Source organism: Equus asinus, chromosome 27 (genome assembly GCF_041296235.1).
Source record: "Equus asinus isolate D_3611 breed Donkey chromosome 27, EquAss-T2T_v2, whole genome shotgun sequence".
In the NCBI taxonomy this organism is placed as follows: Eukaryota; Metazoa; Chordata; class Mammalia; order Perissodactyla; family Equidae; genus Equus; species Equus asinus.
Genome location: NC_091816.1, coordinates 6,439,483 through 6,705,787, shown reverse-complemented (window position 1 = coordinate 6,705,787; position 266,305 = coordinate 6,439,483). Strand labels below are relative to the sequence as shown.

Sequence of the window (266,305 nt, the reverse complement as noted above, 5' to 3'; positions counted from 1 at the left end):
CTTAATCTGAGGCTCCTCTCTCTTCCTAGAGTTTGTGTTAAGTCTTTGGGGACAGGGATTCAGGTGTCAGGGTGGGGGCTACTGGTCCCTGATGCTATCTATCCACTTCGGCATCCACTGAGCCTTCCCTCGCCCCATCCAGGATTCAGTTGTGGGCCCAAGTGGGTCCTTGAAGCCCTGGCCCTTCAGCTCCAGCAGCTCCTTCTTGACTTCTGGGCTAGGTTAGCGGAAATTGGAGTCATCCCCCCTCATCTGTGCCACATCAGGGCACGGAAATCTCTGCAAGGCCAAGTCCTGGTCTACCCAGGTTTCCGCAGTCATGGCCAATCCCTCTCTCATCTCCTAGGTATTCTCTTCACGTGGGGGTAAAAGCATTTATCCAAAATATTCTAGTTATGTTCAGAGTTCTTTCTGGTCCTCTAAGGAACATAGATAATAGACTATTTCTTTGTCACTCTGCCCTACCTCTCCTTGAGGCAACGAAACACTGCAACCCTGGTCGCACATTAGAACCACAGGGAGAGCTTTTTTTAAGCTATCAATACCTGGATCCTTTCTTTACAGTCTGATTGTGTTGGCCAAGGGGTGCTGTCTTCTTCTTTTTTTTTTTTTTTTTTGGCAAAGCTCTCCAGGTTATTCTAATGTATAGCCAAGGTTAGGCACTATGTGAGAAGGGAGAGGGAGGAGTGCTGCAAGAAGACTAAAGAGGGAAAAAGCAAGAGGAGAAATTCTTTATTATTTCAGAGTTATTCTTCTGTGTTAGCTATTAACTAAGCAGGGTTAGTTATTGCGAGCATTATGCAAAGCCCTGTTGAAAGGGAGCACATTAGAGCAGCTAGTGTGGAGACGAGAGAGGGTTAGAAATACGCCACTCCCTGCTACTCAAAGTATGATCCCAGACTGGCATCCTAGGCATCTCCTGGGAGTTTGTCAGAAATGCAAGAATCTCAGGCCCCAGCAGTAGACGTTGGGCATCCGCAAAGCACTGCTGTATGCCACTACTTCGCTAAAGCAGGCTCCTGGGAGGGGGAAGGTCTGAAAGTGGGTTGTTACATTGTAGGGCTTTCTGGAAAGCTTCATTCATCTCTGAAGGAACAGCAAGAAAATATTCATGCAAGAAGTGAGTGTGGCTGCTGGAGGAGAGACAAAACGGACCTAGCTTTGAATAAGTTTCTGGAGTGAGGGGCTGGCCCGGTGGCGCAGCAGTTACGTGTGCACGTTCCGCTTTGGTGGCCCGGGGTTTGCTGGTTCGGATCCCAGGTGCAGACGTGGCACCACTTGGCAAGCCACGCTGTGGCAGGCGTCTCACATATAAAGTAGGGGAAGATGGGCACGGATGTTAGCTCAGGGTCAGTCTTCCTCAGCAAAAAGAGGAGGATTGGCAGCAGATGTTAGCTCAGGGCTGATCTTCCCCCCCCAAAAAAAGTTTCTGGAGTGAGACGTAACCGAGCAACAGTTAGAACCCAGCTCACATATGTCTGCCTTCCTTTTAAATGAGAAGAAAATCCTTAGTTCCTTAAGGGTCTGGAACAACTTATTCCTCCTCAAAGGATGATAGAAGTAGGTCAGTTCACTTCAACATCTGTCCTTGGGAAATTACTGTGTGTGGCTTGTCTGTGTGTAAAGCTTTTAAAAATCTGTTCATTTTTTTTTCTGATTATAAATCTAACTCATCAAAACATCTAAAATACCACCTTAGTATATTATGGAAAGAGTAAAAACTCTCTGTAACCACCTCTATTCCTTCAAAGAAAAGCACTGATAAAAGTCTAGTGAGCATAACTCCAGGTTTCTTCTTCTTTGTGTATACTAACTAACAAATCCACAGAAGTAGGATCCCAACATAATACTGGTTCTTTTACACTCCCTTTTTATTCTTAAGTCCAGAAAATGCATCAGTGAAAATAATTGCTTCTGAAATTTAACTACATCCCAAATAATTAAATCCTATGGGGTGAAAGGGTGAAATAATAATCATAATATTGTCTTGAAACTTGTTTTAACATTTGCCACTCAAGTCAGAGAGAATAGCCCAAGTGAAGAAAGGAGGCAAAAATGAACTGAGTGTGGAGTGGGGTGATTGCTTTTGAATATTTTAGAGAAGTATATTATGAATAAGACATCATTTGAAATGATTACCTGCATTTGACCTCATACAGGTGAGTCAAATGGGATTATGGACCCTGAGGGTCCACGATAAAATATTCTAATTTAGAACTGAGGACTGCAGAATCCTATTTGCTGTTAGTGCCATGGAGTCGATTCTGACTCCTAGCAAGCTGTGGACAGCAGAGCGGAACCCTGCCCAGTCTTTTTGCGCCATCCTCTCACCTTCCAGTGCTGTATCAGACTATGCTCCACTGTTATTCACAGGGTTTTCATGGCCAATTTCTTTGGAAGTAGTTGGCCAGGTCTTTCTTCCTAGTCTGTCTTAGTCTGGAAGCTCCACTGAAACCTGTCCACCATGGGTGACCCTGCTGGTATTTGAAATACTGGTGGCATAGCTTTCAGCATCACAGTATGTCAACCACAGATGGGTAATGCGGTTTCCTGACCGGGAAACGAGTAAGGCACATGGGTACAGGAAGCAAGAGGCAATCCAGATGGGGAAAAGCAGAGCAAAAGCAGGGAAGCAGGACCAAACCTAGAGAGCTGAGGATGGGGTGGGGTGTGCTGAGAACGGTGAGTTCCAACAGGACCGGGAGGTCACTTGCTGGGTGCTCTTGGACACTGAGCTGAGTCTGAGATTTCTCTGAAAGGCAGTAAGTGGCTTCCTAAGGAAAGATGAAGCAATGCAGCAGTGTGGAAGGACTGGCCAGGATGGACGGGAGTAGGAAAGCCTGATTTGGGAAGATTCAGCTGCACTAATCCTGGTGCGGTGATAAAACTACAAACAGGCTGGTAGGAGGCAGCAGAACTGAGAAGGACAATTCTGAGACATGTTGGAGAAAAGTGAGGAAAGAGACAAAGAACACTTCCTCTTTTTTTAAGCCTTTATTTACCTCTGATTTGAGCAACACATGTGCACTGTGGAACACTTGGAAAATACAGAGAACAGAATAAGAAGCAGTCTTTATATTCCCATCACCCAGGAATGATATTTGTGAGCATTTTGAATACTGTATTTGAGGATGAGAGGTGAGTAATTTACCCTCCAGCTGGCGGCTGTATCCAGTCAGCTTTCTGCAAGTTCTCTGCTGGGGAGACAGAGAGCTTCTAAAACTGTGTTTCCCTGTTTGTCCATCCTAAACCTCTAACCTGGTGCTCTGTTAGTGATTTCAATCAACCTTATCTTGAGAAAGTGCTGTTTGGTGGATGCCTTGCTTTCTAAGCCTAGAAATTAGATCTGGTTCCATCTTAGCCTTGCCCACTTTTACCCTCAGGTGAGCTGGCTGTGGGGAATTCTAAAATCTTGAAACTCAAATATTTTCTTCTCTTAACCTCTCACCATTCCAGTTCCTGCCTGCCTTCTCTTTCAGACTTCCAGGCACTGAATTCCTCCAGTTTTTCCTGTCCCTCTGCCTTCTCAGCTGCCATGGTTAACTCTGCGAAGTGCTTTCTCACGGTCATCTTTGACTGCTTTTTATTTTGGCTCTTCCTTTTACCTGCCTGGCAAACCTGAAAACTCAGCTGAAAGTTGCCATTCATCTTTGCTATTAAACTCCTGAAGCTTAGTGCTGCTGGAGGGAAGCACGGAAGATGTAAATCGGAGCCACAACAGATGCGCAGCCTCAAGGCTCAGCCAGGCCTTCAATGCCAGCCACCAACATTTTCCCTTGGTCTCCTGTTCTCCTTAATAATTACAAAGGACACCCTTATCCATCCTTCTTTCTCTCACTCTCAGGAGATGTATTCCCTCCTTGCCATCAAGTCTAACTTCTCTACCTCTGCTAGTTAGCTCAGCCACTCAGCCCACTTTCTTTAGAAGGCTGCTCCATCAACTACCATCTCTCCCATATTTTCAACCTCTGACTCCCTACTGATGAACAAAACTGTTTCATCAGCCTGTTCCCCAACCTGCCTTCCCTTCTAGTTACCATCCAATTGTTCTCTCTCCCTCAGAGCCAAATGTGTGTTTAGGGACTATTTCAAACACACTGATGCAGTGCAGAGGATCATGGGACAAACAAGCAAATTTAGCAAATATCAACATTTTTCCAAATTGACTTAGGTTTTTCTTGAGAGAAAAAAAATGCCTCTGGAAAGATTTGTCTACATAGCTATTTCTACTTCCATCCCCCCCACTCACTTCTCAATCCATTGCAGTGTGGATTCTGCCCTGACCACTCTACAACTCTACTGAAATCATTCACGACTTTCATTTAAAATGTAGGTGCCGTGGACAAAGGGAAGCTCCCGGGGAACGGATTCCCTGGCACGGCACCAGACTGCCAGCAGCTGCTGGGCCCATGGTCTCCGGCGCACGGGTTGGTACAGGGGGCGCCCGGACTTCCCATGCATGTGCTTGGGGACAGGGTTGGAGCTCCAGTGCTCGGATCTGTGGCCCGGGGGAGGCTCAGGGGTCCCGCTTGGCCGCCCCGCCCCCGGCAGTGAAAGCCTCTGCTCACCATTAGCAGGGAGGCCCCCGCCCAGAAACCAGAACAAAAGGAAGCTCCCGGCGAGCGGATTCCCTGGCATGGCACCAGACCACGAACTGCTGCTGGGCCCATGGTCTCCGGCCCTGCACGGGCCGGTGCAGGGGGTGCCTGACTTCCCGTGGACGTGCTTGGGGAGTGGGTGGAGCTCCAGCGCCCAGCTCTGTGGCCCGGGGGAGGCTTCAGTGTCCTGCACCGCCCCCCCCCCCCCCCCCCCCCCCCCCCCCCGGCAGGGAGGGCCTCTGCTCGCCATTGGCAGGGAGGCCCCACCCAGCATTCGGAACACCAGGAAACTCTCTAGAGCAGAATTCCCTGCAAGGCAGCAGCTTACCAGCCATTGCCAGGCCCACGGACTCTGGCCATGTCCCAGATGAGGCAAGGGGCTCCCAGAGATCCCGTGAGAGTGGAGTGGGGCAGAGAGGAGCTCCGGTAAAACGGCTACGTGGCCCAGGGGGGAACTCCAGGTTCCTACAGCAGCCTCAGCAAAAGCCTCTGCACAGCACTAGTGGAGAGGTCCCAACTGGCGATCGCAAGGCGGGAAGGCCCTGGGGCAAAAGTAGCACAGCAAGGTGAGCTAACCACAGACTGCAGAAGATACCCATAGCTCTGCTGGGACCTATAGTGGACAAGTGTGATCTTGTGGGCTCTGTTAGGGACAAAGCGGAGATTATAGGTGATCCTGCTCCTGGCTGCTGGGAAAGCCCATAACACCGCTTCAGATCACAAGGAGGGAGCGCGTCTAAGTGGGCTGCAACAGTAGGCACCAGCAGCTTGAGGCCCCCTTGTGAATGCCCCCACAACCGACAAGGGACCCCACAGGACCACTGTGACTACGAGGAGGGGTCCAGGTCCAGTCAGTAACAGCTGACAGGGTTCCTGGTTGGTGCAGTCTAAATAGCTGCTCCCCCACACACACCAGTCACAACAAGTGGAAGCAGAGACTAAACTCTATCTCTATGAGGAGGCACAAATCCATGCCATGAAGCAGTATGAAAAAATATATTAAATCTCCAGAACAGAAGGAAAATGATAAGCACCCAGAAAACAATCCTAAAGACAATGAAATCTATAACCTAAATGACGATGATTTCAAAACTGCGATTATTAAAAAACTCAATGAGTTAAAAGAGAATTCAGATAGACAACTCAATGAGTTCAGGAGCTATGTCACAAAAGAGCTTGATACTATAAAGAAGAACCAATTAGAAATACTGGAGATGAAGAACACAATGGAGGAGATTAAGAAAAATATGGACTCTCTGAACAGTAGGGTCAATAATATGGAGGACAGAATTAGCAATTTGGAGGATAGCAATGTGGAGGATAGAAATGCTGCAGACAGAGGAGGAGAGAGAACTAAGACTAAAAAGAAATGAAGAAACTCTCCGAGGATTATCCGACTCAATTAGGAGATGCAACATAAGGATTATAGGTATACCAGAGGGAGAAGAGAAGGAGAAGGGGGCAGAAAGCCTGTTCAAAGAAATAATGGCTGAGAACTTCCCAAACCTGGGGAGAGAGATGGAACTTCATGTGACAGAAGCCAATAGATCTCTAAACTTTATTAACGCAAGAAGACCAACCCCAAGGCATATAGTAGTGAAACTAGCAAAAGTCAACGACAAAGAGAAAATACTAAGGGCAGCCAGGCAGAAGAAAATAACTTACAAAGGAAACCCCATAAGGCTATCAGCAGATTTCTCAGGAGAGACCTTACAGGCTAGAAGAGATTGGAATGAAATATTCAAAACTTTGAAGGACAAAAACCTGCAGCCAAGAATACTCTACCCAGTGAAAACATCCTTCAAATACGATGGAGAAATAAAAACTTTCCCAGATAAACAAAAGTTAAGGGAGTTCATCGCCACAAAACCACCTCTTCAAGAAATGCTCAGGAAGAACCTCATTCCTGAAAAATCAAAAAATGGAAAGGGGTTACAAAATCCAGAACAAAGGAGATAAGCAGAAGGACAATAACACAAAGTAAAAGCCCTCCATCAGGACAAAATGCAAAAGAACCGGAAAACAAGTAATAAAATGGCGACAGTAGGCCCCCACGCTTCAATAATCACTCTAAATGTGAATGGATTGAACTCTCCAATCAAAAGGCACAGAGTGGCAGGATGGATCAAAGAACAAGATCCAACAATATGCTGCCTCCAGGAAACACACCTCAGCCCCAAAGACAAACACAGACTCAGAGTGAAGGGATGAAAGACAATACTCCAAGCTAATAATAAACAAAAGAAAGCAGGTGTTGCCATACTTATATCAGACAAAGTAGACTTCAAAGCAAAACAGATAAGGAAAGACAAACAGGGGCAATATATAATGATAAAAGGGACACTCCACCAAGATGACATAACACTTATAAATATATACGCACCTAAGACAGGAGCACCAAAATTTGTAAAGAAACTATTAACAAAATTAAAAGGAGACATCAACAGCAATACAATAATAGTAGGGGACCTCAACACCCCATTAACACCAATGGACAGATCATCCAGACAGAAAATCAACAAGGAAACTATAGAATTAAATGAAAAATTAGATCAGATGGACCTAATAGATATATATAGGACACTTCATCCAACAACAGCAGGTTACACATTCTTCTCAAGCGTGCATGGAACATTCTCAAGGATAGACCATATCTTGGGAAACAAAGCAAGCATCAATAAGTTCAAGAGGGTTGAAATAATATCAAGCATCTTTTCTGATCATAATGCTATGAAACTAGAAATCAACTACAAGAATAAAGCTGGGAAAGGGCCAAAAATGTGGAGACTAAACAACATGCTACTGAACAAACAACGGATTATTGAAGAAATTAAAGAAGAAAGCAAATATTATCTGGAGACAAATGAAAATGAAAACACACCGTACCAAATTATTTGGGATGCAGCAAAGGCAGTCCTAAGAGGGAAATTCATTGCAATACAGACTCACCTCAATAAGCAAGAAAAATCTTACATAAACCACCTCAAACGACACCTAACGGAATTAGAAAAAGAAGAACAAAGCCCAAAGTCAGTAGAAGGAGGGAAATAATAAAAATTAGAGCAGAAATAAATGATATTGAAACAAAAAAGACAGTAGAAAGGATCAATGAAACAAAGAGTTGGATCTTCAAAAAATTAACAAAATCGACAAACCCTTAGCCAGACTCACTAAAAAAAAAGAGAGAAGTCTCAAATAAATAAAATTAGAAACGAGAGAGGAGAAATCACAACAGATACCGAAGAAATACAAAGGATCATAAGAGAATACTATGAAAAACTATATGCCAACAAATTTAACAACCTAGAAGAAATGGATAAATTCCTAGACTCATACAACCTACCCAAACTGAATCAGGAAGAAATAGAGAATCTGAATAGACCAATCACAAGTAAAGAAATAGAAACAGTAATCAAAAAGCTCCCCAAAAATAAGAGTCCAGGACCAGACGGCTTCTCTGGAGAATTCTACCAAACATTCAAAGAAGATTTAATACCTATCCTTCTCAAACTATTCCAGAAAACTGAGGAAGATGGAGCACTCCCTAATACATTCCATGAAGCCAAGATCACCCTGATCCCCAAACCTGACAAGGACAACACAAAGAAGGAGAACTACAGGCCAATATCACTGATGAACATAGATGCAAAAATCCTCAACAAAATTTTGGCAAACCAAATACAGCAATACATCAAAAAGATTATACACCATGATCAAGTGGGATTTATACCAGGGACACAGGGATGGTTCAACATCCGCAAGTCAATCAACATGATTCACTACATTAACAAAATGAGAAACAAAAACCACATGATCATCTCAATAGATGCATAGAAAGCATTTGACAAGATCCAACATCTATTTATGATAAAAACCCTCAATAAAATAGGTATAGAAGGAAAGTACCTCAACATAATAAAGACCATATATGACAAACCCACAGCCAACATCATACTCAACGGACAAAAACTGAAAGCCATCCCTCTCAGAACAGGAACAAGACAAGGGTGCCCACTTTCACCACTCTTATTCAACATAGTACTGGAGGTTTTGGCCAGAGCAATTCGGCAGGAAAAAGAAATAAAAGGAATTCAAATAGGCAACGAAGAAGTAAAACTCTCGCTGTTTGCAGATGACATGATCTTATATATAGAAAACCCCAAAGAATCCATAGAAAAACTATTAGAAACAATCAACAACTACAGCAAAGTTGCAGGGTATAAAATCAACATACATAAATCAGTAGCATTTCTATATGCTAACAATGAACTAACAGAAAAAGATCTGAAGAACTCAATCCCATTCACAATCACAACAAAAAGAATAAAATACTTTGGGATAAATTTAACCAAGGAAGTGAAAGATCTATACAACGAAAACTACAAGACTTTCTTGAAAGAAATCGACAGTGACATAAAGAGATGGAAAGACATTCCATGCACATGGATTGGAAGAATAAACATAGTTAAAATGTCCATACTACCTAAAGCAATCTACAGATTCAATGTTATCCCAATCAGAATTCCAATGTCATTCTTTACAGAAATTGAACAAAGAATCCTAAAATTCACATGGGGCGACAAAAGACCCCGAATTGCTAAAGCAATCCTGAGAAAGAAGAACAAAGCTGGAGGCATCACAATCCCTGACTTCAAAACATACTACAAAGCAGGGGCTGGCCCCGTGGCTGAGTGGTTAAGTTCGCGCGCTCTGCTGCAGGCGGCCCAGTGTTTCGTTAGTTCGAATCCTGGGCGCGGACATGGCACTGCTCATCAGACCACGCAGAGGCAGCGTCCCACATGCCACAACTAGAAGAACCCACAACGAAGAATACACAACTATGTACCGGGGGGCTTTGGGGAGAAAAAGGAAAAAATAAAAATCTTTAAAAAAAAAAAAAACAAAAAAACATACTACAAAGCTACAGTAATCAAAACAGCATGGTACTGGTATAAAAACAGATGCACAGATCAATGGAACAGAATCGAAAGCCCAGAAATAAAACCACACATCTATGGACAGCTAATCTTTGACAAAGGAGCAGAGGGCCTACAATGGAGGAAACAAAGTCTCTTCAACAAATGGTGCTGGGAAAACTGGACAGCCACATGTAAAAGAATGAAAATCAACCATTCTTTTTCACCATTTACTAAAATAAACTCAAAGTGGATCAAACACCTAAAGATTAGGCCTGAAACAATAAGTCTTCTAGAAGAGAATATTGGCAGTACACTCTTTGACATCGGCTTCAAAAGAATCTTTTCGGACACCATAACCCCTCACATGAGGGAAACGATAGAAAGAATAAACAAATGGGACTTCATCAGACTAAAGAGCTTCTTTAAGGCAAGGCAAAACACGATTGAAACAAAAAAACAGCCCACTAATTGGGAAAAAATATTTACAAGTTATCTATCCGACAAAAGGTTAATCTCCATAATATACAAAGAACTCACACAACTCAACAATAAAAAATCAAACAACCCAGTTACAAAATGGGCAGGGGACATGAACAGACATTTCTCCAAAGAAGATATAAATATGGCCAATAGACACATGAAAAGATGCTCATCATCACTAATCATCAGGGAAATGCAAATCAGAACTACACTAAGATATCAACTTACACCTGTTAGAATGGCAAAAATATCCAAAACCAAGAGTGACAAATGTTGGAGACGCTGTGGAGAAAAAGGAACCCTCATACACTGGTGGTGGGAATGCAAACTGGTGCAGCCACTATGGAAAACAGTATGGAGATTCCTCAAAAAGTTAAGAATAGAAATACCTTATGACCCAGCCATCCCACTATTGGGTATCTATCCTAAGAACCTGAAATCAGCAATTCCAAAAGTCCCATGCACCCCTATGTTCATTGCAGCATTATTCACAATAGCCAAGTCATGGAACCAACCTAAGTGTCCAGCAACTGATGATTGGATAAAGAAGATATGGTATATATATACAATGGAATACTACTCAGCCATAAAAAAGGACAAAGTCGTCCCATTCACAACAACATGGATAGACCTTGAGGGTATTATGTTGAGTGAAATAAGCTAGACAGAGAAAGACAAACTCTGTATGACTCCACTCATAGGTGGTAGTTAACATATGGACAAAGAGAACTGATTGTTGGTTACCAGGGGAAAGGGGGGGTGGAGGAGGGCACTAGGGGTGAAGTGGTGTACCTACAACATGACTAATAATGATGTACAACTGTAATTTCACAAGGTTGTTAATTATCATAACCTTAATAAAAAAAAAATGCTTCTTAAATAAATGAAGGAAGGTAAAAAAAAAAAAAAAAAGAATGTAGGTGCTGTGCAGGTTCAATTCTCAGATCACCGCCTTTGAAAACAATGCTACATCAGTGTTTTTCAAATTGTTGAGGTCATCAAATCAATTTAGTGGGTCACTAGTGGCATTAAAAAAAAAAAAGAAAGCGAGGCAGCCCTGATGGCCTAGTGGTTCAAGTTCAGCACTCTCACCGCCTTGGTGGCCCAGGTTCATTTCCCAGTAGGGGAACCACACCACCTATCTGTCAGTAGCCATGCTGTGGCAGCGGCTCACATAGAAGAACCAGAAGGACTTACAACTAGGATATACAAACCATGCACTAGGGAGCTTTGGAGAGAAAAAAAACAGAGGAAGATTGACAACAGATGTTAGGGCAAATCTTTCCCTGGGAAATAAAAAAAGTTATACATAAAAAGAAGATATAATACAAAGTACGGACTGTTTCATGAATCTTTCATTTCAATTGTAAATAACATAATGTGTATATTGAGGTCCCATTGTAAAATGAATTTCTTATGTGAGTTATGGTCAAAACATTTGAAAGACATTGTTCTAAATTAATGGTCTTCAAAATTTTGTTTGCATAAGTTTATCATTTTAAGTTTAACTTGATGCAGAGGATTTCAGGTGGACTGTAAACATTAACATTGTTAAAGAACACTAAAAAAATATTTCCACTGTAGTGATCTGATACCTGCCATCATCCATTCAAAAAATACATGAATAAGGTTTCTTTAATAGGTGGAAATTTCCTATCATCTCATTTTCTCTTTAACTCAGAATTCCACTCCTCTTCCCTCATAAAATAAAATGTAATATATACACATAATATATAGGCAACACATTAGTGTATAAATCTATTTTTATGGTAGAAAGTCTATAATACTTCTCTGACGTAGAAAATATGTAGAAAACTGGAAATTAAATTTTTAAAAACTTCCTGCGACCATAAGACTCTAGTGTTAAGATATTTCTTCTTGAATGCATTATCAATTATTAGTATGCAATTGGTGAAATAAAATATATTATGTATTTTGATAATTAAACATAAAAATTAGAAAAATTAGAATTTTATTGGTGATGCAACTTTTAATGAGACTAATTTATTTTTTCAATTAATCCATATGTCCATGAATGAATACTAGTATTGCTAGAATGAGACAGGTTTAGCATCAATCCTACTCCAAGTTTTCATTTTTATAGATGTAAGAGCTGACAATCATTGTTTATATAAGTAAGCTGATTCCTATCTAGGATTTACTGAATCAGTTGAAATCAATTCTTTGAACTCCTTCAAAGTTCTATGCCAAATCACATGATTGACCACCACCACTTATTTTTTAAACTTTAAATATTCAATTAATTTTAGATTTACAATAGAATCATAAAGACAGTTCAGAGTTCCCCCATATACCCTTAACCCAGCTTCCCCTAACGTTAACATCTTAAAGCATAGTATACTGATCAAAACTAAGACATTAATACTGCTATAATACTATTAACTACAGGCTATAGACTTTACAGGTTTTAGTTTTTCCACTAATGTCTCTTTCCCTTCCAGGATCCAACCCAGGATACCACACTGCATTTAGTTGTCATGTCTCCTTGGTGCCCTTCAGAGTTTCTCAGTCTTTCTTTTTCTTTCATGATGTTGACAGCTTTGAGGCAAATTTTCTAGAATATCTCAATTTGGATTTGGCTGATGTTTTCTCTTGATTAGACTGGGGTTGTGGCTTTTTGGAAAGAATTCCACAGAAATGAAGTAGCCTTCTTATTGTATCATATTGGGGCAAGCGACATCAACATGACTTATTACTGGTGATGTTAACCTTGACCTCTTGGTTACGGTGGTGTCTCCCAGTTTCTCCACCATAAATATTACTGTTTTCCTTTTCCACATTCTATTGTTTAGAATCAAGTCACTAAATCCAGCTCACTCTCCCTCTCTCTCTCTCTCTCTCTCTCACACACACACACACACACACACACACACACACACACACACGAGGGAAGGGAGAATTCAAGCTTTACCTCCTGGGGGAAGGAATATCAAAGATTTTGAGGCCACACGTTAAAACCATCGCTATAATTAATAATTCTGTTGGGGGAGATACTTTGAGTCTGTGCAAGTATCCTGTTTCTTCTTAAAGTTTCACCCATTACTTTCAGCATTTAGCACCAACAATTTTTAAAGTAATCTACCAGCTGGTAACTCGGATCCTCCTTCAATTTTGTTGAGAACAATTGGGAACCAATTGGGAAATCATACTTCCAATTATTCTAACGTTGTGCGTCGCAGAGGTTTATACAGCCTGGGGCAACACATCACAGTAAGTTTACATTCAGGATTGGACAGCAGTATACCTTTCTTTTTCAAAGTGGGAGAAAAGGTGTATCTGTAAGCAACTTTTTAGGAATCAGAATGTAAACACCGAGTTCCTGAAAACTGTCCTGGCCGGAGTTGTTCTAGGGGTTTGTATTCCTGAGTTTGAAGACCACGGCTCTGAAAGATTCCACTCGCTCCAATGACGTCACCTACCAACACTGTCCTTGATTCAAGTTCTTACCTTTGGTTCATGCCTGTTACTTTCTCTAAGGACCAAACTTTTGTAAACTCTTAAGTCCAGCCCCTGGCTTCCTAACTCTCGGGCTTCATTTTCGTCCTCTCACAACAGTAAGCGGCTTGCAGCTTCTAGAACACACGTTGCTTCTTATCTCTTCCGCCTGGATACTCCATCCTCATCTTCTCCCCGGCTCTAGACTGCGCAGCTGAGGCTCAGCCTACAGACGGTCGGGGCTCCATATCTAGAGGCCACTTGGAAACGTGCTCAAAGTGGCAGATCACTAGGGCAGTATAGCAAACTACTGCTTTTGGGACGGGGCAGTGAGTGCTCGTCTTTCTGGAAGACGTTTCCCACATTTAACCGAGAGGAACGTCTGCAAAGTACATCCCAGCGTCCAAAGTCCGTAGACAGCTGGCGCTCTCAAGGCGCCTCCTCTGCACGGTGATTTCCAGTCTTAACAACAAAAATGCACAGCGAAATGAAGTGAGTCCAAGGGAAACCCAATTAACAACCGAGCCGCTGCCGCCTTCGCCCACCTTTGCCTGCGGCGCTCTAACCCCCGAGGCGCCGCCCACCCGCCCTTAAAGCGGGCCTGGACTGCGCCTTTCTCAGGCGGCGCCGGACCCCACCAATGGGCCTTTACTATTTGAAGGTTACAGAGCCAGTCAGCAAGTCGCGCGAGACGGAGGTAATATTCTCGCGAGAAGTCTTGGAAGCGACAGTGATGGCGGCGGCGGGAACCGGACCCGGCCCGGGAGTGGGTGCAGGACCGGGCCCCGCGGCGGCTGCAAATGCAACAGCGGCGGAAGAAGGGGAGACGAAGCCGGTGGTAGCGGTAGCAGCCGCTTCGGTCGGAGAGGGGACATCTGCTGCTCCAGCAGCAGAGCCCAGTTCCGGAGAGGCCGAAAGCGGGTAAAACGTCCTGCGGCCTGAGGAGGACACGGGGAGGGAGGCCGCGCGTCTTGGAATGCCCGGCTCCCAGGAGCCTTCCTGCCCGCCCCTTCGGAACCCGGGCCCAGCAGCCAACGGCTCGCCCTGCCCGCTCCCGGGCCTTAGCCCCGCCCGCCGCCTGGCCCGTCCCCTCCCAACTGTATCTCAGGCCACGCCCCTTTCCGCTCCTCTCGCGGTCTGTGGGAGCCCAGGTTCTAGTCCAGTCGCCGGCCCTTGCACGCCGGCAGGAGCTGGTAGCTCACTCTTCTCGCAGGAACTCCTCAGGTATCTCAGAGAAGAAACCACTTTGCCATTCAGACTGGAAGAAGTAACGGCCCCTCTGAAAACAGAGTGGGAGAGCTGCGTCTCTGCGAACCTCCCCCAGGACGAGTTCCGTCCCATATGGACTTGTCTGTAAGGACCGGTTAGGCTTCCCTGTGCCCCCTGGGGCTGCGTCTCACATGGCCACGTTCTCATCCTAGCTCCGGGCATCCACTCTGAGAACGGGCTTAGCTGGAAAGGCTGCAGGAGTGTGAAGTTCACTTGTTCCTTGATCACCATCTTTGGGAATAGGCATTTTGAGGTTTGTTTCTCTTGAAAATACTGACTTGAGTGCTTTCGTTACCTTACAGGGATGCAAACTCGGTTGATGTAAGTGGTGGTTTGGAGACAGAATCCTCTAATGGAAAAGATACACTAGTAAGTATTTCTTTTCGGATGTTTGCAAGGCAAAATAGAGTTTGTTTTTTAAGTTTTTAAGCGAGTCAAAAATGCAGTCAGGTCAACTAACTTCAAAACCCCATGAATAGCCCCGGAGCATTGTCTGATACAGGACGGGAAGGTGAGAAGATGGCACAAAAAGACCGGGCAGGGTTCTGCTCTGTTCTACACGGGTTGCTGGTAGTTGGAATCTACTCAAGAGCACTACGAACAACTGGCTTACTCTCGAATTGCTCTGTGCACACAGGAAGGTGCTGGGGATACTTCAGAGGTGATGGATACTCAGGCAGGCTCCGTGGATGAGGAGAATGGCCGACAGCTGGGAGAGGTGGAGCTGCAGTGTGGGATATGTACAAAGTGGTTCACAGCAGACACCTTTGGCATAGATACCTCGTGAGTATTTTGTATAGTCTTTGTAAGAATCACTCTGTAAATGGATTTCAATCTGTTCAACAGTTGAATAGTTTATAGACAAATGTAATGCCTAGTATTTCCTACGTCTCCTGACCACTGTTCAGTGAGTAATAGGATGTTGAATCAGAAATTGTTTTAATACCCTGAGCATGTTTTCTGCCTACTGAGAGCACAGCCCTGATAAGTACAGTGTTAGGTATTATCTCTGCTTTTGAGCTTGCAACCGGGTTGGGAGACACAAACGTGCAATTACAAAGCATTATGTAAACAAATTTGAGACAGTATCATTTAAATCTTGTGGTGAGTATTGTCAGTTTTGGGGAAAGTGTTGGTGTGTGTGGTGGACAAAGCCTGTTGTCTAAAATTTGAAATGACTAGTGCCTCTCTATGCTTGAGCCATCCTTTATTTCTGATGTGGATTAAGGCTGCCCCAGCCAGAGAAGCCCAAGGTGACCTGGCCTACATGCCAAACTATACGACCCAGTGGACTTTTTTTATGGTATGAATTAGGACTGCCCCAGGGAGAGAAGCCCGGGGCATCCTCACCTGCATGCCGATCTATATGGCCAGATTCGTATCTAAAGTTAAATGACCGCACAATAACCAGACCCCATCTGCACTGAAATCATTTAATGACTTTTTACATCATGTTTTCTTTTTTTCCAGTAAAAATAAGTCACGTACCCGTGCCTTATAAAATTAGCCCTAACCCTCAACTCAGGGCATCAGCAGGAGCTCTGACTGCCTGTGGGTCTTGTCCCCACACACCAGCTCTGCCTGCCCATGGGACCTGTCCCCATGCCAGCAAGGGCAGCAGCAGGAGCTCTGACTGCCTGTGGGTCTTGTCCCCACACACCAGCTCTGCCTGCCCATGGGACCTGTCCCCATGCCAGCGGGGGCAGCAGCAGGAGCTCTGACTGCCCATGGGTCCTGTCCCCACGCACCAGCTCTGCCTGCCCATGGGTCCTGTCCCCATGCCAGCGGGGGCAGCAGAAGCGGCGGCAGCAGAAGCTCTGACTGCCCATGGGTCCTGTCCCCATGCTATTCCACACTATTCTCTAAATAAAAGAGCACTACTGCCAGATCTTGAGAGTCTAAGAAATCTTTCTTTTGACTCCTCGGCTCACCGACCCCGCATCAATTTCCTTTGGGCTTCTAACTCACTCCCTTTAGGTATCCTGAGTTCTCTCCTCAGCAAAACCTATTTCCAATGTTTTACCTCTTCTAGTGAATTAAAATCATTTTATGATTGATTGAGCACGAAAGCCTTCTTTCCTTTGTCGACGCAAATAACCAATAACCATTCTATAGACAAGACAAGTAAGGTGAGTTTACTTGAGCCAGAATGAGGATTATAACCTGGGAAGGCCTTAGAACGTGTTCTGGAGAAGCATGGTTTTCAGTAGTCTTATATCTATTTAGAACAAAGCACATAGATTAAACATACCCAGGATACATTTTCATCAAAATTTCAAAGAGGTACTCAATTGCAAATTAACGGGTCAATGTGACCTTTGTGTCTGGAAAGGGCCTAATTCAGGCATTACCCAGAGGGCCCAGGAGGGGAAGTATGCATTCTTATCCTAACAGAGGTCATTCTTTAATGGTTAAGCTGATGTTCACTGTATGTTTGATAGGCCATAAGTCAGGCTTTTTAGTTCAAGCTGAATCAGTTTTGAACCCGAATAGTTACCCCATGTACCTCAATATGTGAAAATCTCTTGTCGCCTTATTCAAGGGAGTCGGTCAACAGCTAGCAAGTGAGCATTACTGACTCACTGTCTATGGGAATAACTGTACTGCTGGCTCTCTTTGCTGTTCTTTATGATTTATAATGTACAAATAAATTTAGATAAGACCATCTCAAAATAATGCTGTCTGTTTTGCCCTTTTTTTTTTTTTCCTGAGGAAGATTCCCCTTGAGCGAGCATTCATGCCAGTCATCCTCTATTTTTTAGTATTTGGGCCACCAGCCAGCGTGACTGCTAACCGCAGTGGAGGTCCGTGCCCAGGAACCCAACCCGGGCCACCGAAGCAGAGCTTGCAGAACTTAACCACTAGACCACTGGAGCTGGCCCAATAATGCTGCATTTATTAATTCTGAAATTAATCCCCCTTGGGTGGGGTTATGAACAAATACCCTTCCTGTATAATTTGTTCTATGCTAGTTCTAGTTCTATGTTCTAGTTAAAAAGTTAAAGCGGGAGTTAGAAATGCTAATCTTCCAATTAACGTGTGACTGGTGACCAATGATAGAAAGTTTAAAAAAGAAAGAAAAATACTGAAGGATCAGGAAGAAAGAACTGATCTTGGAAAGACCTAAAATTGGGCCACTTTGGCCAAGGAGAATTTGGATGGACAGGGCCTAGGAAGGGAAGTTTACCAGAGGTAATTTGGAACAATCCAGAGAAGAATCCACAGTACAGAGTTTAAGTAGAGCCTAGTTTGCACCTGAATTTGAGAAGTTACAGCTAAAGCCTAGCTGGTTGGGACAGATTTTCTTCTATGGCTGAGATGGAGGAAGTGAGCTAGCAGCGTATGAGAAAGGCTGCTCTAAACACGGGATTGTGTTTGAATGAAATACTGACTATGTTCTTGGCTATCTGTGGTATGAGGCTTTGCCTTCTGTAAGTGAGTTTATCGCAAGAGGCTGTTTAACAGAAGGAGTTCTAGAGAGAAATTAAGGTAAGGAAATACAATCTTAACATTCATAAGAATGTTCCTTAATTTCCTGAGTGGTAACAATCGACACACACTTGGAACCCTTCTCTTTGAGGATCCCTTAAGCTAGTTACAGCAGAGTCCCAGATAAACCTGCCTTTATTTTGATTTTTTCTCTTCCAACCTAAACTGGTCTTTTCTTTTTCTGTCACTCTCCTTTTCGAAACTAAGCTCTCCTTGTACTTTTCCAGTCATCCAGTACTCTCACCACTGCACTTCCCTCCTCTAAGGCCTCAGTTCCTCAGTATGTCCTCAGTCTCTGCCATATTCAGTCTCTCCCTCCACCGGCTTCTTCCTCTCTGGCTTCAAACAGACAAGTCTTTTCTTGCCCTGAACACCTCCTAGGAGATTTCCTCTTCGTGATACAAGCAGTCTTAGTGGTTAGAACGCCTTTCACTTCCTACCCCCCAACCTCAAATCAGTCACCAAGCTTTACCAATTTTTTTTCTTCTTATACACCTGCTTGTCCTTTCCATTTTATTAATATCACTCTAGGTGAGGCCTTTTTTACCTTCTCAGGAACTGTTACAAAAGCCTCTTATATACATCGCTTTTTCTAACTTCTTCCTCCCTTCAAACCCATCCTATCACTAAACTTACCATTGTAACCATGTTTCTTTTCCTTCAAGGAGTTCCCATTACCCACAGAAAAAATCCAGTTCCACCTGGCATGTAAGGGCTTCTTGTACTTCCTGCCTTTCAAGCCTTGTTTTTTTACCATATGCCTGACAAATCGTCTCTCCTGGACAAACTGGTTTATATTAGTTTGCCCCTCTGCCACCTAGTTTGAGCTTTCTCATCTACCTCTGGAAAAGAAAACCCACTCATCTTTCCAAATCCACTTCATGATTTACATCCTTGAAAAATCTTTCCTAACTCCTAAATCTGAAGTTACTTCTTGGGCCTTTAAACTCTTATAGACTAATTATCCTCTGTAGGATTCGTTGGGTAATGAGGCAAGTAATGTTTTGTGACTTGTGTTGTCTTCTGGAATAATTATTTACATTTCAAATTAATCTTTTCATACCTTCTGCCTACCCTTTCCAACAATGTTATTGGCAGTTTAAAGAGATATTTAAATATAATTTAAATACAAATATTTAAATATAACGATATTTAAAGAGACTGTTTTGTCTTCTTCCATACCTGGCCTGGCATACTCTATAGGTGTTCAAAAACTGTAATAATCTAGCCTGGACAAGATGCCAATAAGAACCTTCTAGACGCTGAATTATCCGTTATAATCAATAATGTCTTGTTAAATATTTGTGACAGAAAAATCCAGGTATTTAAAAATATAAGCCCAGTTTTGGTTTTGGTGACCTTTTGAAGTGTTAAGAGTGTATTAATATATTAACATTGTTATCTAACTTGCACCGAGTGGAATAGTCGCTGTTAATTTACTTCTCATGAAGAAGTCTGTGTTCAGAAGTTCACTAATCTGTACAACTGGCTTTTCTGCAGATCCTGTCTACCTTTCATGACCAACTACAGCTTTCACTGCAACGTGTGCCATCATAGTGGGAATACCTATTTCCTCCGGAAGCAAGCAAGTAAGAACAGACTCTGGAGTACTGCAAAAGGGTGGTCCTCTGGTTAGCTGAAAAAGAAAAGGAATTTGGGCTTAGCAGGATCAGGAAAGCTTTGCCTGGTAGCTGGTAGAAGTTCTGTTGGGGTTTACCTCTGAATAATTGCTATTGTCCATTTCAGATCAAATGATGACTCTACTTTTTGCTGCTGTAGCTGTTAATTTGTGGACCATCTAGTTGACTATTGTTTTGGTAATCGGAATATAATACTATAGATACCTTTTTCTTCCTTTTTGTTTTTGATAGACTTGAAGGAAATGTGCCTTAGTGCTTTGGCCAACCTAACATGGCAGTCCCGAACGCAGGATGAACATCCGAAAACCATGTTCTCCAAAGATAAGGTAGAGATTGCATGTTAATATAAGTATGCCAAAGAATCAGGTGGGACTTCTAAATACACTCTTTAACAATAAGTACTTTTCCCCCAATTTTTATGAATATATGACTGTAGATTCAGTGATTGCTTTGTTCCTTTTTCATGTAGTTTATTAACTTCTTAGTGTTTTCATATTGTGTCAGTTGGCCTAGCTATTAGTAGGATGAATCCTTAAATAGTTTTGGTTGGCTTTATAGAAGCAAACAACTGTCCATCTCACAATTAATAATCAGATCTTGAGGTGCACCTTCTCAGCCTGGTTTAGCAGTTTTTAGAGATGCCTATCACAGATTTTGTCAGGGGGTAAAGGGGTCATTTTATACAGCCTTTTATTAAACAGAATTATCCTTTATTATTAAACTGGAAAACCACATGACTAAAGTCAGGACTCAAAATTAGATGATTAGCCCATCCATGAGTCTTTCCTACTTTGATTTATGGTAAGAAATATGAGAATTAAGTAAATTTTAAAACGACGGAATTTACCTTGTGGCCTAGTATATGTATTCAGTCTGCGCACTTTCATTTAAAACAAAATTTTCACCAAACACTGCTTACCCTCTGATCTTTTCCCTCTGCACTCTGACATTTTCTGTTCTAATCAAGGCTAGTTTTGACCTACAAAATTGATTTTATAACCTTCTAACTTTTTGTGAGCTACACTGTGAAAGACACTGGTGGAGGATGTGTAGTGAGACTGATTTAGTCAGAATCAGACTGGCAAGGGCCTTTTCTAGTAAACAGAGAAGTTAGGACTCAATCCTCCAAGCTGGAGGAGTCAGCAGAGAATCCCCTCCTACCCTTTTTTTCCTGGGTTAAAAGTGCTTTAAATAGAGGTGTGCTATGATCAGAATTGTTTTTTCTTAGTTTATTCTTTCCCAAATTATTATTTTGTATTTTTCAAACATACAGAAAAATTCAAATAGTACAATGAACATCTGTTTATTCTTTACCTAGATTTGCTGATTGTTAGTATTTATCTCCCCATATATATATTTTCCCTCTAAGCCATATGAGACTAAATTGCAGATACTGTACTTTACCCAGTATTCTCCCATAACCACAATATGATGATCATACTTGAAAAATCTATTGTTGATGCAATACAACTATCTAATATATACAGTTTATATTTTTTATATACAATATATCTGTATATGTGTGTGTTCTCAGTATCATTATTGTCTTAATATCCTTTATAGCTTTTTCCTCCATCCAGAATCCAATCAAGGATCACACATTACATTTACTTGTGATGTGTCTTTTGTCTCTAATCTTGAACAGTTCTTTTACTTATTTTACTTTTTTTTTTTTTGTCTGCTATGACATTTAAAATTTTGAAGGAAAAAGAAATACTTTTGAAGAGCCTACACAGTTGTTTGGCATCATACTCCTCGATTACATTTATCTGATTGTTCCTCCTGATTAGGTTCAAGTTAAACATTTTTGGCAAGAATATTATGCAGATAGGGGCTGGCCCCGTGGCTGAGTGGTTAAGTTTTTGCGCTTAACTTCAGTGGCCCAGGGTTTCGCCGGTTCGGATCCTGGGTACCACTCATCAAGCCATGCTGAGGTAGTGTCCCACATACCACAACTGGAAGGACCCACAACTAAAAATATACAAGTATGTACCAGGGGGCTTTGGGGAGAAAAAGGAAAAAATAAATAAATAAATAAAAAGAAAACAGCAATTCTGAAACTTAAAAAAAGAAGAATATTATGTAGGTAGTGTGTATTTTTCCATGTATCACAACAGGAGGCATAAAATATTGGTTTGTTTTCTTACTAGTGATCCTAAATTTGACGACTTGGGTAAAGAGGAGGTATCAGCCAGATTTCTCCACTGTAAAGAGATCTTTCTGCTTTTGTAATGATTATGTAATCTGTGGCAGGATACATTGAGATTGTGTGAATGTCTTGTTTCGTAACCCTTTCAAGCAGTGGTGTTAGCAACCACTGATTGTCTAGCCTGCATTGGTTGATAGAGTGGTCAGTGTAGAACAGAATACATTTATTGCTTGCACTTCTCTGCAGAGTTTTCCTTTCCTCCCGTCTTTTCTTTCTTTCTTTCTTTCTTTAAATTATCGCTGTGGATTTTTGGATTTTTATGGTCCACCATTGGATTTCTGTTGCTGAGATTTGACCAGTGTAGCCTCATCCGGACTCACTCCTGGAACTTTCTGATATGTCCCTATCAGTTTTTGAGCTTTTCCTTACTTTCCGGAACAAGAGAATATTCCAGGATGCCCTTGTACTTTCTCTGGTTCACCCCTGGTTCCTTTTAGTAAAGATTTGGTTTTCATGGAACTAACTCTGGTGAACTGTGGAAGAATTGTGTAGAAAGGGGAAAGTTGATGCCAGTTCAAGCTCATGCATTGTTTTAGCCATGCCAGTAAGAACTGGCGAGGACCACAGTCAAAGCAGTGGGGATGGAAAGGAGGCCAGACCGGTGAGAGCTTTCTGCAATAGTAAAATTCATTTGGTGACTCGATAGATGTAAAGTTTGTATAAGAAGAATCAAGGGTGGTCCCATGGTGTCTTATCTTATGATTCTGGTGATGGGTGACTCTGAGTTTTAAGAGCAAGAATAGAGGTCTGCAGAGCAGATTTGTGAGGGAAGATACAGAGTTCCGTTCTAGTCATAAGACATTTGAAGTGCCTGTAGGATGTCCAGATGGAGATGTCTCAAGCAGGTACAAACAGGAGCTCAGGAGAGAGAATAATTTGGGAGCATCTTCCAGATGCAACTAAGACAATGAGGCAGGGGCCGGCCCGGTGGCCCAGCAGTTAAGTGTGCACATTCCACTTTGGTGGCCTGGGGTTCACTGGTTTGGATCCTGGGTGTGGACATGGCACAGCTTATCAAGCCATGCTGTGGCAGGCGCCCCACGTATAAAGTAGAGGAAGATGGGCACAGATGTTAGCTCAGGGCCAGTCTTCCTCAGCAAAAAGAGGAGGATTGGCAGCAGTTAGCTCAGGGCTAATCTTCCTCAAAAAAGAAAAAAAAAGGGAGAATGGGGCAGATCTTTTCCCTCCAGCTGGATGGCTAAGATTTGTATATAATTGTTCGAAATTCCCCACAATCTTTATGTTGTTTGCATGCAATTGTTTTTAATCATTAAAAGATTAAGCATGGATTTTCTTTTGATTCTGACAAGGTCTTTGAAAATGCTGAAGTTTCCTGTCCCTTTTTGTGAACATAACTTTGAAAGCAACTATAAAAGTCTTAATATATTTTATTTTAAAAATTAGGATATCATACCATTTATTGATAAATACTGGGAGTGCATGACGACCAGACAGAGACCTGGAAAAATGACTTGGCCAAATAACATTGTTAAAACGATGGTAAGTAGACTAAAATTGATTAGACTTGACCTTTAGAAAGCCGGTGTTCTTTGTAAAAATTAAATTCTGTTTAGTCTCACTGAAATAATGTGGTGACTAAGAAAATGAGAACAACTTAGTATTAAATCTTGGAGAGTGAAACGTAGCTAATTGTGAATTTTAATAGTTTTCACACAACAAAATTAGTAAATTGCACATTGTCTTAAGTGAACATCACCCATGGTAGTTTTATATATGACACTGAAACCTTTGTCCACTGCACTTTTGCAAGTATAATTTTATATTGAAATTGGAGACAATTTTTTAATTTGATTTGAAAAAACAAAACAAAACCAAATAACACTGTTCTAAACATTGTTGTCCTTAGAATTAAAGAAAAGTCAGCAGCAAGCTGTTAACAGTGCTCATCTCTGGGAGGTCAGAGGTTAGGTGAGGATCATGAAGGACTTTGGCTCTCACTTGCTTAAGTTTCTCTGTGTGGATTTTTTGATGGTCATGTATTAATTTTCTCATCAAAGGGAAAAATAATACTGTCTTTTTTGGAGGTTACACCTAGGAATTAAGAGTTGGTGATTGATCATCCATTCAGTACTTCTTTAGGTATAAAATTTCCAGTAATACTAAAATACTGTTTCCTTTTAGAGTAAGGAAAGAGATGTATTCTTGGTAAAGGAACACCCTGATCCTGGGAGTAAGGACCCAGAAGAAGATTACCCAAAATTTGGACTTTTGGATCAGGTACATTAATATGCTTTATATTCCCCTTTGATTTCAAGCCACTTGAGGACGGGGAGTCAATCGGGTTTTGTTTACATTTGTATATTTGTCACATGTAACACACGGCCATTACATGTGCATAACATGGTGGGCTCCCAGTAAACAGTTATTGCTACATGTGGAAAGAAAGAACACTCACCTTAAACCAGGAGACTCATGTTTTAGTTCTGGCTCTTCCCCAAAATGTTCTAGCTTTACGCATATCATTTTTATCTTTTTTAACTTTAGTTTCCTCACTTGTAACAGAAATATGCCGTTCCAAGTTATTTCTAATTTTCTTTCCATCTCAAATTTTGTTGTTAAAAATATGTATTATTGTGAAGAAAAACTTGTTTTGAAGAAGAGTCTGTGTTGTGCATCTAGCATAACACGAAGAAAAAGATTTCCACTCTTTATTCATGGCAGGGTCACCTTTGGCATCCCGGGAGGTTATATCTTTCAGCTGTGCCTTAAAATGTTTGATTTGTCATCATTGAAAACTCGAGGGTTGGGGCTGGCTCTGTGGCCAAGTGGTTAAGTTCGCGTGCTCTGCTGCAGGCGGCCCAGTGTTTCGTTGGTTCAAATCCTGGGTGCGGACATAGCACTGCTCATCAAACCACGCTGAGGCGTGTCCCACATGCCACAACTAGAAGGACCCACAACGAAGAATATACAACTATGTACCAGGGGGCTGTGGGGAGAAAAAGGAAAAAATAAAATCCTTAAAAAAAAAAAGGAAACTCAAGAGTTCACATAGAAATTCAGATTTGTGTTTTTTCTTGTGAAATGACAAGATCTGGGTACGCAGCGTGAATTCCCACGGGAAGCTGAGTAAATGGGGCTTGGGTACTCTCGTTTGCTATTGTCCCCTCCATGACCCCTCAACCCTGGTTGATTACCATTCATCGTCATTCTTAAACCACTTTGATCCTTACACTTGCCCTGCCTCACACATGTTACTTGCTGATCCCTGAAGCATCCAGTTTGGGACCCTTGCAAGTTTCCGACTCTTTAGGATTGTCAGTTTCAATTCCCATTTATCCTGTTTTTTTCAAGCATTGCCAGATTGGTTTGATTATATAGCCTCCCTTTGTAATTGAGTATTTTTCCCTTCAGGATCTTAGTAACATTGGTCCTGCTTATGACAACCAAAAACAAAGCAGTGCTGTGTCTACCAGTGGGAATCTAAATGGTAAGTGTCTAAATGTCTCATTGATGAAAGATTTGTAAGCTTTTGAATCCAAATGTGCCTAGAGTTGGGCATTCTTGGGTGGACTCTTAACTGGATGTTTACTAAGATGCTTTAAAGTCCAAAACTCAATTTTTAGGAGCTAGCCACGGATTTGACAGATGGTAGTGGAGAACTTTTTGTCACTTTATACCACAATTTGGTCTTAAGTGAAACAGATTTAGCATAAAGCAAGGTACAACTTTAAGGTCAGATTTACTGTGTTTATGTTAGTCTCCCCATCTGTATCCTCATAACTAACACTTAATTTAGAATTCAGTTGCTCTCCACTCTTTTTCCTTAATTCAGCTGTAATTTAACAAACTTCCTATACTCATCTTCTAATTTGTCTTGACCTGAAACTTCAGCTTATTCACATGACAGCATTTCTGTATTGATCACCCACTGTAGCACGTTGTTCTGACAGTAACCCTTCTAATAGCAGGAATGCCATTCACTACTAATGGTAAACTAATGAGACTTGGGGTAGCTTGGGAGATAGCTAGCTTCTCATCTGACACATGGCATCATTAATTTGTCGAGTGGTAGCATCTTAAATATGTAATCATTTCCACTGTTATTAATATTCTAGGATGGGTTGGAAATAGCTAAGTGTATTGTTTATCTTTTTACACCATTTTTTCCCTTTTAATTGTTAAAATTTGACAAATACATGGTGCCACTTCTGTTCTTACAGGTGGAGCCTCTTTTGGAGGTGAATTCCTCCTCTGTCTTCTTTCAGCCTCTCAGACTTAAGTATTTTGTGGTTTGGAAAATGCTTTTTGCTGAGTTGTGGTAGAAGCTAAAACTGAATTAAAATTTTAAAGCATTGTGAAAATGGTGGCAATAGCACTTAATATAAAACAGTAGCTCCAGTTTAATGTTAGTAATTCAAAGCTTATATGTCGTCATATTCTGCCTAACACGGCCAGCAGTCCTCTTAGTATTGATTGTTTTGTTCAAGATGGATCTAAAACTTCTCTTAAAATAGTTAAAATATAATTGACAATTAAAAACATTAATGGTTTTTTGATTTGGTAACTTAAACTAGAGATGTTGATATTGTAATAGTTTAACATTAAACCTTTTATGAGAAATAGGAATAACACCTGATGTGTTCATAAAAGGAAGTTCTGCATATATCTGGTCTTGTCTGTGCAGTATATGACCTGCCCTCAACGTCTTGATCCTTTTTATTGCAGCAGAACTGCTGATAATTTTCAAGCTTGCCCCAAATTAAGATACAGTACTCTATGCAGTTGTTTACGTAAAGGTGTTTTCCTGCAGTTCAGGGACATTTTCTGGAAGACAAAAAAACAAACTAATTGAGAGGAATGACAGAACCGGACAAAAATTTCAAAGTACCTATTTCAGAAATACACGAGGTAGTATTCCTTGTGGCCTTAGCGTGTAGCTAAATTTTTTTGTGTATAACATATATAAATTGTCTATTGATATTTGCTCTTAATTTCACAAGCCAGGTTAGTCTAACCTGAATTTTATGCATTGGCACAATCTTAATCATTGTTGTGAAAATTACCTACTAAATTTAAAGCCCTCTTTCTTACTTGTGTCATGCGCAACCACAGCACTGGAGAGAAACACCTTTTGAGTACTTCTGTTTTTGTTTTCCATGTTTGACGCACTGTTGTCTTGCTGGATATTCAAGTTCAGTGCTTTAGCAGATATTGTGCCTTTACTCTATGGAATATATTGTGTGTAGTTCAAGCAAATGAACATCTACTCACAGTGAGGATATTCTCTCTTTATGGATGTTTGTATTGATTTGGGTGGAAGAAAACTTTATCCATGCAATTGTTTGTAGCCATGGATGTTTGGAATCTGAATGAGTGAGAATGCATTTGTGTCACATCCTCAGAAAATGTACTGGTAGTGCAGTTCATTAAGAAAGGAAGGTTGCAAATGTAACACAGGGATCGTTAGGGCAAGGTTCATTTGAGCTTACTGCCAGAACCCAGTGTTCTGGGCTGCGAGACACTCAGCAGACTCATTCAGAACCAGGGTGAAATCCAGTATGCTTTCGGGAAGGAAATCCTCCTATGGTGTTACACAAATGCACGTTGGGAGTGTTAGTCCCCATGGAATTTCAGGCTCCACATGGTGCTTCTATGACAGCTCATTGAAAGTGATCTGCCTTCTCTTCAAAGGGGGGATTGCAGCAGGAAGCAGTGGAAAAGGAAGAGGAGCTAAGCGCAAACAGCAGGATGGAGGAACCACAGGGACCACCAAGAAGGCCCGGAGGTGGGCAGAACACCTACCCCCACTTACCTCTGTTAGAGGTTTCTTGGCTGGCAAAGTCTGTGAGAGGGAAAAGAGCCCTACTCTTCAGTAGCTCAGGTGTCTGAGGTTACAAAGCCTGGTCGTTTTTCTCAAATCTTCTGTGCTTTGAGGGGTAAAATAACCCCTTGGCTCGGTGTCTGTTTCACAAACTTGTTACTACATAAAACAGCCCTAGGGCAGCAGCCTGTGGGGATTCACCTGGGGAGTAAAGTTCTGTGAAGGCATCTTGAGAAAGGATAGTATGGGGAGAGGGAGTGAAACCAGTGTTGAGCGTTACCTCTTTTACTTAAACTTTCCGCCTCTCGCCTCTGGTACCTCTTCCCTTCCTTTTCAATACGGAGATGATGAAATCCAGGGCATTTCTTATTTAGACGGGCAGCAGACAGTAAGTGCTCATATCCCTGAGTTTCTGTTCATATGTTTTAATAATAAATATGCTAAAGGAAATCACCTTTGTTTCTCTTCTCCCTTCTTCCCAATGATGTACTAGCTCAGTTTCATAGATGTCCCTACGGACTAAAGTAATTTATCCTTTTTTGCCTGCAGAGGGCAGGATGGCCTATTTGAGTAATGAAAAGCAGTTGTGAAGTTGTCTGTGTTCTGGCCAAAACGTAGTAAATCAGAGGGCTTTCTTACAGAGTTGAAGGCAGTTGAGCTAGAGGGGGTTTAGTTTCTTGATTTTATTTTTTCCTTTCTGCAGTGACCCTTTGTTTTCTGCTCAGCGCCTTCCCCCTCACGGTTACCCCTTGGAACACCCGTTTAATAAAGATGGCTATCGATATATTCTCGCTGAGCCTGATCCCCACGCCCCTGATCCTGAGAAGCTTGAACTTGACTGCTGGGCTGGAAAACCTATTCCTGGAGACCTCTACAGAGCCTGCTTGTATGAACGGGTTTTGTTAGCCCTACATGATCGAGGTATGTACGGTGTTAATGTCGTGTCAGACCTGGTGTTACTTTGAACTGTCATCATCTTTGTCCAGTCTAGAATTAGATGTACGTGCCAGTCCATTACCACTCCCCCACCGCCCATGTCTAAGTAGACTGTCAGAATGTACAAGAAATAATTTCCTTCTTTGTCTCTTCCTATAAGCTCTAGCCATTTTTATATATATGGTTCTTAAAACTTTCTATTTTGGACTAAGTTTAAACTTACCAGTAAAGTTGCAAGAATAATAGTTTCCGTATCTCTCTCATCAAGCTTCTCCTAGTGGTAACATCTTATACAACCGTAGTACAATTTTCAAACCAAGAAATTAACATTGGTAAATGCTATTAATAAAATTAAAGACTTTATTTGAATTTCACCAATTTTTCCACTAATGCCTCTTGTTTAGGCGCTCACATTGCGTTTAGTTATTTCCTCTTAGTCTCATGCAGTCTTTAACAGTTCTTGAGTCATCGCTTGTCTTTCATAACCATGACGCTTTTAAGTGTATTAATCAGTTATTTTGTCGGATATTTCTCAGTGAGGGTTTGTCTGACTTTTTCTCATGATTAGACTGAGGTTATACATTTTTTGGAAGAACACCACAGAAATAAGCCCTTATTGCATCATCTCATAGGGTTCATGATGTCAGTGTGTCTTTATTGGTTATTTTAACTATGATCATTTGGCTGAGGTAGTTTCTGCTGGCTTTCTTACTGTCTTTCCCTTCATAGTCAGTAAATATCTTGGGGAAAGATACTTTGAGGCTTTTATGCAAATGTCCTGTTTCTCTATTAAGTTTTGCTCACTAATTTTGGCACCCATCAGTGGATCTTGTCTGCAAGAATTATTGACGTGATGTTGGCCTGACGATTTCTTTTTCTTTCTTCCCTTCTCCATTTATTATTTAATCGATTATTTATATCAGTGTGGACTCATAGATATTTATTCTGTGGGATAGAATTTATTTTATTGCTCAAATTATTCCAGCTTTGGCCATTATGCCATTAGCTTCTTTAGGTTGGTTCCTGTGTTCTTTCAATAAGCCCCACCTTTTTTTTTTTTTCTTAAATACTTCCTTGCTTTCTGGCATCACAAGATGTTCCTGGCTCATCTTGTGTTTTCCATGCTGCAGGCCAAAAATCAGCTATTTCTGAGGAGCCCTGCTTCCTTTAGTTGGAGAATGGTGTTTAGAAATTAAGGTCTAAGCGTAGCTGTGCTCACTATTACTGTTACTGGGTGTGGCTTCTAGACTCCCTCAGTGGACAGAGGTAGGAGGTGTATGTGTGTCTACTGACTGACACACCTGTACATGGCTGTGCTGAGTTGACACTGATACCTTGGAGTCCAGTCAGACACCACACCTTTTCTTATCTGTAACTTCTTTCTCCAACAGTGAGAAAACTGACTATAGTTATCTACCGTATATTTACTTATTGATCATTCCTAATATGCACATAAAGTAGTTTCAGAATTGCCAACCCCGTGAGGAGCATTCACTGACTAGATGGCAGCAGCTCTTTTGGTCTATAGCCTGCCAGGTTCCCCATCAAGACAGACACCGTTAACTCAGGTTAGTTGCTTCTTCCCGCCTCCTTCAGTGTGGTTATGTTTTCGTTTGTAATACAGTTAGGTTTGTCTGTTCGTGTTTGTATGCCACTTGGGGTTCTTAGGAATTATCTGTTAGTGTGGTTCTACTTCCCATTTTTCTATTAGGATTTTGGTCCTTCATCCCTTTATATAGTAGGGATATTAGCCAGTTTGTCAGTTGTCTTTTGAGTTTGTGACTTTTTTTTTGTCATACTGAAGTCTTTTTAATGTATAGTAGTTCTTTTAATGACATACTTTATTCAATTATTGACAAAATAGCATTCATTATCTTTTAGAATGTGAAGGGGGGCCGGCCTGGTGGTGTGGCGGTTGGGTGCGCACATTCCGCTTTAGCAGCCTGGGGTTCGCCTGTTTGGATCCCAGGTGTGAACATGTCACTGCTTGCCAGGCCATGCTGTGGTAGGCGTCCCATATATAAAGTAGAGGAAGATGGGCACAGACGTTAGCTCAGGGCCAGTCTTCCTCAGCAAAAAGAGGAGGATTGGCAGCAGTTAGCTCAGGGCTAATCTTCCTCAAAAAAAAAAAAAAGAATGTGAAGGGGGATTTAAATAAGCCAGTTACTTTTAGACAAGTGTACCTCATGAATTTTTGTTGTTTTTCTGGAGTATTAATGCAAATTCCAGATAGCATATTATTTCACCCATAAATACCTCAGTATTTATCTCTAACAAAGATTTTTAAAAACATAACCACTATGTCATTATCATACCTGAGGTGAATAATAATTCCTCAGTTATCTAATACCCAGACCATACTCACATTTCCAAGGGTGTTTAAAATATGCCTCTTTCAGCTATTTCTTTGAACTGGATCTAAACGGGTCCATGTGTTTAATAGATTTGGAAGCCCATTATTTCTTGATTTAATGCTAAAAACTGTAACATTTGTATTGATGCTAGTCATTTGGAAGTCAAGTAATGTAATCCCGTGGTGCAGTGTCCATTATGTATGGATTTGACTCCTATTAGTGACAAGCATACTATGATAGTAGGGAAGGGCCAGGTAAGTGACTTCAGGGTTTCAGAAGTAAGACTTAGCGCTGTTGTTCCAGTACCCATAATAGCTGTATTCTGGAAGGAACAGAAAATGAGAACACTGGCCCTTAGCAGAACTTGTTTAACTTAATACGTAGGATAGCAATGGCTGCCTGCTGTTTATGCTGAACCTTCTAAAAATTAACAATGAATCTATAATGTATCGTTCAAACTTCTTAGGTTGACTTATTCTCAGACTTATAAAAAACTTGTCAGAACAGTACAAAACTTTTTTTTTCTGAACCATTTCAGAGAAAGCTGGCATGGCGCCTTCTCCCCTTTGAGAACTTCCAATTGTCTGTTTCTTACAAACAAGGACGTTCTCCTTGTGTTAGTTATCTAGTGCTGCGCAACAAATTACCGTAAAACTTAGCAGTCTAAAACTACAAATGTTAGTTATTTCCCACAGTTTCTGGGGTCCGTCTGGGAGCTGCTTAGCTATGTGGTCTGGCTCAGGAAAACTCACAAGATTTCAGTCTAGCTCTTAGCTGGGGCTACTGTCTCTGAAGACTTGACAGGGGCTGGAGGGTCTGTTTCCAAGATGGCTCACTCACTTGGCTTTGACAGGATGCCCGCTATGTGGGCCTCTCCAAAGACTGCTTATTTCTCCCCGTGAAGCTAATTTCTCCCAGAGAAAGTGATCCAAGAGAGAGCAATAAGGAGTTCGAGTACTTTTTTTTTTTTTTTTTTTTGGTCAGGAAGATTGGCTCTGAGCTAACATCTGTTGCCAGTCTTCCTCTTTTTGCTTGAGGAAGATTGTGGCTGAGGTAACATCTGTGCCAGTCTTCCTCTGTTTTGTATGTGGGGTACTGCCACAGCATGGCTTGATGAGTGGTGTGTAGGTCTGCACTGGGGATCTGAACCTGTGAATCCTGGGCCACTGAAGCAGAGCATGTGAACTTAACCACTATGTCACCAGGCTGGCCCCTTTTTTGATCTTTTTTTGTGAGGACGATTAGCCCTGAGCTAACTACTGCCGGTCCTCCTCTTTTTTGCTGAGGAAGCTTGGCCCTGAGCTAACATCTGTGCCCGTGTTCCTCTACTTTATATGTGGGATGCCTACCACAGCATGGTGTGCCAAGTGGCGCCGTGTCCGTACCCAGGATCTGAACCAGCGAACCCCGGGCCGCCAAGAAGCAGAACATGTGAACTTAACCGCTGTGCCACCAGGCCAGCCCCTGACCTATTTTTAAAGTTAGACAGTTGCTTCAACTTTGTTAGAGTGAGTCACTAAGTTCAGCCCACGCTCAAGCATAGGGAAATTAGGCTTCACCTCTTGAAAGGAAGACTATCAAAGAATTAGTGGATAGTTTTTAAATTTTCACATTCTCACAGAACCAATATATAACCATCAAAATCAGGACATTAATATCTAATTACTACCATCTGACCCTCGGATCTTATTCAGGTTTCTCCAGTTGATCCAGTAATGTCCTTATAGCAAAGGATCCAGTTGAGAATCACATGCTGCATTTAATTGTTATGTCTCATAAGTCATCTTCAATCTGGAACAATTTCTCCATCTTTCCTAGATTTTGATGACCTTGACACGTTTGAAAGTTAGAGGCCAATTAGTTCATAGACCATCCCTCAGGTTGGGTTTGTCTGGTTCTTCATGATTGGATTCAAGTTATGCATCTTTGACAGGAATATCACAAAAATGGTACTGTGTTCTTCATATTGTATCCTGTCATGTGGGACATGATCTTAACTGGTCCCATTACTGGAGATGTTCACTTCTATCATTTGGCTAAGGTGGTATCTGCCAAGTTTATCCACTGTAAGTTACTTCTTTTTCCCTTTTTGTGATTAGTGTTTTGTGAGGAGGTGAACCGTTTAATATCCTATTTTATCACAGATACTTGACTTGCTCAGCCCCACCTGATGACTTGAGGACGGAATTGCTCAGGAGGGGATAAAGGAAGAAGTCTTTGTATTTGAGAACGTAGAATTTGCCACAGACCTAAGAAAGTTCTGTTAAACAACATGCGTTTACTTGAAGGAGGTAATCTTTGTAAGAGCCCCTATGGTGTAACGGAAGGAGTGCAGGGCCAAGGTTCCAGTCAGCCTCTGCCACTCAGTGCAGCATGATCTTGACAGCCTCGATCTGCTTCTCCATCTGCACAGTGGAGACGGTGCTGGGGAGGGTTAGGCGAGTTTCTCTGTCCACCTAGCTACCTGTGAAAGTACTTTGTAAATCATAAAGCCTTTTATAAAAGATAATTTTTTTTTTAAAGATTGGCACCTGAGCTAACAACTGTAGCCAATCTTTTTTTTTTGCTTTTTTTTTGCTTTTTCTCCCCAAATCCCTCCAGTACACAGTTGCATATTTTAGTTGTGGGTCCCTCTAGTTGTGGCATGTGGGATGCTTCTTCAGCGTGGCCTGACAAGCAGTGCCAGGTCCGCGCCCAGATCCGAACCGGTGAAACCCTGGGCCACCAAAGCAGAGCGCACGAACTTAACCACTCGGCCACGGGGCCAGTCCCTAATTTTTTTTTATTAAGGTAACATTGATTTATAACATTATATAAATTTCAAGTGTACATCATTATATTTCGATTTCTGTGTAAACCACATCACGTTCACCACCCAGAGACTAATTACCATTCATCGCCATACATATGAGCCCTGTCACCCCTTTCCCCCTCCCCTCTTCTCCCCGATAACCACCAATCTAATCTCTGTACTTATGTGTTTGTTTGTTGTTGTTTTATCTTCTACTTATAAGTGAGATCATACAGTATTTGACTGTCTCCGTCTGAATTATTTCATTTAGCATGGTATCCTCACAATCCATCCATGTTGTCACAAATGGCAAGATTTCATCTTTTTTAATAGCCAAGTAGTATTCCATTGTGTATATATACCACATCTCCCTTATCCATTTGACCCTTGATGGGCACCTAGGTTGTTTCCAAGTCTTGGCTATTGTGAATAATGCTGCAGTGAACATAGGGGTGCATGTATCTTTATGCATTTATAAAATTTGTGCTTCTTCCAGTAGAATTTAGACAACTTCCAGAGTGTTACAAACACTGTATCAGATGCTTTTTCCTCAGTTAGTGGGATTGGAGATGTTTCTATGTTGATAAAATCAACCTGCACAGCCTAGAAATACTCTCCCACCTGTCATCATTTTTTTCTTCACTTCCAAGTCACAATATCCCTTCCAATTGGTTTAGATTGTCCCCTTATCTTACATAATGGCCTTATAGTAAAGTACGCAAAGGTAGAGAGATGAATACAATGAATCTGCATATACTTTTCACCTAGATTTAACAATTATCAAGATTTTGCCATATTTGCTTTATCTGTTCCTTTAGTTCTTTGTTTCTTTTCTGAATTTTTAAGAAGTAAATCTCACTCTATATACTCTAAAAAATATGTATCTCTAAAAAGTGTGGTTATTTTATTTTATAACCACAATGCTATTACCACACTTAACAAAATAGGTAATTCCTTACTATCATCTCATTTTAGTCCATAATCAGATTTCCTTGATTGTCTCACATATTTTATCTCCCCACAAAATACTTACTAATTACAAAGGGAAAATACTAATTTTATAATGGAGAAATGTAGAAGGCAGCACCCTAACCGGGCGGTCCAAGTTTAACCTTACCATTTTGACATCATGTGCTCTATGATGTGATACACTTAGGAGGCCCAGCGTTACTTCAGTGGTGTTCCCAACAGAAAAGCATAACCTGCACTTAGCCAGGAGGAAACATCAGACAAACCTGATTAAGAGATATTCTACAAACTGAAGTGACCAGTACCCTTCAAAGTGTTGGGATCATGAAAGACTTGAGGAGCTGTCCCAGATTGGAAAAGACTAAGGACATATGACAACTAAATGAAATGTGGGATCTTGGATTAGATCCTGGAACAGAAAAAGAATATTATTTGAATATTTGGCTTAATTTGCAGATGATCTATAGATTAGTTAATAGTATTGTATCAGTATTAATTTTCTGGTTTTGCTAATTGTATTGTGGGTATGGATGGTATTAACATTTGGGGAAGCTAAGTGGTGGACATATGAGGACTCTGCTGTTTTTGAAAGTCTGGGAGTGTTTCAAATAAAAAGTTAAGTCTTTTAAGGGATGGTTTATTCAAATCAGGATCCGAACACATTACACTCGTTTTATCGCATTTTAGGGAATAGACAGTATAATTAGTTTTAACCTGTCATCTTAAATATAATCACATTTAGTAAAAACTAGATTACCTAACAGCTTTCTTCCTTTTTCTTTCTTTCTCCTTCGTCTGCATCTTATGTTTGAGATTTTTAAACTCCTGAAACAATATTTCAAGTTCGTCACCTGATATGTCTGATTTTTTGTTTTGTTTTATTGGAGTGTAAGAGACTCACGGTTTTGTGACAGTTGTCTCCAAGTACCTCAAATAGGTTGCAGGCCTTTGTTTTAATCTCCATCACCACAGCTCCCCAGTTGAAGATCTCTGATGACCGGCTGACTGTGGTTGGAGAGAAGGGCTACTCCATGGTTCGGGCTTCTCATGGGGTACGGAAAGGTGCCTGGTACTTTGAAATCACGGTGGATGAGATGCCGCCGGACACTGCTGCCAGACTGGGTTGGTCCCAGCCATTAGGTAAGCTGGAGCTGTAACGTGGCCACTGCAGTGGGTGGAGAGGTGTAGAGCATCTGGCTAAGCTTCATGACCGTGGGGCTTATTGGATTGTGGGCATAAAATTCAATTCCTGAGGGTTTAGGTGGCTTGTAATTCCTAGGAATATTTTTATAATTCTTTGTTTGTGAGAACTAGTTTGTTAGCAATTTTACAAAATTGACAAAAAAGAAAAAAACAAATAAAAAGGAGTAGAATCTTTTCCTGTGCAATCCAGAGTTGACCTGCAGTCCTCTGATTTCCTGTATATCTTTCTATTGGGACAGGTAACCTTCAAGCTCCCTTAGGTTATGATAAATTTAGCTATTCTTGGCGGAGCAAAAAGGGAACCAAGTTCCACCAGTCCATTGGCAAACACTACTCTTCTGGCTATGGACAGGGAGACGTGCTGGGGTTTTATATCAATCTTCCTGAAGACACAGAGACAGCCAAGTCACTGCCCGATACTTATAAAGATAAGGTGAGTTTGTGCTCCCGAGCAAGTCCTGGGTTGGAGATCTGAGGCAGCCAAGGCCTGCACCTGTGGCCTGTATGTTCTCTTGTGATGCTGACCACCGTTCACATTTTTCCCAACATTTTGTTATGAAAATTTTCAGACAGCAAAGTTGACAGCATTTAAAAGTGTCCAAACACCCATCACTTAGATTCTACCATTAACATGTTATCTGTTCATTCCTCCACTCATCTATCCATCCATCCATCGCTCCATTCTTCTTTTTTAATGCACTTCAGAGAATACTGCAGTCATCAGTACACTACCCGCCAAGTACTTCAGGATACATATCATTAGCTGGAGTTCAACCTTTGTTTACTTTTTTCTTTTGATATAAAATTTACATAAAATGAAATTTACAAATTTTAAGTGTATATTCACTGAGTTTTGAGTTTGATCCAAACTGCTATTGAGATGTAGAATCTTATTACCCAGGAATTCCCTTTTACTCTTTCTCAGTCAGTCCCACTCCCACCCCCATAGAGGCAACCACTGTTTTGAATTTTTCCCCGCATGATAATTCCAGTCCATTAGTTTGCTTGTTCTTGGATTTACACAGGTGGAGCCATGCAATGTGTAGCCTTTCGTATCTGGCTTTTATCGTTTGGCATCATGCTTTTGAGATCCTACCATGTTCTTGCACGTATCTGTAGTTTGTTCCTTTTTACTACAGAGTAGTATTTCCTCGTGTGATTATACCATAGTGTGTTTATCCATTTTCCTTTCTTTTTCCAGCTTGGTTGACACATAGCTGTCCGTTTTCCTCTTGACGGACATTTGGGCTGTTTCGAGGCTGGGATAAAGCAATGGAGTTGCTTTGAACAGTCCTCTACAAATCTCCTTGTAAATGTGTTTTTGTTTCTTTTGGGTCAGTACCTAGAAATGGAATTACTGGGTCATAGGGTAGTTATGTATTTAGTCTTCTAAGAAATTGCCACACTCTTTCCATTCCCACCAACAGTGTAGGAGAATTTTAGTTACTCCATGTCCTTGTCATCATTTGTTGTTGTCTGTCACCTTAGTTTTAACCATTTTGATGGGTGTGTAGTAGTATCTCCTTATGGTTAAAATTGGCATTTCTTTGATGACTAATGGTACTGAGCAGTTTTTCATGTGCTTATTGGCAATTTGTAGCTCTTCTTTTGTGAATTTTCTGTTCAATTATTTTACCTTTTTAAAAAATTGGGTTATCTTCTTATTGAGTTTTAGGACTTCTTTGTATATTCTGGATTAAAGTCCTTTGTTAGAAATGGCTTTTAAAAAAATCTTTGTTTCAGGGCCAGCCTGGTGGTGTCATGGTTAAGTTAGTGTGCGCTGCTTTGGCGACCCGGGGCTCACAGGTTTGGATCCCAGGCACAGACCTACATACCACTCATCAAGCCATGCTGTGGCGGCGTCCCACATACAAAATAGAAGAAGATTGGCACAGATGTTAGCTCAGGGCCTATCTTCCTCACCAAAAAATATATATATATTTTTTTCTCCTTGTCTGTGACTTTTCTATTCATTTTCTTAATGATGTCTTCTGGTGAACTGAAGTTTTTAGTTTTTATGAATGCTACAAAATTTTTCTTTTTCAGTTAATATTGCTTTTTATGAGTTAATAAGTCTTTGCATACCTCCAAGTCATGAAGATATTCTCCCATGTTTTTCTTCAAAAATATTATGGTTTTAGTTTTTATATTTAGGTCTCTGATTCACTTGGATTAATTTTTGTGTATGGTGTGAAGTAGGGGTCAATGTTAATTTTTTTTTAAATTGGATAGCGTATGTCCTCCAAGTTTGTTCTGATAAAAAGCAGCCTAAGATCCCATTTTATTGCTCCTCCTGCCATCTAGAATCCTTTAATGTATACCACACTAATGCCTGTTTTTATCAAAAACAGAGGTCTACAGTTACCTCAAAGGATGCTGTAGGAATGTTTAAGATTATTTCCTTTTTCATTTATATTATAAAAATTTGTTTTCAATTTAATAAGCAATTTATGAATATGTTCATACAACAGAATACTATGAATCTGTTCAAAAGCTACGTATTTAATGATATAAAATGATCTCCAGTGTATATTGTTGAGTGAAAAACTCAAGATGTAAAACAGAATGCATGGTATGCTACCGCTTGTATGCCTTTTTTGCTTCTTTCTTTGTGTTTTTTGTCTGGTGTGTTTTTTTTCTTTGTGTATGTTTTTCAATTTTGAAGATTTAATATATGCCTAGACTTTCTGGAAGGATACCAGGAAACAGAACAGTGATTGCAAAAGGAAACTGAGCGTTGAGGGATATGGTGACAGGAGAGAGACTCTTTATGTTCTTGTATAGCATTTGTTTTCACTTTTTGTGAGGAAGATCGTTGATGAGCTAACATCTGTGCCAGTCTTCCTCTGTTTTATGTGGGATCCCACCACAGTGTGGCTTGACAAGCAGTGCTAGATCTGCATCTGGGATCCGAACCTGCGAACCCCAGGCTGCTGAAGCAGAGCATGTGAACTTAACGACTACGCCAGCGGGCCAGTCCCTGACTTTTTTTTCTTACCATGCTTAATAAATGTATGTGCTAAGAAATTCAAATTTAAAAAAATTAATGTCATATATTTATCTGGGAATGAATGGTTAAACAGACTCTTGGGAACAAGCAAGAAAGGGGTGACTCAGAGACGACCTGTAAGAGAAACAAGTAGAGAACTAGGAGGGAAGGAAGTAGCCCTCAAAATATTTTTATAGAATAGGGGATTTTAGGCTCAGTAAACTTGTCATTGCTTTCACTGAGATTATTGAGGGGGAAAAAACTATGAATTAAGTTTGGCTACTTTTATGAGTTTTTGCTGTGGTAAGAATGTATATGTATTTATATATATATTTCCTCACAAATATTCTTAGTAAAGGCCTTTTTTGAAAATGTTTAACAAACATGTAGCATCTGGTACTTTTTAAGAAGCACATAGTTGTTCAAAGTCTAATAAAACTAACTAAAGATTTGAAATCTCTGTTGCAGAACAGACGGACTCAGTGCTATTTGTGTGAATCTGACTATTTTTTCCATGTGTAGCTGATGCTTCAATTTTTTTCCTTTCTTTCTTGCTCGGTTTTTAAGGCTTTGATAAAGTTCAAGAGTTATTTGTATTTTGAGGAAAAAGACTTTGTGGATAAAGCAGAGAAGAGCCTAAAGCAGACTCCTCATAGTGAGGTGAGTCGTGGTCATAAAAATGTCAGAACTAGAAGACTTTGAAGATTGGCACCAAGCACCTAATTACAAAAGTAAGGAAAATGAGGCCCAAAGGGGAATGAAGGGGTTTTTTGCTAACCCAGCTAGCCAGCCACAGAGCAAGCTCACTCCCCCGCCTTCTGGGCTGTGCTCTTTCCGTGGTCCCACGCTGCTGCTTAAGAGGGAGGACCAGGGTGCTTTCAGGAGCACTCTGTAGACAAAAGGGTAAAAACCATGGCCTAATAAGGAAACCTGTAAGCAACTGAGGAAGCAAGTCAGAGAGATTTATTCTTTCTCAGAGGAGGCATCACGTAGAGAGGGAGCAACACTGGAATAGCAGAGGAGGGGACCTTGCTGTGTGACCAGAGGCAGCAGGAGCTGTAATGGCTCATTGAGTGTCCTCTAGAACTTTCCCTACCTCTCTTCCAGGGTTGTTGGACATCGCACAATCAAAGAAGAGCTGGCACATTTGGATCAGCCACAAGGGCCCAAAATAGAAGGGGAAGGGATGGAGAAAAGTTCTGAGCTGGAAACGTTTTTCCATAAAAATACTGTGAATCCTCCTGGGACAGTAGTGGAAGTGAATGTAGGAGAAATAAACTAGGGTTCCAGTTGTGTTTAGGAGGAAAATAGTAAAGGTAACAGTTAATAGATCCAAGGATGATAACAGCCAGAAAATACAGCCAGGATGAAGATAGTTCCTACTGGGAAGAAGAGGCAGAGAAAGTTAGTTTATTAAAAGGAGCCTTTTCTGAAGTCTATATATAGTAGTTGAGAGAATATTCAGGATACTTTTGAGAGAGGAAGGACAGAAAATGAGGATTCAGAGATTTTGACAGAAGATCCTAAGAGATTTTCAGAGTAGAAATGCAGAAGTGAGAACCTCATGCAAGGGAAGGGGACAAATAAATAAATAAAGCTTAGAAGAGTATAGTTCCAAGGAATCAGTGGAAGATTGGATTACTTTTTATAAATACAATGATAATAAAAAACAGACCTGTTTGGTGTAAGTAGCGTAGGAATTCAGAAAGCAAGTAAACCTGAAGAGCAACTAGAATAGTGCATGGAAATATGCTCTGAATAATCTCAAGTGTGATACAAATGTACGGTATCGTTACTGCACTAGCTGTGTGCTGTGCTTGGAACCCATTATTACCAGCATGGGGGCAGCACTTCCAAGGCCTTCTCTAAGTGAGTCCTTTTGTAATTTGTTCTGTTTTTAAATTCTGAAGTAAAACCATGGTTTTTGTTTCAGATAATATTTTATAAAAATGGTGTCAATCAAGGTGTGGCTTACAAAGATATCTTTGAGGGAGTTTACTTTCCAGCCATCTCCCTGTACAAGAGCTGCACGGTATGTAGCATCTGTTCATCCTCTGAACAGAACTTGAGGGAAATAGGTGAATGCTTATGACGAAAGGGCCCTGATTGAGTTCTGGAAAGAAATCTGAATAGCCTCAGAGAGATGGGAACGTGTTCCTACTGTTATTTTTGTTCCAAAAACAGTTGGGTGTTGTAGGAAGTATTTGCTTGGATAGATTAAGATCATGCAATTAGTGTGCCCCACACTTTTCCTTTGAATGTCCTGTGTGGTAAATGTTGTTCAACGTGAAGGACGTAAAGTATATACTTGCATAAATCAGTTTGGTGTTATAGATCATGATAATCTACCATCATTACTTAGTAACTGTTGCTTATAATGATTTTTTTAAAAAATACAATCCAGCATGAAGGGAATGATCATTAGAGCCTGTTAGTTTTTTTTTGAAAGTTAGTAAAAAAAAAAAGAACAAAGTTTCCATATATTTTTAGTCTCTCACTAGCCACCATCAGGGCCAGCCCAGTGGCACAGCGGTAAAGTTCACATGTTCCGCTTCAGCAGCCCAGGGTTCGCTGGTTCGGATCCTGGGTGCGAAGGTGGCACCGCTTGGCAAGCGGTGCTGTGGTAGGCGTCCCACATATAAAATAGAGGAAGATGAGCACAAATGTTAGCTCAGGGCCAGTCTTCCTCAGCAAAAAGAGGAGGATTGGCAGCAGATGTTAGCTCAGGACTAATCTTCCTCAAAAAAACTACCATCAAACTAAAATAAGGAAATCTTTAGGTTATAAACAGAAATCAACACAAGTCTATTTTATTTGCTTAATTCTTGATGGACATTAGAGTGTTGACTTTTAACAATATTAATATATATCACTTTTTCCAGTTATATCCTGAATTTCACAGCTATATTTAAAGAGAAAAGTTTCCCATATCACGTTAATTTTTTTACTGTTTTTTTCTGTTTCTTCATGTCTGCTTGAACTGAATTTATCCCAGGTTTCCATTAACTTTGGACCGTGCTTCAAGTATCCTCCAAAGGATCTTACTTACCACCCTGTGAGTAACATTCAAAATGTCCCCGCGCATCCCCAGTGTCTTGGTTACTTCTTGCCATAGTTGTGCTCATCGCTCATTTCTGTTTCTTCCTCCTCCCACAGATGAGTGACATGGGCTGGGGTGCCGTGGTAGAACACACTCTGGCTGATGTCTTATATCACGTGGAAACAGAAGTGGATGGGAGGCGGAGTCCCCCGTGGGAACCCTGACTAGGTCCCTTTTTCTTTGCATACATGGACTTTCTGGGGGAATAATCCTGGGGGGTTTGGTTTTGTTTTTTAACTGTTGCAAATGTTCTCCCGAAGATACTGCAGAACACAGCCTCTGCTGTTAGCAAGTTAACAGGCTGGGTGGGACTGGGAGAGGCTCCCTGCCCTCCCACACTCTTCCCACTTCTGGGGAGTGCTTTTTTGTGTGTGCCATATGCCAACAGCTGCTGACCCTAGGATCCCATAAGCTCTCTGTGAAACTGGTGCTGTACCACCTACCCCACCAACTGGGACTTGTTATCTTACTGTATTTTCTAAGGAGTGAATAATCTTGTCCAAGTAGCTAACTTATTTAAAGACATTTCCTTCTGTGGGCATTGACTCCATCCAAAGAGTGGATGATTCCCAAGGAAGTTTCTGAGAGGAAGGCCTGTTTCTGAGAACAGCTGAAGTCAACGGCTGTACATTCCAAACCAGTCTAAAAGCTCTTTCTTTTGGTGTGGGTTTGTTTTTGTTGTTCATTTTGAAATATACATTTGAACACTGGGATCTCTGAAACTACTAGGTCTCTAGAACTGTTCTAATTGTGAAGGGAATTTGCTTGCAGCTTTAACGATTAGAAACTCTTCCCAAATAAAACTTGTCGTCAAGCATGTGTGGCATTTTGCTTCCCTTTCAGGTTGGGTTCCTCTTGGTGACAGTGTCAGAAATGTGGGTAGTCTGAGGACAGGGAGCCCACATTGGAGAAAAGAGACAGATTTCTGACTCACATCTCAACCCCTGTCCTGTTGCTTCCATTCTCTCCAGCCAGCTCATCCGCCTCTTTATCCTGTGAAGATCGGATTCTCAGGAGGTGAACAGGAGTTTAAAAGAGTCTGCCTCTGGCCTTCCTTTGAATGTGTGTGTTGATGTGCGCAGGGTGTTTCCTGCCTGCTCATCTTCCTTTGTGATAGCTGATGATTAAAGGACAGTGTTCAGAATACTCAAAACTGGGATATAAGAATGAGCCTTCCCTTGAAATCTCTTTGTGGCTTCCCTGTCTCCCTTTTTAATACATCAGTGGCAATGTTGCTGTCCCAGGATTGCCCCAGAGACTTCCCTGCATAGAACTTTCTGCCTAGGTTAATAGGTAGAGTGGTTCACCACAAGATAGGTCAAATGTTGCCAGGAATCACCATATATTATGCATATGTTATGTTTAAGAAGTTTCCCAGATTTCAAGTGACCGTTGGTATCTTAACACAGTAGCTCTAACTAATATATTTTGTCTCCTAACGAATCACTCAGCCTCTTTATTTTGGCTCTTTCACATCTGTTAACAGGAAACCTAACAGAATCAGTATGATCATAGGCTGAAGTCTCAGCCTGTCACCCCCGGACACCTTATTCATTCATGGCTGGTCTTAAAGGGCAGGTTTGGTTATAAATCTTCTGGATCATCAGAGTTTGAAGAACTCTTAAGAAATTGAGGGTGGTATTATTTAAAGGAAGCTGGAGGTAAATTCTTTGTAATATAAATCACCACATATATAACTTGTACACTCATTTAATTTGAATGATAAAATTAGGTTTTTGTACATTTGGCTTTCATAAGTTAGAGGTTACAGAAATAATGATTTTGCCTCTTTATACTTCATATTCGAAGTGTCTGTCTTTTGAGAAGTTCATTTGAAGGGCTCAAAGAATATCCACGCCCATACAGTCCTGTATAAAATGGTTTCTTTAAACAGATCATCAGTGACAACTTATTTTATTCCAATATGAAATTAAACAAGTGGGAAAATATCTCTCCAGTCACCTCAAAGACACAGTGCGTAGTTTGAAGAAGGCAAATTATAATTGAGCTCAAAACCATGGTGTGTGTTGAAAGACCATTTCTTTACTTTTGAAACCAGAGTATGTATTGCTTTACCCATCTTCAAACAAGTGACCATTTTTCTTAGCTGGGAGTGGATGGTAATTCTGTTCTAGAAACACCTCTACAGCTCTCTCTCTCACACTGAAGCTCCTGGAAAGATAAACAGTTTGATCTATGCCAAAAATAGACTATTCTAACAAACAATCAGAATAAATAATAATACCTCTACCAATTGTAAAATTTCAATAACCTCAATAAACATGAGCATTCCCACTACTGCTAATTTGTTGAATAAGCTAGAGCTATGTTTCCAAATTATGTTCATAATGCTCTTAGAACTAAAATGGAAAAGCTTTAAGTGGTAATGTTGGTTTTTCATCCTACTTGCACATTTTAACAAAATAATCCGGTCCCGATTTATATTTTCAAAGCAAAAAGTCTCTGAATCTTGGAAAGGGAATTTGCTAACACCATATTACCCCTTCTTCCAGCCATCTCCTCAAAATAGTAAAACACTGACCTACTAAGCAGATAAAGTGGCAGCCCAAGCCAAGCTGAAAGCTAATATAATAGAATCTGAACTAAAGATTCAGTTCCATTTTTAGGTCTAAACAATCACTACGGGAAAATAAAATTTGTTTTTATCTTGGTAATGCCGTTCGTTCTCTCATATTTGGTACTGTCCTTCCTTTTAATTAGGTAAATAAAAATCCTCAGTCATAATCTTCATCTTGAAATGCTACCAGTTGTAGAGTTTAAGAACTGATGAAGGCTTGTGCATATCGTGGAAATTAAATTTTTATGAAAGATTCTGGTAACTGATTCTAGTCGAATGACATAACTACCCAGTAGTTTTTCCTTTTAATGAGCTAGGGGATTTAGTTTAATTAAAATCTTTGTCCAGGACTCCTTTAGTATGCAGTTGCAATTTACTAGATTTTTTTTTCTAGGAGCAGAATTTTAAAACATGCACAGACTGAAGTTTGTGTTAGTTATGATTCTTTATTCTGACTTGCTCGTCTAAGAAGTAGGGGAAGCAGTCTAATAATTAGTTTTGTATTTTTCATCAAGAAAACTTGGACTAGGCTTTTAGCAGGCACCTGCTGTGGGGAGTTGCTTGTCCAGTGGAGCAGCTCTCTACCTACTTGGTGTAGGAGGGGAGGGTTGCCGGAGCCCCTTTGTAAGACCCTGAATGTCCATACACACTGCCTGCAGAGAATGGAGCTCTTGAGCCCGTAAAGCATGAGGTCCCAGTCCTTGTATTTAGCACCTCTGCACCCCGTATCAGCCAGTAGCATTTTTAAGATGTTTTCAGGTAGACATTAGACCCAGGAAAAAGTTTTACAAATATTTTGGGACCCTTAACCTTCATTTCGTAGCTAATCAGTGAAGAAGCTAGAAGTTTCTTCTAAGAGCCTTGTCCCCATTTTCTTGGTAGTAAAATTTTACCAGTCTGAGTCCTATTACCATACTCTAAACATACTTCCACCCCACACTATCCTCAGATAAAGATCTTAAACAGACGTTGAGGCTTCTGGCAGGGATTTTCCTGATGAGCATGCAAGCCAATGCAGCTAGGAACAGTTGGGAGCAGCAAGTTGGTCTTTAACACCTGGCTTCAGGAGCAGGGCTGGACTCCAGGCGCTTGCGCAGATGGTTGGCAAAATCCACCTGGGTCTGTGAAAGGACCTGGTTGATGATAGTCTTTGGCAGCCATCCCTAGAGGAGAGGATAGAAGAATTTGGCCCCCTTGAGGTTGACGTTCCAGTCTAGACACCTCTGTACCCTATCACAGTGTGGGCTGCCTAGGGCTTGGTCTTCCATCTCTGTTTATAGGTGCAACCGTGCAGTCGACCAGGGTTAAGGGCTGCATTACTGCCCTGCTGTCAAGACAAATTTCAACCCTCTTCCCAGTCGGGTGACCCAGAGCTAGTTACCATATCTTTTTTGGGCCTAAGTTTCCTTCTTTCTAAAATGATAACTATAACTACAGAGTTGAAATTTGATATGAGAGGTAAGATGGAGCCATTTGCAGGCTTTTGAGATGATGGGATAGCAATTAGGCCATTAGTCAAGTCTCTCCCTCTCCAACAGTCTGATTCTCTCAAAATGGAAGAGGAGTTTTCCTGATCCGTGTCAGACAATGTGGGAGGGGTAAGAGTCTATTTTTCTCACCACTACCCACCCACTGAGCAATCTCCTGTGCCCCTCACCTTGAGGTCAATGCTGAGCAGCCAAGTGAGTTTGGTCTTTGAGGGACTTCCAGCCAGGGGATGGAGCACCATACAAGTGGGACCATGCTCAGCTCTGGTAAATGAAGAGAAGTAGTCAGGAGGACAATTCAGAGTCCTCTTTTATGCTGACAAGTTATACCTGCCACATTTCTCAAGTATCTTGTCCTCCAAATCTCATCAGAGAAGTATCCTTTGCCAAGGGTGATATTTAACAGTTGGCATGGTTACCAGCTCATTAGAACAAATGGCTGGTTGGAGCCGGACCTGGAACATGGAGGCCTCCTGTGGTGCCTTTTAGTTGCTGGATGACTGGGAGATTGGGGGAAAAGGTCCAGGGTGGTGGCTGGGGCCCCTGGGAAACTCAGGTAGCAGCTATGTTCTGAGTGGTATGGATTATATTTTCATCAATAGTACAGTCGTACCTGTTAAAGCTCAGCCCTACCTCTTATTTTAGGAAATGATTAAGGTTCTTAACCTTTCTGGGAGGGGAGGGACAAACTGGGTATATAAGTAGGGCCAATCTTGCCTTCCTCCCACTCTGGAAAATGAGAATCTTCCTTTGTAAAAGGAACCAAGGACTGGTTTCTTGGAGCCAGGGATTCATCACACAACTGGCAGGTGCATGCCCAGAGGCCTGTGTTAGGAAAGGGAGCTTTTGAGCCTGCTGTCAGGATTACCTGATGACACCTTTCTGCTCGGGCATCTCCTCAAACTGTGTGGCCATGCCAGCCAACACACAGGTGGAGCCTCGGCGCTTGGCACAACGCACACTCACAAAGTCTCGGGGCCCCACAAGGTTTCCTGCTGATTCTGCAGCCAACTCATGGGTGATGACGGTATCTTTTCCAATCTTCTGCAGGACCTAAGGCCACAGGGAAGCAGAATCACTGCTCAGCCAGTGCTCAGGCTAAGGCTCCACCCACAGCTTGCAGCCCAGTCTTTGGCCCGCCTTTCATGCTGGGCTCCCATGGGTCCCTGCCACCCACACCTGGACTCTCCTCACCTTGATCTCCTTGACATTTGGGTTCCACTCTCCCATGGCCTCCATGCGTTCCACAAGCTCTTCATAAAGCCTCTCCATGGGCTGGTCCACCTCCACCTCCAGCCGGAATACCTTGCCCACGTCTGGGACCACTTTACTCAGCACTTTGTCCCCGTTTGCCTGTCAGAGAAACGAGCTCCAGGATAAAGGTTAGACAAAAATATTCCTAGCCTAGGGCATGTAGACAATGCCAGGCAAGGCAGGAAGAGGACCAGCAAAAAGAAGTCTTAGCTAAGCATGAGGAAGCCTGGAACTACTTCTGATTAAGATGGAGTAGGTAATCTTTCCTCCACAAGCCTCATCCATCTGCTGAAGACTTGAGAGGTAACCTGCGGCCCCCTTGGACCCTTTTTTCTTGGTGGTACATTTTGGGTGCGAGTAGGTCCAACTGAAAAGGCCCTTACTCGACTTCAGAAGCTCAAACATCCTGAGAGACACAAACCTGGGAATGGGAAAAGTCTGGTCTACAACCAGTTAATGACATACTTAGAATGTTGAATGGGATCTTAAAGATTTTCTTAGTCCACTACCTCATTTTATACCACAAGGATGTAAGGCCAGAGAAAGTCAGTGATTTGCTCTGAGCTAAGAGCATTCCTAGAGCTAGATCCCAGATTTCTTGACTCCCAAACTAATAGTCTGTTAGAGAACTTGGAGAAGTTTTACCTGAACTTTGGGCAATGGGCAGCATGCAAGCTTTGGCTGAAGATAAAGCCACCAAAGTCTCAATAGAGCCACTGGCCTTTAACATTTGCCTTGTTTGTTACTAGTTCCCAGTGAAGGTGCAGTGCTCAGGAGTAGAGAAGAATATGGCCTCGGGCCATCCGTATTCTAGTCTAGCCCTGTTGCCGGTGAGCCCAGATCATCCCAGCAGGCTCAGCTGTCAGGCGGGCTGAACAGCACAGACACTGCGCCTTGGCACTGGAACTTCTGACCCAGGGTGATGAGGCCTCTAATGAACGCGGAACCCCCATTGCATGGTCTCTGCTGAATGCGTGGACAATGCCTTTGAAGGTTCCAGGATATAGGAACAGTGTTTCTCAAACAGGAGTCTCTAGGATGTCTTTGATAGGGGAAGGGAGTATCTGAGGATATATACTTGGGAAAGGAAAATTCTCGAGTTAAAACAACCTTGCTGCCCTGTGACTACTGCATGAAGCAGGCAGAGCAGAGACCCTCGCTGACCTTGAGGATGGCGGTGGAACAGTGAGGAAGTGCAGTCCCTCCATACCCACCCTTACCTGCTGGTTCTCCTCCTTCCAGCCCTCCTGGTTGCTGAGGATGCCCAGGGCCTTCTGCATTGCCTCCTCTCCCTGCTGGATATAGGCCAGCTCCTGGTCGCTGTAGAGAGTGTCTTCTAGCTGAGAGCCTAGATACACACCCAAGGAGAGAACCAGCTGCCTTCTGGTCCCCTAAGCCTCCCACAAGCTTACATCCTTTTGATCTCTGGATCTGCTCTTTCCTCTGAAGAGCCATAGGGTCCAGTTGGCAGGTCAAGTTAGACACGTCAGCTGCAGGCAACGGGAGGGGATCTGGCCTTGAGGAACTCCATTCCTATCCTCTCAAAGTGAGTGAGAAAGGCCTTGGTGGGGTGGGGTAGGAGAAGGAACCTGAGCCACATGCACAACGTTTGCACCCCAGAGCCTCCTGCCACTGCCAGAATCCCAGAAGCCTCAGCACTTACCAAGCAGAGAGCTCTGACGCCGAACCTGGTTGATCCACCCACTCTGGGTCGGGCCCCCAGGTGCCCGCCAGTTCAGCTCCTGGCCAATGGCCAAGGCAGCTTGGTGCCTCAGCCCTGCGGGGAGGGAAGAAAACTGTTGCTTAGGAGGAAAGCCCTTTAGAGATGGATCATCCCACCTGTTTATCTTGTCACAGATAAGGAAACTGGCTCAGCAACACAGATTCCTAAGCAGGGACCTGAACTAGAGTCAGGTCAACTCCCAGTCCAGTGCTCATTATACTGCATCAGGTGCCTCCAGGGCCAGGAATCTACTGCCTTCCTTCTGGCCGGGCAGGCCTGGTCCTACCTGGAGGCAGGGGCTGCACCAGAGCCTGCTGAAGTTTCCTTCTTGAAAGGGAGAGAGGCTTTGTTCAAGCAACCAGAAAAATTCTGCTATTGCCAGGAGCCGTGGCTACATCATTTGATCGGCTGTTTGACAGGGTCCAGCCGATTAACGCCGAGGGGTGCAGGGTCGCCCCTTGGTGAAGAATAACCGGCCAGCCCCTCACATAGTTCTGAAACCTGTTCTGCTTCTAACTGCCCTTCATTCCTTTTCCTTTCTTAACCTCCAGTTTTCACTCCTTTGGGTGGCTGCTTGGGAGGCACTACCTCCCGGGAGAATTAGATATAGTAAGAGAACGTGACCACCTGCAGGTAACTTTCAAGATATTTTTCTGAGAGCTAATTTCGTTTGATGCAGTTAATTAATGGAGGAGCACACAGTCCCCTTTGAGACAAGCAGAAAGGAATCCTGCCCAGATAAGATGTCGAATTAGGTTTATGGCCTCCATCTGGTTAATGTTTCCTTCTCCCTCCAGTTCTTTGTCTAAATATATATATGCATCGTCCTTCTAAGTTTGCTGGTTAATTGGATATTCAAGAAGTATCTATATATTATTCTTGACCTTCTGCTTTCTGTTAAAATGTTATAGAGGTTTTCTCCTAAAAGCAATAAATAATAAATAATTGATGAGTAGAAGGGCCAAGGGGTACAGGGATGCCCCTCGGTGAAGAATGGCCGGCCGACACCCCTGATATTTTCTGAATTATATGCATGCTTTCTATCAAGGTTATGTCTATACTTATTTCTGTTTTTCATTCTTGAAGATATATAGTTTAGCTTAGCTTTTCAGCCCTTTACTTTACTAACAAAATGATATTTTCTCCGGCAGTGTGCTTAAGGGACTGTTAGTTCTACAATCTAAAAGACAAAGGAATGCTTTCACCCCCTAAAGGGCGCGGGAATGTAAAGATGTTTAACTGCCTGCTGAGAATGCAAATAGCCCTGGGGATAAGATACCCTGGAGTCGCCTTTTGTTCCCATTAACCATCTACACTAATGGCGTAAATGATTGAGGGAGGCAGGGATGGCTCCCCCAGGATGTAACCAGACAAACTGCTGTCCTGTCCGGAGGCCTGGACCTTCTCTCTTTGATTTAACTTTACCATGAATTACAATAGATGTCTAGGTACCTATCTCTTTTAGCTCAGAGGCAACAAACACTAGTTAATTGTGGAGAAGACTACCATTAACCTTATGCTCTATAGAATAGAATGCTAATAAATATTCTTGTGCTCGTTTTTTACTTCCTTATCTCTCTGAGAATATTTGTAGAGCTATTTCTGTACTAATCTTGAAAAATATATAAACGCCACTTGTGCACAGTAAAGCTGGACTTGCTAACACCAACCCAAGTCTCACGTCCTCTTTATTTTCCCCTCATTGCGCCGACGCCGTCCATCCCTCAGGAACCTGGACTCAGCTGGGGCGGGACTCTGGCATGCTACAGAAGGAGAATTAAAGACACCTGTGCCCTCATGTCTGCATAGCTGCTAGCAGCTAGGGTCCTTTGCATGAGTACCTGCTCAGGGTGCCACTGGAGTCTGAGCCAGGCGAGTGGATCTAGTGAGAACAGCCCTACTGCTGGGTGCAGGGTTTTAAGCATGGCTCCATCTCACTAGTAGCTAGTTCAACACTGTGTCATTGGAAAGGACTTGTTAAGTCCTTGTGAACCTTTCAGCGACAGCAGCAGATTGACTCAAATGACCCTGGGTCCTGATTAGCTCTACCAAAGTGGCCTTGGTAACTGGTTTCTGCCTCCTGACTGTGCAGTAATAACAAGACCGCCTGCCCGCCTCACTCTCTCTACCTCACTCTTTGCTGCCTGGCTCCCTCTCTTTCCTCCCCCTCTGTTCCCTGCCCCTGTCTCAGGCTTGCCAACACTCTTTTTGGAGTCAAGGCTTACTCCTGCCTCTACCACCAGCTAGGACTTTCCTGCTACCATTGGTACCAATCCTAGAGGAAGGCAGTCAGGAAGAGTTCAAGAAAGATTGGAGCCCTGAAGGGGAGACCAGAAATTACAGAATCTAGAAGGGACACAGGCATCTTAGCATCCAGCCCGGTTCTTCAGGTGGGAAAATTGCAGTCCCGAAGGGAAGGAATTTGCGCAGGCTCACCCAATAAGAGGCAAAACTGAGATCAGAACCTGAGTGGACTGCCCCCAGTGCAGCACTTGCCCCACTAAGCCACCTTGCCTGAGAGCTCCTGGTCGCCAGCCGAATGCCCCTTCCAGAGGGCACTCACCCTTCATATTGCGCACATGTCTGTAGGAGCTCCCAGCGCACAGCTTAAACGTCGCGAGGAGCATCGTTTCCAGCCGCGGGCGCAAATGTAGCAGTGCTGTTGCTGCTGCTGCTATTGCTCCTACTCTTAAGGGGAGCTTCTTCCAGACCTCCTGAGCCTGTCAGGATCTGCTTCTGGGTCCTGCAGCTGTGGCTGGGAATGTGTGTTCATCATCTTAAATGCCTCAGCTGAAGGCTGTTGCTTCATCATCTAGAGATAAAAAAACCATCACTCACCGTACAAAGGAATGGGTCAGGGATAAAGGGATAAAGGGATTGCGGGATTGCCTCACACTGCAGCTTTGGCCATTTGTGGGAAGCGTGGCAGGGGAGGGGGGAGGTTGAGTGCCAGGCACCAGTCGATGGAGGGGAGAGAAAAAGCAGCAGCTGAGGTCAAGGCAGTTTAGAAGAAAGTATACACCATCTGACAGTGGTTCTCAACATGTGAGTCCGGCTTCCAATGCAGATTGCTAGCCCTCATCCTTATAAACTCCAGATTTACCAGGCCTAGAATGGAGGCTCTGAAACCTGCATTAAAACAATTCCCAGGTGATTGCCGTGCAGGTATTCTGGGAACGGCACTCTATGCTTTGAGAAACACTGCCCTGGGAGTGCCCAGGGTATCTGCTAAGAGAACTTAGCGGGTCAGAGCTGGTAGAGGCCATCCAGCTCCTGGATGAGGAGCCTGAAGTTCAGAGAGTGGAGATGACTGGTTCAAGGTCAAACAGCTTGTCAGCGGCAGGGCTGGGACAACAACACACGTCCTCTGACTGTCAGTCCATCTTTACACGGTTCCTCCTGCAGTCCCCAGAAACTTAGTGTTCAATTATTCTGTTCAATTATTTACTCATGCATTTATATAAGCAGCCTTTACCAACGCCGTTTCCAGAGTAGTCCCCTTCTTAGGCGTTTGTGCTGGAGCAAGGATGATCCGTCAGGGCTGAGTCCTGAAAGCTCGCAGAGCAGAGGGTAGAATTGGCCAGAGACACAAAGAGAGGGGACCAGGGCCCGGCCATGCCCCGCACCCTTCCGCACACTTTCCCTGAGTACCCTCAGCTGAGCAGGCTGCACCACAGGCCTCGGCATGAGCTGAAAGATTGAAAAGACAAGGTGTTGGGGTGCTCACTCTGCAACTGAGGAGAAAGGAGTTAACATTTCTCTGGATTAGGGTGAAACTGTGCCTTGTACCCACAAGGTTAACATGGGAAACAACCAGTTTCTGAGCTTGCCTTGCAGAACGGCAGGAGGAGCGCTGATAAGAGAGGAACTTGCTGACAGCCGCCTACCTGCCTATGGATCTCGCAGGAACTTTGAGAAGCTAAAATGACTGATTGTAAACTTTAGACGTCAGAGACTGAAAACTCAGTACGTGGAAGACAGAATAGATAGTCACGCGTGTGCGGAGAACTTCAGCCCCAGGGCCACATGCTTCCCCTCCCCGCCCTAAAACCCCAGATAAAAACCCTTGCTTGTGGCTCTTCCAGGAGTTCAGGATTACAGCATGAACTGCCCATTCTCCTTGCTCAACACTTTGCAATAAAATTCCTTTCTTGCACTACACTTGGTGTCAAGATTGGCTTGCTGTGTGACGGGTGAGTGAACTCACTTCAGGTCCAATATCAACTCCAGACTTTGTACTCTGGGGGCCCTGTGCTTTAACCAGGGATTCAAGGTGGCCACGTCTCCTCTACAGTTCCCAAACTGTCACCCAGACCCCGTGAGGGGATCCCCTCCCAGCCTGCACGCTGGTCTCTGACGAAATCTTTTCCCTTTAACGTTGACCTTGAGGTTGCTTTTAAGCCAGATTAAGTGGGAAGGATATTGGGGGTCAAGAGAATCACACTGGATTTGCCCCTGACCCAGGGCCTGTCTCCTGTGTGAGAGAGTTGTGTGTCCTGTCACCACTGCATGGAGGCAGGGGGAAGGCCTACAAAGAGGGGAGCAGTAGCAGGTCCCCACTGACTCTTGCTGTCTCCCTCACTCCAGAAAGGAAGAAAGGCACAGGACCTGGCTCAGAGCCAGGCTGCGGTCCTGGAGCCCATACAGAGAAGGGTGAGTCCCACACCCCCCATTTCAACCCCTTCCCAAGCAGCGTGATGGGTCCAGCAACCCAGAGAGGCCCTTGTCCTGGGCTCCTCCCTGAGCAGTGGCTGCCTGGGGGCTCCCAGCCCATCCCTCGAAGCCCCCTAAGGCCTGTCCTCTGCTTGAAGCCTTCCTTGACCACCCTGACCTTCTGGAATGACTCGTTCCTCTGACTTACAGCCTTATGTCTGTACCACTAGAAGGCACCATCTTAGTCCTGATTTGTGTTATCGGTTTGTGTGAGTGTGGTTGTCTCTTCTGGGGAACTGTTCCTCCCCGAGGCGGGCGCCAAGTCCACTTCCCCTCCCAGCACCTGGCTCCAGGCAGGGCACAGAGCAGGTTCTTGCTCCTCTATTGGGTGACCAACTGGGGAAGCCGCTGGGGGTGCAGGTGCGTCCTTTGACTTAGGAAACCTGCCTGTAGGCTCTGTTTACAACCTTGCAGAATCCCAGAAGACGGCAAGGGGCGAGGCTCCAGCCTGTGCCAGGAGCCCTTTGCCTTTCATTGACACGGACAGAGAAGGTGCAGAGGGCGTGCTGAGAAGCCTGGATGCCAGCTACCCTCCCTGCTTGGTCCACGTGCGCCATCATGCACATGTGTGCCTCAGGGGAGGTGGTGGGGAGGGGGTTATTATGAGATAGGACATGCAGATAGTGTTCAAGGTCCCGCTGTTGCCATCCTATGGAAGGTTATGGCCATTGTGAGAGGGGAGGAGGTGGTGCGGGGAGGACCGGGGCATACAACTGTTGCTGATGTCAGAGGCTGCCATCAGCCATCAGGGAGGGGGTGCTGGTGACCTCCCCCGGGGCCAAGGCTCTCTTCTTCTCTTCATCCTTTCCAGGCTGAATGACTAGTTAACTCTCACTGTCCCTCTGAGCAGTAAGGTGGGGAGAGCATCTGGGAATTTCCTCTGGTTCTGGAGGTCATCTGTATCTGGCTTTGCTTTTTGATGAGGGCAGAGCCCCTAAGGGAGGAGACCAAATGGACGCAGCAGGCCAGGAAGGAAGATAACCAGGGATCCGGCGCAGGGAGTGCAGAGTGCTGGAGAGGAAGTCCCCAGGGTCAGGGCAAGGAGCAGGGCTTTAGAGCAGAAAAGAGGACTCCGCTCATTCATTCAACAATCCTTTATCAAGTGACCACTGTGTAGCTCTAGACTTATGAGGAAAAATGAACTGTAAGACCCAGTATGGGGAATCGTAGAGCAGCTGAGGAGTTTTGGAAGTACAGAGGATCGAAGACTTAATTCCCCGGGGGGGAGAGAGGAGTGTTAGGGAAGACTTCTGGGAGGAAGCGACGTTTGAGCTGAGTGGGGAAAGTACATCAGGAGTGAGCCAGGATTGAGACAGAGAGAGGACAGGGTGCGGGTGTTCCAGGTAGAGCAAATGGCCAACGTCACGGAGAAAGGACTGGAGGAATGTTTGTAGGGTGTGGTGGGAAATGAAGGCTGGAAAGAGAAACAGATGGCAGAGTATGAAAGGTGGGCATGAGAAGATGCCTCTGCAGGTTCCTAGGATGCTGAGACTGAGAGTTGAGAAGGGGGACCTTGAGCTTTTCTGGGCCCTGGCTCAGAGGAGGTGAGTCCTGGGCAACACTACTTACTTTTTGATTTACTGGACTGGCAGTGTTGGGCTGCTGTGAGCTGGAGTGGAGAAAGCACAGGTTTTGTGTTCAGACTTCCAATCCTCGTTCCACCACTTACTTTAGGATTGTGAGCCTCTCACTTCCTCAGTCTGAACTTCCTTTTCTGTAAAATAGGAATATGTTTTCTCTTTCTTTTTGTAATCCTCTCCGGGTGGTTATAAGGCTTAAATAAGGTAACAATACATCAAGAGCCCACAAAATGAAGTCCGGACTTCTTAGCCCATTCTCCGGACCCTCCAATGCTCACCCTGGCTTTCTTCGCCAGCAATGCTCAGCACGCTCCCGAGGCGTCTGCCTACAGTCTGCCCATGCGTGCCTTCTCCACGTTCAAGGTAGCTCCCAGTATTCTCTCTCCTCCAGTGCTTCCTTTTGGGCCCCACCTGACTCTACTCTTTATTTTTTTTTTTAATTTTTTTCATGGATTGGAAGATTTAATGTTGTTAAGATTGCAACACTACCCAAAGTAATCTACAGGTCTGACGCAATCCCTATCAAAACCCAACAGCCTGTTTTCTTCTCTCTTTTTTTTTTTGAGGAAGATGAGCCCTGAGCTAACATCTGCTGCCAATCCTCCTGTTTTTTGTTTTTGTTTTTGTTTTTGCTGAGGAAGACTGGCCCTGAGCTAACATCTGTGCCCATCTTCCTCCACTTTATATGTGGGATGCCTGCCAGAGCATGGCTTGCCAAGCAGTGCCATGGCCACACCCAAGATCCGAATTGGTGAATCCCAGGCAGCTGAAGCAGAATGCGTGAACTTAACTGCTGCACCACTGGGCCGGCCCCATCTTTTTTTCCTTCAATTATTTTATTGAGGTCATATTGGTTTATAACATTGCATAATTTCAGGTGTACATTATTATTTATCAGTTTCTGTTAAGACTGCATCATGTTCACCACCAATAGTCTAGTTTTTAGCTATCACCATACATATGTGCCCCTTTCACCACCCCCACCCCATCCCCTTCTGGTAACCACTAATCTGTTCTCTTTGTCCCTGTGTTTATCTTCCACATATAAGTGAAATCATATGGTGTTTGTCTTCCTCTCTCTGGCTTATTTTGCTTAATATAATACCCACAAGGTCCATCTATGTTGTTGCAAATGGGACAATTTTGTCTTTTTTTATGGCTGAGTAGTATTCTGTTGTATATATATTTATATATACCATGTTTTCTTTATCCATTCATCAGTTGATGGGCACTTGGGTTGCTTCCACATCTTGGCTATAGTGAATAATGCTACAATGAACTTAGGGCTGCATAAGTCTCTTTGAATTGTTGATTTCATGTTCTTTGGGTAAATACGCAGTAGTGGAATAGCTGGATCATATGGTATTTCTGTTTTTAATTTTTTGAGGAATCTCCATACTGTTTTCCCTAGCGGCTGCACCAGTTTGCATTCCCACCAACAGTGTATGAAGGTTCCCTTTTCTCCACATCCTCTCCAACATGAGTTATTTTTTGTCTTGGTAATTAGAGCCATTCTGACAGGTGTAAGGTGATATCTCATTGTAGTTCTGATTTGCATTTTCCTAATAATTAGTGACGTTGAACATCTTTTTGTGTGCCTTTTGGCTATCCGTATATCTTCTTTGGAAAAAATGTCTGTTCATATCTTCTGCCCATTTTTTGGTCAAGTTTTTTTTTTTTACTGAGTTGTATGAGTTCTTTATATATTTTAGAAATTAACCCCTTGTCAGATATACGATTTGCAAATATTTTCTCTCAGTTGGTGAGTTGTCTTTTCATTTTGTTCATGGTTTCCTTTACTGTGCAGAAGCTTTTTAGTCTGATGTAGAACTATTTATTTTTTTCTTTTGTTTCCCTTGACGGAGTAGACATGGTATTTGAAAACATGCTGCTAAGACCAATGTCAAAGAGTGTTCTGCCTATATTTTCTTCTAGGAGTTTTACAGTTTCAGGTCTTACATTCAAGTCTTTACTCCATTTTGAGTTAATTTTTGTGTATGGTGTAACACAATAGTTTCTTTCTTTTGCATGTGGCTGTCCAGTTTTCCCAACACCATTTGTTGAAAAGACTTTCCTTTCTCCATTATATGTTCTTGGCTCCTTTGTTGAAGATTATGTGTCCATAGATGTGTGGTTTTATTTCTGGGCCTTCAATTCTGTTCCATTGATCTGCGTGTCTGTTTTTGTGCCAGTACCATGCTGTTTTCATTACTATACCTTTGTAGTATATTTTTGAAGTAGAGATCGTGATACCTCCAGCTTTGTTCTTTTTTCTCAGGATTCCTTTGGCTATTTGGGGTCTTTTGTTGTTCCATATAAATTTTAGGATTCTTTGTTCTATTTTCCTTAAAAAATGTCATTGGGATTGGGATTGAGATTGGGATTGCATTGAACCTGTAGATTGCTCTTGGTAATATGGACATTTTAACTTTGTTTATTCTTCCAGTCTGTGAGCATGGAACATCTTTCCATTTCTTTATGTCTTCTTCGATTTGTTTCAATAATGTGTTATAGTTTTCAGTGTATAGGTGTTTCACCTCCTTGGTTAAATTTATTCCTAGGTATTTTACTCTTTTTGTTGCAATTGTAAATGGGATTGTATTATTGACTTCTCTTTCTGCTAGTTCATTATTAGTTTATAGAAATGCAACTGACTTTTGTAAGTTGATTTTGTACCCTGCAATTTTGCTGTAGTTGTTGATTATTTCTAATAGTTTTCTAGTGGATTGTTTAGTGTTTTCTATATAGAGAATCATGTCATCCACAAACAGTGAGTCACTCTACTCTTTAATTAGAATTCAATACTTTTTCTTTTGGGCCCTCTCAATAAACGTTTAGCACAGTATCAATAAGACTATTGCTGGGACCGGCGCGGTGGTGCAGCAGTTAAGTGCACACATTCCTCTTCGGCAGCCCGGGGTTTGCTGGTCCAGATCCTGGGTGTGGACACGGCACCGCTTGGCAACCCATGCTGTGGTAGGAGTCCCACATATAAAATAGAGGAAGATGGGCATGGATGTTAGCTCAGGGCCAGTCTTCCTCAGCGAAAAGAGGAGGATTGGCAGCAGTTAGCTCAGGGCTAATCTTCCCTCCCCCCAAAAAAGACTATTGTCCCCTGCCCCGACACACATCTTTTTTTAACACTATTTTTTAGAGCAGCTTTAGGTTCACTGCTAAATTGAGAGGAAGGCATAGAGATTTCCTATATTGGCCCTGCCCTGAAATATGCAGCTCTCCCTATTTTACACGTCTGTGAGCTCTATAAGGACCTGTAAATGCCATAAGGACTTGGGTCCTTTCCAAGTTTTTGAACCCCCAGCAATTAGCACAGTGCTAGAGAATTAATAGATACTGAATAAATGTTTAATAAAGTTGGAAAGTGTACAACCTGGTACTTTGGAGATTAGCAATAAATATAGATTTTCTTCCATCTCTTAAAGGTGGCTAGCCTGGAGGTGAGAGCAAACCCTGGACTGCTTATAGGGTATGCGCTTATTTAACAGGGGGAGAGTGGAGTGTTTTCCTCCGAAGGGGCCATTGTGAGACCGCAGCAGAAAGTTAAGGCAAGTTTGACTTGTTGGGCTTGAGGTAATTATGCGTGACCTCCCTTTAGAGTACCTTTTATGTAATCCAGCACTTCATTCCTCTATCTGAGTTGGTCACCATTATTCCACAGGTAACACTCTTATTTGTACAAAGGAGGCTCTAAGTATAAGTTCATTGAGGGTGTGGAATCTCTCGCAAGAGTCCAGCACAGTGTTGGGGATTCAGCAGACGATAAAGCTGACACTGACCCCTCCTTCTGTGCCAGGTACTCTTCTAAGCTCTTGACACGTATTAGCTCATCTAGTCCTTACAACCACCATCCGAGGAGATGGTACTATGATTATCCCTATTTTATGGATGAGGAGCTTGAGGCGCTGGGTAAGCAGCTTGACTAAGTTTAGAGAGCTGTTAAGTGAAGAAACCAGGATGCAAAAATCAGGCAGTCTAGTCTGTGCTCTCGGTTATACAGCTTAACCTTTTAAAATCTTATGTTTCTCTCTGAAAAACAGGGCCAATGGTTGTCTCTTATACCTGGCATACAGTAGTCACTGCACAAATTTCAGGGTGACAAAAGACGACTCAACTGTTAGATTATATCTGATTCCCTAGTTTTCCCTTCACCCTTCATTTCCAACAGGTCAGCCAGCCTGTAGGTCTCCTTGCCCAAGCAGTTTGGCAGGGAACACAGAGTTTTCTGTCTCTCATAGTCTTCTAAACCAGAACAAACTAAAGGTACATGGGCTGAATTTAACTTCTGGATATTTTATTTGATCTGTACACTCTTTTGAGGAAAATTTGAATTAGTTGCCAACATTAACTATAGGGACAGAAAACAGACGAGTAATTGCCAGGGGCTGGGGAAGGAGGAAGAAGTTATATTCAAAGGGGCAGGGGTGAAGGTTACATAACTATATGCGGCTGTTAAAACTCATAGAATTGTACACTAAAAAGAGTGAATTTTACTGTGTATAAATTACACGTCAATAAAATTGGGTCTTAGAGATGGTTTCCCAGGCAATCTGGGTTTCTGACGTTGAGACGTGTCCCGCATTGAGCTCTCTTCCTTTCACTCCCAGCCACTGGCTAGCAGGTGCCCCACCACCACTCAATTCTCTGTTTCCAGAGCAGTTGCACTGGAGGCCATTTTTTACCCCAAGTGGCAGCAACTGCTACTGAGTGGCTGGAGTTAGGGAAAAAAAGTTTTTTTAAAAAAGGAGAATTGGTAGAAAATAGGAGGCTGAGCGGGGGAAAAAGAGAGGCAAAGCAGTGAAATGAGACAAGAGGAAATAAAAAAAGACCTGATTTTCTTCTCTGCTTCGAAGTAGACCTGGCAGAAGCCAAGGAGTAGACGACTGGACAGTCCTAACTAAGGTGGACCAAGCCAGAGCTGTGGGACAAGCAAGCCGCAGAGATGCTGTGTTTTCTAGGGCTGTTTTTCTAATTCTTTCAGGCTAGAAGATCTTGGGGAGGGGACAGAAAAATTTATTTTTGATCTTGGATCACTTAACTGGATACAAGACCTACTTAGTTGGTAAAAACAAGCTCCCACAAAGCAGTCCCTTGCTCTCCTTATCCAGGGGATCCCTGGAGGGGTGATGTGCACCATGGGGGTGGGACACTGTGGTTGGGAGAACAGGCTGAAGAAGAGTATTTGTTTACTTTCAGCAACCCTGACAAGTCCTGCCCTACCCCAACCCCATGTTTCCCTGGGATGCTCTGCCAGATATTTTTACACCAATTATGTCCAACCTGGAAGGCTGTGGTCTACAGTGAAGGCTGCCCGACAGTAGGAGAACATCTCCATATTCAGTGTAAGGATCTCTAATACTCAACTCCCGGTTGCTCAGTGGGTCAGGTGTCCTCATCTTTTGGTACCTTACTGGTCTCCGAAGTATCTTGGCTTCTCAGCCTGAATTCACTGCATGCCCCCATCCATCCATCCATCTATCCATCCTTCAGTTCAACAAACAGATATTGAGACCTAATACATGCCAGGCATCAATCTAGATGTGAGAATACAGGAGTGAGCATGGCAGACAAAAATCCTGTCCTTAAGGGTTTACCTTTTAGTGGGGGAGTGGAGCGGATAGTGAAAAAGTAAAGTTTATGTCAGATTGTGATACTTGCTATGGTAAATAATGAAGCCAGAAAGGAAACAGGTGGGGGAGGGGGTGTGATTTAAAAGAGGTAGTTCGGGAAGGTGAAATTTGAGCAGAGATCTGACGATTGTGAGGGAAGGAGTCACGCAGATATCTGGGGCGGGTGTGTTCTAAGCACAGAGAATAGCAAATTCCAGCCCCATCCAGGGCACAGGTGATTTTCAGGGGCTGAGATGAAAGATGGGGAAGGGACATGTACTTTTCTTTCCTAGTTGCAATAAGCATATAACAAATTACTACAAACTAAGGCAGTGTTTTTCAAATGTTTCTGACAGCTACCCAGAGTAACATATTTATTTTATGTTGCCAATATCCATGTACATGCATCTAACAAGTTTCACAGACAGCCTAATTTTATTATATGTGATGCACTCTATTTTCTATTTCAAGTTAAAAAAAATGCTGGTTGTAACCCAGTGAATTCAGTTCAAGACCTCCTAGACTGCAACCTGGGTTTAACCAGGTTGATCATGGTCAGCCTCATTGGAAAAACCTTACCTCTCTCAGATTTAACATATTCCTAAGAGGTTGGGTGTCATCTTCAGGAGTCAGTTGCGTTGGTAGACCATGTGTGCCTGTGAGCTTGTGTTAGGGATGACATTGCTGCTCAGCTCACATTAACTCTAAGGTGACAGCTCAAACTAGACTCTCCTGCTAGTCTTCCCTTGATTATAGCAGGGTTGGTTCAGCATTAGAGTACAGGCCTGCAACATCCACAACCAGGAAGCCTTCTTCCTACCTCAGTGGGGATGCTGGCTCCCAGAGGCAAAGGAAGCTGGATGGAGCTCTTTTCTTGTAGCCTGACTTTTGGAGGGTGAGAAAACGCCCCAGGGGTCTGTACATACATACCCACATGTACATATGTGTAATTCCTTTTTTTGTGGGGCGGGGTGGGGCGGGGGTGGAACAGTTCCTTAACTGCCTCTAATATTTCTTGCCAGGTACAATTCCTGAGATCCACGTCTTCAGCTGTGCAGTGCTGCTGCGAATCTCATGGATGGCTCCGAGGGCAGAGGTCGGGAACTGCCCAGAGCAGCTGCCTGGTGCGCCTGCTCTGCCTGCTGACACCACCTGCTGTCTGCACTGCGCTCTGCCTGGGCCTGTCAGCCTATACTCTTGGGAGAAAGCTGAGAGCATTCTCCAGCCTTCTTCACCTCTGTGTAGTGCCTTCGGGCTTCACACTGACATGGCTGAGGCCTCCACAAAGGACGGTATGAGGGTGTCTGGCTCCACTAAGTATCCAGAGCCTGCTGGGAGCTTATCACAGGGGGCGAGGGGAGCAGATAAACTTAGCTAAGAATATGCAATGTAAGGTCAAGGGCCAAGGAAAGAGAAAAAGCACAGCTGGAAGAGTAAGAGAGGCTGCCGGACTCAATTACATCTGAATAAAGATGGCCAGGACAGAGGCCTCAGGGGATCTTATTTGTCTCCCTTGAAAGCAGTCTCACGGGAACCACTACGGGAAGAAACTGTTAAAGATAAAACAAAGGTATGAACTGAGATTGAATCTGAGGTCTAAAAACAACGGAAGAGAGTACCAGCAGTGGTCCAGGAAAAAGGCACCAGATTCCACTAAGTGCAAAAAGCCTGGGGTGGGCAGAGCTGAGGGCAAGCCATTGTGCTGGGCAGCCCAGAGACTCAGAGGAAGATGCAGGTAGTCTAGTCTCATCCTTTGGGTCCAATTCTTAGCTGTTGCCTATGTGACAAAGGTCTGAAAGCAACGATCAAAACCTTGCTGTAACTTGGAAATTCTTGACCTATTGTGGAAATTAACTCTCTTTTCCTCTTTTTTAACATAAGAATAAACCATAACTATTGTTACTACATTTGGAATTCTGTTTGAAGGAGGCTGAACAAACAAGATAACTAGAGTGAATTGAAATCTCTGGAAGGTATCAGATGTTTCGAAACAGTGGTGCTCAGAAAAACATGCTGTAATCCTGTTGACCCTCAAAGAATATCTTGTAGTTTGCTGAAGTTAGCCATGTTTTTCAAAAGTTGCTGATGGATTTTTCCCTTTGTGTAGGTAGTTAGTGACAAATTCTGGCTATTAAACAGTAAGATGAGAGGCAAACACACTAGATAAATCATTAAGTCCAACTATTTCTTCACAAATTATCTACTTTAAAACCAACCCAATGAAGAATAGCTCAGCAGTCGAATGGTTTAATAGGCATTTCGGGCAGTTTTAAAAACACCCGAGCTCATTAGATGTTAAGTATATTTGATACCATAAAATAATTCAGACATGGGAATTGGATATAAACATCTTAAGAAAAGGATGTCTTTGCTCAACAGACTATAGGAAGTAACCATCTGGAATAATTCTATGGTTAAAAAACCTGAGAGTCAGAGAGGATAACTGACTTGCGCAAGCCCAAGGTGTTAGAGAACACATTCAGAATTTTAACCTATGTCTCCGAACTCCTGGTTCAGTACATTGCCCACTAAACCACACTGCACTCTCTTAACGGACAGTCTGTTACGTGTCCTATGCAACCAACATCATCCCAGAAAAGTGGCATCACCGTGGGTTGTCAGCCAAGACACATGCCGACCAAGAATAACCTAAATGTATCAGTCACTGAAGCCCATTTTATTTGTGCCCCTTTTTGATGATAGCATGAGAGGCTCAAGACTAAATCCAAAGGACTACAAAACCTAACTGAATTAACGGGAGATTTAGAGAAAAATCACCTTGGTAAAGTGGCGGATCTCATGGGGATGTAGGTCAGAACAGCAGGTAACGCAGGAACAGCAAGCACAGCAGAGATGCTGTTTCTCAAACCTGAAGCTTCTGTATCATAAGGAACTGGAAAAGTTCACCGAAAGCTCCTTTCTCAAGCCTGAAAATTTGTTTTCTTTATCAGATAAAAACATGCAAAGGGAATAAGGGAGGACTCACAAGATATTTAGCATGAAAATATTCCTTCACAAGTAACTAGCAACTTGGAATTGAGACAGAAGAGGGAAATCCCAGCGTGTGGACTGCTTATACCTTTGAGAGCAGAAAGTTAATTTTCTTTATTCATTGGAGGCAACCCAAACTTGGGAAATAACATGACAGTTTTGAGATTCATATTTTATTTACAAGTAAATGAAGAATGTCTCCTGTAAACTCTAATTTGGAATGAGAAGAGCAATATAAAGAAGTAGCTGCTGGCTCCACAGTGACGTGTGAAAGGAGTCCATCCCACTGTTTCTTTAACAATGCTTTCGTTATTCAAAAGGAAACAAAAAGCCACTTGATTTCTTCATGTTGCATATGTGAAAGAATTCAAAATAAAAATGACATTTCAAAACTCTGCAGTCTCTAGTCAAACACAAATGAGGTGACCAGGACGTCGCCTTCATTCAGTAACAGCCCCTGCTCCCCGAGAGCAACAGCGTCTGAGCAAAAGACCTAATACTCATCAAGAGTATCTGCGCGAGGAAGGGACAGACCTCGATCCTTCAGAGCCTGCACTTTCAGCTTCTCGGCTTCCAGCCTGGTCTGCTGTTCCACCCTTTGTTCTTCCAAGATCTCTTCAATAGACACTTGCTGGAGGGGTGTGTCACTCTCCTTTTCCAAGTCCTAGAGAACAAGCAGGTTGGAAAAACTTCAACTGATGACCAAGGATAGAACACAGTTACAGATCTAAAGGCAAACGGATTCCACTATCAGACTTGGGTTATTTTTCGTAGCTGTGACAGAGCTGCTGGCTTTCTCCTGGGGACAGAGACGTTTTACAAAGAAATGGCCAGGAACACTACTACACGACACACTGCACGCATACTTCCATGAATGTGGTAAGAGGGATCAGTATCAGTGTGTATAACAAAGCTTTAGGTTATCCGAAGCCTTACATTAGTCAAGCACTACTTTTCTTTCTTTCTCTTCTTTTTTTTGAGGAAGACTAGCCTGAGCTAACATCTGTTGCCAATCTTCCTCTTTTTGCTTGAGGAAGATTGTCCCTGAGCTAACATCTGTTGCCAATCTTCCTCTTTTTGCTTGAGGAAGATTGTCCCTGAGCTAACACCTGTACCCATCTTCCTCTATTTTGTATGTGGGATGCCTGCCACAGGCTGGCTTGATGAGTGGTGTGTAGGTCCATGCCTGGGATATGAAGCGGAGGGCATGAACTTAACCACTATGCCATGGGCTGGCCCTAATTTTTTTTTTTTTTTAAAGAAAAGTAGTCCTTGGGGCCATCTCCTCAACCCTAGAGAATCCAAGAGAGAAGTTACTGAGGCCAAGATGGCTTTAGATAAGTTTTGTTTTTTTACATTATCAAAGTCAGTTTAATTTCCAGGGGTCGTTGCTCAGTAAGAAGGTAGAGAACATTGAGTCAAAGAAGCACCCCTCCAAAGGCAATAAACTGTCTCTCTGTTGCATTAACCAGGAGTCTTTAAATTCTAACACAAAACTCCTTTCTCCTTACGGCAACAAGTCTTCTAGAGAAAACCTCAGCAGACCAGTTATATTACTAAACCAGTTTTGCCCCAATATGTTTCTCCACTATTTTTTTTGAGGAAGATTAGCCCTGAGCTAACTACAGCCAATCCTCCTCTTTTTGCTGAGGAAGACTGGCCCTGAGCTAACATCTGTGCCCATCTTCCTTTACTATATATGTGGGACACCTACCACAGCATGGCTTGCCAAGGAGTGCCATGTCCACACCCGAGAACTGAACCTCGAACCCAGGGCCACCGAAGCAGAACGTGTGCACTTAACCCCTGCACCACCAGGCTGGCCCCAGACAGGGTATTCTTATTTCTTATCCACCTTTATGACTTTCAATGACAAAATTCTGGGAAGGCATGACACACACAAACTCTCCACATGTTCCAGCCTACCATGGGATACTAATGTCCACATGGTGGCAAGGCCTCAGAACCCACAGGCTGTGACTATCAGATGCAGGACTCTCACAGAGGTTAGAATGAAAGCCACACAAATTATCTAAGCAAGCCCTGGCCTTGGTCAAATGTTGACTGCACCAGCAAAATATACAGTCAAGCGTAACCTGCCCTCACAACCCACGGGTAGCAGCTGAAGGGAAGATAATGTTCTGAGCTTAGTGTCCTGCCTCTTGGACTCGTCAATGTTATTCAGTCAGCTGTTCATGTGGTTACGCTGCTTCCCAACAACAGTCTTATGACTTTAGGCTGTGTGTATCATCACCTTTGAGGCAGCATCCAGGGAATTCTTAAGCAACGGAATGTTTGCAGAATCTATACGGCTTCTGGGTATGAGTGTCCCTAGGGTTGATACTTAATTTCTTCAAACTGACTATTGATTCATGTAACTATGTAAACATTCCTGAACCATATTTCTTTAGTGGTGCCACTGTAAAAATTCTGCAGCATCCAACCCATAATATATAAAAAGGAGCACTTTTCTCCACAAAATGGCTCCCAGGAAACAATAACTCTTCAAGAACAAACACAAGTTCACTTCTTCTCACATAAATATATGTCTATATAGGGGCACATTTGTGTCAATGTAACTGGCACAGAAAACATTTCTGTGATGTTTGTTACTATAAAACCAAAGCACAGTATATGTAAATATTTTAACTTAAATCTTTTCCCCAATAGCAAAGTAATGTTTCCTCTTTTAAAATTAAATTCAGAAAAGTAGAATAAAAAGGAAAAGATGATCACCCATAATCCTACTGCCCAGAGATGGGTTAGCCCCTCCTAATCTGCTGGCAGACCACTTTACAGTCCTTTCCCACCCTGACTTCCCCACACCCCTGGTTCTACAGTGCTTTATTTCACCCTTTACATAATACAAGGAGATGACAACTTCTGCTGCTTAAGCATGCAAGAAATGATAAACTGAACCCAAAATACCAACCACAAAAATCTTTTAAAAATTAGAAAAAGACATTTCACACATTTCATAGCAGCACTTGGGCAGTACTAATAGTATTAATTAGTCATTTCTAGCTAACTGTTTCAACATGAGATTCTGCACCAACCTGACCCTGGCAGAATTATCCGCTTACTTTCTATATCACGTAGTTTTCTGATACTTGTATATGTATATATGCATACATGTATGTGTATGTATGGATGGCTGTGTGTACGTACACACAGACACGCAAAAAGATCTACAGTAACATTTCAGAAGACACGATTTAACTTTTCACCTGCCAGCTGGTCTTCCTGGCACAGAGGCACAGGGACCTCCTCCTTGGCCGTAAGCTAAGGATCCAGGTGAGGCTGAGCTCCATTCTCAGAACAGTTAACAGAAAGGCTTCTCCTACAGCCATTCTTTCCCCTTCCCCCTTTTTAAAAACATGGACATCACACTGTACATGCAATGTGTCTTTCCCTCGCCCAAACACTGCTAATTTACTTTATGTCATGAAAAAGTTGTAATCAATTGTTTAAACGACTGCAAAATATTTCAATGTATATAAACCATATTTTATTGAATTATTCTTCTCTGGATAGGTACCAAGTTTTTCAATTTTCTGCTATTAGAGATAGCAGAAATAACATATTAATGAATACATTTGTATAGGATTGTATTTTTTATGATATCAGGTAAAATCAATGATATTTTGCTGCTAATAGGATCAAAATCTTTAAAATGCCAAGAGGCACTGAAACAAAGTTAATTATTTTCTGTGCTTTCCTAAGCTAATTTGGCGGTCTCCTGTGAGAAGCTGGGTGAAATGTGGAAAATCTAATTTTTCCTTCTTGAAGAGACAAAAAGAAACCTAACTAGCATGATTATCAAGACCCAGAGCAGCTTAACAGTTTTCACTTACTATTTCTCCTAGTAGGACCACATTTTCTCCTCTGACTACAAAAATCCCTCGAGGAATATCGCCGTACTTCTTGCCCACGTGAATACGCTCCACAGTCTGATGCAGCACTAAGTTAGCTATAAGTGTATGGGGAGGAAACAACGACATTTACTTCAAATTATTGGGCAAAGGTCCATAACTCAATCAGCTATTTTGAGTAGAAAAGATTTAGCTAAACATGATTTCCAAACTTTCTGATTCTGGGAAAAGCTAACATTTCAAACAATCTTCTCCTATTTCATTAAGACACACCACGTAGGAGACTTTAAAACAATTACAAACTGAGAGACGATTTGTGAATACATTGCACTAATCCGTGGATGATGGTGGGAATAAGTTAACAAAATTAAATTCCTTTTATCAGTTAATTGCTAATATCAACATGACTGTAAGAAAATATAAATGAGTAGGGCACTAGGAAGACCCCAAAGCCTAAACAGCTGCAGAGATTAACACTCTGGCTTTTTAGAAAGAAACAGTGTTTCTATGTTGTGTGGGAATGCGTATGTGATGATTTCCAAAGATTTAACTTTGTTTCAGTACTTAAGATTCATTTAAGCCAATGCAATAACCTATTTTTTCATTTTGTTAGATAACCATACCTGGTAATCTGAGAGTAAAGTCAGTATTTACTACTTTTCCCTCAAAGCAGTCTGATGCATTTGACTTAAAATTTAGAACTTCAATCTGTTAAGAATAATCATTTTTCTTCTTTCAATTGGTAATATTTGTCATATTTGAAGAAAAGCAGATATCTAAGTTCTTATCTTCTATCATTCTTACAAGTATTTCAATTATATTGTTTTCTCCTCATGCTCAAGTCCACTGACCTAGCAGATGGCCAACAAATGTTGATATGAACTGTCCTTGAAACAGAAGCAAATAGAGATCTCTGTAGAAAAATGCTGGATGCAAAACAAACACGGAGACTCCTGAGTCTGAAGTATCCCTAAGTGTAATATCTTGAGCTTAACGTTGTGGTCTCTAAAAAGCTTCAGGAAATGCCTTCTACCACGTTTTCAGTGGACAGGGAGGGATTATCTTCAGTGCAGGAAGTGCTCTGAAGAGTAGCTGCACCCAAGCCAATGTACAAACGAGCAGCTTTTTCAGGGGACTGAGTCCACGTCTACCATTTGGCTCCCTCTAACGGGGAAAATAAAATAGGCCAAATATTGTAATCCCATGTTTTAGTGAAAACCAGTTTTAGAAATACAAGCTTATAAGTACAAGCTTTTGAACCACCTAACCATAATTTAGAAAACAATGATGTAATGACTCATAATAGTATTCTATTATGCCTGACATGGAAAAAAGTTGCAGATAAATTTCAACACGAAATAACAAGCATACAATGGGCAGCCCTTATTATCCAGCGTATAAGAGAAGTCCATAACTAATACATACCAAATTGATCAATGCTTCTTAAAAAGCCTATCAGTGTCCTTCCATCTCGAAGCAGGACCAAGTGCTTTTCTGGAGGGAGGAAAAAAGATCTTCAAAAAATAGCTGCAGTGAGTTTAAAGGGTAACAACAAAAATGAAATTAATAGTTTAAGCCCTACTACTTCCGCTTCTAAGGTATTTACAGAGAAGTTCGTTGGGAAATTAGAGGGATGACCAAGACAGCCTTGCATTCACATTAGAAGATCAGTGGTGACAAGAATCAGAGCAGTGTCGCAGAGTGGGAAAAGGACTGCGTGAGCAGTCAGGAAGCCCGACTGACTGGCTCTAGCTGCTGCTGCTTGACAGTTAAACCCTTTCAATGTTACGTCAGTTTCTATATCTGAAAATTGAGACATTTAGTCTAGTGATCTTTAAGATCTTAATTCTAGAATTATTTTCCCCTCAACTTAGAGGAGCTTCTGTTTAACACCGTGGAATCAGGGAAGGCTTAAATAAAAATAATGCCTCAGATGTGTCAAATGAGGATGCTGATAATAAGCTAGAGCAAAAATTCAATAATGTTTATTAATGTGCTCTCTAGGGCCTAGAGGTACAGTAGAGAATAAGATTCAGAAAGTCACCAACTTTATGAACTTATATTCCTGGTGAAGGAAAGCAAACAAATAAAAAAATGACCTACTGTGATTGGTACAATGGAGATAGCAGGATGGTTTGATGAAGAGAGGGGAAGTAGCTCCAGAAGAGAGGTGGCTAGAGAAAACCTCTCTGAAGAGGTGACTTTGAGCTGATACTGAAGGACAGCAAGCCAGTCACTAGAATAGCTAGCAAAATTCATTCATTCATTTCTTGAGTGCCATGCATAAAGTACTTTCTAGATGCAGAACAGAGGAAGAAGACAGTGAGTCTTCCCTGAAGGAATTGTCTTCCTTGGGCTATAATTAAGAGCCATAAGATTGCAAATCTTAATTATACGAGACTGAGAGAAACTCTATCTAGCCAGAGGAGGTATCTGAGTTGGACCTTGAAAGGTAGATGTTTTGGCCATAGGAAAAGTGACAGGGAAGGGGAAGAGGAGGGAAATCTGTAATGCAGACAAGAGGGAAAACAAAAGGCTAAGTATTCATGTTTGGCTAAAAGTTGAGGGTGTGAAGGGAAATAGAAGACGAAGTCAGAAAGGTCCTGGGAGCAAGATGAGTTTGGATGTGACTTCACAGGGAATAAGAAAACTTTGAAGACTGAACTGGCAGAAAAGGGAGAGCAGTTACGAGGCTATTCCCAGAGCCTGAGACATGAAGAAGAGACCTGAATCAAGGTAGAGAGGGAAAGGGAGAGGATGAGAGGATTAAAACTGTGCATTTATAAGTGATGGGATTTGTCAACTAATTGAGTTTGTATATGTGGGTATGTGTGAGAGAGTGGGGTGCTGAAGAGATGAGTTAAAGACGACATAGGAATCTTGAGTCACCATGTCAGGGAGGACCATTTACCAAAAGTCGGGAGTAAAAGAAGCAAGCTCAGGGTGGAAGGTTATTAGCTGTTTGTGATTCTGAAGTGCTATCAGGACACCTATGCAGACAAGTCAACAGGGAGTTGGAAATGTAAGACTGGAATGCCAAAGAGGTCAGAATTAGAGCAATTTTGGATAAGTCCACAAAGAGGTAATATAACTATTAAAGGCCAGGAGATCTTCTGGAGATTTAAAGAAAGAAGCAGGCCAAAGATGAAAACTGAGACTGTCTATTTTAGGGAAGAACAACAGTTGGAGAGATAAGAAAATGAGTAAGGACCATTGTTGGAGAAATCAAGAGAAGAGAATTAAGAATCCAGTGGTAATAGTATTACTATGCTGCAGAGGGGCGGGAAGAGCTCAGAAGAGTGCATCAGACTGATGCCTTTTAATAATGTAACTTCAGTAGTGCATTGACAACAAAATTTGATTTCCAGCGGTAATAGAGGCAGTCTATTGCAGGTGGTCAGGAAGTAGAGTTGAAATGGAGGTGATTAAAGAGGTTTCGGGGTAAAAATATGAAAAAGGGATGGGATTTTGATGGGGAGACACAACTGAGAAAAAAATTGAGATGGAGGGACATGAACATACATGAAAGGAGGGATCCAGGAAGAGAAAGAGAGACCATATGAGAGAAAAAGGATACTAACAGAAGAAGGTTCCAGATGCAGTGGGAGGAAAGAGTAATAAAGAAACTGAATGGGAGGACTACTTTCTACTTAAAGGATAAGATGGGTAAAATACAGAAAGACTGAGGAGACAGGAGGAAAGTGTGTGTGAAGTGGACAATGAAGGGTGCATATAAAGTGGCTTCAAACTTTTCAGTAGAGGAGGGGGCTTGGAAACTGTAAGAAGGGGTTAGAGGACTTAAGAATAAAAATTATTTTTATTAAAGTGGCAGAATGTGTTAGGGACCTCAAATAATTCAGATACATAACAAGAGAGGTGAGGGCTAAAGGGCATTCTCATTCAACTAAAATGGAAGATTTCATTACACATCACAGAAAGGCTCGTACAGTGGTTATTCATATATAAATTTGGTCCAATTTACAACACATTTCCTTTCAATAGCAAAATCACTAATTTGGGTTTAAAAAATGATTTCAGACCATGATAAAAAGAGAATTTAATCTTAGACTCCTTTAATTTGCATACATAGTAACTGTAGATATAGTTGTAACTTGTTCGGAACTGTGTGTAAACCACTGTGCAGCAATTACAAGTTAACGAGACAGATCACACTATTAAAACGATTAAAAAAATGTTGCTAGAGGAAAAACTCACAGATGAGAGCTTAGAAAAAGGAAAGACAGGACAATTCTAAGTGGCTCTTCTGTTTTACAGGCCTGAGCTCCTCTTCAGGACGACGGCTAAGAATAAGGGAGGTCTTCTTAGAAAAAGGAAAAGAAAACTGTCTAACAGAAAAAAAGGAAGTTTGAAGTGACTCAGTTTTTCCATAAAAGTCAATACCTTGTCTGGTAGTGGTCTCTACTACCATAACCTAAAGTGCTAAAGACCTCACCGTAAAAGAAGACTGCAAATGACTACACAGCATAAAGCCTAAGTTTACTGCAATTAAGTTCAACTGCTGTTGTCTTACTATTTTCGTTTCTCGATGAGTCTCTTCTCTAAGTATTATCATCCATCCACCAGTAACAACCTGGTACTTCGAAATACCGCAGGTGGAAGACAATGGACCGGGCCGGGAGGGAGCGGGCGCAACTTTCGCATCTGGGCCTCAGCAGCCGCGTCCCTCGGAAGCAGGAATGAATTCGACAGCTTGTGCCTCACCAGTCCCGGGACTGGTGGAGACTGCGAGAGGCAGCACAGAGATAGGAGGTGGGCAAACGGTGTGTCCCGTGGCTCCTCCATCCCGTGGAGGACGTCAACGCCCAACATTCACCACTGTGCTAAAAGCACACTGCGCCCCCGCCCCAGACTCAGTCTACGAGCTCTCTCCGAAGAGGCACATGCCCGGGAGGAAGGGTCTCACCCCAGACTTCGCCCGGAGGAGATGAGCTACTCACTGTCGATGTCCTCGATGAGGCTGGCAGTGCCGGGCATATAGTTCATTTTGAGCTGAGATAAGGCTGCAATGTAGCGGCGGTGGCCCAGTGCGTGCAACACCTGCTTCCTCCTACCGCAGTCGCCGCCTGGGCGGGACCGGGACACACAGCCGAACCTGCACCAGGACGTCTGCCCCGGCTTTCAGCAGCCGGGGCCCGCCGGAAACTCCTCCATATTACCCCCACCCACTTCCGGTATCACGTGGTCGTCCTCAGGAAGAGGCGGGACCGTCATGGGGTCTGCACGCCCTTTCCTCATCCCTTTTAAGAGGGGGGAGAAATTTAGGTTGACTAGATGGTGGGAAAATAAGTTCTCCCTTTTAAGAAACACAGTGCCGCCCCTCCTTTCCCTGCTGCCTAGACCCCAGAGTCGCGGATCCCCGTGCCTCAACTCTCAGCACTCGGCAGCCGAAGGGGCGGGACCGGGCCTGGGATTGGCTGTCCCCGGCCGACCCCCCTTCACTGTGGTCCAGTCCCTCTAGCCCGCAGACGCCTGCGCAATGGGCCGGCCGTGGGGGGCGGGAAGCACTGCGGGGCAGTGGAGCCCATGTCGGCCTTGAGGCGCTCGGGGTACGGCCCCAGTGACGGTCTGTCTTATGGCCGCTACTACGGGCCTGGGGGTGGAGATGTGCCCGTGCACCCACCGCCTCCCTTATATCCTCCTCGCTCTGAACCTCCCCAGCCTCCCGTTTCCTGGCGGGGGCGCGGGGGAGGCGCGGCTGAGACCCCCTGGCCGGGAGACTGCGGAGGAAGCGATGGCTACTATCCGTCTGGAGGCGCCTGGTCGGAGCCGGGGCGAGCTGGAGGAAGCCACCAGGTAAGCTTTGCGCCGTCTCCCCGGGGAGATCCGATCGGCGAGTGTTTGGGGTGAGGGCCATTGGGATTGATATACCTCCAGAGTTCGTAATGGATCGGATTTCATATTTGTTTTCCTTAGGGGGTTGGAGATACAAGCTGGGATCGTGGGTGGGGGGATGTGCTTGTGTTCTCTTCGCCCCTCCTCTTCTGCTTCGACCATAATAAATGTGTCTATTACCGTTGAAAAAGGAGAAAATCCTGTGCTGACTTGCTCAGCTAAGTAGCAGGCTGGGGAATCTCCCGCCTTGGAACGATGTTGGGCTGGGGGGACCTGGCTCTGCGTTTGGAGTCAAACAATTTATCCTGCGTGGCTCGTCAGGCCGGCTCTCCCCGAGAAGGGAGGCGGCTGCAGCCCCCGCCGTCACTCAGAACCCCTCCCGCGGAGAAGGAACAGGAAGGAAGGGAGGCTGCTGATTTAGCCCTTTGCCCTACTGCTTTGCCCCGGATTGAATCATGCATAATCAGTGTTAGAAAGCACCTTTACCTGGATTGTTTTATTTAATCTTCACGGCGACTGGAACGTAAATGTCATTACAGCGTCCCTATTTTACGATTAAAGACCCATTAGCTCTGAGAGGTTAACTCACTTGTTCAGTAAACTCAGACCTATAACGTTTTTTTCCTGCCGGAAATATACCTCTGTTTTGTTAATGTGGTATTCTTAGTAAAGAATTATTGTTATATGGTGGGGGGGCACACCTCTCTTTTCGTTCAGGAATTATAACATCCTTATTGGTTGAAAATGTAATAGTGCAATTCCCATACATCGTCGGTGGGGATGTAAAATGGTTCAGTGCTTTGGAAAATAGTTTGGCAGTTCCTCAGAACGTTAACATAGAGTTAGCATATTACTCAGCAAGTCTGCTCCTAGATATATAGCCAAGAAACTGAAAACATATGTCCACGTTAAAACTTGTATATTGCGTGCTCATAGCAGCATTATTCATAACAGCCAAAAGGAGAAATAACCCAATGTCCATCAGTTGATGAGTAGATAAAATATGATATATTTATACAATGACGTTATTTAGCCATAGAAAGGAATGAAGTACTGATAGTTTCTGCAACACGGATGAACCTTGAAAACATCATGCTACATGAACGAAGCCAGTCACCCAGACCACATATTGTACGATTCTATTTAAATGAAATGTCCAGAATAGGCAAATCTGTAGAGAGAAAGATTAGTGGTTGCCAGGGGCTGGGGGATTAGGGACGTTGGGGATGATAGATAAAGGCTATAGGGTTTCTTTTTGCGATGATGAAATGTTCTGGAGTTAGGTAGTGATGATGATTGCATAGTTTTGAATATACTAAAAACCGTTGAATAGTACACTTTAAAAGGGTGGGTTTCATGGTGTGTTAGTTGTATCTTTAAAAAATTACGTGAGAAAAAACATTTAGTAGTAAGAGGTTAATTGTGAAGAAAGGTCCATATGTTCTCCATCTAAATTTGGAATAAGTAGGCCCACAGACTTTAATCCCACGGTAGAGTAGAGTGATGAGATGCTTGGCCTATAAGTAGCAAACTAGACCAAAGGTCAATTCAAGGGAAAGAGGAAAGGACCATTAAACTGATGACTTCTACTTGGGCCTGCTATATTATTAAAACAAAAGTATGTTTTGGGGATAAGGTTAGAGAAGTTATGATTTTAGTTTTGTGTAGGGGGTTGTAAGGTATGGTTGAGTGTTGGTGTGCGTATATAGGGTGGTTCTCGGTGCTGTAGGAGTTGGACATAAAGCTAGAATGTGTAATGGGTCTTTGCAAACCATTCCAAGAGTTTATCTTTCAGGTTGATGTTTCTGAAACTTGAAAAGTGTAGGATGGTAATGTCTTATGCAGCAATAGAAAATTAATGCAAAAGATGTGCATGTTGTCACAGATGTTGCAAATGTTTTGTTTCCCCAAATTTGTTGTTTTTTTTTAACTTTATTGTGGTTTTTGACATATAAGTTTTACATTTTTACGTAGTCAAATATGTCAAACTAAAAAAAAGGGGGTACAGGAGCCCTTTAAAGCCCTACTACTCAGAAAGTGTGGTCCTGGGGGGCCGGCCTGTGGCCAACTGGTTAAAGTTCTGTGTGCACTCTGCTTTGGCGGCCTGGGTTCACGGGTTCGGATCTTGGGTGTTGAGCCATTTCACTTATCAGCCATGCTGTGGAGGCATCCGACATAGAAAACAGAGGAAGATTGGCAGCAGATGTTAGCTCAGGGTGATCTTCCTCACACACACACAGAATTGTGGTCCATGGACCAGAGGTTTCAGTGTCATTTGGAGATTGTTAAAAATGCAGAAGAAGATCCCTAGGTGATTCATGTACACGTTCATGTTTGAGAAGCACTGCTGTATAGAATTAAATATATTGAGATGATGTTGCACTGAACCACTACAAAGACTTGACTGTATTAACATTTAAATATGGCAAGGAATAAAAAGATAGAAATCTACCACTCCCTTTTTCTTTCTTTTCTTCCCTCGATAGCTATACTTGCAGCACTGTAGTTTGATCCCTGAACTAGCAGCATCTACATCACCTAGGAGTTTGTTGGAAATGCCATATCTCAGGCTCTGCCCTGGACCTTCCGAACCAGAATATGCATTTTAACAAGATCTCCAGGTGCCTCACCTGTTCCTTTAGAACAAGTCGTGGAGAGAGAGAGAGAGGGAGTGCGCAGGCAAGCTGAGAAGGAAGCCTCAATCCGCAGTCTTTTACAGCCTAATCTCGAAAGTGATATGACGTCACTTCTGCGGTATTCTGTTTGGTCATAGAGACCAACTCTGGTACAGTGTGGGAGGCAGCTTCACAAGGTTGTGAACACCAGGAGGCAGGGATCATTGGGGGCCACCTTGGAGGATGATTACAACAGGAAGGAATCGGGGACAGAGAGCTCAGTTAGGCCCCAGAGTGCAGAAGAGAGCAAAAAGGGCATTTGTTTGAACCATGTCTAAATATAGACAGGTTTTTTTCATCATTTTATAAAAATTTTTAACCAAACAGAAAAGTTGAAAGAATTCTACAGTGAATATCCCATATATCCACCACCTAGATTGTGTAATTAGCATTTCTTATATTTGCTTTATTACATCTGTCTATCTTATTTTTTGGATGCATTTCCGTACAAGTCGCATAGATTTGAAAGACATTTTCAAAGGTATATATCGACTGGAAGTGAGGGATGCAGGAGAAACGGCAGGTGATTCTGAGGTTTTAGTATTTCATAGGAATAAAGGTTTCATGGAATTAAAAAGGAAGAGGAACAGGTGTTTTGGGGAAGTTATGGTTTATAGTTTTATACGCAAAGAACTAGTGATTGGTTAATAGAGGAGCTTAAAAAAATATGAAGTACAAAGACTTGGCAAGCACTCATCTACTGCCTTTAGTTCACTTGCGCTGGAAGCCAAGTTAGTCACAGTGGTTACTATGTGTCAAGCTCTGGATGCAATGTATGCAACTGAGTAGAGAGAAATTTGTGATTTTCTGTATTTGTTTTTTGATGTTGATGTCTTTGTGGCAGCTAGGAGTTGTTTTCTGTGGGAGCAAAACTGTAGATGTGGGGCTCAGGAGAGAGATGGTGGGTGGAGATTGAGAGGCATCAGATATAAGCATTGCTGAATTACCCAGCTGGGGACTGTTGCCAGGGGAGATCTTTGAGAGTCTAGAATAGGGGACAGAGAAAGAGGATGCAAAAGAAGATGATGAGGGAGAATACTCAGAAAGACAGTAGGAAAATCAGGAAAGTCATGCAATGCAAACCAAACAAAAATGCCATTATTTTGCAGGTAAGTGATATGAAAACTGAGAAGAAGCTGTTGGATTTGTCAATTAAAAAGATATTGTTGATTTTAGTGGTGAGAGTTTCAAATAGTATGAAAGTAATGAAGGGGAGGTTTGGGTGAGAAGACCAGTAGTGTAAACTGTACTTCCGGAAGTTTATGTAGTAAACTTAGTAAATGGAAACATGACCGAGAATCAGGATTGAGGGAAGAGCTTTTAGGATTGGGGCCTTGAGTGTGTTTGTAAGCAGAGGAGAATAACCTAGTAGATTGAGAAAAAGATGCGACCAAAGGATGGACTATAGCTTGGGAAGAGGGAGGTTAAGTGAGGAAGAGCTGAGAAACGTCTTCCGAGCTAGAGGGGAAAATGTAAGTTTTGGAGTTGGAGGGGAGGGACATTGAGGGAGTTTGTAGCTCTTGGTGTCCTCTCTCGGTGCAGTAGGAGTCTAGGTCATCTGACAGGAAAGGAAGTGGGATGGGATGAGCTGGGAATTTGATATGATAAATATTTGAAACAGGTGCTACATAGGGGAAAGGGGGAAATTGTAGAGAAGCATGGAAGAGATCCAAATGAGATTGAAAATAAAAAAATTGTGATGATGATCAATACAGGAGCATACAGCACTTTTCAGTGATTTTGGAATATATAGCTATAAAAATAATTTATAGTGTACTTTTCTAATAATTTTTATGTAATTCTTGTGAAAAATGTAAACAAATTTGTAAACGGAAGTTAGGTAGCACCAGCACCAGTTGGATTCCTATACTGTTAGATTTGTTTGGGCTGGTTATTTCTAGGAGGCATTGTTGGTAAGTCACTTTGTACATTTGTACATATATCCACTTCTTACAAAACTAGTTAGTTCTAAGGTAAGTATTAAAGGAGTTGACTCCAGCCTTCATCTGAGATTTAAGTATTTCTTCTTAAAAGAGAAGAACGAAAATAAATTTATTACCTTCTTGTATATATATCTTTTTTTTGGTGAGCAAGATTGGCCCTGAGCTAACATCTGTTGCCAGTCTTCCTCTTTTTGCTTGAGGAAGATTGTTGCTGAGCTAACATCTGTGGCAATCTTCCTCTATTTTATGTGGGATGCTGTCACAGGATGGCTTGATGAGCAGTGCTAGGTCTGCGGCTGGGATTTGAACCTATGAACCCCAGGCCGCCGAAGCAGAACATGTAAACTTAACCACTATGCCACTGGGCTGGCCCCATCTTCTCGCATAATTTTAATCAAATTTCCTTTGCCACAAAAACTTTAATTCACATTATTGTCACTTGTGAAAACCTTTTATCATCTTTATCTAGTTTACATCATCTTTTATCACCTTAGTGTAATTTCAGACAACAAATAGAAAGTTTAGAAAGAGTTAGGCACCTGATAGAATTGGCACCTTGGTTTATAGAACAGAGATCAGCTTCAGCCAGCTTCCTGTAAAACCAAATGCTGTTTCATAGAATTAGTGTCACATTAGGAGGGTCATGAGCCAAAGACTTTCATTATTACTGGGGATATTTTTAGATTTGTTCTATTTTGTCCAAAGAGAAAAAAAAAAGAGGTAAAGAAAATGTTTTTTATTAAGACTTAATAAAATTAATAATTTTTACCACTTCATTGAGGACATTCATTTTTTCATTAAAAAATTATGGTATGTTTACATATTGTAAATTTTACCTTTTTAAAGGTGTAGTTCTCTGAGTTTTGACAAATGCCTATAGTCATGTAACCACTACCACAATTAGGGCAAAGATGTTGATCTCTCTTCTTTAAGAAAAAGACTCCTAGGATAAAATGGAAGATGTAATTTTCGTTCATCTCTAAAGTTATAGAAAAGGAATGTGTTTTTTATTTTTTAAAAGTATCATGAGCTCGTTTGCATAATATATGTATATATTCAATATTTTGGATGTATTTCAGTCAGTTGCAGTCATTCTTTTTATTGCTTAAATAGACCCATACCATGCCAATGGGAGCCCCTTCTTGGCTTCTAAGTCCTTTTGACTTGACCTGTTGATTTTTGATGGCTTCTTTGATTTCTGGTACAAGATATCCAGGGTCATTTGGTGTATATTCTGTACCAGACATATAATAAGCCATTCCTTTAGAAAACCTTGATTTTTTCTTAATGGAGAGTTATATTTAGAAGGTGTATATGTCAGGATCCAGGCAGGAGAACAGAAGCTACACTAGTCCTTTTATAAGAGGGAATTTGATTTAGGAAACTAGTTACATTGGTATTGGAAATCAGAAAAGGCAAAAAGAGAAAATGGAAATAACACAGAAGATAGTGACTGCAGGAAACAGCTACAACTCCTAGGGCTGGGGAATAAAGAGAAGAGGTTGGGGTTATTAGAACTTGGAAACTTGAAAGAATGGACTGGTTGGAACCCAGGAGGAGGCACTGCCTAGCTGATGCTGGTACCTCTGCGGGAGTTCTGGGAAAACCAGAAGAATCTGGAGACTGCTACTAACTGACTGCTGCCTCCAGGTTGAAGGGCATTGTTGGGCGGACACTGACAGAAGCAGCAAGCAAGCAAGCAAACAAACAACAAGGAGCAAGTCCATTCTCCGCTCCTTGAACCTAATGCCCTGTATTGGCAGTATCAAAAAGGAAGCATGTGGCAAAGAAGAGATGTCTGCAGACTCCCAGTCCTGCATCACAGAGCCACTTATAGAATGCTGTGTTTGGAGCTGAGAGGCAGTAGCTTAATAACATTCGAGTGCTAAGTATACTGATTGCTATTGTGTTGTTATTGCTTCTAGATCTTTTCAATGCACAGAGTTATAAAGTAAGTATTTTTAAGTAGAAAAATGAGTTCATATTTATATTAATTCAAATTTAGCATTATGGATTATTTTTACTTCTTTGATTCTATTTATTACTTTTCTCGTATGGAAAATTTTTTTTTTTAAAGATTGGCACCTGGGCTAACAACTGTTGCCAATCTTTTTTTTTTTTTCTGCTTTATCTCCCCAAACCCCCGCTGTACACATTGTATATCTTAGTTGCAGGTCCTTCTAGTTGTAGGATGTGGGACGCCACCTCACCGTGGCCTGATGAGGGGTGCCGTGTCTGTGCCCAGGATCCGAACCCTGGGCTGCCGCAGCAGAGTGCGTGAACTTAACCACTCAGCCATGGAGCTGGCCCCTCGTATGGAAAATTTTGATTCCTAACAATATTAAGATAATTACATATACTTGCACAACCCTACAATAATTTATAAAATAAGTTCAAAATAATGCCAGGTTCCAGTTCTGGCATGTCAGCATGAGGAGCTCTGTGGACCCAGTCCCCAGTGAAACTGGTAAAAATTATTTTAAAAAAACAACCAATCAAAGTCTCTGGAAATAGTCTTAGGGAATATAGGAAATGAAGAAACATTTATTCTGGAAAATTTACTCAAAATCACTAAGAACAGTAAGTATCTGTGCTATTTGAACCAAGACCTACTCCACTCCCCCCCTCCCAGCTTGATGAGACAACAACTCTGTTCCAGACTGGCGCAGCCAAGAAAACAGGGCTCCCTGTCCCCGCAGGTCCCAGTCACAGGGTTATCATCCTGGGAGGGGCAGTACATTAACATTTCTCATCTTGCCCCAGCTGCTGTTGCTGAGGCCAAGTTCTGGGTAATTGTGGCCAAGCAGTGGTGGTTTCCTTCTTCTGCCCCATCCCTGCTTTTGGGATGGAGACCTTACCTTGGGCAGGGCACTGCTGAGAATACGGGTGCTCTGATCACCCTTCCCCTAGCTTGTAAGGCAAGCTGAGAAGGCCCGAGGCTACTGCCCTTTTCCCCTAGGTGCTCAGCTCTTAAAGCAGGGATGTCCCTCAGAGAAGCACACCATTGTCCCCAACCAGCTGCAGAGCATGGCTCAGACGTTTTATGTGGAAACAGAAGCATGCTGTAAAACAGGTAGCTCCTAATCTTTTCCCAAAGGAACTGACTTTATTTGCAACATTGTGGAGAAGCTGAAACCTAAAGATATTCTCGAAAGCTAGAGGTTGTTGTGAAAAGCAATTGGGAGGAAACTGGTAGATTCATTGGTGATATAAACTAAACTGTAGGCCAGGTAGTTTGCTGGAGAGAACTGGGAAAGAGATGGCTGGGAGGAGCCCTTTGGGGTCAGAACAAATCTCAAACACTGACTTTGGGAAATATCCCTTCCAAGAAGCCCAAATTTGATTGGATCAGTTTGTGGAGCAATTTCTGTCCCAGGGTCTTGTGGAAAACAATAGATAAATCAGCTGGAACTTTGTAGAGCTTTAACAGCTGGGTGTGGTCAAAGAAAGATATATATACACGCATACACACACACATACATATAAACTCATTAAATTAAAATGTTACATTAGAAGATATTCACTTAATGCAAAAGAAAGCAGTAAAAGAATAGAGGGACAAAAACAGACATGAGATATAGAAAACAAAAAAGTAAAGTGGCAGATGTAAATCCAGCTATATCAATAATATCATTAAAAGTGAATGGATTAAACAATCCAATCAAAGACAAGAGATTTTCAGACTAAATAAATAAAAAAGAAGACTCAACTATATGCTTTTGTGAGATAATAGAGAAAATATATATTGTTCTTGGCTCTGGGTTCCTGGCATGGAGCTCCTGAAACCCTTGTAAATTCCTGAGCAATAAGAACACTAAGAGCATCTTTTGTTCTAATATTTGGTCTGTGATCCTGGTTCCTAACACAGAGCTCCTAAATCCCTTGGAATTTCCTGGGTGATAGGATTGTCTTTTGTTCTAATGAGGTGACTCTGGGTGGTCTCCTGGATGGGTCCTGGATGGGGCTGGTCACCAGAAAGACCAAACCATGATTAGAAGCTTGGAATTTTCAGCCCTGCTTCCCATTCTCAAGAGAGGGGAGAGGGGCTGGAAATGAAATTAATAATTGATTATGCCTACATGAGGAAGCTTCCCAAAAATCCCAATAGTATGGGGTTCAGAGAGCTTCCAGGTTGGTGAATACATCCACTTCCTGGGAGGGTGACGTACCCCAACTCCATGGGGACAGAAGCTCCTGCACTTGAGACCCTCCCAGACCTCGCACTATGTCTCTCTTCATCTGGCTGTTCATCTGTATCCTTTATCATATCCTTTAAGAAACTGGTAAATGTAACAACAGTCATGTGTCACTTAACAATGGGGATACATTATGAGAAATGCATCGTTAGACTGTTTCCTTGTTGTGCAAACATCATAGAGTATACTTACACAAACCTAGATAGTATAGCCTGCTATACACCTAGTACCTAAGGTACTAATCTTATGAGACCATTGTTGTATATATGTGGTCCATTGTTGACTGAAATGTCATTATGTGGTGCATGACTGCAAGTGTTTCCCTGAGTTCTGTAAGTTGTACTAGCAAATAATCAAATCTAAAACGGAGAAGGTCAGTGGAACCTCTGATTTGTAGCAAGTCAGACATAAGTTGTGGGTAACCTGAGGACCTACTACTTGAGATTGGCATCTGAAGTGGGAGGCAGTCTCATGGGACTGAGCCCCTAACCTGTGGTATCTGATGCTATGTCCAGGAAGATAGTGTCAGAATTAAGTTCAATTGTAGTACACCCAGCTGGTGGGACAAAATCGCTTGGTGTGGGGAACCCCCCCCATATGGTATCAGAAGTGTTGTGAGTGTAGTACTAGTGTGAGATTAAAGGAGAAACATAGGAGTGTATTCTCTCTTCTTCTATTTTTTAGAAGAATTTGTGAAGAATTGGTTTCAGTTCTTTAAATATCTGGTAGAATTCACTCGTGAATTCACTAGTCCACCTGGACTTGGGCTTTGTTTGTGGGTAGTTTTTTTACTACCAATTCAATCTCTTTACTTGTCAGAGACCTATTCAAATTATCGATTTCTCCTTGAGTTAGTCTTGGTAGCTTGTATCTTTCTACAGTTTGTCCATTTCACCTGAATTACCCAGTTTATTGCTATACAATTATTCATAGTGTTCCATTATAATCCTTTTTATTTCTGTAAGATCAGTAGTAATGTCCTCTCTTTCATTTCTGATTCTAGTAATCTGAGTCTTCTCTCTTTTTTTTCTGGGTCAATCTAGCTAAAAGCTCATCAATTTTGTTGATCTTTTCAAAGAACTAGCCTTTAATTGCAGTGATTTCCTCTATTGTTTTTCAATTCTCTATTCTGTTAATTTCTACTCTTATTTTTATTATTTCCTTCTTCTGCTTGCTTTAGGTTTAGATTGCTCTTCTTTTTCCAGTGTCTTGAGATGGAAGGTTAGGTTATTTATTTGACATCATTCTTCTTTCTTTTTTTTTTGTGATTGTGATTTTTTTGGTGATTTGTGATTCTATGAAGCCATTGTTACCCTGATACACAAACCAGACAAGCACATCACAAGAAAAGAAAACACAGACTAGTATCTCTTATTAATATGGATGCAAAAATCCTCAAAAAAACATTAGCAAACTGAATCCAGCAACATATAAAAAGAATTATATACCGTGACCAAGTGGGGTTTATCCCAGGAATGCAAGGTTGGTTTAATATCTGAAAATCAATTGACATAATACACTATAAAAATCAAATAAAAAGCAAAACCCCTACGATTATCTCAATAGACGCAGAAAAAGCATTTGACAAAATCCAACACTGTTTCATCATAAAAACACTCCAAGAATACAAGGAAATTTCCTCAACCTGATAAAGGGATCAGGTTGCTTTCCCCTAAGATCAGGAACAAGACAAGGATATCTGCTTTTGGCTCTTCTGTTCAACATTACTGGAGGTTCTAGCTAGGGCACTTGGGCAAGAAAAAGAAATAAAAAGGCATGTATAACTTATATGTCTATATGGAATAGTATTGAGAGTTCAGAAATAAATCTATGTATCTGTGGTCAGTTAATTTTTGACAAGGATGCTGGGACCATTCAGTGAGGGAAAGAATAATCTGTGGCACAACATATGGTGCCATGACAACTGGACAGTCACATAACAAAGAATAAAGTTGGACCCTCATACCATATACAAAAATTAACTCAAGGGCCGGCCCTGTGGTTGAGTGGTTGAGTGGTTAAGTTTGCGCATTCCGCTTTGGCAGCCCAGGGTTTCACTGCTTCAGATCCTGGGCTCACACCTAGCACTGCTCATCAAGCCATGCTGAGGCAGCGTCTCACATAGCAGAGCCAGAAGGACCTAGACGTGGAATATACATCTATGTGCGAGGGGGCTTTGGGGAGAAGAAGAAGGAAAAAAAAGATTGGCAACAGGTATTAGCTCAGGTGCTAATCTTTAAAAAAACCCAAAACCTTAAAATGGATCATAGACTTAAATGTAAGAGCTAAAACTAAAAATCTTAGAAGAAAATGTAGGGGTCAATCTTTATTACTTTGGATTTGGCAATGATTTCTTAGATAAGACACATAAAGCACAACCAACGAAAGAAAAAATTGATACATTGGACTTTATAAAAATTAAGAACTTTGTTGTTCAAAGGACAGCATCAAGAAAGTGAAAAAGAAGGAAATGTTTGCAAATTATATATTTGAAAAAGGACATGTTTCTAAAATATGTAAAGAACTCTTAAAACTGGACAATAAACCTATAAATAACCCAATTTAAAAATGGGCAAAACATCTGAAGAGACAGTTCTCTAAAGAAGGTATACAAATGGCCAATGAGCACGTGAAAAAATGCTCGACATCATTAGTCATCAGGGAACTGCAAATCAAAGCCACAATGAGATACCACTTCGCACTCACTAGGATGGCTATAAAAACAAACAAGCAAAACCACAGAAAAAACAAGTATTGGCGAGGATGTGGAGAAATTGGAACCCTCTACATTGCTGATAGGAATGTAAAATGGTGCAGCTTCTCTGCAAAACAATTTGCCAGTTCCTCAAATTGTTAAACAGAGTTACTGAATGACCCAGCAATTCCATTCGTTAGGTATATACCCAAGAAAACTGAAAACATGTCCACACAAAAAATTCTTCATGAATGTTTATAGCAGCATTATTCATAATAGCCAAAAGATAGCCATAATCCAGGTGCCCATCACCTGATGAGTGGATAAGCAAAATGTGGTATTTGTATACAATGGAATATTATTTGGCCTCAAAAAGGAATGAAGTAGTGATACATGCTCCAACATAGTTGAACCTAAAAAACACTATGCTAAGTGAAAGAAGCTAGTCACAAGATATCACATATTATGTGATTCCATTTATATGAGATATCCAGAATAGGCAAATCTGTAGAGACAAAGGAGATTAATAGTGGCCTTGGCCTGGGGTAATGGGGAGATAGGAGGGTATAGCTAAAGGGTACAGTATTTCCTTTTGAGGCTTTGAAAATGTTCTAAAATTGATTGTGGTGATGATTGCACATGTCTGTGAATATACTAAAAACCATTGAATTGTACAGTTTAAATGGGCAAATGGTATGGTAGTGAATTCTATCTCAGTAAAGCTGTTAATAAAAATAGTAATGCCAGTGTTATGACTAACAGTTAACTAATGGATGCAGTTAAGGTTTCTTTGCAGTTCAGCTTGTCCTTAGAATATGTACAAAGTAATGTGATTTAAAAGTCATTGGAAATAATTCTTTTTTTCTGTACAGTTATGTTACCAACTTGATATTTAGTTATTGCGTTAGTTGACTTTTCCTATAGTGAAAAACAACTCTAAGGGTTGTGGCTTATAACAATAAACATGTATTTCTTGCTCCTGTTCTGTGAGTCTGCTGCACTGGCTCTTCTCCAGGCTCCAGATTGGGTTTAGGTTTGCCTGTGTGTCTTTGCGTTCTGGGACTCAAGCTGAAATCACAGCTCCTATATGGGATCTGCTGGTCTCATGCTGGAGAGCAGGAATGCAAAGTGTTGCTAAAATTTGCATTGACTCCTAAATCCTTTGTTTGGACCTGGCACACTGCCACTTTTACCCATATTTGTTTGTTTTGCATAAAAAGTTAAATTACATTTTTGAAATATGTGAGTTCATTCTTGATCCTCCAATTCAAACGTACCATACGTGGTTCCCCCTCAACTTTCTCCATTCAGTCTATCTTTCCGTTCCCATGTGAAAATACTGGTTCTTGATAACATTGCTGTATTTATTTCCTCTCTTCTACAATATACACAAAATAGTTTAAAAATTAAAAAATTAATATATAAGTACTATTATATAACTACTACTGTATCACAACTAATAACACTCTATGTAAAGTTTAATATTTCTTTGCATTTCTGTTTATTCATTTATTTGTTTACTTATTTATTGAGGTCACATTGGTTTATAACATAAATTTCAGGTATACATCATTATATTTCGACTTCTGTATAGATTACATCGTGTTCACCACCAAAAGTCTAGTTACCATCTGTCACCATACAAATGTGCCCCTTTATCTTCTTTATTCATTCGTCCATTGATGAGCACTTAAGTTGCTTCTAAGTCTTGGCAATTGTGAGTATTGCATTTCTTTTGCCTTTAGAATGTATACCACTAAGGATATTCATTCAGAAAACTGTTCAGGAATTACTTGAGTTAATTATTTTTTATGTGCAGTTATCAGCTTGTTAGTTTTTTTAAAAGATAAAATACAGTTTGAATTCGAACTATTTCCAATTCAAATTAAGGACTATAGGGTTTTAAATTTCATTATTCTTATACCTCTTCTCTCCCGCTGTGAAAATACTGATTTCCAACCACAGCAACATAATAGTTCATTTGCAGCTACACTGCCCACACAACACTATTGAAATAACAATGCCAAAAATGTGGGTAATTATTAATATAATTCATGAAAAAAAATTTGTTTGTTTTTGGTCTATAAAGTATATTCCAGTAGGGATGTCAGTCAAATTACTGTGCTTTGTATTCACTTGAAATAGTTTCTCTTTGTGAGCTTGTTCCATGAATGCAACACTCAGTGTTTTCGGGTTTGTTTTGCTTTCTTTTAGGGATTTAAAAATATTTCATTATCTTTTATAATTATGTAAAATATTTACGATTGTTCTAAAGTCAGACGTACAAAATAGAATTTATTTAAGGGAAATGTACCTTCAATCGCTGCTCCACAGTTTTGTTTTTTAACTTTTTATTATAGAAACTTTCAAACATAGCTAAAAGTAGAGAGACTAGTATAATAAAACTCCCAGATATCCATCATGCATCTTCAGCAGTTACCAGGTTATTGTTAGTCTTGTTTATTTAAACACCTAATCACTTGTCACACTGTTAGTTATGGTAGTTTGAAAATTTGTTTTGGGCCAGCCCCTGTGGCCTACTAGTTCAGTTTGGCACACGCTTCGGTGGCCTGGGTTTGGTTCCTCGGCACAGAACTATACCACTTGCCTGTCAGTGGCCATGCTGTGGTGGCAGCTCACATACAAAATAGAGGAAGATTGGCACAGATGTTAACTCGGGACGAATCTTGCTAAGCAAAATAAAAATAATAAAAAAATAAATAAAAATAGGTTTTAGGGGGCTGGCCCCGTGGCTGAGTGGTTAAGTTCCCACGCTCCGCTTTGGTGGCTCAGAGTTTCGCCGGTTTGGATCCTGGGCGCGAACATGGCACTGCTCATGAGGCCATGTTGAGGCGGCGTCCCACATGCCAAACTAGAAGGACCCACAACTAAAAAATATACAACTATGTACTGGGGGAACTTGGAGAGGGGGGAAAAAGCAGAGGGAAAAAAAAGATTGACAACAGTTGTTAGCTCAGGTGCCAATCTGTAAAAAAAATAGGTTTTAGTATTTGTTTAGCCTAGTCTTGAGGGCAGGTTTGTATTCTACAGGAGATGACCTGCTCTACTGGGAGAAATAGATACTTATGAAAGAGTAGACATAATTGCAGGAGTAAGGTTCTTTAGAACGCAAGAGGTTATGTGGTCCAGAGCTACGTGGAAGGATTGGCCTTTAATAGGACCAAAGACATTTTATTCCTGCTTTCTGGGAAAAGTGACAGATAGGGCACATTGTTGGATTTAGCAAGTAGGAAGATGAAGGCGTTTCTGTGTGACTGCTTTTTTTTTTTTAAGGTGAAATATGGGATAAAGTCAGTTGAAATATGAGGGGTGGGATAAGAGGATATTGGAGATTTGAGGGCACAAGAAGAGACACATAGTTGTTTTGGAGAGTGAGATGAACATGCTAAGGAAGTGTAGTATGGTTGCTAAAGTGTAGTCATGAATTTGTAGTGAAACCAGAGAGCTCGTTGTGTTTTCTCCACCAATATTTAGATGAAGTACAGATGTGGAGTCCGCGGATAATTGGGTCTACATTGGGTTAGGTTTTTGCAGAGTGATGATATCTGAGGCAAGGGATTAAGGTGTTTGGAAGCTGAGTAAGGAAGTGAGGACGTGGGCAGGGTGAGGCTTGAGAGGGTGGAGAAGTAGGAAAAATGTGGGGTACCTCAGAATCAGTAGGAAAGAGCAGGAACCAGGGTGGTTCTGGGGATTTAGGTATTAGTTCATCCCCCCTGGAGTGAGTCAGCTTCAGCTGTTGTTTTTTTGTCTCTTTACTCAAGATTCATAGAGAGAAATCAATTAGTTAATTAGTCAGATGCTCACCTCTTAACCAGTGGAAGGAAGGGAGGGCAGTCATCAGGAGAATTTGCCTGATTGAAAAATTTGGTAGTTAGGATTTGAAGTCTGCCCATAACAATTTTTAAAAAAAATCTTGCTATTCTCTAGTTTCTATACTATGTAAAGGAGATGTTACTCCCCCAGCTTGTGTAATATCATCTAGAATAATTACTTGCTTGAAAACAAAGTACTAATGAAACTGATAAGTATTGCAGTTAAGCTAAGATGGTGATAATTAAACACTCAGTGGTTATAGCTGCCATTGAATTTCTTTGTGAAGCCAGTATTGAGAAAAAAATCCCAAGATTCTGTTTGTTTAAAACTATACTTAAATTATAAAGTTCAAAGAAAAATAACTCAATTTATAGGATAACAAATGTGTATATTAAACTAGACTCTGAAAAGTTTTATAGTCTCTGACCAGAGACTATAGAGTTTATTGCAAATCATTGCATTAACTTTTTGCATTGGAATGACAAGCTGTAGAGATTAATGCCATAACTAGATTTTTTTCTTTGAAGTGGTAATTGTTCGACTTCAATTCCTGATACTGTGTAAGTTTTAGGCTGCCAGCAGAGAGCTTAGCCATAACAGAGAGTAGAGGAATACAAAAAACTAAAGTGTGGTCAGGCAAAGAAGTTGAGTGTCGAAGATGGGTGTGTTTGAAGTAAAGTATAGTAGGAACATTTTCAAGTTCCACAGTTGTTGCGATAGGTAATACTACTCTTCACAGTGGCAAAGAACTATAATTGTGCTGCGCGAATTAAATTAGTAGTGATGGGATTAGTGATTGGAGAGGGCTAAAGGCATCTGAGGTCTCTGGTTTTGCTAATGTCTCGACATAGTAGAATTCTTTTATCCATCAGTTGGTATGGTAGCATTGGCATAATGCATAAGAACAGCCGTTTACTAGGTAGTCAATAATTGCTTTATTCTAGGGCATGTGATTTACTATATAATGTACCTTCTCCATCAATTTAATAATGAGTGATTTTATAGTGGGGTTCTATTGCTTTTTTTTTTATATTTATACCTGCCTCTATCAACTTTTCAGAATGACATAAGAATGTTATTAAAAGTGAATTTGTTTTCCTTGTTTTTCTTAGGAGCAGTCACCATATCCTAGCTACAATTCTAACTATTGGAATACTCCTGCACGACCTAGGGCTCCTTACCCAAGTACATATCCTGTAAGACCGGAAATGCAAGGCCAGGTATGGTCTGAAATTGACAGGCTTTCTGAATTTTTTCTTAATGAATCAATTTATTTTCAAAACCTATGGAGATTTTATAGTAATGATATGTGGGGTTTTGTTAGTTTATAGACTCTTATCTTAATCATCTTAATGTTTTTAGCTCAGCAATAAGGAAATATCTAGGCAAATATTACTTATAGCAAAGGTAGCTAGAGGGGCTGGCCCTGTGGCCGAGTGGTTGGGTTCTTGCACTCCGCTTCGGCAACCCAGAGTTTCGCCAGTTTGGATCCTGGGCACGGACATGGCACCGCTCCTCAGGCCACGCTGAGGCGACATCTCACATAGCACAACCAGCAGGACCTACAACTAGAATATATAGCTATATACTGGGGGGCTTTGGGGAGAAGAAGAAGGAGAAAAACAGATTGGCAACAGATGTTAGCTCAGGTGCCAATCTAAAAAAAAAAGTTAGCTAGAGGTGCAGCAGATTATTTCTCAAGTACCTAAAATGTACTTATTTTTTTAAATTTCACTCTTTTTGAGATATAATTGACATATGACATATTATATACAACATAATGATTTGATATTTGTATATATTGCAAAATGATCACCACAAGTCTAGTTAACATCCTTCACAATACAATTACAAATTTCTTTTTTGTTGTGAGAACTTTTAAGATTTACTCTCTTAGCAACTAGCAAATATACGATGAATATTAACTATAGTCATTATGCTCTACCTTACGTTCCATGACTTAGTTATTTTGTAAGTGGAAGTTTGTACTTTTTGATTCCTTTCACCCTCACTGCCCCACCCCCCCAGCCTCTAGCAACCAAGATTATATTCTCTGTATCTATGAGTTTTGTTTTTTTTTTAAGATTCCACATTTAAGTGAGATCATATAGTATTTGTCTTTCTCTGACTTACTTCATTTAGCATAATGCCTTCAGGCTCTATCTGTGTTGTCCCAAATGGGAAGATTTCCTTCATTTTCATGGCTGAATAATGTTCCATTGTGTATATACACCACATTTTCTTTATCCATTCATCCATTGATGGACACTTAGGTTGCTTCCATGTCTTGGCTGTTGTAAATAATGCTGCAGTGAACATGGGGGTGCAGTATCTTTTTGAGTTAGCGTTTTCATTTCCTTCGGATATATTCCCAGAAGTGGCGTAGCTGGATCATATGGGAGTTGTATTTTTTATTTTTTGAGGAGTTCCATCCTGTTTTCCATAGTGGCTGCACCAATTTACATTTTCACCAACACTGCACAAGGGTTCTCTTTTCTCTACATCCACACCAACGCTTATTACTTGTTGTCTTTTTGATAATAGCCATTCTAAGAGGTGTGAGGTGATATCTCTTTGGGGTTTTGATTTGTATTTCCCTGATGATTAGTGATGTAGAGCACCTTTTTATGTATTTCTTGGCCATCTATATATCTTTGGAAAAATTTCTATTCAGATCTTCTGCCCATTTTTTAATAGGATTGTTTGTTGTTTTGCTTTTGAGTTGTTTGAAATCTTTATATATTTTGGATATTAACCCCTTATCTAGATTATATCATTTGCAAAATTTTCTCCTATTCAGTAGGTTTTTCATTTTGTTGATGATTTCCTTTGCTGTGCAGAAGCTTTTTAGTTTGCTGTAGTCACTCTTGTTTATTTTTGCTTTTATTGCCTTTGCTTTTGATGTCAAAAAATTTGACTTCTTATGACAAATATTTAAATATTTCTTTTTATTTTATTTTTTAAAGTTTGGTACCTGAGCTAACAACTGTTGCCAATCTTTTTTTTTTTTCCTGCTTTTTCTCCCCAAGTCCCCACAGTACATAGTTGTATATTTTAGTTGTGGGTCCTTCTAGTTATAGCCTGTGGGATGCCACCTCAGCGTGGCCTGATGAGCGGTGCCATGTCTGCGCCCGGGATCCGAACCAGCGAAACCCTGGGCCACCGAAGCGGAGCGCATGAACTTAAGCACTCGGCCACGGGGCTGGCCCCTAAAGATTTCAAGCATACTGAAGAGTACAGAAAATATGTACATCTTTTTATCTAGTACCTAACTTTGTCAATTTTTGTTTGCCACATTTGTTTCAGATTTTTTAAAAGAAGTAAAACAAATACAATGAAAGCCATATATAACGCTTCTTTCCATTTCCTGAAGTTAGATTTATCTCATATGTGTTTTTATGTTTTTATTACTTGCATATGCATTTATATAGTATTATTTAACATGTTTTGACACTTGATATGAGTGGTTTCATAATATCATTCTCTTGCAGCTTGCTTTTTTGCTCAACATTGGTTTTCACTTTTCTATATGAGACAACAATTTCCCTAGGGTATGGAATTGTTGGATTTTGGTATGTACATCTTTATTAAATATAGCCAAAATTACTTTTCACAAAGGAAATGTTTAAAAAGTTAGTCACCCATAATCTGGCCCCCCCCCAGCAATAATTGTCATATTTGCATGTTTCCCACTATTATTTTCTTCTATCTAGATACCATATTTTTATATGCAAATAATTTTTTAAAAACATGAGATTGTGGTATATACAACTTTAAAGTAGCTGTATTTAAGTGGCTTTCAAAGATTTTGAATTTTAGATCCAAGTCAGAATTCTCTGTAGACTGATGTTCTCTGCAGATAAATTTTCAGATCACTGAAACTATACTGATGTATTCTTACAGATTTCAAATAGTCAAATACTATGGTCAGTTCTTTTCTAATTTACAAGTGATATGGAGGCTGAAATAATGGAAATAAGTTTCTTAATGGGGCTGAGTAATTAATTGTTTAAAAAAAATTATGTTCCTTTTTTTCTCATTAATTTGCTGATATAATCCTTCAAGATTGCTTTTTTTTTTAAAGTCTTTTTGTTTTTAAGATTTTATTTTTCCTTTTTTCTCCCCAAAGCCCCCTGGTACATAGTTGTATAATTTTAGTTGTGGATCCTTCCAGTTGTGGCATGTGGGATGCCGCCTCGGCGTGGCCTGATGAGAGGTACCATGTCCATGCCCAGGATCTGAACCGGCAAAACCCCGGGCTGCCGCAGCAGAGCACTCAAACTTAACCACTTGGCCACGGGGCCAGCCCCTAAGATTGATTTTGAGCCAGAAGAATTTATTAAAGTTAGAGCAATATTTGCTTATTTACCTAAGGAAAATATAAAAACAATTGATTTCTTAGAATGATCATATATATGTGAACTTTAGGATAAGATTGATCAGAGGTAGTGGAATGTAAAATAAAGAAAAACTCGTGTACTACTTATCACAAACTTCCATTTTATTTGTGTCATCCTCATTCCTGTGATTAAAATTGAGAAGCAGCCTTGTTATTGCTTAAGTGACATAGTTGTGGTTTGGCCTTATACCATAAAATTCACCCTTTAAAGTATACAGTTAGTTCAGTTGTTTTTGGTACATTCATAGGTTGTGCATTTATCACCACTAATTCCAGAACGTTTTCATTACCCAAAGGAAACTATGTACCTATCACTCCATTCTTCCCTCCTCCTATCCCCTAGCAACCTGTAATCTATTTGTTATTCTCTATGGATTTGCTTATTCTGGACATTTCATAGAAATGGAATCATATAATATGTGATCTCTTGTGACTGGCTTCTTTCATTTAGCATAATGTTCATCCATGTTGTGATATGTATCAATACTTCATTCCTTTCTATGGCCAAATAATATCCCATTCTACAGATATACCACATTTATTTTATCCATTCATCAGTTGATAGAAGTTGAGTTTTCCCACTTTTTGGCTGTGATGCATAATGCTGTTATAAATATTCGTGTACTAATTTTTATGTGGACATATGTTTTCAGTTCTCTTGGGTATATAGAAAGGAGTGGGTCATATGGTAATAACTCAGTTTAACAATTTGAAGAACTGGTAAACTCCAGTTTCCAAAGCAACTGCACCAATTTACATTCCATCAGCAGTGAATGAGGATTTTTCAGTTTCTCCACATTCTTGCCAATACCTGTTATTTTCCATTTTTTTTTTTTTTTTTTTACTAGTCATCTAGTGGGTGTGAAGTTGAATCTCATTGGAGGTTTGATTTGTAGTTCCCTGATGACTAATGATGTTGAGCATCTTTACATATGCTTATTAGCCATTTGTATATGTTATTTGGAGAAATATCTATTCAGATCCTTTGCCTATTTTTAAGTTGGAACATTTGTCTTTTCCTTGTTGAGTTTTGAGATTTCTTTATATATTCCAGATACATGTCTCTTATGAAATACATCATTTGCAAATATTTTCTCATTCTGTGGGTTTTTTCACTCTCTTGATGGTGTTATTTGAAGCACGAATGTTTTTAAAGTCTCATTTATCTATTTTTTCTTTGGTTGCTCTTGCTTTCAGTGTCGTATCTAAGAAACTATTGCTGAAGCCACGGTCACAAAGACTTACTCCTATGTTTTCTTCTAGGAGTGAAAAAAAAATGGTTTTAGCTCTTACATTTAGGTCTGTGATCCATTTTGAATTAATTTTTGTATGTGGTGTGATGTGGGGTCCAACTTGATTCTTTTACATGTGGATATCCAAGTATCTCAGCAGCATCTGTTGAAAGGACTGTTTTTTCCCCATTGAATTATCTTGGTATCCTTCTTGAAAATCAGTTGACCATAAATGTAAGAATTTATTTCTGGACTCTCAGTTCTGTTCCTTTGATCTATATGTCTATCCTTATGCCAGTACCAAACTGTTTTCATTACTATAGCTTTGTAGTAAATTTTGAAATCAGGAAGTGTGAGTCCTCCATCTTTCTTCTTTTTCAAGATTGTTTTGGCTATTCTGGGTCCCTTGCATTTTCGTAGAATTTTAGGATCAACTTGTCAATTTTAGCACAAAAGGCAGCTGGGATTTTCATTTGGGATTGAGTGTAAATCAGTTTGGGGAGCAGCATGCATTACTTTTACAGTTAATATAAGAAGATGACAAAACTCCTTAAAGTCATGAGTCACAATTTTTCTCAGCAGTGTTAATTTTTCTGATTTCATCAGTTGATCTTATTGATAAAGATTTTCTTAGGACATGATATTTTCCCCCTTTGTAAAGGAATTTATCACATGTATATATTACATATCTTCAAGAAAGATTCACTTATAATTTAGTAATGACTTTTTAAAAGCAACAGCAATAATGTGAGAGAGCTTTTAGATACAGCACAGAAGCTGGATTCTAAACCCAAAGGTATCTATACAGACACCTGTATAGGGTTAGCACATGTATATTTTCTGGTGGAATATCACGTGGGGATTACACATACATCTTCTGACCAAAACAGACTCCTGTACTAGTATGTGGATATGACTGGTTTCCTTTTTTAAAAATTAAATTTGCCTTCTAGCTGTCACCTCATGTTAGCCTTACTACATGATCATTCTTCTATTTGGCAGGTTTTATAAATCTTAAAAATTCTAATTCAGAAACAGCTCTAATAAACCAAGAATGCATGATTTCATGCTCCCCCCACCCCCCGCGGAGAGTGTGGAATTTACATCCATTTCTTTAGCAGGTGTAAATATTGCTAAGGCCTCTGACCAATCCATGAAGTTGATTAGCCTGCTGTGCTCTAGGTGCAGTCTATGTGCTGTGCAGGTACTGGGGGCAGGTTTTGAAATATAGCTTCCCTCATTTTGCAGAGCTTCATTTTTCAGCTAATAGTAAGGATTGTTGACAGGAGCATGTAGGGCGATTCGTGGAGCAGGGTGTGAGCAGCACTGAAGTATACCATCTCATACAGAGGCTGTCTTTCTGGAGACAGAAGATCTTGTCTCACCAGACTGTTGATGAAGTTTGTGAGGTATTCTCTTCATTCTTTAAACTAAGATTGCTTCGTATTTGGTCTTAACTCCTTCATTTCCATCAAGGACTTCTAGAGGTGAAAGAAGTCTGTCTTCTGAAGCTACAGAGGCATTTTCTTCTTTGTCCTCTGTGTCAGGGCTCTGAAACTGGGCCAGGAACTCGTGTATTTTATTTGCTGTGCTGCCAAGCTACTTCACAGAAGAAGACTTAAAAACTTTGAAACATTCCTGAAATGTAATCATTCATCCTTAGCCAACATCTTTAGCAACTGCAAGGCTAATACATAGTCTTCTGACTCCATGTTCTTTTGTAAACATGCAAGTCTCAGCTCTGTGATCCGTCGACCTAGTGGGTACTTGGGAAAAGAAGGTATGAACTCAGGGGCTGGCTGGTGGCATAGTGGTTAAGTTTGCACACTCTGCTTCGGTGGCCCGGGGTTCACAGGTTTGGATCCTGGGTGCAGACCTATACAGCACTCATCAAGCCATGCTGTGGTGGCATCCCATGTACAAAAAATAGAGGAAGATTGGCACAGATATTAGCTCAGCGACAATCTTCCTCACCAGAAAAAGAAAGAGAGAGAGAGAGAGAGAGAAAGAAAGAAAGAAAGAAATTATGAACTCATGGAGACATCTCAAAATCAGTAAGTAATTTGTATTTTAAACTTGCAGGTTTGATATTGATCCTGAAGTGAGTTCTCTCACCTGTTGTGCAGAAAGCCAATCTCTGATGCCGGGTGTAGTGGAAGAAAGTAAGAATTTTATTATTGGACAGTGCTGAGCAAGGAGAGAGGGCAGCTAACGCTGAAATCTCAAACTCCCCAAAAAGCTAAAAGGAAGGGTTTTTATTCAGGGTTTTAGGTAGGGGAGGGGGAGCACATGGCCTTGCTGGTCGGAGCTTTTCCACCAGCCTGTGTTTGGCCTTGAGACTACTTGCAGAGAGGAGGAGGAGGAGATAACAAATCCAGGTGGCTGTCCTTGGCCATTTGTCTCCATGGCACATAATGAATTCTGGAGCCAGGAAGCCAGAGAGTAAGCAGGGCATGAGTGCTTTGGTTTTAACCCCATATATGCTGGGTTTAATGTAGGGAAACTGATATCAGGGCTGGTATCAGGTTTTCTGGTAATAATTTTGGGTTTTGTTTGTTTAAAACCCTCTCATTGGTTATTAATGCAGTTTGCTTTTCTAAAGCTTCTTTTCCATGTACCTCCTAAAGGATGAAAGGCATTGCATGTTTTCACACTGATTTTCTAATAAAGAAGATATTCTCTTGGCTTCTGGGAGATTACACCACGGAACAATTAGTGCCTGGGACTAGAAATGTTCTAACAAAGAAAACTGAAGTCCTTTTATAACCTTCTGAATTGAAAAATCATGATACAAAAAGATGTTGGTCGAAACCTGTAACACATCTTCATTTAGTTTAAAGGGGAACTGGGTTGTAAAATACAGCTTATTAAGTACCGTGGTCAGGAGCTCCTATGGGACAAAAATTAGAATAGTTCTACAAGTAGAGATATTGCATGAAGAAGCAACTGGTGGATGATAATAGATTTGGCAATTCCAAAAATGACTAGTAGGAGAAATTCAAGTTGTTGTCAACTGCTGATAATTATGAAGTCTTGGAGTACTTTTGGGTGAAGGCTTCCATGTTTTTCAAGATAGCACAATAGGAGTTGTGCTAAAGGAAATCACTTTTTTTTGCTTGGACTGGGTCTCGTTGCTGTTTGATATTCATATACCAAATGGGAAGGGAATCCACTGAGCAGCGTACCGCTTTCTGGGTGAGAACCCTGACCACTTTTCTCCTCTTTGGATTCTGCATCTACACAACATCCATCAACTGTGAAACCAGCGTTGGGAAGTATTTCATGCTGGATAATCTTAACTTGCAATGAGATGCCATATGGTGTGACATTGTTTTGACTTTGAATGCTAAGTCACGTCTACCTTTATATCTAGAACAAGAGCAGCAGTTGAAATTTCTCTGAGTTTTAAGAGCTCCAGTCTCTTGATTTTTTCTGGAGTTCAGAATGAGACTTTTACAGAAATTCGATGACTATCAAAGATTTTTATTTAATTCTTCCTGTAGTTGCTCAGTTTCAGATTTCATCTGTTGCTATGTCAACTGACAAGTTTCAAATCATAGCTTGCTGTCCTCGGACACAAGTTTTCTTTCATTGAAATAGTGTCCTTGGGCCTCAGTGAAGTAGCTGTGGTGCTAGTGGCCCACTGGATTCTAGACACACTTGGGATGTCATGACATTTTTAATTGCACAGAAGTTTTTTTATTATGAAAAGTCACACAAGTTTATTATTAAAAATTTGGAAAATAAAAGGGGTAAAAACGCTCTTCTGCTACCCTAATATATCCATATTTTTGTAAATTTGTTTTCAGCCTTTTCCATATCATGTTTAACAGCTTTAAACTTATTGTACAATACTTTTTTATAAGACTTTTCATTTATCGTGTGTACTTTCTATGTTATAAGGTCAAATAAAAAGAACTCCTTTTTTTAATATTAAGGAAATTTTCAAACACAATGAAAAGTAATGTACTCATCTCTCAGCATCAACAACTATCAATCCATGGCCATCTTGTTTCATCTGTATCCTTGGAGTATTTTGAAGCAAATTTCAGATATCATTTTTTTTCACTTGTAAATACTTAAGTACATATCTTTAAATTATAGGAAAGTTTTAAAAACAATTATTACAATGCCATTATTAAAACTTAAAGAAAAAACTCTAAAAATAATTCTTTACAATCATTAAATACCTGGTTAGTTCTAACAGTGAATTTTTAAGACAGAATAAAATTCCCTCAGTGAACTGCCCATGATCTCCTTAGTCATTCCATTATTCTAGGACATATAGGTTGTTTACAATTTTGCGTGATTATAAATAATGCTGTGATGGACAAATTCATGCCTATACCTTTTTCTTTAGTTGAATCATTTTTTTTGGAAGGATTTCTAGAAGTTGAATAACAGTACAAAAAGTCACATGATGTTTTGTCAAGTCTCCAACTGTGTGTGTTGTATTAAGGGAGTCTTTGTTTAGGCACAGCAACTGACAGGTGAAGACCTTAACAGCCTGCTTCGTGGTGGCTTTAACAAAGGGGTGGTTCATTGTCCTCCTGCTCAGGCACTGCCTTACTGGATCTTCTGTTGCACCTGTCCCTGCATGGAATTCTTTGGCCATGTGGTGATAATAGCCTGTCTTTTGTCCTCTTGCGTAAAAGTATGGCTAAGAGTTTATTTTCCACAGAATTATGACCTCCCTTCCACTTCACTCCATCTCACTTTTTGATGTGTTAGAGTAGGAATCAAATTTGAATTTCATTTTCTTTAGTCACTAACAGTTGTACAAGATATCAGGATTCCTTTTTTTAGTTGAGGTATAAGTGACATATAACAGTATATTAGTTTCAGATGTACAACATAATGATTCGATATTTGTATACATTGTGAAATGATCACCACAATAAGTGTAGTTAACACCACAGGATTCTTTTCTTATTCTTCTCTCTAAAGTGGGAAAGATTATGTAGTCTTAGATGAGTACAGGAAAACTTGATTCTATGTTTTTACCATTTTAAAAAGGTAAAATAGAAATTAATAGAAAACATTAATGTAATCATCTAAATTTAGAGTCTAGCTTTAAGCTTGTTTGGATTACTAAACTGAGGATTCTGGGTGTCAGTAATAATCTGGATAGGTGATTCAAAACTACAATAAGCGATATATGAGTAATTTGTCTGCTGTTATTGTTTGGGAAGCAGAGTGCGATAGTACAAAGAACACGGGCTTTGGAGTCAGATTTGGGTTCATTTCTTGACCTTGCCATAATACTACTAACAACAATGATGTTATAAGTAATTACTGTTTATTGGGCATACTATGTGTCAGACACCATCCTAAGCATTTAATATATGTCATCTCATTTAATTTTCCCAATGACCCTGCAAGATCAGTTATGATCTTCATTTTCCTCGTGGAGAAACTAAAGCTCAGAGAGGTTAAATACAAAGCCTATGGCAGAGCTAGGTCTGTCTCTGTAGTCTTTTTTTTTCTTTCTGTTGTATCATGGTTATTTTCTTCTTTCTCTGGCCATTTTCCCAGAATCTCCTCCCAGTTGGTGGGTACAAGTTCTCTGCTGTTAGGCATGCTTATTGAAGCACTGTTCTGAGGCCATAAATAACTTCATCATTCATCAAAGTATCCTCTCCCATTGTTATGACACAGACTCTAAAGTGATAATCTGAGTTTAGTACATGATATATGATTATAACATATGAGAGAATGAATGCTTCAAAGATTGCTTAAGTAGTTCATGTTTTCATTAATTGTTGATTTCTTTTCTTCCCAAGGTTTTCAAAGTTGGGTATTAAGTCAGGGCATTTCAGCTCTTCTACTCATTCATCTTTTTCTCTCAACTTTGCTCTTAACAGAGTTTGAAGTCTTACACAAATGGAGCATATGGCCCACCATACCCCACTGGCCCCGGGGCAAATACTGCCTCATACTCTGGGGCTTATTACACACCTGGATATACTCAGACCAATTACTCCACAGAGGTTCCAAGCACTTACTGTTCACCTGGCAACAGCCCAACCCCAGTCTCTCGTTGGATGTATCCCCAGCAGGACTGCCAGACTGAAGCACCCCCTCTTAGGGGGCAGGTTCCAGGATATCCTGCTGCACAGGTGAGCATTTTTCTTTTGGGTTTCTATTTTTTAATATTCTATGAGTGATACTATGTTTATCTCTCTGTTCACTTCAAGAGGTTAGGTTTATATTAATATTTTATGAATGATACCATGTTTATCTCTCTCTTCACTTCAAGAGGTTAGTTTATATTTTTTAATATTCTCTGAATGATACCATGTTTATTTCTCTGTTCACTCAAGGGGAGTTCTAATATGTCTTTATTTATGCTTCCTTATAGCATATGGGTCCACTTATTTTATAGTATCTATGGGGCAGACCTATGCTATGCTTCAGCCACTGAATTTTAGGCCCTATACCTTCTGAGTTTGAGTGTCACCAAATTTGCCCCTGGTATCTTTGGAACCAAGCTTTTTTAGGCTTGGAGAAATTATTGCAACTGATTAGAGCTGCTACAGTTTAGCCCAGTAGCAGCTAAAGTATACTCTGTTAAGCAGAGAGGAAGCATCTCAGAATCTGTTTATATTAGAATGTTTTCATTACTTCTGTAAGTTTTGTTTTCTAGCAATGACCACCATATTTCCTCCCTCTCAATCTAGAACCCTGGAATGACCCTGCCCCATTATCCTTATGGGGATGGTAATCATAGTGTTCCACAGCCAGGACCAACTGTACGACCACAAGAGGATTCATGGGTGTCTCCTGGTGCTTATGGAATGGGAACCCGTTACCCCTGGCCTTCAGCTGCGCCCTTGGCACCTCCTGGGAATCTGTACATGAATGAAAGTACTTCGCCATGGCCCAGCAGTGGCTCTCCTCAGCCACCTCCATCACCACCGCCCCAGCAGCCCAAGGTAGGAGACCTTCTAAACATTGTTCTTTTGATGCTTGGGTAATTAAGAGAGCACAACACAGAACTTTTCTGCACTGGTCTCTGTTAAATGGGGAGTAATACAAAAAGTGGTGACTGTTACCTATAGTTTTACCTAGCCAAGTTTCCTTTTTTATTTTTTTTTAAATAGACTTCATTTTTAGAGCAGTTTTAGGTTCACATCCTTTTTTTAAAAGACAGGAAAATGTTCATTTACTGTTTGTCGTAATACTCTGAATGTTAAACACCATCAAAGATTGTATTTTACCTCAGTCTATAGACAAGACAAAACTAATGTGAAATTGTATGGCCTAATCAAACCATAGACTTGAACATCATTTGCTTTTGGCTAGGTTCCTTTTCAAGATCTGTCTTAAGGTTTTAACTCTTTAGGGGAAAAACTCTCTAATTCCTATTTATTAAGTCACTGAGTGGATTGTGAGGTGGTAAGGGTTAGATTATGAGGTGTTCCTGATGATGACGTGCCTCCGGGTGGATTCCAGCCATTATTCTCCGGAATTCTCTGCCTTTTGCTTGACAGTGCATTCCCTTTTATCTTTTTAGGGCTGTTTTTCTCAAATGATTAAGGAGCGAGGTCCAGTTTTAGTGGTGGGGAAGCTTTTCATGTACCTTCCCGGTCAGGTGAAAGATGTGGGCTAACAAATCTGATGTTGATGGATTCCCATTAAAACACCTTTTTTCCCCTCTTTGCTCTCCCACTCCAAGGATTCCTCATATCCCAACAGCCAATCAGATCAAGGCATGAGCCGGCACAGCTTTCCTTGCACTGTCCATCAGTACGAGTCCTCGGGAACTGTGAACAATGATAATTCAGACCTTTTGGATGCCCAAGTCCAATATAGTGCTGAGCCCCAGCTGTATGGTAATGCCACCAACGAACATCCCAGCAATCAAGATCAAAGTAATAATCTTCCAGAAGAGTGTTCATCTTCAGATGAAGGTACCCCCCCAAGTATTAAAAAAATCATACATGTGCTGGAGAAGGTCCAATATCTTGAGCAAGAAGTAGAAGAATTTGTAGGGAAAAAGACAGACAAAGCATACTGGCTTCTGGAAGAAATGCTAACCAAGGAACTTTTGGAACTGGATTCAGTTGAAACTGGGGGCCAAGACTCTGTTCGGCAGGCCCGGAAAGAGGCTGTTTGTAAAATTCAGGCCATACTGGAAAAACTGGAAAAAAAAGGATTATGAAAGGATTTAGAACAAAGGGGAAGCCTGTTACTAACTTGACCAAAGAACTCTTGATTTTGGTTAATTACCCTCTTTTTGAAATGCCTGTTGATGACAAGAAGCAATACATTCCAACTTTCTTTGAAGTAAAACTTGAAAAACTGGTAAAGGACTTGGAAGAACATTTTAGTTATGAATTGTTTTCAGTTTTTAGACCAATGAATGTAATAGGGAACTGTGGAGTTATCAATATTGCCAAGTAGATTCACTCCTTAAGAAGTTTATGGATATCTGCAAGCTGCTTCTTATCAGCAGGAAGGAAATACACGTTATGTAACAGGCTTAACAGAAACCTACCAGATGAGGCTGGATATAGTCTGAGACAAACAGGCTCTGTTCTTTTAAACGTCTGGATTACTTGTCACATTTTTGTACATTGTGACTGCTTTCAACATACACTTCATGTGTAAATTACAGCTTGGACTTTAGCCTTCTTGGACCTCTGTTTTGTTTTGTTATTTGCAGTTCACAAATATAGTATTATTCTCTACTTGTTGGTACATTTTGTAGTAATATGTTTAATTCAAGAGACTGTATTGACAGCCAGATAGTATGGCAATCCTGAATGAATTTTTATCTTTTCACCACTTGAATATATTGCAATGTATGGTGAGTTCCTGAGGTAAACTGTCTCCTTTTTTGTATAGATCATTGGTTAGAGTTTTACCACTTCTACTTTTCATGTTAATAGTGAAAGGTGAATTTGGAAATGGCATGGGCATAGGAGTGAAAATGTTTGTAGCCATTTTTCTTTTTTGCTTTTTTATTGTATTTGGATAAAGATCCACTTAAAAAAAATTTTTTTCCCTCTTATTTATCTTTTCACTACTGCTGCTTCCATTAGGGGCATTGTGATAGACACAGATGAAAAATTAAATGCCACGGTGAGTAGAAATAGTAACTGCAGAAGTAATATGACTATTTGAAAAGACTGTTCTCCATCTAAAATATTAGTTTCACCATCAAGATCCCTATGAGCAGATTTCAGCTCAGTTTATAGTCAAAAACAATGAGGGTAAAAGAGGAATCATGCTCAGGGAATGAATCAGCCATAGCTAGAGTGGGAAATTATTTTCTTCTTTTAAAGGTAGATTTGATGTTTATTTCCCTAAATTGCATAGACAATATTACTTGTTTTATAAAAAAGATTCTATTACCGTTAGTAACAGTCATTTTAGAGCCAAATTTAAGGAAGGGGTATTTGAAGGGGTCTTAGCTGCGCTTGCTTGGGTAGCTCTATGCTATCGTATAGAAGAGATTTAGGTTAAAAACTTACTTTTTTACATCTGAAGTGAGTTCTAGTATACAGTATCTGTTATTGGGAAAACAGCTGTTTCTTAATAAGATATCCAAGTGATGATTTTTTTTTCTAGACTGCCAGGCCTATTAGTGATAATAAATCTATCAGCCTTCTCTTCTTCTCATAAACAAAACAAAAACAATTCAAATATATTATATGATGAGAAGAAATGGAGTAAAAATATTGGCTGGGTCTTATGGTTGGGGTGAGTATTTTATGAGATAATATGGTGATACTTTTATTCTAGGATTTTTATTTTTGGCTGAATATAGGAATGTTAAAAAAGACTTTTCTATGAAAATTAGAAAATTGTACTTGAAACTAAAAATTTACAAGAGGAAAAACCTTACAGCTAAGTTAATGTAAACCAGTGAGACAATGACTAATTCAGGAGAGAACACTACTATTTAACTGAGTGCCCAAGATACCAGTTTCCATGAAGACTTGAGATATATATATACACATCATGCACATATATACATATGTGTGTGTGTATGTTTTTTAAAGTTATTTTTTTAAATTTTGAGATAATTTTAGACCTGAAGAGTTGTAAAAATAGTAGTTTCTGTATACTCTTCACTCAACTTCCCCTTAGTTAACATCTTACATAACCATAGACCATTTGTCAAATTAAGAAAATAGCCTTGATACAATACTGTTAGCTAAAGTAGAGTTTAACAAATAGAGATTTTCTTAGTCTTTTCACTAATGTCCTTTTACTGTTCCAGGATCCAATCCAGGATCCTGCGTTGCATTTAGCTGTCGTCTCTAGTTTTTCCCAGCCTGTGACAGTGTATCGCGACACTTGATGTTGTAATGTATTTCTGGTATTGTTAACCTTAACCACTACCTAAGGTGGTGTCTGCTAGGATTCTCTACTGTAAACTTACTATGTTTCCTTTGTAATGACTAAATATTTGCTGGAGATACTTTGAGACTATGCAAATGTCCTGTTTCTGCTTTAACTTTTGCCCACTCATTTTTGTGTCCGTTGGCAGATTTTGCTTGTGTCTGTTACTACTGTGGTGTGCTAATGGTGATTTTCTATTGCTCTAATTCTGTCTACATTTATTAATTGGAATTCTTCTGTAAGGAAAGGTTATCACTTCTGGATTTATATTTTTAATTATAATAAGATATTCAGGATAAGTACAAACTTAGAACTTAAAAATGTAAACCATGTTAAAATGATTCAAATACCAATATCAGAGAAAGGAAAATTAAGTTGGTGACCTGTTTCAGAAACAATAATGAACTTAAAAAGGAAAATAGTATTTAGGATTCGTGGATTTGGTTCAGTTTTTGACTTAGTATTGACCTTAGACTGAATTCAAAATTTTCTTGAAATTTCACATCTGGACTTTTTTAAAGTGTCTAAATTTATATTACTTTGGGGATAGTTTTTGTCAAAATCTTGAATAAAGTTACCCAGACCTGGCATGTTAAACACAACTATGTCTTCTTTACAATAAGCCACTTTTGTTCCAAATATAACCACTGATATAAAAATATTTAGGCAAATAAGCTCTAATGAAGTATCTAGGGGAAGACCTATGCTTTATGCTTGTCTCTACATTGTTGGTTTGGAATTCTTTTAAATGCTTTCAAAAATAGGATTTTGAAAACAGTTCTTCAGTTGGTTAATGTAGTACTGTTAAAGGTAGGCAGGTTTTTTAAAAAAGTTGAAGAATATAAATTAAATTGGCATTTTAAAAAATGGTTTTTTGGGGATAGATAGTTGATGAGTGGAGTTTTTCATCTTTTTCTTTTTAAAAAAGTCATGAGTTTAAAGAGTCAATTCTGTGGAACTTATGAGTTTAAAGATTTAATTCTATGAAAAGGAGCATTCTCCTCCCACTCCCATTTTTCCTTCTATAAAAGCAACCACTTTCTATTAAGTTTTTTAAAAAGTTATCTACATATTTTTAAAGATTTTATTTTTTTCCTTTTTCTCCCCAAAGCCCCCCGGTATATAGCTGTATATTCTTCGTTGTGGGCCCTTCTAGTTGTGGCATGTGGGATGCTGCCTCAGCGTGGCTTGATGAGCAGTGCCATGTCCACGCCCAGGATTCGAACCAACAAAACACTGGGCCACCTGCAGCAGAGTGCATGAACTTAACCGCTCGGCCACGGGGCCAGCCCCTACGTATTTTTAAATAAAACAATTGTATTATTTCTTCTTGATTTATCAATTTTAGGTCATTCCTATTGATTTTCTACTATAGAGGATGAAGGCTTAGGTTTCTCTCTTCTGTTGCTACCATACTCACATCTCAGTCCTCATTGCCTCAATTTCTCAATCTAGTTATATGGTAATTTTGTTGTACATTATTATAACTATGTAAAGCTAATCAGAACGCAGTCATGTAGTAAACTGTGATTACTTTTCCCTTTCCTGAACAATTCCTTTTTTCCCTGGACTTAATCGTGTCTTATTTATTTTGTCTGCTTATGTACTTATGACTAATTTGACCTCAAACCCTCTAGCATTTGTCTAAATCTCTTAAGATGCCCAGACACATATTTTATCCATTTCAAACTCCTGAAGAAGTCTATTCTGGAGGTTTCTGACTGGAGAACTGGTATGTTCCCGGGGCATGCTGTTATTCTGGGATCTTCAACTCATCCTGGGGATTCTCTTTGCCTCTCCTGTTGGTTTCCTGTTTTCTGTACCTGTCTTCCCTTGCTTAGTCTCTTCCCTCATTTCGGTAGAGTCTGTTCTCTAGTAGCTTCCTGGGTGCATGGTAAATAATTTTTTTACATCTTGCATATTTGAAAATGTGTTTTCATGATCCTTTGTATAAAACACGATTTTTCTCTCTGGAAGCTTATAAGATCTTTCTGTCCCCTCTGTTCTGAAGTTTCCCAGCAGTATAGCTTTAGTATGGGTCTGTTTTTGCCCATTTTGCTGGGCACATTTCCTACTGGAAACTCATGCCCTTAAGTCCTGTGTAATTTTCCGTCTCAACCTGTTAACTCCTAATCTCTGTTAACTCTTCCTAGAATTCCTGCTATTTCTGTTATAGACCTCTTAGACTGGTTCTTTGATTTACTTTTCTCTGTTTCATTTTTTGCCTTTTTGCTGCACTTTGTGGGAGATTAACTCACCTTTAATCTGTAGCTCTTCATTGAGTTTTATATTTCTTCTATCATCTTTTTTAATTTCTAAGAATGTTTTTTATTCTCTATGTTCCTTTATGGGATTCTGTTTTGTTTGTGGTCGGGGCATCTTATATCTCTGAGGATATTAATGATAATTTCTTCATGCTTTTTCTTCTTGAATAATGGATTTTCTCCAAAGTAGCTTTTTCGTTTCTTTTTTGATCTCCATCACGTTAGAGATTTCTCAGATGCCTTTTGGTTCTTGGTGTGTTTTTTACAGTGTTATTATGTTGGAGACCCAGAATTGTTTCTAGAAAATTTTTCCTGACTATTCTGTTTAATTATTTTTTCATAATCTTTCTTGGAGGAGGATAGCTATTTTAAATCTGAAATTGGAAGGGGAGATTATCTGGATAATTCTTCACTCCTGTGTGAGAACAGGAGGGTTTTATATTTTATGTGACTTTTCTCACCACGAGTAGTGGGCACATATGTTGTAATAAAATGTGAGGCAGAGGAGGTGCCAGCTGCTGAGAGTGAGGATTTAGGGGTTTCTGGGGCAGGGCACATTTTCTCTCAGCCAACCCTTAAATGTTCTTTTATTTGCAACATATACTTTATCTTGGTAAGCTAATGCTGAGAGTAGTATTGCCAGAAAAAATACAAGACTACAGTTACATTTCAATTTCAGATAAACAACTACTCATCTTTTAGTATAAGTATGTTCCAAATATTGCATGGGACACACTGATACTAAAAATGATTGTCTTTCTGAAATTGAAATTTAACTGGCAGTACTGTATCTTTTAAATTAAAGTTTTTATTTTGATATAATTGTAAATTCACATGCAGATTTAAGAAATAAAGCAGAGCTTTCATGTACCCTATTACCCTCACTGGTAATATCTTGCAAAACTTTACTGCAATGTCACAACCAGGATATTGACCATGATACAGTTAAGATACAGAACAATTCCATCACCACAGTTTCTCCTCCTGTTGACTTTTCATAGGCATGCCTGCTTCTCCTTTCCCACCGTACTAAACCCCTGGCAACTACTAATCTGTTCTCCATTTCTAAATTTTGTCATTTCAAGAATGTTATTTAAGGAGAATTGTACAGTATGTAACCATTTACAGTATGTAACCAAACCAGATTGGCTTTTTTTCCACAGAGTATAATTCTCTTGAGATTCATACAAGTCATTTCCTGTATCAATAGTGCTTTTTTATAGCTAAGTAGTAGGCTATGATATGGATGTACCACAGTTTAACTGTTCACCTGTTGAAGGACACCTGGGTTGTTTCCAATTTTGGGCTATTATGAATAAAGCTGCTATGTACATTCATGTACAGATTTTTGTTTGGATATAGTTTTCATTTCTTTAGGATAAATGCCAGGAGTGAAGTTCTAGGTCACATGAGAGTTGCATGTTTAATTTTTTAGGAAACTACCTAACTTTCAGGGGTAGCTATACCATTTTACATTCCTACCATCAGTGTATGAGTTTCTCTGCCTCCTTGCCGGTATTTGGTGTTGTCACTATTTTTTATTTTAGCCATTCTGATAGGTGCATAGTGATATCTCACGGTGGTTTAATTGCATTTCCTTAATGGTTAATGATGTTGAACATCTTTTCATGTGCTTATTTGCTATCTGTGTATTCTCTTCCATGAATGTCTGTTCATGTCTTTTGCCCATTTTCTAACTAGATTTATTTTAATAAACTTATTTTAGAATAGGAGTACAGAAAAATTGTGATACTACAGAGTTCCTATATACCCTACACCCTGTTATTAACACCTGATAGTCCTGTATATTTGTTACAATTGACCGATACTGACAGATTCTTATTAACTAAGTCCATACTTTATTCAGATTTCCTTAGTTTTTACCTAACATCCTTTTCCTCTTCTAGGATCCTATTCAGGATACCACATTACATTTAGTCATCATATCTCCTCAGGAGCCTTTTGGCTGTGGCAGTTTCTCAGACTTTCCTTGTTTTCGATGACCTTGACAGTCCTGAGGGGTACTGGTTAGATATTTTGTAGTATGCCCCTGAACTGGAATTTGTCTGATCTTTTTCTCATAATTACACTGGGGCTATGGGATTTGGGGAGTAAGAGCACGAAGGTAAGTGCCCTTCTCATCATATATCAAATGTATATACTATAAATATAACACACTATTGATGTTAACCCTAATCAGCTGGCTGAGGTAGTGTTTGTCAGGTTTCTCCACTATAAAGTTACTTTGACCTTCTTCCTACTGTACTCTTGGAAGGAAGTCACTATATGCGGCTTCTCCTTAGGGAGTGGGGACTTATCCTCCACCTCCTTGAGGGTGTTTATCTACATAAATTATTTGGAATTTCCCCTGCAAGGGAGATTTGTCTGTTCTCTCCCATCTATTTGTTTGTTTAATTAATCATTTATATCAGTATGGGCTCATTTATTTTATACCTGGTGTTATGCTCTTATAGGTCTAGTAGATCTTTCTATTAGATCTAACAGATCTAATATGATCTTATTTATGTTGTTGCTCAAATTGTCTTGCTTGGGCCATTGGGATCTCTTTCAGTTGTGTCCCTTTTGACATTGAGTGTGGGTGTTTTTCTTTTTGAGCCCTGCCTTACTTTCTGGTGCTACAAGATTCTCCAGACTCATCTTGTATGTTTCCTATTCTAGTCCTAGAGTCAGTTATTTCTCCAAGAAGCCCTGTTCCTCTTATCGAAGACTGGTACTGAAACCAAATCTGGGCTCCATTGTTTGTCTTTTCACTGCTGAGTTTTGAGAATTCTTTGTTTTCCAGATACCAGTCCTTTGTCGGATATGTGGTTTGCACATATTTTATACCAGTCTGTGGCTTTGTCTTTTCACCCTCTAAACAGAGTCTTTCACAGAACAAAAGTTTTTGATTTTGATGAAATCCTATTTATCAATTTTTCCTTTTGAGGATCGGACTTTTAGTGTCAAGTCTCTAAAAACTCCTTGCTTACTCCCAGTTCCTGAAGATTTTCTCCTGTTTTTTTCTAAAAGTGTTATATTTTACATTTGTATTTGCTGCATTTACATTTGCTCAGTCTGACAGCTGCTGCCAAGAGGAAACCTTGGCTTGATGGAAACTTCCAAGGGCTAGTGGAGAGCCACGGTGCTACACAGCTTACACTGAAGTTACCACGTCGTCAGCTTTTGAAACAAACAGCCATCACTGAGTAAGAGAAATCATAAGGAAAATATAAATCCCTTTCCTCAAAGTAAAAAAATATAAGCTTATTCAAGTTGAGGGCAGGAACTATTACATTGTGGCTATAAAGTAATAAAATGCATTTTCATGAATAGTTTATGGACTTTAAAAAGTCGCCAGCTTTGGGCTGGAAGAGAACATCACACTGGATATCTCTAAGGCTCTTTCTAGTTCTGACATTCTTATTTTATAAACAAAGTCAGTAAGTGGTACAGCTGAGATTATAGCTCAGGTCTTCTGTTTCCTGATTTAAGCTACTTGCTTCACAGCCCCAGCCTGTACATTCTGGATTAAAATCCCTAGATTCATGACCCCTCTGATTAACTATTCTAGTTAATCAGAATCTATGGATCTGAAAATCTACATTTTAAAGAATCCACTAGCATACTCTTACATTCATTAGAGTTTGAGAATCACTGTCATAGCCCAAAGCCCTGGCCTTGGTATTTTATAGTCAGGGCATCAGAGACAACTGGAGTTTTCCCGACTGGATGCCCAGCTGTCCACCAGGGATCGAGGGCTTCTGCCTCCAAAAGCTATGTATCGTCATACCACCTCATGCCTTGATAGACACTCAACACATACTTTTTACATACTGAAATAAGGTTTATTCTGGAGAGAGATAGGAATTCAAAATTGATGCCTAACTATTATTCTGACTTTTAGAGATGAAATCCAGTTGTTTCATGACCCCTAGACTCTAGCTTTTGCTCTTTGGGCAACTTCCTGGCTATTACATTATCTTTTGCATGGAGTCAACAAACTACCACCAGAGACCAAATTTAACCTACTGCCTGTTTTAGTAAATAAAGTTTTATTGGGACACAGCCACACTCATCAGTTTACATTTTGTCTCTGGCTGCTTTTGTGCTACAATAGGAGAACTGATTCATTGTGACACAAACTTTATGGCCACAGAGCCTAAAATATTTATCTGGCCCTTTACAAAAAAAAGCTTTTGCACTAGAGAATTGAAAGGAAAAAAGTAGACTCTTTCAGAGTATACCTTTTAAGTCTTCTGGTAAAAGATTTGGTAGACAATGGCAAACAATAGCCAGTGAAATTAAGTGGTGTGTTTTTGAGAGTTACCATAAGATACTCTCTCTGAAACTAGCTACCTACTTGGCGTTCTTGGGAACCTACAATTCATACTGCTTAAGGCTGTGTTCCTCAAAGTGTGGATCCCATACTATCTGCATCTAAATCATCTGGAGTGCTTGATGAAAATACAGATTTTTGAATCCCATCAAAGACCTACTGAATGAGCATTTCTGGAGGTATGCCTGGTCATTTGATTGCTCCCTCTTTTGTAACTATCAGTGTATCTGTTCCCTGTCTCCGTTATAGCCCTCAGCAAGATATTTGTTTACCTCCTGGTCTGACCTGTTAAGACTGTGAACTCCTTCAGGGTAGGTATTGTGTTATTCATTACTTTTGTATTCCAAGCCCCAGGGTGGGCACATTTAATTGCTGTAGTTCTCCAAGGGTGGTCCATGGACACTGGGGATCTTAGGGACCCTTTCAGGGGTTACAAGGTCAAAACTATTTTCTTAGTAACTAAGACATGATTTGCCTTTTTTGCTGTGTTGCTGACATTTGCACTGTTGATGGAAAAGCAATGGTAGGTAAAACTGCTGGTGACTTAGCAGGAATTAGGGCAATGGAAACAAATTGTACCATCAGTCGTTGTATCGTCCACTGCCATGCATTCATAATAACAACAGTGCCAGTGTCACTTAAGAATACTCTTCATGAAGCAGTAAAAATTACTAATTTTATTAACTCTTAACCCTGGAGTTCACACCTTTTTCATATTCCATGTGCCCAAATGGTTAGAATGCATAAAGCAATTCTGCATACTGAAGTAAGCTGGTCTCTTGAGGAAGAGGCGCTTAACCAGCACTTGACTGGTTATTTGGTTAAGTGAAATTTTTTGTGTGTGTGAGAAAGATTAGCCCCAAGCTAACATCTGTGCCAATCTTCCCCTATTTCGGACATGGGATGCCTCTACAGCACAGCTGAGGAGTGGAGTGTGTCCACAACCAGGATCCAAACCTGCGAACCCTGGGCCGCCCAAGTGGAGCGCATGGAACTTTTAACCACTTAGCCACAGGCTGGCCCCTTGACTGCTTATTTGAATTGGTAACTGGGCTAGCTACTCTTTTTTCATACAACATCATTTTCATTTGAAAATACAATTGACAGACAAACTATGGGCAATTCAGGCTTATTTGGCAAAACTTTTCTTGAAAACAGTGCACTGTCACTTCAAGGAAAACAACTGATAGTATTTGTTGCCAATTATAAAATTTGACCTTTTAAGAAAAAAGTAGAATTTTGGAAACCTTTTATCTACTATGAGCTTGACAGCTTCTGAATACTTAAGAGACTTTTCTAATGAAATTGGTGGTAATTTTTCAAAAAAATATTGTGTAACAAAATGTGTTAACCTTTGGAAGACTGCGTTGCTCAGGGAACTGATATTTTCCAAATGACCAATGCATGATGTCATAAATCATGCATGGATAAAAAAAATCCATTGAAAGTGCAAGATAGACCAATGGATTTTAATGTATCAGAGTACCAAAAATTCATTGACATGTTTTCAGATTCCACATTGCAACTAACTTTTAAGAAGCTACCATTTGTTGAATTTTAGTGTGACATTAGAAAGAATATCCAAAATTATCTGAAAAGGCTATTAAAACACTCCTTCCTTCTCCAACTACATAGTTGAGTGAGACTGAATTTTCTTCATATACTTGAACCAAAACTAAAATTGTAATAGATTGAATATAGAAACAAATATGAGAATCCATTGGTTTTCTATTAAACCATACATTAAAGACATTTACAAAAATGTAAAGCATTGTCATTCTTTTCTATTTTGGAAAAGTTATTTTTCCATAAAAACATTTACATGAATTGAGTTTTTTACTACTATTTTTAATGAATTAATAAATATTTAAATTTCTTAGTTTTAATTTCTAGTACAGTAAATAGTGATTGATATAACCTACATAAACAATACTCTTTAGGGTCCTCAATAATTAGAATGTAAAGGGGTCCTGAGAACAAAAAAAACCTGAGAACAGCTAGTATAGAGGATACAATGGGATTTGGAGATAGAGGACCTAAATTCAAGTTCCAGTTCTGTTCCTTAACTGACTGATTTTAGGTAAGTTACTTAGGTACAGGCTCTGAAGACAGACTGTGTGTTTCTAATTTTGGCTCCATTTCTTGCTGGTGGTATGACTTTCACTGAGTCATTTTATTTCTGCAAACAGGGACAACTGTAGTACCTACTTCATCAAGTTGCTGTGAGGGCTAAATGGGAATATACTTGTAAAATGCTTACAGCTGTACCTAGAACATAGTAAGAGCTCAGTAAACGCTAGCTGCTACTATTAGTCTATGATATTAGCTAGTCAGCTGACAAGATCCTAGAGCATGGGACACAGTCCTGGCTTCATTCTCTCCGCAGAAAACAGAAGCTATTTAGGTGTCATAAATTTGAGGAGAAGGTGTAAGTAAATTTAGGAATATTTGTGTATGGGTGTTAACCTATAAGAGAATTGATGTGTTACAAAACACTCCCTCTTTCAGTTTTTTCCCCTCGGCTTCTGAAGAAATAAAACTGGAAATATTCCCTGACCTTTTGCCCTATAGTCTAGTTAGAAAACAGTGAAGTATCTCATCGAATACTCAAAGGAACTGAGCTCTTCCAGAAAACTAAATATACAGGAGAGCTGGTCAAGGCTACTACTCAGCTTCATAACTGTAGGAAATTCGTTTAAACTTTTCACCTCAGTTATGTCACCTTGTTTGAGCAAAAATATCTCGTCTCCAGCCTCCCTTGCAACTTTTAAATCCTGTCAAGCTCACCTCTACATGTTTTAGAGGTATCGTTTTGGCAGCCTCTAAAATCTGAAGAAGCGAAAGGGGGAAAAGGGGCAAAGCCCTCGAGATAACCTTTATTTCCTTGCAAATGCCAACTGCACTCGTCCTCCTCAGCACCTAGAAGCGCAGGTCTGGAGAGACGCAGCTGCTGCCAGCGCCCTAGCATGCTACTTCTCAGCAGTAGGGTGACCCAGAGTACCACCTGGGTCAGGCGGCCTGTTTTCCCATCTATTAAGTGAAGAGGCTGCGCTGGCTGCAGAACCTTTCTTTCACTGAAATTCGAAATATTCCCTAAACCTATAATGTTATTCCCCACCCCAGCCTTTTAAAGACCGCTGGCCTCATCCCCAGATACCACGCACTGGCTCAGAGCAGAGGAGCACACGCCACACGCAACACGCGCGTGCCCCGCGCTCGGGCTCCCGGTCCCAGGGGAGGAAGCACATCTCGCGCGATTCCCTCCACCTCTCGCGACACTTCGCGCTAGTCCCCCTGCGGCCCTCGTTGCCCCACCCTTCGCCTTCACGCCGCGGTCCCAGGCACCTCAGCTTTCTTCTCTGCGTCGTGACCCGTTGCTCGCCCGCTGGGAGCGCAGTGGAGCCCAGTGTTGGGCGTGAGCCCGGCGGGGCCGCAGGCTCTGCCCTGCTCCGCCCCACCTGGGCTCGGGGCAAAGGCCGCCGTGGGGACATGTCGTGCCCCCCTCAGCGAGGGCAGGAGCGCGTGAAAGGCAGCGTGGCTGCCAGGTGAGTCCGCTACGGCGCGTGGGGGCGGCCCGAGCCGGGCGGGGGCGGCCCGACTGGCGTGCGGGCTGAGGCACTGCGGGATGGAGATGCCCGAGGCGCGGCGGGCGGAGTGGGAGGGCCAGCCGCGGAGGGTGGGGTGACCTGGGAGGCGGCCGGGGCCCCTTGGGATTGCCGGCGCCCTCAGGCACCGGGAATCACCTGGTTTCCACTGGGGCTTCGCTCCTCTCCGCGGGGCTGGAGGCGGCGGGAGACGAGTGCCCGAGCTCCGAGGTCCCAGATCTGGGCAGCAGGGGGCCCGGGGGTGTGGGGACACGCCAAGGTGGCGGAGGTAAATTTGTGCTAGGGAAAATGATCAAGTGGCCGACCGCCCGGCGAGGGTCCGCTAGGGAGGCCAGGTGTTTGCGGTCCCGCCGCGCCGGGTGCTGAGGTGGCGAGAGCGTGGCGCGCCCCGCGAGGAGCTCGCCTTCTCCCCGGTCCGCAGCGCTCGTGTTTGCCGCGTCGACCGGGGGCGGAAGGGGTGGAACACGCAGGTCACAGTCGTCTTTGGGGGAAGGAGGCTTTTGAGGTAACGCGTTACTTCTCCGCGGAGAACTGACCGTGAGTGGGTGCGCGCGTGCGCTCAGCGGGCCCGCGCGAGCTTCGTGTTTGCAGAATTTGTTCCGTAGTTGCCAGTGGAGCACCCTTCGAGGGTCAATAAAAACGGACTGGTTCTTAAGTGAATAGTTTTATTTTCAATATTTTAAGATTCTAATAATCATGTAAATGTGTAATGATAGGGGCCTAGAGCCTAAAACCTAGATATTATTAAGACTCTTAGTTGGAATAAGTTTTTGCCTTTGGCTCTAGAATTAGATTGGAAATTGGGGTAAAATGTTTTGTTGCAATCAGGTTTTTAACTATGTTTCTTGTGATTCTGGGTTTGTTTTATAACTTATTGTCTGGTTAAAACCATGCAATTTTCTGAGAGAATTGGGAGATCAGTGCAAAGCGGTTTGTCTAAGAAGCATTTTGTTTAACTCCCCCCGCCCCCCAAAATCCAGCTCTTAATTGGAGTTATTTCTGTTTTAAATTGTGCAGCCCCCTTAGATTGTTTTGTTTGTTCTTTGCAGAAATGACACCTTAAAATGACCAGTTTTTTTGGGTGTCAACAATTACACTGTTAATAGAAGGAAAATAGTTTTTCTGAGAATTTTCTTTTATCTTGTCTTTTAGAGAACGAAATGTCATCAGTGGAATCACACCAGGAACAGTTGTCCCAGTCAGATCCGTCCCCATCGCCAAACTCATGCAGTTCCTTTGAGCTAATAGACATGGATGCTTGCAGTTTGTATGAACCCGTGTCTCCTCATTGGTTTTACTGTAAAATAATAGATTCTAAGGAGACGTGGATTCCTTTCAACTCTGAGGATTCACAGCAGCTGGAAGAGGCATATGGCTCTGGTAGGATGAAAATGATGACTTGTAATAGACAGACTTACTATCATCTCTCTCAAACTATAATGTGATAGTCTTTATAGTGAGGGCTATTAAAGATAAATTTTAGATTTTTTTCTAGTTGTCTCCTATAGCATTTTTATATAGAAGCCTCAGCATTGCTACCTAGCCAATTTATAACGTTTAAGAATTTGGTCTGTATTTTGGAAACAGTACCTATTGTGATTTCTGCATAGTTATCCAATAATATTTACATTCCAGCTTATGTTTCAGTTTTTGTTTATAAAGAGTATGTGTGTGGGGTGCCGGCCCTGTAACGGAGTGGTTGAGTTCGCAAGCTTTTCTTCGGGGGCCCAGGGTTTCACCAGTTTGGATCCCGGGCGCAGAAATGGCACCACTCATCAAGCCATGTTGAGGTGGCATCCCATATACCACAGCTAGAAGAACCCACAACTAAAAATACACAACCATGTACCAGGGGGCTTTGGGAGAAAAAGGACAAATAAAGTCTTAAAAGGAAAAAAGGAGTATGTGTGTGGGGGGCAGTGTGACATTGCAAAAGAATGAATTCTTTAACTTGTTACTTGTTTTTTCTTCTTTTATGAAATAAGAATGATGCTAGTCACTACTTTATCATCATGATGGTTATGCTCATTAATTTATCTTTTGGCCCCTCAAGCAAAAGATTCAGAAAAGCCCCCTTATATACTCTTTTTTCTTTTTTAAGGGACACTGCTGTCTCTCCTCAGAAAAAAAACAGTGTTTGGGCATTATTTTTTTCACGTTTCATTAAAACCAAGAATGGTTTTGATGGTTTATAAAGTAGTTAGTGAAAAAAAGATACCAATTAAATTCCATTTTGTTTAATTTAGCCAAGTAGAAACTTCATTCATGTGCTTCATAACATTGTTTAGAGTATAACTCAGAATTGCATTTGGGGAGGTTTGTTTTGATGTATGTACTTCTTTTCTCCTTTCCAATCCTTGTAGGAAAAGATTGTAATGGGAGAGTTGTCCCCACTGATGGGGGCAGATACGATGTTCATTTGGGGGAGAGGATGCGGTATGCTGTGTACTGGGATGAGCTAGCCTCAGAAGTGCGACGATGTACCTGGTTTTACAAGGGAGACAAAGATAATAAGTATGTTCCCTACTCGGAGAGCTTCAGCCAAGTATTAGAGGTATTTTTTTGATCCTTTTTTACTCATTTTCTTCATTTTTTTCCTCATTTAATAATCTTTTCTTCCTCTTGTGATTTATTTTGTGAAATTTCCGGAAAGAGTTTGGTTCTATCTGCATCACACTTTATAGCATTTCTTTTTGCAAGTAAATTTCAGGATAAAGTAGGTTTATTTTCAGATTTTAAACTACTGCGGAAACTGTTAACGCCTTTAAATTAAAATTTTTTTCTCTAATGGTGATCATTGTTAATATTTAAACTATGACCACAAGATTGGTCTTTTTTTTTTTTTTTTTTTTTATTAATGTTATGATGGATTACAAGCTTGTGAAATTTCAGTTGTACATTTTTGTTAGTCATGTTGTGGGTACACCACTTCCCCCTCCGTACCCTCCCCCCACCCCCCCTTTTCCCTGGTAACCACCGATCAGATCTCCTTCTCAATATACTAATTTCCACCTATGAGTGGAGTCATATAGAGTTCGTCTTTCTCTGACTGACTGACTTCGCTTAACATAATGCCCTCGAGGTCCATCCACATTGTTGTGAATGGGCCAATTTCGTCTTTTTTTATGGCTGAGTAGTATTCCATTGTGTATATATACCACATCTTCTTTATCCAATCATCAGTTTCTGGGCATGTAGGCTGGTTCCACGTCTTGGCTATTGTAAATAATGCTGCGATGAACATAGGGGTGCAACGGACTCTTGAGATATCTGATATCAGGTTCTTAGGATAGATACCCAGTAGTGGGATGGCTGGGTCATAGGGTATTTCTATTTTTAACTTTTTGAGAAATCTCCATACTGTTTTCCATAGTGGCTGTACCAGTTTGCATTCCCACCAACAGTGTATGAGGGTTCCTCTTTCTCCACAACCTCTCCAACATTTGTCGTTCTTGGTTTTGGATGTTTTTGCCAATCTAACGGGGGTAAGGTGATATCTTAGTGTAGTTTTGATTTGCATTTCCCTGATGATTAGCGATGATGAACATCTTTTCATGTGTCTATTGGCCATATTCATATCTTCTTTTGAGAAATGTCTGTTCATGTCCTCTGCCTATTTTTTGATCGGGTTGTTTGTTTTTTTGTTGTTAAGCAGTGTGAGTTCTTTGTATATTATGGAGATTAACCCTTTGTCGGATAAGTGGCTTGTAAATATTTTTTCCCAATTAGTGAGCTGTTTTTTTGTTTCAATTCTTTTTTCCCTTGCCTTGAAGAAGCTCTTTAGTCTGATGAAGTCCCATTTGTTTATTCTTTCTATTGTTTCCCTCAACTGAGGAGTTACAGTGTCCGAAAAGATTCTTTTGAAACTGATGTCAAAGAGTGTACTGCCTATATTCTCTTCCAAAAGACTTATTGTCTCAGGCCTAATCTTTAGGTCTTTGATCCATTTTGAGTTTATTTTGGTGTGTGGTAAGATTGGTCTTTTTTGCCTTTTATTTTTCTTGCTCTGAAAACAGTCTGAAATTTATTTTCTTTAATTTGGGGTAGGACATTGATATTATTGAAAGAAATATATCAAAATGTGAGCAATGATTATCTCTGATCTAGATGATGGAATTAGGTGTGATCTTTTTTCTTTGTCCTACGCTATTATCTATTGTAATTTTAAAAGAATCTTAAAACAAATTTGATAAATCAAGAGAAAGAACTATATAGGTAATATATTTGTAATTTGATGAAAAATATACATGCATTAATATTGAAAGAAATATACCAAAATGTGAACAGTGGTTATCTCCAGTCTATATGATAGAGTAAGAGTGATTTTTTTCTTTGTATTATAATGTTATCTGTTGTAATTTTAAAAGATTTTTAAAAGCAAGTTGATAAATTGGAGTAGGATATTCTTATTATAATTGTTTATCTAGCACTATTGTGAAAAAGTTCAGTTTTAATAGAAAAGCTATTAGAGAAATCTAATGAAATGTGTTTTCTTTTAAGGAAACATACATGCTTGCTGTAACTCTGGATGAATGGAAAAAGAAACTGGAGTCTCCTAACAGAGAAATTATTATATTACACAATCCAAAGGTAAAGCAAATTAAAGCCTTTTTCTACTGTTGGTATTAAGGGTTAATTGCAGTACTAAGGAGAACTTAATTGGTTTCTTTTTCCTAGGGATTCTACTTAGGATAGCCTTTGGAAATTTATATGTTGCATTCACAATTATGAAACTTAAAACTTGTAGCTGCTACCATTATTTACCTCGTTCAGCTTATACAAAAGAATTTCCTTAGGGAAAATTATGCTGCTGTAGATTATCTCTGACATAATATGTAGGCATATCTTCCATGTGTAGGGTGTCATTGAAAGATCTGTTAGCCTGATGTATTTTTTTCTTTTCTTTTAGCTTTATTTGAGTTGTAAATGACAAATAAAATTGTAAGATATTTAAGATAAACAGTGTTAGCCTAATGTATTTTCAGGGTTCTCATTTCAAGCTATGGGAGTTGTATATCAAAACTCCAGTTGAGACTTGGCTATTTATTAGGTTTTGAAAGACATGTTTCTATCTCTCAAAATGTATAAATAGAGGTGTCTTAATCTAGAATATCTTGATTGCTCTGATGTTTTCTATTTAAGCTTATGGTGCATTACCAGCCAGTTACAGGGTCTGATGAATGGGGCTCAACACCCACTGAGCAGGGTCGACCAAGAACAGTGAAGAGAGGGGTTGAGAACATCTCTGTTGACATTCACTGTGGTAATGTTAATCATTTATTTTTTCTTCTGATATACTTATTTATGACTTTAATTGTGATCTTTTTCTCTGGATTTGGATTACCTCAAGGCTTAGAAATAATCTTTAATCATATGGACTTATTCTGAGTTTTAAGATTAGCATCACTTCATCTACTAAGAATCTTAGCTATAAAAATCTCTTTTAAAGTTGCTAAGTATATATGGTAGAATGAGTAAAATTTGGCAGTAGTAATCAGGAAGTCACTGAGTACAGATGAACTGATTTAGTCCTAATTCTAAGAAGTGTGATTTCACCTGTTTGATTAGAAATTTATTCCTGATAACTCCTGTCCTTAAAGATTTTCAACTGAGGAAAAGTGTTGTTTAGTAGGACTTTAATGGTTACCCATTGCTATCTACCTAGGGTAATTTATATACTATGGTTGGTTTTGTAATATATTTATAAAATTACTTTTACCTTACAGAGGAAATGGCTTGTCTCTTGGACAAAGTCTTAGACTCACTGTAATTTAAAAAGATGAGTTTAAAATTTCAGGTTTCAGATACATACCAGACATTATTGGTACTATTGATAAAAACAGAATATTAGATAAAAGTATTCTATCAGTGCTAAATTGCCTAAATTCGGCAACAGCACTGTGGATATATAATAGAATATTAGGAAATACACATTGAAATATTAAAGGGTTAAAGAATTATTATGTGTGCCATGTAATGATGTATGCAACCTGCTCCCAAATGGTTCAGAAAAATAAATGAGTGTGTATACACATACACATAAAGAGAGAATAAAGCAAATGTGGTGAAATGTATAAAAAGTACATGGGAGTTTCTGTACTATTCTTTTGAGTTTTCTGTAAGATTGCAGTTCTTTCAAAATAAGAAGTTTAAGAAACCTGAACATTTTTTCATAGACTTCTTTCAAGATAAATTAGAAACAAAGAAAAATCACTGTCTTTTTACTCAGCAGTTATATATGACTATTTTGTATCCTTTAAATTATCCCATCTCTATAATTTACTCATTGTGAATATTTGATTTTAGAATACATCACTAGTTATAGAATAATTTTTCTTTTAAATTTCATTTATAGGGGAACCTTTACAAATAGATCACTTGGTTTTTGTAGTCCATGGGATTGGACCAGCTTGTGATCTCCGCTTTCGAAGCATCGTACAGTGTGGTAGGTTGCAAAGCATTTAAGATTAGATGATTAAGGGGAATCTTAGTGCTCCTGGAGCTGAGATAAAGTGTTGGCTTTAGTCTGTTGTCTTCGCTGCATAATAAGATTTGGAGAGCTAAAGACAGGTGGCAAGGTAGTAAAGCTTCCCAGCTTAGACCTAAAGTACTAGTAAATTCCTTAGGCTAATAGTTTATGCTCTTAACTAATAATTCTTGAGTGAAACAAGCACCTAATCCTTATAAAATTGTTTTATGATATGAGGGTCCTATTCTAGCCATTCTGAATTTAAATAAAACCATAAAGATGATATAGTTTAAATGAATAACAGAACCTTCAGTCGTTTTTGTAATTAATAACTGTGATAAACCTCTTGATAATTAGAATATTTAGGTCATTAGTCTAACTTGATTTTGAAAGGTAATGTCCTTTAATACTTGATAGTATTCAAAGTCTAATTATCCCAGTTTGGGAATCTTATCATACTGGCTAATGCGTCTAAGCACAAACCTTCTAGAAGGTTAAGATGGACATAATACAAATTTTAAACAACAATGCTGTTTTTTTTAATCTAAAATATTAGGTAGTGGTTGTGTATAGAACCAGAAAGTTAGAATAGGAATCTGACTGCAAGACTGATTGACATAATCATGTAAATTTTTTTTTAATTGAAACAATTCCCATAGCTCAGTAGAAGTTTTGAAGTTAGCTTTTCTTTTTTTTTTTTTTTTGGGAGGAAGATTATCCCTGAGCTAACTGCTGCCAATCCTCCTCTGTTTGCTGAGGAAGACTGGCCCTGAGCTAACATCCATGCCCATCTTCCTCTACTTTATATGTGGGACGCCTACCACAGCATGGCTTGCCAAACGATGCCATGTCTGCACGCGGGATCCGAACCGGTGAACCCCGGGCCGCCGAAGCAGAATGTGTGCACTCAACCGCTGCGCCACTGGGCCGGCCCGAAGTTAGCTTTTCTTTTGATGAAATGTTTTGTATAGTAAAAGCAGTTCTGTATTAAAGGAACAGTTTTTCCTATATGCACTGATAATTTTCCCCAAATACCACTTTGCTATTTTTGACTCAAATAAATACGTGTTCTAAGTACATGTAGATAGAGTATAATTACATGATCCTCTTGCATCCTAATTCTGCAAAGTCATTGCTTCACTGTTGATGCATAAGTTAATTTTCTTTTCCAGTTAATGATTTTCGCAGTGTTTCCTTGAACCTGCTACAGACGCATTTTAAGAAAGCCCAAGAAAATCAGCAGATTGGGAGGGTAGAATTTCTTCCAGTTAACTGGCACAGTCCTTTGCATTCTACTGGTGTGGATGTGTGAGTAATACCTTACACTTTTGAGTTGTTCAGTGATCGTAATATGTTTTCTGATCATTGATAGGCTTAGGGATATTTCTGCTGTAGCTGATCATAATATTTAAAATTCTGTTCAACAAAAAGTTTTTTGTACTTCTGTGTCTTTTACTTAGAGATACATTATTAAATACTGACCAATCCCTTGGGTTTAGCTAGCCTGGGTTAGGAGTAAAGAAATGTGTGTATCTTCTCCCAGTATGTTTTACTGGCTCATTAGTATTTACTATTACAGCTTTATTATTTCTTTAGCGTTAAAGCCAAACATTGCTTTCTTCCCATAGTGGATAAGCATTTCCATCTCCTGGTGTCAAAAGCCAACTTTCCTCAAGATGTACAAAGTATTTTGTTGTTCCTTTTGTGATCATATTTATTTAGATAATATTTGTCCAAACTTGGGCAAAAAAAGGAAATCCCCAAACATAAAATTATCAGCATTTATAACTTGAGGTATAATTAGTACAATGACTTTTTAAGTGATGGCTTTCTTAAGTTGCAAACCCAGTAGCTTTGTTGGTAAATTTTATGGTAATATCAGAGAAGGTTGCCTTATATTAAGGATGTTCAGCTATAGGCTCTCCAGAAAGAAGTGTGTTCATAATATAGTTAGTACTCTGTGATTTGGGCATATTCCATGTGCCAAACGTTCCATTGCGGCGTTGGTTCTACTCATTGTGGAGTTCACATTCGTTCATATTTGAGCTGATCTTAAGAGGTTACTAAGGGTACATAACCCTCTCTAAACTACAGAAGCTGTTGAATGTTTGAGGAATTCCTGGGAATTTGAGAAAGCTTTAACTGGAAGTTGATTTAGACAGTGTCAGCATGGTTTACCTTTGTGAGATATGAGTTCTGTTTGCTTTTGGCACCTGGCGGTCTCACCTTCTTTTACCCTTTATAAATTCTGCCTTGAGAGAAGGAGCTGATCTGTTTGTCATTTGACTTATGATCAAAAAACCTTAATGCTGGGAATTCTAGGAGGAGCCTCTTGTAACTTCTGCCTTTTTAAAAAACTTTATATTACAGAGCATTTTGTACACGTAACATATATAATAAATGTTCGTGTACTGATTATGATTACCCAGCCCTAACAATCTCAATACATGACCAGTTCTGCCCCATCCATATCTTCATACCTCTGTCTAGTGCCCATCCCTTTACCATATTACTTTTGAGTTAAATCTTAGATATCATATTATTTCATCTGTAAATGTTTGCTTGTATATACTAAAGGACTTTTAAAAAAATATAACCATAACACCATTATTACATCTCAAATAAAATTCTTAGTATCAGCAAATATACTGTCAGTGTTCAAATTTCCAATTTTCTAATAAATGTCATGATTTATATATACACATACATTATATATATATATATATATATATATATATACACACGCACACAAATGCACACACATACGTATTTTGAACTGGGATCCAAATGACGTCCGTAAATTGCAATTGGTTGATATATCTTTTAAGTCTTTTTTAATCTCTTGATTACCTTTCCATCTCTTACTTTCTTGCAATTTATGTATTGAAGAAACTGGGTTGTTTTGCAGAGTTTCTCACACCCTGAATTTTGCTGTTTACATCCCTTTGACTTCATTAAACATGTCTGTCCTGTATTTCCTGTAAATTGACGGTTGTCTCTTGTATCTTTAAATATCTAAGTCCAAGCTTGAAGGCTAAGCTGTATAATAACTTAGAGGAGATTATGGAATGTATTTAGGTTTTCTGCTTAAAGTATCTTTCCTTTTTTTCAGAGATCTGCAGCGAATAACCCTGCCCAGCATTAACCGCCTGAGGCACTTCACCAATGACACAATTCTGGATGTCTTCTTCTACAATAGCCCCACCTACTGTCAGACTATCGTGGACACGGTTGCTTCTGAAATGAACCGAATATATACACTTTTTCTGCAGAGGAACCCTGAATTCAAAGGGGGTGTATCCATTGCTGGTCATAGTTTAGGTAACAAATGAATTCTCTGTGATCAGAGAGGACCGTCACATTTTAAGGACACCTGTGTTTGAAATACGATATCTTTTATCAGTATCAGATTCAGAGGTCTAGAACTGGTCTGTGATGAAGAATTTGGAAGGGGTTGGAAGGGTGGTGGTGGATTGGAAAGAAGGACTCCCTGCTTCCTAGATTTTGCTGCATGGGTAATTGGCTTATTAATTCTGTGTATAAAAGACAGCTATTTAGTGCTAATGCTTAGAAATTGTCCCTTCTTTCTTCTATTTTACTTATAGGTTCGCTTATATTGTTTGATATCCTAACAAATCAGAAAGATTCTTTGGGGGATATTGACAGTAAAAAGGTAATCTAGATGTTCAGATAGGTTTTCTTGTAGTATTTCTTAGGAAGGATTTTTAGATTTTAGACTTTTTTTTGTTTCTCGCTTAGTTTAGTCTCATACCATAACATTAAATTTACATTTATTTTAGTTATAACAGACTTGTAATTATCTCTGTCATTCTTGGATGATAGAAGCAAGATAGTAATATGCTCTTACAAATATTTGCCACATTCTAAAATAACTGTCTTATTTTCTATTATAAATATGCACTACTGATCTATTATTAGAATTATAGAATTGAGCTGAAATGGAGTTTGCATATGAGGGAATGAAGAATGCATTGGATGCAAATTGATATAATTGTTAGAATTCTATTTGAAAGCAGTGGGAGGACTTGGTATTTAAACATTGTTTAGTAAAACAAAGTCCTGTGAACACTTATTTATGGTGCCGAATTAGTACTTAGCATATACTATCTTGTAATTTTTTTTTCTGTTTTATGTAAGTGTCTATTTCTCCTGTTGGACTGTGACTTCTTCCAGGGCAAGGGCTTTGTCTTAGATTGTTTTATGTCTTAAACAGTTTCCCTAATAAGAGCTCAGTAAATATTTTGTTATTGATAATTAAGAATACTTTGATAATCATTTATTCACTCATTCATTTATTTAAAAATATTAAATTTCAACTGAAGTTGCAAAAACTTAGACATGAGTGACCTCTTAATTTATATTTTGTATAAGTTACAGGTTATTTAAAGTTACATCTCTGGAAATCTTACATAGTACCTTTCTTTATTGAAAAATAGTATTAATAAAGGAATATCTAAATGAATTTAGAGAATATGAGCTTTGCAATTTAATTTTTAGGATTTGCCAAATAGTGTCATGGCTCAAGGAGACATACCGACACTAGAGGAAGATTTGAAGAAACTTCAACTCTCTGAATTCTTTAGTATCTTTGAGAAGGAGAAAGTAGATAAGGAAGCTCTGGTAAAAATAATCTTTTAAAACTTTATGCTATACCATTTTCAGTATTTTTATTGCTTATCTTTATACCGCTTACTAAGAGCCTACCCTTTAAAAGCATGTTAGCCATAAATACTTTATCATTAGTAGTGTTCTCTAGCATTATTTATGTGTTTTTATTAAATAAAGTGATCTTTGCTTTGTGGGAGTTCAGACTTCAGAGGGAGCCAAATTGATACACATATAGCGATAGAGCAAAAACTAAAGAACAGCACAGCTCAAAGAACATGAGAGCAAGAATAAATGACCGCTAACTATTCCAACTCTTTTCTGTTATGCTTTCAGGAGCTCTGCTGTTGATATTTGCTTATTTATTTGTTTTTGTTTTTTGCCACTTTTGTTGTGCTTTTTTTCAGGTTTGTGATTCATTCGTTCATTTAACAGGTATTTAGTAAATTCTTACTATGATCAGGCATACTGTACTAAGTACTAAAGATGGAGTGGTGAATAAGACAGACATGGTCCCTAACCTCGTGGCGTTTATAGTTTAGTGGAAAAGACACAAGTAATCAAACACATAATTACAATTGTGATAAGTTTTAAGTAGGAAAAGTACACAGAGGTATAAGAATGTAAAATAGGATGAACTAACCTAGTCTGGGAGGGTGAAGGAAGACTTCCCTAATCAGGTGAGTAGCACTTAAGCTGAGATCTTGATTGTGAGTCTTCATACTCTTTGTTTGCTGTATGGTCTTACTGCTGTCTCCATGAGTAGGAATATAATCTTCCTCAGGAATGTCACACCTAAGTGAGTGTGGAAATTGAGGGTTTTTCTCTCATGAAGTTAGCTACCCATTCTGTAGGTTTTTCTTACAATGATGCAATGTTACTTATATTACTATAGCATTGTTACTGTAGTATTGATACTTTTTATTCTTCATTCAGGTCCTTTATGAATAAATACTCCTTCCTTTTCGAAGTTATTTATGATGATGTACCACTAGGGAACCCTAGTAGTACAAAGCAAAGAACAGAGTGCTTAGGTCTTATTCCTCACAGAGAACAGAACATTTAATTGATTTTATTTTGCCTGGAAATAAGAAAGATATTTGATTTTCTATGCCTAGGCTTTATGTACAGACAAAGATCTTCAGGAAATGGGAATTCCCTTAGGACCAAGAAAGAAGATATTAAACTACTTTAGGACCAGAAAAAATTCAATGGTACGTGCTTAGTATAGCTTGTAGGATTCAACAGTTTTGACATCCTTGTATCTTTGTGCTTTGTGAGATGTTTGGTCTAGGGAACTGAGCAATTCTGTTAATTGATCTTTAGCTCTCTTTTTAGAAATTAAACACATTTTCTTTTTTGATATCCTTAGAAAGACTTCAGAAGTCTTACCACCCTGGACTCCTCCTTCTATTCCATTTTTTTTGTTTGTTTTTGTTTGATAACCACTTCATTGAAATATAATTCACATCACATACCGTAAAATTCACCCTTTAAAGTGTACAATTCAGTGGTTTTTAGTATATTCACATAATTGTGAAACCACTACCACTATCTAATTCCACAACATTTCCATCACCCCAAAAAGGAACCTTGTACCTATTAGCAGTCACTCCCCATTCCTTCCTCCTGTGAACCACTGATCTACTTTCTGTCATTATGGATTTTCTTATTCTGGACTTGTCATATAAGTGGAATCATGCAATATGTGGCCTTTTGTGACTGGCCTCTTTCGCTTAGCATAATGTACTGAGGTTTTATCCATGTTGTAACAGTACTTCTACACTCAGTTTTTCTGGCCACTGAATTCCTTTCCATATCTTAGTAGTTAATTATTTTAAAACTTTTTAGCAAATTGCTCAGTTCTTATTTAACACTCAGTTCTCGGCCCTGTATTTGCATCATTTTCTATACCTATGGAAACATTCCACTTGCTTTGATTAGAAAGGCAGAGGACTTCACTGAACTCCGTAGCAATCCTCAATCTTCCTTTCTACAGTGTTCTGCTGTTGTTTTCTCTCATGATGGTTGCCTAAAGTTTCAGTTGCGTCCAAATGGCTGTGTACAGCTTTTCATCATTTTAGAGCGTGTAGGGATGTCAATTGATAATTTAAGGCAACTTTTGTTTTTGTCAGCTTTATCTTGTTTTCTAAGAGACTCTTCCTAGACTTACTGGCTGTTACTTCAGAACTTTCTCAAGCATCCTTTCAAACTTGTAGAAAACTGTATAATCCTTTGGATATTTTTACTACATAGTAGCTCCACGGAACTATTTTTTATTCTTTAGGGTATTAATAGACCAACTCCACCGTCAGCTTCAGGGATGAATATGCCTAACATCCCCAAAGAATCGGAGTTCTGCAGTTGTACTGGTGACACTGCAAATGGTGACTATATGGACGTTGGCATTGGGCAGGTAACACTGCTACCAGTTCTCTTTGGTCATTTTATTGCCTGCCATTGGTATGGTAAGAACAGATGTAACTTCTGTTATTAATGAGAGATGCTTTTATTTCCTTGCTCCAGGTGTCTGTAAAATACCCCCGGCTCATATATAAACCAGAAATATTCTTTGCCTTTGGATCTCCCATTGGCATGTTCCTTACTGTCCGAGGCCTAAAGAGAATTGATCCCAACTACAAATTTCCAACATGCAAAGGTTTCTTCAATATTTATCATCCTGTAAGCATTGGACAGCTCTTGTGGTTTTACTTGAATATTAGGGCTTATGGTAAAGAGCATATGGTTTTCTATTGTGTTAATATGCTTTTTCCTTTACTATTCTGTAGTAGTGAGACAACTTATAACACTATGAATCTGGAGGTTATGGGGCAGAACAACTGTACGTTTTCAACAAATGAGCTTATAATTATTCTTGCCTGATATTTGGTTCCTCAGACTATCTTTCTTCAGCAGAGGTATATGTAGCTTTTGTTTTTCCTATGTAGTTTGATCCTGTGGCCTATAGGATTGAACCAATGGTTGTCCCAGGTGTGGAATTTGAGCCAATGCTGATCCCACATCATAAAGGCAGGAAGCGGATGCACTTAGGTAAGTCTGAGTACAGAACTTGATGATTCTAGACCTTCTGGTCAGTGCACACCAACTGGACCCCATTCACTTTGTTTAGCTGTGTTGGACCCTAAACTCTATGTAAACCATGTAATGTTCTTTATTCATGTGTGTTTCAGAACTGAGAGAGGGCTTGACCAGGATGAGTATGGACCTTAAAAACAACTTGCTAGGTTCGCTGCGGATGGCCTGGAAGTCTTTCACCAGAGCTCCATACCCTGCCTTACAAGCTTCAGAAACTGCAGAAGAAACTGAAGCAGAACCTGAATCAAGTTCAGAGAAGCCTAGTGGTGAGTGACACTGTACACATTGATTTCCTGTATCAGGCCAGATAGGAGGGACTCCATGGTGTGTAGTTCTTATTCTCCCACGGACTTCTTACTTTTCCCTTTTTGTTGTGCAGAACCAATACTATGAGTCCTAATGGGCCTTCTGCCCTGCTAGCCTTTTGTGTCATCTAATAGCCAAAAATTATGGAAAAACATTATTTGTACGGAAAAATGTCAACAGAAGCTAAGCGTCTTGGTAATGAGGCTTTAGAAAGCCCCCACCTGGGAACTGTGAGGGTGATGTTAAGAGCCTGGATCACCGTGCTTTCACAGGGGAATGTCTGTGTTCATGGGTCAGGCTTATTTTCCTGGCTGGGGACCAGCTAGGATATTCTCCTCTTCATTTCACGGTTAACACTGCATTCTTTTGCTTTAGTTTTCAACTGCCTAAAGAGTTCTGTCCCTGCTTGCATTGAATTTATAAACCAAAGGCAAATGAATTAGCTGTCAGAGGTAGAGGAAAGAAAAAAAGGGGACTGGATGAAATCAGTGTAACTTGAGGAGAAGCTTTAAGGAGATTGAGAGGAGGAAGATGGGAGAGAGTTTTCTGAACAGAGAGTAGCTCATCCTATGGTAAACTTGGAGTTTCAGGGGAAGTAAGGACAACCTTGGAGGGCTGGAAGCTTTTAGATTCTTATTACAGTTCCTCCATATCCAGATATTAACACAGAGGAGACCCCTGTGGCAGTTAAGGAAGAAGTCCCACCCATCAATGTGGGAATGCTGAATGGGGGCCAACGCATTGACTATGTGCTACAGGAGAAGCCCATTGAAAGTTTTAATGAATATTTATTTGCTTTACAAAGCCATCTGTGCTACTGGTGAGTGTTGTTTGATTTTGTTTCTGGGTTTTTTTTTTGATCGAATTGTTTCATAGATATTTGATAGATGTAGAAAAAGGAGGATAGGCTGGTATACATTTGAGATTAGAATGATTTCTCATTTAGACAATTACAAAATAGCACAATCATGTCATTTAAAGAACTCTGGTTTAAATGCATTGTTTTTTAATTTGGCAGTTGGGTGGAGCCTGGGGCTAATGATGGCAGCACCTGGGAGTTCAGTTAGCTTAACTTAATCTTAAAAGTGTGTCCTTTGGCCATTGGTGGGACATCATGGCTACATATGAATCAACTGGAATAAATACATTACTATTGCAGAAAGTATTTTAAGAAACTCATTCAAAGGTATTTACAGTAGCTAGATCAAACTTTTTTATTTTAACGTTTAAATTTTTAATATTAAAATTTTATTCCAGATTTATTGAGATATAATTGACATAACATTGTGTAAATTTAAGATGTACACTGTGATGATTTGATCCATGTATATATTGTGAAATGATTACCGCAGTAGGGTTAGTTAACACCTCTATCACCTCACATAATTACCGTTTTTTTTATAGTGATAACATTTAAGATCTGCTCTCTTAGCAACTTTCAAGTATATAATGCTGTATTGTTAACTGTAGTCACCATGCTGTACATTAGATCCTCAGGACTTACTCATCAGAATTATTTTTAAATAGAATTATTTATCTGATGTTTTGTAGAATAGATTAATGGTGCTTATTGAAATTCATATAGCAGAATAGAACATAATCACTAAAGAAATTGAACTAAAGGAAAATAAAGCTAGGAAAATAAGATGGGTCGGGGATAAGTGTTCAAAAAATGCATGATTTAGAGTCCTGAGAGGAATTTTTCTATTGAATCCTGATGAGGGGATTGTTATTTATGTAATTAATATCATCTCTATATAATAAATACATTAGAGGATATGACATAATATGAAAGTGCCACTCAGTAAAAGCAAACCTATAAGGGGCCAAAATAATACTTCCTAAGAATGATCTTTGCTGATGTGGCTTGATAGAAATCTGAAAAAGGCATTCTAAAAAAATTTCCGAGTGGGCAATACATTCATGTGGTTCAGAATTCAAAGAAAGACAAATAATGAAAAGCCAGACTTCCATTTTGTACCGTTAACTTGTTCCCTCCCCATATGCAACTAACATGCTTCTTAAAATTTCTTCCAGAGATCTGTTTTATGCATACATAATACAGGTGTGAGGGTGTGGGTATTATTTTTCTACTTTAACAAATCCAGATAGTAGCATATTATAGGCATTATTCTATACTTTGGTTTCTCTACTAATATGTCTCGGAGTTTTTTTGCCTATCATATATAAAGAATTGCCTCATTCTTTTTTAGCTGCAAAGGATTCTGCCGTATGAATGTACCATAATTTATTTAACTAGCCCCCTACTGATGAGTCTGTAGGTTTCTATCCTCTTGCTCTTTACACACCTTATGTCATTTCACCTATTCATGAGTGTGTCTGTAAATACTTAGAATTGGAATTGCTGGCATAAAGGATACATATGTTTGTAATATTTGATAATTATTGCCAAGTAGAGGTTGTTCCACGCTCTCACCAGTAATGTATGAGAGTGTCTGTTTCTCCACAGCTTTTCCAACACAGGTCTATCAACTTTTTAAATCTTTGCCAATTTGTAGGGTGAAAATGGTCCCTCACTGTAATGTATATATATATTTTATACATACAGTTTTTGAGGCATAATTTATGTACAATAACCGCATAAAGTGTACAAATTTGATGAGTTTTGACATATACATCTGTGAAACCATCACCACAATCAAATTAGTGAACATATTCATCAACCCCAAAAGTTTCCTTGTGCCCTTAATTCTTCTCTCCTTTACTCCTCCCCCCAGTCTCAATCTCCAGAGAACCACTGATCTGCTTCAGTCACTATAGATTAGTTTGCATATGACTTTTATATAAATGGAATCATACTATATAGTCTTTTTTTGTATGGCTTCTTGCATTCATCCATGTTGTTGTGTGTACCAGTAGTTCTCTCCTTTTTATTGCTGAGTAATATTCCGTCATATGAACATGCCACAATTTGTTTATCCATTCACTGTTGATGGACATTAGAGTTGTTTCCAGTTTTTGGCTAATTACAAATAAAACTGCTGTGAACATTCATGTACAAGACTTTGTATGGACATATTCTTTAATTTCTCTTGGGTAAGTAGCTAGGAGTGGAATGGCTGGGTGTCATATGGTTAGAGTATTTTTAAAAGAAATTGCCAAACTCTTTTCCTGCCAGCATTTTCCATTCCCTTCAGCAGTGTTTGAGAGTTCTGATTGCTCCATATCCTTGAAAACACTTGGTGTGATCAGTCTTAGGATTTGTCTCGTAACCTTTCTAAATGGATTGTAATGGCACCTCATGTATGGTTTTAATTTGCATTTTCCTAATGATGTTGAGCATATTTTCGTGTGTTTGCTATCCATACTTCTTTGCTGAATTATCTGTTCAAATCTTTTGCCCCTTTAAAAAATTGGATTGTCTTATTAAGTTGCAAGAGTTTATTCTAGTTACAAGTCCTTTTCACATATGTGTTTTTTTCTTAGGATGTGGTTTGTTTTTCATTTTTCTAGCAGTATGTCTTGAAGAGCAAAAGTTTTTGATTTTGATGAAATCCGGTTTATTGATGTTTGTGCTTTTTTGACATATTTAAGAAATCTTTGCCAAATTCCAAAGTCGTTAAGATTTCTCCTGTATTCTGGAATTTATATCGTTTTAGCTTTTATATTTAGGTCTATGATCCATTTTGATTGAGTTAATTTTTTTAATATGGTGCGAGATAAGAATTGAGATTCATTGTTTTGCATATGGTATCCAGTTGTTCTAGCAACATTCGTTGAAAAGTTTATCCAGATGGAGAAACCATTGAATTGCTTTGTTCCATTGATCTATTTGTCTGTCTTTATGCCGGTAAAACACTGTCTTGATTACTGTAGCTTTATAAGTCTTGAAATCAGGTATTGTGAATCTTCTAACTTTATTATTCATGTTCAAATTTATTTTAGCTATTGTTGGTCCTTTGCATTTCCATGTATGTTTCAGAATGAGCTTGTTAATTTCAACCAAAAAGCTTTCTGGGATTTTGATTGTGATTGTATTTTATCTATAGATCAATTTGGGGAGATTGGCATCTTAATAATACTCAGTCTTCTGATCCATGGACGTAATCTCTCTCAGTGTATTTGGTTTTCTTTAAACACTGTTTTGTAGTTCTTGGTGTACGTATCGCGCACACTGTAGTTTTAAGTTGCATTCCTCCTATGCTCCTATTTCTCTTTAGATCGAATAAATTTTTGCCTTTTACTAAAAAAATACTGAGTTCCTCTTATTATGAATAAAGTTGAGCATCTTGACATATATTTAAGGGCCATTTCTATATTCTTTGCTGTGAATTACCTATACCCTTTATTCTTTATATTGAAATGTTGGTCTTGTTTTATTTATTTGTCTGTGAAGTGAGTTGCAAATACCTTTTCCCATTTGTCTTTGACATTGCATACATTGGTTTTTGCTAAGTAGAAAAATTTGATTTTTATGTAGTCAAATTTGTTGATTTTTCCTTTTTGGCTTCTGGAATTGCGTCATACTACATCTTCCTTACTCTCCAAAGAATTCCTTACCACAGTTTATTTTGGTATTTTATGGTTTAATTTTTACGTGTAAATCTTTGCTTCACTTCAGATTTATCCTAATAATAATGCGTAGATTGATCCAAGTCATTTTCCAGATGGCTGTCTGGTTGTAGCAACACTGCTAATAGATTTGAGATTCTAACCTTATTATATTAAATTACTATATGTATTTAGCACTATTTCTGAACTTCCTATTCTTTTCTATTAATACATTTATTTATGTACCAGGATCACACAATTTTAATATCTGATTTAGCTAATCCCTCCTTGGTGGCATGGGAGAAATTTCTTAACCTCAGATCTGTGTATGTAATTTGTAGGGGAGAGAAAGTCTATGAATCCAGTGAAATTCTATTTATAATTTTGGGCATATATGTATATGTGATTTTTTTCTGGGGAGCAATCCATAGGTTTCATTAGATTCTCAAATAGATCCATGACCCAGAAAATGTTGAACCATGGATCCAGGGAAATGTTGAGCCATATCTGTATCTTTAAGGCAATCCTTCAGGAATGTTATTTTTTATAATCAGATATCTTTGTGTACTGTATATAAATAATTGCTTATACACACACAGAATAATATCTGGAAGATGCATGAGAAATTGGTAACATTGGTTGTCAGAGGATGGGAACTAGTGGTTAAGAAACAGACGGGAGGGAGACTTTAGTATTATACCCTTTCATATCTTGAATTTTGAACTATATGATTGTATTATTTTTTTAAAAAAGTAAGTAACATTTAAAAAATCAAGGTGACCAACTGGGTGGCTCTTCCATATTGTTCCAAGAATGAGCTCGATGGAAAGGGAACGGTTTTTGGTCATTTACTACTGGCTTTTTTATGTTACCAGACATAAGGCTAGACTTCTTTGATAGAAGGTTACATTCCACACTACTGCCAATTACGTCATCTCTGAGTCTGGTTTTTTTGCAGTAGTAAAAAATGAACTTGCATGGTGGTTGTGTAGATTAAATGAGACAATATATGTAAAGCATCTAGTACAAAGGTTAGTTCCTTCTTTTTACAACATAATTTTTTCTCTTTATAGGGAGTCTGAAGATACAGTATTGCTGGTCCTCAAAGAAATCTACCAAACCAAGGGTATCTTCCTTGATCAGCCTTTACAGTAAAAATGAACCATCTATGGCTGCTTCATGTAAGTTTTAAATGTCATGTATGCAACGTAGTTCCTGTATGTTAACGTGTTATAAGGAACTGTGGAGCCTCAGGCTCCAAAGTACAGAAATAGACTTTTCTCTTGCCTGTCTCCAAGATCTAGGTTATTGCTCATTTGTAGAAGGACTTTGGTTAAAATTCATGGGGAAAAAGTGTGATAGCCTACTTCACAGAAGGTCCGTGTGTGTGTTTTGCTAGTGATATGGTCCATTAATACTTGTCATTTTTAGGATCTAAACTCAGAATCTTAAGAGTTCTGATTACCTAAGAGTTACCATAGCAACAGTTATAATTTTAATTACAGTCCATGTTGAGATTTAAATTACTCAGCCTTTTAGATGGATAACTAGAAAGTTTGTGTATTAGACTCTGGCATTCTCCCTGGTTGCTTTCTGGTTGTGACTGCATGATGACCTTTTTTCCACTTTCTCCCCTAGACGGACATTGAGGGATCCTTCCCCAGAAAATCCACCTGTTTGTTGCTGCAGTTTTCTTCTCCTCAGCTGCGTCGTTTCCTGCATGTTGCCTGACGCTAACTCACCATTGGGGTCTTTGGGAGATAATCTTCCTTTTTGGAAGTGAGTGGAAAAGCAAGGGAAGACCCTGTTGCTTTTTACCACTGGCTTCATATTAACACTTGCCATTGTTTCTTCTTAGCTGGGGGTGGTTTGCATCTTTAATTCTTTGATGATAGTATATAGGTACCACACTTTATTACTTATTACTGAGATGGCATAAAGTCTATTCAGAGTTTGATTTGTTTTGGATTGGGTAGAAATTTTTCTAGGAGATTGTTGCTTATCTTCAGAAAAGGTTCTAGTTTGGAAGCCGACTCTTGAGATTCAGAAGGCATGTTGGGGTACACTCCTCTCATTGGTTTTCTCTGCGTTTGAAGACTAAGTCCAAGTGGATATGGAAAAGACAAATTATTTCTAGTTAGCTTTTCTTTCCTAGTACTGTATGAAGAAAGACTAAAATGTGGCTTGAAGAGAGTATTGTTTACTCTTTTTACAGCTGATTGACAAATTTATTGCTAGGAATCACTGATGTTGTTCCTTGTTTTTACAGCTGTTTGAGCTGCTATAAGAGTCTAAAGTGGACAATATGTTCACATTAGGTGCACCTTTATAAAGCCAAGATGTGATATATCCTAGACCTGCCCTTTTATATCATACTTCAAATTAGGAAACTCTAGATAAAATCTGACTTGTTATCTGATAATAGCTTCTGTTCTTAAGTTGAAGGTAAAGTTACAAAAGCTGCCAAACTTGAAATGACATAGCCTTGACAGACTGCTTAGGTTATAAATGAAATCTAGTGGTGCATTTATGGTGAAACAGAATTTGTGTAAGTCACCTGCCACATCCACTTGGGTGAAGGTTGTGTTGTGTGTCTTCTTTAAAAATGTTTTTTTAAACATCATTGCCTTAGGTACCCATGATCCAGAATGCTTATGTAAAAGATCATGGCACAAGCAGTGTTGGTTGAGCAGGTAGGGTTGGCTAGGAGGAAAGAAAAACCCTGTCCCTATAGCGGCTAAGGAACAGCTGTTGCAGAGTCAGTGTTAGAATATGCAAAGTGAGATGTACCTTGAAGAAGATGGGTGAATGTAGACTAATTTTTTACAAGGCATCTGCTCCCCACTGTGCTGGCAGTATTTTCTTCCCCAGTGGTCAGAGTTTCTCATTGTCTTTGCAGTTGTCTTTGTGATACTCCTTTACACTCCTCTCAGATTTCCACAGGCTCTTGTTCATAGAGTGGCATAGGCAGGGAAGCTGTTTTGTTTTTTGTAAATGTATCATGATATCTAAAGCAATGGCATTTAACATTCACTTAAGCCATCCCTTTGACAGCAGTGGTCTTTATCCCTTTCTGGAGAGAAAAGGAAAGGGAAGGTTAATGACTGTCACTCTAGAGATGGTAGAGGGAAGGTTGGGGTATAGGTCAGAGCCTGGCCTTTCCTTGTCCATCTGCTTTTAGACTAATGCTGACTAAGCCACTAAGAAGTTTCAGATATAGGCAATACTTTATTTTCTTTACTATGTAAACTCTGAGTTTAAAGTAAAGGTTACTGAGAATTAAGTAGCATTCAATATATATTAAAGGGGAAGGTTTTTCCTAGTTGTCTTCAAATTTAAATTTACTCTTCATATTAGCAGAGTAGGTACTATTTAAGAGTAAACCAAAGGACAGGCAAGAGTCCTTACCTGTAACCAAAGATGAACAGCATAACCCTGGATAGCTAGATAAACCACTGTTTCTACTAAGAAATGTTTCCTCGTGGTGAGGGGCAGATAACTGTAAAACAACTGTACATCTTGTCTATCCACCTGTGGTATTATCATGGTGTGTATTATACAGGGTAATAAGCTTGATTTAAATCCTTTAGTTGTATATCATTTACACTACTTTGGTTGTATCATGTGCAATCTCTTGACTAAACCTATTTTTAAACCCTCGTAGAGTACCATTTTATACATATTTCCAGCTGCAGAATTGGTATTGCTTATCTCAGCAAAAGAGATCGTTTGCATGGGAAGATTAATAGCACTGATTAGCTTTCTAATATTTTGCAGTTTTTGAAATGTTTGTTTTTTATGTGATATTTAAAACTTTAGTAAATACTGAAATAAAACCATATTGACCAGTTGCCTACTTTTACCTGGCTCCATCCATCATAAAATAAAGAAAATTAATACAATAACCATTTTCTCTTCCCCTATATATCACTAAACCAAGTTTAAAAAATAAAAGTTTTGGGCAAAGAACTAATATTTAAGTTCTTTTCCCTTGACTCGTGTTTTCGTTGTCACAGGCAGATGTAGTTCAGAATTTAGAGCATGACAATGATAAGGGAAATGCCAAGACTGTCCTTTGGTATTACAAACAGCAGCCACTACTGTAGAAAGTCGAATCACTTATGACCGATGGGGACTCCAGTGGTTTACTTTGGAAATGTTCGAGCTCTTGAATGGTACTTTAAGTACCAAAAAAAAAAAAAAGCACATTCACTATTTTATTTGAATATCACATTTACTGAAGAAAAAAGATACATTGAAAGGATGTTATAGAAAGAAATACATAAGACAAGGTGATATTTAAAGTATAATCATGGGGCTAGCCCAGTGGTGCAGCAGTTAAGTTTGCACATTCTGCTTTGGCTGCCCAGCGTTTGCTGGTTTGGATCCCAGGTGCGGACATGGCACTGCTTGGCAAGCCATGCTGTGGTAGGCGTCCCACATATGAAGTAGAGGATGATGGGCATGGATGTTAGCTCAGGGCCAGTCTTCCTCAGCAAAAAGAGGAGGATTGGCAGCAGATGTTAGCTCGGGGCTAATCTTCCTCAAAAAAATAAAAAATAAAAATAAAGTATAATCACAATAAAAGGAAAGTTGTAGGTACTACAGCATCAGTTCTGATGATGTCTCGTAATTGTTGTTTATATCCCATTGTGAAGAAGGGACAGAAAAAGATTCATTTGTCCTCCAGATATTGATATCTGTTATTTTTCTTAATTTTTCTTGCCTGCTTTAGCCAGTTGGCAAAGTTGATGCATTTGGGCAGATCTTCAGTCATGAAAGGAGGGAAAGAAGCTCATGAGCACAGTGAAGGACAAACGAGGTAGAAGTAATCATCACTTGTTAGAACTGAAGCCCCACTCCTGCCCATTTTGTTTTTTATTGTGTTTACTTAGTAATTCAACAGATCATTTATGTTCACAGTGTTCAAAATGGACAGCAGTATCTGGCTGGACTTAGATAAGATATGCATGACAGTGGTAAATTAGCCAGAATTGGAAATTTTCCTATTTAAGGCTCTATGGAATTATTACCCAAGAAAGTAAACAGAGTCAAAATAATTAATTGGTCATGCCCTAGATTTTAAGATTTTGAGCTACGGAAAATGGAAATTAAGTTTTGATAACTCTAATTTCTAGGATAAAGTGGGGCTATGTAAAGGCTTCTTTGTGATAAGATCCTTCCAAGAATGGCATTTTAATTAAATGTAAAAACACTGTCTTGGAATACCAATTTGATGGACAGATTCATACGCTGTTGGAGGACTACTGAAAGATCTTTTTACCAGAATGTGAGGCTTACAGTAGTGAAAAAGAACCTTGACTCCTCATGATAAATTCCTGTGAGTAGGGGCAGAATGGCATGATCATATGGAGGTGGAATGTGCTTATGTCCTCACTTAACTCTTAAGAGGTAAACAGGTCAGAAATTCTTGTCTCAGGCATAGTCCAGTTAGAAGGGCTGATTCACTTATTTCCCTGTTGAGGTAGCTCCAATTTCTAAATATCAAAATGATGAGGATCACCAGGCTGCTTCTGTGCGGTGGGAAGTGCAGGTCTGCCATGGAATGGTTTATGGCATTCTGGGTCAGTGAGAGGAGGATAATACTGCCTGTAGCAGACATAGGCAAACGTCAGTCCAATCATGGATCCAACTAGTACATCTGGAGAGAGAGGAGATGAGGTCTTCTCTGAATCATATTGGGCTCTTAAATCATGTTAGATAACACATAGTAAAGAGAACTTGGCCCTCTAGGTTATTCCACTTGTTTGGGTTGCAAAAAACCTCAATTCCAGGTTTATGATTTCTTTAGGCTTTCTCAGTTTTATCATACAGTTACAGGATTATGATTATCAGGTTGTTCTCTAAACACCAAGTTGAAACACATCTTTAGTTAAGTAAGTATAACAATATTTTCCCCAAGCACACTGGATTGAATATTTTTTTTTTCTCTGCTTTATCTCCCCAAACCACCCCCATACACAGTTGTATATCTTAGTTGCATGTCATTCTAGTTGTGGGATAAGATTGAATATTTTTAATTCAGAAGAATAACAACGTTTCACTAAATGCCATTAACAACTTTTTTTTTCACCATTGAAAGAGTTCTAGAGGAAGGAATAAACTCTTCAAGAGTTACATCTCTGCAAAAAATTGGTTTATTTTTTTTAAAGATTGGCACCTGAGCTAACAACTGTTGCCAATCTTCTTTTTTTTTTTTATTCTTCTCCCCCAAGCCCCCCAGTACATAGTTGTATATTCTAGTTGTGAGTGCCTCTGGTTGTACTATGTGGGACACCACCTCAGCATAGTCTGATGAACAGTGCCGTGTCCGCACCCAGGATCCGAACCGGCGAAATCCTGGGCTGCCGAAGCGAAGCGCGCAAACTTAACCACTCGGCCATGGGGCTGGTCCCTGGTTTATTCTTTAAAACAGGGCTCCTAAGGATCTCCGGGCAATACTCTCTGCTTGTTTTTTGAATTGTGCGTTTTCTAGGAAGATATTTTGTAATTTGGATATTTTACTATATCATTTACTTAAATTTCTTTGGTTTAATTACAATTGTATGTTTTGTTGAATTTTACTTTTGTTTCTGAACAGAAATTTCATGACAGGGAACTTGATTTTAAGACAGTAAATTGAGCTTTTTTTTTTTAACTTTGTTGTAAAAAATTCATATAGTTATTCTGAACTTACAATCCTTCAGAATAATGGAGAAATTAGGACATTCCTCATTGTTAATCTCTCTAACAGGTAACAGTGTGCTTTCTCATCTTCCATATGGCTAAAAATGCTTACTCTTTGAGTACAGAACCCAGATCGTCCCATACTTATTTGTTTATTAATTCAGCAGACACTTAGAGAGTATCTCCTTTGTACCAGGTGCTGGGCATAAAATGAGTGAAACATGGAAGCTTCCATGGCATGAATACCTTATTTACCTTGCCAGTGATGCTTGTAGTCACAGGTGCGAGAGAGTGCAATCACAGCTGCAAAAAGTAGAGGTGACAGAAAGGCACAGAACCTCCAAGATTTGCCACGGCCTTGTGGTGTGAAGCAATGTAACTTCCCTGCCAGGTAGAAGGAAGCAAAGGCCAGACCAGCAAATGCAACTAGAAGAGAGAAAACGTATATTTCTTTTAAAGGAAGCCTCCTCATTTATCTGCAAATAGGAGGCCAGGGGGCACGAACATGTTTTATTCCTTTTTTGCATACTTCTGGTGTAGATCATTGATTATGAGGGAGAAGGAAACAAAAGGAAAAATGAAGGACTTTATTTGTGTCCCAAAGTTAGCAATATTTACTGTGAGAATAGTTTTTAGCATACTAGCTAAATGACTTTGGGCAGGTTACTTAACTTCTCAGTACCTTAGTTTCCTCATGTATAAGTGGGAATCAAAAATAATAGTATCTCCTTCCTTGGGCTGTTACTGTATCAAGTGATGTAAGAATCTAAAATGCTTTCCAGAGTACCTGACACACAGTAACTCGTCAGTAAAGGTTAATATTTTTATGACTTGTACAAGATTGCAGAATCTAGGCACATAATACAACAATAATGTTCAAATCTCATGAAAGTAAACTACCTCCTCTGTCCTTGAATATTTACCCTAATATTTGAGGCTCAGGCTTGTGAACTCCCAGGGTTATTAAAGAAGGGGGCTTCTCCAATTTCTAGATACAAGAACAAGAGTGGTGAGATGTTCTGTTCCTATCCTCACAAACTTCCTAGGTTAAATTCAATGATTCAAAAAAAAAAGCGTAGTAGAGTCCACAGGGTATTCATACAGGAAGAGTGTCCACTAGGGAAGCTCTTACGGCCCTCATTCACCACGTCCTTGTCTCCTGTGCACATCAGCTCAGGATGGCCTTGCCCATCGGGGAAGCAGCGGTAGAAGAAGTCTGGGCGTGGCCTGGAAGAAATAAGCAAGGTCTGAACACGGGTCATTTACAGCTCCAGAAATTGTTTTTTGGTTGTATCAGACATCAGTAATCCTCTTAACAGTTGGTCAAATAGTACCCCAGGCAAAATAATGAAACTGGATTAGGATAGTCATTATTAAGAGAAAAGCCTTACTTCCAGGGTCAACTTTAAATTGGAACAAAACCAGCCATTCCAGCACATGATTACTTTTTTGGGGCAAGGAGCGAGCCCCACTGCAGCTTCAGGGGTGCTCTAGAGGACACCAGCTCTGCTGTGCTTGTCAGTAGGAAATGCCATTCAGGGAGAAAAGAGCCCAAGTGTCACCCACAGGACTAATGTATAGGGAAGGGAGAAAGTGTTAAATGAGAAAAGAACAGACCGAGAATAAAGGAGAAAAGGAGAAAGAGAAAGATGTGTAGTGGAGTACCGTTAACCGTCTCTCCTGATGGGGTAAGGGCTGAGGCACACACTGGGGTGGCTAACTCTTGTCACTTACCTCCCCACTATCAGTTTTATTGTGTTAGTAAAGACACCATTCAGAGCCAGGGCAAGGCTGGCAGCTGGAAAGCAAAGAAACTTACTGTTAGTGGAATCTGCCTAGGGAGGAATGACATGGTCATTGTCCCATTAAGAGAGCAGCCATGGTATTTCTGAGATAGATAGGGATGGTCAGGCTCCAAGCAGAGCTGAGTATTAAAATAATTGCCCTCAATGACCATTCTGTTGTAGTACAGGGAGAACTTCTGTACTCGGCTGAAGACATTTTGAGGTACAAATAATCCAGTGCATTTAGGCGCACCTGTGAGGTTAACCAAGTTCTATTTTTCTGTCTCACACTGTAACAAGTAGGGTACAGGGGAGGTATAATTACTTTAGGATGCAGAACTCAGTGGCCTCCACTCACTGAGGCCACGACTCCGGTGGCTGACCCCTACCACTCCTGCCTTTTCATTCCAGCACCAAGAAGATACGATGACAACAGCCAGAAAGGGTTTGCTCTTACCCAGGCAGGCTTGTCTGCTGTCTGTCGTGTCTGCCTTCTTGAGACATTTGGCCAGGAGGATCAGAGACAGTGGAGAGAGAAATGCAATGACCTGAACCAGAATATGTCAGAGATTTAAAAAACAAAACCAAAGCACAAATACAACGCCACACAACTAGTTGTTAAAGTACCTCCTGTAGGGAAGAGGGATGGAAGTGAGAAAACTCACATCTCAGACCTAACTGTTCCCCTGTACATGGAAGCAGCCGTCTCAGTGTCTGTCTGTGGGTGAACTGGGCCCCAGGCAGCCCCACCAGTAAGTAACACTATCGCCCACCAGTCTGAATGACCAGACCATGCTAAGGAACAGACCTCACAGAACGCCTCTTGAGCCAAAACAGTCTGACATTTTGCTCTCCAAATGTGGATCTTAAACATGAGGAAGCAAAATCTAGCACACCAACAAAAGGAGCGATAGGAAGATCATTTTGGAGCCAGAGCGGCCACCTCCCCTTCCTGGCATTGAGCTCAGTAATGAGTTTTAAGGGTCAGAAGAAAGGGCCGGTTCTCCACGCACAAACATCGGCTTGGTAGGGAAATACTCTGCTTCCACATACGGATTCCGGTAAAGCCACATCTCCTCCGGTTGGATAAGCCTCTGGAAGGGAGGGAGAAGCTCTGTTACCCTAAAGGGGGAACAAAAAAGCGCAGGGCACGTTGGCTTGCTTCCTCGGACGATGGCCGCCCCTCCAGGAGAGCCCCAGGCCTGCTGAGGTAGCGGGGCCCTGCCCGCCTCATTATGGGTCGCAGCGCCCGAGTGCGCGAGGGGGCCGGGGCCCCGGGGTCCGACCCGCAAACCGCTTACAGGAAGGCCGCGAACAGCGCGATCCGCACGCCCAGCTCGGCCCTGAAGGCCGCCGCCGCCTTCCCCATCCGCCCGGCCCGCGCAGCGCAGGGACACGCGACGCGCTGACGTGGCAGCCGCTGCGGCGGGACGCGAGGGCCGCCCCCGGGACCGGGTCTCCCCAGCGCGGGCTGGCGGGCACCGGCGGAACTGCACGCAGGGCAGGCGTTCAGCTGCCGCCTCGCGCCGCCGGGTCAGCGATCCAGGAAGCGGCAGAGGCCGCTCTGCGTGGTTCTGAGAGCATCACCCAGCGAAAGGACTGAAAAGCGGGTAGTGCTGTTCCGTAGGTTCAGCAATGAGCGAGCTCCCGGTGTCCAGCCAGCGGGTCGCCTTTGGGTCTCATAAACCAATGGGATGAAAGTGATGAGTATCTCCCTTCGTGTCCTTGCCAACCAGCCTCCATATTCTCATACACACCAAACCAAGGAGCCACATTCTCCAGGGACCTTTCCTCTCGGAAAACCAAACAAAACCCCCACCTTTTCGGATCCAAGTTTATTAGCAGTATTTTTGAAGGAAGATACATACCTAGCTGTCATGCAGGACTTTGCTGTGCTGCAGGCCTCAGTGGCTGAGGGTGGACATATTGGGTCATTCAGCCTGTTACTGAACCAGGTTCGTTTGTGCCACCCACAAAGCCAAACAGAGACGACGAGATTGCAGCAGTTTACTCACAAGGCAGCTAAGACAGGCAGCGAGAGCATGAGTCTCAAATCTGCCTCCCCAAAAATATTGAGGATATTTCTGGGATAGGAGGCAAGGTGGTCTGAAACATGGAGAGAGGTAATTGGAGGTGAGGAGAGGTGAGGTAATTGATCTGCGCAAGCGTAGTCAGACTTCATGCCTCTTCATAGGACCCGTGTTCACAAAATGGCAGCGTTAGCATGATTTGAGGTTGGAGTTTTTAGCCTCTTGAGGTCAAAAGGTCGCCTGTTGGACATGTGCGCAGGCTCAGTTGATGAGTTGGTGGTCTCAGCTGGCCTGAAGTGGACAAGGAGTTCTAATTCCTGAAAAACAGCTCACACACCCATTACCATGGTGACCCACCCTCCAGAGAGATCTTAGGAGCCTAGTGGGAGTCAGATAGCATATTGGGTGGGTTAAACAGCTAAAAGCTATAATCGGTAATTACAAAATCATCAATGGCTAACTCTCTGTCCATTTCAAGCCTGGGTGCTAGGTCCCCTCCCTCCCTTGATGGCCTCTTGCCCAGTGAGTTGTAGCAAGGAATTACAGGCAATGAACAAGTCCACATATTTAATTTGGAACATACAGGACAATTTATTGAAGTCAATCTCAAGCAAAATCTGAAATCAGTGGAATGTCATTAAAAACCTTTCCAAATTAATCCTCACAGAAACAAAAAACACATTTGAATTCCAAAGTATTTGTAAAATAAAAAAAGGTAACATCTCAGTAAATATAATGTACAAAAATTATATGTTCCTACCAGCACACACAGTAGTAAGAAGCTTAAATATTACAGGCAATCCTAAGTACACTATAACTAGTCAACAATAAGCTATCTATATACAGGTTAACCAAGTTTTACACGTTTCACACTATGCAATAAAACATAGGCCAATCAACAAAATCCCCAAAATATCATATATCTTGAAGTCTATGTGGCAACATCAAGTCATTATACAGTAATGCCCTAGTGGAACATCCCCAGGGAAAATTAACACTAATCCCTTAGTGTCAAGAGGTTCTAGCCAAGTCACAGAAACTCAAAGGAGATTGACTTTAGTGAATATTGATGCTTTGTTATTAAAGACTCAAGTCTCAAGTGATTTAGGCAAAATAACATTTCACAGGATCTACAAAGTTTATTACAGATAAAGTACAGAAAAAACCAATCTACAAAGGTCATTATCATAGATAAAGGTCACAAGGAAATGAAAACAGAATCTGTAGGTATCTGTGTTTGTTGTGCAATATCACAAGTGGATACAAATGAATTCTCATATCAATTCCAATTATGCACACACCCTTGTATATAAAAAGAATTATTAGCCAGTTGTAATCATTTAGCATCTTGGTTATCAGTTGCAATATGATTTTCTTTTTTAACACAGGGTATGTGACAGCACAAATGAGATAAAGAGCAATATTAATGACAACAAAGTAAAGTTTATGCAGTCCACTTCTAAACTGACAAGACTACCTTGTAAATACCTTACCTAGGTAAGCTGCTGGATACCGAGAGCCGTCTGCCTGTATCAGAAGTCTAACAGGTGGGGAAGGGAGTACTGGAACCTGAGGGCACTGTCTTGCCGATCAGATGCAGTAATGTCACATAAAAAACTAAGGACTGAATAAATGACTTTGGCAACTATTCATCTTTTCCCTTTTTCTTGCATGTTAATGACCTTTAGAGGCCACCCAAGGAAAGGTAATTCTCTTCTCCTCGCCCTTCACACATATGTGCCACAAGCACCTGAACTTGTCACTGAAGCAATGGACTGACGAAAAAAGAACGGAAATGATTTTTGAAACACACAGGTTACACCCAGCATTTTAGGAGTGTAACGTAAGTGCAAATTTTTGTTTTTCCAACACAGGCATATATTAAAAGGAAAGAAGTGCTTGGGGATAGAGCTGACAAAATGACAAACTAAAGAACATATGACAGAAATATTTGTAAAAATGCTGCTGGTATTTCATGCAGGAGTCTCTTCCTCAGATGTGTGCATGAATCTGAGCTATCAACTGTGAACACTCTCCCATTTGCAGAATTCTGCCTTTCATCCAAGTCAAAGAGGATAAGAGACTAGGCTATTTATTTTCAAAGCAGTATACAAAACAATGCTTTCTATTTCATAAATTTAAAAATAACTGTAAAATAAGGAGAATCTGAAGAGTTTCAAGTACTTAAAAAACCTGAATTCAATGAGGCAGAGGTCTCAATGTTAAAGTGACTACTTCGTACCTGCGGTAAACATCATCATCCCCCTCCCCTCCCGTTATAACCCTTTTCTCCCTATACCCCACCCCAGATAGAAGTTGGTAGATTTCCGTATATACACATTTCCCACTTTTCAGTATCTGTTAATATATGGCAAAGCTGTCTGATTACATCTATTCCCTAGCCTATCTGAAAATGGAAGCGAGTTCTACTCTGTGTACAAATAACCAGAGACCAATTCTAGGTGACCCTAGGCCAAAGGAAATTCTTCCAAATGATCACTTCGTGTCTGCAGCAATGTGGACAACTTGGGGGTGGCTCGCCGCGTCAGACTTGTAAGAAGTAATTCCAGTCTAGTTTGCACTGCCCAGCAATAAAGCAGCCTCCCGGTGTCATCGTACCTAATGTGGAAGTCCATCAAAGGTAAGCTTCCCAAGTTGTTTTCTTATCCTGTCGGAAGGTGGCATGTGGCAGCACCTTGACTTTAAGGTGAACAGTAAAGGAACAGCTTTGTATTTAAAAGTGAAATGAAAGACAAGCAACAAATCTTGGGCAGTCCAGAGATTACATTCTGTGGAGCCGGCCTATCTGTTTCTAAACCGCAAGGCCTGGGACTGACCCTGACTGGAACACATGCCACGCAGCAAATTACTCAAAAAGGAAACTGCTTCACAAACCAGGAGAGAAGCTGTCCAACAGCCTGCGCTGCGTCAGGGTCCTTTACATGATCACCTCGGAGTTCCGCAGCACGGTTACAGGCGTGTTTCCAAACAGGTGGACGTGACAGAGGGCGCTGGGAGCAGCCTGCCTCCCTCTCCCCAGTTCCGTTAAGTTTTTAGACATGCTGCTGACTTGAACACAGAAGTCTTCAGGTTTCAGTGATTCTAAGAGTCAGCCTATTCTATAGCCTAGGCCAGAACATTTTTGAGAATTAAGACAGTGTGGGAACTTGATAAAACAAAAATGAAAATAAACCCCCCTCACTCCTAACTCTAGCCCTGATTAGATATTAAAGAAGTGAATCACTTCCTCCAGCTGCCTCAGCCTTCCAGGGATGAAGGGCCATCTGCCCTCCCTTAGACAGTGATAGGCAGCGCTCCTGATTCCTCACACTGGCCACAGGTCAGCCCCTCCCTCCACTGCACAGAGCCTGGAAGCTTTCCCAGGATCTCAGCTTTAGTTGTTATCCATCCAATTTCTGAAGCTTTCTGCTGATTATCAAAAATCTTACATTCACTTCTTCCTCCAAAGAATTAACATGAGGTTAAAGAAAATACCACCATTATACTATGCTACTTCGAGTTATTTCAATTTTGGACAAGAATAAAAACCAACCACTCATGCTCTGACCACATACACATTTAAAGGTTAACAAATAGCAACTTCAGATTCTGAGTGAACAGTATGTCTTTCGGAATATTTCCCTGGTGAAGCAAAGCAAGCACAGTGCGTGTATAGCATTCACACACAAAGCACAGCTTACTCTCTGCTTCCGTAACCTGCGACTGCAAAATCTCTAAGATGGGTCAACAAGTGACGCTGTGCAGGCATGAGGAGAGCTCCTTGGCACTGGCATGACTCAAACCACTTTTCAGACCGCTGAAGCACACTCATGGACAGACTCCAGAGCTGTGGTTAGCTGTTTTGTTTTCTACCCTGATTTCTGAAATGGCAGAGCAGTCCTACTAGTCACCAGCCCCCGCCGCCAAAATAACAGAAATCTCAGCAGAGCTCTGTTACAGATATAGAAACAAAATGTGACACAATGAAGAAGCTGCATAAAAATACTTAAACCTAAGGTATTTGTAGTATATAGGATATACCCTGGCTTACCATATAAAAGTCATCAGATATTAAATAGCACTAAGTCCAAAACAAAGCAAGGAGATAAGATTTCATGTCAGATACTGTTTCAACAAGAGCTGCATTTCGAATATTAAAGGAAATTCTTCATGTTAGTAAGTTTAAAAAAGCAAACATTTATCGTATACATATATAAAATAAAGTTTCAGTATGATAAAACCTAGATTTTCTTAAATTATTTTTTAAAAGGACATCAAACTATATAATTGCTCAAGAGCAAAGTTTAGTGTTTCGGTGAGCTGTAAATTCATGTTACTTGTAGCAGTTCTATTTGGTAACATGTCTAGCATTTTCCATTTTGCTCTTTCTTTTGGGACCATATCTAATCAATAGAATTATTGGAGGCCCAATAAGTTACCTCAGAATTAACTGCTGGAATCAGGCAAATGGCAGTTTAGGAGCTTTAGTAAAGGAATTGTAGTGTTTTTTGTTTTTTACAAGAGAAAATCCAGTATAATTGCACATTTACATACAAAAAAAAAAAAAAGAGAGAGAGGGGCACAAAATAGCTTTTTTTCCAGAAAAGAGCTCTAAATTGTAAGAAAGAAGAACACACATAACACAACTGAAGGAATGTGGTAGAGCATCTATCCTCCCTGCCTTCATAAGGTTACTAGGTACTTCTTGAGGGAAAAGAAATGCTACCAGGTAACCAGCAATTGTAAGCAGTCAGAATTCACATAGAAAGTTCACGTTCATTCGACCTAACCCTAGAATTCTACTTAGTACAGTGTTACAATAATGTCTGACATTACTAATTATTCCATATAAGGAATACTGGAATATACATATTCCTAAGCATTAAAAGCAAGTGAATTTTGTGGGCAGACATCCTGGCACACTTGCATCTATGAGATCCAAGCATCACAGCCAACCATTTTTGCTAACACTGCTTTCTTGGGAGCTTTCCCTAAGTGCTTCCTAAGCTGAAGTGTGTTTGCGTGGTTCTTAGATACCCTGTAGAAGTGCTTCCCCTTCCTCAGTGGGGCAGTTTTAAGTACTGGATAATGCTAAATAGAAACTGTTTACATAGAACTTGGGGATGCCTCTCACCTTCTGAATTAGGAACTAAACCAAAAGGATCTATTCAAATACAATTCAAATTCATTTGTGTAGTTTTCACCAGGAAACATGACTGAGTGGTCAGTTGACAAAGGGAATATTTGATTAGGAGAGGGAAGCAGAGACAGGAAATAAAATGCCCATAATTCCAAGTCAGACCAAGGTCTACATTAAATTGGACAGAAGACAGTGCTTATATGATCCAATTTTTGGTCTGTACCTTTCATCTCCCTCTAGCTGCCTTTATCAGTGTGTCAAGATAACAGGAATGACTATTCTAACTATGCATTCATATCCACATAAACGCACTTCATCAAAAACACCCACTATCAATGAAATGTGTCAAACTCAGTGAGTGCATCCATTTGTTTTTTCCTCCAAAACAAAAAAACCAAAAACCACATTATATACCTTTCCAGGTAAAGTTATCATACCACAAAGCCCACCTAGTTTAAGACCACAGAGATAAAATCCACGAGGCATTTTGTTTTCAGGCGGCCAGATTCAATACTCCCAGAGAGCCCTTCTCCAGGACTGTGAAAGGCACCTGGAAGGGAAGGAGGAGTTAGCCTACTGCTCAGTCAGGTCCATGAAGACCAGCGCGCCCTTTTCCAGAGGGCTTTCTCCACCGCCTACGTAAGACACACACACTGACTAGACTATCTGAACTACACGTCTCAAAATTTTTAAAAATGAAAATAAATAAAGGAATGATGGCTACTTTTGCTTTTTACACCCAAGGAACACATCCTAGACTTTAAATTTATCTCATTAACAAAATTTTCTTTTCTCTTTGTTCTTATTTTAAAAGTGAAGACATCTTTTTTTTCCAGTTGCAAAGGCATTGAAGTGTAATAAAAGGCAAGAAAAGACCAAGGGAATCTAACCCTCCACAAAAGAATCCCCAAACCAGCAAAACAAAACAGAAAACCCGGATACCACCAACTGCTTCTGCCTGCACGAACTGGTTTCCCATCCCATCTTCACTTGAATAAGGCAGTACTGATGGCAAAGGCTGGATGCACTGCAGCAGTCTCTCTTTTACTAATGTATTATCTATTGACTTTTCGCTGTTCCTTTTTTTCATTTAAACAAAAAGGAAATCATCACTCATTTATTCTTTTACTTCTTCTCCAGGATCTTGTGATTCCAATTTACATTTGATCTTGCTCCAGTATTCTGAAGACACAGGAGATACGGGGTCATGTTCAGAGCAGCAGAGACGGCCTTCCAGGGCAGAGGGAACCAGCACCCCCTTTTCGTGATCTTTACAAAATGAGCGCGGACAGAACTCGCAGAAGGAGACAGCCGCACTGCTGCACTCATTGCACTGGTGCCACGGGCACTCCCACTTTCCTGATGTGGGGTGGGAAGGGGGAAAAGAGCCCAAGTTAGTGCCTCTTGATTACCCATGAAAAACCCATGTTCCCACCTTCTTCTCTGATTGGAGACTCAATTCAATTGGATACGACTCCACACAAGGGTCTGGGTGTACTCTTAAGTATGGATGTGAGCTACTGCCCAAAACTCAGTGCCATAGGAGCTAACTGTTCACCGATGGTAATAATAAATAAGAAACCAATCCTTGCTGGCCCACAGGTGTCTCAAATTTGCAGAGAGACAGATTTTTCACTAGCATAATTTTTGTTTGCTATTGTTTGTTCTATTCAACATTTCGTAGTCCATGGCTCCACCAAGGAGAGTGGAATGTATTCTAAGTTACACACAGTTGGCAAAGACGCAAGTCAGAGAAAGGGTCTTGAGGTTGTAGCTTACCATATGGTGGCTGAGTCAGGTTAAGGCATAGGAGGTGGTATGCTTTGGGACAGTCTTTTTTGTCACACATGACCAGCTCTCCACCATCTCCACACTGAAAGCAGTAATCTTCATGCATCTGCTTTGGTTCTGTTTTGATTTTTCGCCTCTTCTGCTTTAACTTAGCATTTTTTGCCTTTTCTTCAGTTGTTGACGCACACGCCGACTGGCAGGAAAAAAGGATCACGGTTTTAATGATCACAGTGTATAAAGCTATAAAGCTTTAGACAGAAAGGAAAATCCTACAACCTCACGGTCATGTAAATTCATCTGTTGTTCAATTACCCAAAAACACCAGTTGGACTTATCCCATAACAGTATTATAATAAAAATAAGCCTTCATTTTCATTGATTTTTTTGAATAAGGTGCTTTTTTTTTTTAAATTCCAAGGACATTGAGATATAATTCACATACCATAAAACTCGCCATTTTAAAGTATATAATTCAGTGGTTTTTAGTATACTGTGAATTTTTTAAAAAAGTTTTTCAAAAGGATTTTGCTAACTTAAATTCAATCAGAAGGGGGCTGGCTCCGTGGCCGAGTGGTTAAGTTCGCGTGCTCCACTGCGGCGGCCCAGGGCGTGGACATGGCACCGCTCGTCAGGCCACATTGAGGCGGCATCCTACATCCCACAACTAGAAGGACCTGCAACTAGGATATACAACTATGTACCGGGCGGGGGCGGGGGAGGGGGGGGGGGAGGTGGTTTGGGAAAGAAAGCAGGGGGAAGAAAAAAAAAAAAGATTGGCAAGTTGTTAGCCCAGATGCCAAGCTTTAAAAAAAAAAAAAAAAGGAAGATTGGCAACAGTTGTTAGCCCAGGTGCCAATCTTTAAAAAAAAAAAAATTTCAATCAGAAATAAAAATATATTTCCAGAACCTAACAGATCTTACTAAGATGCTTCACTGGAAAGAGAGTCTAAACTTTGGGTAAATACAACTGATGACCCGCAAACTAAACCAGGTACCCATTTGCCAGCCTTTTCCTGAGATGGCCATAAACAAACTTCTTCAATAGCCCCACTCCTTATTCCTGTTGGCATGGGGCCCCTCCCTGCACAACTGACCTTTGGCCGCACTCCTAGAAAACCACTGCAGTTATCTGCCCCACAGTGGCACTCCGTTCTGCCATTGCCCAGACAATCCAGGTTATAATTAAATGTTAACTCCATCCCTAAAACATAAGAGAAATAATTATTCATATTCAAGGAGAAGAGAAATGCTGTCATAGACACATACTCATAATGAAAAAAGAGACATAATTCTGACATGAAGACTTTTCCCTCTCCAATGTCCCACACTGAAGACAGTGATGGAAAAAGGAAAAAACAAACAAACCCAAAGCTAAAGGAAAACATCCCCATCTACCAATGATCACAGCAAAAATATTCTACAAAAGTCATCATATCCTTTTCATCAAAGTGGTCAGAAACTCTGTAATTGAGACTACAGATCTGAAATCTATGCTCAAGAAAAATGGGTTCTAGTTTAGCTCTTTTCTAAAGCTAATTTACACAAGTTTCTAAATGAACAATATGACCGTGGAATTGTGACGACCATACCACTCCCAGTAATTAATGCCTTATATTATGATCAGAAAGAGTTCAGGGGCTGGCCCGGTGGCACCAGTTAAGTGCCAACGTTCCACTTCGGCGCCCTGGGGTTCGCCAATTCGGATCCTGGGTGTGGACACGGCACCACTTGGCAAACCATGCTGTGGTAGGCATCCCACATATAAATTAGAGGAAGATGGGCATGGATGTTAGCTCAGGGCCAGTCTTCCTTAGCAAAAAGAGGGGGATTGGCGGCAGATGTTAGCTCAGGGCTAATCTTCCTCAAAAAAAAAGAAAGAGTTCAAAATGTGGGGTACGATATCCACCAAAGATCAAGGGATTCAAAGTAGGAGGCCCAAGTTTTCTTCTAGCTGGGCTTGAACAATCCACAATGATTTCTAGAAACATAGTTTAAATCTCTTTTAGCTACAGCATTTCTCCTGTCACCCATTTTTCTACAAACTTAACAAAGGAGAAACTAAGTTTTGCTATTAAGATGCTGGAGGGGTAAGGAAAAATGAAAGCAATAACTCTGGCTTCAGAAGCTTTCTGTGTCTAATTTGAAACAGATTGATCTTTCAAAGTTAAAAAACAAACCAAAATACCCCACAAACAAACCAAGAAGCCAGTTGATGTTAACACAGGCTAATTACTTTTAATACTTTCAAAAAAGAAAACAAAAGCTTCAACATCTGGTTACATTATACAGAGCAATAATTGGGACAATTAATTCAGTAGGTTCTGGGAGAGACAGAATTCTGTAATATCCTCTTACATAAAGGCTCCTCTCTCTCTTTGCAGGATACAGATTTTTTACTTCTTATTGGCAGATAACAATTCTAAACACAGCTCTTTATCTTATTTGAATAAATATTTGAGCATCAACCCTTGAAGTATGTCCCGCCTTCAAGCCGTGCTCCCTAGGGAGGGGCCACGGGGAGCAGCTACCTTCCTACCTGCCGGAATATCACAGAGAGCAAAAAGGCCAACTCGGACATCCCCGTTCACCGTCCACTTCTGCGTTTCACAGTTCGGATTACAACTGTGGTTCATAAAGCGAGAATAATTTCCTTTCGGGCCAGCGTCAATTATACGGTCCTTCAGAAAGAAAAGGAATGAAAGGTACCTTTGACATGAAACCAAGTATCAGCCTGTCTTAGAAACATCCACCTCAGTCAAGAGCCACAAGGCAGCAGCATTTTGCTACCAGCTGACGTCTGATAGCTGACAATTCTGAAAATGTGGTGATCTCTGTGCAGGTTTACTAAGTTCTCTAGTTTATTTGATGAACTTCAAGTCAAAGCAATTCATGATAAAGTGGGGTTTAGTTTCTTTTTAAGTTCATTTCTAGAAACAAACATACCATACGATAATGCTACTTAGAAGATTACCTGGCTATAGTTTTAGGAAAGGTATTTTCTGATTAGGAACTCTAAGTTCAGATAGCTACTTGTAATGGGAACCATGGTATTTGGCTGTCAGCCCTCCTTCCCACTCTGAACAAGAAGTGACACCAGTAGAGGGTGGACGGATGAGAGACTAGGCCATAAAAAGTGAAGAAGGAAAAATGAGAGACTTCTCCTCAGAATGAAACTCGGAGATTTGATGATGGAAGGGCTATAGTTTGGGATGCACGCTCCAGTAGTTATCTATTTGTTCTATTTTTACGTACACTAAAGTTCAAAATAGTGTAAAAAGCTCAACATTTTGGCCCCCTGAATTTAAGCCCTGACCATCTGGACAAGCTCTAGGGGATGGCGCCTCCCTGGTGTTGTCAATGGTTGGAGGGGTCACTGTCAGTGACGGCAGGACCGAGGGGGCGATCAGTGATCATGAATAAATGGCATGTTATGTTTCTGAAATACACGTTCATGAAAGGTGTAAAACCTTCAAACAATGACGTATCAGTTAAAATAATCCTTCTTTTAAACGATCACTAGTTCTTACTGTGAATGATATTCTGACTCAGTTTTAGAGATAGCCTGGGACATGGGAAACATGGCTACTAGTCTAGGCTCTTCATTAAACTGTAACAAGATATTCAACAAATCACTTATCAGGGCTGGACCTCAGTTTCTTATCTTCTGTCAATCAAAGGACCACAGAGAAACTAAATGAGATAATGGATGTCATGTGCATCAAACGGGACTTAGCATGACATGTATTAAACCAGCAGTTGTACTGTCATTTTCTTATGACAGCATTTCTTTTTCCTAACACATAAAGAGAAGTCTAAATATACAGAACAATTTAGAGTTAGATTTTTGCTAAATTAGAACTTTAATGGTGGTTTATAACTTAGAATTACAGAGCTGATTTTCTCCTTCAGTGATAAAGAAACTGAGGGCCAGGTCTTTCAGTGGCTAAGAAGAGCTGGGACTAAGATCCAGATATGTTAACCCTATTCCTAGTTGTCTTTGCACTCCCTGTGCTGTCTCACATTACATGTGCAAGCTTTCAATAATCATTCATTTGTACTCTGGGATAATTAGCTCACAGTACACAGCATACTGGCTACTGCAAATCATTATAATTTGCCTGAAAAAATCAAATTAGAGGAAACTGAGTTCAACCTAAGACCATGAAATAAAAACAAAAAATCCTTTTTTCTTACAAAAAAAAAGCAATTTTACCTTGGTAACAGTTAACATATAAAAATTAGTTACACTGTTCTCGTGGGCTCGCTTGATTCGCAATCTGCATTCTTCTTCATCAATTAATTCGCCAACATATTCATTTACAAATTCGCCCTGCAGAGAAGCACGCGATATATAAATGTAAAATCAGTGTATCATATTAGACAGCATTCCTTAACACCACATGTATGATCCAGAGAATTAACCCAAAAGAATCCTGGAAATATAACTTCAACCCTAGAAACAAACAGTTGTTATGCGCGGGCATTCAGATAGTCTATTTCTCTTGTATGGGTGCCTCTGAAGGTGATAAGTGCCTGTCTCCCTTGCCAACAATATTATTTCTACAGTCCAAGTGACACCAGTATGGGATCTCACTGGGATCTGGGGCTAGGCTAACTCAAGCCTCTGAAGCTATATTCTAACAGACTTTTACTGGTTTGTTGTAGCTTTAGGGGTAAGACCTGGAAAAGATCTGACTGACGCAAATGAGCCCTTTTACTTAAACTTTTTATTTTGAAGTGATTATAGATATTCACAGGAACTTGCAAAAACAGTGCAGAGAGGATCCGTGAACTCTTCAGTCAGTTTCCCCAATGGTAACCTCCTACATAACTAGAGCACAATATTAAACCAGAAAACGGACACAATCTACAAACCTTATTCAGATTTCCCCAATTTTACATGCACTCGTGTGTGGGTGTAGTTCTATGGAATTTCATCAGGTGTGGAATTGTGTAGCCATCACCACAATCAAGACACAGACCTGTTCTGTCTCCGCAGAGGTCCCTTGTGCTGCTCCTTTATAGGCGCACCCAGCCTCCAGAGCTGACAGTAAGCACCAGCCATCTAAAGAGAAGTACTATATTTTCTAATTTTGGTAAATCATTAAGAACATAAGCCAATGTTCTTAAAAATATTTAACCTTTCCCTATTGATAAAGATAAAAGATTGTTACTTCTGCAATAAGAGAAAAGAAGTTACTGGGCCAAACTGGAAGGCGTCAACCCAACTCCCCCGCAGCAGTCTGCCCTGGCCGCGCGCCGCTAGGCTGCTGCAGGGAGCTTACGGACTTGTTCCCACTGGGGAGCGGCCACCACAAAAGCTGACCTCTAGCTTTTTGTCTCTCCCATTTTTATTGATTGTACAAGCTGTGACAAAGAATTAGGTTGGAAAAAGAAACATTTCATCTATAACTGCAGCATCCTAACAGAGCAGTTTATTTTCTCCCCTTTTTCCTTCCAGTCCTTTCTCATGAAGGACAGGACGGATCTGCACATTTGTGTACTATGTACTGTCAGCCTTAAATGGCCTTTCCTACATCCAGTTCGGACTTCGACATCAACTGATGGACGATGTTTTGCAACATCACATCGTACTGCTGCCCTCACAGGTAGACAATTTCACTGCCATCTTGGCCGCCTTGCCACCTAGTGTTACTCTACTTGATTATTTGATGGCAAGTTTTCTTTAATGGAAACTTACAGAGCAGAATTTCAACCAAATCAGCCCCACTTCACTTTTTCCACATACTGGGATTCAAGGGTAAGATTTCATTGGAAGAAATGGTTCTGTGGCTTTAAAAGCTTGAGAACCATTTATTATGGTTTATATTTACTATTCTATGAAAATGAGTGAATACGGAAAAATTGAAGTGTTGATACCAAACATGAGGCGTGCAAGTCTCATAAACTTGATACCATTGTAAATAAATATTTCTAGCTATTTTGTAAAAGAAATATTTTACATGTCCTAAAAGTGACAAATCTTTAGCCTCAGAGTTGCTTACTGGACTTAAAACCATTAACTGTGAATTCAACTGTGAACACAAAAGACAAAATAAAGAACTCAAAAAATGCTAGACATCTGTCCTTAAAGCCTGTGGCAAAAAGACAGGATGTAATTCAGTATTTAATACATATTCTTTAATTTCTAGGAGAGATACCACTTCATAACCGAAAGTCCCTTGTTTAACTCTGGCACCTGTTTTCAGGAATTTGTTATGTGTGAAAAGAAGGACTGACTCTGTACATTCAATTTCACATGCGGCTTCTGTCCTCTCAATGCACCAAAAATCTTTTTCATGTTGCCACAAAGTCTTTTGAGTATGCTTTTCAATAACTGTATATTTCTACCTATTTTGTGTAAAAGACCAATTGGCTTACATTAGCAATTTCTCAAGTGCTAAAGGGCAGAATAATCCTCACTGATTCTTGATTATATCATTAACTTAATAAACTATAATACATTTTAGAATAAGTGCAACTACTATTACAAGGTGATAACACGATATTAAACTGGATAGATTTCAAGATCGTCCTCAAAACTCCCCTGAAATCACAGGCAAAAATTTGTCTGGGTGATATGCATGGCATTAAAGTAATATCAGAAATTTTGCATTATACAACAATATGTGAAATGCAGATGGCCTTGGACCAAGCAACCCAATCCACACATCCAACGCATTGGCACATCCTGTAGGCTCTACCTTCAAAATGTCAGAAATCTAACCACTCCTCTCCTGTTCAACTCTAACCCTAGTGGTCCACGCCTCGCCATGTCTCTCCTGGACTATCATGGTCTCCTTTTCATCACTCTTTCTCCATTATCATAAATTCTCCAAACTACAGTCAAAGTTATTCTTCTGACACCTAAGTATGGTGGACAGACACTTGAGGTGGCCCCCATGATCCTTGCCTCCTGGTGTTCGGGCCATTGTGTGATCCTTTCCCCATGAGTTAGCATGACCTGTGACTTGCTTCTAACCAAGAGAATATGACAAAGGTGACAGGACATATGTATGACTTGAGTTTGTTACATTAAGACTTTCACATCCATCTTGCTGGAGGGTCTCTGTCCCTTGTTGGCTGTAAGGAAGCAAATAGCCATGTTGGGGAACCCCATTTGGCAAGTAACTGTGGGCAGCTTGTAGAAGCTAAAAGCATCAAAAGAACAACAATGACAACAAACCAGAAGGAAAACCACCTGAAGCTCTCAGACCTACAGCTGTGAAGAACAGAGTTCTGCCAATAGCCGCGCAAGCAGGTGGGCAGGTCCTTCCTTAGTTGAGGCACAAGGAGAATCCAGCCCTGGTCGACACCTTGACTGCAGTCTTGTGAGATCCTAAACAGAGAACCCAGCTAAGCACTGCCCAGACTCCTGACTCACAGAAACTGTGAGATCATAAAATGTATGCTACATTTTAAGTTGCCAAGCTTGTGGTAATATTGTTATGCAGCAATAAAAAATGACTGCATCACGTCAGGTCCAGTCACTCCCTACTGAAATCCTCCAGAAGTTTCCCATCCTGTGGCCTACAAGGCCCCCTGTGATCTAGCCCCTGGCTCCCCCATCTCATCTCCTAACTACCCACTCCTCTCCTTGTCACTGCTCTCCAGGTGCACTCACTTTCTTGCTGTTCTGGGAGCATGCTAAGACCTTTATCCTTGGCTTTGTCTTGAGCCTGAAAAGCTCTTCTTCCATCTGCATCAGTATGGCTTTCCCCTGACACGCTTGGGTCAGGTGCCACCTCTTCAGGCCTTCCTTAACCAATCAATTGAAAACAGCAGTCCCGTCACCAGCTATCCCCTTGACAGCTTTATTTTTCTTTGCAGCTTTTAGTGGTACTCAACACTATGTATCTGTTTATTACCCATCTCTAGCAGACCCACAAAGGTGTCTTGTTCACTATTGTTTTCCAAGTGCCTAGAATAGTCCCTGGCGCATAAAAGCAGCTTATCAAATATGTGCTGAACGAATGAGTTTCAACCTATAGGAAAAGGTGCATGAAGACAGGTGACCAAGAATGTCCATTAAAGAGTTAAATATATATATATAAATTTATTGGAAAATAGGTTAGCTAAATTATGGTACAGTTTACTATGGAATATAATGAGACTGTTAAAAAAGAATGAGGTCAAACTTGTATGTACTGCCATAAAAATATATTTATGATATACTCATTAAGTGGGAAAAATATGCATGATATTTATGTGTAAAAAACTCTACAAATATAGAATATAAGAATAGGTATACATGTGTTTATGTTTACCATTGCATTGAAAAAGTTCTAAAAGGCTACATACCAACCTATTAACAATGGTCATCTCCAGTGAGGAGACCAGGAATGAAGGGATAAAGGAGGAATTTCATGCTTTATCATCTTTTTGTATTGTTTGATTTTCTTTACTACATTAAATGGTATTTTTTAATTACAAAGGTGATTTTTTAAAAAGGGAGAAAAATGTCCAGAGTAACTTGAATTCCCACTAGGTCCATTTTCTCTCAGCGAATACATCTCCAGCTTCCAAATATTGGCATTAGGCAAGTTGGGGGTTGGGGGGGCAGGGTGGGGACTTGGTTTAAAATGCCAATTATTCAGGCCTGTCCTAGACAGTTCCACAAGCCACTGTTTACTGAGCCCCAGGAGATTCTCAGGATCTCTCACGTTTGAGAGTCACTGTTTGAACAGTGGAATTTACTGGTGATTTTTGTTTTTCTTTGAGTTATTTGCATTTAAAATTTTTTCTACAACAGGCATGGATTTCCTGTGTAAAACAAAGAGACTGCTTTAAAAAACTGCCTCAAAGTATAAGAATGAAGATAATTGAGAAGTGCTAAAGATCTCAACTTTTTCCAGTTGCTTTTGCACACAGACTGTAATGTGAATCTAGCAATGACCCTTAACTATGTAGGGCAGGGATTATGATGTCCACTTTACAGATGAGGAAACTGAGGATCTGGGAGCTTACGTGACTTGGCCATGGTTTCATGGCTAATGAATTATGATGTTGGAGCGAAGTCCTGGGTTTGCTAGTTTCTATCCCAGTATGTTCTTAGTTTTACTATTTTTCCTTTACTAAGTCTTTTAAATCTATTTTGCTTAAAAGTAAAAAATATTTCAAATAGAAAATAACCAATACCACAACTAGAAGGACCTGCAACTAAGATATACAACTATGTACGGGGGGTTGGGAAGATAAAGCAGGGAAAAAAAAAAAAACGAAAAGAACCAATGCCCCTGTCCTTTTTATGGCTAATCACAGGACACCCAGAGTTTATGTGCATTTTATTACTACTTCTTCCTACTGCTTTTTCTTTGCTCAAGAAGTAGTAAACTCTCAACTTGGAAAGTTTCAAACTTTTGCCATAAATCCCTATATATTTTGTCCCTCGACACATCTCTAAGAGTCTTGGGTCCTGATCCTCCATCTCCACCGCCACCCCATCCCATGCTACCTTCTTAATGCTCCTTTTGGTCCTGAGGCCCCAGCCTCTTCGCTCTGTTTTGATGATTTCTGCGTCGGGGTAGAGCCTCTTTGTAAAGCACTGGTTCTGGCAGCGGTCCCCAGCCGGGCACACCTGCGGGTGACACTCGTACTGCAGCATTCTGTTCAGGCACTCTGATTCCAAGCCGCAAGGGTTTTCATCCGCTGGCTTGCAGTTACAGCGGGGAATCTCGGACAGGTCTGCAACCTGGATCTGTACCTTTCCTATTACTTTGTTAGCCTAGGAAACAAAATCACAAACAAGAGGGAGGAATTTGAACAGGAACATCAGAAAGAGCCATGCTATTCTTGGCTCTGCCACTGCCTTGTGGTGTGACTCTGAGAGAGGCTCTCTAATTTTAATTTCCCCATGAGTAAGCCACGAATAGCAACTGCCTCTCCTTAGCTGACAAAAATATCAAAACCTGATGCGAATTCTCACTTATCTATCCCATGTATTTCTTCTTCTACCCGTTGATGGAAATTCCATAACTGAAAACAACTGTGGGCTCTCTGGAAGAAAGGGCCTAAATCCCTGTATCCTCGTCTGGCTGCAGGATAACCTGGCAGAGCAAGGACAGGACTCACAGCAATCATGCTGCCCTGAGCTCCGAGCGGGCTCACTGGAGCTCTCATCCTCACAGCGAGGCAGCCATGCTGCCACTGGATGCTCCCAAGAAAAGCTCTCAGTTTGTTTTACAGAAGACTGGGTGATAATTAGCAAAAGTTTTCACAAGTCAAAGAGGGCCTTCTAACTACAGCCATGCATTGCTTAATTGACGGGGACATGTTCTGACAGATGCGTCATTAGGTGATTTCATCGTCGTCATGCAAACATCACAGAGTATATTTACACAAACCTAGATGGTCTAGCCTACTACACACCGAGGCGCTATGGTACTAATCTTATGGGACCACCATCGTTTACGGGGTCCATCATTGACCGAAATGTCGTGATGCAGCGCGTGACTGTAGCAAGAGTGTAATGCATTTCATCTTGCTGTCAAATACCAATGTTTTCACGGGGGAAGACTCACTTTGATGTGTTTGTAAGGAGGGGGTTTTCTTGAGCTTTTTTCAATCTCTAGTGCTTCTTTACTTTCTCTTTGTGCTTTCAATTCCTGGAAACGTTTTGCAGCTTCTTCCAGTGCTGCCAATAAGACCAAACAAAGTATATAAAGACCAAAAAACAACCAAACAAAAACCATTAGGAGAGTAGTTTCACATTGCCTTCCCCCTGCACTGCACCTTGGTCTGGGGTTTTCTTTTAAAAATTACATTCTGGAAATAACCATTTAGCACCAGGAGAGGGTAACACTGAACTAGGATGTAAGTCATTTATGGCTGAACACTGTGGTGTGTGCAAGCTGCTGCCCCAGAGATGAGGGCCTACTCCAATGCTCAGAGGCTTCCACGTGAACCGAAGAGCAGCTTTTTACCTTGGAGGAGATTTACATTCATTTGACTCTTACCCAGAAAGCCTGTCTTCCTGGCCACTTAGTGCAAAAACAGCTGTAAGGGTCTTCATGGGAAGCTTTTACTGCTCTTTGGTAGCAAAAGAGCTTCACTTCCCAAAAAGACTGTTTCCAGAATAATCTCTACGTTTGTAGAAAGATCACTGAAGAAGCTCCTTTCATATACGCAGTACAGTCTACCATATTGAAAAGTATTTCTTTAATTGACTGGATTCTGATGTGGTTCTAATGTGACTGGAAACTTACAGATGCTGGATCATAACACCTGGTGAAAATTCTCTAATACCAGAAACATGCCATATGCCAGTCAGCAGATGTTGAGCAATCAACACTGGAATCTCAGTTTTGAGCTACCGTAAACATCATCCAACTTACCTTTTTTGAAGGTCTTGTTAATACTAGTCTGTCCCTCAGCAAAGCTTTTGTCTCCTTCAACATAAGGGAACACTCTGCCCTGGTGTACCCAATAGTAGTCATGAGAACCAAAGAAGAACACAGGGAAGTCCCCCAAGTCATGCTTAAGGCCCTGGATGTTGAGTGGCACAGACCTGGGGTTGCAGATCTCTGCTGGCCACCATCTGAAAACAAAAGCAATTTTAGACCAGGAAGATGGAAAATCACACTATTCTTTACATGGCTGTCGCAGGAGGAAAAAATGGTTTTGTAGTTTACAATTTTCATTCAGATTCTACGGAATAAAACACCCTATCTTTAATCCTATCCAAACCACACATCTTTGAAAAACATATTCATTAATGAATTAACTAATGAAGCAGTGAACACAGACTAAACCAACGAGGTCCTAAACATCCAATCTAATTTTTCTTTAAAAAATTAGTATTTGATATTTATAGAAGAATATATATCATGAGAATTTAAGTTATAAAGCATAATAATAAAATAATGAACTTGTTACCCAACTTAGGAATTACAATTTACCAATACTATTCCAAACCCAATTTCAGTACTAGAAAAGTCATGTTTTTCTCCAAAGTTGACATTCTTAATACTAAGATTGTCTTTCAAGCTGTAGAAGTTTATTTCTAGTAGTCAAGGGAATCATTTAAGAATAAACTGATGCGATAAAAAGAATGACCACTCCCATTCAAACTAGTATTTTCTGACGCTCTAATCAACCAGGGGAAAGACTTTTTGGTCAAATGTACTAGGTTTATACCAGTGTGTATTTCAGAATCTAATTCATTTTAGATCATCATAAACGTGGGATATGGGTCAGCATGAAAACATAACTGTCTCATGCAGTGATGACTACCACGGCCGTCAGTAAACGAAGCCATCTGTGAGGCACACGGGGCAGTTTCCAGCAATTGGGCAAGTCAGGAATTGAAGGGCGAAGCTTTTGTAGATATAAGATCATCAATATGAATAGTAAATACACAAAGACTAAAATTTTTCAGTCTCTTATTTTACATACGCCTAATAAAACCATTTATTTAATTAACTATTATTTAGAAGATAAATGATGGCACGGTCACATTCCCAGCTTTATAATGCAGAACTTGAATACACTTCATCTAAAAGGTACCCTGCTGTCCGTCTAAGAATTAATTAAAAACGTGGGTAAGAGTCTGTGCTCAAGTTGTTAAAATAAAACAAAACAACACTATCTTGTGTAATCAGTATTTAGTTTCCTTTCAAAGTAGGCTAGGAAATGGTTATTTATTTCTATATCATCTTAAGGTAGCTAAGTATGTACGCGATGACAGCCTTCACTGGGTCAGGTAGGAAGAGGCACACTTTCTCCCAGGGGCTGTTCCAGGTCCTCCTATTTCCCCCAGGAAACTTCACACTGGAGTAAACAGTTATTGAAAAGTAACAACATCATGTGGCCCAGCTGGGCCTGCCTGGAAAAAAATACATTATTAGCTCAAGGCTGGGAGCCTTTGCAAAACATGCAACATCATCTGACCTGCATATAAAGTCTCACTGGGCTGGGAGCTGGAGCGCTGCTTGGCGCTTCTTTAAAATGCAACGTGATTGAAATTTAAGTATTAAAATTAAATTAAGTCAAAGATATTTTCATGTTCATAACTTTTTTAAAAAAGGAAATATATAATGTACAGCACGGTGACTATATTAATAATACTGTATTGTATATTTCAGAGTTAAGAGAGTAGATCTTAAAAGTTCTCATCACAAGAAAAATAACTTTTGTAACTACGTCTGGTGATGGCTGTCAATTAGACTTACTGTGGTGGTCATACAGAAACACCGAATCACTACCCTGAAACTAGACAACATTATGTCAATCATATCTCAAAAAAAGCCAAAAATAAAAAAATGAACAAAAGGAAATATTCTGAAATTTACTTGAAGATCTGAAGGCTTCTTACACTCTTAGATTTTTTTTTTTTTTTAAGATTGGCACCTGAACTAACAACTGTTGCCAACGTTTTTTTTTTTTCTGCTTTATCTACCCAACCAACCACCCCGCCCCCGCCGTACATAGTTGTATATCCTAGTTGTAGGTCCTTCCAGTTGTGGGATGTGGGACGCCGCCTCAACGTGGCCTGACGAGTGGCGCCATGTCCGCGCCCAGGATCCGAACCCTGGGCCGCCGCAGCGGAGCACACAAACTTAACCATTCGGCCACAGAGCCGGCTCCTCTTAGATATTTCTTATCCAGGAATGTCTTCTCTTTAAATTGTCAAACCTGAACCTCTACCCACTCCAGAAAGATATGTATTTTTAATTATTAAAGCAGTATGTGTTTCTTTTAAAAATTAAAACAATGCAGAAATATATACTAGAAAGATTGAAAATGCCTCCCCTTGTAATCTCATGCCTCAGACTATAAACGTTAGAAGTATTTCTTTCCAGGTATTAAAAATGTTATATCTAGATCTACAATCTTAAAAAACTGTATAAGCACATGGAAAGACACTTTGTATGCTGTTGAGCATGCTTTCTAATTCAACTAGATGTTCTGGACGTTGTCTCCTTTACTGTACAGACTTGCCTTATCCTTTTACTGACTCCAAGGTATTCTACAATATGGATACACTATAATTTATTTGACAAATCCCCTACTATCTGAGTATTTGGGTTATTTCAAATTTTTGCAATTAGAAATAATATTGCAAAGAACACCCCTATAAATACATTTTTGCCTGCTTGTCCAATTTTTTTTCCTTAGATAAATTCCTTGAAGGGTATACACAGTTACAATTTTAATACGTGATGTCAGACCTCGCTACAGGGAGCACTTGTTTCCCCAAAATTATTAATCTTTTAAATCTTTGCCAGTCTGTTAATTTAAAAAAACACTGTTTTTTTTGAGGAAGATTAGCCCTGAGCTAACATCTGTGCCATCTTCCTCTACTTTATATGTGGAATGCCTGCCACAGCATGGCTTGACAAGCAGTGCATAGGTCCGCACCTGGGATCTGAACTGGCCAACCCCGGGCTGCTGAAGCAGAACGTGCAAATTTAACCACTGCGCCACTGGGCCAGCCCCAAAACTCATTTTTTGTTTTTTAAAGATTGGCCCCTGAGCTAACAACTGTTGCCAATCTTCTTCTTCTTTTTTTTCCTGCTTTTTCCTCCCCAAATCCCCCCAGTACATGGTTGTATATTTTAGTTGTGGGTCCTTCTAGTTGTGGGATGTGGGACGCCGCCTCAACATGGCCTAATGAGTGGTGCCATGTCCATGCCGGGATCCGAACCCTGGGCCGCCGAAGCGGAGCATCCAAACTTAAGCACTCGGCCACGGGGCTGGCCTCCCCTCCTTGTTTTTAACATACATTTATTTTTAGTGAGGCTGTGCATTTTTCACATGTTTATTTTCTATTTGCTATTCTTTTGCAAACTGGTTCTTTCTCTTCTTTGCCCCCTTTTCTAGGTAAAGTATTTGTCTTTTTTTATTGAAAGCAGAAGAGCAAATACGTGCCCCTGGCTTGAGATCTGCCTTCTAAAACTATGTTTTGCCATACAGTATAAAACTGTTTATGTATTCAAACTGTCAAATATTTCTTTTTTAGGACTTGGAGGTTTCCTGTCATATGTTAAAAAAAAAAAACTGTAGAAGGGGTGGCTTCTCAACCTGAATGCCCCTTATTCTCAGCTAAAAACAAAAATTTTAAAGTTAATTAGGTAAGCAAGCAGCTTACCTGTGTTTAACACACAGAGAAAACAACATAGTCCTTGTTAAAAAAAATTATGTTTGAAATTCTATAGAAATATATTTTACTTAGAATTCTAATTGAAAAGCAGAACTCTATTGTGCTCTCTTGAAGAGTATCTATTTTCTTAGTAAAATGATAAATGTATGCCTCAAAATGTAGAACGCAGAGTTTTAAAAATATATTGCTAATTCCTGTTCGGCGAAGGCTTGTTAAAAACAGGCTTCCTAAAAGAAGAAAGATTTCTTACAATAATGGCAATCACACGCACTTCTTACTTCATTCCCTTAAAAACTAAGGGCTCTTAATGAAATAATCTCTCTCATTAAATTCTACAAAGCTCTTTCTCTGTACACAGTTTAGAGCTTTTACCTAGAACTAAAATGGGCCAGATCCAGGAACAAAGACAGCTATTTTGACCGGGATATAAACTCTTGACTTTATTAGAAATCAGAAATCAATATAAATCTAATTAGGATACAAAGAAAACATCTTCCCCACTATCCACATAAGACCTTTATTCCAAAATCTACTAGTATATAGTTCACTAGTATAAAATAACTTTCAGCAGTTAAAAAGTCAACTAACCAATCAAAAAAAAAAAAAAATCCAACAACTAACCTTCCCAATCGTCTAAAAACCCAGACTCAAAATATGTTTCTTTTCTCTTTCTTTTTCTAAGGAAGTACTCTGTGCTGCTCTGTGTCTCTCCCAGCCACTTTGTATACGGACTAGGAATCTACGTCGGAACAGATTGAATACTACCTCTTTGTCCTTGGAAAAACTTGCCTGTAATTTCCCAATTTGACCCAAACAATCTGCTTGTAATGCAGTTTTTTGCCAGCTTTACAGTCATTGCAATTCCAGCAGCCTTCAGGCATTTCTATGCTCAGGCATTCCGGGTGGAAGGAAGCTGGGCAGGATTCACAGCAGAGCAATCTTCCACCTTGAAACAAATAACAAGTCTCAGTAACTGAGAAAAGAGGAGAGGGAAAGGAGAAAGTTGTCTTTTAAGTGCATTGAATTTGATTCAAATTGGAGGAAAATAACAAAGGAATAGAGTCACACCTATAGCGATGGATTAAAATAGAAAGCAAATCAACAGATTTAGCTCCTTCAGTCCCTTTTCAGGGCTTCAGTGGTCAGAAACTCAAACGCTTCTTAGTAAGGAAAACATCACTGTACTCTTTACCCGTCTAAAATGTGGGCTTTCAAGCTATCAGTTTAGCAGGCAGCTACAACTCCTAATACAGGACAAAATGAGAAGCATCAAATCTCTGGACTGAGTAGACTTGAGAGCAGATTTTCAAAGAAATATGTAGCAATTTACTTTCTTTTCTCTTTGAGAGCTACGAAAGCAACAGTGGTCATTTTAATGACTAACTTTGTATTTTAATCCAGTGCCACAGGTAACTAAATCCCTTTATACTAAAATTAGCAAGAATGACAACAGCCAATATGTTGATCAGTAGTTTTTTTCTTCCAATAAAAGAATACAAAAAAAGCAAAAGAATCATACTTCTCCAATTGGTGATTATCGTTACCTTCGCAGTGAAGATAGAGTCAAACAGGCTATACAGCAGTGGTGTGCCATGTTTTCATCACAAAGGATCCCCCTTCTCTTCCTCATGCTCCCATACGTTTTCAAATATTTTATCAACAAAAAAATCCCCACAACCAAAAGACAACACCAAAACCCCTGGATTTTAAAAGTAACAATTAATTCCTCTTGTTTTTATTAACCAAATAAATATATAACTGCCAATCAGAGTTTCTGATCCCAAAAACAAAACTAGTATTACCATATTATATTGTTAAAATCATAGCCAAATATAAAGAAACTTATGTAACCTTATTTTGCACAAATGTATGATTCTGTTAGATTTTCTGAAATATTAAACACAGTTCAACAGTCTTGTTTACATTAGTCTTTTCTGACTTCATATTGAGAACCACTGCTTTATAGCATAAAACTAAGTAAATTTCAGCGCAGACCGAAGTACCACACGCAGGATAGCCCTCCAAGTTCCCTAGCAAAATCCTCTCCTTTTAAATACACAAAATGACCTCTGGATTAAGACCAAAACAGGTGCAGCAAACAAAACAAAACAGTATTTTTAAATGCAAAGAAATACAAGATTTGGGGGGGATTAGGTATTTCTAATAGGTATTTCAACAAGTGACAGAGAAGGATGTTAACCACTGAAGATGAAATACAATAAAGACATTTATTGCAAAGAAACTTCATCTTTCCATTGGAACATCAGGTCTGTAACCCATGACTGCACTGAGATTGAAAGTCTCATAAGCAAAAGGTTTTCTACACAACTTCATCAAATCATATGCTCCGACCTTTTGAGGGTTTGCTATCAATTTTCCGGAAAATCTTGTCTTTCTGTAGACTTTCAAACTTCTAACTGATTAAAATGAAAACAAAAAGAAAATCTATGTACAATCAGTGATGAATTAAATCACTATATTTCCTCTGCTTAAAAGCTTTTACTTCAATCATTGGGATTTTTTCCCTTTGTCTGCAGATCTCAATATGGTTAATTGTTCCAATTCTACACCTAAAGGTGAGCTGCCTGAGTGTTCTTAGCCTAGGTAGGAAATTCTTCTGTGAGTCTGAAGTAAAATGAGATAATTCATTTTTCCATCAGAAAGGAGTGACCAGTAAGGAGAGCAGTCTTTGCAAACAGCTGCAGAGGACGTGTGATTATTAGAGCTGATGTGGAAATGTCAGGCTGGTCATTTTTAACACTGTGGGATAGTTCTTAATTTTAAGTCTTATTTCAGAGGAAATACAGACCCAGAATCATCAGTGAAAATCATCACAATTTTTTGACAAAAAATACACAAGGGAAAGAGAAAAATAAAAATACAAACAATCCACCTTGGTGCTATGCAAGAAAACTGCTTTAGGATGCGAAAGAAGTAAGACATGGTCCAAGCTAGGCAGACAGAGGGCTCAAAATAATTTCAGTTCATGTCAAGGTCAATACTGCGGACTGAAAACAGAGTAAGCAGTAATGGAATTAATCTCATTTTATAAAGGCGCCAGCAGGAAAACAAGGCATTTCCTAAAATGCCTCAGTAGTCTAACTTGATTGCATTAGGGAGTCAGTCAGACCTATGCCCATCTTTGTTTTGGAAGCAGGTGGTATGAACAGTAAGGCGACACAGCGTGACTTCACTGGAAAACAAGCAAACAAACAAGCCCAGCCTGTCCCTAACCTACTTCTCCATAGGTTCTGATCACCTTGCTTTGCTATGCTTTCTTTTAGTCATTAGTTGCCACTTCAGATGTCTGACAAAGAGCAAAGAAACATCAAGCAGGCAACACAAAGAACAAAAAACAAAAACCAACAAAGCCCATTTCAAATATACCTAGAATATTAGGTATGAATTAGTTTTGTTTTTAAAGACTCTGAACCTGGCCTCCAGATCATAATGGGAATGTAGACAGGAAAGGCTTTCTTCACCTTCCAGGTAATTTATTTTACCCTTCTCCAAATAATACATTATTATTAAACCACTTTTTCCCTTTATTACAAATAGGCTATGCAAAGCTAAACACAAGATTTTCCTCCATAGATTAAATGAACTGGAAGGATATAAATATACATTTAGCTCTTGGTTCTCTGTGGGTAAATGATCCACAAGCAATTCTTCAAGTCATCTGGGCCATCTTTCAATATCCAGTACTTGGGGTATCCTCCCCAGCTGCCCACTGATGTCTCTAAGAGAAGGGCAACTAGTTTTCACAGCATCTTAACAAAAATATTTCAGAAACAAAATGATGGAACGTAGTCTAAAATCAAATTTTTAAGCATCAGTATCTTGGTTTCCCTCTATTTAATAACGTATCTTGTTATTTAGTTGAAAGTTAGTAACAAATTACATTGTGACTATTCTATTCTAACATGAATGGTAGTCCTACCATCAGGCAAAAGAGAAAGAGCCCTTAGATAGTCTTCTATAGTAAGCAAAATCCTAGTCATTCAATTTTAATCATCCACAGATAGAGAGAATGTGTGAAAATTTATTCAAGGAGGAGAGTAAGTAAAAATTTGTAATAATGGAATTATTTTAAGCCCTTTTTAATAATTTTGCAGCCATATGAAGACACAGTCACAACCACCAAGGTAGAATTTACCAAAAGCAACAGATGGTGCTTGACAGGCATACATTTCCCCCCTCCATTTAAAGAGAAAAAAATAGGAAATGCAAAAATAAAAGCAAGATATAAACTATTTTGATTATTACCTTTCTCACATTTCTTTTTGGAAGCTGACGAAGAAGGAATCATAGGTAATTTCATCAACTCTGCACGATTTGATTCATTCAGTAGGTAGTGGGACTTATAGGCATATGAACTGAACATGGGGTCTGAATGGTCCTGAACTATCAGCCCTATACGAAACAAACAGAAAGAGATGAGCTGCAATGAAACTACCCATGATTCCATGAGGAAAAAAAATAAACCGACACCTATTATGTAGCTGTGCGTAAAGTTGGGGGAAGAAAAGAGAATATGAAGAAAAAGAAAGATCTGACAGAAAAGACTTTCTATAGTTATTAAAGGGAGTTGCAGCTACTCACTGCCTCAGCCCTACATAGAAACCTATATACCTAGAAGAAAACTCCAAATTAATTTGAAGATGTAAACTGCATTTCACATCATACTGAAAACCCCCTGTGGAAAATAAAGCTACATTCCTTAATATTTAGAAGTACTATGATGCCAATCCAAAGAACAAAATGACATATCACTTAATTGCTAGAAATTAGAATTATTTACATGACATAGTAACTAGAGACCCTGATCCACCTTCAAAGTCTCAGGCAGCACTTAAAGGCAGAATTGAGTCTCCCCTCTTCTCTCTCCATATCTTGAGATATACTCAAATAAATTCTAGCTTTCTCTGCCAGATAATGAAGCTTTTCTCTATCAATATGATACACAATTTTCAAGGAGCCATAATTTGTTGAACTTTACTGAGGTAATGCAAACCATTTAATTTTTTTCCCTGCCATGATATAAAGTGATTACCAAAACTTAAGGGTTTATAAAAACAATCCTTTTGATCTGCCAACACAGCTACTGTATTTAGAGGAAGACAGAAGATCTGCTCTAACCCACTGGTCATCCCACTTCTCCTCTCCCTCCCACCCCCTTCCCCAGCTAAGTTCATAATATAGCTACAGGCCACTCTTAAACGGAGGGAACTGTGAGACCAGGGAAAATGTCTCTATTTGGTTACTGGTCAGTTTATAAGGATCTGAGACTTTACAACACAAACCATGACAGCAGTTTCATAGAGATCATTTTCAGAAGAGGGAAGAGTTTTGCTTTTAAAAGGGTTACCATTTACTTTTGTCGGTGAATGTTATCTTCATTTGGTGCTACCCTACCCTGAGACAGATTCAAGAAATATCTCTGACCCAGATGACAGAATGAACTTGAAATTGCTAATTGGTAATAACATAAGAATCTTTAAATAATCTTTAAATAAATATAATGTCAAATGAATTTCATACATTAAATAGAGAAAAGTGGTGTAGTATTTAAGAAAAGGGCTTTGAAATAGGAAAGATAAGGTACAAATGCTGGCTCAGTGTTCTTATCCATATAAAATGAAGAACTACCTTCTCAGGGCAATTGTGGCAATTCATTCAGATAGTGTCTAGTAGAGTTTGATTTACAGATACAAAATTAATTGCTGTTATTAAAATGAAAAGAAAACCCTAACCTACTTTCTCCATTTTAAGTTACCATTACAAAGAAAGGCATAGAGTGTTAAGTAACTTTCACTTTCCTCCACCCTCCAGATGCAAGGAAAGACTACAGAACAAATACTGCACTGAAATGTGACATTGCTATGGCACCATGGAGGCCAGAGGAGGAGCAGTGCTCTTCTAAACCTTGAAACATTTCTTAAAATATTACTAGACAGTTCAGTCCTTAAGAGTTAGCTCAATGATTTTAAACAAGCAATAACCAAGAACTAAGAGAAAAATCCTCTATGAGGAGGGAAAAACTCTGTATGAGGCAATGGATTAAAAACAAGCTAAGTTTTCTAATTCCAGAACACACACTATTTACTTCTGAAAAACTTTTGATTTAAACCTTCTCAAATCCCAACAGTGAACTATTTAGAATAAGTTTGTTTACTGTACAAAGTTTCACAGTCAAAATATTTGGGAATTAAATAATCTCGCTTAAATAGGCATTTAAATATGGCAAATCTTTCAGAATAACTGCTAAATTGGTAAGATGCAAATACAGATCCTTTTTAAAACATAGGTTTTCCCCTCATTTCCATTATCTCAAGCTTTTAATCAAGGTATATAAATTAAACTTAACAAAATGGTTAGAATTTCTACAAAACTAAGTTCCTTGACAATGGGCCATTTTCTACCTATCTTAAATGGAAAATACCTGTTTTAAAGGTCTCTCAGTTATTAAATGAAATAGAGCAAAAGAAAATATTGGTTAACAGACTGATGGTACTTGATTCACAATGTACTCCAAAGTAAACCAGAGTGATAGTTATCAACTCAGTATTTAAAATGTTGGCTCAGTTACACAAACACACACACACACACACACACATCCTAGTAAAAATAAGTGCCTAGAATGACAGAATAAAACACACAGCGATAGAGACTTTGTTATCTCTGACACTCATCTGTTTAAAAGTCTCTAAAGCTAGCCATCCAATTGATAATTCAGTATGTCCATCCTATCATTACTTTCCTAGGGTTGGGGAGATGGAAAAGGCACTTGTGGTGACTTCTTATTTCTTTTGACTATTTGAATCCTTTCTGTCACCTGTTACAATGTGGCATGAAACATTTCAGACCTCCTCCTCCAGGTCCCAGCCAGGTTCAGAGCAGCATACAGTTCCAACTGCTCTGGTGAAGAAAGACATAATACTTCCCTCTAATGGCGACAGCCCCACATGCTTACAAAACTCTGGCAAACTGAAAGCACTATATACCTCGGACTCAGCTGGCTGCTACAAAAAGGACTACTATTTATTTAATCTTTTACTGCCTACCTCCTCTTGTTATTTTTTTTTTAAATGAGAGATAAAAAAGCAAAACAACTAAAGATCTATGTATCATACTGCCAAAATTCTAGTAAAGAGTACTTTACAGTACTTTCACCAAATTAAAAGAACTGTCCCCTAAAGCAAAAAATAAAACAAAACCAAAAACCTCATCTTCAGTATAGTCTAAATATAATTGAACAGGCCTGACATGCCAGAGTCCTCTCCAATATTTCACACTCAGGAAAGTTTAGAAAACGTAGCACTCATATTAAAAAAAGAAAAAACAACTGCATTTGGGGATATCAGTTGGTTTTTAAAATGCTTACTAAATACTAAAAAATTGTTTTATTATAATACAGCTGAGATACTCTGTAAAGCTGGCTACTCTCTATCATATTCAAGTAAAGAAGTTCTATTTTCTATTTATCATGAACTCAAGTTCACTGACCCCCTCAGGGACGCAATATTGTTTTTAGTGGATCAATCTCTTGGCACACTTAAATGTCAACAGCTGGCAAGTAAGAAAGCTTCACTGCTGGCTGCTCGCTGCCACCACCACATATGTTGCCTTGGCTGTATCCCATCGGGCTTCCTCAATGCCAGACCAAAGCAGGATAAAATACAACAGAAACAATTAAAAAGTAAACGTGCTCATCTTGCCTCCAAGTGAAATTTCAATCAGCTGAAAGCTCTGAGTTAAAGAATGTGACATGGGAAGAGTCTGCTTCGGAAAGAAGAATTGTTTGCAGAAGGGAATAATCGTTCAATGCTCCAAACAGAAACACTAAGAACTTATCTATAATTCTACATAATTAAAAAATGCAGATTCTAGCTTAATTTATGGAAGAATTAATATTCTAACAATTTGAATGTCTAATGTTGTAAAAGGGACTAGTTACTGGGAGTGTTAATCTCTCTCAGGGATATTAATGAAACTATTTTAATGGGGAAATATGCCAATGAACTCAGAAAGAAAGAGAAAAGATTGACACTCACCTCTTGCACAAACGAAACAAAAGCCTACATTTACAGCAGAGGAAGAGTTACTGCTCCGCTTGGAATGATTACTACAGATGAAAATGCAGGAGGACACAGACATGCTCCCGGCAGCAATGCAGGCGTCTCCGGTGTGATAGGCTACTGGGCATCTCAAACACCTCATCATGCGGCCTATGTGAAGACAAGCCAGAAGGGAGTCTATTGAATCAGGCATCAGCTGGATATAAAATGAGATTTTTGGAGTTGGGCTCTTCTGGGCTCCCATGCAATGCTGGTTACAGTAAGATAAAAATATTTTTCTTCACTAGTTTGGTTCTGTCATTCCTATGCTATATGGCCCCTAAATGCAGCACTCATCTGGAGATCACTCAAAAAATATTTGCCTGCCCTAGTGCTGGAGAGATGGTGGTTTCCAACACGGCACCTACTGAAGGAATTTCCAAGGGCAATTTTGAACAGACGGAACCTTCTTCTCCTGGTCTGCATTAGGACGTAGTCTCTACTTACCAGGCTCTCTATTGTGGCAGTGCTGCGACCTCCACAGAAAACAGATGGAGAATGCCTGATGCTCTCTAAAATAATGTGCTTGTTATTTGCTACTGAACTTAAAAAAATCTTTGTTCCCGTTTTTAGCTGTGTTTTACCTTTACTTGCTTTGTGGACATCTTTCTCCATAGAGCAGGCAGAGCAGCAGTGCTGGGGACAGCGGAATCCTTTTGATTCAAAGATGGCAGTGGGGAATTTGCGGACACAGGCTTCATGATAAAACTTCCCACAAGCACCAACAGAGCAACGCTTCACATCTGTGCCAGACATCTTACAGGAAAAACACGGGTGCTGCCCTGGAAAGTGGCGAAGAACAGAGATTAGATAAAATCTGATTAAAGCATATGACTTTATATATATATATGTGAGACATATATATTTGATATATATCTATCTTGGGGAGGAAGAATGGCCCTGAGCTAACATCTGTCGCCAATCTGGCTCTTTTTGCTTGAGGAAGACTCACTGAGCTAACATCTGTGCCAATCTTCCTCTATTTTTGTATGTGGGATGCCACCACAGAGTGGCCTGATGAGCAGTGCTAGGTCCACGTCCAGGATCTGAACCTGTGAACCCTGGGCCACCAAAGCAGAGTATACGAACTTAACCACTATGCCACCGGGCAGGCCCCTGCATATGCCTTTTAAATAGAAGCAGCTACTGACAGCAAGGAGCTACCTTCAAAAGAAACTCTATTACGTGTAAGGTTTTTTTTGTTTGTTCTGTTTTTTTAAAGATTTTTTTCTTTTTCCTTTTTCTCCCAAAGCCCCCCGGTACAGAGCTGTGTTATTTTTAGTTGTGGGTCCTTCTAGTTGTGGCATGTGGGATGCCACCTTAGCATGGCTTGATGAGCGGTGCCATGTCTGCACCCAGGATTCGAACTAGTGAAACCCTGGGCCACCGAAGCAGAGCACGCGAACTTAATCACTTGGCCATGGGGCTGGCCCCTATGTGTAAGTTTTTAACATATAAAAAGGAATTGAAAATAAATGGTTAAATTGAAATATTATTTAATAAATTTTGCTAGAATAATTGATTTGCTACAATAATTGATAATCAATTTGGAGATAACAGCACTAAAAACAATTCAGATCTCCACTTCTCACTCTATACTAAAAGTAATTCCAAAGAAAACCCAGAACAGAATTTTTCAACACCTGGGAGCTGAGAGTGGCAAGGTCTTCCCCACACAGAATAAATATAAGAAATTACCAAAGAAAAGACAGATTCCATTAGATAATCACTTACAATTTCCAAAAAGAAAACTCATAATCCTAATAAAAAACGCAGAAAATTACAGCTAGATGTCTTATTCAAACTGTAGAATATCAAGCACAAAGAGAAAACATTAAGATTATCCACAGAAAAGAGAATTACCTTCAAAGAAGCAAGAGTAATACTGAGAGCTGACTGAAAGAGAAAAACGGAAACCAGAAAACAACTGGAAGCAACTTTCCCAGGGCTGGAAGGAACCCGTTACCAGGTGGGAATTCCACATCCAGGGAAGGCGCTCTTCAAGGACGAGGTGAGAGCCCCACACATGGGGAGGAACAACAAACCCAAAAGTCAGTTCTTTGGAAAAGATTAATAAAACTGATATCCCTGTCAAGAGCGACTAGTAATAAAAGGGAGAAAAAGCAGCAGTACTAACAATATCAGAAATGAAAAATGGTGTATCACTGCAAACCCTACAAATGTTAAAAAGATAGTAAAAGGCTATCACTACATTTGTGCCAATAAATCTGAAAATTTAGATGAGTGGACAGATTCCTAGAAAAACTGAACTTACCAACACTGGCACAAAAAGAAACGAAAGTATGAATAGTTCTATGAACTATTAGATAAATCGAAACTATAATTAAAAACCTTCCATCAAAAAAATCTTTAAGGCCAGATGGCTCCACTGGTCAATCTGCCAAGCATTTAAATGGAGCAATAATGCCAATTAGAACAGAACAGAATAGAAAAAAAGGAGGAACAAGTAAAAGACAGATGTGGAAAAACATATGCAAGAAAGATGACAAAGGATGACGTTTTGTTATATAAAGAGTTCACAGATGGAGAAAATACACGTAACATATATAAGCAAAGGTAGCTAAACAAACTTAGAAAGAACTATAAATCAATATAGAAACAAAATAGCCTAATGTAAAAGTGGGCAAAGGGTATGAAGAGGCAATTTACAGAAAGCAGAAAGACAGCCAATAAATGTGAAAAAATGCTCAGCTTCACTAGTAATCAGATAAATGCTAATTAAAACCACAAGTAACATTTTAAAAATTCATCAAATAGGAAAAAATTTAAGGAGTCTGATAACAGCAATTGTTGACTAGGATGTAGGGAAATAGGTACTCGTATATACTGCTGACAGGAGCTTACAGTGGACGGAACCAACTTAGACGGCACAGGGCAGTATCCGTTAAAATAAAGGAACGTCACTTCCTGTGGCCTAGAAATTCTACTCCTTGCTACCTACATTAGAGAAGACTTGTACATGAAAAAGGATGCTGACCGAAGCATTGTTTGTAATTGCAAACAACTGGAAGCAACTTACACGTCCTTCAACAGGGGAATAGTTAAATAAACTACGATATATGCACACTATGGAACACTATGTAGCAGTTAAATAGAATGCATCTATATTGATATAAAAAGAGCTCCAAGACAAACTTACGAAAAAAGCAAGCTGCAGAACAATATACATTTTTATTACCAAACACACAAAATGTTACATACGTACACACGGGAAAAGGTTTACAAGACTACACATCAAACTGCTAACAATCGCTACCTCTGGTGAGGCCTATAATTAGGTAGGGGCCTAGGTTTATAAGTGATGATCAAGGGGGACTGCAGCTTGAGCTATAATTATAATATTTCCATAACATTGTATTTATGTATTACTAGTGAGACTAGACGTAAATTTAAAATACTAACAAATAAGAACACCTTTAATACTGCAATACACAAATGGACAAGACACATGAAGAGACCATTCACAAGAGAGTCAATAAAGATGCAGAAAAAAATGTTTAGTCTTAAACAAAGAACTGCAAATTCTAACATTTTTGTTATTTGTTTTGCTATTCTTTCAAGGTAATTGTCTTTCCTGTGGGTAATTTTAATATTTTCTTTTTGTCCTCAGCTGTCTATAGTTTGAATAAGACGTCTAGCTGCAATTTTCTGCCTTTTTTATTAGGATTATGAGTTTTCATTTTACGTCTGGTTTACATACGGAAATTGTAAGTGACCAGCTTTTGGCCTTTTGGATATCATCTTTTGGGAAGTGTTCAAGTCTCTTGCCCATTTTTCTTATAATGCTATAAAAAATCTGAAGAAAAAAAGACAAGGAGTAGTTTTTTGTTTTGATTTTTTTTATAGAAAGTTAGATTTAGTTTTGGAAGCACCTAATCTTTAAAATTGGCTGAACTATAAAAATTCTTTAAAATTAGTATTTACAACTGTGATGTTCAAATTTTCTTTTTAAACTGGCTTTGTTGTAGAAATAAACTATATCAGAGTTTTTTTGTTGTCCTGTTGCATGTATATATAATTTCAAATTATATTTTAACAGATATGTAGATATGAAAGCAATACTATTGTTTAAAAAATCTTTTAGAAATTTAAAAAATTAAAAGAAGCTTATTTTAAAGGTTAGCCTAATGCATAAACTACTTTATGTAGAAATGAATTAGGCTTTCACCTGCATAATGATCAAAGTAAGTCTAATATGAATGGAAAGTGTTGCAGCTAGTGACACATGCTGAGAGCGAGCTGAACTATCACAGCCCTCTAAGACTCAGGTTTGGAGCTCTGGCATATGACTGCTTCCAGGACCCTCCCTTCTCACTAGGACACAGCCTTCATTTAGAATAAGTAAGCAATATGTAAAATTGCCTGTTACATATTTTATTCAAAAGAGCAAATGAAAATGCTTCATTTCCAGAAATCACATCTGTCTTAAACAATAGATAGTGGTAGTATAAGAAATTAGGTATGTATCCTGTAATACTTTTTACACGTAAAGTGTTTATCTTTTGGTAAACAAAAGAAAACTTCCTAAATGACCTTATACAATGGTTTGAAGAGTCTAAGTTTTCATTCCTAAAATGTTGGAAGTGTAACCATTTTTAAGCGTACAGTTCGGTGACATTAAGTACATTCACATTATTTTGCAACCATCACCACTATCCATCTCCAGAATGTTTTCATCATCTCACACTGAAACTCTGTACCCACTGAACAATGGCTCCCCAACTCCTCTCCCCCTGCCCCCGAATCCCTGGTAAGAACCGTCCTCCTTTCTGTCTCTATGAATGTGACCACAGTAGGAAACTCATGTAAGTGGAATCACACAGTATTTGTCCTTTGTAACTAGCTTATTTCACTCAGCATAATGTCTTCAAGGTTCATCCACGTTGTAGCGTGTATCAGAATTTCATTTCTTTTTAAAGCAGAATACTATTTCATGGTATGTCCATACCACATTTTATTTATCCATTCATCCACTGATGGGCATTTGGGTTGTTTTCAGCTTTTGCCTATTGTGAATAATGCTGCAATGAACATAGGTATACAGATATCTGTTTGAGTCCCTGCTTTCAGCTCTTTTGGGTCTATAGCCAGAAGAGGGATTGCTGGATCACACAGTAATTCTATGTTTAATTTTTGGAGGAACTGCCATGCTGTTTTCCACAGTGGCTATACCATTTTACATTCCCATCAACAGTGCACAAGTGTTCTAATTTCTCCATATCCTGGCCAAAATTTGTTGTTTTCTGTTTATTTGATAGTAGCCATCCTAATGGGTGTGAAATGGCATCTCACTGTGGTTTTGATTTGCATTTCCCTGATCACTAATGATGCTGAACATCTTTTCTTTTCTTTTTTTTTTTTTTTTTAAGATTTTATTTTTTTTCCTTTTTTTCTCCCCAAAGCCCCCCGGTACATAGCTGTATATTCTTCGTTGTGGGTCCTTCTAGTTGTGGCATGTGGGACGCTGCCTCAGCGTGGTATGATGAGTAGTGCCGTGTCTGCACCCAGGATTCGAACCGACGAAACACTGGGCCGCCTGCAGTGGAGCGCGCGAATTTAACCACTGGGCCATGGGGCCAGCCCCTGAACATCTTTTCAGGTGCTTATTGGCCATTCGTATATCTTCTTTGGAGAAATGTCTATTTAAGTCCTTTGCCCAATTTTGAATTGGATTGTTTTTTTTTTCTTGAGCTGTAGGAGTTCTTTATACATTCCAGAAATTAATTGCTTATCAGGTATCTAATTTGCAAATATTTTCTCCCATTTTGTGGGTTATTTTTTCACTCTGTTGATAGTGTCATTTGGTGTACTTTAATTTTGATAAAGTCCACTTCGTTATTTTTTCTTTTGTTGCCTGTGCCTCTTATGTCATGGTCTTTGATCCATTTTGAGTTAATGTTTATATATAGAGTGAGGTAAAGGTCCCACTTCATTCTTTTTCATGTGGATATCCAGTTTTCCCAGCATCATTTGTTGAAAAGACTGTCCTTTCCCCATTGAATAGCTTTTTCCCCCATATCAAAAATCATCTGACCATATATGTGAATGTTTATTTCTGGGCTCCCTATTCTATTCCATTGGTCTATACATCTGTCTTTACGCCAACACCACACTGTTTAATTACTGTAGCTTTGTACTAAATTTGAAATCAGGGCGAATCCTCCAACTTTGTTCTACTTAATTGTTTTTAAAGCAAATCTCCCTCTTAAATTTCCTAATAGATGTGTACCAAATTAGAATCTATCTAACTTTTGTTGGGAGAATCCTGTTGGATTCTAGAGTTAAAAGAGAAGTCCTAAGAATGTTTTAATACTGAGATACATGGTCTTTCCTATCAGTAGATTAAATCAGAGATAACAAACTTAAGTGCTTAAAGGGGCCAGGTAGGTTACATAAATGACTGGAGTGACAGGGGATGGGGAACATGGAGAACCAGGAATGTGCACCTGATCCATGTTCACACATTCAAAGCACACTGTAAGAGCCAAAGAAAAGAATGTGCAGACAATTTGACCCAGAAGCTGCCAGTTGGCAAACTGTTCAGAAGTTTTACTGCAGAGTCTAAACATGATGAATAAAATGATATTTTACATAGGGAAAGCTATGTTATATGTTTAAGCAGCTTCTGTAGCTTAATTTTGGCATTTGTTTGTATGTGAGAGAGAGAGTATGTGTGTGTTAGGATATATGATACATGATCTCCATCCTACTTAGTCAGGGTGGTAGAAGGCAATGGGAAAGAGCAAAGACTCTGGGGTCTGGCGCTGCCTGGGTTGAAATCGCAGTTTCAGTGAGGCCTTTGTGACTTTGGACAGGGTACTAAACCACACACTCTCATCCTCAGTTTCACCCCCTATAAAATGGGAATCATCACAGAATCTATCTCATCATGCCATGAGGATCAAATAAGATAACAGGACAAAATTTCAGTACTAACAGGGCCTGGCAGATAGTAAGTGTTAAAAAAAAATTACCATTCTAATGGAATTTAGAACATATAAAGTATTTTAGGAGGTATACAGTGAAATAAAAAAGGATAAAATATCTATGAGAATCCAAATAAAGGCGAAAAGGAGTGTGAAAATAACAGTGTCAAGGGTAAGATCAGCATATCCTAAACACGTGATATCCAATTGGTTCATAGTTCCTCAGCAAAAACAAAACCCCCAGAATATACAAACAAGGTTCCTAGAAGCACTGCATGCCACCTCCACCTGACTCTTCACTTGCCTTGATACAGATTAAACAACTCTACTTTCTGCTTTCCATGACTTTAACTAGAATCATGGCCACACAGAGGATATAAACTTGCATATTTCTTTCTCTATAAATTATTTTGATAGGTAGTAGTCTACATAAGGATATTATAAATAAACAGTGAATCCAAAATCCCCATATTTTAAAAACAATTTCCAGTAGCTCCATCTTTCCACTAAAAATACAATCGCCATGGTTATAGTTTGTGATTGACACTTATTCCAGTCTATTAAAGACAAGGGACTTTAAACAATTATTGAGCACAAAAATCTCAGATTCATCTGAAAATTCATTTACTCTACATACTTTCTATAGCTCTTTAGATAACACACAAATACATCTCAATAATTTGATAGATTTTATGGTAAAGGCACTAGTAGGAGGAAATTTGACACTAATATTGTTAAGTACTTTTTTGATCTTAGGAAGCCCAATCACTGAACGGTCTCAATTTGTTGAAATACCTATGGGAGAGATGGATAAGAGCTACATAAAGTGGTAAGAGAGTCAGATGACATGGGAGATCCTGGCACTCCACATTCCTCTCTATCGGTCTTTTCATATCTATTGAAATAAGTAAGCTCACCGGTTTTACATTCCATGCAGACGAACTTTCCATCAGGGAGTGACGCCAATCCCAGGCACTCCAGGTGGAAGTGTTTGCAGCACTCTCCCTCACAAGGAATCAGAGAGTCACCAGAGCTTTCACACACCTGTAATATGGCAAAAAACAGTGGTTCTCAAACTTTAGCAGGCATCAGAACCACCTGGAGGGCCTGTTAAGACACAGATTACTGAGTCCCCCTCCCACGGTTTTGATTCAGTAGGTCTGGGGTGCAGCCCAGAATTTGCATTTCCAACAATTATTCTGACAACAATGATGCTGCTGGTCCTTGGCCCTCACTTTGAGGCCTACTGAACTACATAACTATTTCCAGAACCAATATGGTATAAAGTTTGAAAGTCATATTTGATCTTTTATGATTCCTTCTTTGGAATCTGCATACTTTAACTTCTCTTCACAGGGCAAAGCAGTATTTTTTAAAGAGGGTAAATATATGTTAAAAAAGTTAATACTAACTTAAATTTAAGAAAATATTTTTGAAATAAGTCGTCTGTCATTTACTTCCAATTAATAACAGAGTAGCACAATAAAGACTGGCACTTGCACGTGAATAATATGTATTCCAACTTAGAAAGGGAAGAAAAGAGCCAAAAATGGCTTTTAGATCTATAGCTGTAAAGTAATATTATAGTTTAGAAAGATACTACTGTTTCCAACAGGAGGTAAGCATATTATTGGCAGAATATTACAGCAACTGTTTCAAAGTACGGACTAGGTCCCCCGCCTACCTGACACACAGCGTCCTTCTTACTCATTCCAATGCCTCTTCTTGACAAACTCGAATCCACAGACTGCACATCAGATACGTCTGCCTCTGCAGTAGCTGAAGGGCTATCTACTTGCTTTCCAAAGCCTACCTACGTGGAAAACATAGCACAGTTTTAAGAAAAACAAAACAAATTTCCTCAAAGTTAGGTGCTATGAAAATCCTAGTAAGACTTGCTCAAATAAACCTTGGCATAACCTCTTTTTTTTTTTCCTTTCTTTCCAAAACCCCTGGATACCAAATGTCTGGTGTTTTGAGAGAAAGTGTAGTTAAAATTTAAAAAACCACCTATGTTTCTGTTATGTAAGGAATCAGCAAAATTAAGACACTCATAAATTTAAAAATAACCAAAATGATTTCTTTACCATGAATATTTAAAAGACTCTCCCCAAATAAGTCAGGCAAAGCAGGATGTTACTTGGTTTTGCAAAGCAAAAGAGAGCACTGTGCCCAGACCCTTGAACATATTTTATTTACCTGCAGATCACTCAGTCCTCTAGAATCGGAGTCAGAGGTGTCTCTGTATGCTGAACTAGTCATTTCTACATCAGTGGAGGCGCGACTCCTTTTCTTTAGAGGTTTACAGGAATCTGAAATCTCGCTGGCACCTTAATACAACACACCGAAATTAATCCTAAAATAGTGCTTAAAGTTTGTTCTAATTTTTTTGTGGGAGAATAATTTCTTTCCCCAAACTCATCTGTAGTGTGAAGAAAAGCACAGCTCTCTTTGTAACAGTGAAGTCACGAGTCAAAACTTCATGAGCTTCTGACCTTCCTGAGAGTGAGTGATTTCATTGACAACCGCTCTATTAAAACATTTAATTCAGTGCTCCTGCTCTAAAGCTATTTTCAGTCAACAGAACCCAAGTTCCAACCTAAAAACCAATTCTATCAAAACTGCAGGATAGCTGATTGAGTTGGAGCAATCCAGAAACCATTCAATTTGGAGGGGGAAGACATAAAACCCAACACACTGTGTAGCTTACAAATAGGTCGCAGAGACATCTCCATCTTGTTTTTATTAGGGATGTGACAAATCTTTGATTTGTATTCGATTCGTACACGGATAGTGCCATTTTCCCCCGAATTTTGCAATTCAGTTGATTATTGCCCCCCAGATAAATTTTGGATGTTCATAATCGTCCATCTGAGCCTTCCTTGGTGAAGTGGCATCTATTGTGATCATTAACAAGTGCGGCAGCACATCTACACATGTCATGCCATGTAGGAGGCACGCTGCTGAGGGCCGTAAACAAACAATCAGTGTTCAAATGCAGCCAAACCACGGAGAGCTGGATGAGAGGCCTCTATGTGGAATTTGTGCGGGAAGGAATAAATATGGAAAAAAAAAAAGGCAGAGAATAGTGTGGAATTTTTTTTTAAAACTGTGTGTAATACAAATCCAGCCAAAACAATAGTGCAAAAAGTTACAAAGCAACAATCTCTTGGGCTAATGCAGTATAGGCTATACAGAAACAGCCACGATGAAATGTGCAGATCAGGCACGGTGAATACCAAGGAACCAAGGAGACGGTTAATATTTCAAACCACAGTTTGTGTTTTGGATTTTTCCCCCAAAATTTCCATACAACAAACAGACATCTAGATCAGCCCAGCAAGCTATGGTGGAGTGTGCAGTCCAGAAGAGACCATGGAGAAACAAGTCTCCTGAGGCCATGAAGATCCGCAACAGGCTGAGCGAGAGCAGCACTTGACATATAGCCATGTTCTGTGGTGGAGGATGTGGGCCTCTTTAGACTGCTCAGATTACTGGAACCTCGTTATCACATCCCATTCTACAAGTTTTTCACTGAATGTTTCCTTACATCTATAAGTGAGGGTGCCTGCCCATGTAAACGCTGATTAAAAAACACAAGTACACAAATCTATCTCCTTCTTTGCTGGTGTATGGACCCAGAACACCACCACAAAATATTTCCTTGGCCTAAAAGATCACTGGATTAACAAGGAGTTTTAACAGAGGAACAGGAGTGCTGTACTGAGAGGCTTTCGAAGGGAAACACAGGTACCGCCATTTCCGATGAGTTTCTGAAAATGCTAGAAAAATGACAGACTGCCAAAGACAGCTGCCATGCTGTTCTCCATGATAACGGCACTAATATTAAAAAAAATAAGAGCTTTTAATGATTGTAATGTATACAGTTTGGGCTGTTTGGCAAAACCCTGCAGATGTGCATTAATGATGCTTTATTTAAAAACAAAAAACAAAAACCAAAAACAGTCCTTGTTGAAATTGATCAGTGTAAGTTAAACGGTGGTTTTTAGGCTGGACCCATGATTTAAGCTGTACCCATCCAGCTCAGACCAAAAAAAAAAATCATTTGAATGTGAAAGCAATTGTTCAGAGTCTTGAAGAAGAAACCAGGCAGGAAAATGCCAATAATGATGATTGGCAAAATCAAAATTGAAAACAAAGAAACTGTTTATCGAGCCGCCGACAAAGAAATCTTGCATGGAGACTACAAGTCTGGAGTTTCTGGGATGAAATTGTACAGGAATCTCAGTCCACAGTTTCCTCAATCGCTGCGGAGACGGAGCTGTCACTGAATCTGACAGAGCCCTGCACTCCCCGGTCCGCCGACCCTGTGGAATGGTGGAAACACAACGCAATCAGGCCTCCTAATCTCGCAGCGATCGCGATGTCTTTTCTTGGAGCTCCGCCAAGCAGTGTTCCCTCCGAGAGGCTGTTCAGTTCTGCTGAGGATCTCCACGGAGACCATCGCTGCAGACTTCTCCCCGAGAATGCAGAGAGGCTGGTGTTTTTTTTTTTTAAATAATGCAATTTGCCCAGAGTAAACTACAGGTATTAAATACAGTCTGAATGATCTCACCAAAAACGCACGAATCATGCTATGGAGTTTGTACTGTAGTCAAATTGCACACAGAAAATACAGATATAAGTTTAAGGTTTCTTAAACTTTGTGCATATCTCAAACAGATTTGCATAAGATCATCTAATAATGGCCATAAATATGCTATGAATCATTTTAATTTACAAAAAGATTTTACAGCACTGCAAAAATAGACGTGGCAAGATTTTTTTCAATCAGGTTGTCTTGTCTGATTTGTCATAGTCCATGTTTGACAAACATTAATAGCTACTATTCGGTATTCAGTCGAATACCAAAAAAAGTGGATTCGTCACATCCCTAGTTTATAAACCAGTGAAACCCCAGAATCTTATGGAGAAAAGTTGGAAACAGTATGAAGTCTACGTGGTGTTCTCCAATTTACCAAAACAAATGAGACTTTTCACATGGAGGTACAGAATAAGATCAACTCTAAAAGTCATACACACACGCACGCACACACAAACACTGGGGAATACTTCAATTTCACACAAATTATTGACTGAAGAGCAACAACAATGATTTACAGAGACAAACAAAAATACATGAAGTACAAATAATTCTTTAAAATTGGTTTTAATCAAGGAAATGCAAAGCAACATTATAATAACTCACCTTTCTGTAATCCAGTCTTCACTGTAGCCTGAGGAACTGTTTCAACCTGTTTGGACAGAAAAATACAGCATTAACAGAGAATTTTTTTCATTTTTAATTAACAGAGGGAAAAATAATAATTCCATCAATCTAAGTAATGATGAGTGATTAATGTATCTGCAATCTGAGCTCAGTCCCATCTTCGGGGCAGAGTTCTCTGTCTCGAGGTCAGGGAGGGCTTAAATCCTAGCTGCCTGTGCTGAATACCACGTGACAACACACAGCCACATGCTTGCTTGCAAAGACTTCCCACCATTCCCTCGGTATACGAAGAGAACAAGATACTTTCCTCAGTGTCTGGGAGGCAGGAGAGGGGTTGTTTCTGCAACCAGCCCCGATGTTGCTATAAACCCCTCCCGCCCCAAAGACGTTAGGATAAATTTTTACTTACTATGATACTCAGGTTAATGTAACTCACGCCACTTTAAGACCCTTCCGCGCCTGCACTCACAGCTAAGTTGCTGGGAATCAGGACCCTCTCTGTAGAGAGTGCTACAGGGCTCCATACAGCTGGAAGCTCAATACTTTTGCTGCTAGTACAAACTTAAGAAAATAAGTTTGTGATATTGCAAAAGCACTTTCTTGAGTGTCTTATGAACAGTGTCTTGATCCTACATTAGGAGAGCGAGATCAGAAGTTATTCTGCCAATGTATATGTAAAACACGTGATAATTTGAGGATTGAACCATTGGAATTAAAGAAAGGATGCTGTTTGGAGGAGTTCCTGTTTAAGCTATGAATTGAATTTTATATTTCTTTAAGATGTGGTGAAATATGCATGTTGAAACACATTTTGTAAATATTTAAGGATTGTTCTAAACTTTTTAAAAAATTTTTTATTTTTTTTACAACAGGTAAAAAAACATACAACAGAAGCGCTTTTATAAGATACAATTAGTAATACAAATATAAAATCTTCTAAACAATCACTGGTAGTATTCTCCTACTAACTATACACAGTGGCATTAACAATTTGTCCCAATTTTGTACTCATTCTGCTTATTAATTTTAAACTGATTGGTCACAGACTGAATTGGGGAACCAGCTGGCAAAATCACAACTTTATTTTGGTAGTGAATACTGTAGATCTGCAAGAGCTTAGAAAGATTTTTTGGAATATAATTTCCTACATATGAAAGTTAACTATGATAAATGAATGACAAATTAGTGTATTACTTAAATTTTAGTTAAATATTTTTGGGAAAATTTTTTTACATGCTTGATGATACCACAGAGCACCCACAAAAGTCATCTTTTAAGTTTGGAAGCTTAAAATTATGAAAGAAATAATTTAAATAGAAAAGTCCACTCTTCTCCGTATTAAGTGGTTTAAAAATATAAAGCTTATTGGAACTAATACTATACAGAATTCTTTTTGTTTAATAGCAGTTGTCTGGGCTGTAAAAATGGATATTCTTTCATTTTAAAAAACTAAGAGAACTCTGATTGTGACTTGAATTTAAAGGAGTAATGGTTTCTAAAATTTACTTTGAGAAGGTAATATGTAAATTACTACATTGACTATACTGGTTTAATACCATTCCGTCAAAATGCCTCTTTTTTTTTTTCTACCTGAATAGCATTTATCTGATAACCCAATAACAGGTGAGAGCCATTCCACTGGGAAAATAACATTCCAAAAAATCTGTGATACCAACAGAAAAACCAGATCATCTATGATTATCTGTTTTTTAAATATAACTCTTATAGTTAAATTAATTTGATTTGTTTAAAAAATAAAAACAATACATACCAGCAGCTTAAACCAAAAATCAAAACTAAAAAAAAGGGAACTCAATGATGGTTCCAAATAAAAATCATGAAAACACGAAGTCATTTTGCTCATAACAGAAATTTCAAAATAAATGTGAGGAATTCTTTAAGTCTTGCACCACTGGCTTCCCATCTCCTGAAGCCTGACTCTTTTCTGTGAAAATGCTTGAAGCAGAATCACAGAGATGGATGTATTAGAACTGGGCACTGGAATTCACCAGGCAGAAGCATAAAATAGTCCAGAAAGGAAACCCAGTGGGGGGAAAGTTTCTTTTAAGATACCAATATAAGCTGCAACATATACAAATACAATGTTTTAACTCTCTACAGGTAGGAAGCCAACCTGCTCCTTTTTGATCTTCTTCTTTGGCACAACCTCAGTGGATTTCTCTGATTCAGAACGAGTTCGAATTGATCTTCTTTGTTGCTTCTTTTCTGCTGAGCCTAGTAGATGATTTAAACAAACAAATAAAAACTCATTTAAAGATACCTTGACGGTAATGTAATTAAGATTTGACCAAATTCTCTGCTTCTCTTATCTATTACTTTTGGTCTTTTAATTATAAATCATTAAAAAGCTATTAAACACTTAAGAGCATAAAAAATTTTACAGATCGAATTGTAAAGGCTGATAGGTTGAGACTGGGATTCATACAGGACTCTACATTACACAGATAAAGGATTGGATTTTTAAAAATTATAAAGTCAAATTAGATTAGCAGAGGCAGTTTAGTTTTAAAAGCAGATGAACACACTTAGGTAACTATAATTGAAGAGGGGAAGGGATTGAGGGGAGGATGAAAGTGACTTTATTCTCAGTTCACATTAGCAACTATTGGCTTAAAATTCAATCAGTACTACATAGTTTGCATTTTAACAAATGAATCAAATTAACTCGATATGTAAAACGCTTAACAGTGCTTGGTGCACTTACATAAGTTTTGCTATTATTATATTATCAACAACCAAAGGGAAAAAAGAAGGAAATGCACAAAAATGTGATCAAAACTGAATCACTGATTATCAAGGGACTTGTTATATTTTAGAAATAATTAGTCGTGGAAAACTAGTTAAACAAATTATCAAGCTTTTCATGTTAAATAATGAAACAAGAAACCATCAAGATTTTTAACCAATAAAATTCTTCGAAAGTAAACAGAAGAAAATTCACAAAGACCCCAGTTTGGAAAGGATAAAAAACTTAGACTGAAGAGCACTATGTGAAAGAACACTGAGTCAGGAATGATTTCATTCTGTGACCCTGAGAAGGAAGGGGATCTTCAGTGCAACTCTTCTCCATATTTTTAGAGCTTGGACCACCTAAATGGTCCTTCTTAGATAATAATCACCTTTTGCTTGCCACAGGAGAACACTGCTAAGATCTCCTATAAAATCAGGCAGAAGCTACTTCAATAAAACATTCCATATCACCTGGATATCTTCCAGTTTCACTGTTCTTGTCTATGTGTAAATGGCTTCCTCCCCTCAGTTCAAAGCCTAAGCAAAGAAGGATCCCACTACTTTTCTTTTTGGGAAGGAGTAGGTAGTTTAATGATAATATATTGGTTCTGAGCTGTGGTTAATCAAGTTCTAGCAGAGAAGTCACAGATGAAGGTGTTGGCTCCATCCTTTACTCTCACCTCTTCTCCCTATACTGATGAAAATGTTTACTAAGACAAGAGATCACCTACCCTCACACTCTTGAGGATCCCAGAGATCCATACTGCAGTATAATCATCAATAATCAAGTACCCACCAGGGAAGAGGAAAATAAAAATTGAACTGCTTAAAACAAAGATCTTTGTTTTGAGGATGACAAGGCAATTGTTCCATCAAATACAGATGAAATTTGATCTACTGTCCTAAAGAAGATACGGCAACATGACTTCTTAAAATTATTCTGAAAGCTCCCTAAGAACACACAAATTCTACTACCTTTAAATCCACTAAGAAGTATTATATTTATGCTCTGAGAGAGAGGAAGTGAGCATCGCTGGATTTGGAAAAGAGCTTAGAAATCTTGTAGAAATGCAAGTACAGTTCTTCAAACCACAGAAATGCAGCAGTGCACACACTCTGTGTATCCCCTAAATCTACCAGGAAAAGGCTCAAGAATTCTACTGTTAACACCAACTGAGATGATGAGGCCGTTGGTTTCTAAAGGGAGATCATATCTCTTTTCTGACTTTTCAACTACTCAAGTTATTTTCACCAGAAGCAAAATGGCTACTTAAAAAGACAAACTAGGCTTATCAACCAAAGCTAGTAACCAAACTTAAACCAAAGTCAAAGCTTCAGAGCACTCATCCCTGAATTAAGGTTGCAACATTAATTTACAACCTAATTATGTGTGCCTATCTAAGGAAGTACCTGGGCTTTTTCCAGATATAAAGCATTATAATCTTCCACTTTGCCTATCACTTAAAAGAAAAAGAAAATTCACAGAACTTAAATCTTATGATGAAAAGACTACACAAAAATAAAATGTTTAGTAGCTGAGGGGAAGGAAAAAACAAGTTCTATTAAAAAAAAAGGTATAATATTTCAGATCAGTCTAATATTATATGAAGAACTTATTTTCTCCCTACTTAGGAGAATGCAGATGTTTAAATAAAGATCCTCCCAGTCTAAGTGTTGCATTCAAATTCAGACAAATTACCAACAGTTTGGGGTAAAGAAAGGCAACAAAACGGATATACCTAACTATGGAGAGCTGAGGCCAAAAGATCCTTTTAATAGTCAAAGAAGAGAACAAACATTTTGGGTTACGGCTAATTAGCACAAAATCTCCAAAGTCCATTTATGCATTCCTTCAACATTTTAATTTCCTTTTTTATATAGTATTTTGAAGTGATACAAGCTGCAAATCTGGTTCTGGACTTTGCTACTCCCTCTTCACTTGAATTCAGCTTCCTTTCCTAACCAATTTTGGATAAAGGCATACCGTTTAATATTCCCCATCCAACATATGCCCATTTCCTCTGCCACCACCTCTCCCTGTCTTGCAGCCCCCATCACTTCGTTTTTAAGAAAGCTAGCCCATGGACCAGTCCAGGTGGCCTAATGGTTACGTTCAGTGTGCTCTGCTCCAGCAACCTGGGTTCGGTTCCTGAACACGGACCTACACAACTCATCTGTCAGCCATGCTGTGGTGGTGGCTCACCTACAAAAACAGGAAGACTGGCAACAGATGTTAGCTCAGGGTAAATCTTCCTCAGCAAAAAAGAAAAAAGAAAGCTAGCTCTAGTTCTTTCCTGAACAATGATTGTTTTTCTCTAGCTTTTATAATAATAAGAATCTTACTCAAAATTTTCTTCACAAAAATTTTTACCCCTTAGTGCCACTCAATCACAGGTTTGCCTGAGTTACATTGATCCAAGATTACTACCTCTGGTCGTGAGACTTCAATTCTTCTAGAAAATAATTTGATCACTTCTTAGATTCCAAAAAATTTTTAAAAGAACAAAGTGAAACAAACTCCCTTCTCCTAAACTAGGATTCCAAATGACCAAGCTGGCTGCTATCTCTCTCTTTTTTTTTTTAAAGATTGGCATCTGAGCTAACACCTGTTATCAATCTTTTTTTTTTTCCTTCTTCTCCTCAAAGTCCCCCAGCACACAGTTGGTCTATTCTAGTTGTAGGTCTTTCTGGCTCTGCTATGTGGGATGCTGCCACAGCATGGCCTGATGAGCAGTGCCTTGTCCGCACCCAGGATCTGAACTGGTGAAACCCTGCACTGCCGAAGCAGAGCGTGCAAACTTAACCACTTGGCCACGGGGCTGGCCCCTCTAACTCTTTTCTTGGTGGCTGTATGAACCAAAGCTGCCAGACACTCAGTTAAACTCTAAAGTCCTTAGTAAGTCAGTCTCTTAATAAAAATTACTTTGACTATTCCAAAGGCACAATCTTAGTGAACTTAGGCATTTCTCCTTTAAGCAAGAATAATATGGCTTGATTTTCAATTCATGGTATCTGTTGTTAATCAGAGTACAGATTATAATAGGGCCCCTCAGCTACTACCATCTAGCTAAGAATAAAGAAAAGAGCATGGGCATGCACCAATATGTTTCCAATAGTGGACAAAAGAGCAAATGGTGAGAATGTGTTAATAGTGCTGGAAAAGTAAAGCTGTTATTCTCATGCAAAGAGAGATAATCAAATGGTGCATTTACTCAGATATGTATAGATTTTATAACTATACTCTTTTAATTACAGAACCCTCCTGTTATTTAAATTCCTGCAGGAAAAATAACTGTTACTATGAATAAAGCTCTCTAGCCCCGAAACCACTGTTTCCTATTGAAATGATTGCTTTTATAGTTTATTTTAAATATAATTTGATTTTTTTTTTTTTGAGGAAGATTAGCCCTGAGCTAACTGCTGCCAATCCTCCTCTTTTTGCTGAGGAAGACTGGCCCTGAGCTAACATCCGTGCCCATCCTCCTCTACTTTATATGTGGGATGCCTACCACAGCATGGTCTGCCATGTGGTGCTATGTCCGTATCCAGGATCTGAACTGGTGAACCCCGGGCCACCAAAGTGGAATGTGCACACTTAACCGCTGTGCCACTGGGCCGGCCCCTATAATTTGATTTTGATAACCAAAGTTTCTTAGGCACATAACTACTATGTTACAGTAGAACAGAACTATGGCTCCTCAAAATGGATCTATATACTCTTCATTCATACCCACCTGTAGAACCAGATGTTGTTTCAGGAGATGATATATTCTGAGTTGCCTTTTCATTTCTCTGGTTTGGTGTAGAAATTATAAGTCTGTCTTGTCCCCTGACACTTATTTCCGTTTTGTTACCAATTCCCTTCAAAATAAGGCAAATTAAAAAAATAGGTGATCACCAGGCAAATGGCATCATTGGCTTATAAAAGACAGCTTAAGATGATCATAATTTGCTTGAATTTTATATGGTCTTCGATTACAGTTATTATCTTAGTCATTATCAGAACAATTTTATTAAGTCATCAGGACATATTCTAGAACATACAGACTATGTGAAAAAAAAAAAAAAAACCTTTGTCTAAGTCCAGATGACGAATATCACAAAAATGAACCTGTACCACATAATTTTCTGTCAAAAACAAAATATTTTATGGTCTGAATAGTCTCTCCCTTCTTATCACAGTAAGAGAACTCTAGTCATTTTTATTTGGTAAAGTACCCTACTACACAGAAAAAATTGTCAACACATCTTGAAAGACAAGAATATCCTTAGATACAGAAATATGCCATTCATGGTACCAAAATGTGCACCCAATAAGCAACTTGGAGCAGAGAGAAGGCAGGTACAATTACAGTTCTGTCTCATTTTAGGTATTTTTAATGCAATGAAATTAAGGAATGATTTATAAATATCTACGTATTTTTAAAGCCTTCATTTTTAAAAGATAAGTTTTATCTCAAATTTCATTTAATTAGCACTCTTTGGAGGGGGAGTGACAAAGTTTGATTTGTGCATCCAAAAAGAGATAAAAACTAACTCCAAGAATAAAGCCAATTTGGATTAAAAAAATGCAAAGTATTCATTTGCTATTCAAAGCTATCAGCAGAACCAAGTGGAGACTGTTAGGTTTTTCAAGCAGCTTAGCCTTACTGAAATCAGCTGAACCTATAGGCAAAAACGGGTTAAGAGAGGATGCTACACTTATCTCTAGGAAAATATATCACTAATGAGGCATACCTATATTTAATGTTTTTAATGAGCATATGACAATGTTAGGAAACAAGTACAGGATTCTTGAAAAATACACATCCATGAGGTGCCCATAAACTGAATTCAGTGTGGGCCCACAGGCCCACAATTGTAGTATGGGCTGGGAGGGTAGTGAAGAGGTACAGGGAATAAAAGTTACAAATGTTACAAAAGAATTTTAAAGTCTTAATGCTAAAGCGTAAGTGCCCTAAGTGGAAGCCCAGGGCCAGCAGATGGAGTCATTGTTTGAAGAGGCCATTTTCACCCTATTACCCAAGCTATCACCACAGTTAATTGTTACAGAAAAAATATAGTTCTGGTATTTCTATAAAATACATTAGCTATCCCAAGCCAACGTGAGTCTAACAAAATTCCTGGTGTGACCAAAAAGACCAGCAGGTACAATTGTTACAATGGTTAATTCAGATAACTGACAAAAATGATTTAATAAGAAGCATACTTTGCAACTAAGAAAAATTTACAAAGTAGAAAGAGGCAAAGTGCCCAGTTCTTTTCCACAACTTTAGGGAGCAAAGCTCAATTTTGGCTGCACAGCTCAAGATTAATCTAGTACAGATGGGGATATTACAAAAGAGGGGAAAAAAAGAAGAAAAACATAGTCTTTTTGCCTATGTCTTTTTTGCCCCATCTTAAACAGAGTAAACTGACTATACATGTCAAAGGCAGAGGATACATACCTAACTTATGACCTCGAATTGTTTGGTTTTTTTGGAACATTGGCCCTAAGCTAACATCTGTTGCCAATCTTCCTCGTTTTGCTTGAGGAAGATTGTCCCTGAGCTAACATCTGCGCCAGTCCTCCTCTATTTTGTATGTGGCACATTGCCAGAGCCTGGCTTGATGAGAGGTGTGTAGGTCTGCGCCCAGGATCCAGGCCTGTGAATCCCAGGCCGCAGAAGTGGAGTGTGGGAACTCAACCACTATAGTACCCAGCCGGCCCCTGTTTGTTTTTTTTTTTAAATGCCAAAGTTGACTACTTATTAAATACTGTTCCCCCAAACAACCCGTGAGAAAAGGAGGTACCTTCGTTGAGTAAACAAATTGATCGATAAATTTCCCATCTCCTGTAGCATTCTGAAGAGCGAACACTTGTTCAATTTTCACAACTGGTGACATGTTACACTTCTGCAGATCCAGGCTCCCTTTGTGCATTGTAATGGAAGCTGGTAAGGATTTCCTTGCTGCTGCCGTTTTCCAGGCGATTTTAACAGGAGGGGGTTCTTCCTCTTCCACACTCATGTGCCGCCTCTGGCTATGCCTCCGAATTTCAGTACTTGATAGTGAGGAGGCCACCTCCCCTGCATTGGTCTGTTCTGGCTGGGTATTCAGCACTGATCTCGGTCTTCGGGTTTTTTTAACTTCAGCTTTGGAGGCAACATTCTTTTTTGCTTGGGATAAAGCCTCCTCAGGTTGTTTATCAATATAGATAAAAGTATACTGTTCTATTCTTTCTTCTCGGGTCATTTTCAATGCTTTCTCTGCATGGGCAATGCCAATATCCCATTGAGCGCGTTCTCTCTGAGGTCGGGGTTTCCGAATCTTGAAAAAAGATATAGGCATTATCGTACATGCTTTAATCTAATAGATATATTTAAAACAATATGTATTTCCCATGTGATCTTGTCATCTTTCTAGGTATACATAAATATCTTCAGGTTCTCCAGTCAAATAAATGAAATGTTCGAACTCCATAACTTGGGTAAATCAGGATTACTATCAGATGACATGCAGGTCCACTCTGTTTTATATGTCCTTTGTTGACAACTCTGCTGGACAAGTCCCTCAAAGAGGGAGTCGTCCTTCTCACATTATATTCATAAAAAGCTAGCAATAATGAGGGCAAAGAGAAGAAAGATTACAGAAGTGATGACTTTCAGTGGCCAATAAAACACCAACATTAAAAATGACACCCTAAAGCTCAGGGGTGCTAAAGAGATCACAACCAAGTGAGCTGGCAGAGAGCCAGCATTTGAAGCTGTGCTGCAGGGTTGTGCCATAATGCAAACAGGGGCAGAAGGAAGAGAAAGGAGAGAGCCCTGAGGAACAAATGAGAGCTGACAAGACACAGGAAAGCAGGAATGTGGAAGAGAAAAAATAAACCTGAATCACAGTGTCCACAGGTCTCTATGTGCACGCTTGATCAGAAGACTTTGGATTGGCAAGACAGGTAAGAAAACTTTGAATAATGGTATGTGAGATGACCAAGCAATTAGGAATTATCCAGGGTGTTAGACTGAGGTAGCCTGAAATTAGCTAATGAAAGTATGAGGCAGTAGAGTATATGTCAAATGCTGATATATATAAATCTATAAAATGTTAAGTCTGACAAAAGTAATCAAAATCCTGTGTGATAAAATTTAGCTTTTAAAGTCCAAAAATATGACAAATTTCTTAAAAACAAGAGACCCACACTAAAATCAGTTGAGTTTAAAAATCTCAACCAGACAGATTATCAGGGGTTCATGTCAAAATTCTAAAATATCTACCACTACATCAAACATATTTCTTGGTTCTATCACTTGTGTAACCTTGGTTGAACCAGTTACTTAAGCTTTCTGTGCCTCAATTTCTTCATCTGTAGAAATAGGAAGAATAGTATCTACCCCATTTGTTAGGAAGATTAAATGAATTAATACATAAAAAATGCTTAAAACAGTGCCTCACAGTAGATTTTCACTAAGTATTTTAAAAATTTTACTTTCATAGAACAATTTTCCTAAATAAGATAAAGGGGAATCATGGAAAGATGCTGAAATAGGAAAAAGAATAAAAATCCCTGGCAAAATCAACATTTCACTAGCACGTACTAGACTTATGTAAACAAATTCAATTCAAAATAGAATCCAACGTTGACTTAAGAAGATAACATTTTTAATAGTACTATAATGTTTATATTACATTAAAACTTATTGACAGTTACAATAAATTATTAAAACTGAACTTAAAGGAGTGAAAACAACAAATCATTCTAACAATTGTCTGAATTCAAGTATTAAATTATTAAGTCCTTTAAAAACCATATTGGATTGATACTGTTAATACGTTGTCAGTTTACCTTTTGTTTCTCTGAGTGGTTGCTGGCTTGTTTGGTTGCCTCAGCCAGTAACTCTTCATACTGTTTATGACCTTTATACTCTCGTACCCGCTTTTCATGAACCCATGCCCTCTCTGGCTGGTTGCTAAAAAATTGGACGTGATATTCCCGGGCACCTGTAAGTAAAAATTCTTATTAACCATTTCAGAACATAAGCATCTAAATACACTTTGCCAAAAACGTGAACCTAACCCAAGTTCCCTAGTATTATTACTCTTATTAAAAATTGTACATTATGGATTGTCCAAAGACATAATCCAACACCTACCAATTACACAACTAATAGTTACTGTAAAAATCATCCCAAATGATTAAACTTAGTACAGCAAGTTCTAAGAGAAAGAAAATCAGAAATTCTGCAAATTATCAGATTTGTTACCTTGGTCCCACAATTAATTTTTACTTGCCTCAAACCTTTTTACAAGCAAATTTGGGTATAAATAAATAATTTTTCCTTAAAAAAAGTATAAAATCTTTTATCAGACTTTTAAAAGCCAAGTGTTAGTCTAATTGCTTTTCTAGCTATATAAAAGTGTGGTATACAGGTCTGGGGTGGAGGAGGAGAGGCCACTGAGACTCTCTCAGGGATCCCGTGAGGTCAAAGCTACCTTCATAATAATATCAAGATCTGATTTGTCTTTTTTACTTTGTTGACACTTTTCACTTAATACTACAAGAGCAATGATGGATAAAACTGTTGGCATCTTAGCACAAATAAAGGCAAAGAGTGACACCAAACTATACTAGGGTGGTATTCTTCACAGCCATACACTAGCAGTTAAAAAAAAAAAAGCCAGTTTTACTTAATGTCCTTAATGAAGCAGTAAAAATTATTAAATTTACTAAATCTCAACCTTGGCTACATGTCTTTTTAATATTCCATGTGACGATATGGGAAGTATGCATAAAGCACTTTTGCATACTGAAGCATGACCATGGTTATCTTGAGGAAAAGCACTTGTGTGATCGTTTGAGTTGCAATTGGTCACTTTTTCATGTAACACCATTTTTACTTTAAAGAATGACTGAAAAAAAAACTATGGTCATTTTAACTTGAGCATTTGGCAGATATTTCCTCAAAAATGAACAAAGCAAGTTTGTCACTTCAAGGAAAACAACTGACAGTATTTGTTGCCTATAATAAAATTTGATCTTTCAAGCAAAAATTAGAATTTTGGAAAACTAGTATCTGTTCCTGAGTCTTCCAACTTCCCAATGATAGAAGAATTTCCTGATGAACTAAGTAGTGATATTAAATAACATGATTTTTAAAAATATCTACAAAGGAATATGTCAACGTTTGGAAGATATGCATGACTTGGTAAACCACTATGTTTTAAATGGCCAATGTATGATGTTACAAAGTCATGAAAGGTAAAAGATCCATTCAAAGCCCAAGACAGAACCAATGGATTTTAACGTCACAAAGTACAAAAAGTTTATTGATATGATTTCAGATTCCACACTGCAACTAACAGACCACTTGTTGAGTTTTGGTGTAATAGCAAAGAAATACATCCACAATTATCTGAAAAGGCTATTAAAATACTCTTCCCCTTTTCCAACCATACATCTGTGTGAGGCCAGATTATCTTCATATACTTCAACCAAAACAACAAATCATAACAGATTGAATGTAGAAGCAGATACAAGAATCTGGTGTCTTCACTTAAGCCAGACATTAAACAGATTTGCAAAAATCTAAAATGATATCATTCTTCTCATTAATTTTCTCGACAAAATAGTTATTTTTCATAAAAACATAATAACATATAATGGGTTAAAGTGAATTAGTAAATCTTTTTAAATTTCTCAGCTTTAATTTCTAAATTAATTAAATAGTAATGGATATAACCCATGTAAAGAAAAGCTTTTTAGAGTCCTCAAATTTTAAGAGTAAACGGGATTCTGGGACCAAAACATCTGAGAACCATTACCCTGGGGTAGTGCTACTCTGAAAGTGTGGTTCCCAGAACAAGCCAGTCTGTGACAAAACAAGCACAGAAGCTGAGAGCAGGCATTTAGAAACTGTTGATCTGACGCTGCCATGACGTCTAGGCACATGACCGGGGTCTTACACAATGCATTTTTTTGGAGACAGAGGCCTTTCATTTTCCTCATAGCTAATTTTATTGTATTTTACAGAAATATTGGTCTATGGTAGACTGGAAATTAAAAAAAAAAAAAATTGGTTCTTTACCAAACATAGTTTGAAAAACCGCTCTAGAGAAAAAGGCTCAGGTTAACAGAGAAATGTAGAAACTGGTCTTCTTGGAGAATTCACGATAATGCAAGTAGGGAGAGAAGGCAACAAGCAGATGCTGACTAGAAAAATGTGGGCACAGGCTTAAATGGAATCTAATTTAGTTATCTGAAATTGAGTATATCTTGGATTTGAAAATTTTTAATTTTATTAGACATTAACAGTAGATTATCTAAGGAATTATTCTGAAAATATGTAAAATAGTCTATGAGAAGAAAGAAACACACACACACAACTCAGATTTCCATATCATCTACTCTGAGAAGGAAGAGCCAAGCACAAATTTCACTATAATTAATCTAAGAAAGTTTATAAAAAGTCCAAGGGCTTTGAGGGACAAAAACAGAAATAAAACCTAAATAGGTGAGTTGGAGGATAGGGTGGTGGGGACAGGGAGTAGGGTTAAAAGAACATGGGACAGAATCTGTTTCCAAAAGTCAGAGTCAGTTATTTAGAAGCAAACAGATAATCCCAAAGGACTTTATAGTTAAACATAAAAACTAAAACTCACAGATAACACAATCTCATTTTAATGTTTATTTTCAACTTCTTCCTCCATTAAATCATTTACTACAGATGAAACAAATCACTTTGCCTCTTTGTTAGCACTTTGTTTCCTGCTGGCTGGAAAACTATAAAGTAAGGGCGAAATAAAAACCTAAAGACCTGAGAGATTGAGAATCAAACACGTCTCTGAATAATGGGCTAAATTTCCAATAGAAAAATGTTGAGGAAATGTTTTCATATACGAAAAACAATACACAGGTAAAACCATCTGGTTTTAAACTTAAAAAAATATATCAGAATTAAAAGTTATAATGGGTGTAATGTGATACCATTTAAAACTCTCAGTAAAAAATCTTTATTTTCATATCTATTAATTACAATATGCACAGAGAAAGAGAATTACTCTCAAATTCCCAATACTAGTTACATATCTGGAGGATGAGACTATGGGCACATTTTGCTTCTGACCATATATATTTTTGTATTGTTATAAGCAGAAAAAGTATTTCATTTTTTACTTTTAAACTTAAAATGAGACCTAAACAATGAAATATAACAAAATAGATATGCGATTCAAACATCTTTCAACATGCTCTTACAAAGAATTATATCTTTATGTGTGAAAACCGTTAATATATTTTCCAGTGCTAAGAATCTGACTAATAACAATACTGAGTAATAACAATACGGAAACCAATGATTACTATATATAAGCAAGACGAATTTCACAAAGTAGAAATTAAGTTTTATGCTGTGTTTTTTGGTTTTCAGAAAAACTATTAGAAAACTACTTCATTTAAAACCACACTGCACAGCCATACAATGAAATGTTACTTGGGAATAGAAAGAGATGACATACTGAGACACACTACAACACAGATTACCCTCTAAGACATTAGCCTAGGGCTGGCCCCACGGCCGAGTGGTTAAGTTTGTGTGCTCCACTGCAGGAGGCCCAGTGTTTCATTGGTTCGAATCCTGGGCGCGGACATGGCACTGCTCATCAAACCACGCTGAGGCAGCATCCCACATGCCACAACTAGAAGGACCCACAACGAAGAATATACAACTATGTACTGGGGGGCTTTGGGGAGAAAAAGGAAAAAAAAAATTTTTAAATCTTTAAAAAAAAAAAAAAAAAAAGACATCAGCCTAAGTGAAAGAAGCCAGACACAAAAGGCCACATTATTGCTTCCATTTATATGAACTGTCCAGAAAAGGCAAATCTAAGAGACAGAAAGCAGTCAGTGACTGCCTAGGGCTGGGGGAAGAGGGGAGGAACTGGGGGAGTGACTGTTAATGGATACAAGATTTCTGTTTCAGGTTGATGAAAATGTTGTAAAATTAGATTGTGGTGATGGCCACACAACTCTGTAAATGTACTAAAAACACTGAATTGCACACTGTAAAAGGGTAAATTTTATGGTATGTAAATCATCTCTCAAGAAAGCGATTATTTAAGAAACTACTGCAGAAAAAGAGAATTTAAAATATCAGAATATGCATTATTTTCAACCTAAATTCTGGGATTTCCCAAATTCTGAGATTTCTGGTTTCCTCAATAATACAAACAAAATCAGTTTTTCCAGCACTAAAGTAGGAGATTGCCTAGGGGGTAAGAGATCAGATTAGATTGACTCATAAAACTATATACTTTCTTTGAAATACAGATGAGGCAAAAATTGTGCTTTCATTTGTATCCTATAAAAAAGATGAAATTAGCAGGTTTTACTAAAGTAATTAACTATGAAACTATATATAATCTCAGAAGGATGTTTTTCTAAGGGGAGAGAACTGAAGAGCTACAACTCTCACATGATATAATATCTTAGAGTGCTCTGGAGGCCCAGATAACGGACATGAATTGTTTTATTTAAGAAGGCTTGGCCCTCTTGGGAAATCCTTGTCCCTTTCTTCTCTCATTCATAGAATCACAGAGTATTAAAGCTACAAGGTGCTTCAGAGATTACTAGTCCAACACTCTTATTACATAAATGAAGGAACCAGGACTGCCTCCCCCCAACCTCTGTCAATTGTAACTAGGTGAATTCGATCACTTTCCCTTTAATATAGAGTAGCGTTTAAGAATGGAGGTAATAGAATAATATTTGAGACTCTATTTACTTATCTGAAACATAAGGATAATAATAGTACCTACTTCATAGTGTTGCTGCTATGAGGACTGCCTAACATATAAGAGAATTTCTTAACACAGTGCCTTGCACAAAAGTAGACATTCATCCATGCTGGTTTTTCTTGACTTCTGCCCCATCAACGCTTCCAGCTCCCTAGTTACCCCAGGTTTCAATCAGCAGCTTATAATGACGAGGTGACTGCCTTCCACACTAGTGCAGATTACCGGCAGTGTAGCACAAGAATTACAGATATGGCTGATCCTGTCACAAATCTGACTTGCCAGACTTAGGTAGATACTTCTTCTCCTCATAACAGTGAACAGGGACCAAGATAGACAGTTTAAAGTGAGAGGAAAAGAATTAGGTGCACAGTTGTCACAGATAATAAAGAACTCAACATGTAACAAGAGTTTGCAAAACAAATTGCAGAAATAAATTCCAAACTCAAAGCTTCCTCTGGCTACTAAGAAGTCCATACCAAATGCCAATCTCAGGAATCTAATCTACATGTTTTGGTAAAACCTAAGAAAAGGAGTAGGGAAAAGTTAGAACACATCTTTTCTTAATATTTATTAACATTCCTAAGGTAGGATTCTATGCTATATAGCTAGATTCAAGGTATACTTCTATGTCATACTGAATTTATTAGGATGTCCCAGTAAATTTAGAGATTCAAAAATGGAGTGAAGGAGGAAAAAAAGCATCCTGAAAAATTTATCAGGAAGAAAAAGCACTTGTCTGGGTAAAAAATTACTACCCATAGGATTCAATGATGAAATAAAAATGTCCAAAGAAAACTTGGCCCAAATGCCTATTAAGCTCATATGAGACATCTTATTACTTATCCATCTGCTTTCTTTAGGAATTCATATGAGAGGTCAGTCAGATTAAGGTTTTTTTAAAAAAGAAATGTGAAAGAGAGTATAAGATAAATGCAAGATATTGAAGGGAAAACAAGGACTGTATCAGTTGTAGATGCTGTCAGTTAAGATGACCATAATTATTTCACTGGTTATTAAAAATTGATATTACTATGTATATTTTGGTGTCAGATTATATATCGTGTGTATTCTTATATTCACACACAACATTTAAGATTTACTTTTTTCTCTCAACCTTTCACTTAGTATCTATTTATGCCTTTTCTTACCTCTCGTGTTAATTTTGGTATGAACCTCGAGCTGGGGATCACTTGAAACCATACAAGGCCACCAAGGATAGGTTCCCACCTTAGACCAAACAAGATCGCCAACCTGGAACTTAACACCAGTGGACACTTCTGTTGTTGGAACAGAAGATAATATCGGCTGAACCTATTGGAAAAGATCATAAAACTTCATCAGCAGAAAAATTTTTAAAAAGAAACTATGTACAAAGTACATTAAACATGCTAACCACGTAAAATTTACCTTCAATTATACTTTTCTTTGATCCCTGCTATCTATAACTAGCAAAAAGGAAAAAAAGAGGATGAAAATAATTAATAAGCCCTACTCCAAATAATGAAAATAGGATTGATAGTTTCTGTTGCCAAATTATTGATGAGGCACCTTGAGAATTCACAAAATCTATTAAAAAGTGGTTACAGTTTTGAAAAGGAAAACAACTCACTGAAAATATCTACCTCTTAAACCAGCTCCAAGATTTATTTCAGTATAACTTCTGAAATAAAGAAGGATGGAAGTGCAATAACACATGTTAAATGTGTTATAAATTAATCACTCTGCTTTCACCTTCTTACAACATATTTGGTTAGATGCTATTCAATAAAGCAACTCACCGGGGTTTCCTCTTTTAGAACTAGGTCTTCTCTTGGTTTTTCTGATACAGTGTCAACCCTCTCATTTGGTCTCTAGGTGAAAAGGTACAGGTGAAAGGAATAAAATGGCAGTCAACCAAAGAAGAGTGACACACACAAAAAGAATTAGAGAACTAAACAGCAAAGAGAATAAAGGGCATCTATTAACTGAATAATGTAAGGAGTAAGAATACAACTTATGCAGTACATGAGGCTGTGTCTTAACATTCATTTTCCATTCCACACCATAGCTATGTTTCCCATTTCTTATTTTATTACTTTTAAAACCTAATTTCTTAGTTTATGTGGGATTTTTTGTGTGTGTGAGGAAGACTGGCCCTCAGCTAATATCTGTTGCCAATCTTCCTCTTTTTGCTTGAGGAAGATTGTGCCAATCTTTCCTCTATTTTATGTGGGATGCCGCCACAGCATGGCTTGACAACTAGTGCTAGGTCTGTGCCCAGGATCTGAACCTGTGAACCCTAGGCCACCAAAGCAGAGAGCGTGAACCTGACCACTATGCCACTGAGCTGGCCCCTGTGTGTGTTTTTTTTAACCTACCAGAGTACAGAAAAACGGGCACTTGGAGATTGCTAGTAAGACGTAAGTTGTAATTTTTCTGGAGAGCAATTTGGCAATATGCATGAAAAGCCTTAAATTTTCAGACTTGGACCCAGCAAATCGACTTCTAAAAATGTATATTGAGAGAGCATTAAGGGGTATAAAAATCTATCTATAATTACGAAGATATGCACACCAGTACTATTTATAAGAGCAAATATTAGAAACAGACTAGATGTTCAAAAATGAAGAATTAGTTAAATAAATTATAGTATAACTAGATATTGGAATAATATAAATACATTTTAAAGTGACATGGAAAAATAACAATATAATGTTATTTTATTTATTTTTTTGAGGAAGATTTGCCCTGACCTAACATCTGTGGCTAATCCTCCTCTTTTTTTGCTGAGGAAGACTGGCCCTGAGCTAACATCCATGCCCATCTTCCTCTACTTTATATGTGGGATGCCTACCACAGCATGGCTTGACAAGCAGTGCACAGGTCTGCACCTGGGATCCAAACTGGCGAACCCTGGGCCACCAAAGCGGAATGTGTGAACTTAACCACTGTGCCACCAGGCTGGCTCCAATATAATGTTATTTTAAAACAGTAAATTGCAAAGCAGCTGGTACAGTATGATTCCAGTCTTGGAAAAACAATTGTTTTCATGTACCCAGAAAAAAAAGACTAGAAGGATACCACCAGATGATGGAATAAGTGATTTTCTTTTGGTGTGCTTTTCTCTATTTGTCAAACTGTCTACAATAAACATTATTTTACTTTTCTAATCATAAACCCCACAAATATGTAGTTTAAAAATTAATTTCTATAACCCTTTTAGGAGTCAATTTGGAAGTATCTATCAAAATTCAAAATATGTACACGCTTCAATCTACCAATTCTATTTTAGGAACCTATTCTACAGAAATACACAAAACAAGAAAATCTAAGGAGAGGGATGGTAACTACAACACTATTTCATGTCAGTAATCTACATGTCTATCAACATCTTTCCACGTTTTATTTAAAAAGTCTATATATGCCTTGAAAAATATTTGATAAATTGTACACCAAATTGATAAGAGTAGTTATTTTTGGGGAATGAGGTTAGGGAAATAGGGTAGATCTATACTTTTGTATTATTTGCATTTTCTGTAAAAAGCAATTATTTTTGTAATTTAAAAGATTTTTTAAAATTTCTCACTTGTCAAAGAACAGAAGTTAATTTAGATGGCTTAATAAGAGGGATATATCCGTCAAATTAGGTCTTAATGCCACTGAAAAAAATATGGCTAATAGTAGAAGCTACTTATAATTTTCAATTAATGCAAGACATTCAAGACACTGTTGTAAAAACAAAGTTTTATTAAATAAAAGAAATTGTAAAAAAAGGTTTTAATTGTTAGGAAAATGATAAGCCAGACAAATACCCCAAACTCCAAGTCTAATCTAATCATTCACTCCACAGTGCCTATGACTTTCCAGGCACTGTGGTGCGAGTTGGGTATACGATGATGAAACAAACAGATGTGACCCCTGACCTCAAAGAGCTTACAGCCAGGTAGGATAGACAGACAGTAAACAAATAAAAACACAAACATATACTTATACAACGTAAATGTATGAAGAGAAATAATGGTGTGTATATTTTTAGATATGACGGTCAGAAAAGGCCTGAGAAAGTAAATTATAATCTGAGACTCAAAGGAAGAGGAGTTAGTCTAGTAAAAAGTGGGCGAAAGAACATTCCAGAGAGAAGGAGTGGCATGCGTGAGGTTCAAAAAAGGTAAAAACTTCAAGAAGGCCGTTACAACTGACTTAACTGCCCCAAAGAGGAGATGGCTTACAAGAGGAGAGAGGAGAGGAGGCTACATCCTGAGGCTCCGCAGGCCATGTGCAAGTGCTCTCTCAGGCGCAATGAAAAGCCCCTGAGGAGGATTAGGTAGAGAAGTAACATGCCAATTTACGGTTTTAAAAGATCATGTTAAAAAGACAACCCACCAATTGGGAGAAAATATTTGCAAATCATATATCCAACAAGAGTTTAATCTCCATAATACATAAGGAACTCACACAACTGAACAACAAAAAAAACAGCCAGCCAGATCAAAAAATGGGCAGAGTGGTCAAGTTCACGTGCTCCTCTTCGGTGGCCCAGGCTTTCACTGGTTTGGATCCTGGGCAAGGACACGGCACTGCTCATCAGGCCATGCTGAGGTGACGTCCCACATAGCACAACCTGAAGGACCTACAACTAGAATATACAACTTTGCAGTGGGGGCTTTGAGGAGAAGAAGAAGAAGAAGAAAAGAAGATTGGCAACAGATATTAGCTCAGGTGCCAATCGTTAAAAAAGAAGGGCGGGGGGGCAGAGGATATGAACAGACATTTTTCCAAAGAAGATATACAGATGGCCAATAAGCACATGAAAAGATGGTCAACATCACTAATCATCAGGGAAATACAAATCAAAGCTACGCTGAGAAACCACCTTATATCTGTTAAAATGGCTATAATCACTAAGACTAAAAATAACAAATGTTTGAGAGGGTGTAGAGAAAAGGGAACCCTCATGCACTGCTGGTGGGAATGCAAACTGGTGCAACCACTATGGAAAACAGTATGGAGATTCCTCAAAAGACTAAAAATAGAAATACCATATGACCCAGCCATATCCAAACAACTTGAAATCAACAATTCAAAGTGACATATGTACCCCTATGTTCACTGCAGCACTATTCACAATAGCCAAGACATGGAAGCAACCCAAGTGCCCAGTGACTGATGATTGGATAAAGAAGATGTGGTATATATATACAATGGACTACTACTCAGCTATAAAGACAGACAAAATTATCCCATCTGCAACAATATGGATGGACCTGGAGGCTATTATGTTAAGCAAAATAAGCCAGACTGAGAAAGACAAACACCGTATGATTTCACTCATATGTGGAATATAAACAAACACATGGACAAAGAGAACACTTCAGTGGTTACCAGGGAAAGGGGGCTGGGAGGTGGGCACAGGGGGTGAAGGGGAGCACTTATACAGTGATGGACAAGAAATAATGTACAAATGAAATGTCACAATGATGTAAACTGTTATGAACTAAAAAAAAAAAAATCATGTTAGCTGTTATGTGGGGAACATTTTGGAAGGGAGCAAGAGGAAAAGCAGAACGTTTAATTAGGAGGTTTCTGGAAACATTGGAAATGGTCCAGGTGAAGGAAAGTAGAGGTCGTTTGTTTAGGGGCACAAAATTAGCTCTGTCAGATGCGTCTGTGGGGTACCAGGAATATCCAATCTAATAGGACACACTCATTGAGCAAGGAAAGAAAAATCTATGTTCAAATGAAAACTGCTTTCCTGATCACTAGTGTAACAATAAAGCAGTTTAGAAATACTGTCCGCATTTGCATAGGCCCATTCAGCAGCTTCATTTCAGTCTACAGATGTAGCTTAAGCCTTCACCTCAGCTTTTCATTCTCAAGCTACAGCAGGAAGCACATACGTGGCGAAGAAAGCGAGTCATCCTCCTCCACATGTTCAATCTTCATGATGTCTGGGTGTAAGGGAACTCTATAACCCTTTTTGAGGGGAGATAGAAAGGAGTGACTAATCTTTGCCAAACGACAGAATCCTACTATTGTAACAGCTGGCCTGAAGCCCATTAACATTTTTCCCTTTCTAGATTAAGGATAGGATTTCCTTTAAAACCTTTTTATTATTCAAATATCTTATCTTTTTTTGATTTTTTGGTTTGTTCCAGATTGTTCGCATTTCCTTCCAGCTGGCTTGAAACTGTTAAAATCACTTTCATAGAACTGCAATTTTTTTACACAGTCATTTTAAAAGGAAAGAAATGGCAAGGAAGAGAAAGAAGCCCAAGAAGATTTATTCTAAGCTTCTAAGACTAAATAAATAAAAGGAGGAAAAAGAAGTCACATAAAGATGCTCCAACAACAGCAAGGGAATATACATTGTAAACTGTGCTAATGTGTGAGCAAAACAGAAATATCTGGTAAGCATTTAGAGATCTATGACTTGAGCTCAAAAAAAAAGGTAAGAGGATAAACCAAGAGACAGTACAGTATAACAAACACCAATTAAGAAGGGGAGAAGTTTTAAGATGAAATGGTCAAGGGAAGTCAAATGCTTAGGAGTGAAGAAAAATAAGGAGCCAGAAAATGCCAACAGATAAAATACTTCTGGGCATAAAATCTATTTTTCTTCAGTTGTTCAAAGGACAGATAAGCTTAAAAGAAAAATCAAGTAAGGACAAAAGATACCTTTTTCGGTACTAATACTGTTGCTTTAGGAAGAGAAATCATCAGAGAAAAAGATGACAGTGAGTTAGCTCTCCTTAGTGTTCGAGTAATCCTAATTCTAAACATGATTTTACAGGTATATACCACATTTTTACATTTTTAGTTGATCCCACATACAAAGACCTATATCCCAGGAAAGAATCATAAGAAGTTTCCTAAACAGGAAAAAAATATGTTAAGAGAGCAGCTAAGATAAAATTACATTATCCTAAATGTTCCTTTAAAAAATTTGCTCTAGTAATTTCATTAAAACCTAAGAGATTTATTAAGATGAATAATATGCATCAAATCTGGCAGAGTTTGAAACTCATAATAATTTTCAAAACATTAAGCAAAATTGTGTTCTCTAAAAGAACCGAAAACTTATATCAACATTTAAGGTGGAAAGAAAATTTTAAAGGCAATAAATTGTTGGTGCATTTTTCTTTTACTTTGTGAATAACTGCTTAAGTTTGTAATCTTAAAAACTAAAATGTCTGTACAAAAACAAACATTTTGCATGTGAACAGTTTCTAAGAATTTTAAGACCTAATACTCTGAAGCTAAAGAACCAAATATAACCTCTTAGTGCTAATGGGACCGAACCAGCTGTTGGGCTTTTTGTAAGTGAAAACGGCAAGCTAGGAGTTAAGGAGACTAGCCTTAGTGAATAATCTCAATGACTGACAGACTGACAGACTGACGGACTGGTGGAAGACCAGTGTTTGAACAGGGCCTACACTCACATGCCTGAGGCATTACACCTGCCAAGGAAGAAACGCCAGAAACATTTCCACATGTTTCTAATTTGGCGGGAGGAAAAACAGCTAAAGCAGCTTTACAAAATATACAATTTCAGTAGTGATCTCAGGTCTCCTGCTGCCTAGATGTTTGGACACATTTTCAATGTTGAAAACATATACTTAGATTGTTCCAAATAACAGCCACTCTTTAGAAGACCAAATAGCTCAGGATTGGGAGGAAATACTTGTAGATCAACTATGAAGAAAAAATAAAAGTAGTGAGTGAAACCTTGAAGTGTATTTAGATGAGATTTTGTTTGCTCAAAAAAGAATCTATAAGTGGGCTTTTAAGGAACAAATATATACGTGTGTGTGTGTGTGTATACATATAAATCCAGCTTGAGGACAATCATTTCAAACTTTTTCGCCAGGCACACAGCTCTCAGCATGGTTCCCAGGGCGTCCGGGGGAGGGAGCTGTCCAGTGGCGTCAGCAGAGTCCCGGCCTGCTCTTTCGCTTCTAAGCCCTCTACAGTGCTAACACCAAGGGCTTGAGCCCTGAGTGACAACCAGGAGGCACAAGGGTATTAAATATTAAAACACTTAAAAAAAACTGTCCTGAAGGAAGCAAAATAGATATTCAAGTTAAGGGAAACCAATTAAAAAACACATGAAATTACAAAACAGGTTAATTTTTGCACATTACTTAGTCATCTGTATAGCTTGGCAAAAGGACAACACTAACAACAAGCAAGAGCCTTGGAGCTCTAGCTTTAAAGTTCTATTATTAGGACGGAGGACAACTTTCGTGGCACCCATCTCTTAAGATAATTGCCCCCATGTGTGATAAAATTTTAATCAATAAAAATTCATTTAACAAGAACTTAGCTCTTCACATTATTTCTTTGAAAGAAAAGGGAGGAGGCAAGGTAGGGAAGAGAGAGAGAAAGGAAGAGAAGGATGAGAAGAGGGAGAAAGGGGGCAGGGAGACAGAAGGAGGGAGATAGAGAAAGAAACAAGAAAAACGCCCAGATTTTCCCCAAAAACTCAAGTTTCAGGCAATGGTCCTGGTAGTATTTAGTGCAATCAATGCCACTTTGTACATTTATACATCCAGTCAAATTTACATTCTTTTATCCCAAGGTGTTGTAAGATCCTAAATAATGAAATATTAAATTATGCCCCACGTGACTTACCAATAAAGAAAATGAACTAAAACCCTCAAATTATATCTAACTATTCTAATCCCTGGATATAACAGTTAACTGAAATTTTAAGTGATATAAAGAGCCATACATAGCAGATAATCCAACAAAGACAGAACTGGCTTTAAAACCTCATTGCGAAGTAACTACTAGAAATACCATTGCACTGAAATTTCTTCCTAGATTCCAATAAAGCAAAAAGTAGATACAAAACATAAACAGACTGTCTTAACCTGCCTCTAAGTGCTTCCAGCCTGATTACTATTTTGAGATATATTTTAAATTCAATGTCTCAATACAGGCAAAAAGTCTAGCCTAATAAGTAAAATTGGATATTCTCCTATTTGCCAGATTCTCTAGAGCAAAAGCAAGATAAGCCAATAAGACAGTTCTCAGGAACTAGGCTAAAACCAAATTCAGGTTGTATGCATTTTTTTGATTGCCAGGGGTCATAGTGCACCATGTATATTTTCATTGCAGGTCTAGGAAAGAAATGCTACAGTGAATGTATCTGGAGTGCAAAAAGTTAACTTCTCTCCTTCCATTTATTCACTTATATATTAACAGTCAGTATAAGAGATTATGTGAGCTAAGGTAGCGATTATGTGAGCTAAGGTCTGTGGGGGGCATTTAATAAATGACAGGAATTTAAAAACATTTCAGAAACCATTTAATTCTAAAGCTTTCATTTTACAGATGCAGAATTAAGACACCAGAATAGCTAAAGTGTCCCTGATTTCTCTTTATCTCCTTATCCAGTTTTCACAGCACTTAACACTCTCTGAACTCATACATGTATGTATGCATGTACAGATGTATTATGTATTTTCTGGCTCCTCTTACTAGAATATAAGCACCCTGAAAGTGGGCATCTCTGCGTTTCATTCACTGCCCTACTTTCAATTCTTAGAGAAGTGTGTAGCACACAGTAGGTACTCAATATATATTTGTTAAATGAATAAGAAAACTGTGGAAAAATGAGAAAAACATATTGAAATATCACACTGGGACTTGTGAGAGTCCAGAAGCAGTATGACCTTTACTCTAGAAGATGATCACATTTGAGTTGTATGAAGTACTAGAACCCAGCTACAAAGGAAAAGGGGAGTTGGTAAGAGGTAAACACTTCTTTGAAAAGAAGATAATAAATTAACTTATTCAGGCATACCAGATATAAAAGCAGACAACTGTCACAAAAATAAACAGATATTCATTTCTTCCCAATAAATGTCTGGGAAACAGCTTCAATTCGTACCATGTATTCGAATACTAACTAAAAACTCTCCATGCAAGCCAGAATTGATTTGTTACATACCTCTTCTTATTAAGAAAACTCATACTGAAATCCCAGAGATATTAAAAAATTCAGCAGCATGTATCTTAAGTTACCTATGAAGGCTGACTTTTATGAAAACTCCACCTGAAGTTTTAATCAATATATATGAATACTAACTCTGATTTTAATGAAAAGAGTTCCACTATTACTTCAGGTTATTCTGTTCAAACATATTAGTAATGAGTGTTACATCCAAGCTCCACTGGAAAAGTTAGTCTAAAATAATGAAAAACCAACATAATTAACGATCTTCTCTTTGCCTTTCCTCTTCATCTTCAGAAACCAGGAGTTTATTATAAGCAAATAAAAATAAGTGAGGCTATCAGACAAAGAAACATAAGAAGCAAGATTCTTAAGTGCCATGTTTTAAAAATATTTCTCCACTCTAATCATGTCCATTTATTCAACAAATATTTACTCAGCACCTATTCTAACAGCCCACACTCCTTGCTAAGGATTAGAAGAAAGAAGTTATCAGAGATATTTATATTTGAAGAGCTAAAAACTGAAAAATACCTCTTGGACTTCCAGTAAATGTGAAATATTACAAAATTTTTCAAAAAGATGTTTCAACTTACATTGTGTTCCTCTGGTTCTGATTTGGGGATTTTGTGTGACTTGCGCTCTTCAGATCTAGATGAGTCATGCTTGTTGCTTTTTTTCCTCTTTTCTTTTCTGCTTTCATGCTTTGACTTTGTGTGCTCACTTGCCTGTACTTCATTTAAAAGGTCTCCACAAAGGGAAGACTCAAACAATTCCCTGCCATTCTGGATAGTTTTGGTTATTTTTAGTTTAATTTCAGGTGAGCCAGTCTTCTTTGGAATTACAGTTTGTGGTACCGAAGGAGGAGGTGGTGGCTGTGGAGGAGAAGGTTTTTCCAGAATTTCATGTGGTCTTGTGTTTGGAATATCTGAATGGTAATAGTCAGCGGGACTAAAGTTTCTAACTGCACCAAAGCCATTGGCTGACCCATTGGGATATTGATTATATGACTGGTATTTGGTTTGAGTTTCATACATGCTGATTGATGGTGGATAGCCATTTGTGAGTGGAGGAAGATCTTCTGTGGTAGGTGGGTACTGAAAGCCTTGCTGCAAGGTAGCTTCATATGGTGTCTGGCCACCATCTTCAACAATGTCACTGTTGTTATCAAAGGCATCCTCCTGACGGATGTTGGCGGAGTCAATGAGTTGAGGTGGTTGCTGAATTGTGTTTCCCATGATCCCTTGCATGAAAGAGAAAGAGAAATCCATTGTTCTGCTCCAGCATCCTTAACTTTCCCTTTCTCTCATCGGGCCTATAGTTTTAAAAGAGGAGATTAAAAGGTGTTAATATCCTCACAGGCTAGCGGCTAATCAATTGAAAAAGGATTACACTAAAATATTCTGAACCCAATTTTCATATCCAGCTATGCATAGACACCAAATATTTTTAAAGCAGATAGTCAATATAATTCTGATACAGGGCAAATACTTTATATCTTAAACGCTTATCTGCTTAAAACTCTCAGTTACTTTCACAATAACTTTGGTAACAAAATTTTATTCTCTTTGCAAGCATGCAAAATAGTTTTGATGTTCCTTTCTGTTTCCCAAGTTAGAGATTATAGATTGTAAGTCTCAGGTTAAAACTGGTATTTGAAAAATAAGCAGTGTCCTAACACATACAAATTAGGTTCCATACGAACTTCCTTTAAATCATTCATGTTTTATCCAGTGTTTCTTTCTCTTATTACAAAAATAATAAAATCTTATTGCAAATATTTTAAATACAAAAGTAAAAAGGCCTATTCCTCTCCCCCTCCATCATTCCCATTCTTTTATGTCATGGATAACCACTGTAAACAGTTTGCTGGGTATTCTTCCAAATCTCTCTCTCTATATTTACATGTAAAATTTTAAAAATAGCGTTTATTCCATGACTTGCTTATTCAACTTAACAATATATCCTAGATATCTTTCTACATCAGCATGCATAGATAATCTTCATCCATACTTCATTCTTTAGATGACCGCATAGTAAACAACTGTGGTATCCAGCACAAGATATTTAATCATTTGTGTACTGACAATCGTTCAGTGGCTCACAATTATTGGATATTATAAACAGGAATACAGGAAACTTTCTTGAAACTATATCTTTCTATAGGACAGATTTGAAATTTTGACAGATACTGCAAAACTGTCCTACAGGCTGTACTGTATCAATTTACATTCATACAAATAGCGTGTGAGGATGCCTGATTCTCTACACTCTTGCCACTATCTAGTTGTTTTTAACTAGTGGTATATACAGCAGAATCATCTGGGATACTTTTACAAAATGCACATGTCAAGTTCCATCTACTGATGAACCTGATTCAATAAATGTATGATGAAGCCTAGAGCATGAGTATTTTAAGACCACATTCCAGCTGATTCTGATGCACACTCTTGCTTGGGTCATTGTGTTATAATCTTTGCATTATAGCCATTGCATTATACTCTTACAATTATTGCATCTCCTCTAGGAGGTGTCTAAAGATGCCCACATTATGTAACAATGTTATAATATAGATAAGTACCTGTTAGGAAATGCTCTAAGAGCACTCTGCTTTGTCATAATGTTTGATAAGCCCACATCTTGAGACAGAGGATTAGTGGGGAGTCCAGATATTATTCTGATAATCCCATAAACATTTCTTCTAGAAAGCTCTAAGGCAGAGAGGATTTCACTACTGTATGAAGTCTGATGAACTGATTGTAGCTGCTGGAATTCCATGAAGGATTCTGAGGCTATAGCCCAGTTAATTCTATGACTGATTAAAAATGTCTACTATTTTGGGTCTAGCAGGATTTACCATAATGATATATCAAGTAACCCAAAAGAGTAAAGGGAAGAGGGAAACAAAAACTGACAACACACTTTTCAAGGTGTGTCCAATTAAACAGTTGCTGTTTATTCTGCTGTTAGCAAATGGAAAGAATTTTGGAAGTTCCAAGACTGCAAACAAATGAATACGAGAGTGTACAGGAAATCAGACTGCCCATACTGCTGTACAGTGGAATTGGGTGTTAGCACACTCGTTTTTTTAGCATCTATTCTGGGCCACCGCTTTACACACTGTCTTATTTAATCCTCATAACAACTTTGCAAGATAGGCATTGTGACTCCTCATTCATGGTTGAAAGAAACTGAGCTTCAGAGGGCTTAGGTGGCTTGCTTAAACCACAAAGCAAAGGGGGCAGAATTAGGATTTGAATCTAAGCATGTCTGACTGTAAAGACACTGATTTTTACCACTATACCACTTCCACTTCCCTCAGCTATAAGTTCTGAGAGGAGTTGCTTCTTTTGTTCATGTACTTTATTCCTTGGTCACCACCAAAGTAACAACTAACTATTCTGTAATAACCACAACTAACAAATAGTGCTTAGCATGTGCCAGGAACCACTGTAAGTGCTTTACATACAGTACTACATTTAATCGTCCTAACAACCTTCAGGTAGGTATTAATATTAGTTCCCATTACAGATGGGGAAATAGAGGCACAGAGAGGTTAAATGACTTGCTCAAATGCACAAGGCTAGTCAAATGCACAGAGCTGGGATTCCATCCAGGAAGTCTGGTTTCACAGTCTCTGATCCTAACCAGCATACCATACTGATAATGCTGATAAATGTTAGAAATCATTTCTTTATATATAGCTTAAGAATTGAAACATTACCCTAATTTGACCCTTGGCAAAAATGTATAGCTCACAGACACAAGAAAAGTATGTTCTAAAATTCTGTAAACACATGGGACAACTGTACAGGTGGAATTCAAAAGTTCTTCGAAGTTCCAAGTTGAAGTTAAATACTGAAATTTGACAAGATGCAACCTGTGTTTTTGGTTCTCATAACTGTCGTGTACAAGATCAGCTTCCAGATTAGTCTCCCAAATTACAGTCTACAGAGGCTTTCAGGCATATACATCCAGTGACAAAAGTTTGTGATTTAGTTTCGAACACAAACTTTTAAGAAGTTTGGTATTTTCCACCTTTTCTTCTCTTCTCTCGCCCAAGAACCAAATATTTCATTTTAGTTTGAATTAAGAATAAAAATAACCTTACCATCTTACAACTATATAGGAGTTTACAATTACAGAGTGTTTTCATATGCATTCTCGATCCTCAAAACAATCCTGTAAGGCTGATAGGGCAGGTGTTAGCTTCATTTTTTAAGATAACATTGAATACTTGAGATGCTGAATTTTCCAAGACTACAAAGCTAATTAGTGATTAAGTCTGAAAAAGAATCAATCTCTTGACTTCTAATCCTGTGATCTTTTCCACAATATCTCACTGCCAGAGAATATCCGACTATCCAAGACAACCATACTAGAACCGTAAGTCATAGGTTCAAAAGAGAATGCATCATCTTTTCTCTAATTCAGACTTCGTTTCAGACTACCCCAGGTTTGTTGTTGCTTCCGCTCTTTTCCTAGCTTCCTAGGCTAGAAGCCTCAGGCTCATGGATGATTATTCTTCACTCTCTTCTTTAAGCCATAAAACTAGTGACTGAACAAATCTTGCACTTTCTTCCTTTGAAATCTTTCTGATTTGTTCTTTGATCTCTACATCCACGTCAGGCCACACCCTCAGCACCTTACCCTGAACTATGACAACTGATTTTCTAGATAGTTCTCACCTTTAACTTCTTCCTGCACAGCAGTTAGATGATGCATACTAAAACCAAACTTTGATGTCTATTCCCTTACTAAGAAACTCTAAAGCTCCATATTATAGAAAGTCCCTTACATGCCTTTCCATAATCTGACTTTTTCCTACCCAACCCAAAATGCGTATGAATGAATTTTTCTGAGCACAGTATTACTCTCATTTTACAGATGAGAAGAAATGGAGCTCAAAAAGATCAAGTGATTTGCCTTTAGTCACATAGCCAATAGAAGTTGAATAAAATGGTGAAACTCAGATCTCCTAACTCTAATATAGGACTCTTTACATGGCAGCTGCCTCATAACCTGCAAACTATCCAAACTTCCTACTTTTCCCCCCAATATATTCCATACCCATAATCCAAATGCCTGTTCGACAGCTTCTCTCATATCTCACAAGCATCTTAAGATACCTAATGAACTCTTGGTTTTTAGTCTACTTAAAGGTGTCCTTCCCCAAGTCCTTCCCATGAGAATAAAATGAAACCTCCATCTATTGGTTGCCCAAGCCAGAAACCTGGGAATCATGATACATCCCTTTCCCTCACTCCTACTCTTATCCAATCTATCAGTAAACTCCCTGAGTTTTATCTCCAAAGTACATATATCTCACATCTGTCTGTTTCATTCCATCTCTTTCGATCTTCATGCTAGTCCAAGATCCTCACCTAGTCTATTCCACAGCTATCTTCCCAGTCTCCAGGCTTCTTCTCCTGCTTCTCTACAATCTATTTCCCCATATAACAACCAGTCACCTTTTAAAAACTAATCCAATTGTGTGCCTACCCCTCAAAATACAGCAAGGAAAATTAATGACTGCCATACTCAAAAACATGGATGACTCTCACAAATGTAATTTTGAGTGAAAGAAGTCAGATACAACGATTCCATTCATATAGTATATAGTGTGATTTCATTTATATAAGATTTAGGGACCAGCCTGGTGGTGCACCAGTTAAGTGTGCACATTCCGCTTCATCGGCCCAGGGTTCGCCAACTCGGATCCCAGGTGCAGACATGGCACCGCTTGGCAAGCCATGCTGTGGTAGGCGTCCCACATATAAAGCAGAGGAAGATGGGCACGGATGTTAGCTCAGGGCCAGTCTTCCTCAGCAAAAAGGGGAGGATTGGCAGTAGCTAGCTCAGGGCTAATCTTCCTCAAAAAAAAAAAAAGAGAAAGATTCAAAAACAGGATAAAGTTAAAACCAAATCTATGGAGATAGCTGTTAGAACAGTAGATGCTTATAAAGGGGGCCATAAGGGAGATGTCTGAACTGCTAGTTATATTTAATTTATTGATCTAAATAGATGGTTTACTCAAAGAAACAAAAACAAAAGAACAAAACTGTGGTGTAGTGGTTAAGTTCATGCGCTCTGCTTCAGTGGCCCAGATTCCTGGGTTTGGATCCCAGGTGTGGACCTACACCACTCGTCAGCCATGCTGTGGCGGGGACCCACATACAAAGTAGAGAAAGAATGGCACAGATGTTAGCTCAGGGCTAACCTTCCTCAAGAAAAAAAAGAGGAAGACTGGCAACAGATGTTAGCTCAGATCAAATCTCCCTCAGAAAAAAAAGAAAAAAGAACAAAACCTTCAATGCCTTCCCACTGCACTCAAATAAAATCCAGACTACTTATCATGCCCAGCAAGCCTCTGCACAGTCAGGCCTCAGTTTACATTTCTGAAGTCATCTCCCAACACTCTCTGCTGCAGGTATTGCACTGCAGCCACACTGGCTTCTTTCTAGCTTCTCAAACGTGTCAACTTCATTTGTGTAATTAGGATTTTCACATGTGCTGCTCCAGCTCCCTGAACACCCATTGTCTCTCAGGGAGGCCTTCTGAGGTCCACTGCTCATTCTCCTCACTAAGCCTGTTTTTTCTCTTTCATAGCAATTACCATAATATGTTATACAAATATGTGCTTGCTTTCTTACTGTCTATCTCCCTCACTCAACTGCATGCTCTAAAAGGGCAGGGACCATGTATATCTTATGCAATGCTAGACACTCAGTATTGTTTAGTTAGTAAATGAGTGAAAGAGTCCCTGTCCTCAAAGGGCTCATAACTAGTATACCTCCATTTACCTACCAGATTTCTGGTGATATTAGCCCACAACATAACTTTACTCACTCACTAATCCCTTGTTTGACAAAAATGTGTTATGCTCATTGTAAAATATAAAAATAAATAAAACACTGACACCCATAGTTACCTGGTCAACTGATCTTCCACAAAGATGCCAAAGCAATTCAAGGGGAAAGGACAGTATTTTCAACAAATGGGGCTGGAACAACCAACAGCATATCCATATGGAAAAAGTGAACCTCAACCTTTACTTTACATTATACACAAAAAGTATCTAAAATTAGTTTATAAATCTAACACTAAAGTCAAAACCATAAAAATGCTAGAATAAAACATGGAAGAAAAACCATTGGGTTAGGCAAAGATTTCCTAAACAGGAAACACCACGAAATATGAAAGAAAAAGATTGATAACATGGACTTCAAAATTAAAAACTTTTGCTCTTCAAAAGACACAGTTAAGAAAATAAAAAAGTGAGTTATAGGCAGAGAGCAAATATTTGCAAAACACATATAGGAGTTCCCCGTTCTCCATGGTTTCGCTTTCCCCAGTTTCAGTTACTGTCGTCTGAAAATACAGTAATGCATCGCTTATCAACAGGGATACGTTATAAGAAATGCATTGTTAGGTGATTTCATGGTTGTTCGAACATCATAGGGTGTACTGAAGGGGAACAAAATTTGCCACCGCAAAAAGTGTCTCTTTAGTATGAGGATTATTTTAGGCTAATTACTTTTAAGAAACAAAAGGCTCAAAAGTTTTTCTTGCTACCTCTTCGTAACTGCCTAAAAAAATTCAGATAAAAAAACCTGTCTCAGGAAGTGAGCTATATCACCTCAGCATAACATGAACTAGGTGGTAGACAGGGAGGGACCTAGGAAAGCCTGTTTGTTGGGCTCCCCTCTGTGTTCTTCTGTTTCCATGTGGCCAAACAAACCCGTTTTCCAAATGTTTGCCCCTTATCACCTACCTGTGAACTGCCTTCCTTCCCATTGAAGTCCCCTGACATCTTCTTTTGTCTTTAGCTGAGGAGGGTGTTTAAGGTGAGAGCTTCAGCCATTTTGATGAGTTACTGGTATTCCTGGGAGCACCCCATGTATACATGTTATTAAGCTTTTGTTTTTCTCCTGTTAATCCGACTTATGTCAATTTAATTCTTAGACCAGCCAGAAGAACCAAGTAGGGGAGAGGGAAATTTATTCCTTCCCTGTAGTACTTACACAAACCTAGATGATACAGCCTACTACACACCTAGGCTATCTGGCACTAATCTTACCAGACCACCATCGACACTGTTGACCGAAATGTTGCTATATGGCACATGACTGTATTAAATGGAAAATTCCAGAAATAAACAATTCATAAATTTTAAATTATGTGCCGTTCTGAGTAGCATGATGAAATCTTGCGCCGTCCCACCCTGGATGTGAATAATCCCCTTGTCCAGCTTATCTACACCATATACGCTACCTGCTCTAGTCACTTAGTCTTGGTTATCTGATTGACTGTCTCAGTATCGTGGTGCTTGTGTTCAAGTAACCCTTATTTTACTTAATAATGGTTCCAAAGCACAAGAGTAGTGATGCTGGCAATTCGGATATGCCAAAGAGAAGCTGTAAAGTGCTTCCTTTAAGTGAAAAAGTGAAAGTTGTCAACTTAATAAAGAAACGAAAAAAATCGTATGCTGAGGTTGCTAAGATCTGCGATAGTTTTATTACAGTATATTGTTGTGATTGTTCTATTTTATTATTAATGTTATTAATCTCTTACTGTGCCTAATTTATAACTAAACTTTATCATAGGTACATATATATAGGAAAAACATTGTCTATATAGAGTTCGGTACTAGCCATGGTTTCAGGCATCCACTGGGGGTCTTGAAACATACCCCTGTGGATCAGGGGGACTACTGTATCTACCAAAGAACATCCTTATACTCTTACATTCTAGGAAATGGAGAGAGACCCACTAAGGCTTTCTGAGCAGAAATGAGACAAGTGAAATGACAGCTTAAATATTCATTCCTTCACAGATTACTTACTAATTGTAAACAGAAATACGTATAAGAGAGAGATCTGACAGGCACCATTTTAAACAAGTGATTAAACACGGCATTACCAACAGCAGGACAACCCAGCATTATGTGCCTCATGATATGATTCATTAACACATCATCATCTCCAAAGTATTTTTCCCAATGCTTAAACTGCATCTCAAAATGAGGAAACAATCAGACAAATCCAAAATGTGAAACACAGTCTTGGACAACTGGCCTGGGCTCTTCAAAAAAGCTAATGTTATAAACAAACAAACAAACAAGAGGTGGAAAGACCATTCTAGATTTTAAAAGATTTAACAACCCAACACAATGCATGAAGAGTAAAACAAAGGAGGTAAGATGTTAACCATTAGCTAATCCAGGTGTTGACTGTAATATTCTTTTAACTTTCCTAAAGGTTTGAAAATTTGAAAAGTAAAACGCTGGGAAAAAATAAAAAATAAATAATTTGGCTAGGGTTTGGAAGAAGCATTGAAAAGAAAAGCTACAGTTTCTTAAGGTAGTAGAAGCCTGCATTAAATAGTGACACCATACTCTGATCAAATAAGCCAAATGGTCCACATTGTTCTATTTTTTAGAAAGTCTCAGCATGATTGGAGCCATGCTTTTTCATATTATGCCTCCACCTAATTCAATAATGCAATAAAGAAAGTAGTTTTGATGATTTAAAAAAAAGATATTTTAGGACTATAACTAAATTCCTCTCCATAGTGATTTTTCTATGTACTGCAGTCCGGCAGCTGGCCTTCAAACAGCAGACACGCCAACTGACAGAAGAGTTAAGACCTTCCGGCGTTAGGAGGCTCTCTAGTGAGCACAGTGGTTCAGAGTACAGGCTCAGAATCAAACTACTAGGTTCAAAAACCCAGATCCAAGGCTTGTTACCTATGTGACTTTAAGCAACTTAATCTCTGTTTCCTCATCCAGAAACTGTGGAGACTTATAATTGTCTACGTTGTACAGTGTTGTGGTAAGAATTAAGAGCTAATCCATGAGCAGTGCCTTGAGCATAGTTAGAGCTCAATACCTATTGGCTACATCATCATTTAGTGCAACACTGGGCACACAGAACTTGTGAAAAACCTGTCTCTGACCTAAAAGCATTTATAATCTCTTTGGTATACTAGACAAGATAAGATTTTATGTGCAAGACTCATAAAATAGTAGTAAACAATATGAACACTGTGAAACAGAAGGTGACTAAGAAGTAAATCGTGTTACCAATACAATTATAACTGGCACTTGAGAAGAACAATGTTCACTAGACAAGGAGGCATTTAGGCCACGAAATACAGGCAGGATGTGGAAGTTAGGTGTTTTTCACCCACTAATTTTAAAATTAGTCAGTACAGGCCACCAAAAACTCATTCCTTTGTTCTTAAAAAATCCCTGATAAAGATGGTATGTTTTAATTTTTTTGGTATTACTAAAGTCAAAATAATAATGGCTAACATTTGAGGAGTTACTTTGTCAATACTATCCTAAATGCTTCACATTTCTTATTTCACTCCTCATAACACCCTTTTGAGGAAATACTATTACTATCCCCATTTGGCAAATGAAAACTGAAGGCCAGCATGATTAAGTAACTTGCCCATAGACAGACATCTTGTAAACGCAGAATTCAAACACAGGCACTCTGTTCCACAGCGTTTGCTCCTAACAAGTAAGCTCGTTTCCCACAATCCCTAAGGATGTAAAGTAAATAGCAACAAAAACAAAACCATTCATTCTTTACACTTCCCCAATACCACTTCCCAAAATTAACAATTTGGCAGGAAACTAAATAATGGTACTAGTCTTCGACTCATTCTAATATGTACTTCCAAGCAAATGAAACTACTACAGGCAAACAATTTATGACACATTCTTCCTGACCAATGTTTCTAGTTTTCTTTTTAATAAGTAAATCAATCAATGAATTTTTTTTCTTAATTTTATTGAAGCTGTCCACAGTTTTAAATGAAAAAAAGTTGAAAATTATTAACTACTGCTTTACAGCTCATTTATTTACCAATTTATTCATGAGGTGAGTGATAACAGAAAAGTTGACAGAATCCTTAAGTCAAATTTTAGATACAAAGTGGGGGAAAAAAGCATGTCACATGTTTCAGATGAACAGCATAACTATATCAATTAAGTATTCATGATGTGTTAAATGAATAGTTTAAGTCACTACAATAAAGTTTTAAAATGAACAATTCTCTTTGGTAGACTGTACATATTTCTGGATTCTACTTTACAAAATTACATGCTGTGCTGTATATACTCAGTTTTCTATGTTTAACACCAGTCTCTTCTCAATGAGAGAAAATTTTACATTTTATTTATTTATTTATTTTAAAGATTTTATTTTTCCTTTTTCTCCCCAAAGCCCCCTAGTACATATTTGTATACTTTAGTTGTGGGTCCTTCCAGTTGTGGCATGAGGGACGCTGCCTCAACGTGGCCTGACGAGCAGTGCCATGTCCTCGTCCAGGATCCAAACTGGCGAAACCCTGGGCCGCCGCAGTGGAGCACGGGAACTTAACCACTTGGCCACGGGGCCGGCCCCCTATATTTTATTATATGTCAAAATTCCTCATAGTGATATCATTATACAGGCTTTTGGGAATCAGTGGTGGTTCTACAATGTCATATAAATTACCTACTTCTGTTTTCAGACAAAACTACCCCTTAAATACTTTCCTAGGTTACTTAATTGTAAATCTAACCACATCACTTTCCTAATTAAAATCCTTCAATGATTCCTAGAAAAGGTTGAAGCACCTTGGCCAGCAGAGCACATAAAGCCCTCCAGGCAAAGTCTCTACGTATGGCTCCAACCCCAAGTCACCTTTCCTATGCTAGTAATGTTATATTCCTGGGAATTACTGTATACACTATGATTTCATACTGTGCCTTTACTAATGTTATCTCCTATGCCTAAAATGCCCTCTTAGAATTTTTTGTTTTGCTTGACTTTTAACATCTTTTGAGCTCAGAAAGTCAATTCCAAGAAGTAGTCACTTAAGCTCTAGCCTAGTCTGAGTAACTTTCCTCTGTGTTCCTAAGTTACGCTATGCACGCCTCTTAGAATTAATCACAAAACAATCTGTTCATGTGATTTTCCTAAGAGCAGGAAGTAATTTTATTCCTCCAAATGCTCCTAGAACCCAAAGTGAAGGCTCAGAGGAAGGGCTTAATGAATCTTTAAACTAAATTGTGTAAACTTAAGGAGTTATTAAATATAAATGAAATGCCTCAGAGAGTTATTGAGGATCTTTCCATGGAGAACGCAAGAGACTATAAATGCAGTTATGGTCTCCTCAGGTAACATCCTTGGCAAAATCTGACTGACAACTGCTTACCTAGCCACTACTGAGATTCTCCTCAGCTCTGGGCTAACCTTCCCTGCAAGGCTTAAAGCCCCAAGAGACTGGCAAGAAGTTAAACGAATTTCCGGGGAGAGTCTTTTAACCCAATAAAAGACCAAGAGATACCAAAAACTCCTATATAAGCATATCTATTTAAAACTCTAGTTAGTTATTAATACTGTAGATCTGAAATTCAGAATGTGGAAGCTCTCAAAATGCAATTTTCATAGTTAATTGAATTGGCCTGAACATCAATTTTCCAAATCTATTCCAGCAATTATAATCAATCATACTAAAATACAAATATTGTACTTGATATATCAACATTAGAATTTTTAGAGCTAAAGAAAAATAGTGGAATATAATGTGATTACCACAACACAGTGGAAGAGGGTGGTCTTGCTTTACCCCAGGATAAATAAGGGATCCAGATGTTTCTTTATGTGAACTGTTGTAAGGAACATTTCTCAAGGTTTACGACAAAACCACAGTCTGTATGTGTTTCTATAGTAACAGGAAGGGAGTGCACGCAGACAGTCTACAGTAATGAACCAGCTATGCTGGTTCTTGAAAACCAGGCATTTTTACTGTTTGGTGATTACTGTGGCAAAACATTATAAAAAAAATTTTTTTAAAACACAATGTTCAAAAATTAGAGGATCATTTTGTTTTAAAGCAAAAGATCAAAATGAACTACAATAAAAGAAAGCTTAAGCATACACTCTTTGAGATGTAATAAGAGAAAGCTATCAAATATATTCACATACCAATTTCTAACTGAATGATCATTAATGTTTGAAAATCAGATCTCTTATTTGAAATCAATTTAATAAATACACATATACCCCTCCAAAAAAACTTCTTCAACTGTGACTCACACTTGACGACAGAATATGAAGATTTCTGGATGACAGCATCAAGGGAGATTTTTACTTTACTATTTTTTCCCCAAATCTACACCAAAAAGAAAATGAGAGGGGAGTTAATTTTTAAAAAATATGGTCCATTATTTTCAGTACATAGGTTTGCAAGGGTGAAACTGGAGCTTCTATAAAGTAAAAACTTTAAAAAACAGGCTTAATCTATAGGAACAATGCTAAAATCCTGTAATGCCAGGTTTTAAAAAAGGACTCCATTCTTTTTGGCTCTGTGTTGTATTCATATTTTAATCTAATTATAGGATCAGAGTGAACATTTGATATAGTCAAAGAGCTATAAATTCTGTATTGCCCATTTTGGCTTTCATAATTTAAAAATTATTTAATTGCTAGTAATGTAATAACAAAGATGTATTGTTAAAAAAGAACAGAGGTTATGTTATTTTATCATATCTAATTTAAAACTGTAAGCCATTCATCATTTTTAGAAGTAAGTAGGAGAGAAATATTTTTAAGGAGCCCAAACACACTCCTTTAAAAATCAGCAAACACAGGGGCTGGCCCCGTGGCCGAGTGGTTAAGTTCGCGCGCTCCGCTGCAGGCGGCCCGGTGTTTCCTTAGTTCGAATCCTGGGCGCGGACATGGCACTGCTCGTCAGACCACGCTGAGGCAGCGTCCCACATGCCACAACTAGAAGAACCCACAACGAAGAATACACAACTATGTACCGGGGGGCTTTGGGGAGAAAAAGGAAAAAATAAAATCTTTAAAAAAAAAAAAAATCAGCAAACACAAACTATGAATCATGAACAGGTAGCAAGTTACACTAAAAATCAATATCCTTGCTTCGCAAGCCTTTCTCCATTTTAACTTCACCCAGGAAAAAAAACATCACGGTGAGGATAGGGGTTACGAGGGAAAAAAAGGAAAAAAATCAACCACTTGGTTCTAAGAACTTGACCATGCCTCTGTAGCACCAAAAAGGAAATGAACAACAATGTTTACCTTTTATTCACTAAAAGCAGCTAGAAGTGACAGCATCTAATCTAGCTCTGTTATGGACAAAACGCAACAACTGAATTTGGTAGAGTGATTATACAACTGAAGTCAATCTTTCAAAGAAAATGGATCCTGCTTGAAAATTTTCATCAAGGATATACAAACAAGATGGAAGTGCTTGTCCTATTTGTCTTCAGATTATCTTATCCTATGAGGGAACAAGAACCATATCAGATTACAAGATTTACTATTTTATCCACAAACAAAATAAAGTACTTTTAATGGCATCCAAGCGTTACACAGGTGGTAGATAACACCCATCCATAGCTGCAGGCACAGTGGTACAGAAGCAGGTTATTTCTGACTGGAATTTGGGCATTTTCTTTCAAACGATTTGTTAAATTTCCATGGTAATGCAAATGCTTGGACTTCCGCGACTGGGGGTGGGGGGTGGGGGAGGGCGCCATTATATAACCATATCAAGTCTACAGTTACTTAACACATTTTTAGTTTCCCTATGACTTTTTTAATGAAAAATCAAGGATGTCAAAATTATGAGGTTTGGAAAGACTGCTGGTCAAAAGTCTGAATCATTTAAAGAGGTTTACTACCATTCTGGTTGAGGCTAACTCTGAAAGTTTAATGCTATGATTTAGAGGAAAACATTTTATTTTCTGAACTATTTTTCAGCAATTATACTAATAAAACATCAATTCTCCAAATGACACAAAAGCCTTACGGCATTTTAGTATGTTAAATAAATGTTCCATATTAGTAAATCTTATCTGGATATCTTGACTAAAAGGTACTTTCCAAGGTAGCTTTTTAAAAAGAACCCTAAACGGCTGACTAATTTCTGGGTTAAAGAGGAAAATCTGCTTGCTTTAAAAAATAAGTGATTCAGGAGAGAATATATTCCCTTTGTATTTTCAAGTGATTTTACTCACTTATCCACCAAGATATTAAGCAAATCATGTCATTTTTATATAATTACTCACAACATACATCCAAATCAAGGTAATCTCACTCTGTCTACATCTACTAAACTCAAGATTTATCAACAGAACGCCGACATTTACTCATTAAGCAACCAAGCAAAAGTGTAAGATTGGCCCCTCTTCAATAAATGAAGGAGAAATAACATGTGAATTTGAGGCTTAAAGAAAAAAAAATAAAACAAATAAGTTACCAGGGGAAGAGGGGCAGAGGGTGGGCACAAGGGGTGAAGGGGCATACTTATATGGTATATGACAAACAAGAATGTAAAAGTGAAATCTCACTATAAGCTATTATGACCACAATAAAAAAAATAAATAAAAATCAAACAAACAAAAAATAAATATTGGTGAGATTTTCTCTTCTTTCTCTCCACTAAGGTATAGTATTTTTGTCCTACTTTCTTAAAGACACAGTAATATTCCCACAGAATGAGCTGCTAATCTATTAATTTTATTCAATTTAAATGAGAATGCATAATTTACAGAGAAATCGAAATATATAACGATGTACACCTGAAATGTATATGTTATAAACCAATATTACCACAGTAAAAAAAAAAAAAAAGAAAAAAGAAAGAAGAATGCTGTCATGAAAGGCCACATGTTGTATGATTCTCTTTATATGAAATGTCCAGAACAGGTAAATCCTGGAGACACAAAAATTAGTCACTGTCAGGGGCTGGGAGGAGGGAGGAATGGAGGCTGACTGCTAAAGGGTATGGATCTCTTTCGGGGATGATGAAAATGTTCTGGAATTAGTGGTGATGGTTGTACAACCTTGTGAATATACTAAAAACCACAGAATTGTACACTTTAAAAGGGTGAATTGTACAGTATGTGAATCACATCTCAAAAAAAAAAAGAATGCTCTAAAAGAAATCAAGAAAGCATTTGCATGTCTTTCAACAAAAAAAGTCTACAACATCCATTCAAGGAATTATTGGTTTGTACACAGGTTAAATATGCTTAAAATAAAAACCTTTTACACTTACTAAGCTATTATAATTAAAGTTGAGATGCTGGCAAAGGCAAAGACAATGAAACAGAATAAGACCCTAGACACAGACCCAAGCCCATATGGGAATCTGGCACGTAACAGAAGCAGCACTGCAGATTAGTGAGGAAAGGATGGAAGATTCAAAGAAAGGTACTGGGACAACTGCTTATCCATGTACAAAGCAAATTAGATCCTCACCATATAATACAACACCTCCAGGTGGATTAAAGACAATTATAAAAAGTAAAACTTAAAAACTTAAGAAAAAACAAAAACAAAACAGGAGTAGATCTGTATAAACTCAAGGTGGGGAAGGATTTTTTAAATATACAAAACATAAAGGAACTGATTAATAAAACACACAATGTTAATTAAAAAACTGTATACCAAAAGACAACACAGACAAGTGAAAAGACAAGCCCCAGACTAGGAGAAGATAAATTCAATGCATAAAACAAAGCTGGTTCTCCTCTCCAACTTTCTTCCAGATCCGCCCAGTTCTTGCTATGTTCTTTGGCTGTGGCTTATTGTTTCTCATCTGGATTAGACGAACAACTTCCAAACTGCTCTTTCTCCTTCCAAAGTTGTCCACCTAAAATCTGCTCTCTCCAGCATCAACAGTACTTAAAAACAAAAAATCTCTCAAATTTAATAATCTCCCCTGGCTCTCTATGCCTTAGGATAAAATCCATAAAGCACACCTTTCTTGATTTGGTCCCCACCTACCTGTCCAGCCTCCTCTTCTGCTGCTTCAGCTTTCCCACCTTACCCTCCACCATTCTAGCATTTCCTCTCTCATCAATTGCTCATCTTTTAAATTCTATTCAGACGTGTTAAAATACTCCAAGAAGCTTTCCCAGACCATCCCTTACACATCACACACCCTCTGAAGCCAAGTCAAGTACCCTCTTCTGTTGGCATAGTATCCTACCTATACTCTACCATAGCACTTAATACACTGTGGAGGACCATCTTGACCTAAAGGAAGTGTGTGCATGTGTGTTTGAGAGTGAACATGATCTCAAAACACTTGTGTAAGAAATCACAGTAAAATATTTTATTACATCAATTCTGGATACCAGGTGCTGTCTGCTAATTGCCCTTTCTAGGCTGAGACAAAGCTGGGCTGAGGTTCGTGCCAGCTCCTTCCTTCCCATTCTGCTGCTGCTACAATGGGAAGGAGATCAAAAGTTACAGCTGAGTTGCCAGGTTGTCCCCACCTCAACCTATTCAGGCTTCTCTAATAAAACAAATATTTATTGAGCACCTACTACTTACCAGACACTGGGCTAAGCACTAAAGTTATAGGGATGAAAATCAGCCACGGTTCCTACAGTCGTACAGTTATATTATTAGTGGAGAGAGAAAAGCAATAAACGGAAAGCGCCAGAGATGAGGCTCAGAAATTGCTCCTGGTAAGATTCATTTATTCATTTCCTACTGAGTGCCTGTATTATGTTTAGTCCTGAGTACTAGAGATAAAAAGATGGGCAAGACAGAGTCCCTTCTGAAAGAAAGGGACAAGTGCTCTGGGTGACAAAGGAAGACATCCAAGATTGAGAAGCTGGGGCATGGGGGAGAGAGAGAGAATGCAGGGGACCTCAAAAATTTCCAGGCTTAGGGAACAAAACCTGTGGGAAAGGAGAGGTGCTCCTTTGCTAAGACCTACATTAACCAATACCTAAAACGGTTTCAGTTAAGAATCTTCTTGGCTTCTTAATATCACAGCTTCCAAATTATCTAGATTATTAGAAGGTCCTTTTTTGATATGTTGCAAAACCAAATTATAAATACTTAATGAAAGTACACTACATAATTCAGGGAAATAGAAACAACTTAGATGTCAGAGAATACAGAAAGACTGGAAGTTTATGTTGAAGACATGGAACTACTTCATCTCTGAATCCTTATGCCAATTCCAGTGCCTGGCACAGTGTCAATACACAAATCAATTGTAAACAGAGGGAGTATTACAGTAAGGGGACATAGGACTGGGCTAAAAATTTAACTATTTTCATATGAGCTAATAACCATTAAGTAACTAGTATTACTGAAATGCCACAGGGTGTCTGTTAGCAGCATGCATTTAGAACTGACTGTAAAAGGGGCTGGCCCCGTGGCCAAGTGGTTACGTTCATGTGCTCTGCTTTGGCGGCCCAGGGTTCACCAGTTCTGATCGTGGGTGCAGACCTAGAATCACTCGTCAAGCCATGCTGTTGGGGCATCCCATACAGAAGAACCAGAAGGACCTACAACTAGGATATACAACTACGTACTGGGGCTCTAGGTGTAGGGGGAGAGGAAGATTGGCAACAGATGTTAGCTCAGGGCCAATCTTCCTCACCAAAAAGAAAGAAGAAGAGCTGACTGTACAAATTTGCTTTTCCCTTCCTAAGAAAGGTCATGAATAAAGTTAGAAAGTATCTACACTATGATTATTTATATGTCCAACACAAAACTAGACTAGCAGCAGGTAATCAGGTCACTAAGAGGAAGACACAACAAAAGGAAATTTACCCTCATTATTTTTAAACTTTCAAAATTTTAGTATGTAATATTATATTTTATCAAGTAATCTTTTCATCAGAATTAAATTAGAGTAGAAGATAAATGCCGGGAATACAGAGTATAAACGCATCACATAAAAGAGTCACTGGCTGACAAGAAATTTCTTCTCAGGAAACTTTAAACATTTCTATACCCACATTTCATATGAAGCATGCTACCATGCATCTAATAATTCTACAGGCATATACAAACTATTAACATATTAGGGTTCATATTTTCCAAAACAGTAGGTCTATCATGAAATGAAGCTTTGTCTTTTGTTTCAGTGTCTAAAACTTCAGTCACTACTAATGGGATTAAGAGAAACTGTCACAACGTTATCACTGTAGAGCACAACGCACATTAACAATCTGAAACTCTAATAAAATGACTTCTCTTTTTTCAAATCATCTATAGACTAATACAAAATCTGGAGTAAGCGCAAAATTTATATTACAATGTTGCACTATATTTGAGGTATCTCTGAGTAACTTCATCATTCAGAGAATTGCCAAATGTGCTCAGATATCTAAAGGTCATATTTATCTTTAATTTCCAAAGCATAGGGTAGCAATGCCTTCTTTAGTCATAGAAAAACCAACTGACCAACCAACAAAACAAAACGACTTCAATTCTAGCAAGGGTACTTCTTTGTTTTGCTCATTGCTGTTTCCCTATCCCCTAGGATACAGTAAGTGAATGAAAAAGGCAGCTAAATGAATACAGGGATGGTAGAAAAGACCAAAGGAAATTATAACTGCTGTTTTACTAAATTTTCATTTCCAACCAAGTAATGAAGATAGGAGAAAACATGTTTTGGCTATCAAAATACAGTCAGAAGCACAGCCCCAAATCACAGCATTAGTATTTGCTATAACAGGACTTCAACTTCATAACTGAAAATTATGCAGATAATTTCAATGTGTAACCTTTTTTGGAAACCTCATAAAATTGCTGTGTTATACTAACCTCCAAAATTACTAACATTTCCCAAGAGCCAAATATGAGTTACCAAATCAAATTTGGTCTTTATTATCTGGACTTCATGTAACCCATTGAGCAGGAAGTAAGCAATCCAAAATTCAAATATATGACCGAGAATTAGACTGAGAAGGCAATGCATTTATCAATGAGTCCACGCTCTGAAACAAGGTTTTTCAACCTCAGCACTACTAATATTTTGGGCAAGATAATTTGTTGTGGGGCTGTCTTGTTCACTGTAAGATGTTTAGTAGCATCTTAACCTTTCTACCCACTAGACGCCAGTAGTACAACCCGCTAGTAATAACAATCAAAAACGTCTCCTGACATTGCCAAATGTCCCCTTGGAGGGCAAAATTACTCCAGGGTTGAGAACACTGCCCTAAAGGGATGCTTGCTCAAGTGTAAATGCTTACTGTCTCTGAATGGAAGTATGGGTGAGTTTCGTTCTTGTCTGCTTTGCCTTTTGCTTCTCTGCAGATTCTATAATGATTTTTACACAAGAGTTTTAATATGTTTTTTCAAAAGAAAAAGTACAATTCATTAATTGTAAACTAAGGAAATACTCATATTTATTCAGTTGATACCCTATTTTTAATGACTAATATGCACAGATGTTTTCCTGAATATGAAATATTTTTGAGTATTCAAATATTAAAAACACTGCAACAACTGAGAATAGATCCAGATTTTAATCTATGAGTCTCTCTGAAATTTCAAATGAAAAATACTTAAAAGACGCTTCAAGTAAAACAGTATCGTTTACCAAGCAGTCACGATGTGATGTTCTAAGTGCTTCACACGTATTATCCCATTTAATCCTCATAAAAACCCTGTAAAATGCACACTACTGTCTCCATTTTACAGACGAGGAAACTGAGGAACAAACAGGTTAGGTGGCTTGTCCAAGGTGCCACATATAATAAGTGGCAGAGCCAGGAGTCAAAACCAGGCAGTCTTGCTTCATGACCTGCCCTCTTTACACGTGGTACACTGTCACTGACCTTCGAACCACTCTTCTCTCGTCTGTATTAACTAAGAAAGGCAATGCTTACTGCTACAGGAAACATCCGTATTACTACAATTCATAAAGCCAGCATCTTCAACTTGTACAGAGGCTGAGACAGACAGAATAATGCCCCCCGCTGCTGCCAAATGCCCACATCCTAATGCCTAGAACCTGTGAATATGTCACTTTATGCAGCAAAAGGGACTTTGCAGATGTGATGAAATTCAGGATCTTGCAATGGAGAGATTATGTTGGATTACCCAGGATCCTTATAAGTGAAATAGGGAGGGAGAAGAGTCAGAGTCAGAGAGAGATCTGAAGATGCTATGCTGCTGGCTTTGAAAACAGGCAGGGGATCATAAACCAAGGAATGCAGGTGGCCTCTAGAAGCGGGAGAAGGTAAGGGAACAGACTCTCCCCGAGAGCCTCCAGAAGGGACCAAGCCCTACTAATACCTTGATTTTAGCCCAGTGAGACCCACGTTGAACTTGGACATCCAGAACTGCAAGGGAATAAATCTGTGCCGTGTTTGAGCCACTAAGTTTGACGTCATTTGTCAGATAGACAACAGGAAACTAACACAGAGGCTTCTCTGAAAGCATTTCCGAACACTCACTGTCTTCTTTAGTTCCACTAACATCCCCATGAAGCATATGACAGGGAGGAGGGGAATTCCCTTAGATTTGTTAACCTAAGATATGGGGAACCTGAAACAGAAACATCACTTTAAAAAGTCTTACCCTATCACAACATAAATAGTCCTATCTAGAGATACAAATGGGCTAATGTGACCAACAATTTGTCCCTGGACAGTCAGAAAAAGCCATTAGATTTTAATTGCTGGTAGGGTGTTGCTGCCACCTTTTACACATGCAGAAGGAAAGGACATGATTTCTTCCCATTTTGTTGGCACAGTCACTGCTGCTTTCTATGCTCTGGAGTTTACTTTCATTCTAGTCACAGATGTGATATGAATAACGAAATGGCAGTAAAACCATTACCATGTATGAGACAATAAAGTTATGGGTCCTTCCAGTACTAAAATACTTAGCGTATTTAAGATTTTCAATTTCTGACAACCAAAATTTCTGGGTCACATTGGATTTTGTGGCCGATTTTCACAAAAATAAGTAAAGGGGAAGGAAACTTGTAGTAAAGACATCACTATGGTAAGAACTAATTTTTAAAATCTGCTAATTTAGATATTTAATAGGTACAGTTAAGAAAAGGCTCTCATAGCTGTCCAAAAGAACTATATTAAGCCAATATTTTGTCTTTTTTCTTCTTCTTTTTTCTAAAGACTCTGTCTTTGACCAAACTTTTTCTTTTTTTTGGTGAGGAAGATTGTCCCTGAGCCAACATCTGTGCCAATCTTCCTCTATTTTGTTTGTAGGATGCTGCCACAGCATGGCTTGATGAGTGGTAGGTTCGCACCTGGGATCTGAACACACAAACCCCGGGTCACCAAAATGGAGTGCACAAACTTAATCACTATGCCACTGCACCAGCCCTGAACCCAACATTTTTCCTAATGAATAACTTCTAAGTGGACATTTGTTTTGTAAAGGTAAATAATGTATAAGTTCCCTAAATAAAAAGGCTTTCATTGACATCTTAAAACATTGTTTAACTATTCAGGAATCATATAGAAAAAGATAAGTAAAAATAAAATCCTTTCCATACTCACCATGCTGGCATTTAAAAGTTAGAAATCAAATCACCTAATTTACTATAAGAGAATATTTGATCTCCAACCACCTGGAGATAATTCAAACCAGTATCAGCCAAATATTGCTATATCTGTTAAAGAGCCTATGTCTGCTACACAGAGATGTTCATTCATAGATCATTAAGTCAAAATAACACACTGGAAAATTAGGAGCTGGCAGTTCTCTCCATTCCAAGCAGTGGCATACAAATGACTCTGAGTAATCCTTTCATCTGTTTTTGCCTAAGAGGTTAGGAAATGAGGCTGAATACTCAAAAACTGACCAAGGAAATATTTTTCCCTTTTTTTCTATTCTGTCAAATCTGTAATGTTTTACATGGATAAGATTTATTTAGTACATATGTATATGTCTGGACAAAAGTTTGTTTGTTTTTAAAATAAAGAGTTCCCAGAAAAACTTACAAAATCATTCTAAACAAATAGCCTTAAACTACCCACACTAATGCCAAGATAATCAAATGCTGAGTCTCACCTTCCTATCCCCAGACTCCATGTGGCGTGTTATTCTAGATATATGTCTTATTCTTCACAGAGTCCTTTTTGTTTTGTTTGTGACATGGTTCATTACCGAACACCAACAATGTACCAGACCCTATTCTAGGTCCTGGGAAATCAAAGGAAATAAGATTCTTGTCTTATGGAGCTTAAATAAACGAGAAAATTTCTGTTAGTGATACGCTACTATAAAACAGGATAATATGATACAGTGAGTGGGAGGCTAGATTGTTATAAAAAGGACTAAGGGAATCAAAACTAGGAATTAGTCATATAGACAAACTGGACGAAGACAAGTGAAGACGTGGTCATCAGGCTTATCTTTCATATCCTTTCAAGTTCTCTTTGTTTCAGAAGCTTCTGAGGGATGGCTATAGTAAAAAGATTTAAGTAACAGTCAAGTATTCCACGTAATATAAAAAGTTTAAACTTTAAATATTATTTAACAATAACTACTCCAAAGTACTACTGAAATGAAGTCATTTTGTTGGTCAGCAGTCTATAGTCTGTTAATAACTACATCAACTAAGAGAATTTTAAAAAATACTTTAGCTTTCAAACACCTAAGTTGTTTCCTGTGAATTTATTTACTCACTATCTAACACAGTGAGCATTTTGGAAAAAGGAGAGATTTTAAAAACCCAATCCCACAAAAACACACAAATACAGTAATCACAAGAGCAAAGAGTGTGAAAATATGTCCATTTCTACTTACTTCTTTCCCTTCACCAAGAATATCAAAATGTGTGCTAGCCACATGTGGCTATTTAATTTTAGGCAAATTAAAATTGAATAAAATTAAAAATTAAATAAAATTAGAAATCCAGATACACTAGCCACATTTCAAGTGTTCAATATCCACAGGCAGCTAGTGGTTACCATACTAGATAGCACGGATATATAGCATTTCCATCATCACAGCAAATTCTATTGGACAGTGCTGTGTAAATTACTTTTCAAATTTGACCTAGACGAAAACATCCCAAAACAGCTTATAAAAATAAGGTCAATCATAAACTTTTTAAAGAAATTGGTGAGTAGCACTGTAAAGCTAGAAAGAAGTCCAGCAATCAGATCTATATGCTAGAATCAAACAGACTCGGATAAATCCGGAGACAAGAAAAAAGGCACCCTCACGTTGGTCTTGCAGTCATCAGATTTGAGTTTTAGTTCTGATTCTACCTCTAACTTAGCTGCATAAATTTTAAAGACACACAACAACATCTTTGGACTTGTATTTACAGCCCACAATGGAGGTTAAGTCAGGTGACCCAGACGACTGCAAATGACTCCAAACTGGGAAAAACCGTCTGTGATTCCTCTTGGTTATCAATACATAAATGTATGGTTTGGATTCTCATTCTGACAAGAATAGATGTGGTTTAAAAAATTAACTTTAAAGAATTACCCACCACACTAACATTATTAACAATGTTCATTATTTGCAATAGCAAACAATTTTACGAAATTCACAACCAATACTATTTACGTAAGTAAGACTTTAGGGGGTAAATCAGCATGACCACCATATTTCTTCCTACAAAATCCTCTAAGTAAGTAATCAAGGTGTGTTAGAGAAGTGGACGTTTACTTCGGATTTTTATTAATTTTTCTGAGGTTATACTCAGAAAATAATACACTCAATAATAGAGCAACACTACTTTTAAAAGCATGACTGTACTACTTCACAATCTGTTTAACTCTGGTGTTGTCACTCCAAATATTTCCTGTAACTTTCACGTAACAATTTTCCACTAAAAATATGTTAAAAGAAGGATGATAGTCAAGGACATTAAAATATCCTATCTTAGGAAGTGACCTCGTGATAGTAAACACAATTAACTAATGAAATACAAAAAAAAATTATATCATTTCATTTAACCAGAAACCCTGTCACTAGATACAATCACACAATTTTCACTTCACTATGATTCCATTAAGTTATACAACATTTTAGTTTGCTTTGTAGTTCTTATTTTTTCCTGACTAAACCACATTACTATTGAACTGCCTCATATCACTACAAAACTTACTAGTAAAACACCCTATTTCCCTTATCTATTTGGTTTAACCTCAACTGTCTTCACTTTGTTCTCTGACCACACCCAGCAACAACAGACATGGTATTACCACTTGAAGAAAATCTACATTAAATTATTTTCCAACCCCTCACATCAAGGGTACTGGCTCACACTGAAAAGTATCGCAAACTAAGTAACTTCTATCCACTATCTGTTCCATTCACTATGAAATCTAGTAAACTAACAGGTTCATCCACATATTTGCCTACCTCATACCCCAACAAACTTTTAAATTATAGTGAAACAGTTTCTGAGACTGGTTCTTAAAATTTTGCAAATGTTCAAATTTTTCTTTCTTTTACCTTGTATTCTCCATTCTCCATAGCAAGGCAAAAAGAGAAGACATCACAGAAATGACATTTAGTTTTTAAAGTACTAAACAATTTATCATAATATTTAAAATAGTAACCTACTAAATTAATCTTTCCTATAAAAACCAGTTTTGTAGTTGTTGTTCTTCATCAGGTTTATTACTTTAGTATTTTAGGTTCAACTGGATTCAAAATTTTGTTTTTAAAAAAAGGAAGAACACAAGGAACTTCACAAACATATTCAAATTTTACATTATCACCTATTTGCTTGATCAGAGCATAAGCCTTGGTGACGCTACAGCCAGCATGCTATTCTACCAACAACAGCGGCAGTAAGTCGGGACTGGAAAGTTTACTTCATGTTCATACTTGTACCCAGCATGAATTCTCCTACCAAGTAGGAAACACCCATGTAACCCAAGCAAAGATTCTCTTCAAGCATTGGTTAACTTTCAGCTTTTAACTTCTATGAAAGTGAGTTTAAGCCAACTGAGTTCATTTCTTCACCCATCAAACATGCAACTAAGGACTAGTTCATTTTGCATACATTATTTTTCTTATATTAAAAAAAAGTCATTTATTATCAGCTATATGCCTGATACAGTTCTAGGCACACTCTAGCACCTCTAATTTGGATCCCTATAACTGCAAAAAGTAGTCATTTTCATCTCCACTTCAGAGATAAAAACAGTGGGGATAGGAACTCAAGTCTCCTTGACTCTTGCCCTACACTCCACTGCCTACTGAGTTAAAAAAAAAAAGAGATGCTTTGATAAATGGCTTAAAGCAAACAGAACAACTTTCAGGGTGAAGGTCAGAGCAAAGGAAACCTCCCTTAATAAAAAGAAAAGCATACTTTCTACAGGGTGATGTTTGCTACAGTTAATTATATAGGTATAGCACACTTTCCAGACATTTTCCAAAATAAGATGTTTTGAAATAAAATTTAAACGAAAAGAAACATATGTTAGGGGCCGGCCCGGTGGCGCAGCAGTTAAGTTCGCACGTTCCGCATCTCGGTGGCCCAGGGTTCGCTGGTTCGGATCCCAGGTGCAGACATGACACCGCTTGGCATCAGCCATGCTGTGGTAGGCATCTCATATATAAAAAAAAAGTAGAGGAAGATGAGCATGGATGTTAGCTCAGGGCCAGTCTTCCTCAGCAAAAAGAGGAGGACTGGCAGCAGTTAGCTCAGGGCTAATCTTCCTTAAAAAAAAAAAAAAGAAACATATTTTAAACCACACGCAACACTCTCTCAATAAAAGCACCTTAACTGGACAGGAGAATGATTTTATAATTCAAAAAATCTATCACATACTTTGTATCATAAGCTTAAACTTTATAAGTCAGGTTTTCTTATAGGAAACATGAGCGTCTTCTTTTCATCAATGACTTTCTAAAATCTCATTCATAAACAGATATAAAGCATATATCAGCCAATTATGTCTCAATAAAACTGGAAATAAAATTTAAAAAATAAATGATAGTGATTATAAAGTATACATCACACAAGCTGTGGTGTTCCTGAATATTTGTACTATACTTTAAAAGCCACAAATAAATGATATTGCTACTATTGCTGGGAGTTTAAATCGGTTCCAACCTTTCTGGAAATGTTCTACAATTACCCGTGGTGATGGCTACATAATGCGGTGAATATACTAAAAACCAGTGCACTATACACTTTAAATGAGTGAATTGTAAGGGATGTGAATTACTTCTCAAAAAAACTGTTACAAGGGGCCGGCCCGAGGCCGGGTGATTAAGTGCAGTGCTCCGCTTTAGCTGGCCGCGGTTTCGTCGGTTCGGATCCTGGGCGCAGACATGGCACTGCTCGTCAGGCCATGCTGAGGCAGCGTCCCACATGGTACAACTAGAAGGACCCACAAGTAAAATATACAACTATGCACTTTTGGGGGATTTGGGAGAAAAAGGAAAAATAAAATCTTTAAAAAAAACCCTGTTATTAAAAAAAAACCTTTCTGGAGAACAAACGGGAAATGTGTGTCAGAAGCTTCTGAAATGTTCATATCTGTTAATTCTACTTCTAGGAATTTACTGTAATGAAATAACCATAGTCATACAGTTTTTTTAAATCTGTAAGGATATTCATCAAATTACAATATTCAAAAATTGCAAACTGCCTAAAATACCATCAACAGAAGAATGGTAAACAGAGACGGCACACCCATACAATGAAATTATATGTCAACTTTTAAAATTACATTCTCAAAATTTATTTCACAATAAAGCATGTTACAAAATAATATTAACGCATAATTCCAATTTGTAAAAAAATACATATATGAATAAGAAAAAACGCTGCAAGGATACAGAAGAAAATGTTAATAGTAGTTACTTCTAGTTGGTAGGATTTCAAGTGATTTTAATCTTCTTTATATATTACCGGTTTTCAATTTCTCTACAATAAACAATCTTTCATAACTTAAAGATAATGTTATTTTTAAACTAGTAGGCAATTTGAAAGTACAAATTGTCCATTAAAAAATAAAAACAGGGCCATCAGCATTTCTTAGGGGTATTATACGTGTGTGTACGTGTATGCATATGTGTGCAATACGTTAACTAATCTTCACCTCAATACCTCAACCAATTCTACCACCCAGTGAAATAAATTCTAGTGATCAAGGCTTAACTGTGCAGGTGATAACAGAAACCATGAGACGACCAAAAGCATATTAACTCTACTTCAAACACAAAGCCAAATTATCTAATTTAAGTTTAAAAATCTTTTACATCAAATAATGTTTGCTTCCACATCTAGGAAAAATCAACATATATGTTCCTTTCAAGATTTAAAATAATTATTCATCATCCTTGCACGGGGAAAAAATTAGCAAGGAATATATTTAACTTTTAGCAAGAAAAAAAGAACAACATTCTATTGCATTACAGAAAGGAATTCAAAGATACGTAAAACAACAAAAAGTTTCTCACCACAAACAGGAAATATTCTATGCTACTGTATTTGGATCCTGCAGAGATCATATAAAACAGACAGCTTAAAGTGACAAAATGATAATAACCAAATAAAGGCTTTAATTTATGTATGTAGATGTGTTATAAAAATGTCTTTCTTAAAGTCCACATTGTAGAGTTTTATGCAAACAGACTGTATTCATCAGGTAGTCGGAGGGAAAAAAACATTCTACTTTTTCTGCTGTCAAAATCCTCAAAAGCCAACATTTAACCTTTCCAAACACATAAGAAAATGGTCTGGAAAGCCAGGGACGCATAACCAAGAAGTTTCTCCAGTTTCAAAAGAAATTTGGTTCAGGGGCTGGCCCTGTGGCTAAGTGGTTAAGCTCTCACGCTCCGCTGCAGGCGGCCCACTGTTTCATTGGTTCAAATCCTGGGCCCGGACATGGCACTACTCATCAAACCACGCTGAGGCAGCGTCCCACATGCCACAACTAGAAGGACCCACAATGAAAAATATACAACTACGTATGGGGGGCTTTGGGGAGAAAAAATTTTAAAAATCTTTAAAAAAAATAAAAAAAGAAAGAAAGAAATTTGGTCCACCTAGCCAAAATACAGAAAAGGCTAAGGATCAAGAGGCATCAAGGATGAAGAGTCAAACATTGATCATCACTACCGATTACTTCTCAGGTTAATACTTTTTGAATGGTTACATTAATATGGAAGCAAGAGAGTCAAACTAGTTTTTGTAAAATAAGATAGGTTAGGAGATTATTAGTATAGGCAAATTTGACATGTTCTAAGCAAAAGTCATTGGTAGGGTTTGCATATTAATCTAAAACCAACAGTCACTGAATCTGCCCAAAAAGTGCAACAGAGATGAACTCTGAATAACTAACACTTTGTATAAAATGGGATGATTCTTGTTGGATTCAGTATTATTTTTTGTTTCACATTCATTAACAAAGCACTAAGATCTCAAATCACTAAATGACTACACTAAATGTTAGGAAACTTTTTTCTTTTAAATTGTCTAGATAACCCTTTTGAATATAACAAAAACTGGTGATTCAGTTTTGACATCTGCTGACCCCTCATGGTTATTCATTTTTCAGGTTACTTTTCAGCAGACTGTTACCCCTAAGTCCACCTACCACCAAGGCCATACCAGCTGAACCAATGAGGCTGTCTCCGCAGCTTTCCTTAAAGGGCTTAGTACCTGGGTGGTAACTATATGATCTTCACTTTCTAATTATTTGTTTATATTGTACATTTGGGTTTTATGCTCTCTTCTTTATATATCATGTTTCACAACTTAAAAGTTTTTAAAATGCTTATTTTTTTTTTTTTTTAATGTACAGCTTTCTTAAGACTACACAGCTAAGAGACATTAGTAACACAAGATACAATATTGTCTTGCCTATGACCAAAATGCCACTAGGCCAGTCTTCATAAGAGAGTTCTTAATCTTCTTCTTAACCTCAAATCAATTTGATAAACTAAATTTTGTTTTACCCACAAAATCCCAGAAGCCACACATTTCTTAAATTTAAAATATTTCCTTATCTATTTCAGGAAGTATGCATATAAGTTACACCAAAATAAGAAAAAGCATGTCTTTCGGTACAAAAATACTTTACTGTTGTATAGTGTTTGATTATCTGTTAAAATAAGGATAATGCAGGCTATGAAGAAAAAGTCAAGAAACACATAGATTTAAAAAAAAAAAATTTTAAGTAATTGGACTGAAATCCAAAAACCTTATTCTACTTAACATGGCAGTATATTTGGCCTGTGGAGTTCCCAAAATCTCAATTTTTCCATCTTTAAATTGGGTTAAACAATTCTTGTGCTTTCCAATTCCATGTTAAAAAAAAAAGTCATAGTGTGGGAATTCTATGGAACATCTCAGAAGATGTCATGTAAGTGCAAGGTATTACTAGATAATAACATTCATATATTTATATGGTTAAATAGAAACTATATGAATACGAAAATCTTTCATTTCTCTATTCCTTTTCTCCTCAATATAGCCCTAAGTCTAGATGAAAAAGGGAACCTAGTAAGAAAAAGAGTTGTCATTGTAGATCAGTGAATGATGACACACACCCACATCTAAATTTCAAAATAACCCCAGAACCTTTTTTCAAAGAGCTTTTCAAATTCAAAACCCTGTCAATAAGCAGAAGTACTTTACAAGTAACAACACACACCCATCTATTAAAAACTGAACATTCTCTAAATTCGCAAAATTTAAAATATGCCTTTTACTTTCTTTTCATGCAACACCGTACAGGCACAACATAACGCAGAAGTGTTTAACAGTGCTTATTAAGTACTTAGTTAGGTCCACAACAAAAAACCAAAACTCTGTTAGCTTTAAAACAATGTGTTAGGTAGTTGTAGCATGATCAATTTCTTAAATTTACCTTTAGTAATATTTATAAAAAGATTAGTCCATAGAAATAAAGCTCATCTTTCATTTAAAAACAAATGCTGGGCATGTTGTTTATTAAAAAAGGAATAAATCATCTTAGCTGCTCTTTCAAAAAATACTCTTTATTTTAAAGTAAAATTAAAAACAGCATTGTATCAAGAAACAGATTTCACAGATAGATACCAAATTCTAAACCTTTTTAAAGCTTTAATTATTTAAATTTTTTAAGTGTCTAAAACAGACTTTTTGTTTTAAAAGAACCCAATGAATAAGTATCCATGGTGACTTATTTTCTTCTTGATGGACAAAAATAATTAAAAATAAAGTAATCAATGGTACCTGTTAAGATTTTTTTAAAAATTTGTTTTCAATTAGGTATTTTCAGCTCATTTTACAAAACTTACCAATGTCTCAATTTTCTTTCCCAAGTTCTTTTCTAGGACCACGATGGACCTCTTATTTTTCCATTTTGTTGCTATTTTATTTCATTGATAATCTTATTAAAACAGGAAAAACTGTGCTAGAAAAAATTTCATTACACCAACTTCAAGATACTCAGACATGATTCCTTATAAATGTAAACATATTTTATACATATGCTATATGTACATGTGAACAAATTATGAAAAAAGAGAAGCACGATCCTTTGCCTTGCTGCAACTTAATCCCCTTGCACTCATTACACTAAACCTGCCTACCCTTGAGTATTCCCCCTCACCGTGAGCTTTCACACAAAGCTCAAATACTTTCATAATAATGAAGTAACGTGACGTAGTATAAAGAGCCAAGCAGCAGGTCTGTCACCAAAGGCTTGGACTTAACTTCTCTAGGCCTCAGTTTTCTCTCTTGTAAAATAAAACAGACTCTCTCTCTTCCATTTAAATATGCTGTTATGGACTTAATTTAGGACCTGCTATATTACTTATAATAGCAAAAACCTGTTAACCTAATGTTAATATTCCGAACAATGGACCACTATATGACCCTTAAAAAAAAAGTTGTAGGTCCATATGTGCTTATTTAAAAGGATGTCCCAGATAGGCTGTTAATATAAAAAAGTAAAATGCAGACACTATGACCTGATTTCTATGTATTTTAAGGCAAATATACATATATACATGCAGAAATTTTCTAGAAGGACACACAAGAAACTTCAAAATGGTTATCAGTGACGAACAGGGTGTTAACTTATTTTTTTATCTCTTAGCCTTTTATAATATTTGAAAAACACTTTAAAATAACAAATGTATTATTTTAATAAATTTGTTTTAAAGAAACTAAAAGTAAAGTTCTGCTAACCTAGGTTCTATAATTAGAAAAGATCTGGGTTCAAATACTGGCTTTGCTACTTATATCTGTGTGATGTTATTAAGTTACTTAACCTTAATTTCTCCATCTGTAAAAAGGAGTTAACAGTACTAACCTCATACAACTGTTGGGAGGATAAAAGGAAATCATGCATGTAAGACACTCAGCATAGCATATATAGGACAACAACTATTAGCAGCTATTACTATGATTACTATGAATATTATTATAAACTCCAGAAACTGAGTGTCTTTAGAATCAGATTTGACAATTTACTCAAGGATGACCAATCTCAAAGACAACCAATTTCCTTTACCCAAAATTCATTCAATCTGATCAGTACAAGAAAGAGCACATTTATTAACTTAAGATTAAAAAAAAACCTACCACAGGCAGAAGGTGGGCTGATGGACATGGTAATAAGAGCCAAGTTTGGGTTTTAATTAAGTATCACCTAACTACAATAGCCTTCCTCATTTATAGGGATACCTATTCTAGAAACCAGGATACTCATGGGCAGGGGATCCTGATCTTTACAAAATGCTGAATACAAAGGAATACATTTTTTTGAATAATTCAAATTTCCAATGTGTTTTTTCTTATTTTAATATACAACAATTTCTAATTTTCCTAAAAAATGTATGGCACTGATAGTTCATGCACACAATTTACCAGTTAATTACAAATAACATGTCAATCGAGTGGGAGATATAAATATGAAATCTCCATAAAAATAAATTCCAAAAAAATACACTGAATGCCTATTTTGAGTGGAAATCTTCCCCACAGAATTTTTTAAAATTCAGGTTGAACATTATCAAATCAAAATACTCCAAGTTGTAAATCTGGCCTTTATACAAAAGGTGCTCTCAGAAAGTGCCACTCTAACAATATTCAATTTAATTTTTCCAACAGACCAAGAACACATCCTAAACTTCTATATAACACCTGAAAGGATGTTGCATTAGCGTAGATTAAATCAATATGTAGCACAACTGGTTTGAATCCATCTTACTACAATTTTAACAGGCCTTCATGGTATTAGAGAACAGTTTCAGTATCAACGATGGATTAAAGTTTGGATTACCCCAATTAAAACTAAAAAACAAAAAGTCACACACATTTAATCCTTTTCAGTATGGAAATAAATTAGGCTCCATTTAACAATCTACTGTAAATTTGTCAGGATTTAAACCTTTAGAATAGGAACTATTCCAAATCACACAAGTAGCTGTATTCGAATACATTAAAGAGTTACTGTAGCTTTCCTGAGAGTGACCTGAAGTTCCCACCAAAAAAAACTGGCACCTCAATGAGGTTCTAAGAACTGCATGCCTACTTCATAGATAATTGCACTGTGCTGAACTGGCATTTGGAGACTGTATTGAGCTAGCTACATGAAAGCAACGGGAAAGGATGGAGAGAGAATTTAGAAAAAAAAGAATACACTTAACACGCCCATCACCTATAAGCGCTACGAGAAACACATTTTAAAATACACACATTTCTAATTTTCCAACATCCAAAATACAGTAAGCAGATAATCCATCACAAGCAGATCTTCCTACCCCTTCTCATCCCTACACGCATGCTTTGCCAGGAGCACAGCCCAAGTAAAATAACACATGCAATTTCCTTGTTTACTTAAAGAATTGCAGAAAACATGCTGACTGCTTCTGAGGCTTCTGAAACAAACGCTTTTCAACGTTTAAAAGACTTTTCATGATCATGTTTGAAATATGAGAGTAGTAATGATTTCTTTGGTTAGTAAAGATCTAGTTTTAACTTTATAAAAAGGGTTAAATTTACACTGCAGTTCATTGGCATGCCTTGTTTGCAATTAGAAGGAAGAGGGAAAAGGGGGGAGGAAAGCAGCAAAACATACAAGATGGAAAACATCACTACCTCGTTTGGTGGTTAGGAATAATTTCAAATGACCCCAAGATGTAAGGGAAGAGTTCAGGAATAGAAAGAAAGGGGGTTAGCAATCTGAACTGGCCCCTTCCAGATTCATACTGATGTCGGAGAGAAGGAATTTATTTACACTGCAGTGCCTGGCAGCAAACATGGCTGCCCCTGCCCCCTTTAAATCTGAATAGTCTTCACTCCCTCACCAAAACCATCAAATTATGGCCATGTCTCTCCCCGTCTTGCTACCATAACACTAACACATCTTCTCCTCCCTCAAAACAGTAAGCCCCACACCTCCCCATTTCACAACAATCACGACACCACAACCACTAGCTTCTCTATTCTTTAGCCTTGAAAGAAAAGGCACAGAATACACACAAATACAGGAACAAAAGGCTTTCCCTTCGTAACACTTTAACAACCCCCTTCCCCTTGTTTTCCTCCCACTCTGTGACGCTTGGTCGAGAGTTCTCATCCTTTTCAACATTCAGTTAATTTCCTTCCCTATCCTAATCCTACGTCTTCCAGTTCCCATTTCCTATCTTCCTATTGCATCCTCTCTCAATCATTTCTCATCCCTTTTCCTAATCCACCTTTTCTTCCACTTCCATTCCCTCCTTTCTCCCTTGATTCCCCATTTCTCCAACAAATTCTATCCTCTTCCCCCAGACTCTTCTAGTTCCCACACTCCACCCCCAAACCTCCCTATTTCTCAGTCCGCTCAGGTCTCTAATCTCCAAACCTAACTCTTCCTCTCTTTCCCTGCCCCTCCCCGGTTCCATCTTTATCCCCGCCCCCATCCCACCTCTACTCCCAATTCCCAGCTCAGCACCACTCCATCTCTTATCCCAATCCTACCTCCCCTGCCCCACCCCCCAATCCCCTCCACACCCCCCATCTTGCCATCTGCTTCTCCTTCTAGACTCCCTTCGAACCCTTTGAGGCCACCCATTTGTCCTCCCATCCTTGCTAGGGTCTCTCTCCCTACCCGGGTCCCATCCCTAGGTCGCCCCCTCCTCGTCGTTCCCTCCTCAGCCCTTCCTTCCAGTACACATAGACACACACACGCACGCACACATTCACTTTACCTTCAGTTTGTTCCATTCTAACCCCCCGGCCGTGTCAGTACGATCACAGGAGAGACACGGAGGCCCGGAGTGGGGCTGGGGTTCGGGCAGCCGCCGGGGCCGCGGGGGGAGGAGACGGAACCAAGCTAGGCCGCATGAAATCCCCGGGCTAGATTTCCCCCGCGCAGGACGCCTCTGCCATGGCGGCCGACACCGAAGAGGGCCACGGCCGGGCCGGGCCGGGCCGGGCGTGGAGCGGAGAGGAGGAAGGCTGCGGGAGGTGGGGTGGGCAGGGGAGGTGGAGGGAATGAGGGGTCGCCGCGGAGCCGCTGCCGCAAGAGGAGCCTGACGCTGGCGGCCGGGCCGGGGCAGCAGGGTCCTCGGGGCTCGACTCGGCCTTCGCACGCCTCTCCGCGGCGACCGTGGACAGTCCCCCTCGGCCTCCGCCTCCGTCCTGGCCGCCGCGCCTGCCGCCGCCCGCTCCCGCCGCCCGCTCCCGCCGCCGCCGCCGCGCACAAAGCCCCCCCACCCGGACTCTTGGAGCGCCGCCGCCGCCGCCGCCAAATCCTCGGCCCCTCATTGGCCGCCGGCCGCGGAGGCTACCGGGAAATGCAGTCCCGGGCTTGGGGCGCAGGGGGCGAAAGGAGGAAGAGGCTAGTCAGCGGGGCGGAGAGGAGAGGCGGGGGCGCGCGGCAGAAATGTGAGCGGCCCGGGAGAGTCTAGACGAGAAGTGAGACCGCAGGCGATAAAGGCAGAGAGACAGGAAGGAGCGATGCGAAGGAGAGTGAAAAACAAACCACGACCAATAGACAGGTTAAAGGTTGGGCCTGAGGTTAAAATTGTGCTCGTGCGTGTTCTTTGATACTTATTAAATAGCAGCACACTTTAAACACCATATGGTAGTCCTCAGAGTCACACTGCTATACAATCCCTGGATGTTAGGCATAACCTACAAACGGGTGCCCCGTGATGATCGGGAGAGAGCACAACTGACGTGCCTCCTTGGCCGTCTTCCGTCCGACAGCTGTCAGAGCAGAGCTCCCCGTCCCACATGGGCTTGCGTCTGGAAACCGTGGCAGCAATGCCAGACTTGAGCCTTGGCGGGCAGTCTCCCTTTCAGCCCTGGATGTGAGTGCCAGATGCCCCCCACCAGATCGCAAGCATTAGAAGGCGGCGGCGGCATCTCAGTCTCTGAGGAAGCGCCGACCTCCCTGGCAGCCGCCGGGCCCCGCACGCCTTCTTCCTGCTCTCACTGCGGGCCCGGAGGCTTATGGGTAACGAGGACGACGTCAGCGCCGACTGCACCCCGGACTCGAGGGACCGGGAGGGCTCGGTGCCCGTCACGTGCTGGGGCCCTCTGCCGCCCGCCGCGAGACCTTCGCTTCGAGGAACGGGAGGGCATTGGTCCTAGACAGAGCTCACGCAAGGAGAGGAGGGAGAGGGAATCAAAATTCTCTGCAACCCTCTGGCCCTCCCCATTCTAGGAAATATATGTTAAACAATAGAAGGTCCTAGGTGCTGTAGTCTTGCAGGAGTGTGCAGATTTGGTGATATTTCCAGGGGCCTCGTGATAATGACTTAGAACGTTGCAGCACAGTGACGTGAACGTACAAAGGAAATACAGGCAGGAATCAGATGAGGAAACCAATTCTCTGGTTTCTGTTCTGATATAGTAAAGCCACATCACTACCAGTCGTTATACTCTCCATTGACGTCAGAGTGCTGGATCTATTTGATACTGTCACAAGAAATTCCTGGTATCTTTATCTCTAAATACCACTTAAGAAATTAACAGATTCCTACAGATCAATTATTTTAATGATTACTAATTATATTAGTTTTTAAAAACATAACCCTGTTAATACTAAGGAATATTCAGAATTTTAGCATTCCCATCACTATTACTCATTAACTATTTCTAAACCTATGCTTTGTGTAGTACCAAAAGTTAAAGGAATCAATAAAAGTGCATTTTTGTTTGTTTTAAATGTCTTCTTATAACGCAGACTTTTAAAGGGGGCCACTTGAGCTTATTTCAGTTTGATTCTATCTCCTGGAAACAAAGGTTAAATTGGTCTTTTTTCCCCCTATGATCCTTTCTACCTCCATTCGCCTTTTCCACTTTCCGGTATCCTCCTTGCTTTGTTGATACACTGTTGATTTCACCTGACACCTGGATCTTCCTCTTAAGGAGAAGCTGGTAAATTGTCCCTGGGGATTTTATTTTACTCTGCTTCTACAGCTATGCTGACAAGAGTTTAACGTTAAAATTATGTGAAGTAGATGCATAGCCTCTTCCTGCAAAACATTAGAAAATACATTGTTAACAACATTTGAACTGGAGCATATTTAGGGAAATGGCCACTAAAAATAATAATTTACATTGTTAGCATCAAACATCTTCTGAGGTTCAGAACATGCTTTCTCTTGTCCATGGAAAATGAGCAAACAGTTCATTAAGACAGCAATCTAACACAAATCTCAGGGCCAGAGGAAAAAAATTTTTTTGTTTCTCTTCCAAAGATTATATCCTGAAACTCTTTATATGATAAATCATTTATCTGAAAGTCAAAAAATCGCCAGGCCTGATAATAGGGGAAGCCAGACATTGCTTTGAACAAGTGCATTTCAGTAAGAAAGGTTTTTAACTTCCCTTTTCGGAACAGGATTGCTGACATATGGCCATGGTAGAAAATCTAGCTCATCTTTTAAATACTAGCTTGGAAGGGTTCATCTGGTTTATGAATACTTAATGATTTTCACTGTGCCTGGTTGTAAGTGAATACAATGCATGAATAAGAATATTTCTCGGTATAAAATGTCTTCCAGGGAACTGAGAGGAATATTTTTGCCTCCTTTATGATCTTTTCCAGAAAAGTACCTGTACGTGGTAGTGCAGATTTATACAATTAACGTGGAAATCATACCTACCTAGCCTTTTAGAGCTCAAAATTTACCATTTTACCATCTGGAATTTTCAAGGAAGGAAAGGCAAAGAGACCAAAGCTTTGTAGATTTTGTTAATTCTAGTAAACAGGGAACGTGAAGTGAAATCTTTATGGGGAAAATTGGGCATCAGACATGCACAAAGGGCCCTCTAGTGGCCAAACTGAAACGTTTTGCCCATTTAACATAGTTGATTCATTGGGTTATTAGCTGAAAAATCCTTTGAGGATTAAAAGCAGTTTGCATTTTTTTTAAAAAAACCCTGAAATTTAATGCCGCCATCTTTCATTCTTACAAATGTGCAGCCCAGATGAGTAACGTCTGTGGTCAGCTCATATGTTGAGACGTATTCTCCGTGCGAAAGCAATTCCTTGCAATCTAATGTTAAAGTAGAGCCACTAAAAAGTTTATCTTCCTTCCAGAGTCAGATAAAATGGGTGGATAGAGATAAGTAGAGAGCGAGAACATTTCTAGATCTTTCACTTTCCCAAGATGGCTCAGGTGCCCATCCTAGGAACTGAAGTGCCCCAAACCCTGTCACTGCACAGCTACTATAATACACATTTTAAATGCTATTTCCGTTTTCTACACGAACTAACTACTGATCACAAACAATACCTGTTACGAAAACATTTCTAAAGCGAGTTTCTTTAGTGGAATTCAGATTTCCACGGGAAGATTTCACAGCATTCCAGTCTTGGGCCCAGGAGAAGGGAGAGGGATGTTTTCCTTATCATTCCCAACCTTTCCGCCACTCCCTCTCCCCACTGCTCTCGGCCCCCTCCCCTCGCCCCCGGCATTTGCTGAGTTGGAGAGGGTGCGGGAATACATCAAAGTGATGTAATTCCTGACTCCAAGATGGTTACCATAGCGACTATCAGGCACATTACGCTACCGGTAGAGTAAGAGCTTCTTTAATCCGGGTTTCAGTGAAGGGTTTTCGGGGTGGAAGGGGGGTTAGTCCACAACCTACAGAGTGTGGACAGGCAGAAAAACGTCAGTCTTGGGCCCCCCAGCACAGACTCTCCTTAAACCCAACAGAGAGGTCATTTCGCCGGTGGGAAGCAGACCTTGCTGCCTCCTGGGGCTGCCCCCGCGAAGGACGCCCTCCCTCCCCAGAATCTGAGCGCTCATTGGTGGATGGTGTCGTCACTCAGTGACGGTACCGGGTGAGGAAGGAGGTGGAGCCATAGAGACTTGGCCTCCGGCCTTTCTAGCTTGGGGAGCTGCGGGAGGGGGAAGTCGAGAAGGGAGCGGAGGACTGAGGCAGCCGTTCCGGGGAGCCGCCCGAAGAGGTAGAAGTGGGGGGCCGAGTCCTCCGGCTGTTACTGGGTGGACCGAGCCTGCCTGTTTTCCTCCGGAGTCCGCTCCCTCCGCATCCTGCTCCTCCCATCAGCGCCCCGCTTTCCCGACAGCTTCCAGTTCTCCACCTCGCTCTCCTCGGCCCTGGACCCTGTCCCCCTGCTCGCCCCCCAACTTTGGAGCTCAGCCTCCGTTCCCCCTCCTTCCGTGCTTTGCCTCCTTTCTCTTCCGTACCCCGCACCGTGCTTCTCGTCGTCTACCTTCCGTAAACCCGAATCCCCTAGGAGGTTCCCGTGCCTGCACCACCCCCGCACCCCAAAACAAAGACACCCCCCCAGACCTCACCACTACAAACACAGTCCACCAACACACAACGCCCACCAAAGCCACCGGCTGAGGGAGCCGAGGGCTCGCTTTGCCCCCGAGTCGTCCAGTGCCTGAAGCAAAGGTAACCCCGGGCCCCCGGGCGCCGGCGTAGGGCGTGGGCGGTGCGATGGCGCAGGCGGGGCTCACGGCCCGGCCCCGCCCTCCCGCCCGGCAAGGGGCGCCCGCAGCACAGGGCCGGAGACCCCGGGCCGGGGAGCGCGGGCGAACCGCGGGATCGGATCTGGTCTCTCGTCAGCGTGAGGCCACCCGCCCTTGGGCTGGGTTCAGATGTTCCCGAGTGTTATTTGAACTCTCGTTCGGAATGTCAGCTCTCTGGTTGAGGTTTCCGTCCAGGAGGGACCCTGTTACTGCTTTCCCAGCTGCAGGAAAGCAAGGTTGATAGTAAAGCTCCTTGCTGCCCTTGGCTGAAAAGAGCCACAGGTTGAAGAAGGGTTTGGGTAAAGTTTATTGAAAGGTATAAAGCTCAGTTTGGGCTCTTTGAAGAAGCGCTAGCGCGGGAAACCGCTTCACCTCCACTTGAACTGTTAGTAGATACGTGTACATCTTCACTGGTACATATATGAGATTAGTGAGTACTTTCAATCTTTAAAATTTGGGGCAGCTTTGCTAAGTATGGTAAAAAGGTAACTGAAAACAAATCCGGGATATTTAATTTCTACCTGTATTTTTAGGCAACCAGTAAGTGTGTCTTGCTCGGCTTCTTAAATACTTGGCAACCATTCAAGTAGATTGCTAGGTGCTATTGACCAGAAATCAAAATGTCCGTGAAGACCATGTCACCATCATGAGCATCATCATATTAAAGATCATTATTTGTTGGGATCTCAAAGTACCATTCTCAAATTCAGGGCTAAGAAAATATTATTCATGACTGCTGGAAATGAACTTGAGCGAGATTTTACACCTTGAATAGAATATGCGAGTTTTCTACCTTTGCAATAGTTAAAAACATTTAAATCCTGATATCGTTATAATTGATGTGTTCTTAAAATACTAAATTGTTTACTCCTTCTGCTTAGGTGCCTATGTTGACTAGTTGAGACAGATATAAACATGGCCTTCTACAGTTATAATACAGTCTTAGCTATTGCCCGGACAAGGTAAGCCTTGAAATCCGCTCTCACCAATATTTATCTGAACTTTATTCTTTTAGATAACAAAGATATATGTAAAAGGATAGGCCTAGTATACAGTTAAAGCTTTGCTAGTTATAACTATGTTGGTTTTTTCTAAAATTAATTTATTGTGTGCGTGTGTATGTGAGGAAGATGGTCCCTGAGCTATCGTCCATGCTAATATTCTTCTGCTTTGTATATGGGATGCTGCCACAGCTTGGCTTGAGGAGCGGTGTGTAGGTCTGTGCCTGGGATCTGAACCTGTGAACCCCAGGCCTCCAAGGCAGAGCATGTGAACTTAACTGCTACACTACCAGGCCAGCCCCATTATTTTGGTTTTTAGGAAGCTGATATATTTAAACTTACCCCAAATTTTTACATGCTTTAGTACTCAGGCTGATCTCGTTTTGTGGACAAGTGGGGCAGGTAAGGTGGAAGATGTAATGGTTTTAGAGTGACACCTCTGTAATCGATGAACGTTACATGAGGCCCTTAGATGTAAAAATGTGTAAAATGGCTGGCAAGCAAGCCAGTCCTAGGGTGTATACCTGCCCAAGTAAGATCTGTTATCACTTATTTGTTCTAAAGAATATTCACTGAGAATTTACTATGTGCTGGATACATTGTACAGTTTACCTTTTGGCCTCTCAGAAAGTGTTTTATCCTGGCATGCTTCAAAAAAAGACTGAAAGAATGGAAAAAGCCATCTGTTTGCCAAAAGAAGTCTCTTTGCCAGGAAGCTTTTTTGTCTAGATGGGTCTTATTTTTATTTTCAAACAATGTGGTGGGCTAGTTTAACGGAAGATTGTGAGCTGTTGCAAAACTAGAATGTAGAGATCCTGGCTGGGGTGCCCCATTCTAATTCTTATTGCTGACATTCTTGAGGAATCTTAGGTGAAGGGCATTTCAGCTATAAATGCCTCTCATTTGAGGGAGTCCGCTGGCACTCATAGACAAGGCAGTACTGTGTGATTGGTTAATCCCCACAGGAACCATGAAGTATTTTGTTCAAACAATATTCCTATTGTCAGTAGAGTAGCTAAAGACACGTGTTCCACCTGTTCTATGATAGGAGATAGAGACAAACTTTCAAACATAACTGCTAGTGGAAAAATGTTTGCTATTAGATTTTTGAATCAACACTAAGAGTTTCTAACTTCTAATATAGCAATTATTCTTGGGAATTAACTTATTAATATTTCTCACAGAGTCTATCATTCAGCCATAAAGCATACTGCTCTTCCACTGGGGTAAAAAGTTATATTTCATTCATTAATGAACATCGTCTCCTTTAAAATACAGGCTTAAAAACTATTGTTTTATTTTAACCAGATAGAATATCTATTTTTGACTTCCGAGTTTGTGATAGTCTGTGCTCCACTCAGAGGATGTTGCTCTTTCTTCCAGATTCCCTGGCCGTTTTGTCCATTCTACCAGCTCTGCTTATTCCCCATCATTTGCATTTCTTCACTTGCCAGATTCCCGTTTAAATAAAATGTATATGAAGAACTGCGGAAGCAAAAAATACTCCTACCCTAGTCAGTCAGCCAGTAAAGTGCTTCGCTTACGAACTACAACGATAGAAAAGCTGCATACGTCAACTTGCTGGCTACAACAGTTCCCTGGCAAACCTCAGCTAGAGCAAACCACAAAAAAGCCACGGGTGACAAGCCCTCAGCCCACAAAAGAAACTGGCATGAGGATTGAGGAGGAAAAGCGATCTTATAGACAAAAAATTATGGATGAACTTAAATATTATTACAATGGATTCTACTTGCTTTGGATTGACACCAAAGTTGCTGCCAGAATGGTTTGGAGGCTGTTGCACGGACAGGTGCTGACCAGGAGAGAGAGACGAAGGGTAGGCAAGAATCATATTTGAGACAGAAAATGTACAGCTGAAATGAACTATGTGGGAATCAAGTTTTAAGCTCAACTTAAAATTCATCTTAAAAACCTCAAAGTAGGAATAGTAACTGATGGTGAGAACCAGAGTTTCTTACTTGTCTGCAACTAACTTGCTGTACAACTTTAGGCAAGATTCTTAAACGTTGTGTATATTCGCCTATAGAAAGGTTATAGTTGTGCTTTCTAATCTCTCCAGGGATTTGAGAGGCTTCAGGTTTGATCTGTGCATCCGAAATACAAACTATTGTTCGTATATTAAGTATATGCATTCAAAAAATTTTAATAGCTATCATGTTATTAAATTATGGACCCCTAAGTTAGATGAAAGCTAAGAGATACCAATAATATGTTTTGATTGTCATAGATTTCCTTGAAGATAGCCCATAAGTATTACTTCAGATCTATGGTAAAGAGGAAAACCCAGCCTTGCCATTTTATAACCAGCTGCAAAAAATCTGTCTTGTGTTTTTAACACTTTACGAGCTAAGGCAGGCTCTTTGGTTTTTGTTTTTGGTACATCCTAAAATAATGAATATTGCATATGCGTTTAATTCTTTAGCTATTGAGAACTTGTGTTGATTTCTTCCGCCTGGTTCCATTTATGGTGTTCATAATTGTACCCTTCATGGAATTCTTATTACCAGTGTTTCTGAAACTCTTCCCAGAGATGTTGCCATCAACTTTTGAAAGTGAATCCAAAAAGGTATGTAGGATTTTTTAACTTTTAAAAAAAATTAATAGACTTTATTTTTTAGAGCAGTTTTTAGGTTTACAGAAAAATTGAGTGTAAAGTACTGAGAGCCCCCAGATACCCCCTCCCCACCATTTCCCCTATCACTAACATCTTGCATTAGTGTGGTACATTTGTTACAATTGAAGAACTAATATCTATACATTATTATTAATTAAAGCTCATACTTTACATTAGGGTTCACTCTTTGCGTTTTATAGTTTTATGGATTTAGACAAATGCGTAATGTCGTGTATCCACCAGCACAGTGTCATACAGAATAGTTTCACTGCCCTAAAAAGCCCTCGTGCTCCACCTGGTTTTTCCCTCCTCACTCCTCCCTGAACTCGTGGCAACCACTGATCTTTTTACTGTCTCTATAGTTTTGCCTTATCCAGAATGTCATATAGTTGGAATCATAGAGTGTGTAGCCTTCTCAAACTGGCTTCTTTCACTTAGAAATATACATTTAAGGTTCCTCCATGTCTTTTCATGGTTCAGTTCCTTCTGTCACTGCATAATATTCCATTGTACGGATGTATCACAGTTTGTTTTCCCATTCAAGGACATCTTGGTTGCTTCCAGTTTCTGGCAGTTATGAATAAAGCTGCTATAAATATTCATGTGCAGGTTTTTGTGTGGACATAAGCTTTCAACTCATTTGGGTAAATACGTAGGAGATCAATTGTGTCTGTTTAGTTTTGTAGGAAATCAATGAACTGTCTTCCGAAGTAGCTGTACCATTTTGCATTCCCATCAACAGTGAATGAGGATTCCTGTTCCTTTACTTCTTCGTCAGCATTTAGTGTTGTCAGGACTTTGAATATTAGCCATTCTAATAGATGTGTGGTAGTACCTCTTTGTTATTTTAATTTGCAGTTCTTTAATGACTGTTGAGCATCTTTTCATATGCTTATTTGCCATCTGTATGTCTTTGGGGAGTTGTCTGTTTAGATCTTTGGCCTACTTTTTAATGGGGTTGTTTTCTTATTGTTGAGATTTAAGAGTTCTTTCTATATTTTGGATACAAGTCATTTAACAGATGTGTGTTTTGCAAATGTTTTCTCCCAGACTGTGGCTTTTCTTTTAATGTCTTAACTGTGTCCTTTGAAGAGCAAATGGTTTTAATTTTAATGAAGTACAACTTATTGATTTTTTCTTTCTTGGATTGTGCTTTTGGTGTTGTATCGAAAAACTCATTGCCAAGTTCATCTAGATTTTCTCCTATGTTTTCTTCTAGGTGTTTTATAGTTTTCAGTTTCACATTTAAGTCTATGATCTGCTTTGAGGTAATTTCTATAAGAAGTGTAACATCAGTGTCAAGTCATTTTTTGCATGTGGATATCCAGTTTTTCCAGCACCATTTGTTGAAAAAAACTATCCCTTCCCATTGAATTTTAACTTGTTTTTAACCATTAAAAAATAAAGAAAACAAAAATCAACTGTTACTGCAGTGACTAGTTGAACAGTAGACATTATTTATTCAGGTGACTAGTTGAACAGTGGGCATTATTTATTCAGCCAAACAGACCCTTTTGTGTGTATGAATAGTCCCTGAGAAGAGGGTGTCCTCATATGATGGTCACTCTGAAGGTGACAGACTGGAAAACCAAGGCAGCTGCTTCATTCTCTCCATTCTGTGCCACTCTGCTAGACAGTGGTATGATGGCATGAACACATCGTTATGAGAGGGCAGCTTTTAAAGCAGACTGGGAAATGTTTCACAGAAGATGTAACTTTGGGGAACTGAGACTTAAAGAGTGGTAGGATTTTACCACAGTGTTTGAAAGGCCTTCTGGATAGGAAGATTAGCACTTGAAATGGCTTAACAGTGTAAAGGAGTATGACATAATCAGAGACCACTGATTGGTTCTTTGTAGTTGGAATATAAGGGGATCAATGGTAGATGATGAGACAGAAGTGCTGTGTTGGGGTCAGCCTGGAAAACATCCACCACCCTAAGGAATTTAGACTTTAGCTTGGACAGTGGTAAATAATGGAAGGTAAATTTAAGCAGGGGGTAGGTAACACAATTAGATCCGTGTTTTTGAAAAACAATTTTGCTGGGAGGAAGGATTGAAGAGGGCAGGGCCAAGGAAGGGAAATCAGCTGGAAAGCTATTGCAATAGCATGCGAGAGAGATGACGAAGCCTAAATTATGAAAGTGGCATTAGAAATAAAAACTTGAAGATAGATTTGAGATACTTTTAAGGGGTAGAATCAAACTGCAAAATTTAACTGCCTGGCAGTGGTTTAATTTACTTAACATTTAAAGTAATCAGGATCTAGAAATAAATACCATGGGTTTCTAAGGAAAGTGTTAGTGAATACAGGAAGATGGGGGAGTAGAGGAAGTGATTTATCCAAATATTCCTCTTTCCTCAACACTACTCATTCCCTGAATGTACATATATACACATTATGGCCACAGTTTTAGAAAATACTTTCTTGTTTGCTTTGTTCCATGAAAAGACAGAGAGAGAAAGCGAGCAAGCGCGCTAGCTTTCTGTTTACATCGGATCACAGTACCATGCATTTCTCTTTCATAGTACTTATCCATTATGCTTTTACATTAATTTGTGGAATTACTGGATTATTATTAGTCACTAATGTTTGTCTCTCACATTAAACTAGAAGTTCCACAAGGGCGGGAATTCATATCTACTTTTGCTCATTTCATCCCCAGCATCTGGCACATGGTAGATGTTCAGTGAATGGATGGATGGATGGATATGGATGAATGTAATGGATGACCAAATGGGTTCTAATGATAGTGTTGCCATCGTGTGATTTTTTTGGCTGAGTCTTTTAAGATATTTCTAAGAAATCAATAATTGCTATGATTGGCTGATTATTAAAATCTCTTGGGCAACTTGAAAAAAAATACATGTATATATATTTTCCTGTTTCTTTCTACCCCCCCTGAGTCCTGACTGTAGTTATTTTGAAAATGCTTCCTCATTGTATTTCTAATGATGAACAAGGATTTAGACGTAGTGGTCAACATCGTGTCTTAAGAGTATACATTTAATTCTCTTCTCTGTATTGCTTTGTTCATATCTGTTATAGCAATTAACTCATTGATTGTATTGTAATAAACTGTGTCTGTTTTGCATTACTTAAACTGTAAGCTGCTTTAACATAGAGTTAATTTCCAGTTTTCTTTGTTTGTGGCCCAAGCAAAATCCAGGGCTCTTAGACCGAGAGTTGGCTCAACTAGCAGCCTAGCTGATGTGCACCAGGTTAAGAGATGAGTATCTCATTCTAAAGATTTTTTATTTTTCCTTTTTCTCCCCAAAGCCCCCCAGTACATAGTTATATATTCTTTGTTGTGGGTCCTTCTAGTTGTGGCATGTGGGACTCTGCCTCAGCATCGTCTGGTGAGCAGTGCCATGTCCGCACCCAGGATTCGAACCAACGAAACACTGGGCCGCCTGCAGTGGAGTGCGCGAACTTAACCACTCGGCCACAGGGCTAGCCCCTATCTCATTCTAAATAATGACAGAGCCTCCCATTGAGGGGACATTTTGGATCTATCAAATATTTGTAATCATTGTATTAGAAATAACAGGTAAGCTTAAGGAGGCAAGTTGCAAGTAGAGGCTACTTTTTATTTGCTCTGGTTCTAACAAAACCCCTTCAATTAGGTCTGAAAATAATACATGAAATAGGGATGAGCAATAACAAGGTGACAGTTATTCTTCTCTCACATTTATCTACCAAATTGTCATCATGAAGGATTGATTAACTTTGTCCTCTTCTATTATTAAGGAAGAAAAACAGAGGAAGAAAATGGCTGCAAAGTTGGAACTAGCAAAATTTCTTCAAGAAACAATTACAGAAATGGCAAGAAGGAACAGGGCCAAGTTAGGAGATGCCTCCACACAGTTCTCGTTCTACGTCAAACAGGTGTCAAGTCTTTTAGGTGATACCAGACAACTGCTGGGCTGGCAGTTATATGAAAAATGCATGTCATTGTGGATCTTCCAAATTGTTCACAACCTCTGAATTTGCAAATATCTAAGTTATATACATATAATTGTAGTAGTTAGCAGAAAAACCTATCAATGCAATCAATGTGTTGAAGATGTTGATAACTTCCTGGAAAGAACAGTAGAGTTAGAGTAAAAGGTTTGAACCACTCCTGATTGTTCAGTTGATTTAGCCTGACTTCAGACATTTCTTTACTTCTCTTTGTACCACAGGGCCCATTTCCAGACATAAGATAGAATCCATGAAGGCACTGACATGTCTTTCAAATAGTCTTACTGGGAAGGTTAAATTAAGTAGGAAACAGATTTTAATGCCTCTTCATCCTGCTGTTTAGGTCCAGACAGGACACAAGCCCAGCACAAAGGAGATAGTTCGCTTTTCCAAACTATTTGAGGATCAGCTAACCCTGGAGCACCTGGATCGACCTCAGCTGGTTGCCCTTTGCAAACTGCTAGAATTGCAGTCCTTTGGAACCAACAATTTACTCCGCTTTCAGCTCCTGATGAAACTGAAGTCTATAAAAGCAGATGATGAAGTAAGAGCTTCGCTATAGCTGTAGGGAATTAGCAAGTGCTGGGAGATATCTTAGGGTGGCGCTGTAATGAAATGCAGTATCTTCTGGTGGGTCTGCTCATGGACTGATTCTGGCAAAATGAGTGGTTTAAACAACCATTACCATGACAACCTGAACCTTGATCACTCGTTTTAGGAGCTATTTCTTGTACTCTGACCCATTTTCTTGAGAAGGTCATCACAAGCAGTTAGTAATTTGGATGTCTTAGCAGGGACTAATCTAAAGCACTTAGGACCTGCTGGGAAGGAACAGCAGCCCAGTAGATTCCTGAGTCTTCCACTGCCAAGGACAGTGCCCTACCCCCACACCTCTGCTCCCCTCCTGCGGAGCTGGTGCCAGAGTAAATATTCTGCTGGGTGAGTTGGCCTGGTAAGAAGGGGTGGCAAAGCATAAAGCAGAGCCTAGACATCTTATGGAAGAGGGGCACCGTTGGACTATAACTACTAATTAGACTCCTTAAAAAGTGGAAAGAATGTTTCTTGAATCTGAATCAGCTGCTCTAAAGCATTCTGCCTGAGGGAGCAGGATTCCCAGAACTGAGAAAGCATGATCCCATTGGCCCCCTTTAGATTTCAGTTGTTGCTTTCAGAACTTTGGAATAAACAATACTGGTCCCAGAAGTACCATTGTGTTGGGTCACACCAAGCAGAAACTCTGTTAAGTTATTTATTGAGGGATTTTTGTGGACCAGGGAGTTAGGGCTATCCCTGGGGTAGTAGCAGGGGGAGAGTGGGGGAAGAACACTATTGGGACATGCTACAAATGGTACGTTGAAAGCTTTTCAAGTGAAATATTTTTTGAAGGACTCCTAAAGCTACCACAAAAGGGAAGAGGAGTAGAGATGTCACACCAGGAGAAATGCAAATCAAGAGGGGAAATAAGTACTTTGGTAACAGAATGTTGGGGAGGAGTTATCTAAATATCTCTGATATTAATACCTGTTGGCAGGATTCCCTTCATCTCAACTGCTACAGCTTCCCAAGTCACCTTGTTCTTTTAGGCTCCTGACCTTTGCAGCAGCCGGTGCAGGGGACAAAGTGTGAAGGCATCAGGTTCTGTGTTTCCTCTGATTTGTTGGAATGTACAGATTAGGTAAAATTGGAACCAAAAGATCCAATACCATTCCTTTCATTTCTTCCAGGTAATTGCCAAAGAAGGAGTGAGTGCTTTGAGTGTGTCAGAACTACAAGCTGCCTGTAGGGCCCGAGGGATGAGGTCACTGGGTCTCACTGAGGAACAGCTGAGACAACAGCTCACAGAGGCAAGTAGCAGCTGTCCTGGGCTGTTTTCACTAGAACTCTCTCCCCAGAATTTGCAGACCTCATTTTGTGATTTCTACTTTGCAAGTGAACCATCTTACTGAAGTTGCCTTGTTTAATTGAGCAGTGGGATGCTGAAGAAACTAGATTTATTTCTGACTGAGACAAGGTACTGTATTAGTTTTCTATTGTTGCGTAACAAGCTACCACAAACTTAGTGGCTTAAAACAACCCCATTTATTAGCTCATGGTTCTGTAAGTCAGAAGTGCAGGCTGTGTTCCTTTCTGAAAGCTGTGGGGAAGACTCCATTTCCAAGCTCTTTCAGTTGGTTGGCTGAATTTAGTTCCTTGCAGCTGTAGGACTGAGGTCCTTGTTTCCTCACTGGCTGTCAGCCCCAGGCTACTCTCAGCCCTGGAGGCCACCTGCATCTGCAAACCCCACGTGCTTCAAATATCTCAGACTTCCCCTGTTTTTGACCTCCAGCTCCAGATGTAAAGGTCTCATGTGATCAGGCAAGACTCACCGGGATAATCTTCCTATCTTAAGGTCAGCCTGACTTGGAACCTTCGTTATATCTGCAAAATCCCTTCATAGCGGTGCCTAGATTAGTGTTTGAATAACTGGGAGAAGGTATGAGTACACGAGGGACCGGGAATCTTGGGGCCACCTCAGGACTTTGCCTACTCCAGGTATTGCAAGGGCCTGGGCAGAGTCTAATACGAGGCCTGACATCTGTGTGAATCCATCTGGAGGTCAAAACCTTGCCTGTGGCTCACCTGGGACTGCTTTCCCAATTAGTGCCCCAAACCAATGTTAAGTATTAGCTTTGGGAACAGACATTTAATATTTTCCCTTAGATAACATATTTTAATTACGAGTGTCAATGCTTTAAAACAAAGGAGTAACTCCTATTAAAATTCTCATTCCTGTAACTGTAAAAAGTGCCATAAAGGGTACACAGATCACTTTGGGATAGGAGGCATTGTTGTGACTTTGAAACCATGTCAGGTAGCTATTTCCTCTTACATATTGGACCTGTTTTGGTTGGAAGATGAACATATTGTAGAGAGAGGTACTTAAAATCATTTATTTTTTGAACATTTACAGTATTAAGTGGATTCATACTGTCAAATTGCTTTCTTGAAAGGGTGTGTCATTTTACAGTCTCCCTACAAGGGGGTGAGGATGCTAATCCAACCATATGATATTCAGCACTATATATTATTATTTTAAAAAAACCTGTGTTTGGATACAGGCAGATATTTCATAGACAGGAAAATCTAAAAACGGTAAACATATGAAACGTCTTAACTTCGTAATAAGATAAATTAAAACTTTGAGATACCGCATTCACCTATTATGTTGGCAAAGATCAGAGTTGGATAACACACCCTGTTGGTGAGTGTATTGGGAGAGGAGCCCTCACGCATTGCTGGTAGAAACCTCCATGGAGAGTAGTTTGGCAATATCTTGCAAAATTTAAAAATGCATGTACTCTTTGACCTAGCAACTTCACTTCTAGGAATTTATCCCATGTTCTTGCACATGTGCAAAATGATACAGATTATCCTTTGCAGCACCATTTATAATGGCAAAAGATTGGAAACAGCCTAATGTTCATTTATAGGAGAATAATCAAATAAATTATGGCATTTCCATGCAATGGAATCCTTTACAGATGTTCAAAGAGGAGGCAGGCAGCTCTACATCTACTGAAATGAATCAATCTCAAGATATTTCAGTGAAAATAAGCAAAGGACAAAACAGTGTGTATATGTCACCCTTTGTGTAAAGATAAATAACATATATTTGTATATGCAAAGATATCTCTGGAAGATTATATAAGGAAGTGGTACCAGTGGTTGCTTCTAGGGAGGGAAACAGGGTAGCTAGACATTTTTATTGATTACATTTTACCTTTTGAATTTTGTCTCTTGTGCATGTATCATTGATCTAAAAATATTTTTTTAAAAAGCTTGGCCAATTTGGTACTTGAAAACTTACATCTCATTCCCATTTTCGTGTTTATTTCTTTGGTTGTGAATGAGGCTGATTTATACTTTCACATTATCTACTTTTTTTCTAAGATACTTAGTGACTGTGATCCACAATTGGTTTGAGAGTTTAGTGGACCTCTCCCCCTCTCTGACTCTCAGAGTGATCCTCCTGGAGTGAGGGAGCTTGCAAGGTTCAACCACTGGCGCAGAAGCCAGGTGGCTGGTGGTCCTCTCTTTGTTCTGCCGTTAGTTATCAGCATGTACCTGGGAAGCAGGAGCTATCATGGGTCACTTCGAGTTCTGACATTCTGTGATTCGATCATGTTTTATTCCTCTCCCTTTCTCCAGTGGCAGGACCTCCACCTGAAGGAGAATGTCCCTCCTTCTCTTTTGCTCCTGTCACGAACCTTCTACCTGATAGATGTGAAGCCGAAGCCAATTGAGATACCACTAAGTGGGGAGGTGAGTAACTGGGTTCGTGGAGAATCTGGATTTCTGACAAAACTGGGCTCTCCCCAGAATGTCTTATTTCCTCTTACAGTCAGAGTAGGTGTTTCTTTTGGAATTTGGCCCAATTGGCTTTAAAATCTTTTTTAAAGTCCTAAAAAAAAAAAAAAATCTGTCACTTAAACTGCCTCTAGCTATAGGGTTATTCATGCCTTTAATCCCAGCTCAATTTAGTTTTAGTAATAGAAGTCCAGTTTATTCTTTCTCCTTAACTGTCTAGTCTTCATTAGCAGACTTTTTTTTCACCTCTTTCTCCTTCGAGACTGTTCTTTCACATCTGTTTCATTTATCTAGATTCCTATTAGCTTTTAAGCAGCGAATGTCTAATCTAGAATGCCTAATCTTTTTGTCATCCTTCGACTCATTTCCTTAATCATTTTTTGTTGCCTTTGACTCAGCACCTTTTTTCCTCCTGGTATTTTACTGAAGAACCCAGGATTGGCCCAAGCGCTAGAGCATTGCTCCGGCTCCATCAGAAAGGGCCTCTCAGTTCGCTGCTTTGTGACCTCATGTCTAACTCAGAACCTGCATGGGTGAGAAAGGAAAGAGCGTTGGAGAAGATGCTGCACATGTGGTTTAGTAGATTAGACTAAATGCTCTGGAGTGAGGACCAGTCATTTTTAATCTCAGTTATGCTAGTGACTCCTTGTACAAGCCAAAGAAAATTGTATCAAGTCCCGCACGAAAAATGTACTTCAGGAAATACCATCTTGCTTTCTCTTTCCATATTTCCAGAGACTAATCTGGATTTGGGCTTTGTCCAGGAAGGAATCTGAGGAGACTAGGAGCAGTTTTGCAGAACAGACCCTGTCTTAAAAGGCAGGCTGCTGGGTTCTTACTCTATCTTTGGTCTTTAAGACAGACCAAAGTTATTTGTCATTCTTAGAAGCAAGGAAATCTTGGAATAGCACAATGTTTCAGAGCTAAATTCGGGTTCTCAGGATTATTCTATATCCAGATGTTACTTTCTGGAATGTTTGAGAAAGACCTAGGAATCACGGACAAAGTGACGAGCTCCTAAGCATTTTATTGGTTGTTTTTTTAATCCACGTTAACTTCCATTCTCCATATATACAAAATAAAAACAAGTAGCATGCTAGGTTCTGTAAAAAAATTTAGACATCAAATTAAATATACTATAATTTTGGATTTTTGTAGCCCTTTTCCCTCCAAAGTACACGAAGAAATTACTTATTTTCAAAGAGCAGTGATATATTTGTTTTTTGAATCTAATTAATATCTTTTTTTTTTCTTTTTGGTGAGGAAGAGTTGCCCTGAGCTACCATCTATTGCCAGTCTTCCTCCTTTTTTTTTCTCGAGGAAGATTGTCACTGAGCTAACATCTGTGCCAGTCTTCCTCTATTTTGTACGTGGGATGCCTCTACAGCATAGCTGATGAGTGGAGTACGTCCCTGCCCAGGATCCGAACCCAGGAACCTGGGCCGCCAAAGTGGAGTGTACAACTTTAACCACTCGGCCGCAGGACCGGCCCCTAATTAATAGAATTCTTCCAGACAGGTTAGCTAGCTATTCTAAAATACCACTCCCTCCCTCCATTTTCCTCGTGTTGCAGGAGCTTTTATTAAGCAGCACCTACCGTTTTAAAAAAGTCAGGCAAATATACTTATCATCAGACACCAAAAGTGATAAAGATGTCAGTTTTGACTAAATTATATCAATGCTATTAGAAACTGATGAGTAATTGAAACCTGGCAACTTTTTTTTTTTTTTTTGAGACAGAGCAGGATCAGCATTGGCAAATCAGTACTTTGTTAATGACAGGATTTTGAATACGAGAATCTAATTAGAGTGCAGTTTTTGTATAAAAGGTGCTCAGAACTCAAAGGTAAATGATACGAAGTTGCTATTTCAGGGACATACCTCATCTACTACTCACGAAGGGTGTAGCCAGAGGAAGTTAGGGACTTAGTGGAAAGTAAGTTGTGCTAAAAAGCATTGACTACTGTGGAAGTGCTTGAGTTTCAGGAAGA

General features: G+C 39.3%; 8 protein-coding genes, 1 long non-coding RNA gene and 2 pseudogenes across 56 annotated transcripts in view; 5 read left to right on the top strand and 6 right to left on the bottom strand.

Annotated features, from left to right (window-relative positions):
* The first annotated feature begins 11,980 nt into the window (after positions 1-11,980).
* Positions 11,981-43,393, top strand: ASH2L (ASH2 like, histone lysine methyltransferase complex subunit). 13 transcript variants are annotated; one of them, XM_014831102.3, is made up of 18 exons: positions 11,981-14,374; positions 15,025-15,091; positions 15,360-15,505; positions 19,712-19,800; positions 20,083-20,177; positions 23,465-23,560; positions 24,203-24,298; positions 25,433-25,508; positions 26,242-26,259; positions 27,713-27,806; positions 28,546-28,763; positions 35,865-36,032; positions 36,335-36,528; positions 39,652-39,744; positions 41,018-41,116; positions 42,080-42,139; positions 42,241-42,352; positions 43,156-43,393. In XM_014831102.3, exons 1-17 carry the CDS (start codon positions 14,094-14,096, stop codon positions 42,346-42,348), a joined length of 1,998 nt encoding a protein of 665 aa, XP_014686588.2. In that variant the 5' UTR covers positions 11,981-14,093; the 3' UTR covers positions 42,349-42,352; positions 43,156-43,393. The 13 variants fall into 13 exon arrangements, with proteins under 13 accessions (XP_014686588.2, XP_014686587.2, XP_014686590.2 ...); XM_014831101.3 differs by having other exon boundaries at positions 43,028-43,393; XM_014831104.3 differs by lacking the exon at positions 26,242-26,259.
* A 2,101-nt stretch (positions 43,394-45,494) lies between these two features.
* On the bottom strand, positions 45,495-55,911 carry STAR (steroidogenic acute regulatory protein). Of its 2 annotated transcripts, XM_070500081.1 has the most exons (9): positions 55,798-55,911; positions 55,509-55,653; positions 51,790-52,038; positions 49,167-49,280; positions 48,724-48,851; positions 47,444-47,602; positions 47,118-47,302; positions 46,420-46,513; positions 45,495-45,925 (listed from the first exon to the last, which is right to left on the bottom strand). In XM_070500081.1, the coding sequence occupies exons 3-9, from the start codon at positions 51,851-51,853 to the stop codon at positions 45,812-45,814; spliced, it is 858 nt and encodes a 285-aa protein (XP_070356182.1). In that variant the 5' UTR covers positions 51,854-52,038; positions 55,509-55,653; positions 55,798-55,911; the 3' UTR covers positions 45,495-45,811. The 2 variants fall into 2 exon arrangements, with proteins under 2 accessions (XP_070356182.1, XP_014686594.1); XM_014831108.3 differs by lacking the exons at positions 55,509-55,653; positions 55,798-55,911 and having other exon boundaries at positions 51,790-52,143.
* An 8,305-nt stretch (positions 55,912-64,216) lies between these two features.
* On the bottom strand, positions 64,217-73,214 carry LSM1 (LSM1 homolog, mRNA degradation associated). Its single transcript, XM_014831109.3, has 4 exons — positions 72,965-73,214; positions 69,432-69,500; positions 67,989-68,104; positions 64,217-64,798 (listed from the first exon to the last, which is right to left on the bottom strand). Exons 1-4 carry the CDS (start codon positions 73,008-73,010, stop codon positions 64,628-64,630), a joined length of 402 nt encoding a protein of 133 aa, XP_014686595.1. The 5' UTR covers positions 73,011-73,214; the 3' UTR covers positions 64,217-64,627.
* Positions 73,215-73,454: 240 nt separating this feature from the next.
* BAG4 (BAG cochaperone 4) lies at positions 73,455-108,575 on the top strand. 4 transcript variants are annotated; one of them, XM_014831074.3, is made up of 5 exons: positions 73,455-73,820; positions 90,315-90,422; positions 100,698-100,952; positions 101,514-101,768; positions 102,512-108,575. In XM_014831074.3, exons 1-5 carry the CDS (start codon positions 73,551-73,553, stop codon positions 102,995-102,997), a joined length of 1,374 nt encoding a protein of 457 aa, XP_014686560.1. In that variant the 5' UTR covers positions 73,455-73,550; the 3' UTR covers positions 102,998-108,575. The 4 variants fall into 4 exon arrangements, with proteins under 4 accessions (XP_014686560.1, XP_044618080.1, XP_070356181.1 ...); XM_044762142.2 differs by having other exon boundaries at positions 73,493-73,820; positions 101,574-101,768; XM_044762145.2 differs by lacking the exon at positions 90,315-90,422.
* On the bottom strand, positions 95,795-97,239 carry LOC139039766 (origin recognition complex subunit 3 pseudogene; annotated as a pseudogene).
* LOC123283277 (origin recognition complex subunit 3 pseudogene) lies at positions 97,192-99,448 on the bottom strand (annotated as a pseudogene).
* Positions 108,576-110,518: 1,943 nt separating the features above from the next.
* On the top strand, positions 110,519-113,551 carry LOC139042307 (uncharacterized). The gene is made up of 3 exons (XR_011498884.1): positions 110,519-110,656; positions 112,036-112,097; positions 112,702-113,551. It is a non-coding gene; the product is annotated as an uncharacterized lncRNA (long non-coding RNA).
* A 1,405-nt stretch (positions 113,552-114,956) lies between these two features.
* DDHD2 (DDHD domain containing 2) lies at positions 114,957-151,320 on the top strand. 9 transcript variants are annotated; one of them, XR_011498879.1, is made up of 19 exons: positions 114,957-115,331; positions 116,544-116,771; positions 117,755-117,945; positions 119,892-119,981; positions 120,534-120,654; positions 121,747-121,836; positions 123,033-123,168; positions 124,973-125,181; positions 125,466-125,533; positions 126,379-126,501; positions 126,894-126,921; positions 127,605-127,700; positions 128,774-128,902; positions 129,013-129,168; positions 129,435-129,537; positions 129,678-129,848; positions 130,546-130,708; positions 135,474-135,581; positions 151,182-151,320. XR_011498879.1 is itself a non-coding variant. In XM_044762070.2 (18 exons), the coding sequence occupies exons 2-17, from the start codon at positions 116,552-116,554 to the stop codon at positions 135,553-135,555; spliced, it is 2,148 nt and encodes a 715-aa protein (XP_044618005.1). In that variant the 5' UTR covers positions 114,957-115,331; positions 116,544-116,551; the 3' UTR covers positions 135,556-135,581; positions 151,182-151,320. The 9 variants fall into 9 exon arrangements, 3 of the variants coding, with proteins under 3 accessions (XP_044618005.1, XP_044618012.1, XP_014686556.1); XR_011498880.1 differs by lacking the exon at positions 151,182-151,320 and adding an exon at positions 143,283-143,782; XR_011498878.1 differs by lacking the exon at positions 151,182-151,320 and adding an exon at positions 136,039-138,305.
* On the bottom strand, positions 138,616-144,295 carry PLPP5 (phospholipid phosphatase 5). 13 transcript variants are annotated; one of them, XM_044762175.2, is made up of 7 exons: positions 144,173-144,295; positions 143,885-143,993; positions 143,329-143,419; positions 142,822-142,885; positions 142,190-142,314; positions 141,343-141,513; positions 138,616-140,084 (listed from the first exon to the last, which is right to left on the bottom strand). In XM_044762175.2, exons 1-7 carry the CDS (start codon positions 144,238-144,240, stop codon positions 139,987-139,989), a joined length of 726 nt encoding a protein of 241 aa, XP_044618110.1. In that variant the 5' UTR covers positions 144,241-144,295; the 3' UTR covers positions 138,616-139,986. The 13 variants fall into 13 exon arrangements, with proteins under 13 accessions (XP_044618110.1, XP_014686563.1, XP_044618102.1 ...); XM_014831077.3 differs by having other exon boundaries at positions 138,616-140,062; XM_044762167.2 differs by having other exon boundaries at positions 138,616-140,062; positions 142,220-142,314.
* NSD3 (nuclear receptor binding SET domain protein 3) lies at positions 145,468-248,132 on the bottom strand. 9 transcript variants are annotated; one of them, XM_070500065.1, is made up of 24 exons: positions 247,617-247,757; positions 213,282-214,000; positions 204,527-204,598; positions 203,897-204,059; positions 197,803-197,957; positions 195,771-196,286; positions 193,712-193,838; positions 189,361-189,461; positions 187,206-187,251; positions 184,196-184,326; positions 183,681-183,809; positions 182,914-183,040; positions 175,634-175,831; positions 174,987-175,160; positions 171,199-171,345; positions 167,722-167,878; positions 163,166-163,368; positions 162,353-162,465; positions 161,287-161,556; positions 156,046-156,162; positions 154,369-154,510; positions 152,927-153,033; positions 151,821-152,025; positions 145,468-151,400 (listed from the first exon to the last, which is right to left on the bottom strand). In XM_070500065.1, the coding sequence occupies exons 2-24, from the start codon at positions 213,954-213,956 to the stop codon at positions 151,159-151,161; spliced, it is 4,317 nt and encodes a 1,438-aa protein (XP_070356166.1). In that variant the 5' UTR covers positions 213,957-214,000; positions 247,617-247,757; the 3' UTR covers positions 145,468-151,158. The 9 variants fall into 9 exon arrangements, 7 of the variants coding, with proteins under 7 accessions (XP_070356166.1, XP_070356169.1, XP_070356168.1 ...); XM_070500068.1 differs by having other exon boundaries at positions 156,079-156,162; XM_070500067.1 differs by lacking the exon at positions 247,617-247,757 and adding an exon at positions 235,515-235,908.
* A 3,580-nt stretch (positions 248,133-251,712) lies between these two features.
* LETM2 (leucine zipper and EF-hand containing transmembrane protein 2) overlaps positions 251,713-266,305 on the top strand; it is a 17,256-nt gene continuing 2,663 nt past the window's right edge. The window contains exons 1-8 of one of the 4 annotated variants that reach the window (XM_014831095.3): positions 251,713-251,836; positions 253,250-253,330; positions 254,753-255,206; positions 255,813-255,956; positions 259,755-259,892; positions 260,311-260,511; positions 261,692-261,811; positions 264,156-264,269. In XM_014831095.3, the coding sequence (XP_014686581.2) occupies positions 253,284-253,330; positions 254,753-255,206; positions 255,813-255,956; positions 259,755-259,892; positions 260,311-260,511; positions 261,692-261,811; positions 264,156-264,269 (1,218 nt within the window). In that variant the 5' untranslated portion in view covers positions 251,713-251,836; positions 253,250-253,283. Of the gene's footprint in view, positions 252,292-253,249; positions 253,331-254,752; positions 255,328-255,812; positions 255,958-259,754; positions 259,893-260,310; positions 260,512-261,691; positions 261,812-264,155; positions 264,270-266,305 lie in introns of those variants that run through there. The other 3 variants (XM_014831096.3, XM_014831099.3, XR_011498910.1) reach the window with 3 other exon arrangements.

Coding starts and splice junctions, on each gene's coding strand:
- ASH2L (XM_014831102.3), top strand. CDS start 14,094: ATGGGCCTTTACTATTTGAAGGTTACAGAGCCAGTCAGCAAGTCGCGC. Junction 19,801..20,082: donor TTTCCTCCGGAAGCAAGCAA/GTAAGAACAGAC, acceptor TGTTTTTGATAG/ACTTGAAGGAAATGTGCCTT. Junction 42,140..42,240: donor AGGATCTTACTTACCACCCT/GTGAGTAACATT, acceptor CTCCTCCCACAG/ATGAGTGACATGGGCTGGGG.
- STAR (XM_070500081.1), bottom strand. CDS start 51,853: ATGCTCCTCGCGACGTTTAAGCTGTGCGCTGGGAGCTCCTACAGACAT. Junction 48,852..49,166: donor GCGTCAGAGCTCTCTGCTTG/GTAAGTGCTGAG, acceptor GTGTGTATCTAG/GCTCTCAGCTAGAAGACACT. Junction 47,303..47,443: donor CAAATGTCAAGGAGATCAAG/GTGAGGAGAGTC, acceptor CTGTGGCCTTAG/GTCCTGCAGAAGATTGGAAA.
- LSM1 (XM_014831109.3), bottom strand. CDS start 73,010: ATGAACTATATGCCCGGCACTGCCAGCCTCATCGAGGACATCGACA. Junction 69,501..72,964: donor CCTCATCGAGGACATCGACA/GTGAGTAGCTCA, acceptor TCCTCCCTCCAG/AAAAGCACTTGGTCCTGCTT. Junction 64,799..67,988: donor TGGTCCTACTAGGAGAAATA/GTAAGTGAAAAC, acceptor CTTGTTCTCTAG/GACTTGGAAAAGGAGAGTGA.
- BAG4 (XM_014831074.3), top strand. CDS start 73,551: ATGTCGGCCTTGAGGCGCTCGGGGTACGGCCCCAGTGACGGTCTGTCT. Junction 100,953..101,513: donor CAGGATATCCTGCTGCACAG/GTGAGCATTTTT, acceptor CTCTCAATCTAG/AACCCTGGAATGACCCTGCC. Junction 101,769..102,511: donor CACCGCCCCAGCAGCCCAAG/GTAGGAGACCTT, acceptor TCCCACTCCAAG/GATTCCTCATATCCCAACAG.
- DDHD2 (XM_044762070.2), top strand. CDS start 116,552: ATGTCATCAGTGGAATCACACCAGGAACAGTTGTCCCAGTCAGATCCG. Junction 119,982..120,533: donor TTATATTACACAATCCAAAG/GTAAAGCAAATT, acceptor TTTCTATTTAAG/CTTATGGTGCATTACCAGCC. Junction 125,182..125,465: donor CATTGCTGGTCATAGTTTAG/GTAACAAATGAA, acceptor TTTTACTTATAG/GTTCGCTTATATTGTTTGAT.
- PLPP5 (XM_014831077.3), bottom strand. CDS start 144,240: ATGGGGAAGGCGGCGGCGGCCTTCAGGGCCGAGCTGGGCGTGCGGATC. Junction 143,420..143,884: donor TCCCTACCAAGCCGATGTTT/GTGCGTGGAGAA, acceptor ATTCTGGTTCAG/GTCATTGCATTTCTCTCTCC. Junction 142,886..143,328: donor CAGCAGACAAGCCTGCCTGG/GTAAGAGCAAAC, acceptor TTTGCTTTCCAG/CTGCCAGCCTTGCCCTGGCT.
- NSD3 (XM_070500065.1), bottom strand. CDS start 213,956: ATGGATTTCTCTTTCTCTTTCATGCAAGGGATCATGGGAAACACAATT. Junction 171,346..174,986: donor TTGTTTCGTTTGTGCAAGAG/GTGAGTGTCAAT, acceptor TGTTTCGTATAG/GGCTGATAGTTCAGGACCAT. Junction 154,511..156,045: donor ATATGTTAACTGTTACCAAG/GTAAAATTGCTT, acceptor TTCTTTCTGAAG/GACCGTATAATTGACGCTGG.